The sequence below is a fragment of the Pelophylax lessonae genome (assembly GCF_965119305.1).
Source record: "Pelophylax lessonae genome assembly, chromosome: 3".
NCBI classification, from domain to species: domain Eukaryota; kingdom Metazoa; phylum Chordata; class Amphibia; order Anura; family Ranidae; genus Pelophylax; species Pelophylax lessonae.
The window spans coordinates 189,710,968-189,999,325 of NC_138770.1; the positions used below are offsets into that span (position 1 = coordinate 189,710,968).

Below are 288,358 nucleotides of genomic sequence, written 5' to 3' on the forward strand. Positions count from 1 at the left end.
GGCCGCTGCCTAGTTTGCCTAGCGGGAGCGCCGGCCCTGTTTAAGAATAGAAATCTACCGTTAATGTCACTTACACTTTCTTGATAAGTCCAAGGGACATTATTAGCTATAAGTATCGACACTCAACGTGACTTAGTTTGTAAATTGGTTGAATGGTAAACAAAAGGAAAGAGTCTGTTGTTAAGATATTGTAATTTATCTGTTTTAAAGTGAGTTTCTTGGATGAATGCAACATTAGTTTTTACTCGTTTTAATTCACTTAATAAAATCCGCCTCTTCTCAGGAATATTTAATCCTTTCACATTAAGGGAAATGAGTTTTATATCCTCCATCTCTGGGAAAAAGAAAAAAAAAGCCCCACACAACCCCCCCCCTCTTTACACTCTACAACCCCCTCCCCCCCCCCTATCCCAGATTAGTTCCCAGAGGAGTCTGGACTGATATTTCCCACTCTCCTGGTCCCTTCCACGGGAAGGAATTCTATCCTTTATACACACGGAACTTTGGGTGCCACTTGTGTGTCTACCTAAATGGGGGAGTAGCCGGAAGAGGCCAAGAGTCTCCCCCCCCCCTCCCCCCTCCCCCTTATTTCTAAAATGATTATTATATTTTCAATACCTCTTTTCTTATGCAGTACTGCCCGTATTTTCTTTCCAATATGGTATTATTTTCTTTATTTACAATTTTACAACTTTCCTCCAGTTTTACCTTCCCTCTCCTGGAGAAAATTGTACTTAGCTATGATCATAGCTGCTGCCCCATTTACACTTTACTGTAGGCATGGCTTGTTTGTGTGTGATTCAATTTGTGTGTGATTCAATGATGGCTTTTTCTTCTACATTTATCAGCTACAAACTGCTATCTGGAACTTGATAAAAAAAAAAAAAAATATATAAAATGACTTGCATTAGCCAGGATTTGAACCTGGGACGTCCTAGTTGGTAAATCGTTGCCTTACCATAGGACCATCATACTAATGCACTTATATCTGGTATAAAACGTCCTCTTATCTTTTCTTACCATGATCTGCAAAGTGAAAAGACATTGTACTTAGCTATGACCATTTTGAGTACTTTGTTCACAAGTTAAAACCAGTTTTTTATCCTAGAAAACTACTTAGAACCCCCAAACATTATATATATTTTTTTAGCAAAGACTCTGGAGAATAAAATGTCGGTCATTGCAATATTTTTTGTCACGCGGTATTTGCGCAGCGTTCTTTAAAACGCCATTTTTTTGGAAAAATTTTGAAAAATCACATTTCACTGCATTTAAAAAATACTAAACAGTAAAGTTAGCCCATATTTTTTTGTATATTGTGAAAGATGATGTCACGCCGAGTAAATAGATACCCAACATGTTACGGTTTAAAATTGCGCCCCCCCGTGGGATGGCGACAAACTACGGTCAATAGAGATCTCAATATGTGACGCTTTAAATTTTTTTAACGGTTACCAGTTTAGAGATAGAGTGTAGCTCTATTTTTTAAATTATTGCCCACGCTCTGGCAATCGCGGCGATGCCTCACATGTGTTGTTTGAACAGGGATTTCATTCGCGGCTCGACTTCCGTATACGTTATTTTCTGTGCGCGAGCTAACGGTGACGGGGGGCGGCTAAATTTTTTTTTCCCCATTTATTTATGTTTTTTTTTTAACTTTATTACAGTTTAAAAAAAAAAAAAAGAATCTGATCACTTTTATTGTTGTCACAAGCAATGTAAACATCCCTTGTGACACCAATATGTAGTGACAGGTACACTTGATGGAGGGATCGAGGGTCTAAAAGACCCTAGACCCCTCCACTACACTTTGGACGTAGATCTACCGACGTAGATCTACGTCCCTTTGCGGTAAGTGGTTAATTAAATTAATTGTCATTTTTGTTCTTTCTTTGGTATTTTAATAAAAATATACATATTTTTTTTTTAAATTAAATTAACCACTTAAGCCCGGAGGATTTGTCTGCTCAAAGACCAGGGCCTATTTTGCGATTCGGCACTGTGTGACTTTAATGGACAATTGCACGGTCGTGCGATTTTTACTTTTTGCGCTATAAACAAAAAAAGAGCGACAATTTTGAAAAAATTTAAAAATCTAATTTTTTTTACATTTTAGGCCAATTTGTTTTCCGCTACATATTTTTGGGGAAAAATATCGCAATAAGCATATTTTGATAGGGTTTGCGCAAAAGTTATTGCGTTTACTAACTACGGGAAAGATTTATGTCATTTTTATTGTTTTTTTTTTAAACTATTATTATTATTATTCAGGATTTCTATAGTGCCAGCGGTTTACGTAGCGCTTTACAATATTAGAGGGAGACAATACATTTACAATACAAATACAGATCAGATGCGGTCCGGTCTGGATGAGGATGATCCATTCATTCCAGATGGTGCAATGGGTCACTGAAGAGTAAGTGACACAATCTGAGTCAGCGGCAGTGCGCCCCTAGGAGGCAGTGCGCCCTAGGCCGCTGCCTAGTTTGCCTAGCGGGAGCGCCGGCCCTGTTTAAGAATAGAAATCTACCGTTAATGTCACTTACACTTTCTTGATAAGTCCAAGGGACATTATTAGCTATAAGTATCGACACTCAACGTGACTTAGTTTGTAAATTGGTTGAATGGTAAACAAAAGGAAAGACTCTGTTGTTAAGATATTGTAATTTATCTGTTTTAAAGTGAGTTTCTTGGATGAATGCAACATTAGTTTTTACTCGTTTTAATTCACTTAATAAAATCCGCCTCTTCTCAGGAATATTTAATCCTTTCACATTAAGGGAAATGAGTTTTATATCCTCCATCTCTGGGAAAAAGAAAAAAAAAAACCCCACACAACCCCCCCCCCCTCTTTACACTCTACAACCCCCCCCCCCCCCCTATCCCAGATTAGTTCCCAGAGGAGTCTGGACTGATATTTCCCACTCTCCTGGTCCCTTCCACGGGAAGGAATTCTATCCTTTATACACACGGAACTTTGGGTGCCACTTGTGTGTCTACCTAAATGGGGGAGTAGCCGGAAGAGGCCAAGAGTCTCCCCCCCCCCTCCCCCCTCCCCCTTATTTCTAAAATGATTATTATATTTTCAATACCTCTTTTCTTATGCAGTACTGCCCGTATTTTCTTTCCAATATGGTATTATTTTCTTTATTTACAATTTTACAACTTTCCTCCAGTTTTACCTTCCCTCTCCTGGAGAAAATTGTACTTAGCTATGATCATAGCTGCTGCCCCATTTACACTTTACTGTAGGCATGGCTTGTTTGTGTGTGATTCAATTTGTGTGTGATTCAATGATGGCTTTTTCTTCTACATTTATCAGCTACAAACTGCTATCTGGAACTTGATAAAAAAAAAAAAAATATATATAAAATGACTTGCATTAGCCAGGATTTGAATCTGGGACGTCCTAGTTGGTAAATCGTTGCCTTACCATAGGACCATCATACTAATGCACTTATATCTGGTATAAAACGTCCTCTTATCTTTTCTTACCATGATCTGCAAAGTGAAAAGACATTGTACTTAGCTATGACCATTTTGAGTACTTTGTTCACAAGTTAAAACCAGTTTTTTATCCTAGAAAACTACTTAGAACCCCCAAACATTATATATATTTTTTTAGCAAAGACTCTGGAGAATAAAATGTCGGTCATTGCAATATTTTTTGTCAGGCGGTATTTGCGCAGCGTTCTTTAAAACGCCATTTTTTTGGAAAAATTTTGAAAAATCACATTTCACTGCATTTAAAAAATACTAAACAGTAAAGTTAGCCCATATTTTTTTGTATATTGTGAAAGATGATGTCACGCCGAGTAAATAGATACCCAACATGTTACGGTTTAAAATTGCGCCCCCCCGTGGGATGGCGACAAACTACGGTCAATAGAGATCTCAATATGTGACGCTTTAAATTTTTTTAACGGTTACCAGTTTAGAGATAGAGTGTAGCTCTATTTTTTAAATTATTGCCCACGCTCTGGCAATCACGGCGATGCCTCACATGTGTTGTTTGAACAGGGATTTCATTCGCGGCTCGACTTCCGTATACGTTATTTTCTGTGCGCGAGCTAACGGTGACGGGGGGCGGCTAAATTTTTTTTTCCCCATTTATTTATGTTTTTTTTTTAACTTTATTACAGTTTAAAAAAAAAAAAAAAGAATCTGATCACTTTTATTGTTGTCACAAGCAATGTAAACATCCCTTGTGACACCAATATGTAGTGACAGGTACACTTTATGGAGGGATCGAGGGTCTAAAAGACCCTAGACCCCTCCACTACACTTTGGACGTAGATCTACCGACGTAGATCTACGTCCCTTTGCGGTAAGTGGTTAATTAAATTAATTGTCATTTTTGTTCTTTCTTTGGTATTTTAATAAAAATATACATATTTTTTTTTTAAATTAAATTAACCACTTAAGCCCGGAGGATTTGTCTGCTCAAAGACCAGGGCCTATTTTGCGATTCGGCACTGTGTGACTTTAATGGACAATTGCACGGTCGTGCGATTTTTACTTTTTGCGCTATAAACAAAAAAAGAGCGACAATTTTGAAAAAATTTAAAAATCTAATTTTTTTTACATTTTAGGCCAATTTGTTTTCCGCTACATATTTTTGGTGAAAAATATCGCAATAAGCATATTTTGATAGGGTTTGCGCAAAAGTTATTGCGTTTACTAACTACGGGAAAGATTTATGTCATTTTTATTGTTTTTTTTTTAAACTATTATTATTATTATTCAGGATTTCTATAGTGCCAGCGGTTTACGTAGCGCTTTACAATATTTGAGGGAGACAATACATTTGCAATACAAATACAGATCAGATGCGGTCCGGTCTGGATGAGGATGATCCATTCATTCCAGATGGTGCAATGGGTCACTGAAGAGTAAGTGACACAATCTGAGTCAGCGGCAGTGCGCCCCTAGGAGGCAGTGCGCCCTAGGCCGCTGCCTAGTTTGCCTAGCGGGAGCGCCGGCCCTGTTTAAGAATAGAAATCTACCGTTAATGTCACTTACACTTTCTTGATAAGTCCAAGGGACATTATTAGCTATAAGTATCGACACTCAACGTGACTTAGTTTGTAAATTGGTTGAATGGTAAACAAAAGGAAAGACTCTGTTGTTAAGATATTGTAATTTATCTGTTTTAAAGTGAGTTTCTTGGATGAATGCAAAATTAGTTTTTACTCGTTTTAATTCACTTAATAAAATCCGCCTCTTCTCAGGAATATTTAATCCTTTCACATTAAGGGAAATGAGTTTTATATCCTCCATCTCTGGGAAAAAGAAAAAAAAAACCCTACACAACCCCCCCCCCCTCTTTACACTCTACAACCCCCTCCCCCCCCTATCCCAGATTAGTTCCCAGAGGAGTCTGGACTGATATTTCCCACTCTCCTGGTCCCTTCCACGGGAAGGAATTCTATCCTTTATACACACGGAACTTTGGGTGCCACTTGTGTGTCTACCTAAATGGGGGAGTAGCCGGAAGAGGCCAAGAGTCTCCCCCCCCTCCCCCCTCCCCCTTATTTCTAAAATGATTATTATATTTTCAATACCTCTTTTCTTATGCAGTACTGCCCGTATTTCCTTTCCAATATGGTATTATTTTCTTTATTTACAATTTTACAACTTTCCTCCAGTTTTACCTTCCCTCTCCTGGAGAAAATTGTACTTAGCTATGATCATAGCTGCTGCCCCATTTACACTTTACTGTAGGCATGGCTTGTTTGTGTGTGATTCAATTTGTGTGTGATTCAATGATGGCTTTTTCTTCTACATTTATCAGCTACAAACTGCTATCTGGAACTTGATAAAAAAAAAAAAAATATATATATAAAATGACTTGCATTAGCCAGGATTTGAACCTGGGACCAGGGCCGCCATCAGGGGGGTACAGGCAGTACTGGTGTAAGGGGCCCCAGCCTCTAGAGGGGCCCGGCGGGGACTGCTTCCCTTACACTTTTAAAAAAAAAATGTTCTGAACTTCCGACCGCCGCCCGCACCGGGCCCCCCCCTCCCCCCGCCGGGGGGGGGGGAGATTATGGGATAATACTGCTAAATTGTGCATTACTGTGTTTAATGGGGGTGGGGGCGCCGGCGTTCTAATCATCACCAGTAAGATCGTCGCCGCACGCCCCCACCGCTGCCGCCGTCTGACTGAGGAGAGATGAAATCCCTGCATAATACAGGCTTCCGAGTGGCCGTATATCCTGGCTGGCAAGTAGCTGATTGGCCAGCACTCAGCATGGGGGTGGAGTTATCACTATGCAGGAGGAAGTGTCCCCAGCCCGCTCGGTACATGCAGCAGAAAGAAGATCAGAGTGGAGGGTAAGTGACTGAACTTTGAATGTGCTGCCTGTCCACCTGTTCTTTTGTTTGCACAGGACTCCTGATGGGACACAGACAGACTCCAGACATGATGGAGTTGCATTGCAAAAACGGCTGGGGATGATTCTGTGTGGGGAAAGGAATTACACTGTGGAGAGCCTCTTCACTTAGTCACTCTCACTTCCACCCAGAATCATCCCCATCTATTTTCACAATGCAACTCCATCATCCCCGCCCAGGGGGGGCACACTGCATTGAAGGGGGCACGCACACACGCTGGTCACTACATTCTCAGGGGGCCTGTACGCCTGTCACTACATTCTCAGGGGACCTGTACACCTGTCACTACATTCTCAGGGGACCTGTACGCCTGTCACTACATTCTCAGGGGGCCTGTACGCCTGTCACTACATTCTCAGGGGGCCTGTACACCTGTCACTACATTCTCTGGGGACCTGTACGCCTGTCACTACATTCTCAGGGGGCCTGTACACCTGTCACTACATTCTCTGGGGACCTGTACGCCTGTCACTACATTCTCTGGGGACCTGTACGCCTGTCACTACATTCTCTGGGGACCTGTACGCCTGTCACTACATTCTCAGGGGACCTGTACACCTGTCACTACATTCTCAGGGGGCCTGTACACCTGTCACTACATTCTCAGGGGGCCTGTACACCTGTCACTACATTCTCTGGGGACCTGTACGCCTGTCACTACATTCTCAGGGGGCCTGTACACCTGTCACTACATTCTCTGGGGACCTGTACGCCTGTCACTACATTCTCAGGGGACCTGTACACCTGTCACTACATTCTCAGGGGGCCTGTACACCTGTCACTACATTCTCAGGGGGCCTGTACACCTGTCACTACATTCTCTGGGGACCTGTACGCCTGTCACTACATTCTCAGGGGACCTGTACACCTGTCACTACATTCTCAGGGGACCTGTACGCCTGTCACTACATTCTCAGGGGGCCTGTACACCTGTCACTACATTCTCTGGGGACCTGTACGCCTGTCACTACATTCTCAGGGGACCTGTACACCTGTCACTACATTCTCAGGGGGCCTGTACACCTGTCACTACATTCTCAGGGGGCCTGTACACCTGTCACTACATTCTCTGGGGACCTGTACGCCTGTCACTACATTCTCAGGGGGCCTGTACACCTGTCACTACATTCTCTGGGGGCCTGTACGCCTGTCACTACATTCTCAGGGGACCTGTACACCTGTCACTACATTCTCAGGGGGCCTGTACACCTGTCACTACATTCTCAGGGGGCCTGTACACCTGTCACTACATTCTCTGGGGACCTGTACGCCTGTCACTACATTCTCTGGGGACCTGTACGCCTGTCACTACATTCTCTGGGGACCTGTACGCCTGTCACTACATTCTCTGGGGACCTGTACGCCTGTCACTACATTCTCAGGGGACCTGTACACCTGTCACTACATTCTCAGGGGACCTGTGAGCCTGTCACTACATTCTCAGGGGGCCTGTACACCTGTCACTACATTCTCTGGGGACCTGTACGCCTGTCACTACATTCTCAGGGGACCTGTACACCTGTCACTACATTCTCAGGGGGCCTGTACACCTGTCACTACATTCTCAGGGGGCCTGTACACCTGTCACTACATTCTCTGGGGACCTGTACGCCTGTCACTACATTCTCAGGGGGCCTGTACACCTGTCACTACATTCTCTGGGGACCTGTACGCCTGTCACTACATTCTCAGGGGACCTGTACACCTGTCACTACATTCTCAGGGGGCCTGTACACCTGTCACTACATTCTCAGGGGGCCTGTACACCTGTCACTACATTCTCTGGGGACCTGTACGCCTGTCACTACATTCTCAGGGGACCTGTACACCTGTCACTACATTCTCAGGGGACCTGTACGCCTGTCACTACATTCTCAGGGGGCCTGTACACCTGTCACTACATTCTCTGGGGACCTGTACGCCTGTCACTACATTCTCAGGGTACCTGTACACCTGTCACTACATTCTCAGGGGGCCTGTACACCTGTCACTACATTCTCAGGGGGCCTGTACACCTGTCACTACATTCTCTGGGGACCTGTACGCCTGTCACTACATTCTCAGGGGACCTGTACACCTGTCACTACATTCTCAGGGGGCCTGTACACCTGTCACTACATTCTCAGGGGGCCTGTACACCTGTCACTACATTCTCTGGGGACCTGTACGCCTGTCACTACATTCTCAGGGTACCTGTACACCTGTCACTACATTCTCAGGGGGCCTGTACACCTGTCACTACATTCTCAGGGGGCCTGTACACCTGTCACTACATTCTCTGGGGACCTGTACGCCTGTCACTACATTCTCAGGGGACCTGTACACCTGTCACTACATTCTCAGGGGGCCTGTACACCTGTCACTACATTCTCAGGGGGCCTGTACACCTGTCACTACATTCTCTGGGGACCTGTACGCCTGTCACTACATTCTCTGGGGACCTGTACGCCTGTCACTACATTCTCTGGGGACCTGTACGCCTGTCACTACATTCTCTGGGGACCTGTACGCCTGTCACTACATTCTCAGGGGGCCTGTACACCTGTCACTACATTCTCAGGGGGCCTGTACACCTGTCACTACATTCTCTGGGGACCTGTACGCCTGTCACTACATTCTCTGGGGACCTGTATGCCTGTCACTACATTCTCTGGGGACCTGTACGCCTGTCACTACATTCTCTGGGGACCTGTACGCCTGTCACTACATTCTCAGGGGGCCTGTACACCTGTCACTACATTCTCAGGGGGCCTGTACACCTGTCACTACATTCTCAGGGGGCCTGTACACCTGTCACTACATTCTCAGGGGGCCTGTACACCTGTCACTACATTCTCAGGGGGCCTGTACACCTGTCACTACATTCTCTGGGGACCTGTACGCCTGTCACTACATTCTCAGGGGGCCTGTACGCTAGTCACTACATTCTCAGGGGACCTGTACACCTGTCACTACATTCTCAGGGGGCCTGTACACCTGTCACTACATTCTCAGGGGGCCTGTACACCTGTCACTACATTCTCAGGGGACCTGTACGCCTGTCACTACATTCTAAGGGGACCTGTACGCTGGTAACTACATTCTCAGGGGGCCTGTACGCTGGTCACTACATTCTCAGGGGACCTGTACGCCTGTCACTACATTCTCAGGGGACCTGTACGCTAGTCACTACATTCTCAGGGGACCTGTACGCCTGTCACTACATTCTCAGGGGACCTGTACGCCTGTCACTACATTCTCAGGGGACCTGTACGCTAGTCACTACATTCTCAGGGGACCTGTACGCCTGTCACTACATTCTCAGGGGACCTGTACGCCTGTCACTACATTCTCAGGGGATCTGTACGCCTGTCACTACATTCTCAGGGGGCCTGTACGCCTGTCACTACATTCTCAGGGGGCCTGTACACCTGTCACTACATTCTCAGGGGACCTGTACATCTGTCACTACATTCTCAAGGGGCCTGTACACCTGTCACTACATTCTCAGGGGGCCTGTACACCTGTCACTACATTCTCAGGGGACCTGTACGCCTGTCACTACATTCTAAGGGGACCTGTACGCTGGTCACTACACTCTCAGGGGGCCTGTACGCTGGTCACTACATTCTCAGGGGACCTGTACGCCTGTCACTACATTCTCAGGGGACCTGCATGCTAGTCACTACATTCTCAGGGGACCTGTACGCCTGTCACTACATTCTCAGGGGACCTGTACGCTAGTCACTACATTCTCAGGGGATCTGTACGCCTGTCACTACATTCTCAGGGGGCCTGTACGCCTGTCACTACATTCTCAGGGGACCTGTACGCCTGTCACTACATTCTCAGGGGACCTGTATGCTGGTCACTACATTGAAAGGGGGCCTGTATGCTGGTCACTACATTGAAAGGGGGCCTGTATGCTGGTCACTGCATTGAAAGGGGGCATGCCGGTCTCTCTGCATTGAAAGGGGGCACACTATTCCTTAATTACTGAAGGCCCCTTTCATACTTTTGCGACTTCAAAGTCACGCAATTTTTTATAGCGTTTTTTTGCCTCAAAGCAATAACTATTAAATTTTTCTGTTTGCGCCCCCCCCAAAAATTTTAAGCACCAGCCGCCACTGAATGTAAGCTGCACTGTTATATATGGGCCCTGTGATGTAAGCAGCACTGATGTACGGGCACTGTGATGTAAGTGGAACTGTTATGTATAGGGGGCACAGTGATGTACGGGGCACTGTGGTTTACATTTTGGAAATTTGGTGGGACGGCCAGTGGGCGGGCCATGGGGAAGATTGGTGGTCAAGCACCGGGGGGCCCAGTCCTAAAGCTGTGTAAGGGGCCCCAACATTTCTGATGGCTGCCCTGCCTGGGACGTCCTAGTTGGTAAATCGTTGCCTTACCATAGGACCATCATACTAATGCACTTATATCTGGTATAAAACGTCCTCTTATCTTTTCTTACCATGATCTGCAAAGTGAAAAGACATTGTACTTAGCTATGACCATTTTGAGTACTTTGTTCACAAGTTAAAACCAGTTTTTTATCCTAGAAAACTACTTAGAACCCCCAAACATTATATATATTTTTTTAGCAAAGACTCTGGAGAATAAAATGTCGGTCATTGCAATATTTTTTGTCACGCGGTATTTGCGCAGCGTTCTTTAAAACGCCATTTTTTTGGAAAAATTTTGAAAAATCACATTTCACTGCATTTAAAAAATACTAAACAGTAAAGTTAGCCCATTTTTTTTGTATATTGTGAAAGATGATGTCACGCCGAGTAAATAGACACCCAACATGTTACGGTTTAAAATTGCGCCCCCCCCCGTGGGATGGCGACAAACTACGGTCAATAGAGATCTCAATATGTGACGCTTTAAATTTTTTTAACGGTTACCAGTTTAGAGATAGAGTGTAGCTCTATTTTTTAAATTATTGCCCACGCTCTGGCAATCGCGACGATGCCTCACATGTGTTGTTTGAACAGGGATTTCATTCGCGGCTCGACTTCCGTATACGTTATTTTCTGTGCGCGAGCTAACGGTGACGGGGGGCGGCTAAATTTTTTATTCCCCATTTATTTATGTTTTTTTTTTAACTTTATTACAGTTTAAATAAAAAAAAAAGAATCTGATCACTTTTATTGTTGTCACAAGCAATGTAAACATCCCTTGTGACACCAATATGTAGTGACAGGTACACTTTATGGAGGGATCGAGGGTCTAAAAGACCCTAGACCCCTCCACTACACTTTGGACGTAGATCTACCGACGTAGATCTACGTCCCTTTGCGGTAAGTGGTTAATTAAATTAATTGTCATTTTTGTTCTTTCTTTGGTATTTTAATAAAAATATACATATTTTTTTTTTAAATTAAATTAACCACTTAAGCCCGGAGGATTTGTCTGCTCAAAGACCAGGGCCTATTTTGCGATTCGGCACTGTGTGACTTTAATGGACAATTGCACGGTCGTGCGATTTTTACTTTTTGCGCTATAAACAAAAAAAGAGCGACAATTTTGAAAAAATTTAAAAATCTAATTTTTTTTACATTTTAGGCCAATTTGTTTTCCGCTACATATTTTTGGTGAAAAATATCGCAATAAGCATATTTTGATAGGGTTTGCGCAAAAGTTATTGCGTTTACTAACTACGGGAAAGATTTATGTCATTTTTATTGTTTTTTTTTTAAACTATTATTATTATTATTCAGGATTTCTATAGTGCCAGCGGTTTACGTAGCGCTTTACAATATTAGAGGGAGACAATACATTTACAATACAAATACAGATCAGATGCGGTCCGGTCTGGATGAGGATGATCCATTCATTCCAGATGGTGCAATGGGTCACTGAAGAGTAAGTGACACAATCTGAGTCAGCGGCAGTGCGCCCCTAGGAGGCAGTGCGCCCTAGGCCGCTGCCTAGTTTGCCTAGCGGGAGCGCCGGCCCTGTTTAAGAATAGAAATCTACCGTTAATGTCACTTACACTTTCTTGATAAGTCCAAGGGACATTATTAGCTATAAGTATCGACACTCAACGTGACTTAGTTTGTAAATTGGTTGAATGGTAAACAAAAGGAAAGACTCTGTTGTTAAGATATTGTAATTTATCTGTTTTAAAGTGAGTTTCTTGGATGAATGCAACATTAGTTTTTACTCGTTTTAATTCACTTAATAAAATCCGCCTCTTCTCAGGAATATTTAATCCTTTCACATTAAGGGAAATGAGTTTTATATCCTCCATCTCTGGGAAAAAGAAAAAAAAAAACCCACACAACCCCCCCCCCCCTCTTTACACTCTACAACCCCCTCCCCCCCCCCCTATCCCAGATTAGTTCCCAGAGGAGTCTGGACTGATATTTCCCACTCTCCTGGTCCCTTCCACGGGAAGGAATTCTATCCTTTATACACACGGAACTTTGGGTGCCACTTGTGTGTCTACCTAAATGGGGGAGTAGCCGGAAGAGGCCAAGAGTCTCCCCCCCCCCCTCCCCCCTCCCCCTTATTTCTAAAATGATTATTATATTTTCAATACCTCTTTTCTTATGCAGTACTGCCCGTATTTTCTTTCCAATATGGTATTATTTTCTTTATTTACAATTTTACAACTTTCCTCCAGTTTTACCTTCCCTCTCCTGGAGAAAATTGTACTTAGCTATGATCATAGCTGCTGCCCCATTTACACTTTACTGTAGGCATGGCTTGTTTGTGTGTGATTCAATTTGTGTGTGATTCAATGATGGCTTTTTCTTCTACATTTATCAGCTACAAACTGCTATCTGGAACTTGATAAAAAAAAAAAAAATAAATAAATAAAATGACTTGCATTAGCCAGGATTTGAACCTGGGACGTCCTAGTTGGTAAATCGTTGCCTTACCATAGGACCATCATACTAATGCACTTTTATCTGGTATAAAACGTCCTCTTATCTTTTCTTACCATGATCTGCAAAGTGAAAAGACATTGTACTTAGCTATGACCATTTTGAGTACTTTGTTCACAAGTTAAAACCAGTTTTTTATCCTAGAAAACTACTTAGAACCCCCAAACATTATATATATTTTTTTAGCAAAGACTCTGGAGAATAAAATGTCGGTCATTGCAATATTTTTTGTCACGCGGTATTTGCGCAGCGTTCTTTAAAACGCCATTTTTTTGGAAAAATTTTGAAAAATCACATTTCACTGCATTTAAAAAATACTAAACAGTAAAGTTAGCCCATATTTTTTTGTATATTGTGAAAGATGATGTCACGCCGAGTAAATAGATACCCAACATGTTACGGTTTAAAATTGCGCCCCCCCGTGGGATGGCGACAAACTACGGTCAATAGAGATCTCAATATGTGACGCTTTAAATTTTTTTAACGGTTACCAGTTTAGAGATAGAGTGTAGCTCTATTTTTTAAATTATTGCCCACGCTCTGGCAATCGCGGCGATGCCTCACATGTGTTGTTTGAACAGGGATTTCATTCGCGGCTCGACTTCCGTATACGTTATTTTCTGTGCGCGAGCTAACGGTGAGGGGGGCGGCTAAATTTTTTTTTCCCCATTTATTTATGTTTTTTTTTTAACTTTATTACAGTTTAAAAAAAAAAAAAATAATCTGATCACTTTTATTGTTGTCACAAGCAATGTAAACATCCCTTGTGACACCAATATGTAGTGACAGGTACACTTTATGGAGGGATCGAGGGTCTAAAAGACCCTAGACCCCTCCACTACACTTTGGACGTAGATCTACCGACGTAGATCTACGTCCCTTTGCGGTAAGTGGTTAATTAAATTAATTGTCATTTTTGTTCTTTCTTTGGTATTTTAATAAAAATATACATATTTTTTTTTTAAATTAAATTAACCACTTAAGCCCGGAGGATTTGTCTGCTCAAAGACCAGGGCCTATTTTGCGATTCGGCACTGTGTGACTTTAATGGACAATTGCACGGTCGTGCGATTTTTACTTTTTGCGCTATAAACAAAAAAAGAGCGACAATTTTGAAAAAATTTAAAAATCTAATTTTTTTTACATTTTAGGCCAATTTGTTTTCCGCTACATATTTTTGGGGAAAAATATCGCAATAAGCATATTTTGATAGGGTTTGCGCAAAAGTTATTGCGTTTACTAACTACGGGAAAGATTTATGTCATTTTTATTGTTTTTTTTTTAAACTATTATTATTATTATTATTATTCAGGATTTCTATAGTGCCAGCGGTTTACGTAGCGCTTTACAATATTAGAGGGAGACAATACATTTACAATACAAATACAGATCAGATGCGGTCCGGTCTGGATGAGGATGATCCATTCATTCCAGATGGTGCAATGGGTCACTGAAGAGTAAGTGACACAATCTGAGTCAGCGGCAGTGCGCCCCTAGGAGGCAGTGCGCCCTAGGCCGCTGCCTAGTTTGCCTAGCGGGAGCGCCGGCCCTGTTTAAGAATAGAAATCTACCGTTAATGTCACTTACACTTTCTTGATAAGTCCAAGGGACATTATTAGCTATAAGTATCGACACTCAACGTGACTTAGTTTGTAAATTGGTTGAATGGTAAACAAAAGGAAAGACTCTGTTGTTAAGATATTGTAATTTATCTGTTTTAAAGTGAGTTTCTTGGATGAATGCAACATTAGTTTTTACTCGTTTTAATTCACTTAATAAAATCCGCCTCTTCTCAGGAATATTTAATCCTTTCACATTAAGGGAAATGAGTTTTATATCCTCCATCTCTGGGAAAAAGAAAAAAAAAACCCCACACAACCCCCCCCCCTCTTTACACTCTACAACCCCCTCCCCCCCCCCTATCCCAGATTAGTTCCCAGAGGAGTCTGGACTGATATTTCCCACTCTCCTGGTCCCTTCCACGGGAAGGAATTCTATCCTTTATACACACGGAACTTTGGGTGCCACTTGTGTGTCTACCTAAATGGGGGAGTAGCCGGAAGAGGCCAAGAGTCTCCCCCCCCCCTCCCCCCTCCCCCTTATTTCTAAAATGATTATTATATTTTCAATACCTCTTTTCTTATGCAGTACTGCCCGTATTTCCTTTCCAATATGGTATTATTTTCTTTATTTACAATTTTACAACTTTCCTCCAGTTTTACCTTCCCTCTCCTGGAGAAAATTGTACTTAGCTATGATCATAGCTGCTGCCCCATTTACACTTTACTGTAGGCATGGCTTGTTTGTGTGTGATTCAATTTGTGTGTGATTCAATGATGGCTTTTTCTTCTACATTTATCAGCTACAAACTGCTAGCTGGAACTTGATAAAAAAAAAAAAATATATATATAAAATGACTTGCATTAGCCAGGATTTGAACCTGGGACGTCCTAGTTGGTAAATCGTTGCCTTACCATAGGACCATCATACTAATGCACTTATATCTGGTATAAAACGTCCTCTTATCTTTTCTTACCATGATCTGCAAAGTGAAAAGACATTGTACTTAGCTATGACCATTTTGAGTACTTTGTTCACAAGTTAAAACCAGTTTTTTATCCTAGAAAACTACTTAGAACCCCCAAACATTATATATATTTTTTTAGCAAAGACTCTGGAGAATAAAATGTCGGTCATTGCAATATTTTTTGTCACGCGGTATTTGCGCAGCGTTCTTTAAAACGCCATTTTTTTGGAAAAATTTTGAAAAATCACATTTCACTGCATTTAAAAAATACTAAACAGTAAAGTTAGCCCATATTTTTTTGTATATTGTGAAAGATGATGTCACGCCGAGTAAATAGATACCCAACATGTTACGGTTTAAAATTGCGCCCCCCCGTGGGATGGCGACAAACTACGGTCAATAGAGATCTCAATATGTGACGCTTTAAATTTTTTTAACGGTTACCAGTTTAGAGATAGAGTGTAGCTCTATTTTTTAAATTATTGCCCACGCTCTGGCAATCGCGGCGATGCCTCACATGTGTTGTTTGAACAGGGATTTCATTCGCGGCTCGACTTCCGTATACGTTATTTTCTGTGCGCGAGCTAACGGTGAGGGGGGCGGCTAAATTTTTTTTTCCCCATTTATTTATGTTTTTTTTTTAACTTTATTACAGTTTAAAAAAAAAAAAAAATAATCTGATCACTTTTATTGTTGTCACAAGCAATGTAAACATCCCTTGTGACACCAATATGTAGTGACAGGTACACTTTATGGAGGGATCGAGGGTCTAAAAGACCCTAGACCCCTCCACTACACTTTGGACGTAGATCTACCGACGTAGATCTACGTCCCTTTGCGGTAAGTGGTTAATTAAATTAATTGTCATTTTTGTTCTTTCTTTGGTATTTTAATAAAAATATACATATTTTTTTTTTAAATTAAATTAACCACTTAAGCCCGGAGGATTTGTCTGCTCAAAGACCAGGGCCTATTTTGCGATTCGGCACTGTGTGACTTTAATGGACAATTGCACGGTCGTGCGATTTTTACTTTTTGCGCTATAAACAAAAAAAGAGCGACAATTTTGAAAAAATTTAAAAATCTAATTTTTTTTACATTTTAGGCCAATTTGTTTTCCGCTACATATTTTTGGGGAAAAATATCGCAATAAGCATATTTTGATAGGGTTTGCGCAAAAGTTATTGCGTTTACTAACTACGGGAAAGATTTATGTCATTTTTATTGTTTTTTTTTTAAACTATTATTATTATTATTATTATTCAGGATTTCTATAGTGCCAGCGGTTTACGTAGCGCTTTACAATATTAGAGGGAGACAATACATTTACAATACAAATACAGATCAGATGCGGTCCGGTCTGGATGAGGATGATCCATTCATTCCAGATGGTGCAATGGGTCACTGAAGAGTAAGTGACACAATCTGAGTCAGCGGCAGTGCGCCCCTAGGAGGCAGTGCGCCCTAGGCCGCTGCCTAGTTTGCCTAGCGGGAGCGCCGGCCCTGTTTAAGAATAGAAATCTACCGTTAATGTCACTTACACTTTCTTGATAAGTCCAAGGGACATTATTAGCTATAAGTATCGACACTCAACGTGACTTAGTTTGTAAATTGGTTGAATGGTAAACAAAAGGAAAGACTCTGTTGTTAAGATATTGTAATTTATCTGTTTTAAAGTGAGTTTCTTGGATGAATGCAACATTAGTTTTTACTCGTTTTAATTCACTTAATAAAATCCGCCTCTTCTCAGGAATATTTAATCCTTTCACATTAAGGGAAATGAGTTTTATATCCTCCATCTCTGGGAAAAAGAAAAAAAAAACCCCACACAACCCCCCCCCCCTCTTTACACTCTACAACCCCCTCCCCCCCCCCCTATCCCAGATTAGTTCCCAGAGGAGTCTGGACTGATATTTCCCACTCTCCTGGTCCCTTCCACGGGAAGGAATTCTATCCTTTATACACACGGAACTTTGGGTGCCACTTGTGTGTCTACCTAAATGGGGGAGTAGCCGGAAGAGGCCAAGAGTCTCCCCCCCCCCCTCCCCCCTCCCCCTTATTTCTAAAATGATTATTATATTTTCAATACCTCTTTTCTTATGCAGTACTGCCCGTATTTCCTTTCCAATATGGTATTATTTTCTTTATTTACAATTTTACAACTTTCCTCCAGTTTTACCTTCCCTCTCCTGGAGAAAATTGTACTTAGCTATGATCATAGCTGCTGCCCCATTTACACTTTACTGTAGGCATGGCTTGTTTGTGTGTGATTCAATTTGTGTGTGATTCAATGATGGCTTTTTCTTCTACATTTATCAGCTACAAACTGCTAGCTGGAACTTGATAAAAAAAAAAAAAAAAATATATAAAATGACTTGCATTAGCCAGGATTTGAACCTGGGACGTCCTAGTTGGTAAATCGTTGCCTTACCATAGGACCATCATACTAATGCACTTATATCTGGTATAAAACGTCCTCTTATCTTTTCTTACCATGATCTGCAAAGTGAAAAGACATTGTACTTAGCTATGACCATTTTGAGTACTTTGTTCACAAGTTAAAACCAGTTTTTTATCCTAGAAAACTACTTAGAACCCCCAAACATTATATATATTTTTTTAGCAAAGACTCTGGAGAATAAAATGTCGGTCATTGCAATATTTTTTGTCACGCGGTATTTGCGCAGCGTTCTTTAAAACGCCATTTTTTTGGAAAAATTTTGAAAAATCACATTTCACTGCATTTAAAAAATACTAAACAGTAAAGTTAGCCCATATTTTTTTGTATATTGTGAAAGATGATGTCACGCCGAGTAAATAGATACCCAACATGTTACGGTTTAAAATTGCGCCCCCCCGTGGGATGGCGACAAACTACGGTCAATAGAGATCTCAATATGTGACGCTTTAAATTTTTTTAACGGTTACCAGTTTAGAGATAGAGTGTAGCTCTATTTTTTAAATTATTGCCCACGCTCTGGCAATCGCGGCGATGCCTCACATGTGTTGTTTGAACAGGGATTTCATTCGCGGCTCGACTTCCGTATACGTTATTTTCTGTGCGCGAGCTAACGGTGACGGGGGGCGGCTAAATTTTTTATTCCCCATTTATTTATGTTTTTTTTTAACTTTATTACAGTTTAAATAAAAAAAAAAGAATCTGATCACTTTTATTGTTGTCACAAGCAATGTAAACATCCCTTGTGACACCAATATGTAGTGACAGGTACACTTTATGGAGGGATCGAGGGTCTAAAAGACCCTAGACCCCTCCACTACACTTTGGACGTAGATCTACCGACGTAGATCTACGTCCCTTTGCGGTAAGTGGTTAATTAAATTAATTGTCATTTTTGTTCTTTCTTTGGTATTTTAATAAAAATATACATATTTTTTTTTTAAATTAAATTAACCACTTAAGCCCGGAGGATTTGTCTGCTCAAAGACCAGGGCCTATTTTGCGATTCGGCACTGTGTGACTTTAATGGACAATTGCACGGTCGTGCGATTTTTACTTTTTGCGCTATAAACAAAAAAAGAGCGACAATTTTGAAAAAATTTAAAAATCTAATTTTTTTTACATTTTAGGCCAATTTGTTTTCCGCTACATATTTTTGGTGAAAAATATCGCAATAAGCATATTTTGATAGGGTTTGCGCAAAAGTTATTGCGTTTACTAACTACGGGAAAGATTTATGTCATTTTTATTGTTTTTTTTTAAACTATTATTATTATTATTATTATTCAGGATTTCTATAGTGCCAGCGGTTTACGTAGCGCTTTACAATATTAGAGGGAGACAATACATTTACAATACAAATACAGATCAGATGCGGTCCGGTCTGGATGAGGATGATCCATTCATTCCAGATGGTGCAATGGGTCACTGAAGAGTAAGTGACACAATCTGAGTCAGCGGCAGTGCGCCCCTAGGAGGCAGTGCGCCCTAGGCCGCTGCCTAGTTTGCCTAGCGGGAGCGCCGGCCCTGTTTAAGAATAGAAATCTACCGTTAATGTCACTTACACTTTCTTGATAAGTCCAAGGGACATTATTAGCTATAAGTATCGACACTCAACGTGACTTAGTTTGTAAATTGGTTGAATGGTAAACAAAAGGAAAGACTCTGTTGTTAAGATATTGTAATTTATCTGTTTTAAAGTGAGTTTCTTGGATGAATGCAACATTAGTTTTTACTCGTTTTAATTCACTTAATAAAATCCGCCTCTTCTCAGGAATATTTAATCCTTTCACATTAAGGGAAATGAGTTTTATATCCTCCATCTCTGGGAAAAAGAAAAAAAAAACCCCACACAACCCCCCCCCCCCTCTTTACACTCTACAACCCCCTCCCCCCCCCCCTATCCCAGATTAGTTCCCAGAGGAGTCTGGACTGATATTTCCCACTCTCCTGGTCCCTTCCACGGGAAGGAATTCTATCCTTTATACACACGGAACTTTGGGTGCCACTTGTGTGTCTACCTAAATGGGGGAGTAGCCGGAAGAGGCCAAGAGTCTCCCCCCCCCCCTCCCCCCTCCCCCTTATTTCTAAAATGATTATTATATTTTCAATACCTCTTTTCTTATGCAGTACTGCCCGTATTTTCTTTCCAATATGGTATTATTTTCTTTATTTACAATTTTACAACTTTCCTCCAGTTTTACCTTCCCTCTCCTGGAGAAAATTGTACTTAGCTATGATCATAGCTGCTGCCCCATTTACACTTTACTGTAGGCATGGCTTGTTTGTGTGTGATTCAATTTGTGTGTGATTCAATGATGGCTTTTTCTTCTACATTTATCAGCTACAAACTGCTATCTGGAACTTGATAAAAAAAAAAAAAAAAATATATAAAATGACTTGCATTAGCCAGGATTTGAACCTGGGACGTCCTAGTTGGTAAATCGTTGCCTTACCATAGGACCATCATACTAATGCACTTATATCTGGTATAAAACGTCCTCTTATCTTTTCTTACCATGATCTGCAAAGTGAAAAGACATTGTACTTAGCTATGACCATTTTGAGTACTTTGTTCACAAGTTAAAACCAGTTTTTTATCCTAGAAAACTACTTAGAACCCCCAAACATTATATATATTTTTTTAGCAAAGACTCTGGGGAATAAAATGTCGGTCATTGCAATATTTTTTGTCACGCGGTATTTGCGCAGCGTTCTTTAAAACGCCATTTTTTTGGAAAAATTTTGAAAAATCACATTTCACTGCATTTAAAAAATACTAAACAGTAAAGTTAGCCCATATTTTTTTGTATATTGTGAAAGATGATGTCACGCCGAGTAAATAGATACCCAACATGTTACGGTTTAAAATTGCGCCCCCCCCCCGTGGGATGGCGACAAACTACGGTCAATAGAGATCTCAATATGTGACGCTTTAAATTTTTTTAACGGTTACCAGTTTAGAGATAGAGTGTAGCTCTATTTTTTAAATTATTGCCCACGCTCTGGCAATCGCGGCGATGCCTCACATGTGTTGTTTGAACAGGGATTTCATTCGCGGCTCGACTTCCGTATACGTTATTTTCTGTGCGCGAGCTAACGGTGACGGGGGGCGGCTAAATTTTTTATTCCCCATTTATTTATGTTTTTTTTTTAACTTTATTACAGTTTAAAAAAAAAAAAAAGAATCTGATCACTTTTATTGTTGTCACAAGCAATGTAAACATCCCTTGTGACACCAATATGTAGTGACAGGTACACTTTATGGAGGGATCGAGGGTCTAAAAGACCCTAGACCCCTCCACTACACTTTGGACGTAGATCTACCGACGTAGATCTACGTCCCTTTGCGGTAAGTGGTTAATTAAATTAATTGTCATTTTTGTTCTTTCTTTGGTATTTTAATAAAAATATACATATTTTTTTTTTAAATTAAATTAACCACTTAAGCCCGGAGGATTTGTCTGCTCAAAGACCAGGGCCTATTTTGCGATTCGGCACTGTGTGACTTTAATGGACAATTGCACGGTCGTGCGATTTTTACTTTTTGCGCTATAAACAAAAAAAGAGCGACAATTTTGAAAAAATTTAAAAATCTAATTTTTTTTACATTTTAGGCCAATTTGTTTTCCGCTACATATTTTTGGTGAAAAATATCGCAATAAGCATATTTTGATAGGGTTTGCGCAAAAGTTATTGCGTTTACTAACTACGGGAAAGATTTATGTCATTTTTATTGTTTTTTTTTTAAACTATTATTATTATTATTCAGGATTTCTATAGTGCCAGCGGTTTACGTAGCGCTTTACAATATTAGAGGGAGACAATACATTTACAATACAAATACAGATCAGATGCGGTCCGGTCTGGATGAGGATGATCCATTCATTCCAGATGGTGCAATGGGTCACTGAAGAGTAAGTGACACAATCTGAGTCAGCGGCAGTGCGCCCCTAGGAGGCAGTGCGCCCTAGGCCGCTGCCTAGTTTGCCTAGCGGGAGCGCCGGCCCTGTTTAAGAATAGAAATCTACCGTTAATGTCACTTACACTTTCTTGATAAGTCCAAGGGACATTATTAGCTATAAGTATCGACACTCAACGTGACTTAGTTTGTAAATTGGTTGAATGGTAAACAAAAGGAAAGACTCTGTTGTTAAGATATTGTAATTTATCTGTTTTAAAGTGAGTTTCTTGGATGAATGCAACATTAGTTTTTACTCGTTTTAATTCACTTAATAAAATCCGCCTCTTCTCAGGAATATTTAATCCTTTCACATTAAGGGAAATGAGTTTTATATCCTCCATCTCTGGGAAAAAGAAAAAAAAAACCCCACACAACCCCCCCCCCTCTTTACACTCTACAACCCCCTCCCCCCCCCCTATCCCAGATTAGTTCCCAGAGGAGTCTGGACTGATATTTCCCACTCTCCTGGTCCCTTCCACGGGAAGGAATTCTATCCTTTATACACACGGAACTTTGGGTGCCACTTGTGTGTCTACCTAAATGGGGGAGTAGCCGGAAGAGGCCAAGAGTCTCCCCCCCCCCTCCCCCCTCCCCCTTATTTCTAAAATGATTATTATATTTTCAATACCTCTTTTCTTATGCAGTACTGCCCGTATTTTCTTTCCAATATGGTATTATTTTCTTTATTTACAATTTTACAACTTTCCTCCAGTTTTACCTTCCCTCTCCTGGAGAAAATTGTACTTAGCTATGATCATAGCTGCTGCCCCATTTACACTTTACTGTAGGCATGGCTTGTTTGTGTGTGATTCAATTTGTGTGTGATTCAATGATGGCTTTTTCTTCTACATTTATCAGCTACAAACTGCTATCTGGAACTTGATAAAAAAAATAAATAAATAAATAAAATGACTTGCATTAGCCAGGATTTGAACCTGGGACGTCCTAGTTGGTAAATCGTTGCCTTACCATAGGACCATCATACTAATGCACTTATATCTGGTATAAAACGTCCTCTTATCTTTTCTTACCATGATCTGCAAAGTGAAAAGACATTGTACTTAGCTATGACCATTTTGAGTACTTTGTTCACAAGTTAAAACCAGTTTTTTATCCTAGAAAACTACTTAGAACCCCCAAACATTATATATATTTTTTTAGCAAAGACTCTGGGGAATAAAATGTCGGTCATTGCAATATTTTTTGTCACGCGGTATTTGCGCAGCGTTCTTTAAAACGCCATTTTTTTGGAAAAATTTTGAAAAATCACATTTCACTGCATTTAAAAAATACTAAACAGTAAAGTTAGCCCATATTTTTTTGTATATTGTGAAAGATGATGTCACGCCGAGTAAATAGATACCCAACATGTTACGGTTTAAAATTGCGCCCCCCCCGTGGGATGGCGACAAACTACGGTCAATAGAGATCTCAATATGTGACGCTTTCAATTTTTTTAACGGTTACCAGTTTAGAGATAGAGTGTAGCTCTATTTTTTAAATTATTGCCCACGCTCTGGCAATCGCGGCGATGCCTCACATGTGTTGTTTGAACAGGGATTTCATTCGCGGCTCGACTTCCGTATACATTATTTTCTGTGCGCGAGCTAACGGTGACGGGGGGCGGCTAAATTTTTTATTCCCCATTTATTTATGTTTTTTTTTTAACTTTATTACAGTTTAAAAAAAAAAAAAGAATCTGATCACTTTTATTGTTGTCACAAGCAATGTAAACATCCCTTGTGACACCAATATGTAGTGACAGGTACACTTTATGGAGGGATCGAGGGTCTAAAAGACCCTAGACCCCTCCACTACACTTTGGACGTAGATCTACCGACGTAGATCTACGTCCCTTTGCGGTAAGTGGCTAATTAAATTAATTGTCATTTTTGTTCTTTCTTTGGTATTTTAATAAAAATATACATATTTTTTTTTTAAATTAAATTAACCACTTAAGCCCGGAGGATTTGTCTGCTCAAAGACCAGGGCCTATTTTGCGATTCGGCACTGTGTGACTTTAATGGACAATTGCACGGTCGTGCGATTTTTACTTTTTGCGCTATAAACAAAAAAAGAGCGACAATTTTGAAAAAATTTAAAAATCTAATTTTTTTTACATTTTAGGCCAATTTGTTTTCCGCTACATATTTTTGGTGAAAAATATCGCAATAAGCATATTTTGATAGGGTTTGCGCAAAAGTTATTGCGTTTACTAACTACGGGAAAGATTTATGTCATTTTTATTGTTTTTTTTTTAAACTATTATTATTATTATTATTATTCAGGATTTCTATAGTGCCAGCGGTTTACGTAGCGCTTTACAATATTAGAGGGAGACAATACATTTACAATACAAATACAGATCAGATGCGGTCCGGTCTGGATGAGGATGATCCATTCATTCCAGATGGTGCAATGGGTCACTGAAGAGTAAGTGACACAATCTGAGTCAGCGGCAGTGCGCCCCTAGGAGGCAGTGCGCCCTAGGCCGCTGCCTAGTTTGCCTAGCGGGAGCGCCGGCCCTGTTTAAGAATAGAAATCTACCGTTAATGTCACTTACACTTTCTTGATAAGTCCAAGGGACATTATTAGCTATAAGTATCGACACTCAACGTGACTTAGTTTGTAAATTGGTTGAATGGTAAACAAAAGGAAAGACTATGTTGTTAAGATATTGTAATTTATGTGTTTTAAAGTGAGTTTCTTGGATGAATGCAACATTAGTTTTTACTCGTTTTAATTCACTTAATAAAATCCGCCTCTTCTCAGGAATATTTAATCCTTTCACATTAAGGGAAATGAGTTTTATATCCTCCATCTCTGGGAAAAAGAAAAAAAAAACCCCACACAACCCCCCCCCCCTCTTTACACTCTACAACCCCCTCCCCCCCCCCTATCCCAGATTAGTTCCCAGAGGAGTCTGGACTGATATTTCCCACTCTCCTGGTCCCTTCCACGGGAAGGAATTCTATCCTTTATACACACGGAACTTTGGGTGCCACTTGTGTGTCTACCTAAATGGGGGAGTAGCCGGAAGAGGCCAAGAGTCTCCCCCCCCCCTCCCCCCTCCCCCTTATTTCTAAAATGATTATTATATTTTCAATACCTCTTTTCTTATGCAGTACTGCCCGTATTTTCTTTCCAATATGGTATTATTTTCTTTATTTACAATTTTACAACTTTCCTCCAGTTTTACCTTCCCTCTCCTGGAGAAAATTGTACTTAGCTATGATCATAGCTGCTGCCCCATTTACACTTTACTGTAGGCATGGCTTGTTTGTGTGTGATTCAATTTGTGTGTGATTCAATGATGGCTTTTTCTTCTACATTTATCAGCTACAAACTGCTATCTGGAACTTGATAAAAAAAAAAAAAAAAAATATAAAATGACTTGCATTAGCCAGGATTTGAACCTGGGACGTCCTAGTTGGTAAATCGTTGCCTTACCATAGGACCATCATACTAATGCACTTATATCTGGTATAAAACGTCCTCTTATCTTTTCTTACCATGATCTGCAAAGTGAAAAGACATTGTACTTAGCTATGACCATTTTGAGTACTTTGTTCACAAGTTAAAACCATTTTTTTATCCTAGAAAACTACTTAGAACCCCCAAACATTATATATATTTTTTTAGCAAAGACTCTGGAGAATAAAATGTCGGTCATTGCAATATTTTTTGTCACGCGGTATTTGCGCAGCGTTCTTTAAAACGCCATTTTTTTGGAAAAATTTTGAAAAATCACATTTCACTGCATTTAAAAAATACTAAACAGTAAAGTTAGCCCATATTTTTTTGTATATTGTGAAAGATGATGTCACGCCGAGTAAATAGATACCCAACATGTTACGGTTTAAAATTGCGCCCCCCCGTGGGATGGCGACAAACTACGGTCAATAGAGATCTCAATATGTGACGCTTTAAATTTTTTTAACGGTTACCAGTTTAGAGATAGAGTGTAGCTCTATTTTTTAAATTATTGCCCACGCTCTGGCAATCGCGGCGATGCCTCACATGTGTTGTTTGAACAGGGATTTCATTCGCGGCTCGACTTCCGTATACGTTATTTTCTGTGCGCGAGCTAACGGTGACGGGGGGCGGCTAAATTTTTTATTCCCCATTTATTTATGTTTTTTTTTAACTTTATTACAGTTTAAATAAAAAAAAAAGAATCTGATCACTTTTATTGTTGTCACAAGCAATGTAAACATCCCTTGTGACACCAATATGTAGTGACAGGTACACTTTATGGAGGGATCGAGGGTCTAAAAGACCCTAGACCCCTCCACTACACTTTGGACGTAGATCTACCGACGTAGATCTACGTCCCTTTGCGGTAAGTGGTTAATTAAATTAATTGTCATTTTTGTTCTTTCTTTGGTATTTTAATAAAAATATACATATTTTTTTTTAAATTAAATTAACCACTTAAGCCCGGAGGATTTGTCTGCTCAAAGACCAGGGCCTATTTTGCGATTCGGCACTGTGTGACTTTAATGGACAATTGCACGGTCGTGCGATTTTTACTTTTTGCGCTATAAACAAAAAAAGAGCGACAATTTTGAAAAAATTTAAAAATCTAATTTTTTTTACATTTTAGGCCAATTTGTTTTCCGCTACATATTTTTGGTGAAAAATATCGCAATAAGCATATTTTGATAGGGTTTGCGCAAAAGTTATTGCGTTTACTAACTACGGGAAAGATTTATGTCATTTTTATTGTTTTTTTTTTAAACTATTATTATTATTATTATTATTCAGGATTTCTATAGTGCCAGCGGTTTACGTAGCGCTTTACAATATTAGAGGGAGACAATACATTTACAATACAAATACAGATCAGATGCGGTCCGGTCTGGATGAGGATGATCCATTCATTCCAGATGGTGCAATGGGTCACTGAAGAGTAAGTGACACAATCTGAGTCAGCGGCAGTGCGCCCCTAGGAGGCAGTGCGCCCTAGGCCGCTGCCTAGTTTGCCTAGCGGGAGCGCCGGCCCTGTTTAAGAATAGAAATCTACCGTTAATGTCACTTACACTTTCTTGATAAGTCCAAGGGACATTATTAGCTATAAGTATCGACACTCAACGTGACTTAGTTTGTAAATTGGTTGAATGGTAAACAAAAGGAAAGACTCTGTTGTTAAGATATTGTAATTTATCTGTTTTAAAGTGAGTTTCTTGGATGAATGCAACATTAGTTTTTACTCGTTTTAATTCACTTAATAAAATCCGCCTCTTCTCAGGAATATTTAATCCTTTCACATTAAGGGAAATGAGTTTTATATCCTCCATCTCTGGGAAAAAGAAAAAAAAAACCCCACACAACCCCCCCCCTCTTTACACTCTACAACCCCCTCCCCCCCCCATCCCAGATTAGTTCCCAGAGGAGTCTGGACTGATATTTCCCACTCTCCTGGTCCCTTCCACGGGAAGGAATTCTATCCTTTATTCACACGGAACTTTGGGTGCCACTTGTGTGTCTACCTAAATGGGGGAGTAGCCGGAAGAGGCCAAGAGTCTCCCCCCCCCCTCCCCCCTCCCCCCTCCCCCTTATTTCTAAAATGATTATTATATTTTCAATACCTCTTTTCTTATGCAGTACTGCCCGTATTTTCTTTCCAATATGGTATTATTTTCTTTATTTACAATTTTACAACTTTCCTCCAGTTTTACCTTCCCTCTCCTGGAGAAAATTGTACTTAGCTATGATCATAGCTGCTGCCCCATTTACACTTTACTGTAGGCATGGCTTGTTTGTGTGTGATTCAATTTGTGTGTGATTCAATGATGGCTTTTTCTTCTACATTTATCAGCTACAAACTGCTATCTGGAACTTGATAAAAAAAAAAATATATAAAATGACTTGCATTAGCCAGGATTTGAACCTGGGACGTCCTAGTTGGTAAATCGTTGCCTTACCATAGGACCATCATACTAATGCACTTATATCTGGTATAAAACGTCCTCTTATCTTTTCTTACCATGATCTGCAAAGTGAAAAGACATTGTACTTAGCTATGACCATTTTGAGTACTTTGTTCACAAGTTAAAACCAGTTTTTTATCCTAGAAAACTACTTAGAACCCCCAAACATTATATATATTTTTTTAGCAAAGACTCTGGAGAATAAAATGTCGGTCATTGCAATATTTTTTGTCACGCGGTATTTGCGCAGCGTTCTTTAAAACGCCATTTTTTTGGAAAAATTTTGAAAAATCACATTTCACTGCATTTAAAAAATACTAAACAGTAAAGTTAGCCCATATTTTTTTGTATATTGTGAAAGATGATGTCACGCCGAGTAAATAGATACCCAACATGTTACGGTTTAAAATTGCGCCCCCCCGTGGGATGGCGACAAACTACGGTCAATAGAGATCTCAATATGTGACGCTTTAAATTTTTTTAACGGTTACCAGTTTAGAGATAGAGTGTAGCTCTATTTTTTAAATTATTGCCCACGCTCTGGCAATCGCGGCGATGCCTCACATGTGTTGTTTGAACAGGGATTTCATTCGCGGCTCGACTTCCGTATACGTTATTTTCTGTGCGCGAGCTAACGGTGACGGGGGGCGGCTAAATTTTTTATTCCCCATTTATTTATGTTTTTTTTTAACTTTATTACAGTTTAAATAAAAAAAAAAGAATCTGATCACTTTTATTGTTGTCACAAGCAATGTAAACATCCCTTGTGACACCAATATGTAGTGACAGGTACACTTTATGGAGGGATCGAGGGTCTAAAAGACCCTAGACCCCTCCACTACACTTTGGACGTAGATCTACCGACGTAGATCTACGTCCCTTTGCGGTAAGTGGTTAATTAAATTAATTGTCATTTTTGTTCTTTCTTTGGTATTTTAATAAAAATATACATATTTTTTTTTTAAATTAAATTAACCACTTAAGCCCGGAGGATTTGTCTGCTCAAAGACCAGGGCCTATTTTGCGATTCGGCACTGTGTGACTTTAATGGACAATTGCACGGTCGTGCGATTTTTACTTTTTGCGCTATAAACAAAAAAAGAGCGACAATTTTGAAAAAATTTAAAAATCTAATTTTTTTTACATTTTAGGCCAATTTGTTTTCCGCTACATATTTTTGGTGAAAAATATCGCAATAAGCATATTTTGATAGGGTTTGCGCAAAAGTTATTGCGTTTACTAACTACGGGAAAGATTTATGTCATTTTTATTGTTTTTTTTTTAAACTATTATTATTATTATTATTATTCAGGATTTCTATAGTGCCAGCGGTTTACGTAGCGCTTTACAATATTAGAGGGAGACAATACATTTACAATACAAATACAGATCAGATGCGGTCCGGTCTGGATGAGGATGATCCATTCATTCCAGATGGTGCAATGGGTCACTGAAGAGTAAGTGACACAATCTGAGTCAGCGGCAGTGCGCCCCTAGGAGGCAGTGCGCCCTAGGCCGCTGCCTAGTTTGCCTAGCGGGAGCGCCGGCCCTGTTTAAGAATAGAAATCTACCGTTAATGTCACTTACACTTTCTTGATAAGTCCAAGGGACATTATTAGCTATAAGTATCGACACTCAACGTGACTTAGTTTGTAAATTGGTTGAATGGTAAACAAAAGGAAAGACTCTGTTGTTAAGATATTGTAATTTATCTGTTTTAAAGTGAGTTTCTTGGATGAATGCAACATTAGTTTTTACTCGTTTTAATTCACTTAATAAAATCCGCCTCTTCTCAGGAATATTTAATCCTTTCACATTAAGGGAAATGAGTTTTATATCCTCCATCTCTGGGAAAAAGAAAAAAAAAACCCCACACAACCCCCCCCCCCTCTTTACACTCTACAACCCCCTCCCCCCCCCCTATCCCAGATTAGTTCCCAGAGGAGTCTGGACTGATATTTCCCACTCTCCTGGTCCCTTCCACGGGAAGGAATTCTATCCTTTATACACACGGAACTTTGGGTGCCACTTGTGTGTCTACCTAAATGGGGGAGTAGCCGGAAGAGGCCAAGAGTCTCCCCCCCCCCTCCCCCCTCCCCCTTATTTCTAAAATGATTATTATATTTTCAATACCTCTTTTCTTATGCAGTACTGCCCGTATTTTCTTTCCAATATGGTATTATTTTCTTTATTTACAATTTTACAACTTTCCTCCAGTTTTACCTTCCCTCTCCTGGAGAAAATTGTACTTAGCTATGATCATAGCTGCTGCCCCATTTACACTTTACTGTAGGCATGGCTTGTTTGTGTGTGATTCAATTTGTGTGTGATTCAATGATGGCTTTTTCTTCTACATTTATCAGCTACAAACTGCTATCTGGAACTTGATAAAAAAAAATAAATAAATAAATAAAATGACTTGCATTAGCCAGGATTTGAACCTGGGACGTCCTAGTTGGTAAATCGTTGCCTTACCATAGGACCATCATACTAATGCACTTATATCTGGTATAAAACGTCCTCTTATCTTTTCTTACCATGATCTGCAAAGTGAAAAGACATTGTACTTAGCTATGACCATTTTGAGTACTTTGTTCACAAGTTAAAACCAGTTTTTTATCCTAGAAACTACTTAGAACCCCCAAACATTATATATATTTTTTTAGCAAAGACTCTGGGGAATAAAATGTCGGTCATTGCAATATTTTTTGTCACGCGGTATTTGCGCAGCGTTCTTTAAAACGCCATTTTTTTGGAAAAATTTTGAAAAATCACATTTCACTGCATTTAAAAAATACTTAACAGTAAAGTTAGCCCATATTTTTTTGTATATTGTGAAAGATGATGTCACGCCGAGTAAATAGATACCCAACATGTTACGGTTTAAAATTGCGCCCCCCCCGTGGGATGGCGACAAACTACGGTCAATAGAGATCTCAATATGTGACGCTTTAAATTTTTTTAACGGTTACCAGTTTAGAGATAGAGTGTAGCTCTATTTTTTAAATTATTGCCCACGCTCTGGCAATCGCGGCGATGCCTCACATGTGTTGTTTGAACAGGGATTTCATTCGCGGCTCGACTTCCGTATACATTATTTTCTGTGCGCGAGCTAACGGTGACGGGGGGCGGCTAAATTTTTTATTCCCCATTTATTTATGTTTTTTTTTTAACTTTATTACAGTTTAAAAAAAAAAAAAGAATCTGATCACTTTTATTGTTGTCACAAGCAATGTAAACATCCCTTGTGACACCAATATGTAGTGACAGGTACACTTTATGGAGGGATCGAGGGTCTAAAAGACCCTAGACCCCTCCACTACACTTTGGACGTAGATCTACCGACGTAGATCTACGTCCCTTTGCGGTAAGTGGTTAATTAAATTAATTGTCATTTTTGTTCTTTCTTTGGTATTTTAATAAAAATATACATATTTTTTTTTTAAATTAAATTAACCACTTAAGCCCGGAGGATTTGTCTGCTCAAAGACCAGGGCCTATTTTGCGATTCGGCACTGTGTGACTTTAATGGACAATTGCACGGTCGTGCGATTTTTACTTTTTGCGCTATAAACAAAAAAAGAGCGACAATTTTGAAAAAATTTAAAAATCTAATTTTTTTTACATTTTAGGCCAATTTGTTTTCCGCTACATATTTTTGGTGAAAAATATCGCAATAAGCATATTTTGATAGGGTTTGCGCAAAAGTTATTGCGTTTACTAACTACGGGAAAGATTTATGTCATTTTTATTGTTTTTTTTTTAAACTATTATTATTATTATTATTATTCAGGATTTCTATAGTGCCAGCGGTTTACGTAGCGCTTTACAATATTAGAGGGAGACAATACATTTACAATACAAATACAGATCAGATGCGGTCCGGTCTGGATGAGGATGATCCATTCATTCCAGATGGTGCAATGGGTCACTGAAGAGTAAGTGACACAATCTGAGTCAGCGGCAGTGCGCCCCTAGGAGGCAGTGCGCCCTAGGCCGCTGCCTAGTTTGCCTAGCGGGAGCGCCGGCCCTGTTTAAGAATAGAAATCTACCGTTAATGTCACTTACACTTTCTTGATAAGTCCAAGGGACATTATTAGCTATAAGTATCGACACTCAACGTGACTTAGTTTGTAAATTGGTTGAATGGTAAACAAAAGGAAAGACTCTGTTGTTAAGATATTGTAATTTATGTGTTTTAAAGTGAGTTTCTTGGATGAATGCAACATTAGTTTTTACTCGTTTTAATTCACTTAATAAAATCCGCCTCTTCTCAGGAATATTTAATCCTTTCACATTAAGGGAAATGAGTTTTATATCCTCCATCTCTGGGAAAAAGAAAAAAAAAACCCCACACAACCCCCCCCCCTCTTTACACTCTACAACCCCCTCCCCCCCCCTATCCCAGATTAGTTCCCAGAGGAGTCTGGACTGATATTTCCCACTCTCCTGGTCCCTTCCACGGGAAGGAATTCTATCCTTTATACACACGGAACTTTGGGTGCCACTTGTGTGTCTACCTAAATGGGGGAGTAGCCGGAAGAGGCCAAGAGTCTCCCCCCCCCCTCCCCCCTCCCCCTTATTTCTAAAATGATTATTATATTTTCAATACCTCTTTTCTTATGCAGTACTGCCCGTATTTTCTTTCCAATATGGTATTATTTTCTTTATTTACAATTTTACAACTTTCCTCCAGTTTTACCTTCCCTCTCCTGGAGAAAATTGTACTTAGCTATGATCATAGCTGCTGCCCCATTTACACTTTACTGTAGGCATGGCTTGTTTGTGTGTGATTCAATTTGTGTGTGATTCAATGATGGCTTTTTCTTCTACATTTATCAGCTACAAACTGCTATCTGGAACTTGATAAAAAAAAAAAAAAAAAATATAAAATGACTTGCATTAGCCAGGATTTGAACCTGGGACGTCCTAGTTGGTAAATCGTTGCCTTACCATAGGACCATCATACTAATGCACTTATATCTGGTATAAAACGTCCTCTTATCTTTTCTTACCATGATCTGCAAAGTGAAAAGACATTGTACTTAGCTATGACCATTTTGAGTACTTTGTTCACAAGTTAAAACCATTTTTTTATCCTAGAAAACTACTTAGAACCCCCAAACATTATATATATTTTTTTAGCAAAGACTCTGGAGAATAAAATGTCGGTCATTGCAATATTTTTTGTCACGCGGTATTTGCGCAGCGTTCTTTAAAACGCCATTTTTTTGGAAAAATTTTGAAAAATCACATTTCACTGCATTTAAAAAATACTAAACAGTAAAGTTAGCCCATATTTTTTTGTATATTGTGAAAGATGATGTCACGCCGAGTAAATAGATACCCAACATGTTACGGTTTAAAATTGCGCCCCCCCGTGGGATGGCGACAAACTACGGTCAATAGAGATCTCAATATGTGACGCTTTAAATTTTTTTAACGGTTACCAGTTTAGAGATAGAGTGTAGCTCTATTTTTTAAATTATTGCCCACGCTCTGGCAATCGCGGCGATGCCTCACATGTGTTGTTTGAACAGGGATTTCATTCGCGGCTCGACTTCCGTATACGTTATTTTCTGTGCGCGAGCTAACGGTGACGGGGGGCGGCTAAATTTTTTATTCCCCATTTATTTATGTTTTTTTTTAACTTTATTACAGTTTAAATAAAAAAAAAAGAATCTGATCACTTTTATTGTTGTCACAAGCAATGTAAACATCCCTTGTGACACCAATATGTAGTGACAGGTACACTTTATGGAGGGATCGAGGGTCTAAAAGACCCTAGACCCCTCCACTACACTTTGGACGTAGATCTACCGACGTAGATCTACGTCCCTTTGCGGTAAGTGGTTAATTAAATTAATTGTCATTTTTGTTCTTTCTTTGGTATTTTAATAAAAATATACATATTTTTTTTTAAATTAAATTAACCACTTAAGCCCGGAGGATTTGTCTGCTCAAAGACCAGGGCCTATTTTGCGATTCGGCACTGTGTGACTTTAATGGACAATTGCACGGTCGTGCGATTTTTACTTTTTGCGCTATAAACAAAAAAAGAGCGACAATTTTGAAAAAATTTAAAAATCTAATTTTTTTTACATTTTAGGCCAATTTGTTTTCCGCTACATATTTTTGGTGAAAAATATCGCAATAAGCATATTTTGATAGGGTTTGCGCAAAAGTTATTGCGTTTACTAACTACGGGAAAGATTTATGTCATTTTTATTGTTTTTTTTTTAAACTATTATTATTATTATTATTATTCAGGATTTCTATAGTGCCAGCGGTTTACGTAGCGCTTTACAATATTAGAGGGAGACAATACATTTACAATACAAATACAGATCAGATGCGGTCCGGTCTGGATGAGGATGATCCATTCATTCCAGATGGTGCAATGGGTCACTGAAGAGTAAGTGACACAATCTGAGTCAGCGGCAGTGCGCCCCTAGGAGGCAGTGCGCCCTAGGCCGCTGCCTAGTTTGCCTAGCGGGAGCGCCGGCCCTGTTTAAGAATAGAAATCTACCGTTAATGTCACTTACACTTTCTTGATAAGTCCAAGGGACATTATTAGCTATAAGTATCGACACTCAACGTGACTTAGTTTGTAAATTGGTTGAATGGTAAACAAAAGGAAAGACTCTGTTGTTAAGATATTGTAATTTATCTGTTTTAAAGTGAGTTTCTTGGATGAATGCAACATTAGTTTTTACTCGTTTTAATTCACTTAATAAAATCCGCCTCTTCTCAGGAATATTTAATCCTTTCACATTAAGGGAAATGAGTTTTATATCCTCCATCTCTGGGAAAAAGAAAAAAAAAACCCCACACAACCCCCCCCTCTTTACACTCTACAACCCCCTCCCCCCCCATCCCAGATTAGTTCCCAGAGGAGTCTGGACTGATATTTCCCACTCTCCTGGTCCCTTCCACGGGAAGGAATTCTATCCTTTATTCACACGGAACTTTGGGTGCCACTTGTGTGTCTACCTAAATGGGGGAGTAGCCGGAAGAGGCCAAGAGTCTCCCCCCCCCCTCCCCCCTCCCCCCTCCCCCTTATTTCTAAAATGATTATTATATTTTCAATACCTCTTTTCTTATGCAGTACTGCCCGTATTTTCTTTCCAATATGGTATTATTTTCTTTATTTACAATTTTACAACTTTCCTCCAGTTTTACCTTCCCTCTCCTGGAGAAAATTGTACTTAGCTATGATCATAGCTGCTGCCCCATTTACACTTTACTGTAGGCATGGCTTGTTTGTGTGTGATTCAATTTGTGTGTGATTCAATGATGGCTTTTTCTTCTACATTTATCAGCTACAAACTGCTATCTGGAACTTGATAAAAAAAAAAATATATAAAATGACTTGCATTAGCCAGGATTTGAACCTGGGACGTCCTAGTTGGTAAATCGTTGCCTTACCATAGGACCATCATACTAATGCACTTATATCTGGTATAAAACGTCCTCTTATCTTTTCTTACCATGATCTGCAAAGTGAAAAGACATTGTACTTAGCTATGACCATTTTGAGTACTTTGTTCACAAGTTAAAACCAGTTTTTTATCCTAGAAAACTACTTAGAACCCCCAAACATTATATATATTTTTTAGCAAAGACTCTGGAGAATAAAATGTCGGTCATTGCAATATTTTTTGTCACGCGGTATTTGCGCAGCGTTCTTTAAAACGCCATTTTTTTGGAAAAATTTTGAAAAATCACATTTCACTGCATTTAAAAAATACTAAACAGTAAAGTTAGCCCATATTTTTTTGTATATTGTGAAAGATGATGTCACGCCGAGTAAATAGATACCCAACATGTTACGGTTTAAAATTGCGCCCCCCCGTGGGATGGCGACAAACTACGGTCAATAGAGATCTCAATATGTGACGCTTTAAATTTTTTTAACGGTTACCAGTTTAGAGATAGAGTGTAGCTCTATTTTTTAAATTATTGCCCACGCTCTGGCAATCGCGGCGATGCCTCACATGTGTTGTTTGAACAGGGATTTCATTCGCGGCTCGACTTCCGTATACGTTATTTTCTGTGCGCGAGCTAACGGTGACGGGGGGCGGCTAAATTTTTTATTCCCCATTTATTTATGTTTTTTTTTTAACTTTATTACAGTTTAAATAAAAAAAAAAGAATCTGATCACTTTTATTGTTGTCACAAGCAATGTAAACATCCCTTGTGACACCAATATGTAGTGACAGGTACACTTTATGGAGGGATCGAGGGTCTAAAAGACCCTAGACCCCTCCACTACACTTTGGACGTAGATCTACCGACGTAGATCTACGTCCCTTTGCGGTAAGTGGTTAATTAAATTAATTGTCATTTTTGTTCTTTCTTTGGTATTTTAATAAAAATATACATATTTTTTTTTAAATTAAATTAACCACTTAAGCCCGGAGGATTTGTCTGCTCAAAGACCAGGGCCTATTTTGCGATTCGGACCATCATACTAATGCACTTATATCTGGTATAAAACGTCCTCTTATCTTTTCTTACCATGATCTGCAAAGTGAAAAGACATTGTACTTAGCTATGACCATTTTGAGTACTTTGTTCACAAGTTAAAACCAGTTTTTTATCCTAGAAAACTACTTAGAACCCCCAAACATTATATATATTTTTTTAGCAAAGACTCTGGAGAATAAAATGTCGGTCATTGCAATATTTTTTGTCACGCGGTATTTGCGCAGCGTTCTTTAAAACGCCATTTTTTTGGAAAAATTTTGAAAAATCACATTTCACTGCATTTAAAAAATACTAAACAGTAAAGTTAGCCCATATTTTTTTGTATATTGTGAAAGATGATGTCACGCCGAGTAAATAGATACCCAACATGTTACGGTTTAAAATTGCGCCCCCCCGTGGGATGGCGACAAACTACGGTCAATAGAGATCTCAATATGTGACGCTTTAAATTTTTTTAACGGTTACCAGTTTAGAGATAGAGTGTAGCTCTATTTTTTAAATTATTGCCCACGCTCTGGCAATCGCGGCGATGCCTCACATGTGTTGTTTGAACAGGGATTTCATTCGCGGCTCGACTTCCGTATACGTTATTTTCTGTGCGCGAGCTAACGGTGACGGGGGGCGGCTAAATTTTTTATTCCCCATTTATTTATGTTTTTTTTTAACTTTATTACAGTTTAAATAAAAAAAAAAGAATCTGATCACTTTTATTGTTGTCACAAGCAATGTAAACATCCCTTGTGACACCAATATGTAGTGACAGGTACACTTTATGGAGGGATCGAGGGTCTAAAAGACCCTAGACCCCTCCACTACACTTTGGACGTAGATCTACCGACGTAGATCTACGTCCCTTTGCGGTAAGTGGTTAATTAAATTAATTGTCATTTTTGTTCTTTCTTTGGTATTTTAATAAAAATATACATATTTTTTTTTTAAATTAAATTAACCACTTAAGCCCGGAGGATTTGTCTGCTCAAAGACCAGGGCCTATTTTGCGATTCGGCACTGTGTGACTTTAATGGACAATTGCACGGTCGTGCGATTTTTACTTTTTGCGCTATAAACAAAAAAAGAGCGACAATTTTGAAAAAATTTAAAAATCTAATTTTTTTTACATTTTAGGCCAATTTGTTTTCCGCTACATATTTTTGGTGAAAAATATCGCAATAAGCATATTTTGATAGGGTTTGCGCAAAAGTTATTGCGTTTACTAACTACGGGAAAGATTTATGTCATTTTTATTGTTTTTTTTTAAACTATTATTATTATTATTATTATTCAGGATTTCTATAGTGCCAGCGGTTTACGTAGCGCTTTACAATATTAGAGGGAGACAATACATTTACAATACAAATACAGATCAGATGCGGTCCGGTCTGGATGAGGATGATCCATTCATTCCAGATGGTGCAATGGGTCACTGAAGAGTAAGTGACACAATCTGAGTCAGCGGCAGTGCGCCCCTAGGAGGCAGTGCGCCCTAGGCCGCTGCCTAGTTTGCCTAGCGGGAGCGCCGGCCCTGTTTAAGAATAGAAATCTACCGTTAATGTCACTTACACTTTCTTGATAAGTCCAAGGGACATTATTAGCTATAAGTATCGACACTCAACGTGACTTAGTTTGTAAATTGGTTGAATGGTAAACAAAAGGAAAGACTCTGTTGTTAAGATATTGTAATTTATCTGTTTTAAAGTGAGTTTCTTGGATGAATGCAACATTAGTTTTTACTCGTTTTAATTCACTTAATAAAATCCGCCTCTTCTCAGGAATATTTAATCCTTTCACATTAAGGGAAATGAGTTTTATATCCTCCATCTCTGGGAAAAAGAAAAAAATAACCCCACACAACCCCCCCCCCTCTTTACACTCTACAACCCCCTCCCCCCCCCCCTATCCCAGATTAGTTCCCAGAGGAGTCTGGACTGATATTTCCCACTCTCCTGGTCCCTTCCACGGGAAGGAATTCTATCCTTTATACACACGGAACTTTGGGTGCCACTTGTGTGTCTACCTAAATGGGGGAGTAGCCGGAAGAGGCCAAGAGTCTCCCCCCCCCTCCCCCCTCCCCCTTATTTCTAAAATGATTATTATATTTTCAATACCTCTTTTCTTATGCAGTACTGCCCGTATTTTCTTTCCAATATGGTATTATTTTCTTTATTTACAATTTTACAACTTTCCTCCAGTTTTACCTTCCCTCTCCTGGAGAAAATTGTACTTAGCTATGATCATAGCTGCTGCCCCATTTACACTTTACTGTAGGCATGGCTTGTTTGTGTGTGATTCAATTTGTGTGTGATTCAATGATGGCTTTTTCTTCTACATTTATCAGCTACAAACTGCTATCTGGAACTTGATAAAAAAAAAAAAATATATATATATAAAATGACTTGCATTAGCCAGGATTTGAACCTGGGACATCCTAGTTGGTAAATCGTTGCCTTACCATAGGACCATCATACTAATGCACTTATATCTGGTATAAAACGTCCTCTTATCTTTTCTTACCATGATCTGCAAAGTGAAAAGACATTGTACTTAGCTATGACCATTTTGACTACTTTGTTCACAAGTTAAAACCAGTTTTTTATCCTAGAAAACTACTTAGAACCCCCAAACATTATATATATTTTTTTAGCAAAGACTCTGGAGAATAAAATGTCGGTCATTGCAATATTTTTTGTCACGCGGTATTTGCGCAGCGTTCTTTAAAACGCCATTTTTTTGGAAAAATTTTGAAAAATCACATTTCACTGCATTTAAAAAATACTAAACAGTAAAGTTAGCCCATATTTTTTTGTATATTGTGAAAGATGATGTCACGCCGAGTAAATAGATACCCAACATGTTACGGTTTAAAATTGCGCCCCCCCGTGGGATGGCGACAAACTACGGTCAATAGAGATCTCAATATGTGACGCTTTAAATTTTTTTAACGGTTACCAGTTTAGAGATAGAGTGTAGCTCTATTTTTTAAATTATTGCCCACGCTCTGGCAATCGCGGCGATGCCTCACATGTGTTGTTTGAACAGGGATTTCATTCGCGGCTCGACTTCCGTATACGTTATTTTCTGTGCGCGAGCTAACGGTGACGGGGGGCGGCTAAATTTTTTTTTCCCCATTTATTTATGTTTTTTTTTTAACTTTATTACAGTTTAAAAAAAAAAAAAAAGAATCTGATCACTTTTATTGTTGTCACAAGCAATGTAAACATCCCTTGTGACACCAATATGTAGTGACAGGTACACTTTATGGAGGGATCGAGGGTCTAAAAGACCCTAGACCCCTCCACTACACTTTGGACGTAGATCTACCGACGTAGATCTACGTCCCTTTGCGGTAAGTGGTTAATTAAATTAATTGTCATTTTTGTTCTTTCTTTGGTATTTTAATAAAAATATACATATTTTTTTTTTAAATTAAATTAACCACTTAAGCCCGGAGGATTTGTCTGCTCAAAGACCAGGGCCTATTTTGCGATTCGGCACTGTGTGACTTTAATGGACAATTGCACGGTCGTGCGATTTTTACTTTTTGCGCTATAAACAAAAAAAGAGCGACAATTTTGAAAAAATTTAAAAATCTAATTTTTTTTACATTTTAGGCCAATTTGTTTTCCGCTACATATTTTTGGTGAAAAATATCGCAATAAGCATATTTTGATAGGGTTTGCGCAAAAGTTATTGCGTTTACTAACTACGGGAAAGATTTATGTCATTTTTATTGTTTTTTTTTTAAACTATTATTATTATTATTATTATTCAGGATTTCTATAGTGCCAGCGGTTTACGTAGCGCTTTACAATATTAGAGGGAGACAATACATTTACAATACAAATACAGATCATATGCGGTCCGGTCTGGATGAGGATGATCCATTCATTCCAGATGGTGCAATGGGTCACTGAAGAGTAAGTGACACAATCTGAGTCAGCGGCAGTGCGCCCCTAGGAGGCAGTGCGCCCTAGGCCGCTGCCTAGTTTGCCTAGCGGGAGCGCCGGCCCTGTTTAAGAATAGAAATCTACCGTTAATGTCACTTACACTTTCTTGATAAGTCCAAGGGACATTATTAGCTATAAGTATCGACACTCAACGTGACTTAGTTTGTAAATTGGTTGAATGGTAAACAAAAGGAAAGACTCTGTTGTTAAGATATTGTAATTTATCTGTTTTAAAGTGAGTTTCTTGGATGAATGCAACATTAGTTTTTACTCGTTTTAATTCACTTAATAAAATCCGCCTCTTCTCAGAAATATTTAATCCTTTCACATTAAGGGAAATGAGTTTTATATCCTCCATCTCTGGGAAAAAGAAAAAAAAACCCCACACAACCCTTCCCCCTCTTTACACTCTACAACCCCCTCCCCCCCCCCCCCCTATCCCAGATTAGTTCCCAGAGGAGTCTGAACTGATATTTCCCACTCTCCTGGTCCCTTCCACGGGAAGGATTTCTATCCTTTATACACACGGAACTTTGGGTGCCACTTGTGTGTCTACCTAAATGGGGGAGTAGCCGGAAGAGGCCAAGAGTCTCCCCCCCCCCTCCCCCCTCCCCCTTATTTCTAAAATGATTATTATATTTTCAATACCTCTTTTCTTATGCAGTACTGCCCGTATTTTCTTTCCAATATGGTATTATTTTCTTTATTTACAATTTTACAACTTTCCTCCAGTTTTACCTTCCCTCTCCTGGAGAAAATTGTACTTAGCTATGATCATAGCTGCTGCCCCATTTACACTTTACTGTAGGCATGGCTTGTTTGTGTGTGATTCAATTTGTGTGTGATTCAATGATGGCTTTTTCTTCTACATTTATCAGCTACAAACTGCTATCTGGAACTTGATAAAAAAAAAAAAAAAATATATATATAAAATGACTTGCATTAGCCAGGATTTGAACCTGGGACGTCCTAGTTGGTAAATCGTTGCCTTACCATAGGACCATCATACTAATGCACTTATATCTGGTATAAAACGTCCTCTTATCTTTTCTTACCATGATCTGCAAAGTGAAAAGACATTGTACTTAGCTATGACCATTTTGAGTACTTTGTTCACAAGTTAAAACCAGTTTTTTATCCTAGAAAACTACTTAGAACCCCCAAACATTATATATATTTTTTTAGCAAAGACTCTGGAGAATAAAATGTCGGTCATTGCAATATTTTTTGTCACGCGGTATTTGCGCAGCGTTCTTTAAAACGCCATTTTTTTGGAAAAAATTTGAAAAATCACATTTCACTGCATTTAAAAAATACTAAACAGTAAAGTTAGCCCATATTTTTTTGTATATTGTGAAAGATGATGTCACGCCGAGTAAATAGATACCCAACATGTTACGGTTTAAAATTGCGCCCCCCCGTGGGATGGCGACAAACTACGGTCAATAGAGATCTCAATATGTGACGCTTTAAATTTTTTTAACGGTTACCAGTTTAGAGATAGAGTGTAGCTCTATTTTTTAAATTATTGCCCACGCTCTGGCAATCGCGGCGATGCCTCACATGTGTTGTTTGAACAGGGATTTCATTCGCGGCTCGACTTCCGTATACGTTATTTTCTGTGCGCGAGCTAACGGTGACGGGGGGCGGCTAAATTTTTTTTTCCCCATTTATTTATGTTTTTTTTTTAACTTTATTACAGTTTAAAAAAAAAAAAAAGAATCTGATCACTTTTATTGTTGTCACAAGCAATGTAAACATCCCTTGTGACACCAATATGTAGTGACAGGTACACTTTATGGAGGGATCGAGGGTCTAAAAGACCCTAGACCCCTCCACTACACTTTGGACGTAGATCTACCGACGTAGATCTACGTCCCTTTGCGGTAAGTGGTTAATTAAATTAATTGTCATTTTTGTTCTTTCTTTGGTATTTTAATAAAAATATACATATTTTTTTTTTAAATTAAATTAACCACTTAAGCCCGGAGGATTTGTCTGCTCAAAGACCAGGGCCTATTTTGCGATTCGGCACTGTGTGACTTTAATGGACAATTGCACGGTCGTGCGATTTTTACTTTTTGCGCTATAAACAAAAAAAGAGCGACAATTTTGAAAAAATTTAAAAATCTAATTTTTTTTACATTTTAGGCCAATTTGTTTTCCGCTACATATTTTTGGTGAAAAATATCGCAATAAGCATATTTTGATAGGGTTTGCGCAAAAGTTATTGCGTTTACTAACTACGGGAAAGATTTATGTCATTTTTATTGTTTTTTTTTTAAACTATTATTATTATTATTATTATTCAGGATTTCTATAGTGCCAGCGGTTTACGTAGCGCTTTACAATATTAGAGGGAGACAATACATTTACAATACAAATACAGATCAGATGCGGTCCGGTCTGGATGAGGATGATCCATTCATTCCAGATGGTGCAATGGGTCACTGAAGAGTAAGTGACACAATCTGAGTCAGCGGCAGTGCGCCCCTAGGAGGCAGTGCGCCCTAGGCCGCTGCCTAGTTTGCCTAGCGGGAGCGCCGGCCCTGTTTAAGAATAGAAATCTACCGTTAATGTCACTTACACTTTCTTGATAAGTCCAAGGGACATTATTAGCTATAAGTATCGACACTCAACGTGACTTAGTTTGTAAATTGGTTGAATGGTAAACAAAAGGAAAGACTCTGTTGTTAAGATATTTTAATTTATCTGTTTTAAAGTGAGTTTCTTGGATGAATGCAACATTAGTTTTTACTCGTTTTAATTCACTTAATAAAATCCGCCTCTTCTCAGGAATATTTAATCCTTTCACATTAAGGGAAATGAGTTTTATATCCTCCATCTCTGGGAAAAAGAAAAAAAAAACCCCACACAACCCCCCCCCCCTCTTTACACTCTACAACCCCCTCCCCCCCCCTATCCCAGATTAGTTCCCAGAGGAGTCTGGACTGATATTTCCCACTCTCCTGGTCCCTTCCACGGGAAGGAATTCTATCCTTTATACACACGGAACTTTGGGTGCCACTTGTGTGTCTACCTAAATGGGGGAGTAGCCGGAAGAGGCCAAGAGTCTCCCCCCCCCTCCCCCCTCCCCCTTATTTCTAAAATGATTATTATATTTTCAATACCTCTTTTCTTATGCAGTACTGCCCGTATTTTCTTTCCAATATGGTATTATTTTCTTTATTTACAATTTTACAACTTTCCTCCAGTTTTACCTTCCCTCTCCTGGAGAAAATTGTACTTAGCTATGATCATAGCTGCTGCCCCATTTACACTTTACTGTAGGCATGGCTTGTTTGTGTGTGATTCAATTTGTGTGTGATTCAATGATGGCTTTTTCTTCTACATTTATCAGCTACAAACTGCTATCTGGAACTTGATAAAAAAAAAAAAAAAAAAATATAAAATGACTTGCATTAGCCAGGATTTGAACCTGGGACGTCCTAGTTGGTAAATCGTTGCCTTACCATAGGACCATCACACTAATTAACTCATATCTGGTATAAAACGTCCTCTTATCTTTTCTTACCATGATCTGCAAAGTGAAAAGACATTGTACTTAGCTATGACCATTTTGAGTACTTTGTTCACAAGTTAAAACCAGTTTTTTATCCTAGAAAACTACTTAGAACCCCCAAACATTATATATATTTTTTTAGCAAAGACTCTGGAGAATAAAATGTCGGTCATTGCAATATTTTTTGTCACGCGGTATTTGCGCAGCGTTCTTTAAAACGCCATTTTTTTGGAAAAATTTTGAAAAATCACATTTCACTGCATTTAAAAAATACTAAACAGTAAAGTTAGCCCATATTTTTTTGTATATTGTGAAAGATGATGTCACGCCGAGTAAATAGATACCCAACATGTTACGGTTTAAAATTGCGCCCCCCCGTGGGATGGCGACAAACTACGGTCAATAGAGATCTCAATATGTGACGCTTTAAATTTTTTTAACGGTTACCAGTTTAGAGATAGAGTGTAGCTCTATTTTTTAAATTATTGCCCACGCTCTGGCAATCGCGGCGATGCCTCACATGTGTTGTTTGAACAGGGATTTCATTCGCGGCTCGACTTCCGTATACGTTATTTTCTGTGCGCGAGCTAACGGTGACGGGGGGCGGCTAAATTTTTTTTTCCCCATTTATTTATGTTTTTTTTTTAACTTTATTACAGTTTAAAAAAAAAAAAAAAGAATCTGATCACTTTTATTGTTGTCACAAGCAATGTAAACATCCCTTGTGACACCAATATGTAGTGACAGGTACACTTTATGGAGGGATCGAGGGTCTAAAAGACCCTAGACCCCTCCACTACACTTTGGACGTAGATCTACCGACGTAGATCTACGTCCCTTTGCGGTAAGTGGTTAATTAAATTAATTGTCATTTTTGTTCTTTCTTTGGTATTTTAATAAAAATATACATATTTTTTTTTTAAATTAAATTAACCACTTAAGCCCGGAGGATTTGTCTGCTCAAAGACCAGGGCCTATTTTGCGATTCGGCACTGTGTGACTTTAATGGACAATTGCACGGTCGTGCGATTTTTACTTTTTGCGCTATAAACAAAAAAAGAGCGACAATTTTGAAAAAATTTAAAAATCTAATTTTTTTTACATTTTAGGCCAATTTGTTTTCCGCTACATATTTTTGGTGAAAAATATCGCAATAAGCATATTTTGATAGGGTTTGCGCAAAAGTTATTGCGTTTACTAACTACGGGAAAGATTTATGTCATTTTTATTGTTTTTTTTTTAAACTATTATTATTATTATTATTATTCAGGATTTCTATAGTGCCAGCGGTTTACGTAGCGCTTTACAATATTTGAGGGAGACAATACATTTACAATACAAATACAGATCAGATGCGGTCCGGTCTGGATGAGGATGATCCATTCATTCCAGATGGTGCAATGGGTCACTGAAGAGTAAGTGACACAATCTGAGTCAGCGGCAGTGCGCCCCTAGGAGGCAGTGCGCCCTAGGCCGCTGCCTAGTTCGCCTAGCGGGAGCGCCGGCCCTGTTTAAGAATAGAAATCTACCGTTAATGTCACTTACACTTTCTTGATAAGTCCAAGGGACATTATTAGCTATAAGTATCGACACTCAACGTGACTTAGTTTGTAAATTGGTTGAATGGTAAACAAAAGGAAAGACTCTGTTGTTAAGATATTGTAATTTATCTGTTTTAAAGTGAGTTTCTTGGATGAATGCAACATTAGTTTTTACTCGTTTTAATTCACTTAATAAAATCCGCCTCTTCTCAGAAATATTTAATCCTTTCACATTAAGGGAAATGAGTTTTATATCCTCCATCTCTGGGAAAAAGAAAAAAAAACCCCACACAACCCTTCCCCCTCTTTACACTCTACAACCCCCTCCCCCCCCCCCCCTATCCCAGATTAGTTCCCAGAGGAGTCTGGACTGATATTTCCCACTCTCCTGGTCCCTTCCACGGGAAGGATTTCTATCCTTTATACACACGGAACTTTGGGTGCCACTTGTGTGTCTACCTAAATGGGGGAGTAGCCGGAAGAGGCCAAGAGTCTCCCCCCCCCTCCCCCCTCCCCCTTATTTCTAAAATGATTATTATATTTTCAATACCTCTTTTCTTATGCAGTACTGCCCGTATTTTCTTTCCAATATGGTATTATTTTCTTTATTTACAATTTTACAACTTTCCTCCAGTTTTACCTTCCCTCTCCTGGAGAAAATTGTACTTAGCTATGATCATAGCTGCTGCCCCATTTACACTTTACTGTAGGCATGGCTTGTTTGTGTGTGATTCAATTTGTGTGTGATTCAATGATGGCTTTTTCTTCTACATTTATCAGCTACAAACTGCTATCAGGAACTTGATAAAAAAAATAAATAAATAAATAAAATGACTTGCATTAGCCAGGATTTGAACCTGGGACGTCCTAGTTGGTAAATCGTTGCCTTACCATAGGACCATCATACTAATGCACTTATATCTGGTATAAAACGTCCTCTTATCTTTTCTTACCATGATCTGCAAAGTGAAAAGACATTGTACTTAGCTATGACCATTTTGAGTACTTTGTTCACAAGTTAAAACCAGTTTTTTATCCTAGAAAACTACTTAGAACCCCCAAACATTATATATATTTTTTTAGCAAAGACTCTGGAGAATAAAATGTCGGTCATTGCAATATTTTTTGTCACGCGGTATTTGCGCAGCGTTCTTTAAAACGCCATTTTTTTGGAAAAATTTTGAAAAATCACATTTCACTGCATTTAAAAAATACTAAACAGTAAAGTTAGCCCATATTTTTTTGTATATTGTGAAAGATGATGTCACGCCGAGTAAATAGATACCCAACATGTTACGGTTTAAAATTGCGCCCCCCCGTGGGATGGCGACAAACTACGGTCAATAGAGATCTCAATATGTGACGCTTTAAATTTTTTTAACGGTTACCAGTTTAGAGATAGAGTGTAGCTCTATTTTTTAAATTATTGCCCACGCTCTGGCAATCGCGGCGATGCCTCACATGTGTTGTTTGAACAGGGATTTCATTCGCGGCTCGACTTCCGTATACGTTATTTTCTGTGCGCGAGCTAACGGTGACGGGGGGCGGCTAAATTTTTTTTTCCCCATTTATTTATGTTTTTTTTTTAACTTTATTACAGTTTAAAAAAAAAAAAAAAGAATCTGATCACTTTTATTGTTGTCACAAGCAATGTAAACATCCCTTGTGACACCAATATGTAGTGACAGGTACACTTTATGGAGGGATCGAGGGTCTAAAAGACCCTAGACCCCTCCACTACACTTTGGACGTAGATCTACCGACGTAGATCTACGTCCCTTTGCGGTAAGTGGTTAATTAAATTAATTGTCATTTTTGTTCTTTCTTTGGTATTTTAATAAAAATATACATATTTTTTTTTTAAATTAAATTAACCACTTAAGCCCGGAGGATTTGTCTGCTCAAAGACCAGGGCCTATTTTGCGATTCGGCACTGTGTGACTTTAATGGACAATTGCACGGTCGTGCGATTTTTACTTTTTGCGCTATAAACAAAAAAAGAGCGACAATTTTGAAAAAATTTAAAAATCTAATTTTTTTTACATTTTAGGCCAATTTGTTTTCCGCTACATATTTTTGGTGAAAAATATCGCAATAAGCATATTTTGATAGGGTTTGCGCAAAAGTTATTGCGTTTACTAACTACGGGAAAGATTTATGTCATTTTTATTGTTTTTTTTTTAAACTATTATTATTATTATTATTATTATTCAGGATTTCTATAGTGCCAGCGGTTTACGTAGCGCTTTACAATATTAGAGGGAGACAATACATTTACAATACAAATACAGATCATATGCGGTCCGGTCTGGATGAGGATGATCCATTCATTCCAGATGGTGCAATGGGTCACTGAAGAGTAAGTGACACAATCTGAGTCAGCGGCAGTGCGCCCCTAGGAGGCAGTGCGCCCTAGGCCGCTGCCTAGTTTGCCTAGCGGGAGCGCCGGCCCTGTTTAAGAATAGAAATCTACCGTTAATGTCACTTACACTTTCTTGATAAGTCCAAGGGACATTATTAGCTATAAGTATCGACACTCAACGTGACTTAGTTTGTAAATTGGTTGAATGGTAAACAAAAGGAAAGACTCTGTTGTTAAGATATTGTAATTTATCTGTTTTAAAGTGAGTTTCTTGGATGAATGCAACATTAGTTTTTACTCGTTTTAATTCACTTAATAAAATCCGCCTCTTCTCAGAAATATTTAATCCTTTCACATTAAGGGAAATGAGTTTTATATCCTCCATCTCTGGGAAAAAGAAAAAAAAACCCCACACAACCCTTCCCCCTCTTTACACTCTACAACCCCCTCCCCCCCCCCCCTATCCCAGATTAGTTCCCAGAGGAGTCTGAACTGATATTTCCCACTCTCCTGGTCCCTTCCACGGGAAGGATTTCTATCCTTTATACACACGGAACTTTGGGTGCCACTTGTGTGTCTACCTAAATGGGGGAGTAGCCGGAAGAGGCCAAGAGTCTCCCCCCCCCCTCCCCCCTCCCCCTTATTTCTAAAATGATTATTATATTTTCAATACCTCTTTTCTTATGCAGTACTGCCCGTATTTTCTTTCCAATATGGTATTATTTTCTTTATTTACAATTTTACAACTTTCCTCCAGTTTTACCTTCCCTCTCCTGGAGAAAATTGTACTTAGCTATGATCATAGCTGCTGCCCCATTTACACTTTACTGTAGGCATGGCTTGTTTGTGTGTGATTCAATTTGTGTGTGATTCAATGATGGCTTTTTCTTCTACATTTATCAGCTACAAACTGCTATCTGGAACTTGATAAAAAAAAAAAAAAAATATATATAAAATGACTTGCATTAGCCAGGATTTGAACCTGGGACGTCCTAGTTGGTAAATCGTTGCCTTACCATAGGACCATCATACTAATGCACTTATATCTGGTATAAAACGTCCTCTTATCTTTTCTTACCATGATCTGCAAAGTGAAAAGACATTGTACTTAGCTATGACCATTTTGAGTACTTTGTTCACAAGTTAAAACCAGTTTTTTATCCTAGAAAACTACTTAGAACCCACAAACATTATATATATTTTTTTAGCAAAGACTCTGGAGAATAAAATGTCGGTCATTGCAATATTTTTTGTCACGCGGTATTTGCGCAGCGTTCTTTAAAACGCCATTTTTTTGGAAAAAATTTGAAAAATCACATTTCACTGCATTTAAAAAATACTAAACAGTAAAGTTAGCCCATATTTTTTTGTATATTGTGAAAGATGATGTCACGCCGAGTAAATAGATACCCAACATGTTACGGTTTAAAATTGCGCCCCCCCGTGGGATGGCGACAAACTACGGTCAATAGAGATCTCAATATGTGACGCTTTAAATTTTTTTAACGGTTACCAGTTTAGAGATAGAGTGTAGCTCTATTTTTTAAATTATTGCCCACGCTCTGGCAATCGCGGCGATGCCTCACATGTGTTGTTTGAACAGGGATTTCATTCGCGGCTCGACTTCCGTATACGTTATTTTCTGTGCGCGAGCTAACGGTGACGGGGGGCGGCTAAATTTTTTTTTCCCCATTTATTTATGTTTTTTTTTTAACTTTATTACAGTTTAAAAAAAAAAAAAAGAATCTGATCACTTTTATTGTTGTCACAAGCAATGTAAACATCCCTTGTGACACCAATATGTAGTGACAGGTACACTTTATGGAGGGATCGAGGGTCTAAAAGACCCTAGACCCCTCCACTACACTTTGGACGTAGATCTACCGACGTAGATCTACGTCCCTTTGCGGTAAGTGGTTAATTAAATTAATTGTCATTTTTGTTCTTTCTTTGGTATTTTAATAAAAATATACATATTTTTTTTTTAAATTAAATTAACCACTTAAGCCCGGAGGATTTGTCTGCTCAAAGACCAGGGCCTATTTTGCGATTCGGCACTGTGTGACTTTAATGGACAATTGCACGGTCGTGCGATTTTTACTTTTTGCGCTATAAACAAAAAAAGAGCGACAATTTTGAAAAAATTTAAAAATCTAATTTTTTTTACATTTTAGGCCAATTTGTTTTCCGCTACATATTTTTGGTGAAAAATATCGCAATAAGCATATTTTGATAGGGTTTGCGCAAAAGTTATTGCGTTTACTAACTACGGGAAAGATTTATGTCATTTTTATTGTTTTTTTTTTAAACTATTATTATTATTATTATTATTCAGGATTTCTATAGTGCCAGCGGTTTACGTAGCGCTTTACAATATTAGAGGGAGACAATACATTTACAATACAAATACAGATCAGATGCGGTCCGGTCTGGATGAGGATGATCCATTCATTCCAGATGGTGCAATGGGTCACTGAAGAGTAAGTGACACAATCTGAGTCAGCGGCAGTGCGCCCCTAGGAGGCAGTGCGCCCTAGGCCGCTGCCTAGTTTGCCTAGCGGGAGCGCCGGCCCTGTTTAAGAATAGAAATCTACCGTTAATGTCACTTACACTTTCTTGATAAGTCCAAGGGACATTATTAGCTATAAGTATCGACACTCAACGTGACTTAGTTTGTAAATTGGTTGAATGGTAAACAAAAGGAAAGACTCTGTTGTTAAGATATTTTAATTTATCTGTTTTAAAGTGAGTTTCTTGGATGAATGCAACATTAGTTTTTACTCGTTTTAATTCACTTAATAAAATCCGCCTCTTCTCAGGAATATTTAATCCTTTCACATTAAGGGAAATGAGTTTTATATCCTCCATCTCTGGGAAAAAGAAAAAAAAACCCCACACAACCCCCCCCCCCTCTTTACACTCTACAACCCCCTCCCCCCCCCTATCCCAGATTAGTTCCCAGAGGAGTCTGGACTGATATTTCCCACTCTCCTGGTCCCTTCCACGGGAAGGAATTCTATCCTTTATACACACGGAACTTTGGGTGCCACTTGTGTGTCTACCTAAATGGGGGAGTAGCCGGAAGAGGCCAAGAGTCTCCCCCCCCCTCCCCCCTCCCCCTTATTTCTAAAATGATTATTATATTTTCAATACCTCTTTTCTTATGCAGTACTGCCCGTATTTTCTTTCCAATATGGTATTATTTTCTTTATTTACAATTTTACAACTTTCCTCCAGTTTTACCTTCCCTCTCCTGGAGAAAATTGTACTTAGCTATGATCATAGCTGCTGCCCCATTTACACTTTACTGTAGGCATGGCTTGTTTGTGTGTGATTCAATTTGTGTGTGATTCAATGATGGCTTTTTCTTCTACATTTATCAGCTACAAACTGCTATCTGGAACTTGATAAAAAAAAAAAAAAAAAAAAAAAATATAAAATGACTTGCATTAGCCAGGATTTGAACCTGGGACGTCCTAGTTGGTAAATCGTTGCCTTACCATAGGACCATCATACTAATGCACTTATATCTGGTATAAAACGTCCTCTTATCTTTTCTTACCATGATCTGCAAAGTGAAAAGACATTGTACTTAGTTATGACCATTTTGAGTACTTTGTTCACAAGTTAAAACCAGTTTTTTATCCTAGAAAACTACTTAGAACCCCCAAACATTATATATATTTTTTTAGCAAAGACTCTGGAGAATAAAATGTCGGTCATTGCAATATTTTTTGTCACGCGGTATTTGCGCAGCGTTCTTTAAAACGCCATTTTTTTGGAAAAATTTTGAAAAATCACATTTCACTGCATTTAAAAAATACTAAACAGTAAAGTTAGCCCATATTTTTTTGTATATTGTGAAAGATGATGTCACGCCGAGTAAATAGATACCCAACATGTTACGGTTTAAAATTGCGCCCCCCCGTGGGATGGCGACAAACTACGGTCAATAGAGATCTCAATATGTGACGCTTTAAATTTTTTTAACGGTTACCAGTTTAGAGATAGAGTGTAGCTCTATTTTTTAAATTATTGCCCACGCTCTGGCAATCGCGGCGATGCCTCACATGTGTTGTTTGAACAGGGATTTCATTCGCGGCTCGACTTCCGTATACGTTATTTTCTGTGCGCGAGCTAACGGTGACGGGGGGCGGCTAAATTTTTTTTTCCCCATTTATTTATGTTTTTTTTTTAACTTTATTACAGTTTAAAAAAAAAAAAAAAGAATCTGATCACTTTTATTGTTGTCACAAGCAATGTAAACATCCCTTGTGACACCAATATGTAGTGACAGGTACACTTGATGGAGGGATCGAGGGTCTAAAAGACCCTAGACCCCTCCACTACACTTTGGACGTAGATCTACCGACGTAGATCTACGTCCCTTTGCGGTAAGTGGTTAATTAAATTAATTGTCATTTTTGTTCTTTCTTTGGTATTTTAATAAAAATATACATATTTTTTTTTTTAATTAAATTAACCACTTAAGCCCGGAGGATTTGTCTGCTCAAAGACCAGGGCCTATTTTGCGATTCGGCACTGTGTGACTTTAATGGACAATTGCACGGTCGTGCGATTTTTACTTTTTGCGCTATAAACAAAAAAAGAGCGACAATTTTGAAAAAATTTAAAAATCTAATTTTTTTTACATTTTAGGCCAATTTGTTTTCCGCTACATATTTTTGGTGAAAAATATCGCAATAAGCATATTTTGATAGGGTTTGCGCAAAAGTTATTGCGTTTACTAACTACGGGAAAGATTTATGTCATTTTTATTGTTTTTTTTTTAAACTATTATTATTATTATTATTATTCAGGATTTCTATAGTGCCAGCGGCTTACGTAGCGCTTTACAATATTAGAGGGAGACAATACATTTACAATACAAATACAGATCAGATGCGGTCCGGTCTGGATGAGGATGATCCATTCATTCCAGATGGTGCAATGGGTCACTGAAGAGTAAGTGACACAATCTGAGTCAGCGGCAGTGCGCCCCTAGGAGGCAGTGCGCCCTAGGCCGCTGCCTAGTTTGCCTAGCGGGAGCGCCGGCCCTGTTTAAGAATAGAAATCTACCGTTAATGTCACTTACACTTTCTTGATAAGTCCAAGGGACATTATTAGCTATAAGTATCGACACTCAACGTGACTTAGTTTGTAAATTGGTTGAATGGTAAACAAAAGGAAAGACTCTGTTGTTAAGATATTGTAATTTATCTGTTTTAAAGTGAGTTTCTTGGATGAATGCAACATTAGTTTTTACTCGTTTTAATTCACTTAATAAAATCCGCCTCTTCTCAGGAATATTTAATCCTTTCACATTAAGGGAAATGAGTTTTATATCCTCCATCTCTGGGAAAAAGAAAAAAAAAACCCCACACAACCCCCCCCCCCTCTTTACACTCTACAACCCCCTCCCCCCCCCCCTATCCCAGATTAGTTCCCAGAGGAGTCTGGACTGATATTTCCCACTCTCCTGGTCCCTTCCACGGGAAGGAATTCTATCCTTTATACACACGGAACTTTGGGTGCCACTTGTGTGTCTACCTAAATGGGGGAGTAGCCGGAAGAGGCCAAGAGTCTCCCCCCCTCCCCCCTCCCCCTTATTTCTAAAATGATTATTATATTTTCAATACCTCTTTTCTTATGCAGTACTGCCCGTATTTTCTTTCCAATATGGTATTATTTTCTTTATTTACAATTTTACAACTTTCCTCCAGTTTTACCTTCCCTCTCCTGGAGAAAATTGTACTTAGCTATGATCATAGCTGCTGCCCCATTTACACTTTACTGTAGGCATGGCTTGTTTGTGTGTGATTCAATTTGTGTGTGATTCAATGATGGCTTTTTCTTCTACATTTATCAGCTACAAACTGCTATCTGGAACTTGATAAAAAAAAAAAAAAAAAAAAAAAAATATAAAATGACTTGCATTAGCCAGGATTTGAACCTGGGACGTCCTAGTTGGTAAATCGTTGCCTTACCATAGGACCATCATACTAATGCACTTATATCTGGTATAAAACGTCCTCTTATCTTTTCTTACCATGATCTGCAAAGTGAAAAGACATTGTACTTAGTTATGACCATTTTGAGTACTTTGTTCACAAGTTAAAACCAGTTTTTTATCCTAGAAAACTACTTAGAACCCCCAAACATTATATATATTTTTTTAGCAAAGACTCTGGAGAATAAAATGTCGGTCATTGCAATATTTTTTGTCACGCGGTATTTGCGCAGCGTTCTTTAAAACGCCATTTTTTTGGAAAAATTTTGAAAAATCACATTTCACTGCATTTAAAAAATACTAAACAGTAAAGTTAGCCCATATTTTTTTGTATATTGTGAAAGATGATGTCACGCCGAGTAAATAGATACCCAACATGTTACGGTTTAAAATTGCGCCCCCCCGTGGGATGGCGACAAACTACGGTCAATAGAGATCTCAATATGTGACGCTTTAAATTTTTTTAACGGTTACCAGTTTAGAGATAGAGTGTAGCTCTATTTTTTAAATTATTGCCCACGCTCTGGCAATCGCGGCGATGCCTCACATGTGTTGTTTGAACAGGGATTTCATTCGCGGCTCGACTTCCGTATACGTTATTTTCTGTGCGCGAGCTAACGGTGACGGGGGGCGGCTAAATTTTTTTTTCCCCATTTATTTATGTTTTTTTTTTAACTTTATTACAGTTTAAAAAAAAAAAAAAAGAATCTGATCACTTTTATTGTTGTCACAAGCAATGTAAACATCCCTTGTGACACCAATATGTAGTGACAGGTACACTTGATGGAGGGATCGAGGGTCTAAAAGACCCTAGACCCCTCCACTACACTTTGGACGTAGATCTACCGACGTAGATCTACGTCCCTTTGCGGTAAGTGGTTAATTAAATTAATTGTCATTTTTGTTCTTTCTTTGGTATTTTAATAAAAATATACATATTTTTTTTTTTAATTAAATTAACCACTTAAGCCCGGAGGATTTGTCTGCTCAAAGACCAGGGCCTATTTTGCGATTCGGCACTGTGTGACTTTAATGGACAATTGCACGGTCGTGCGATTTTTACTTTTTGCGCTATAAACAAAAAAAGAGCGACAATTTTGAAAAAATTTAAAAATCTAATTTTTTTTACATTTTAGGCCAATTTGTTTTCCGCTACATATTTTTGGTGAAAAATATCGCAATAAGCATATTTTGATAGGGTTTGCGCAAAAGTTATTGCGTTTACTAACTACGGGAAAGATTTATGTCATTTTTATTGTTTTTTTTTTAAACTATTATTATTATTATTATTATTCAGGATTTCTATAGTGCCAGCGGCTTACGTAGCGCTTTACAATATTAGAGGGAGACAATACATTTACAATACAAATACAGATCAGATGCGGTCCGGTCTGGATGAGGATGATCCATTCATTCCAGATGGTGCAATGGGTCACTGAAGAGTAAGTGACACAATCTGAGTCAGCGGCAGTGCGCCCCTAGGAGGCAGTGCGCCCTAGGCCGCTGCCTAGTTTGCCTAGCGGGAGCGCCGGCCCTGTTTAAGAATAGAAATCTACCGTTAATGTCACTTACACTTTCTTGATAAGTCCAAGGGACATTATTAGCTATAAGTATCGACACTCAACGTGACTTAGTTTGTAAATTGGTTGAATGGTAAACAAAAGGAAAGACTCTGTTGTTAAGATATTGTAATTTATCTGTTTTAAAGTGAGTTTCTTGGATGAATGCAACATTAGTTTTTACTCGTTTTAATTCACTTAATAAAATCCGCCTCTTCTCAGGAATATTTAATCCTTTCACATTAAGGGAAATGAGTTTTATATCCTCCATCTCTGGGAAAAAGAAAAAAAAAACCCCACACAACCCCCCCCCCCTCTTTACACTCTACAACCCCCTCCCCCCCCCCCTATCCCAGATTAGTTCCCAGAGGAGTCTGGACTGATATTTCCCACTCTCCTGGTCCCTTCCACGGGAAGGAATTCTATCCTTTATACACACGGAACTTTGGGTGCCACTTGTGTGTCTACCTAAATGGGGGAGTAGCCGGAAGAGGCCAAGAGTCTCCCCCCCTCCCCCCTCCCCCTTATTTCTAAAATGATTATTATATTTTCAATACCTCTTTTCTTATGCAGTACTGCCCGTATTTTCTTTCCAATATGGTATTATTTTCTTTATTTACAATTTTACAACTTTCCTCCAGTTTTACCTTCCCTCTCCTGGAGAAAATTGTACTTAGCTATGATCATAGCTGCTGCCCCATTTACACTTTACTGTAGGCATGGCTTGTTTGTGTGTGATTCAATTTGTGTGTGATTCAATGATGGCTTTTTCTTCTACATTTATCAGCTACAAACTGCTATCTGGAACTTGATAAAAAAAAAAAAAAAAAAAAAATATAAAATGACTTGCATTAGCCAGGATTTGAACCTGGGACGTCCTAGTTGGTAAATCGTTGCCTTACCATAGGACCATCATACTAATGCACTTATATCTGGTATAAAACGTCCTCTTATCTTTTCTTACCATGATCTGCAAAGTGAAAAGACATTGTACTTAGTTATGACCATTTTGAGTACTTTGTTCACAAGTTAAAACCAGTTTTTTATCCTAGAAAACTACTTAGAACCCCCAAACATTATATATATTTTTTTAGCAAAGACTCTGGAGAATAAAATGTCGGTCATTGCAATATTTTTTGTCACGCGGTATTTGCGCAGCGTTCTTTAAAACGCCATTTTTTTGGAAAAATTTTGAAAAATCACATTTCACTGCATTTAAAAAATACTAAACAGTAAAGTTAGCCCATATTTTTTTGTATATTGTGAAAGATGATGTCACGCCGAGTAAATAGATACCCAACATGTTACGGTTTAAAATTGCGCCCCCCCGTGGGATGGCGACAAACTACGGTCAATAGAGATCTCAATATGTGACGCTTTAAATTTTTTTAACGGTTACCAGTTTAGAGATAGAGTGTAGCTCTATTTTTTAAATTATTGCCCACGCTCTGGCAATCGCGGCGATGCCTCACATGTGTTGTTTGAACAGGGATTTCATTCGCGGCTCGACTTCCGTATACGTTATTTTCTGTGCGCGAGCTAACGGTGACGGGGGGCGGCTAAATTTTTTTTTCCCCATTTATTTATGTTTTTTTTTTAACTTTATTACAGTTTAAAAAAAAAAAAAAAGAATCTGATCACTTTTATTGTTGTCACAAGCAATGTAAACATCCCTTGTGACACCAATATGTAGTGACAGGTACACTTTATGGAGGGATCGAGGGTCTAAAAGACCCTAGACCCCTCCACTACACTTTGGACGTAGATCTACCGACGTAGATCTACGTCCCTTTGCGGTAAGTGGTTAATTAAATTAATTGTCATTTTTGTTCTTTCTTTGGTATTTTAATAAAAATATACATATTTTTTTTTTAAATTAAATTAACCACTTAAGCCCGGAGGATTTGTCTGCTCAAAGACCAGGGCCTATTTTGCGATTCGGCACTGTGTGACTTTAATGGACAATTGCACGGTCGTGCGATTTTTACTTTTTGCGCTATAAACAAAAAAAGAGCGACAATTTTGAAAAAATTTAAAAATCTAATTTTTTTTACATTTTAGGCCAATTTGTTTTCCGCTACATATTTTTGGTGAAAAATATCGCAATAAGCATATTTTGATAGGGTTTGCGCAAAAGTTATTGCGTTTACTAACTACGGGAAAGATTTATGTCATTTTTATTGTTTTTTTTTTAAACTATTATTATTATTATTATTATTCAGGATTTCTATAGTGCCAGCGGTTTACGTAGCGCTTTACAATATTTGAGGGAGACAATACATTTACAATACAAATACAGATCAGATGCGGTCCGGTCTGGATGAGGATGATCCATTCATTCCAGATGGTGCAATGGGTCACTGAAGAGTAAGTGACACAATCTGAGTCAGCGGCAGTGCGCCCCTAGGAGGCAGTGCGCCCTAGGCCGCTGCCTAGTTCGCCTAGCGGGAGCGCCGGCCCTGTTTAAGAATAGAAATCTACCGTTAATGTCACTTACACTTTCTTGATAAGTCCAAGGGACATTATTAGCTATAAGTATCGACACTCAACGTGACTTAGTTTGTAAATTGGTTGAATGGTAAACAAAAGGAAAGACTCTGTTGTTAAGATATTGTAATTTATCTGTTTTAAAGTGAGTTTCTTGGATGAATGCAACATTAGTTTTTACTCGTTTTAATTCACTTAATAAAATCCGCCTCTTCTCAGAAATATTTAATCCTTTCACATTAAGGGAAATGAGTTTTATATCCTCCATCTCTGGGAAAAAGAAAAAAAAACCCCACACAACCCTTCCCCCTCTTTACACTCTACAACCCCCTCCCCCCCCCCCTATCCCAGATTAGTTCCCAGAGGAGTCTGGACTGATATTTCCCACTCTCCTGGTCCCTTCCACGGGAAGGATTTCTATCCTTTATACACACGGAACTTTGGGTGCCACTTGTGTGTCTACCTAAATGGGGGAGTAGCCGGAAGAGGCCAAGAGTCTCCCCCCCCCCTCCCCCCTCCCCCTTATTTCTAAAATGATTATTATATTTTCAATACCTCTTTTCTTATGCAGTACTGCCCGTATTTTCTTTCCAATATGGTATTATTTTCTTTATTTACAATTTTACAACTTTCCTCCAGTTTTACCTTCCCTCTCCTGGAGAAAATTGTACTTAGCTATGATCATAGCTGCTGCCCCATTTACACTTTACTGTAGGCATGGCTTGTTTGTGTGTGATTCAATTTGTGTGTGATTCAATGATGGCTTTTTCTTCTACATTTATCAGCTACAAACTGCTATCTGGAACTTGATAAAAAAAAAAAATAAATAAATAAAATGACTTGCATTAGCCAGGATTTGAACCTGGGACGTCCTAGTTGGTAAATCGTTGCCTTACCATAGGACCATCATACTAATGCACTTATATCTGGTATAAAACGTCCTCTTATCTTTTCTTACCATGATCTGCAAAGTGAAAAGACATTGTACTTAGCTATGACCATTTTGAGTACTTTGTTCACAAGTTAAAACCAGTTTTTTATCCTAGAAAACTACTTAGAACCCCCAAACATTATATATATTTTTTTAGCAAAGACTCTGGAGAATAAAATGTCGGTCATTGCAATATTTTTTGTCACGCGGTATTTGCGCAGCGTTCTTTAAAACGCCATTTTTTTGGAAAAATTTTGAAAAATCACATTTCACTGCATTTAAAAAATACTAAACAGTAAAGTTCGCCCATATTTTTTTGTATATTGTGAAAGATGATGTCACGCCGAGTAAATAGATACCCAACATGTTACGGTTTAAAATTGCGCCCCCCCGTGGGATGGCGACAAACTACGGTCAATAGAGATCTCAATATGTGACGCTTTAAATTTTTTTAACGGTTACCAGTTTAGAGATAGAGTGTAGCTCTATTTTTTAAATTATTGCCCACGCTCTGGCAATCGCGGCGATGCCTCACATGTGTTGTTTGAACAGGGATTTCATTCGCGGCTCGACTTCCGTATACGTTATTTTCTGTGCGCGAGCTAACGGTGACGGGGGGCGGCTAAATTTTTTTTTCCCCATTTATTTATGTTTTTTTTTTAACTTTATTACAGTTTAAAAAAAAAAAAAAAGAATCTGATCACTTTTATTGTTGTCACAAGCAATGTAAACATCCCTTGTGACACCAATATGTAGTGACAGGTACACTTGATGGAGGGATCGAGGGTCTAAAAGACCCTAGACCCCTCCACTACACTTTGGACGTAGATCTACCGACGTAGATCTACGTCCCTTTGCGGTAAGTGGTTAATTAAATTAATTGTCATTTTTGTTCTTTCTTTGGTATTTTAATAAAAATATACATATTTTTTTTTTAAATTAAATTAACCACTTAAGCCCGGAGGATTTGTCTGCTCAAAGACCAGGGCCTATTTTGCGATTCGGCACTGTGTGACTTTAATGGACAATTGCACGGTCGTGCGATTTTTACTTTTTGCGCTATAAACAAAAAAAGAGCGACAATTTTGAAAAAATTTAAAAATCTAATTTTTTTTACATTTTAGGCCAATTTGTTTTCCGCTACATATTTTTGGTGAAAAATATCGCAATAAGCATATTTTGATAGGGTTTGCGCAAAAGTTATTGCGTTTACTAACTACGGGAAAGATTTATGTCATTTTTATTGTTTTTTTTTTAAACTATTATTATTATTATTATTATTATTCAGGATTTCTATAGTGCCAGCGGTTTACGTAGCGCTTTACAATATTAGAGGGAGACAATACATTTACAATACAAATACAGATCATATGCGGTCCGGTCTGGATGAGGATGATCCATTCATTCCAGATGGTGCAATGGGTCACTGAAGAGTAAGTGACACAATCTGAGTCAGCGGCAGTGCGCCCCTAGGAGGCAGTGCGCCCTAGGCCGCTGCCTAGTTTGCCTAGCGGGAGCGCCGGCCCTGTTTAAGAATAGAAATCTACCGTTAATGTCACTTACACTTTCTTGATAAGTCCAAGGGACATTATTAGCTATAAGTATCGACACTCAACGTGACTTAGTTTGTAAATTGGTTGAATGGTAAACAAAAGGAAAGACTCTGTTGTTAAGATATTGTAATTTATCTGTTTTAAAGTGAGTTTCTTGGATGAATGCAACATTAGTTTTTACTCGTTTTAATTCACTTAATAAAATCCGCCTCTTCTCAGAAATATTTAATCCTTTCACATTAAGGGAAATGAGTTTTATATCCTCCATCTCTGGGAAAAAGAAAAAAAAACCCCACACAACCCTTCCCCCTCTTTACACTCTACAACCCCCTCCCCCCCCCCCCCTATCCCAGATTAGTTCCCAGAGGAGTCTGAACTGATATTTCCCACTCTCCTGGTCCCTTCCACGGGAAGGATTTCTATCCTTTATACACACGGAACTTTGGGTGCCACTTGTGTGTCTACCTAAATGGGGGAGTAGCCGGAAGAGGCCAAGAGTCTCCCCCCCCCCTCCCCCCTCCCCCTTATTTCTAAAATGATTATTATATTTTCAATACCTCTTTTCTTATGCAGTACTGCCCGTATTTTCTTTCCAATATGGTATTATTTTCTTTATTTACAATTTTACAACTTTCCTCCAGTTTTACCTTCCCTCTCCTGGAGAAAATTGTACTTAGCTATGATCATAGCTGCTGCCCCATTTACACTTTACTGTAGGCATGGCTTGTTTGTGTGTGATTCAATTTGTGTGTGATTCAATGATGGCTTTTTCTTCTACATTTATCAGCTACAAACTGCTATCTGGAACTTGATAAAAAAAAAAAAAAAATATATATAAAATGACTTGCATTAGCCAGGATTTGAACCTGGGACGTCCTAGTTGGTAAATCGTTGCCTTACCATAGGACCATCATACTAATGCACTTATATCTGGTATAAAACGTCCTCTTATCTTTTCTTACCATGATCTGCAAAGTGAAAAGACATTGTACTTAGCTATGACCATTTTGAGTACTTTGTTCACAAGTTAAAACCAGTTTTTTATCCTAGAAAACTACTTAGAACCCCCAAACATTATATATATTTTTTTAGCAAAGACTCTGGAGAATAAAATGTCGGTCATTGCAATATTTTTTGTCACGCGGTATTTGCGCAGCGTTCTTTAAAACGCCATTTTTTTGGAAAAAATTTGAAAAATCACATTTCACTGCATTTAAAAAATACTAAACAGTAAAGTTAGCCCATATTTTTTTGTATATTGTGAAAGATGATGTCACGCCGAGTAAATAGATACCCAACATGTTACGGTTTAAAATTGCGCCCCCCCGTGGGATGGCGACAAACTACGGTCAATAGAGATCTCAATATGTGACGCTTTAAATTTTTTTAACGGTTACCAGTTTAGAGATAGAGTGTAGCTCTATTTTTTAAATTATTGCCCACGCTCTGGCAATCGCGGCGATGCCTCACATGTGTTGTTTGAACAGGGATTTCATTCGCGGCTCGACTTCCGTATACGTTATTTTCTGTGCGCGAGCTAACGGTGACGGGGGGCGGCTAAATTTTTTTTTCCCCATTTATTTATGTTTTTTTTTTAACTTTATTACAGTTTAAAAAAAAAAAAAAGAATCTGATCACTTTTATTGTTGTCACAAGCAATGTAAACATCCCTTGTGACACCAATATGTAGTGACAGGTACACTTTATGGAGGGATCGAGGGTCTAAAAGACCCTAGACCCCTCCACTACACTTTGGACGTAGATCTACCGACGTAGATCTACGTCCCTTTGCGGTAAGTGGTTAATTAAATTAATTGTCATTTTTGTTCTTTCTTTGGTATTTTAATAAAAATATACATATTTTTTTTTTAAATTAAATTAACCACTTAAGCCCGGAGGATTTGTCTGCTCAAAGACCAGGGCCTATTTTGCGATTCGGCACTGTGTGACTTTAATGGACAATTGCACGGTCGTGCGATTTTTACTTTTTGCGCTATAAACAAAAAAAGAGCGACAATTTTGAAAAAATTTAAAAATCTAATTTTTTTTACATTTTAGGCCAATTTGTTTTCCGCTACATATTTTTGGTGAAAAATATCGCAATAAGCATATTTTGATAGGGTTTGCGCAAAAGTTATTGCGTTTACTAACTACGGGAAAGATTTATGTCATTTTTATTGTTTTTTTTTTAAACTATTATTATTATTATTATTATTCAGGATTTCTATAGTGCCAGCGGTTTACGTAGCGCTTTACAATATTAGAGGGAGACAATACATTTACAATACAAATACAGATCAGATGCGGTCCGGTCTGGATGAGGATGATCCATTCATTCCAGATGGTGCAATGGGTCACTGAAGAGTAAGTGACACAATCTGAGTCAGCGGCAGTGCGCCCCTAGGAGGCAGTGCGCCCTAGGCCGCTGCCTAGTTTGCCTAGCGGGAGCGCCGGCCCTGTTTAAGAATAGAAATCTACCGTTAATGTCACTTACACTTTCTTGATAAGTCCAAGGGACATTATTAGCTATAAGTATCGACACTCAACGTGACTTAGTTTGTAAATTGGTTGAATGGTAAACAAAAGGAAAGACTCTGTTGTTAAGATATTTTAATTTATCTGTTTTAAAGTGAGTTTCTTGGATGAATGCAACATTAGTTTTTACTCGTTTTAATTCACTTAATAAAATCCGCCTCTTCTCAGGAATATTTAATCCTTTCACATTAAGGGAAATGAGTTTTATATCCTCCATCTCTGGGAAAAAGAAAAAAAAAACCCCACACAACCCCCCCCCCCTCTTTACACTCTACAACCCCCTCCCCCCCCCTATCCCAGATTAGTTCCCAGAGGAGTCTGGACTGATATTTCCCACTCTCCTGGTCCCTTCCACGGGAAGGAATTCTATCCTTTATACACACGGAACTTTGGGTGCCACTTGTGTGTCTACCTAAATGGGGGAGTAGCCGGAAGAGGCCAAGAGTCTCCCCCCCCCTCCCCCCTCCCCCTTATTTCTAAAATGATTATTATATTTTCAATACCTCTTTTCTTATGCAGTACTGCCCGTATTTTCTTTCCAATATGGTATTATTTTCTTTATTTACAATTTTACAACTTTCCTCCAGTTTTACCTTCCCTCTCCTGGAGAAAATTGTACTTAGCTATGATCATAGCTGCTGCCCCATTTACACTTTACTGTAGGCATGGCTTGTTTGTGTGTGATTCAATTTGTGTGTGATTCAATGATGGCTTTTTCTTCTACATTTATCAGCTACAAACTGCTATCTGGAACTTGATAAAAAAAAAAAAAAAAAATATAAAATGACTTGCATTAGCCAGGATTTGAACCTGGGACGTCCTAGTTGGTAAATCGTTGCCTTACCATAGGACCATCATACTAATGCACTTATATCTGGTATAAAACGTCCTCTTATCTTTTCTTACCATGATCTGCAAAGTGAAAAGACATTGTACTTAGTTATGACCATTTTGAGTACTTTGTTCACAAGTTAAAACCAGTTTTTTATCCTAGAAAACTACTTAGAACCCCCAAACATTATATATATTTTTTTAGCAAAGACTCTGGAGAATAAAATGTCGGTCATTGCAATATTTTTTGTCACGCGGTATTTGCGCAGCGTTCTTTAAAACGCCATTTTTTTGGAAAAATTTTGAAAAATCACATTTCACTGCATTTAAAAAATACTAAACAGTAAAGTTAGCCCATATTTTTTTGTATATTGTGAAAGATGATGTCACGCCGAGTAAATAGATACCCAACATGTTACGGTTTAAAATTGCGCCCCCCCGTGGGATGGCGACAAACTACGGTCAATAGAGATCTCAATATGTGACGCTTTAAATTTTTTTAACGGTTACCAGTTTAGAGATAGAGTGTAGCTCTATTTTTTAAATTATTGCCCACGCTCTGGCAATCGCGGCGATGCCTCACATGTGTTGTTTGAACAGGGATTTCATTCGCGGCTCGACTTCCGTATACGTTATTTTCTGTGCGCGAGCTAACGGTGACGGGGGGCGGCTAAATTTTTTTTTCCCCATTTATTTATGTTTTTTTTTTAACTTTATTACAGTTTAAAAAAAAAAAAAAAGAATCTGATCACTTTTATTGTTGTCACAAGCAATGTAAACATCCCTTGTGACACCAATATGTAGTGACAGGTACACTTGATGGAGGGATCGAGGGTCTAAAAGACCCTAGACCCCTCCACTACACTTTGGACGTAGATCTACCGACGTAGATCTACGTCCCTTTGCGGTAAGTGGTTAATTAAATTAATTGTCATTTTTGTTCTTTCTTTGGTATTTTAATAAAAATATACATATTTTTTTTTTTAATTAAATTAACCACTTAAGCCCGGAGGATTTGTCTGCTCAAAGACCAGGGCCTATTTTGCGATTCGGCACTGTGTGACTTTAATGGACAATTGCACGGTCGTGCGATTTTTACTTTTTGCGCTATAAACAAAAAAAGAGCGACAATTTTGAAAAAATTTAAAAATCTAATTTTTTTTACATTTTAGGCCAATTTGTTTTCCGCTACATATTTTTGGTGAAAAATATCGCAATAAGCATATTTTGATAGGGTTTGCGCAAAAGTTATTGCGTTTACTAACTACGGGAAAGATTTATGTCATTTTTATTGTTTTTTTTTTAAACTATTATTATTATTATTATTATTCAGGATTTCTATAGTGCCAGCGGCTTACGTAGCGCTTTACAATATTAGAGGGAGACAATACATTTACAATACAAATACAGATCAGATGCGGTCCGGTCTGGATGAGGATGATCCATTCATTCCAGATGGTGCAATGGGTCACTGAAGAGTAAGTGACACAATCTGAGTCAGCGGCAGTGCTCCCCTAGGAGGCAGTGCGCCCTAGGCCGCTGCCTAGTTTGCCTAGCGGGAGCGCCGGCCCTGTTTAAGAATAGAAATCTACCGTTAATGTCACTTACACTTTCTTGATAAGTCCAAGGGACATTATTAGCTATAAGTATCGACACTCAACGTGACTTAGTTTGTAAATTGGTTGAATGGTAAACAAAAGGAAAGACTCTGTTGTTAAGATATTGTAATTTATCTGTTTTAAAGTGAGTTTCTTGGATGAATGCAACATTAGTTTTTACTCGTTTTAATTCACTTAATAAAATCCGCCTCTTCTCAGGAATATTTAATCCTTTCACATTAAGGGAAATGAGTTTTATATCCTCCATCTCTGGGAAAAAGAAAAAAAAAACCCCACACAACCCCCCCCCCCTCTTTACACTCTACAACCCCCTCCCCCCCCCCCTATCCCAGATTAGTTCCCAGAGGAGTCTGGACTGATATTTCCCACTCTCCTGGTCCCTTCCACGGGAAGGAATTCTATCCTTTATACACACGGAACTTTGGGTGCCACTTGTGTGTCTACCTAAATGGGGGAGTAGCCGGAAGAGGCCAAGAGTCTCCCCCCCTCCCCCCTCCCCCTTATTTCTAAAATGATTATTATATTTTCAATACCTCTTTTCTTATGCAGTACTGCCCGTATTTTCTTTCCAATATGGTATTATTTTCTTTATTTACAATTTTACAACTTTCCTCCAGTTTTACCTTCCCTCTCCTGGAGAAAATTGTACTTAGCTATGATCATAGCTGCTGCCCCATTTACACTTTACTGTAGGCATGGCTTGTTTGTGTGTGATTCAATTTGTGTGTGATTCAATGATGGCTTTTTCTTCTACATTTATCAGCTACAAACTGCTATCTGGAACTTGATAAAAAAAAAAAAAAAAAAAAAATATAAAATGACTTGCATTAGCCAGGATTTGAACCTGGGACGTCCTAGTTGGTAAATCGTTGCCTTACCATAGGACCATCATACTAATGCACTTATATCTGGTATAAAACGTCCTCTTATCTTTTCTTACCATGATCTGCAAAGTGAAAAGACATTGTACTTAGTTATGACCATTTTGAGTACTTTGTTCACAAGTTAAAACCAGTTTTTTATCCTAGAAAACTACTTAGAACCCCCAAACATTATATATATTTTTTTAGCAAAGACTCTGGAGAATAAAATGTCGGTCATTGCAATATTTTTTGTCACGCGGTATTTGCGCAGCGTTCTTTAAAACGCCATTTTTTTGGAAAAATTTTGAAAAATCACATTTCACTGCATTTAAAAAATACTAAACAGTAAAGTTAGCCCATATTTTTTTGTATATTGTGAAAGATGATGTCACGCCGAGTAAATAGATACCCAACATGTTACGGTTTAAAATTGCGCCCCCCCGTGGGATGGCGACAAACTACGGTCAATAGAGATCTCAATATGTGACGCTTTAAATTTTTTTAACGGTTACCAGTTTAGAGATAGAGTGTAGCTCTATTTTTTAAATTATTGCCCACGCTCTGGCAATCGCGGCGATGCCTCACATGTGTTGTTTGAACAGGGATTTCATTCGCGGCTCGACTTCCGTATACGTTATTTTCTGTGCGCGAGCTAACGGTGACGGGGGGCGGCTAAATTTTTTTTTCCCCATTTATTTATGTTTTTTTTTTAACTTTATTACAGTTTAAAAAAAAAAAAAAAGAATCTGATCACTTTTATTGTTGTCACAAGCAATGTAAACATCCCTTGTGACACCAATATGTAGTGACAGGTACACTTTATGGAGGGATCGAGGGTCTAAAAGACCCTAGACCCCTCCACTACACTTTGGACGTAGATCTACCGACGTAGATCTACGTCCCTTTGCGGTAAGTGGTTAATTAAATTAATTGTCATTTTTGTTCTTTCTTTGGTATTTTAATAAAAATATACATATTTTTTTTTTAAATTAAATTAACCACTTAAGCCCGGAGGATTTGTCTGCTCAAAGACCAGGGCCTATTTTGCGATTCGGCACTGTGTGACTTTAATGGACAATTGCACGGTCGTGCGATTTTTACTTTTTGCGCTATAAACAAAAAAAGAGCGACAATTTTGAAAAAATTTAAAAATCTAATTTTTTTTACATTTTAGGCCAATTTGTTTTCCGCTACATATTTTTGGTGAAAAATATCGCAATAAGCATATTTTGATAGGGTTTGCGCAAAAGTTATTGCGTTTACTAACTACGGGAAAGATTTATGTCATTTTTATTGTTTTTTTTTTAAACTATTATTATTATTATTATTATTCAGGATTTCTATAGTGCCAGCGGTTTACGTAGCGCTTTACAATATTTGAGGGAGACAATACATTTACAATACAAATACAGATCAGATGCGGTCCGGTCTGGATGAGGATGATCCATTCATTCCAGATGGTGCAATGGGTCACTGAAGAGTAAGTGACACAATCTGAGTCAGCGGCAGTGCGCCCCTAGGAGGCAGTGCGCCCTAGGCCGCTGCCTAGTTCGCCTAGCGGGAGCGCCGGCCCTGTTTAAGAATAGAAATCTACCGTTAATGTCACTTACACTTTCTTGATAAGTCCAAGGGACATTATTAGCTATAAGTATCGACACTCAACGTGACTTAGTTTGTAAATTGGTTGAATGGTAAACAAAAGGAAAGACTCTGTTGTTAAGATATTGTAATTTATCTGTTTTAAAGTGAGTTTCTTGGATGAATGCAACATTAGTTTTTACTCGTTTTAATTCACTTAATAAAATCCGCCTCTTCTCAGAAATATTTAATCCTTTCACATTAAGGGAAATGAGTTTTATATCCTCCATCTCTGGGAAAAAGAAAAAAAAACCCCACACAACCCTTCCCCCTCTTTACACTCTACAACCCCCTCCCCCCCCCCCTATCCCAGATTAGTTCCCAGAGGAGTCTGGACTGATATTTCCCACTCTCCTGGTCCCTTCCACGGGAAGGATTTCTATCCTTTATACACACGGAACTTTGGGTGCCACTTGTGTGTCTACCTAAATGGGGGAGTAGCCGGAAGAGGCCAAGAGTCTCCCCCCCCCCTCCCCCCTCCCCCTTATTTCTAAAATGATTATTATATTTTCAATACCTCTTTTCTTATGCAGTACTGCCCGTATTTTCTTTCCAATATGGTATTATTTTCTTTATTTACAATTTTACAACTTTCCTCCAGTTTTACCTTCCCTCTCCTGGAGAAAATTGTACTTAGCTATGATCATAGCTGCTGCCCCATTTACACTTTACTGTAGGCATGGCTTGTTTGTGTGTGATTCAATTTGTGTGTGATTCAATGATGGCTTTTTCTTCTACATTTATCAGCTACAAACTGCTATCTGGAACTTGATAAAAAAAAAAAAAATAAATAAATAAAATGACTTGCATTAGCCAGGATTTGAACCTGGGACGTCCTAGTTGGTAAATCGTTGCCTTACCATAGGACCATCATACTAATGCACTTATATCTGGTATAAAACGTCCTCTTATCTTTTCTTACCATGATCTGCAAAGTGAAAAGACATTGTACTTAGCTATGACCATTTTGAGTACTTTGTTCACAAGTTAAAACCAGTTTTTTATCCTAGAAAACTACTTAGAACCCCCAAACATTATATATATTTTTTTAGCAAAGACTCTGGAGAATAAAATGTCGGTCATTGCAATATTTTTTGTCACGCGGTATTTGCGCAGCGTTCTTTAAAACGCCATTTTTTTGGAAAAATTTTGAAAAATCACATTTCACTGCATTTAAAAAATACTAAACAGTAAAGTTCGCCCATATTTTTTTGTATATTGTGAAAGATGATGTCACGCCGAGTAAATAGATACCCAACATGTTACGGTTTAAAATTGCGCCCCCCCGTGGGATGGCGACAAACTACGGTCAATAGAGATCTCAATATGTGACGCTTTAAATTTTTTTAACGGTTACCAGTTTAGAGATAGAGTGTAGCTCTATTTTTTAAATTATTGCCCACGCTCTGGCAATCGCGGCGATGCCTCACATGTGTTGTTTGAACAGGGATTTCATTCGCGGCTCGACTTCCGTATACGTTATTTTCTGTGCGCGAGCTAACGGTGACGGGGGGCGGCTAAATTTTTTTTTCCCCATTTATTTATGTTTTTTTTTTAACTTTATTACAGTTTAAAAAAAAAAAAAAAGAATCTGATCACTTTTATTGTTGTCACAAGCAATGTAAACATCCCTTGTGACACCAATATGTAGTGACAGGTACACTTGATGGAGGGATCGAGGGTCTAAAAGACCCTAGACCCCTCCACTACACTTTGGACGTAGATCTACCGACGTAGATCTACGTCCCTTTGCGGTAAGTGGTTAATTAAATTAATTGTCATTTTTGTTCTTTCTTTGGTATTTTAATAAAAATATACATATTTTTTTTTTAAATTAAATTAACCACTTAAGCCCGGAGGATTTGTCTGCTCAAAGACCAGGGCCTATTTTGCGATTCGGCACTGTGTGACTTTAATGGACAATTGCACGGTCGTGCGATTTTTACTTTTTGCGCTATAAACAAAAAAAGAGCGACAATTTTGAAAAAATTTAAAAATCTAATTTTTTTTACATTTTAGGCCAATTTGTTTTCCGCTACATATTTTTGGTGAAAAATATCGCAATAAGCATATTTTGATAGGGTTTGCGCAAAAGTTATTGCGTTTACTAACTACGGGAAAGATTTATGTCATTTTTATTGTTTTTTTTTTAAACTATTATTATTATTATTATTATTCAGGATTTCTATAGTGCCAGCGGTTTACGTAGCGCTTTACAATATTAGAGGGAGACAATACATTTACAATACAAATACAGATCAGATGCGGTCCGGTCTGGATGAGGATGATCCATTCATTCCAGATGGTGCAATGGGTCACTGAAGAGTAAGTGACACAATCTGAGTCAGCGGCAGTGCGCCCCTAGGAGGCAGTGCGCCCTAGGCCGCTGCCTAGTTTGCCTAGCGGGAGCGCCGGCCCTGTTTAAGAATAGAAATCTACCGTTAATGTCACTTACACTTTCTTGATAAGTCCAAGGGACATTATTAGCTATAAGTATCGACACTCAACGTGACTTAGTTTGTAAATTGGTTGAATGGTAAACAAAAGGAAAGACTCTGTTGTTAAGATATTGTAATTTATCTGTTTTAAAGTGAGTTTCTTGGATGAATGCAACATTAGTTTTTACTCGTTTTAATTCACTTAATAAAATCCGCCTCTTCTCAGGAATATTTAATCCTTTCACATTAAGGGAAATGAGTTTTATATCCTCCATCTCTGGGAAAAAGAACAAAAAAAACCCACACAACCCCCCCCCCTCTTTACACTCTACAACCCCCCCCCCATCCCAGATTAGTTCCCAGAGGAGTCTGGACTGATATTTCCCACTCTCCTGGTCCCTTCCACGGGAAGGATTTCTATCCTTTATACACACGGAACTTTGGGTGCCACTTGTGTGTCTATCTAAATGGGGGAGTAGCCGGAAGAGGCCAAGAGTCTCCCCCCCCTCCCCCCTCCCCCTTATTTCTAAAATGATTATTATATTTTCAATACCTCTTTTCTTATGCAGTACTGCCCGTATTTTCTTTCCAATATGGTATTATTTTCTTTATTTACAATTTTACAACTTTCCTCCAGTTTTACCTTCCCTCTCCTGGAGAAAATTGTACTTAGCTATGATCATAGCTGCTGCCCCATTTACACTTTACTGTAGGCATGGCTTGTTTGTGTGTGATTCAATTTGTGTGTGATTCAATGATGGCTTTTTCTTCTACATTTATCAGCTACAAACTGCTATCTGGAACTTGATAAAAAAAAAAAAATAAAATGACTTGCATTAGTCAGGATTTGAACCTGGGACGTCCTAGTTGGTAAGTCGTTGCCTTACCATAGGACCATCATACTAATGCACTTATATCTGGTATAAAACTTCCTCTTATCTTTTCTCACCATGATCTGCAAAGTGAAAAAACATTGTACTTAGCTATGACCATTTTGACTACTTTGTTCACAAGTTAAAACCAGTTTTTTATCCTAGAAAACTACTTAGAACCCCCAAACATTATATATATTTTTTTAGCAAAGACTCTGGAGAATAAAATGTCGGTCATTGCAATATTTTTTGTCACGCGGTATTTGCGCAGCGTTCTTTAAAACGCCATTTTTTTGGAAAAATTTTGAAAAATCACATTTCACTGCATTTAAAAAATACTAAACAGTAAAGTTAGCCCATTTTTTTTGTATATTGTGAAAGATGATGTCACGCCGAGTAAATAGACACCCAACATGTTACGGTTTAAAATTGCGCCCCCCCGTGGGATGGCGACAAACTACGGTCAATAGAGATCTCAATATGTGACGCTTTAAATTTTTTTAACGGTTACCAGTTTAGAGATAGAGTGTAGCTCTATTTTTTAAATTATTGCCCACGCTCTGGCAATCGCGGCGATGCCTCACATGTGTTGTTTGAACAGGGATTTCATTCGCGGCTCGACTTCCGTATACGTTATTTTCTGTGCGCGAGCTAACGGTGACGGGGGGCGGCTAAATTTTTTTTTCCCCATTTATTTATGTTTTTTTTTTAACTTTATTACAGTTTAAAAAAAAAAAAAAGAATCTGATCACTTTTATTGTTGTCACAAGCAATGTAAACATCCCTTGTGACACCAATATGTAGTGACAGGTACACTTGATGGAGGGATCGAGGGTCTAAAAGACCCTAGACCCCTCCACTACACTTTGGACGTAGATCTACCGACGTAGATCTACGTCCCTTTGCGGTAAGTGGTTAATTAAATTAATTGTCATTTTTGTTCTTTCTTTGGTATTTTAATAAAAATATACATATTTTTTTTATTAAATTAAATTAACCACTTAAGCCCGGAGGATTTGTCTGCTCAAAGACCAGGGCCTATTTTGCGATTCGGCACTGTGTGACTTTAATGGACAATTGCACGGTCGTGCGATTTTTACTTTTTGCGCTATAAACAAAAAAAGAGCGACAATTTTGAAAAAATTTAAAAATCTAATTTTTTTTACATTTTAGGCCAATTTGTTTTCCGCTACATATTTTTGGTGAAAAATATCGCAATAAGCATATTTTGATAGGGTTTGCGCAAAAGTTATTGCGTTTACTAACTACGGGAAAGATTTATGTCATTTTTATTGTTTTTTTTTTAAACTATTATTATTATTATTATTATTCAGGATTTCTATAGTGCCAGCGGTTTACGTAGCGCTTTACAATATTAGAGGGAGACAATACATTTACAATACAAATACAGATCAGATGCGGTCCGGTCTGGATGAGGATGATCCATTCATTCCAGATGGTGCAATGGGTCACTGAAGAGTAAGTGACACAATCTGAGTCAGCGGCAGTGCGCCCCTAGGAGGCAGTGCGCCCTAGGCCGCTGCCTAGTTCGCCTAGCGGGAGCGCCGGCCCTGTTTAAGAATAGAAATCTACCGTTAATGTCACTTACACTTTCTTGATAAGTCCAAGGGACATTATTAGCTATAAGTATCGACACTCAACGTGACTTAGTTTGTAAATTGGTTGAATGGTAAACAAAAGGAAAGACTCTGTTGTTAAGATATTGTAATTTATCTGTTTTAAAGTGAGTTTCTTGGATGAATGCAACATTAGTTTTTACTCGTTTTAATTCACTTAATAAAATCCGCCTCTTCTCAGGAATATTTAATCCTTTCACATTAAGGGAAATGAGTTTTATATCCTCCATCTCTGGGAAAAAGAAAAAAAAAAAAACCCACACAACCCCCCCCCTCTTTACACTCTACAACCCCCCCCCCTATCCCAGATTAGTTCCCAGAGGAGTCTGGACTGATATTTCCCACTCTCCTGGTCCCTTCCACGGGAAGGATTTCTATCCTTTATACACACGGAACTTTGGGTGCCACTTGTGTGTCTACCTAAATGGGGGAGTAGCCGGAAGAGGCCAAGAGTCTCCCCCCCCTCCCCTTTATTTCTAAAATTATTATTATATTTTCAATACCTCTTTTCTTATGCAGTACTGCCCATATTTTCTTTCCAATATGGTATTATTTTCTTTATTTACAATTTTACAACTTTCCTCCAGTTTTACCTTCCCTCTCCTGGAGAAAATTGTACTTAGCTATGATCATAGCTGCTGCCCCATTTACACTTTACTGTAGGCATGGCTTGTTTGTGTGTGATTCAATTTGTGTGTGATTCAATGATGGCTTTTTCTTCTACATTTATCAGCCACAAACTGCTATCTGGAACTTGATAAAAAAAAAAAATATAAAATGACTTGCATTAGCCAGGATTTGAACCCGGGACGTCCTAGTTGGTAAATCGTTTCCTTAACATAGGACCATCATACTAATGCACTTATATCTGGTATAAAACGTCCTCTTATCTTTTCTCACCATGATCTGCAAAGTGAATCATCGCCGGGCGCCGCTATGAGCGGCTATTTCAATCGCCGGCTTTCTCTCACTCATTGCTCGTTCAAACCGCATGTTGCCTTGTCTTGTCCAATGCTGCCGGAGCTTCAAGCTATTCCCCTTGCCTGAACAAGACCGGAACCTCGCTACCGATCCAGTATCTCGCTACCGGATTACTCCATTACTCTTGGACCTTGCTACTACTAACCCATCTAGTGATAAGTACCCCGCAGGGGATTCCTTCCTCAACCTAACTTTCACTATCTACTACTGCATACTAAAGGGACTATTACTATCTAAGCTATTTCTATCATCTGCATAGATTGCTAGCTCTTGGGACTACCATCACCTATCATTGCACTAGGTTACTCTCTCTTGCATACTTCATCTGCTGTCCCCTACCACCTGTTACTATACATGATTGCTAAAACCTATCTGCATACTATCATCACCTACCACTCTCCTGAATACTACTACTAAGTGCTCACCATTCTATTGCCTGTCTCTCACCTCTATTCTATCATATACATTCTATCACTCCAGGAACATCATATTGAGTGTATGTATATTTGCATAACAGGCTGTACACAGTGATGAAGTCCTGAGAGTTGGATATGTTGTTCAACACATTCTCTACATGACTACTGAGTGTAATAATTCTGCAGCTGCAAATCCATTCACTAACAAGAAACGCATGAGCGTTACAGCTGTTCACTCTGCATTGTGGTCAGCCTGCATTGAAGGGGGCATGCTTTGGTCAGTCTGCGTTGTAAGGGGGCACGCAGTGGTCAGTCTGCATTGTAAGGGGGCACGCTTTGGTCAGTCTGCATTGTAAGGGGGCACGCTGTGGTCAGTCTGCATTGTAAAGGGGCACGCTGTGGTCAGTCTGCATTGTAAAGGGGCACGCTATGGTCAGTCTGCATTGTCAGGGGGCACGCTGTGGTCATTCTGCATTGTAAGGGGGCACGCTGTGGTCAGTCTGCATTATAAGGGGGCACGCTGTGGTCAGTCTGCATTGTAAGGGGGCACGCTGTTGTCAGTCTGCATTGTAAGGGGGCACGCTGTGGTCAGTCTGCATTGTAAGGGGGCACGCTGTGGTCAGTCTGCATTGAAAGGGGGCACGCAGTGGTCTCTCTGCATTGAAAGGGGGCACGCTGTGGTCAGTCTGCATTGAAAGGGGGCACGCTGTGGTCAGTCTGCATTGAAAGGGGGCACACTGTGGTCTCTCTGCATTGAAAGGGGGCACGCTGTGGTCTCTCTGCATTGAAAGGGGGCACGCTGTGGTCTCTCTGCATTGAAAGGGGGCACGCTGTGGTCTCTCTGCATTGAAAGGGGGCACGCTGTGGTCACTCTGCATTGAAAGGGGTACGCTGTGGTCACTCTGCATTGAAAGGGGTACGCTGTGGTCAAATATAACAGGCTAATTTTTAAGTTGATTATTTTGTACGGTACCCGAATGATGTTACAAAAATCCAAATGGCCCTTGGCAGAAAAAAGGTTCCCCACCCCTGCTTTATGTGATGCCCAGAATATCTAACTGCATTACTTAGGCCTGCATGCATGGGTGCATGAGTATAAAAAATGCAGCTTTTACAAGCATCCAGAATTGTTTTTTTTAGCCTTTGATGCAATTGGGTGTTAGCGTAAGTGACCAGGCACATTCTGAATTTAGATCCATATTTTAAAAGCAGTGCTTTCAGACACAAAAAAATGTCCTGAGGATTTTTCAGAGAGAAGCTTACAAGCAAAATTTACGTGTTTACATGCCTAAATGCGCGCAGATGATTTTTTCTTCCCTTTCCAGGGAGAAAGATCCAAAGTATATAGGAGTATTGTATTACACCCTTGTGCATGAAACCTTATTAGCTTTTCTCTTCAAGATTTGTTCTTGCACATTTTTTCTTCCATCGGTTTACATCTATTTCATCTAAGATCTAATCCTAATAAAGAACAAATGACTCAAGTTAGGCCCGGATAATATGCTCTGCCTGCCTCTCGTGGAGCTCCCTTAAAGTAGGCAGCCAGTAAATGCAAAAATAGTGACTGGAGATTTAGCCTCCCTCTAATCTAACCGAAAAAAAAAAAAAAAGTGTGTTCCTGTTAGAGATTTATTTTCTGTCTGGTGAGACCATATTCAGAACAATAGAAGGGAAAATCTTTCCAAAGGAGTCCTGGATGGCAGTAATACCAACCAGACCTTCTAGCCTAGCACACGTTTTTTTTATTTCATTCAACCCAGTGGGCTGAACAAAAAAAAAAAACTGAGAGATCACTGTATTAACTATGCAATGTTAGTACAGCGATCTCCCCTGCTGTGCTATTGTGTTCTGACAGGGGGACCACCCCCCCCCCTCCGCCAGCACACACTGGTTATCACTTGCAGCCAATGGCTTGACTGGATGCTGATCAGCTACTGGTTTTCGACCAGGCTCATTTGACAGAAGCTGGTCGTGAGATCTTCTGTCGGACAAGCAGCTGTACACACTGTACAGCAACCACAAAAAGAGAAAAGCAGCTGGATTTTCAGGGCCAATAAAGGAGGGATGATCACAAATAGAGCAAAAATGTATAAAAAAACATATTTTATTAAATCATAACGATAAAAAAGAAATACGTATGCATACATATATTACATATGAAATGTATTCCCTAAGGAATCATCGATACAAAATTGGCAACAATAATGTCTCTATGAGGTAAAGTCTCTACAGACTATAGAGCAGAAGCGTTTCGCCAAAGGCTTCTTCAGGGCCAGAGAGACCTTCAAGACAATTCTACAAAAAATAACATGTATTGATCACATATCCCATATCACTGAATGTATACAACATCACAGCACATAGGCATCTAGATGTACAGGTATATATATATATATATATATATATATATATATATACTGACCCCATAAAATCATGCACAGGGCATAGCATCTCCCGGGGCAGGCGTTGGGACCATATATAAATAATGAATTGGTAGCCCAAAAGAAACTGCACAAATGGTGATATTCGATAGTAAATTATTAGTCAAATGTTAATTATATGTGAGGAATTGCTTCCATAGTGCAAGCTGCAATAAAAACGTGTATACGCATAAATAGTGAAAAAAGAGTGAATATATTGCGCTTAAACACTTAAAACACAACCAAAAAAGTGCTTGTGTGCATAAACATATAAATAAATAATTATATATAAGCTAGTAAATATATGTATGAATAAATAAATATGTTGTGAAAAAGTCCTTAGTGAAATAAATCAACAGTCCTTAAAGTGCCCAGTGCAATACGGATCTCTCAGCAATGACTGAAAATCACTCTAGCTTCAAGTGAGGGACCTCCACCATAGGGACTTTCTCCACCCAGTGCTCAGGGTAAATACTTCTTACCGAAGCTGGTGGACCCCTTAATTACAGGGGGTCTAAAACAGCATATATGGTCCACAAATGCCTCCAAGCTATCCTTCCGGTCCCTTAATATGGCTCAACTCGCACAAGGAACTCCAAGTATTTCCAGGGTGGTATAGGGAAAAAGATAAGGAAACTCCGATAGTGTAGTATGTTCTGATATTGGGGTTTATTAATAGAAATGCACTTACTCAAACATCATATACAGAATGCCTTCATGGGGTAAATGCAGCATGGGTTCGGTGTACGGGACGCTCCTCTGTTCCTGCGTATCACCAACCCGGAACTCCACGGTCTCACGTTCCCTTTTACGCACGTTTCGTCAGACGCGCTGACGTCATCAGGGGATCATGTGACCGTACGTTTCCATTCACAATAAATAGGAATATCGGACTGACAACATCCAATCGCTGTTGTCTCTCCTCCTACCAGGAAGTACTCCGCGGCCATATCTTATTTGGGCAACTCGCCAATACTTTGCTATAGTAAGCCTGAATAGACAATCGCCAATATTATAAAGAGATCCGATTGTCATCCTAAAGATTAAAAAAATATTCAAATGCCAATCAATGTATACCAAATAGGGCGATGGGATGCTGTTTACAGTGAATGATATGAAAAGTTTAAATATATATATTACCCTCAATACAATTTATAAACCAAACTACATACACTTTATTAAAATTATTAAAACATTTAATATATTGATTTAAACATATCCCTAAAATTAAATTAAATTTAGTAATGTAGTGGATTTAATGTTAAAAGAAATTGTTAAATTCATTATTATTTTGCATAAAACTGATTATTAATAACATTTATTAATAATAAAATTAAGAAATAAAAAATGAAGTGCACTAAATTATTATCTGTGATAGATAAAATTTAGAAATATTTTGGAAAATGTATGAAAATAATTTATAATTCTCAAAGGTAAGATTACAGATTAACCGCTTGCCGCCCGAGCGGCCATTATCCTGGGCCGCCGTCATATGACGGCGGCACTTTAAGCAGGGCAGGCGCGCGATCGCGTGCGCGCCGCCCTGCACTGCCGGTGTCGGGGTGTCCCCGGGACACCCCCCGTCACCGGCAGGGGGGAAACAGCCAATGGGCGTGGCTGTTTCCCACGTGATCGGCTGTGTTCCAATGACACAGCCGATCACAATGAAGGCGCCCACCAGATGACCGCGCATGCGCGATCGGGAGCGCGCAGCGCGGTCGTGTCGGTGGCACTGTGTTCCGTAGGAACACAGCTGTCACCGGCGGTAGTAAACAGTCACTGACAGTGACTGTTTACTATGTGATCGGCTGTGAATCCATTCACAGCCGATCACAAAATGTAAACAAAGAGCAGTAACTCAGTGTTACTAGCTCTTCTCCCCTCATACAGTTTCCAGTATGAGGGGAGAAGAGCTAGAAATAGTGAGTTACTGCTCTGTACACATGTCCCAAAGTAAAAATCACACTAATAAAGGTCCCCACACAGTCCTCAGCCCCCCCCAATGTCACCTGTCACCCAACAGTCACCTCATCAGTGCCCAGAAATTGACACCCATAACGTTCACATGTGAGCGCAGCGATCGCGGGCAGAATCAATGCGATTCTGCCCGCGATCCGGAAATCATTGCAAATTGCGAGACGCCTGTGCGTTGCCCCTGATTTGCAATAGCACCCCAAACGCTGTGCGATGTTGCCGCCATTTCCACCTGCCGAATCGCGGTAACATCGCGCAAACATCGCATGACGCCCAAAAAAGGTACAAGAGTTTCTTTGGAGCGTCATGCGTTGTTTGCGCGATGTTACCGTGATTCGGCAGGCGGAAATGGCGGCAACATCGCACAGCGTTTGGGGTGCTATTGCAAATCACGGGCAATGCACAGGCGCCCCGCAATTTGCAATGATTTCTGGATCACGGGCAGAATCGCAGTGATTCTGCCCGTGATCGCTACGCTCACATGTGAACATAGCCTAAAGTTCACCGGTCACCAGAGACTGCCATCAGTACCGCCGTGCACCATCGCCCGTCACCCCTCACCCATCAGTGACCATCGCCCGTCACCTGTCACCCCATCAATCACCGTCACCTGTCACCCCATCAGTCATCGTCACCTGTCACCCCATCAGTCATCGTCACTTGACACCCCATCAGTGATCGTCACTTGTCACCCCATCAATCATCGTCACATGTCACCCCGTCAGTGACTGTCATCTGTCACCCCATCAATCATCGTCATCTGTCACCCCATCAATCATCATCACCTGTCACCTCATCAATCATCGTCACCTGTCACCCCATCAATCATCGTCACCTGTCACCTCATCAATCATCATCACCTGTCACCTCATCAATCATCGTCACCTGTCACCCCATCAGTCATCGTCACCTGTCACCTCATCAATCATCGTCACCTGTCACCCCATCAGTCATCGTCACCTGTCACCCCATCAGACATCGTCACCTGTCACCCCGTCAGTCATCGTCACCTGTTTGCCATATACATGCAATCACTTACTGACCGCCTAACGACTATATGCGTCGGCCATTAAAAGCTAAATACTGGGGTTATGGCAGCAGATAACCCCCATAACCCTGGTATTTTTTGAAATGGCGGGCGGTCGGCTTTCAGATAAGGGTGGTCCCAGTGGCGGATTCGCCGCGGAATTACCCTTACGGTGCAGGGGAAGAGGTGCCCCCCCCCCTCCTGCCGCGTCCCAGACGTTTTCCCAGCTTACCGGACCCGCCGGCAGCGGGGAAAACTATCCGGTCCCGGATCCTCAGAGACAGGAAGTCGAGTGAGGGCAAGATGGCCCTCGCTCAACTCTATGGTCTTGGAGGACCGGAGCTACGTCAAAAGACGTTGCCTAGCAACCGGTTTAAAGGGCCGCTTTTTTTTTTTGCTTTTTTTTTTTTCCTCTTTCAACAATTTTTTTTTTTTTTTTTTCTTTTTTAGTGTAGTTGTGAGGTGTGAGGTCTTTTTGACCCCAGATCTCACAATAAAGAGGACCTGTCATGCCTATTTCTATTACAAGGGATGTTTACATTCCTTGTAATAGGAATAAAAATGATCAAAACATTTTTTTTTTTTAAACTGTGTAAAAATAAAAAAATAATAAATAAAATAAATAGGAAAAAAAAAAAAAAAAAAAAAATTAAAGCGCCCTGTCCCCGTTAGCTCGCGCGCAGAAGCAAACGCATACGCAAGTCCCGCCCACATATGTAAACGGTGTTCAAACCATACATGTGAGGTATCGCCGCGATCGTTAGAGCGAGTGCAATAATTTGAGCCCTAGACCTCCTCTGTAACTCTAAGCTAGTAACCTGCAGAAATTTTTAAAATGTTGCCTATGGGGATTTTTAAGTACCAATGTTTGGCGCCATTCTGTGAGCATGCGCAATTTTGAAGCATGACATGTTGGGTATCTAATTACTCGGCGTAACATTATCTTTCACATTATGGAAAAAAATTGGGCTAAATTTACTGTTTTCTTATTTTTTAGTTCAAAAAAGTGAATTTTTTTCAAAAAAATCGCATTTGGAAGACTGCTGCGCAAATATGGTGTGATAAAAAATATTGCAGCGATCTCCATTTTATTCTCTAGGGTCTCTGCTAAAAAAAAATATATAATGTTTGGGGGTTCAAAGTAGTTTTCTAGCAAAAAAAATGATTTTAGCTTGTAAACACCAAGTGTCAAAAATAGGCCCAGTCTTAAAGTGGATAAATGGACAACTTTGTGTAAAGCGCTACTTGGATGTGAGGCCTATGTATGTGGCCAGGCTGTGAAAAAGTGTTACACATGTGGTATCGCCATACTCAGGAGGAATAGCAGAATGTATTTTGGGGTGCAAGTTTTGCTATGTACATGCTATGTGTTAGAAATATTGCATAAATGGACAGCTTTGTGTAAAAAAAATGTGTTTTCATTTTCTTTCCACATTTTCCAAAAACTTGTGGAAAAAAATGACATATTCAAAAGACTCATTATGCCTCAAAAATTATACATTGGGCTGTTTGCTTTCCAAAATGGGGTCATTTTATGGGGGTTTCCATTGTCCTGGTGCTCCAGGGCCTTCAAAAGTGCGATAGGTTGTCAGGAAATGATATGTGTAATTTGTGCTCCTAGAATGCCGGACGCTGCTACTCGGATGTTAGGACTCTGTATGTGGCCAGGCTGTGAAAAAGTCTCACACATGTGGTATCGCCATACTCAGGCGGAGTAGTAGAATGTGTTTTGGGGTGTAGTTGCAAGTATACATGTGCTGTGTGAGAGAAATAACCTGTTAATACGGCAATTTGTAAAAAAAAAAAAAATAAAAAAAAAATAAATCTTCATTTTGCAAAGCATTGTGGGAAAAAATGACAACTTCAAAAAACTCATCATGCCCCTTATTAAATACCTTGGAATGTCTACTTTCCAAAAAGGGGTCATTTGGGGGGTATTTGTACTTTCCTGACCTTTTAGTGTCTCAAGAAATGAGATAGGCCTTCAGTACATCAGGTGTGATCAATTTTCAATGAATAGCACCATAACTTGTGGACTCTATAACTTTCACAAAGACCAAATAATATACACTTATTTGGGTTTTTTTTTACCAAAGATAAGTAGCAGTGTAAATTTTGGCCAAAATTTGTGAAGAAAAATGACTAATTTGCAAAATTTTATGACAGAAACAAAGAAAAATGCGTTTTTTTTCACGATATTTTCAGTCTTTTTTTATTTATAGCACAAAAAATAAAAAACCCAGTATTGATCAAATACCATCAAAAGAAAGCTCTATTTGTGTGAAAAAAAGGACACAATTTTTGTATGGGTACAGTGTTGCATGACTGAGTAATTCTCAGTCAAAGTGTGAGAGCGCTGAAAGCTGAAAATCGGTCTGGGCAGGAAGGGGGTGAAAGTGCACTGTAGGCAAGTGGTTAAAAAGGATATATTAAAAGGTTAATTTTAATTTTAAAAATTGGAGATGTAACAATTGAGGTCGATATCAATATTCATACCCAACGGCTGTAAAGTTTGCATTTTGTAGATCCATTGGGTTTCATTCATAGAGATCTTTTTAGTCATATTTCCCCCTCTCCAATGACGATCTACTCTATCGATACCACAAAAGGTCATCTGAGATGGGTCCCTGTTGTGGTATAGACGGAAATGATTGGAAAGGCTATGCTTGGGAAATCCTCTCCTTACATTTCCTACATGCTCATTGATCCGGATGGAAAGTTCTCGTGTGGTCCTGCCTATATATTGTAATCCACATGGACAACTTATCAAATAAGTCACATGTGTGGATCTGCATGAAATGAGTTTTTTAATCGCATATTGTTGTCCTGTAACTTTCGACTGAAAGCTGGTGATTTTCCTAGGATTTTTCCTTGTCATTAGGCAGGCATTGCATTTACCACAAGGAAAAAAACCTTTAACATCCAAAAAAGTCGGTTTGTTTTTTGGGGGGGGTCAGGTATGTTTGGTGCCAACATATGTCTCAGGTTTGGGGCCTTCCTATAAATGAAATGTGGTCTTTCCGGAAGGACCTTATTCAAAGTTTTGTCCTTCAATAAAATCGACCAATGCTTACGCACAATTGCTTCCACCTGCTTATAATTTCTGTTAAAATCTGTTAAAAACGCCAGTTCCCCTTTAGTCTCTATTTCCTTCTTTTTAGTTTTTAGTAACTCACTCCTAGGCATCCGATGTACCTGGTCTCTAATTTTAGTAACCTCTTCTTGTTTGTAGCCCTTTTCTACAAATCTTTTTGTCAATAGATTTGATTGGGCTAAAAAGTCTTCGTCATTTTTACAATTTCGCTTAATGCGCATGTATTGTCCTTTTGGGATGGCACCCAGCCATTTGGGGTGGTGGCAACTGCGGGTAGGGATGTAACTGTTTCTATCTGTTTCTTTAAAGAAACTTTTTGTGGCGATAGAACAACCCTGTTTTACCAATGTTAAATCTAAAAAATTTACAGATACTTTGTCCCATGTGGCTGTAAATACAAGGCCATACTGATTCCTATTCATGTCGTCAAGGAATGTTTTTAGAGATTCCTCTGACCCATTCCATACTAGTAGTAGATCGTCAATGAATCTTTTGTATAGAATGAGTGACGGATTCAGATTGGCAAAAATCTCTTTTTCTTCCCATTGCCCAAGAAGGATATTATGCCACACTAGGGGCATATTTAGCGCCCATTGCCACGCCTCTTATTTGGTTATAATAACCTCCATCGTGCCAAAAATAATTATTTCCCATGGCTAGGCTCAGGGCATCACAGATAAACTTTTTCTGTTGAGGTCTTATATTGGTTTTAGTGTTTAAAGCAGCTATGGTGGTATTAAGTACATCGTCTTGCTTCAAACTGGTGTACAGAGATTCAATATCAACTGTCACCAAGAAGGTGTTTGACTGTACTTCCACTTGCTCCAGTAAGTTAATCAAGTGTTTACTGTCTTTAAGGTGAGAAGGGTAAAGTGGTACAATCGGTTGCACGAAATGGTCCACGTATTCCCCTATCCGGGAGAAAATCGATTCAATGCCACTAATAATAGGCCTCCCAGGGGGCTTGGTCTTGTTTTTGTGGACTTTTGGCAACTGGTAAATTGTGGGTAAACGTGGAGCTTTGGGCACAAGATATTGTGCCTCTTTTTTGGTTAATATACCTCTTTCTTTAGCCTTTTTTACAATTTTCTCAAGTTTTAATTTTAGACTCTGGGTTGGGTTGGTTCTCAACTTTTGATAGGTGACTTGGTCCCCCACTAGTCTATCCAGTTCTAGTTTGTAATCACTTTTGTTGAGAACCACTATTCCCCCCCCTTTGTCTGCTCCTCGTATAACTATGTCTTTCCGATTCTCTAGTTCCTTGAGACCCTTTTCTAATTCTTTAGTAGTATAGTGGTGTTTTAATTTAATTTTCCGCACATCATCTTCTACCATTCTCTTAAAAACTTCCAAACAATGGTTGGAAGCCTTGGGGGGATTAAAAACAGAACGATTTTTTAATCCACTATCCTGATAATCAGCACTGTCAGAGGTGGGGTTATACGGTTTTTCTAAAAAATGTTTTTTAATTTTCAGCTTCCTGACATATTTTTCAATATCTATAAAAGTGTTGAACTTGTCAACACTTTTGTCAGGAGCGAATTTCAGACCAAGTTCCAGTATTTTTAATTCGTCAGAGGTGAACTGGGCGTTACTGAGATTAAAAATCCCTGCCCCTAGGATTCTCTTTTCCTTTTGTTTCTTTCGTCCACCTCTGCACCCTCTCCTCTGTTTTCCGTTCTTTCGTTTGGTGGAGGATTTCTTTGGGGTGTCATTTCCTGTTGATAATGGGGATAAGTATCCCCTCCCCACTGCTGCCAATGGTTCTCTCTCTGCCAGTAATTCCCTTGGTTCCATTGTTGTTGGGGTCTCCAATTCTGTGAGCCCCTCCCTCGTTGCCAGGGCTGGCCTCTCCCACCTCCTCTGTGTCCCCGCCAGGTTCCATTCGGGTGGTTGGAACCTCTTCCCCTCCCTCTTTGACCCGGGGCGCCACCTCGCCCCCTCCCCCGAAAACCCTTCTGTTGATTTTCTGGGGTATAGGCCAAAGGGGAGTAGCTGTTATACGTGGGTACATTGTACTGGGAGGTGTTGAAATACTGTGGTCTGTTGTTTCTATTTCCAGTATATTCATTCCTACCATTATCATCAAAGTTTGGAGTCCCTCCAGTGGGAGTGAAATTGGGATCTATGAATCTCTCGATTCCCATCTCTCTCACTGCCGGGGACTGTGTAGGGATATTGTTAGTATTGGTGGCATTTAGTCCTATCGGAGTATCCTGCCATTTATAGACTTTAGATTCTTTATAATCCAGTAGATCTCTTTGGTACTTATTAATCTTTTTATTTCGAGTGTCCTTATCTATTTTCTCTAAAAATTTCTGGGTTGATGTAATTTTTTCTTTAAAATCAGCATTGTCTTTAAAAGGTTCTAAAGTGGTTTTTAACTCACTAATTTTTTCCTCCAGCTTAGTCATTTTCGCCTTCCTTCGCGAAATAATAAGACTGAGTAATCTGGATTCGCTGTGGTTAAACGTGAGACCGTGGAGTTCCGGGTTGGTGATACGCAGGAACAGAGGAGCGTCCCGTACACCGAACCCATGCTGCATTTACCCCATGAAGGCATTCTGTATATGATGTTTGAGTAAGTGCATTTCTATTAATAAACCCCAATATCAGAACATACTACACTATCGGAGTTTCCTTATCTTTTTCCCTATACCACCCTGGAAATACTTGGAGTTCCTTGTGCGAGTTGAGCCATATTAAGGGACCGGAAGGATAGCTTGGAGGCATTTGTGGACCATATATGCTGTTTTAGACCCCCTGTAATTAAGGGGTCCACCAGCTTCGGTAAGAAGTATTTACCCTGAGCACTGGGTGGAGAAAGTCCCTATGGTGGAGGTCCCTCACTTGAAGCTAGAGTGATTTTCAGTCATTGCTGAGAGATCCGTATTGCACTGGGCACTTTAAGGACTGTTGATTTATTTCACTAAGGACTTTTTCACAACATATTTATTTATTCATACATATATTTACTAGCTTATATATAATTATTTATTTATATGTTTATGCACACAAGCACTTTTTTGGTTGTGTTTTAAGTGTTTAAGCGCAATATATTCACTCTTTTTTGGGACCATATAAAACGGGAGCGACCACACAATAGGGATACATAAGCGAGAAGCGCACTTGGCTAGGAGTTACCTACCTAGTAATTGTATTGTAATGGGTCAGGTCCTTCCACAGGACCTAATCAGCCTTGCAGCGTGTACCAGCAGTACCCGGTCCCAGAGCACCCTAGCTCAAGATGTGCCCTAGAAGTAAGTAATCCATATTAAGGATCACGCTGCACATTACCTTGCCAAAATGAAAGTCAGACAGTTTCTACTGTAATGGCTGATTTTTGCCGATATTCGGGCTGTGTGTACATGGCTTTACCCTATCCAACTTTATCCAAAACTAAGAAAAATAAATTGGCTGGACATGGACTTTAAATCCAGGACTATGATTACTAGAGTCTTCTGTCTGTAACCACATCCAATGATCTAGGGCTAGGGAGACTAATTATTCAAAGCTTGAGCACGGCATGTACCTTAGAGACACTGGGAAATGTCTTTATTATTCTTTTAACGTGGTTTAGAATGAGGCATTGACGTCACTAAGAGTTTACATCTATCAATAGTATCACTATTGTAATGCATATAAAACACAATTCACTACTATAAATATTTAAAATGTGCTCCTTTTAGGGTAATTTTAGATGTACGCCTAAATCTCCCTTTCCGCTGAAATCTAGTCCATGTTTGGATTGCGCTTTAGATTCCTCACTGCCTGTTTTGACACCATTTTTTTATGACAAACGCGCTGCAACCATGTGCATTGCACGTGCTTGCGGGACGCTTGCAGCACTTCCCCATTTGCTTTTATGTGTAGCATTTGGTGGGCTTACCATATAGTAAATGCAAGGTAGATTTGTCTCATAGACATAGTGGGTGATGAAATTGCTTGAACCTTAGTTTATGACACAATGCATAGACAGTCATTTTCATACTTAACAGTATCACTCTCACATTACATATTAATTATTTGTGTAGTGAAGACCCTCTGGCTGGTCCCGCTATCTTGTCCCAGGTCAACCTTTTCCCACACTTTAAGAGCAGCCAGGCACACAGTAGCATCCACACTTCTGGCTCAATAAGTAGTCTAAGGGATTGTTTTTTCTTAATTTATTGCTGTGCAACTTGGTTACAGCATAGGGAGCTGTGGGATACTCCAGAATGTTGAACAGTAGTAAGAGGACACCTTTCTTTGAGCAGCTACTTCTTCTTTAAAAGTCCCTTAGCAACAGCGTTTGGGAAATGGACAACACTGGGGCACCACAGCAATGTCCCAGGCTGGGCGAACCTCAGTCTCAGTGCAAAAGGAGGGTTGACAAACAGAATTCACCCAGTTTTTGCGCTCAGGTTTGTTCCTGAGGTATCTTCCCGTGGAATCAGAAAATGGTGCGCTCACTGGGTGAGGTGGGCCATTAGAGTCATTCCGTGCTGGAGGACCCTAAGCCTTCTGATTTAACTGTGCGACCTTGTCCGTTCAAGGGCTGGGAAGGCAGAGAGCATGTATTGTCAAGCACCCCCGGGGATTAGCATCCTAAGGTGCTGAAGTCACACTTTGGATTTGGGACTCCACTGTTTGAAACTACACTTAGCCACGTCACCAAAGCTTTTTTCTGCATCACGGCTTATGGGATAGGCCTTTTGTCCCAGAGCAGGGCAATTTTTATTACCAGGCCATAAGGCCTGCGCAGTAGCCTTTTTTATTCTCTCCTATTTTTTTTTTTCTCAATGTTTGCTACATGCATGTATACACTATATTACCAAAAGTATTGGGACGTCCTGCCTTTACACACACATGCACTTTAATGGTATCCCAGTCTTAGTCCGTAGTGTTCAATATTGAGTTGTCCCACCCTTTGCAACTTTAACAGCCTCAACTCTTCTGGGAAGGCTGTCCACAAGGTTTAGGAGTGTGTCTATGGGAATGTTTGACCATTCTTTCAAAAGTGCATTTGTGAGGTTAGGCACTGATGTAGACAAGAAGGCCTGGCTCGCAGTCTTCGCTCTAATTCATCCAAAAGGCATTCTATCGGATTGAGATCAGGACACTGTGTAGGCCAGTCAAGTTCCTCCACCCCAAACTCGCTCATCCATGTCTTTTTGGACCTTGCTTTGAGCACTGGTGCAAAGTCATGTTGGAAGAGACGAGCAGTCCCCAAACTGTTCCCACAAAGCTGGAAGCATGAAATTATCCAAAATGTCTTAGTATGCTGGCGCTTTAAGTTTTCCCTTCACTGGAGCTAAGGGGCCAAGCCCAACCCCTGAAAGAAAAAAAAAACACACCATAATCCCCCCTCCACCAAATGATTTGGACCAGTGCATAAAGCAAGGTCCATAAAGACATGGATGAGTGAGATTGGGGTGGAGGAACTTGACTGGCCTGCACAGAGGCTTGACCTCAACCCGATTGGGACACCTTTGGAATGAGACTGTGGCCAGGTTGGCACAGCTGTATGTACAGGTCCCTCTCAAAAAATTAGCATATTGTGATAAAGTTCATTATCTTCTGTAATGTACTGATAAACATTAGACTTTCATATATTTTAGATTCATTACACACAACTGAAGTAGTGCAAGCCTTTTATTGTTTTAATATTGATGATTTTGGCATACAGCTCATGAAAACCCCAAATTCCTTTCTCAAAAAATTAGCATATCATGAAAAGGTTCTCTAAACGAGCTATTAACCTAATCATCTGAATCAACTCATTAACTCTAAACACCTGCAAAAGATTCCTGAGGCTTTTAAAAACTCCCAGCCTGGTTCATTACTCAAAACCGCAATCATGGGTAAGACTGCCGACCTGACTGCTGTCCAGAAGGCCATCATTGACACCCTCAAGCAAGAGGGTAAGACACAGAAAGAAATTTCTGAACGAATAGGCTGTTCCCAGAGTGCTATATCAAGGCACCTCAGTGGGAAGGAAAAAGTGAGGCAGAAAACGCTGCACAACTGCAAGAGGTGACCGGACCCTGAGGAAGACTGGGGAGAGGGAAATGCCAAAATTCCTGTAGTCCAGTGTCAAGTACCCACAGTCAGTGATGGTCTGGGGTGCCATGTCAGCTGCTGGTGTTGGTCCACTGTGTTTTATCAAGGGCAGGGTCAATGCAGCTAGCTATCAGGAGATTTTGGAGCACTTCATGCTTCCATCTGCTGAAAAGCTTTATGGAGATGAAGATTTCATTTTTCAGCACGACCTGGCACCTGCTCACAGTGCCAAAACCACTGGTAAATGGTTTACTGACCATGGTATTACTGGGCTCAATTGGCCTGCCAACTCTCCTGACCTGAACCCCATAGAGAATCTGTGGGATGTTGTGAAGAGAAAGTTGAGAGACGCAAGACCCAACACTCTGGATGAGCTCAAGGCCGCTATCGAAGCATCCTGGGCCTCCATAACACCTCAGCAGTGCCACAGGCTGATTGCCTCCATGCCACGCCGCATAGAAGCAGTAATTTCTGCAAAAGGATTCCCGACCAAGTATTGAGTGCATAACTGAACATAATTTTTTGAAGGTTGACTTTTTTTGTATTAAAAACACTTTTCTTTTATTGGTCGGATGAAATATGCTAATTTTTTGAGATAGGAATTTTGGATTTTCATGAGCTGTATGCCAAAATCATCAATATTAAAACAATAAAAGGCTTGCACTACTTCAGTTGTGTGTAATGAATCTAAAATATATGAAAGTCTAATGTTTATCAGTACATTACAGAAAATAATGAACTTTATCACAATATGCTAATTTTTTGAGAGGGACCTGTATATGGTGAACTTGCCTTAAAGTTCCCCACTTTTGGATGAGGTTTCATTCCTTTATATATTCGGTTACTATGGTCAACATTACCAAAGATGCATGCATTGCCTGGTTAAAAGAAAACAGTTGAAAATATCCTGAGACACACACAAACGTTAATTTACTTTATGTTCTTAGCAGCTAAAATCACTATTGCTATTGCATGGGAAAGCCCGGTTATCGATTTAGCCCTAATGGAACGTAAACTTACCTTCTCATCCAACATCAGTGCCTGATCTCACAAATGTGCTTCTGGAAGAATGGTCAAACATTACCATGAAAACACTCCTAAACCTTGTTGAAAGCCTTCCCAGAAGAGTTGATAGCTGCAAAGGGCGGGCCAACATAATATTGAACCCTACAGACTAAGACTGGGATGCCATTAAAGTTCATGTGCTGAGGCACTGGATCTCCCCGAACTCCCCTTCTGTTAAAGAATGGACTGCCCAGATGGGAGAAGTACATATATCAGCACAGGGGCAGTCAGGGCAAGTTTGAGAAGTTGTGGGCTCCCTGGCTGGCTGTGCCTGGCTCCGGTGGATCTGGTGCTAGAAAGATTGGTGGCTTGCGGGCTGTGAGGGTAATGTTTGATACCTTTACACGGGTTGAAGCATGGCACTGTGTGACGTATGGGACTGTCTCTTCCTTGTAAGAATGTCAATATGGGCTGCCTATTCGTGTGCCTTATTCTGTCGATTAATGTTTGCAGGATGTTAATTTCTTTTTGTTTGTTATCTGTATGCTGTGGGTGTGTCTGCTCTGGACTCTGTATTGTTTTGTTCTTTGCACAAAGTTTAATAAAGTTCTTCTTGATATAAAAAAAAAGTTCATGTGCGTGTAAAGGCAGGTGTTCCAATTAGTGATCGACCGATATCGTTTTTTTCGTTGCCGATACCGATATTTTGGTAATCACATATCGGTAGCGGCCGATATTTTTGTACATTTAAAATTTTGCAAAATAAACACAAATTTGGACAAAAATCTGTTACTGAACATGTAAAACTTTTATTTATTAACATTTTTACCATTAAGGGCTTGTTCTTCACACCTTAACTGCATGAGAACTGATAGAAAAACTTCAATTGCAGGGACATCAGTTTCACATCATTCTGATTGTGCATTAATGCATAATAAACTGCTGCAGTAGTGCACTCACATAGTTGCCAACTGTCCCGTTTTTGGCGGGACAGTCCCGCCAAATTGGACCTAGTCCCTGGAAATTTATACTCCCGGGACTTGACCCGTGCTACGGTGCAGTCAGTGGGGAAGCGCCGAGCGTGGGGGAGGCAGGAGGAGCGGTCTGACCTTAATTCTTCTCCCTGCGATCTCAGTGAGTCACTCCAGCCGTCATTGGTATCTTCATGTCTTCCTGCTGTTCGGCGGGCGCCCTGTGATTGGGCAAACTGTGGTGGGGGCTGGCCTCTGACTCTGTTCCTGTCGAATGCTTTAACTTCGGGTACGCTCCGCCCCCGCCCGCATGCCCCGCCCCCACACACTCAGCGCGCTCAGAGCAGACTGGACGTCCTCTGAACAAGATTGAAGACAGAAGAGAAGAACAGATCCCTCCTCAAGAACTGTGAGTCACAGTGCCTTTAGCTGCAGTGCCAGCAGATTTCTTTACAGGTCTCACTGTGACTCGATGTAAATGGGGACAAGGAGAGAGCAGAGTGAGTCAGACTCACTTGTAGAGTAGGGGGATGGGTAGTGAGTTCCCCTTGCTGTGATGGTTTGGGCCTGCATCAAGGAAACCTTAGGCAAACCTTATGTATATGGCAGATATAGCAGATTATGATAGTTACTAATGAGAGATATAGTTATCTTATGGCTGTTTTTTTATATTTTGGCAGTTTTATTCTTGTAGTGGAGAAATGTTTTGGCATTACTGAACCCCCAGCGTTAGATGGATCTGACCCAATACTCCAGCATTGTCATCACGGCGCGTTGTATGCATTGTTTCATATCCTAAAAAAATATTTTTTGATAATAATATCCAGATTTCCTATTATCTTCTTTCCTGTTAGATAAGGGACTCTCTTTTGTGTCTGGTGGGATTCCAACATTCGCCGGGATAGACGTTCTCTTCTCTGGGCCTCCATCATCTGCTCTCATTCTGGGTAAGAGCATGCATGAGATGTCACCACACTTTTGCTGAGATATATATATCTGTACACTGTTGTTCATGATCTGAACTAATCACTGTTGTCAATTTACATTATTACAGCATTAAATGTGAATACTGCTCTATAATTGGCTGTAAGCTCCTGAACAAGCCATGATTGCTCCACGATACACGTTGAGCGTCCAATATCCAGATGGTACCTGCTATTCAGTGGGGAAGAAAAAAACTGATTAGACTAGAGAAAATGAGGGGATGCCTGCCCTGGAATGCTAGAGAGGAGCAAAGTCTCAGCAGTGCCATAAAACAAAAATTCTGTCTGGAAGAGAAATAGGGAAGTAGCTGTCTCTGTATTCTCTCCCTGTTCCCTATCTCTCTTCCAGACAGAATTTTTGTTTAAGGCACTGCTGAGACTTTGCTCATCTCTAGCATCCCAGGCATCCCCTCATTTTCTACAATATCTGTCTTTTGTTCCCCACTCTTCTCTAATAAACAGCCTCTTCTCTCTTCTTCTATCAGTCACGTCTGTAAGGGTCCTTTCACACAGCGCACCATCCAACGAGGTCCGTTCTGCTCAGTGCAGGATCGATCCGCCAATCCCTGCTGAGCAGGCGGATGACAGCTCCGTCTCGACTCTGTGTGCAGAGATGGAGCTGTCAGATCCCCGCTGTCCTTAATGGAGAGATCGGATGTCCGTTCTCATCTGATCCCATCTGCCAGATGGATGGAAAATAGGGTTTCCATCCGTCCGGATTTGACGGACAGGATCAGATAGCAGCGGGTGTCAGCGGACATTTCTCCGCTGACACCTGCTGCCTCATGGGGGTGCATGGAGCATCCGAACAAGTCCGCTTGAAAAACTGACAGACGGATCGGATCGCCCATGTGAAAGGACCCTAACTGTTAACTTTCTATTGTTTTCTTGCCCTGTCCAAAATTCCTTGTCCCCCCTTTTTCTCTGTTCCCACCAGTGCTAAGTTGTGCTCCATGTGTCATGGGGGGTGGTAGACGGACCTGACCACGGACCACACCAGCTCCAGAGGAGTCTGGACTGATATTTCCCACTCTCCTGGTCCCTTCCACGGGAAGGATTTCTATCCTTTATACACACGGAACTTTGGGTGCCACTTGTGTGTCTACCTAAATGGGGGAGTAGCCGGAAGAGGCCAAGAGTCTCCCCCCCCCTCCCCCCTCCCCCTTATTTCTAAAATGATTATTATATTTTCAATACCTCTTTTCTTATGCAGTACTGCCCGTATTTTCTTTCCAATATGGTATTATTTTCTTTATTTACAATTTTACAACTTTCCTCCAGTTTTACCTTCCCTCTCCTGGAGAAAATTGTACTTAGCTATGATCATAGCTGCTGCCCCATTTACACTGTACTGTAGGCATGGCTCGTTTGTGTGTGATTCAATTTGTGTGTGATTCAATGATGGCTTTTTCTTCTACATTTATCAGCCACAAACTGCTATCTGGAACTTGATAAAAAAAAAAAATATAAAATGACTTGCATTAGCTAGGATTTGAACCCGGGACGTCCTAGTTGGTAAATCGTTTCCTTAACATAGGACCATCACACTAATGCACTTATATCTGGTATAAAACGTCCTCTTATCTTTTCTCACCATGATCTGCAAAGTGAATCATCGCCGGGCGCCGCTATGAGCGGCTATTTCAATCGCCGGCTTTCTCTCACTCATTGCTCGTTCAAACCGCATGTTGCCTTGTCTTGTCCAATGCTGCCGGAGCTTCAAGCTATTCCCCTTGCCTGAACAAGACCGAAACCTCGCTACCGATCCAGTATCTCGCTACCGGATTACTCCATTACTCTTGGACCTTGCTACTACTAACCCATCTAGTGATAAGTACCCCGCAGGGGATTCCTTCCTCAACCTAACTTTCACTATCTACTACTGCATACTAAAGGGACTATTACTATCTAAGCTATTTCTATCATCTGCATAGATTGCTAGCTCTTGGGACTACCATCACCTATCATTGCACTAGGTTACTCTCTCTTGCATACTTCATCTGCTGTCCCCTACCACCTGTTACTATACATGATTGCTAAAACCTATCTGCATACTATCATCACCTACCACTCTCCTGAATACTACTACTAAGTGCTCACCATTCTATTGCCTGTCTCTCACCTCTATTCTATCATATACATTCTATCACTCCAGGAACATCATATTGAGTGTATGTATATTTGCATAACAGGCTGTACACAGTGATGAAGTCCTGAGAGTTGGATATGTTGTTCAACACATTCTCTACATGACTACTGAGTGTAATAATTCTGCAGCTGCAAATCCATTCACTAACAAGAAACACATGAGCGTTACAGCTGTTCACTCTGCATTGTGGTCAGCCTGCATTGAAGGGGGCATGCTTTGGTCAGTCTGCGTTGTAAGGGGGCACGCAGTGGTCAGTCTGCATTGTAAGGGGGCACGCTTTGGTCAGTCTGCATTGTAAGGGGGCACGCTGTGGTCAGTCTGCATTGTAAAGGGGCACGCTGTGGTCAGTCTGCATTGTAAAGGGGCACGCTATGGTCAGTCTGCATTGTCAGGGGGCACGCTGTGGTCATTCTGCATTGTAAGGGGGCACGCTGTGGTCAGTCTGCATTGTAAGGGGGCACGCTGTGGTCAGTCTGCATTGTAAGGGGGCACGCTGTGGTCAGTCTGCATTGTAAGGGGGCACGCTGTGGTCAGTCTGCATTGAAAGGGGGCACGCTGTGGTCTCTCTGCATTGAAAGGGGGCACGCTGTGGTCAGTCTGCATTGAAAGGGGGCACGCTGTGGTCAGTCTGCATTGAAAGGGGGCACACTGTGGTCTCTCTGCATTGAAAGGGGGCACGCTGTGGTCTCTCTGCATTGAAAGGGGGCACGCTGTGGTCTCTCTGCATTGAAAGGGGGCACGCTGTGGTCTCTCTGCATTGAAAGGGGGCACGCTGTGGTCACTCTGCATTGAAAGGGGTACGCTGTGGTCACTCTGCATTGAAAGGGGTACGCTGTGGTCAAATATAACAGGCTAATTTTTAAGTTGATTATTTTGTACGGTACCCGAATGATGTTACAAAAATCCAAATGGCCCTTGGCAGAAAAAAGGTTCCCCACCCCTGCTTTATGTGATGCCCAGAATATCTAACTGCATTACTTAGGCCTGCATGCATGGGTGCATGAGTATAAAAAATGCAGCTTTTACAAGCATCCAGAATTGTTTTTTTTAGCCTTTGATGCAATTGGGTGTTAGCCTAAGTGACCAGGCACATTCTGAATTTAGATCCATATTTTAAAAGCAGTGCTTTCAGACACAAAAAAATGTCCTGAGGATTTTTCAGAGAGAAGCTTACAAGCAAAATTTACGTGTTTACATGCCTAAATGCGCGCAGATGATTTTTTCTTCCCTTTCCAGGGAGAAAGATCCAAAGTATATAGGAGTATTGTATTACACCCTTGTGCATGAAACCTTATTAGCTTTTCTCTTCAAGATTTGTTCTTGCACATTTTTTCTTCCATCGGTTTACATCTATTTCATCTAAGATCTAATCCTAATAAAGAACAAATGACTCAAGTTAGGCCCGGATAATATGCTCTGCCTGCCTCTCGTGGAGCTCCCTTAAAGTAGGCAGCCAGTAAATGCAAAAATAGTGACTGGAGATTTAGCCTCCCTCTAATCTAACCGAAAAAAAAAAAAAAAAAGTGTGTTCCTGTTAGAGATTTATTTTCTGTCTGGTGAGACCATATTCAGAACAATAGAAGGGAAAATCTTTCCAAAGGAGTCCTGGATGGCAGTAATACCAACCAGACCTTCTAGCCTAGCACACGTTTTTTTTATTTCATTCAACCCAGTGGGCTGAAAAAAAAAAACTGAGAGATCACTGTATTAACTATGCAATGTTAGTACAGCGATCTCCCCTGCTGTGCTATTGTGTTCTGACAGGGGGACCACCCCCCCCCCCCTCCGCCAGCACACACTGGTTATCACTTGCAGCCAATGGCTTGACTGGATGCTGATCAGCTACTGGTTTTCGACCAGGCTCATTTGACAGAAGCTGGTCGTGAGATCTTCTGTCGGACAAGCAGCTGTACACACTGTACAACAACCACAAAAAGAGAAAAGCAGCTGGATTTTCAGGGCCAATAAAGGAGGGATGATCACAAATAGAGCAAAAATGTATAAAAAAACATATTTTATTAAATCATAACGATAAAAAAGAAATACGTATGCATACATATATTACATATGAAATGTATTCCCTAAGGAATCATCGATACAAAATTGGCAACAATAATGTCTCTATGAGGTAAAGTCTCTACAGACTATAGAGCAGAAGCGTTTCGCCAAAGGCTTCTTCAGGGCCAGAGAGACCTTCAAGACAATTCTACAAAAAATAACATGTATTGATCACATATCCCATATCACTGAATGTATACAACATCACAGCACATAGGCATCTAGATGTACAGGTATATATATATATATATATATATAATATATATATATATATATATACTGACCCCATAAAATCATGCACAGGGCATAGCATCTCCCGGGGCAGGCGTTGGGACCATATAAAACGGGAGCGACCACACAATAGGGATACATAAGCGAGAAGCGCACTTGGCTAGGAGTTACCTACCTAGTAATTGTATTGTAATGGGTCAGGTCCTTCCACAGGACCTAATCAGCCTTGCAGCGTGTACCAGCAGTACCCGGTCCCAGAGCACCCTAGCTCAAGATGTGCCCTAGAAGTAAGTAATCCATATTAAGGATCACGCTGCACATTACCTTGCCAAAATGAAAGTCAGACAGTTTCTACTGTAATGGCTGATTTTTGCCGATATTCGGGCTGTGTGTACATAGCTTTACCCTATCCAACTTTATCCAAAACTAAGAAAAATAAATTGGCTGGACATGGACTTTAAATCCAGGACTATGATTACTAGAGTCTTCTGTCTGTAACCACATCCAATGATCTAGGGCTAGGGAGACTAATTATTCAAAGCTTGAGCACGGCATGTACCTTAGAGACACTGGGAAATGTCTTTATTATTCTTTTAACGTGGTTTAGAATGAGGCATTGACGTCACTAAGAGTTTACATCTATCAATAGTATCACTATTGTAATGCATATAAAACACAATTCACTACTATAAATATTTAAAATGTGCTCCTTTTAGGGTAATTTTAGATGTACGCCTAAATCTCCCTTTCCGCTGAAATCTAGTCCATGTTTGGATTGCGCTTTAGATTCCTCACTGCCTGTTTTGACACCATTTTTTTATGACAAACGCGCTGCAACCATGTGCATTGCACGTGCTTGCGGGACGCTTGCAGCACTTCCCCATTTGCTTTTATGTGTAGCATTCGGTGGGCTTACCATATAGTAAATGCAAGGTAGATTTGTCTCATAGACATAGTGGGTGATGAAATTGCTTGAACCTTAGTTTATGACACAATGCATAGACAGTCATTTTCATACTTAACAGTATCACTCTCACATTACATATTAATTATTTGTGTAGTGAAGACCCTCTGGCTGGTCCCGCTATCTTGTCCCAGGTCAACCTTTTCCCACACTTTAAGAGCAGCCAGGCACACAGTAGCATCCACACTTCTGGCTCAATAAGTAGTCTAAGGGATTGTTTTTTCTTAATTTATTGCTGTGCAACTTGGTTACAGCATAGGGAGCTGTGGGATACTCCAGAATGTTGAACAGTAGTAAGAGGACACCTTTCTTTGAGCAGCTACTTCTTCTTGAAAAGTCCCTTAGCAACAGCGTTTGGGAAATGGACAACACTGGGGCACCACAGCAATGTCCCAGGCTGGGCGAACCTCAGTCTCAGTGCAAAAGGAGGGTTGACAAACAGAATTCACCCAGTTTTTGCGCTCAGGTTTGTTCCTGAGGTATCTTCCCGTGGAATCAGAAAATGGTGCGCTCACTGGGTGAGGTGGGCCATTAGAGTCATTCCGTGCTGGAGGACCCTAAGCCTTCTGATTTAACTGTGCGACCTTGTCCGTTCAAGGGCTGGGAAGGCAGAGAGCATGCATTGTCAAGCACCCCCGGGGATTAGCATCCTAAGGTGCTGAAGTCACACTTTGGATTTGGGACTCCACTGTTTGAAACTACACTTAGCCACGTCACCAAAGCTTTTTTCTGCATCACGGCTTATGGGATAGGCCTTTTGTCCCAGAGCAGGGCAATTTTTATTACCAGGCCATAAGGCCTGCGCAGTAGCCTTTTTTATTCTCTCCTATTTTTTTTTTTTCTCAATGCTTGCTACATGCATGTATACACTATATTACCAAAAGTATTGGGACGTCCTGCCTTTACACACACATGCACTTTAATGGTATCCCAGTCTTAGTCCGTAGTGTTCAATATTGAGTTGTCCCACCCTTTGCAACTTTAACAGCCTCAACTCTTCTGGGAAGGCTGTCCACAAGGTTTAGGAGTGTGTCTATGGGAATGTTTGACCATTCTTTCAAAAGTGCATTTGTGAGGTTAGGCACTGATGTAGACAAGAAGGCCTGGCTCGCAGTCTTCGCTCTAATTCATCCAAAAGGCATTCTATCGGATTGAGATCAGGACACTGTGCAGGCCAGTCAAGTTCCTCCACCCCAAACTCGCTCATCCATGTCTTTTTGGACCTTGCTTTGAGCACTGGTGCAAAGTCATGTTGGAAGAGACGAGCAGTCCCCAAACTGTTCCCACAAAGCTGGAAGCATGAAATTATCCAAAATGTCTTAGTATGCTGGCGCTTTAAGTTTTCCCTTCACTGGAGCTAAGGGGCCAAGCCCAAACCCTGAAAGAAAAAAAAAAACACACCATAATCCCCCCTCCACCAAATGATTTGGACCAGTGCATAAAGCAAGGTCCATAAAGACATGGATGAGTGAGATTGGGGTGGAGGAACTTGACTGGCCTGCACAGAGGCTTGACCTCAACCCGATTGGGACACCTTTGGAATGAGACTGTGGCCAGGTTGGCACAGCTGTATGTACAGGTCCCTCTCAAAAAATTAGCATATTGTGATAAAGTTCATTATCTTCTGTAATGTACTGAAAAACATTAGACTTTCATATATTTTAGATTCATTACACACAACTGAAGTAGTGCAAGCCTTTTATTGTTTTAATATTGATGATTTTGGCATACAGCTCATGAAAACCCCAAATTCCTTTCTCAAAAAATTAGCATATCATGAAAAGGTTCTCTAAACGAGCTATTAACCTAATCATCTGAATCAACTCATTAACTCTAAACACCTGCAAAAGATTCCTGAGGCTTTTAAAAACTCCCAGCCTGGTTCATTACTCAAAACCGCAATCATGGGTAAGACTGCCGACCTGACTGCTGTCCAGAAGGCCATCATTGACACCCTCAAGCAAGAGGGTAAGACACAGAAAGAAATTTCTGAACGAATAGGCTGTTCCCAGAGTGCTATATCAAGGCACCTCAGTGGGAAGGAAAAAGTGAGGCAGAAAACGCTGCACAACTGCAAGAGGTGACCGGACCCTGAGGAAGACTGGGGAGAGGGAATTGCCAAAATTCCTGAAGTCCAGTGTCAAGTACCCACAGTCAGTGATGGTCTGGGGTGCCATGTCAGCTGCTGGTGTTGGTCCACTGTGTTTTATTAAGGGCAGGGTCAATGCAGCTAGCTATCAGGAGATTTTGGAGCACTTCATGCTTCCATCTGCTGAAAAGCTTTATGGAGATGAAGATTTCATTTTTCAGCACGACCTGGCACCTGCTCACAGTGCCAAAACCACTGGTAAATGGTTTACTGACCATGGTATTACTGGGCTCAATTGGCCTGCCAACTCTCCTGACCTGAACCCCATAGAGAATCTGTGGGATGTTGTGAAGAGAAAGTTGAGAGACGCAAGACCCAACACTCTGGATGAGCTCAAGGCCGCTATCGAAGCATCCTGGGCCTCCATAACACCTCAGCAGTGCCACAGGCTGACTGCCTCCATGCCACGCCGCATAGAAGCAGTCATTTCTGCAAAAGGATTCCCGACCAAGTATTGAGTGCATAACTGAACATAATTTTTTGAAGGTTGACTTTTTTTGTATTAAAAACACTTTTCTTTTATTGGTCGGATGAAATATGCTAATTTTTTGAGATAGGAATTTGGGGTTTTCATGAGCTGTATGCCAAAATCATCAATATTAAAACAATAAAAGGCTTGCACTACTTCAGTTGTGTGTAATGAATCTAAAATATATGAAAGTCTAATGTTTATCAGTACATTACAGAAAATAATGAACTTTATCACAATATGCTAATTTTTTGAGAGGGACCTGTATATGGTGAACTTGCCTTAAAGTTCTCCACTTTTGGATGAGGTTTCATTCCTTTATATATTCGGTTACTATGGTCAACATTACCAAAGATGCATGCATTGCCTGGTTAAAAGAAAACAGTTGAAAATATCCTGAGACACACACAAACGTTAATTTACTTTATGTTCTTAGCAGCTAAAATCACTATTGCTATTGCATGGGAAAGCCCGGTTATCGATTTAGCCCTAATGGAACGTAAACTTACCTTCTCATCCAACATCAGTGCCTGATCTCACAAATGTGCTTCTGGAAGAATGGTCAAACATTACCATGAAAACACTCCTAAACCTTGTTGAAAGCCTTCCCAGAAGAGTTGATAGCTGCAAAGGGCGGGCCAACATAATATTGAACCCTACAGACTAAGACTGGGATGCCATTAAAGTTCATGTGCTGAGGCACTGGATCTCCCCGAACTCCCCTTCTGTTAAAGAATGGACTGCCCAGATGGGAGAAGTACATATATCAGCACAGGGGCAGTCAGGGCAAGTTTGAGAAGTTGTGGGCTCCCTGGCTGGCTGTGCCTGGCTCCGGTGGATCTGGTGCTAGAAAGATTGGTGGCTTGCGGGCTGTGAGGGTAATGTTTGATACCTTTACACGGTTTGAAGCATGGCACTGTGTGACGTATGGGACTGTCTCTTCCTTGTAAGAATGTCAATATGGGCTGCCTATTCGGGTGCCTTATTCTGTCGATTAATGTTTGCAGGATGTTAATTTCTTTTTGTTTGTTATCTGTATGCTGTGGGTGTGTCTGCTCTGGACTCTGTATTGTTTTTTTCTTTGCACAAAGTTTAATAAAGTTCTTCTTGATATAAAAAAAAAGTTCATGTGCGTGTAAAGGCAGGTGTTCCAATTAGTGATCGACCGATATCGTTTTTTTCGTTGCCGATACCGATATTTTGGTAATCACATATCGGTAGCGGCCGATATTTTTGTACATTTAAAATTTTGCAAAATAAACACAAATTTGGACAAAAATCTGTTACTGATCATGTAAAACTTTTATTTATTAACATTTTTACCATTAAGGGCTTGTTCTTCACACCTTAACTGCATGAGAACTGATAGAAAAACTTCAATTGCAGGGACATCAGTTTCACATCATTCTGATTGTGCATTAATGCATAATAAACTGCTGCAGTAGTGCACTCACATAGTTGCCAACTGTCCCGTTTTTGGCGGGACAGTCCCGCCAAATTGGACCTAGTCCCGGGAAATTTATACTCCCGGGACTTGTCCCGTGCTACGGTGCAGTCAGTGGGGAAGCGCCGAGCGTGGGGGAGGCAGGAGGAGCGGTCTGACCTTAAATCTTCTCCCTGCGATCTCAGTGAGTCACTCCAGCCGTCATTGGTATCTTCATGTCTTCCTGCTGTTCGGCGGGCGCCCTGTGATTGGGCAAACTGTGGTGGGGGCTGGCCTCTGACTCTGTTCCTGTCTAATGCTTTAACTTCGGGTACGCTCCGCCCCCGCCCGCATGCCCCGCCCCCACACACTCAGCACGCTCAGAGCAGACTGGACGTCCTCTGAACAAGATTGAAGACAGAAGAGAAGAACAGATCCCTCCTCAAGAACTGTGAGTCACAGTGCCTTTAGCTGCAGTGCCGGCAGATTTCTTTACAGGTCTCACTGTGACTCGATGTAAATGGGGACAAGGAGAGAGCAGAGTGAGTCAGACTCACTTGTAGAGTAGGGGGATGGGTAGTGAGTTCCCCTTGCTGTGATGGTTTGGGCCTGCATCAAGGAAACCTTAGGCAAACCTTATGTACTGTATATGGCAGATATAGCAGATTATGATAGTTACTAATGAGAGATATAGTTATCTTATGGCTGTTTTTTTATATTTTGGCAGTTTTATTCTTGTAGTGGAGAAATGTTTTGGCATTACTGAACCCCCAGCGTTGGATGGATCTGACCCAATACTCCAGCATTGTCATCACGGCGCGTTGTATGCATTGTTTCATATCCTAAAAAAATATTTTTTGATAATAATATCCAGATTTCCTATTATCTTCTTTCCTGTTAGATAAGGGACTCTCTTTTGTGTCTGGTGGGATTCCAACATTCGCCGGGATAGACGTTCTCTTCTCTGGGCCTCCATCATCTGCTCTCATTCTGGGTAAGAGCATGCATGAGATGTCACCACACTTTTGCTGAGATATATATATCTGTACACTGTTGTTCAGGATCTGAACTAATCACGGTTGTCAATTTACATTATTACAGCATTAAATGTGAATACTGCTCTATAATTGGCTGTAAGCTCCTGAACAAGACATGATTGCTCCACGATACACGTTGAGCGTCCAATATCCAGATGGTACCTGCTATTCAGTGGGGAAGAAAAAAACTGATTAGACTAGAGAAAATGAGGGGATGCCTGCCCTGGGATGCTAGAGAGGAGCAAAGTCTCAGCAGTGCCATAAAACAAAAATTCTGTCTGGAAGAGAAATAGGGAAGTAGCTGTCTCTGTATTCTCTCCCTGTTCCCTATCTCTCTTCCAGACAGAATTTTTGTTTAAGGCACTGCTGAGACTTTGCTCATCTCTAGCATCCCAGGCATCCCCTCATTTTCTACAATATCTGTCTTTTGTTCCCCACTCTTCTCTAATAAACAGCCTCTTCTCTCTTCTTCTATCAGTCACGTCTGTAAGGGTCCTTTCACACAGCGCACCATCCAACGAGGTCCGTTCTGCTCAGTGCAGGATCGATTCGCCAATCCCTGCTGAGCAGGCGGATGACAGCTCCGTCTCCACTCTGTGTGCAGAGATGGAGCTGTCAGATCCCCGCTGTCCTTAATGGAGAGATCGGATGTCCGTTCTCATCTGATCCCATCTGCCAGATGGATGGAAAATAGGGTTTCCATCCGTCCGGATTTGACGGACAGGATCAGATAGCTGCGGGTGTCAGCGGACATTTCTCCGCTGACACCTGCTGCCTCATGGGGGTGCATGGAGCATCCGAACAAGTCCGCCTGAAAAACTGACAGACGGATCGGATCGCCCATGTGAAAGGACCCTAACTGTTAACTTTCTATTGTTTTCTTGCCCTGTCCAAAATTCCTTGTCCCCCCTTTTTCTCTGTTCCCACCAGTGCTAAGTTGTGCTCCATGTGTCATGGGGGGTGGTAGACGGACCTGACCACGGACCACACCAGCTCCAGCCCACACCGCACACCATACCCCCCTCGGTTGCCAGCTCACTCACCCTGTGCTGCCCCTGGACTGACATGTGGAAGAAGCAGCGGCTTCCCCCTCAGTCTCCTCCGTGTCCCCCTTCGTTGGTCGGGCTTCCCCAGTGTCTCCTCCTCCTTCGCTAATAAGATGGCTTCTCCTTTCAACCAATCGGGAAACAGGTCTCACATTCGCTTCCTGATTGGCCAGGAGGAGAATCCGTGTGACAATAGCGAATATTAATTCGCTATTGTCACAAAAATAGGTGGGCTCAGGGTGCAGTGCTCTGCGCCCCACGCCCACCCAGTTTTTGAAGCCTATTAGAGCCTCTGGCTCTAATCACCTGCTTAAAAAAAAAAATCTCCCATTGAAATCCATGCGTCCGGCGCACTGCATGTAGATTAGGGGGCTGGACAAATGGATGGGCCACCACTGGTTCCCACTCTATTACTTCCCCTTAAAACTTTTTTCTCACTGTCTCATTCAAATTTATTTAAAACAGGTATTTATAGTGCTGTCAATTTATGTAGGGCTTTGCATATATTGATTATTATTATTATATATTCTATATTTACATCAATCTCAGCAATTAATTAACTTACTATCTAAGGTCCCTATCTTACATGAATACATACACCAACTTAGGCTGTAAAAACACACACAAGAGGGTGCAAACGCCTAGTGCATTACCCCCATAACCATTTATGAGGCGTGCTGGGCAAGGGGGGAGGGAACAAATAGCAGCAGAAGCACTTGGAATGCTCATTGGAGACTCTCAGCCGGCTCCAGAACTGGGCATGAGCAGTGCTGAGCCGGGAGTGTTAGCGGTGCAATGCTGCCCTTCTTAAAGTGCCGCCTGGGTCCAATGGACCCAGCGGGACCCATGGTAGGGCCGGCCCTGGATCCTATATAGCAGGATCACACAGTCTCTGTGTTCATTGCAGGCAGAAGGACGGACGGCTGTGTTTACATCAGCCGTCCGTCCTTTTATCTCAGGGAGAGATCGAGGGTGTCAGGCGGCCATCGGAGCCGCCTGACACATGCATCGGCTTCCCCGCTGATGGGCGCATGCTCGCCTCCTAGCTCCTCCCAGGCAAGTGACGTACCGATACCTGACTCTGCCTGGGAGAGCCAACTTGCCGACGTATATACCTGTATAAGTATACGGTCAGCAAGTGGTTAAGTTGTTAATGTTTCCCTCATTCATCTTATTTTTTTTTTTTTTTTGGTGCCCCATTTTTTCGGTTGTGGCCTCTCCATACTCCACCTCCGATCTGTTCTCCCCTTTTTTTACTCACTGTCCCCCGCCACCTTTTGCCTTCTGTTCTCTTCATGTCCTCCTGGCTGCCCTTTTTCCTACCTCCCTGTCCATGCTTTTGCCTGCATCTAGGTGATGTGTGTGTTTGCACCATCTCAGCTTCATGAGTTCGACATAGCACAAGCAGTGAGTCCGGCAGTGAGTGGGGGTGGGGTAAAGCTCTGCTTTTCGGCTTTCAGGACATTTGATGTATGAGAGGTGGTAGAGCTGCAGAAGGAAGCAATGGGTAGTTGGGAGACATTACACACAAATAATAATAGACATTAATCATTCTCTGACAGTTGCAAGTCCTGGTCAGTGTAGTGTAATGATAAGTGCAGTGTAATGGTCATTGTAGTGTAGTGGTCAGTGTAGTGTAATGATAAGTGTAGTGTAGTGGTCAGTGTAGTGTAATGATAAGTGCAGTGTAGTGGTCAGTGTAGTGTAATGATAAGTGCAGTGTAATGGTCAGTGTAGTGTAGTGGTCAGTGCAGTGTAATGATCAGTGTAGTGTAGTGATCAGTGTAGTGTAATGATCAGTGTAGTGTAGTGGTCAGTGTAGTGTAATGATCAGTGTAGTGTAATGATCAGTGTAGTGTAATGGTCAGTGTAGTGTAATGGTCAGTGTAATGGTCAGTGTAATGTAATGGTCAGTGTAGTGTAGTGTAATGGTCAGTGTTGTGTAGAGTACGCATGCAACCATGTGCACATTAATACCATACACAACAATATGAAAACAACTGGGGAGGTTATGTTATTATCAGAGGCTTAACTAGAACCTTCAGGGCCCCGCAAGAAACAATGAAGGGGCCCTTCCCTTCCGACTCCTTCCTGGTTATCTATTGTGACACATCCCCTGCAGCAGCCGGCAGGAGAGGGAAGGGAGCACAGTGGGGGGGAGCACACAGGGGCCCAGAGACAGCAGAACACAAGTGAACTGGATAGTAGGAGTGGCGGGGGCAGACAAGACGAACCAATCTCGTCAATTTTCCTCCTGCAGCTACAGGAGGAAAAAGGAGGACAGTGATTTCTCTACATGCTGCCCCCGCCCGCCCCTCCTATCAATGTGTGTACAGGGGATCTGCAAAGGCCCCCTTGGAGCATGGGGCCCGGTTGCAATTGCAACCCTTGTAGTTATGCCCCTGCTTATTATATTCCACTGCATAGAAAAAATAATAATATATTTTTCTTTTTTTCAAGGAAGTGTTGAATCTTGAACTTGAATGACAAACTAAAGTCTGCAAATAGCTTTCGGCAAAGGTAGGAATAATCCTAACTGGATGAAATGTTGTTCAAGGTGTTGATATGCTAGTTCAAGATTGGGAGATAATGTCCCAGTATTGTCCCCCCCCCCCCCCCTCCCCGCTGAAAGACAAATTTACAGGCAGCCTGCTTCTCAGTGAAACATGACAGCTGCTGGCCAGAGAATAAACTTTTACATTTAAGTACAAGGCAGCCACAAAGCTTCCCCATGCTAGCTTATCCTCTGATCAAGTTTTCCTGTGATGTACTTTTAGTACATACCAGCTTATCCTCTGACCATCAGCTGACAAGTTGTCCTGTGCTGCCATGCTTTTCTAAGAAGCAGGCAGCATGGTCTGGTCAGTGACTGTCTCTCTCCACTGGTGCAGATTATCCTCATACTAGGGGCACCCTTTATTTCACTTATGCTTCTGTATTATTTGCACAAGGGGAGAGAAAATTACATTTTGTGTCCATTTAAAGCGGAGTTCCACCCTAAAAATACACTTTTCCCCCTTCTGCTTGCTCTAAATTACCTTAAAAACAATTGGATAATTACATTTTTTTTTCTATTCACACACCTTGTTTTTAAAGAAAATATACTTACCTTACCTCCTCTTCATCCCTCTGCGGCCGCGGCTTGCGCCATCACCTTTCTCTTTGCGCTGACTCCTGGGAGCTGAATGTCATCGCTCCCAGGAGTCAATGTGCCTTCACCGGCCCTGCTTGTCACTTCCGGTGCAGGCGTTTCATACCCTGCTAAACAGCTTCTGGGCATGCATTGGCATTGTGGGACCGAAGAGGACACGGAAGAGGATGCTCCGGCTTCAGCTGCCCACACCTGAGATGGCAGCGCTGGACAAGACATTTTCAAGGTAAGTATTTCTTCTAAAATGTAAGTGCGACCTGGGACAGATCAGAGGCTATCCATTGTGGAATGTACTAGCCCTGACTGTCCCGGGGGGTTTTTTATCTAAATTTTTATTTTTTTCAGGCCGGAACTCCGCTTTAAGTGTCTTTGCCTTGTAATCCAAGGTTTTAAAGAATTTCACACAGCTCAGTTATTTTTACAGATGCATCTCTCTGCTTGTTTGCGTATTCCTAAAACCTGTGCTATATGTTTGTGTATTTCCCTGAACTTGCCTTAGGGCACCTTCTTAATGGTTTTATGCAGGGCTGGACTGGGAATAAAAAGCAGCCCTGGACATTTTTTTATACCAGCCCTAACATTAATTGTGCCAATTGTGACATATATACAGGTAGAGAAAGCCAAAAGATTGAAAATTATTTACCCAAAAAGGAGCGCACTCAAAGGACTTAAAAATAAACCAAAGAGCTTCTTTTGTTCTAAGCAGACATGCAACATCTTGCATCAACGCTTCATCCCCATAATCCAGAATAGTCCAATAATGGGAACAAAACATTGACTGAATGCTGCTGCATGTTTGATTTAAATAAATGTTATTTTGCTTAGTCCTCAATGCTATGAGTGCACTGTTTGTTGGATATAGTTTTCACACAGTGATTCATTCTGACACACATACTGATACACACACACAGAGTAATCCATACTGACACACACTATCTATCTTATCTATCTTATCTTATCTATCTTATCTATCTATCGCCCCAGGTTAGTTTTTATTTTTTTAGTTACAGGAAAAAAAAATATCTTTATGAAGAAAAGATGAGCTCCAAAAACCGTAGCATATTAGATTTCTTTAAACAGAGATCTGAGAAAGGACCTGCAGGCCAAAGACAGGCAAATGTTGCTAGGCCAACTGATAAAGCAATTGCAGAACAAGGAGAGCCAAGTGATGCTTTTCCAGTTGAAAGAAGATCTATAGAGGAAGGATGCGTAAGTGGCACTCCTCCAGCCGAGAGAGTGTCTGAAGAAGAAGGACATGTAAGCGGCACTCTTCCAGCGGAGACAATTCCTGAAGAGGAAGAGCATGTAGGTGGCACTCTTCCAGAAGAGAGAATTTCTGAAGGGGAACAAAGTTTGATTCTTCCATTTGAGAAAGAGCCTGGAAAACTAGGGGAACTGAGTCAGCGCTTGCCACTCAAGAGATTAAAGTCAGTGGAATCCCTACCAGCTAAAAGTGGAAAAAAGCAAAGAAGATCTGGTCCTGCTCTGCCACTTAAAACAATTGTCAGAAAGCGAGGACAACCAAGTCTTGCTCTGCCAGTTGAGAGAGGGACAGCAGAGAGAAGGTCCACTGAGCGAGGAGAGCAAAGTCTGCGATATGTAATGGAGACAGCAGAGGAAAGAGAGGCAGAAGTAGAAGATTTACCTATTTCTCTGTCAGACCCAAGTGACACAGAAGAGATAAGACTAGCAAGTGCTACTCTTCCAGACAGTGATCAGGGTCAACTCAGTGTCAGTCATTCTTTATTAGTTTCCCCCCAAAAAAGAAAAATGCTCTCAAAAGGAGGAAAGACTACTAAAGTAGGCCATAAACGTTTATGCAGTTTTAACACCAATTGGCCATCCCAATTTCCTTTTATTAAAGCAAGTAGGATAGGTAGTTCATATGCTTTTTGCACATATTGCTATAAAGACATAAGAATTACACATGGTGGAATTAATGATATCAGAGTGCACATAGAAACCAAGGTCCATATAGAAAAGGCTGGTGTGTTTTCTGCTGGAGTGTCAAGCAAAAAAATAACAACTTGGGCATCAACGGCTGATACATCTCCAGCATATGACCAGGCCAACAGAGCTGCACTGCTTTGGACTGGTTATTTGATTGAACATAATATTGCATTCCTGTCTAGTAACCATGCTGCAAAACTCTTCAAAGAAATGTTCCCAGGAGAAGTTTCATCCAAATTTTCATGTGGGAGAACAAAAGCTACACACCTGTGCAATGGTATTATAGCACCAGAAGCACAAAAGAAAGTGTTAAATTCATTGGTGGACACTAATGAAAGTTGGTTTTCCTTGGCTACAGATGGCAGCAGTGATAGTGAAGACAAACTTTTCCCAGTTTTATTAAGACACCATGAAAAAAATTCAATAAATGTCATTACTTCTTTACTTGACATGTTTCCATGTAACAAGGCTACTGGAGAAAATATTTTTAATGGAATAAATTATGTGATTTTAAAAAAGGGATTGGATTGGAAAAATTGTGTGGCCTACAGCAGTGACAATGCAAGTGTTATGGTTGGTAGACACAACAGTGTGCTGAGCAGAGTAAAAGCCAAACAATCTACCGTGTTTGATGTGGGTTGTCCATGCCACTTAGCCCATTTGTTGAGCCAGCAAGCCGCAAAAATGTTGTCAGTGAGTGTTGAAGACCTTATTATTGACACTTACTACCACTTTGAAAAAGCCTGCTCCAGAAAAGAAGATTTGCGCGACTTCATGATTTTCTGCAATACGGATGTCAGGAAAGTTCTGAAGCACTGCTCAACACGATGGCTAAGCCAAATGAAATGTGTTGAAAGGATTCTTTCTAAATGGGATGCACTAAAAGGATATTTTTCTACTTACTTTGGTGATGGAGAAGATGGCAGAGGAAGAAATAAGGGAGCAGAGAGAGAAAAACGTTTAGTCTCACTGTATGAAAGCAGAATTACAATGATCTATCTTTGTTTTGTTCATGCAGTTCTCAATAATGTTGACAACTTTAACATAATGCTACAATCCAATGACCCCAAAGTTCATGTGTTACATGAAGAGGTAATTCAGCTGTATAAATATTTCCTCGTCAAGCTTGTAAAACCAGAAGTTTTAGCAAACAAAACAGAAGAATTGTTGGATGTTGATTTTTATTCTGGGGAAAACCAAAAAGACGATAAGCAAATGTTTATTGGATTTTCTGCTCGACAGGCTCTTAGAGTCCATGAGGATGATCTGAATGAAAATACCATCAAAGTCTTTTATGCAGATGTGAGGGAATTTTACTGTGCAGCCCTTGGCTACATGAAGAAAAGGTTTCCCATGAAGAATGCTGTTTTAAAAGCTGCAAGATACCTTGATCCAAGAAAACGCCTGTTTGTACCTTTTGAAGATATAATGGACATGCTCAGTTACTTTCCTGGTATTATTTCAGATGGAGAAGTTGATAGTTTGCAGTGTGAGTACGAACTGTATCAAATATCAAAAAATACTGAGATCGGATTGACTGAAGAGCAAGATCAAGGTTCAGTAAGGATTGACAGCATATGGCAACAGATTTCAAGTCTTACCTATCCATCATCTGGCCAGAAAATGTATCCTCTTCTTTGCAAACTTTCAAAATACTTACTTCTGATTCCACACAGTAACGCATATTGTGAAACCATATTTAACATGGTGAGAAAAGTACAAACTGAAACAAAAAGTCAGTCGGGAAAAGACAACAAACAAGCACGGTCTTCCTAAAGTGTTTATTCCGATTCTACAGGACTTAGAAACACACTTGTTGGCATTTTGTCTGCGAAAGTAAATTTATTTTCCTCTGTTGCATGTTATGAATGGAAGCCGAGCACTGAACTTGTTAAGAAAGCACGATCGATCACATATAAAACTTTAAAACAACGAAGAGAACAGCAAGAACATGCTGAAAGGACCGCCTGAACAGGAAGGACGTGCAGTTTAAAAACCTAAAAGTGTTAACTTCCAGCAAATAAAACTTGGGACATGGACAGGTTTCTCACACAGATTTATGCTATACTTGTTTTTTTGGTTTCTATTATTATACATAATTGAAACAAGTGTTTGTTTTATAGCATAACGCAATGCCGTAACAGTTAAGAATATAGTTCTATAGCATCACATTTAAGGTAACAGATGTGACGACAGTTTTAGTTTTAAAAAATTATTTCATTGTTTAAAAAGAAGGAAAAGATGAGAAATTGGAATTATTTTAGAAAAGTTAAAATTCAGGTTAAATATATGTATTTATTGTTATTTAAAAAAAATACAAGAAAAACTTAGCGCGCTTAAACTGAAGTGGATCTTTTCAAATTATATTCTCTAAAATAACAACATAAATATACATAATGCAGACTATATGATAAGACAACATAAAATATAGGGTGTGTCTGGGAGAGAACTCATATGAAACATATCCCTATCACCCCTGGCTCGGGGTTTGAAGTACTTCAATGGAGAGGAATAACTCCCATAGCAAAATATCAATATGGATGTCACCAAGTGATGTATTCAGTAAGATGTGCATCAATCCTTTTGGCATTGGTGGGTATGCCAGCAAACTAGCCACAACTAGGCAAGTATATAAAACGCCACCGGCACACAGTCACTTCTGGGTTTCACTAATTCTCAATCATGTGAGCCTCATGGGTCCTCCTCTCTATGAGGTCTTCCGTGCCGTGTTTCGCTCGCCTTCTCGGGCTGAAGCCCACCATTACCAAAGGATTGATGCACATCTAAATGAATATGTCACCTGGTGACATCCATTTGGATATCTTAATATGGGAGTTATTCCTCCCCATTGAAGTACTTCTAACCCAAGGCCAGGGGTGATAGGGCTATGGTACATGTGAGTTCTCTCCCAGACACCCCCTATATTTTATGTTGTTTTATACATTATGTATATTTATGTTTTTTTATAGAATATAATTTCAAAGATCCACTTCAGTTTAAGTGCACTATGTTTTTCTGTTATTTTTTTCCTTTACTTTGTGCCACTTTGGGGAAGTGCAGCTATAACTGTTGACATACATCACTTTAATTTGGTTCTTAAGCACTTGTACACTTTGTGTTTTTTTTTTTTTTTTTTGTATACATTTGTTATTTATTTAACTTATATTGTTTATATTAAATTATAATGTTTCAACGGTTTTGTTCTCTTTATATACATTCTCTACAACCATTTAAGTTATATGTAAAGGTTGGAACTATATACAGTAGATTATGTAAAGGTTGGAACTTGAAACTACAGAAATCCTCTCAGGTGCATCGGAAACAGGGTGGATTGTACACACAAAGCCTGGAACTAGGGACAGTGAACTGGATTGTACACACACAACCAATCTGAAACTTAAAATCAAGCAGTTTGTTTTTTTACTATATTCAGAAGTAGTGCAGCTGAAATGGAGAATTATTCCAGCTCTGCTACTTTGGTCTTGAGTTTGAAATTCCCTTTTCAATTTCCTGTAATTCTCTCTTTATTGAGTAGACCCTATAATCGAATAAGTAGGCGGAGATTATGTGGAGTGGGTGGAGCTTCAGGGAAGTGGGTGTGGTAAGTAATTGATAGCTGTGCTGCAAAGTGTCCCTGGAATTTTTTTTCAAATGTTGGCAACTATGCACTCACTCACTGCAATAATCTATAATCACTACTGCAGTGCACTCAGTGCAAAACTGCTAGTAAAAAAGCTAGACAACAGCTAGACAGTGGATTGGATTCAGTGGACTACCGCTGCAGTAGGGCACTCACTGCAACTACTGCAGTCAGTGCAAAATCTGCTAGAAAAAAAGCTAGGCAACAGCTAGACAGTGGATTGGACTGGAGTCAGGGGACTACCCCTGCAGTAGGGCACTCCCAGCAGTCAGTGCAAAACTGCTAGAAAAAAAGCTAGGCAACAGCTACACAGTGGATTGGATTGGAGTCAGTGGACTACCTCTGCAGTAGGGCACTCACTGCAACTACTGCAGTGCAAAACTGCTAGAAAAAAAGCTAGGCAACAGCTAGACAGTGGATTTGAGTGGACACTACTCTTTTCAATACTCCCAGTTAAGTAGAACAATATTATATTGCAGAAAGCACAACATTTCAGCATGTCCATGGTCACCTGTTAAAGGGCTTCCAGCATGTCCATGGTCACCTGTTAAAGGGCTTCTGTTTTGTTCATATAATGCTGCCACTTCAAAAACATGCTCAGGAGGAGAGGAGGACAGAGGAGCAGAGAGAGAGAGAGGTATCTTCTAGCATGGGAAGCAAGTCTTTGGTAGCGTGCCTCATTTGCGTTCCACCACTGAAGAGGATCAATTACTGGTTCCTTCAAATAGAAATTAAGTTCACCATCCAGGCTCATTATTGCAGATTCAGAAGAAATTGAATCCTCTGCATGAGGCCCCAATAAAACACTGAAAATGCCCTGATCAATTCGACCACGATAAGGAAGATTCTCTTCTGCTCGTTGATGTATTTTTGGACATTTTTCTGTTTTTGCAGCATGCTGCTCTTTCAGATAATAAAAATGGTGTTCTGGACTTGTCTTTTCGGCAGGAACCTCCTGTTGAATATCTTCTGTCAGCCATTGTTTTGCCTTTGCCAATACATCATCAGAAGAGAAAGCATGGTTCTTGTATCGAGGATTCAAAAGACTTGCAAGCACAACATTTTTCATCTCTTCATGCTTCTCAAAACATATATCAATCAATCAAAGCTCTTTGGCTTGACAGACCATCATTTGAAAGTTGGAGGGTGTTGTGTGCCATGACACTTAGGTCTGACATATCATCAAGCCTCATTCCTTTTTGCAGGTTTGCTCCACTGTCTCGAAGTAGCACAAGCATCACTTGGTCTTTGTTGATTCCCCAGTCTTCAAGCATGCCAAGAAACATTTCTCTACTGTACTCAGTGTGGGATCCTTGCATCACCTTTGTATTCAACACCACTTGCCTTTTTGTCCATCCGCTGTCAATGAAGTGGCATGTAAGAATCATTAGTGACTCTGACTCTGTTTGTCCTGACCAGCGGTCAGTTGTGAATGAGAGTGAGTTGCCAGCATTCTCTGGTTGCAGCATAGCCTTTACTTTGTCAACGACATTTTGGTGAATCTTTCCCAGCATTTCTGTTTGATAATACTTCTCACTCTTCAGAGTGTAGCTTGGCTCAAGTATGGACATAGACTGCTTAAATCCTGAGTCAAACACCATTGTAAATGGCTGGTTATCAGTGATAATCATCTCTGTGATTACTCTGTCCAGCAGTTGGGATCTTCCATCTGAATCTAGACACTGACACCTGTTTTTTTTCCAGAAACATATCTGTTATTGTTGCCTGGGATAGTGGAGGAGGTATTTCAAAATCACATTGATATTCATTTAGTTTTTTCTGTGCTGCATGATATAATTCAATATGATGAACCCTTAGATGGACACAAAGATTTGATGTATTTTTGTTTTTTGCAGTTACTGATCCCATGCTTATATTGTTTGTGCATGTGTTGCACACTGCTGCTTTTCCTTGCTGGCACCCTGTTGTGGGTTGGTGGCTGACGCCTGGCAGTGTGGGTGGCTTGCTGGCACCCTGTTGTGGGTTGCTGGCTGACGTCTGGCAGTGTGGGTGGCTTGCTTGCTGGAACCCTGTTGTGGGTTAGTGGCTGACGCCTGGCAGTGTGGGTGGCTTGCTTGCTGGCACCCTGTTGTGGGGTGTCTGGCACCCTATTGTGGGTCAGTGGTTGACGCCTGGCAGTGTGGGTGGCTTGCTGAGTTGCTGGCACCCTTGTGGGTCAGTGGCTGATGCCTGGCAGTTTAGGTGGCTGGCACCCTGTTGTGGGTTGGTGGCTGATGCCTGGCAGTGTGGGTGGCTTGCTTGCTGGCACCCTGTTGTGGGGTGGCTGGCTGCTGTCCCCCTGTTGTGGGTCGGTGGCTGATGCCTGGCAGTGTGGGTGGCTTGCTGAGTTGCTGGCACCCTTGTGGGTCGGTGGCTGATGCCTGGCTTGATGTCACCCTATTGTGGGTGACTGGCTTACAGGAACACTGTGGTGGGTGGCTGGCTTGGTGTCACCCTGTTGTGGGTGGCTGGCTTGCTGGAACACTGTGGTGGGTGGCTGGCTTGGTGTCACCCTGTTGTAGGTGGCTGGCTTGCTGGAACACTGTGGTGGGTGGGTGGCTGGCTGGCTTTGTGTCACCCTGTTGTGGGTGGCTGGCTTGCTGGAACACTGTGGTGGGTGGCAGGCTTGGTGTCACCCTGTTGTGGGTGGCTAGGTTGTTGGAACACTGTGGTGGGTGGCTGGCTTGGTGTCACCCTGTTGTGGGTAGCTGGCTTGCTGGAACACTGTGGTGGGTGGCTGGCTGCTGTCCCCCTGTTGTGGGTCGGTGGCTGATGCCTGGCAGTGTGGGTGGCTTGCTGAGTTGCTGGCACCCTTGTGGGTCGGTGGCTGATGCCTGGCTTGATGTCACCCTATTGTGGGTGACTGGCTTACAGGAACACTGTGGTGGGTGGCTGGCTTGGTGTCACCCTGTTGTGGGTGGCTGGCTTGCTGGAACACTGTGGTGGGTGGCTGGCTTGGTGTCACCCTGTTGTAGGTGGCTGGCTTGCTGGAACACTGTGGTGGGTGGGTGGCTGGCTGGCTTTGTGTCACCCTGTTGTGGGTGGCTGGCTTGCTGGAACACTGTGGTGGGTGGCAGGCTTGGTGTCACCCTGTTGTGGGTGGCTGGCTTGTTGGAACACTGTGGTGGGTGGCTGGCTTGGTGTCACCCTGTTGTGGGTAGCTGGCTTGCTGGAACACTGTGGTGGGTGGCTGGCTTGCTGGAACACTGTGCTGCGTGGCTGGCTTGGTGTCACCCTGTTGTGGGTGGCTGGCTTGCTGGAACACTGTGGTGGGTGGTTGGCTTGCTGTCACCCTGTTGTGGGAGGATGGCTTGCTGGAACACTGTGGTGGGTGGCTGGCTTGGTGTCACCCTGTTGTGGGTGGCTGGCTTGCTGGAACACTGTGGTGGGTGGCTGGCTTGGTGTCACCCTGTTGTGGGTAGCTGGCTTGCTGGAACACTGTGGTGGGTGGCTGGCTTGCTGGAACACTGTGCTGTGTGGCTGGCTTGGTGTCACCCTGTTGTGGGTGGCTGGCTTGCTGGAACACTGTGGTGGGTGGTTGGCTTGCTGTCACCCTGTTGTGGGAGGATGGCTTGCTGGAACACTGTGGTGGGTGGCTGGCTTGGTGTCACCCTGTTGTGGGTGGCTGGCTTGCTGGAACACTGTGGCGGGTGGCTGGCTTGGGGTCACCCTGTTGTGGGTGGCTGGCTTGCTGGAACACTGTGGTGGGTGGCTGGCTTGGGGTCACCCTGTTGTGTGGGCGGCTGGCTAGCTTTGGGTCACTCTGTTGTGTGGGTGGCTGGCTTGGCATCACTCACCCTGGCCTGTTGTGGGTGGTTGTCTTGCTAAAACACTGTATGGTGGTGGGTGGCTGGCTTGGTGTCATCTGGGTGGCTGGTTTGCTCACTTGAACCCTTTTGTGGGGTGGCTGGCTGCTGGCACCCTGTTGTGGGGTGGGTGGCTGGATGCTTGCCTGGCACCCTGTTCTGTTCTGGGTTGGATGGCTGGCACCCTGTGGTGGATGGCTGAGGCCAGGGCCTGTGGGTGGATGGCTGGCACCATGAGCACCGTGACCGGACTGCAGCTGGCTGCACAGTGCACACGAGGCTGTCTGAGGCGGCCTTAGAAGGCAGAGGACGTGTGCAGTGTGGTGAAATGACATCACATATGAGCCGTGCAGGCGTGGGAGGCGGTCTTAGAAGGCAGAACTTGTGCAGTGCAACATATGCAATGACGTCACGAAAATATCGGCAATATCGTTAACTTCAGAGGCCGATTCCGATATATCGGGGAAAGTGCATATCTGCCCTTGATATATCGGTGTTGCCGATATTCGGTCGTTCTCTAGTCCCAATATTGTTGGTAATATAGTGTATATGTGTCTTTTTCACTTGAATTGTAGGGTGTGAGTCTTTGGGCCTAACAGAAAGTCTAGGGGGAGGATGTGGGGCCCTCAGGTTCCTTCCTCCACTGCCTTGGAGGGATCTTTCTTTGGGAGAGCCCTCCTCCTACTACTTGTTGGTTGGTTTTGGCTCATCATGAGGAGTCTGCCGGGCCTTTTGGCTAGTTGGACATGAGCGTGTCTTATCCCCGTCAGGAAACTTGCACCTCACGGGGGTCCTTCCTCTTGGGGGGGGGGGGGGGGGCTAAAGACATAACATAACACCTTGATAGGCTTGCTATGTTGTCTGAAGTGCGATCCGCATTTGGATTGCACTTCAGACAGTAGGCAGGCATTTAGGTGTTGTTTTGCCTCACTACCTATTTTAACTCCGTCATCGCTTCTCGGCCTTTTGGCTAAGATCAAGTGTAGTATCTGTTCTTATCAGTTGGTATGGACCCTGAGGGTTAGTATCGGCAGGGGCTGAAATGAACCGGGGCGCTCTGGACGTAACTGGAGGACTGGGAAGTAGGCACTGTCAGAGAAAGCCGGATGGGTCCGTTGCCTTCTGATTTGAATAGGTCCGACCCTATCAGTTTGAAGGGAGCAAGAAAGCTGGGAAAAGACGGTTAGTATTGCTCCTGGATGTAATTGGTGAGGAACGTGGATGGCGGTGGGCGGGCCTTTCCTCCTGGGTTGAATCTGGCCTTGCAAAAGGCTTGTCCCCAGTTGTAGGCAGGCTCTCCCTAAGCTGTACATGTTCCAAACCTCCTGGTAGGCAAGGGCTACACTCGGTCTGGCCATTGGGCCGGGGTAGAGAAAGCCCGTAGTGTATGTGCCCCTGGGGTGGCAGCCCAGGGGTGCCTTAATTCTCACTGGTGAGGGGCAGCTCGCCTTGAGTTTTTCGGCACCATGGTCACTGCACCTACGCACACTTTTTTAAGCACCTGCCTCTTGGGCAAGGCCTTTTGGCTTCGACCAGAGGAATTTTTATTCCGGCCGGAAGGCCTGCCTTTGTTTTTCACTTAGGCACTAATTCACCTCTCCACTTCCCCTTCCCCACCTTTTTGTTTGTGTGTGCCTTTGCTTTGTAGTTTGTCACTTTTCTATCACCTTTTTTCACCTGCACGACTTGTAGGGTGTGGGTCCTCGGGCCCTACCTTGAGTCTTGGGAGGGGGCGGATATGGCCTTTTGGCTTGGTCTGCCCTCTCTCATGGGGTCTCCCTTCTGGGGAGCCCCACTTAGTACTCGGTGGGGGCTGTTTCGGCAGTCCCCCTGAAGAACGGGGTCAGTCTGGTTTCGGCCAGACAGACCATGAGTACCTTAAATCCCTGTCAGGAGTCTTGCGCCCCGGGGGATCGAGGTTCGGGTCCTACCTCTTCGGAGGGAAGACCATTTGTTTGCACACCCTGTGCACTTTTTGTGTTCCTCACGTTTGTGTGTGTGCACTTTTTTATGCACCGGGTGAAGTCTTTTGAGTGTGTTTCACACGCTACGGGCTTAAAAGAAAAAAAAAAAAAAAAATAACCTATTTTAACTCCGTCGCTGCTGGACAACAGTGCTGCAAATGTGCGCAGTTGGAGAGCAACCCCATTCACTTGAGTGGGTAGAGCTGGTGAGCAGGACAGAGGGTATGATTCCTGCTGCGACTACAAAACAAAGTACCCCTGACCCCTGCCATCGCAGCAATGGGGGAGTGGTTGAGAAGCAGTACCTTTTTGTGTGTGTTCACGTGCACTTTTTTGTAGTTTGGTGATTCGTTTTTGTGCACCAAGAAAAAAAAATCTATGGCCGCCACTTCATGACTCTCAGGAATTCACCCCCACCCCAGCACAGTTCTTTTCACTTGTTTTCTCCTATTATTAGTAGGTGACACACGTACACGTCCTCTGAGATCCTCCAACCCGCCCTCACACCTCAGCAGCACGTCATGTTTCGTAGAAGACCTCCCAGCACACAGGATATCTAACTACTCGTCACCACCGTCCTTCAACACCCCTCCTCCACCATAACACAGCCTCATCCCATTCCACTCCTCAAGACCGCCGCTCTACCCCCACTTTACCATAGAGTCCTACGATTGCGAGTCCTCCGTCTGTCGCCCTCAAAGTGACATCACCTCGCGCGCCGGAAGCTATCCCTCTGGGACCGAGAACACCATAGAGCCCGGAGGAGCCGCCCGGAGTGACCCTAAAGCAGAGCGAGAGACTCCCCCCCGGAGTGACCCCTCTGCCTAGACACCCGGGAGTGGAAGGAAAAGAGGGGTGCTCCAGCCCTGTCAGCAGCTTCCAGACACCCCGGAAGTGACTAGAGAGGACAAAAGCCCAGGAAGAGAGTAGAGAAGAAAGGATCCCCACCTCTGTACGCTGCCCTACACAGGAACGACTACAGACGGGGACAGGACACACACTGATAACGCCCGGCTGAGGGGGAGCCCGTGTCTGCACACCGATAGCTCACCTGTGAGTATCCGGAGCCACGCTCACTGCTCAGGCCCGACCTAACCGTACAACCCAGCACCACCCTGCTATACAGATCCCTACCATCCACCCAGCACCACCCTGCTATACAGATCCCTACCATCCACCCAGCACCACCCTGCTATACAGATCCCTACCATCCACCCAGCACCACCCTGCTATACAGATCCCTACCATCCACCCAGCACCACCCTGCTATACAGATCCCTACCATCCACCCAGCACCACTCTGCTATACAGATCCCTACCATCCACCCAGCACCACTCTGCTATACAGATCCCTACCATCCACCCAGCACCACCCTGCTATACAGATCCCTACCATCCACCCAGCACCACTCTGCTATACAGATCCCTACCATCCACCCAGCACCACCCTGCTATACAGATCCCTACCATCCACCCAGCACCACTCTGCTATACAGATCCCTACCATCCACCCAGCACCACCCTGCTATACAGATCCCTACCATCCACCCAGCACCACCCTGCTATACAGATCCCTACCATCCACCCAGCACCACCCTGCTACACAGATCCCTACCATCCACCCAGCACCACCCTGCTACACAGATCCCTACCATCCACCCAGCACCACCCTGCTACACAGATCCCTACCATCCACCCAGCACCACCCTGCTATACAGATCCCTACCATCCACCCAGCACCACCCTGCTATACAGATCCCTACCATCCACCCAGCACCACCCTGCTATACAGATCCCTACCATCCACCCAGCACCACCCTGCTATACAGATCCCTACCATCCACCCAGCACCACCCTGCTATACAGATCCCTACCATCCACCCAGCACCACTCTGCTATACAGATCCCTACCATCCACCCAGCACCACTCTGCTATACAGATCCCTACCATCCACCCAGCACCACCCTGCTACACAGATCCCTACCATCCACCCAGCACCACCCTGCTATACAGATCCCTACCATCCACCCAGCACCACCCTGCTATACAGATCCCTACCATCCACCCAGCACCACCCTGCTATACAGATCCCTACCATCCACCCAGCACCACCCTGCTATACAGATCCCTACCATCCACCCAGCACCACTCTGCTATACAGATCCCTACCATCCACCCAGCACCACCCTGCTATACAGATCCCTACCGTACACCCTGCACCACCCTGCTATACAGATCACTACCATCTACCCAGCACCACCCTGATACACAGATCCCTACCATTCACCCAGCACCACCCTGATACACAGATCCCTACCATTCACCCAGCACCACCCTGCTATACAGATCCCTACCGTACACCCAGCACCAGCCTGCTATACAAATCCCTACCATCCACTGTACACCCAGTACCACCCTGCTATACAAATCCCTACCATCCACCCAGCACCACCCTGCTATACAAATCCCTACCATCTACCATACACCCAGCACCACCCTGCTTTACAGATCCCTACCATCCACCCTGCTATACAGATCCCTACCATTCACCCAGCACCACCCTGCTATACCGATCCCTACCATTCACCCAGCACCACCCTGCTATACAGATCCCTACTGTACAGCCAGCACCACCCTGCTTTACAGATCCCTACCATCCACCCACCACCAACCTGTTATACAGATCCTTACCACCCACCACCACCACCCTACTATACAGATCCCTACCACCCACCACCACCCTGCTATACAGATCCCTACCACCCACCACCACCCTGCTATACAGATCCCTACCATCCACCGTACACCCAGCACCACCCTGCTATACAGATCCCTACCATCCACCGTACACCCAGCACCACCCTGCTATACAGAACCCTACCATCCACCCAGCACCACCCTGCTATACAGATCCCTACCATCCACCGTACATCCAGCTAGGGCTGCACGATATTGGAAAAAAAAAGTACATTGCAATATTTTTTTTTCAACTATATATATATTGCGATATTGAGAGAGCCGTCAATCCAGGCTAAAGTCAACAATTACCTTACCATTCAGTGCAGCCTTACTTGTACCATATACATTACAGGGTTAATATTACTGTAGGAAGTAGTGCAGCCTTCTGATTGTACAAGGGACACCTGGGACAGCCAGGGTTAATGTTACTGTAGGGATCATGGGATGAGTAGTGCAGCAGCCTTCTTCTGATTGTGTTCTACTGCACTGGGACAGCCAGGGTTAATGTTACTGTAGGGATGCTGGGATGGAAATCATGGACATGGAGTATTGCAGGTAGCGGCACAGCCTTCTTCTTATTATAATTGCAGTCAGATACAGCCAGGGCAGGCAAGGGCTAACAATGGTATATACTAGCAGGTAGCACTAGGGATGAACACTCAGTGACAGTCAGTGTGGATGTGGAATCTGGATTAGGCACAGTCACTCTCGGGACTCACAGTGGTGGTAGGAGCCGGTAGAAGAACACAGCCTGACTCCACAATCATCCGTCCAGCCCACACGTTCAGTGAGTCTGCCGCCCTGCAGCTAGTTCTCTTGACTGGCGGCACAGCGAACCAATCACGCCGTGAGTAGCGGCACAGAGCGAACCAATCAGGTGTGCAGACACGCCTGATTGGTTAGCTGTGCAGCTGCTCACCGATGGTGCTGAACTATGAGTCCTCCCCCCGAGTCCCGACTTCTCCCTGCCTAGTGCCTAATTAATATCGCATCCTCGGCGATGCGAATATCGCCCACCCCTGCTGCACGATAGTCGATAGCACATCGACTATCGTTCAGCCCTACATCCAGCACTACCCTTCTATACAGATCCCTACCATCCACTGTTCTTCCTGCACCACGATACCTACTCTACTAATACCTAATATCCACCGAACACTCATCACTACCACCCTGCTATACAGATCCCTACCATCCACCACCATCCTGCTATACAGATCCCTACCATCCAGTGTACTTCCAGCACCACACTACTTGCTATACTAATCCCTGCCTTCCACCGTACACCCATCATTTATCACCATCCTGTCTGCTATACTCATCTCTACCATCCACCCATCACCCTGCCTGCTCTATATGTTCCTACCATTCACTCATCACGCTTACCACCCTGCCTGCTATACAGATCACTACCATCCACCCTTCACTCATCACCACCCTTCCTGCTATACAGATCCCTACCATCCACTGAACACCCAGCACCACTGCCACACTGACTGCTATACAGGTCTTTACCATCTACTGGGCAACCAGCACCACACAAACTACTGTACAAATCCCTTCCTTCCACCATCTCTGCCATCCACCATTTACCCATTACCAGCAGCACCACCATGCTATACATATCCCTTCTATCCACTGTGCACCTAGAACCACCATCACCTTCCTACTACAATAATCCCTACCACCCACTGTACACCCATCACTACCTCCCTGCTATATATATCCCTACTGTGCACCCATTACCACCACTGGTACCATCCCACTGACTATTCAGATCTCTACCATCAAACCCCCCCCCCCCCCTATAATTATTACCACCAGCCTGTTATGTACATCCCTATTACCACCACCACTCTGCCTTATACATTACCACCACCACCACCACCCTACCATCTTCTGTTCACCCATCGTTATTACCACTGTTATTATATTATAATTATATCCTGTGTTTTAAAGTGATCCCTCCCACTCGTATAGTATTCTTTTTGCCTACCATATACTCTGTTTCTATCACTACAAACCACTCTGCATGCTATGCTGAGCCCTGCCATCCACATATTATTTAATTCCTTCCTTCCATCCATCCACTGTACCCCTTTTTCCATCGTCTGTGCCTACTACATTATAATACTTTTATCCATCCCTCAATATACATCCATCATCATTTTCTGGTTCTTGGTGCATGTTACCACTATACACTGGGCCTGCTCCCTGTCCTCCACTGCATTTTATTGTTGACCCCTTCCAGACAAGATACACCTATTGTTGGCTACTGCTTGCTCACTGCACACATTGTGCCGCTATCATCACTTGCCTATACACATTACTTGTTAGCATTATGTTGATATACTGTATGCTCTCTAATGTACTTCCATCAATACTTGACTGTATTTAGTGTGTGGTGGGGCTATTACCCAATAATCTATGCCATCTAGTGTCCAATGCGTTAGGTTTTGGATGGCAGCGAACAATAAAAATATATCTATAACTGCACAGTATAACTCTGTGCTAATATTAACTGCTACCCATTGTATACCCACCATAAGCACTTTCATTACAGATTATTACGTATCAATACCAATCCTTTCTAATTCCTGTTCATCACCCTCTGGCTTGCTGTGTGTTCTTATGATCCCTGGCATGTAGTGTACCCCCTCCTACATTACTACTGTCCTGGTCCTTGCTTAGCTAGAAGCCCCCCATCGCCTTACAGCTGCAAGATCTTTGTCAATTGTAGAATCTTTACTTATCACGCTGCACAAAGTGTTATTAGTGCCTTCTGCTAACCTGTATGTACTGCTTTGTAGAGCACCTATACTCGGTCACCAAGAGATATTTCCTTATGCTGATCTGACTGACACCTATTCTGGACACTAACCCCTTGGAGTCTGAAAGGCAATGGGGCAACAGAAGAAAGACTAAGGGCTCTTTCACACAGGATGTCCGTCGGACAGGCTCCGTCTTTCTCAATGAATAACGTGGAGACACAGCTGTCAGAGCCCCATACATCTCTATGGGGGAATCGGATGGGAACGGACCGTCGGTCCGTTCTCATCTGATCCGCTGGACGGATGGAAAATAAGGTTTCCATCCGTCCAGATTTGATGGATCGAATGTCAGCGGACATGTCTCCGCTGACATCCGATGCCCCATAGAGATGCATGGGGGGACCGTTCAGATCCGCCAAAAAAACGGACAGGTGGATCTGAACGGTCCGCCTGTGTGAAAGGGGCCTAAAGCTGGATACACACTATACAACTTTTGTTGTTAGATTTCCTTTTAGTCCCCTTTCACACAGGCGGACCGTTCATATCCACCTGTCCGTTTTTTTGGCGGATCTGAACGGTCCCCCCATGCATTCCTATGGGGCATCGGATGGCAGCGGAGACATGTCCGCTGACACCCGATCTGATCCGTCAAATCTGGACGGATGGAAACTCTATTTTCCATCCGTCCAGCGGATGGGATCGGATGAGAACGGACAGGCGGTCTGTTCCAATCCGATTTCCCCCATAGAGATGCATGGGGAACTGACAGCTGTGTCTCCGCACACAGCGTGGAGACACAGCTGTCGTCCTGCTGCTCAGCGGGGGATCGGCGGCTCGATCCCCCCCGCTGAGAAAAACGAAATCCGTCCGACGGACGGATAGTGTGAAAGGGGCCTTATGCCCCATACACACGTGCAGATTATCTGCAGACTTTTGTCTGCAGACTTACCTTTTCTATGTAGTGCAAGGGCCTGCAGGTTTGCATACAAATTGAAAGTGTTTAGATTTGACCTCATATTATATGGTTTTGGTAATTCTGAAGACAAAAGTCTGCAGACAATCTGCACGTGTGTATGGGGCATTAGATTTGCCTTCAACTATGTAGTGCAAGGGCCTGCCTGATTGCATACAAATTGAAAGTGTTTAGATTTGACCTCATATTATATGTTTTGGTAAATGTAAAGGAACAAATCTAAAGACAATTGTATAGTGTGTATGGCCTCTTAGTGGTGGCAGACAAGACCCTGTGTATTTTATATAATGCCTTGTGTCTACTTTTTATTCAGAGCAAGCAGACGTGTTGTAAAGCCAAAGTCTATGGTACTTCTTCTCCTTGTATACTCCATACTGGTCCCTGGTATGCTTTGTACAGTACTTAGATTGCACTATGATATGTGATGCTGCAATCATGTGTGTAATTGTGTAGCAAAGAGTTGGAAATTTTATTGTACAATCAGTTATAACTGATAGTAAGGCAGCACATACAATGCTTCAATTTTTTTATATCTTTTTTTGTTCAACCAGGGGGTGAAGGGGAAAAAACCCAATTTCCTCCATCTATACACACTCTCTAGGTGGATGGGGGAATCACTCCTGCCGAGATATTGTATTCTGAAGCAGGGAGACTTCCCCCGCTGTCAGAATACACGGTTCAGGTCTACCAGCTATAGCCAGCAGCACTGATCGATCAGGTGAAACCCAATGAACCAGGATCTATGAATGGAGGATGGGTAGATAATTGTTAGCTTTCCCCCCTAATTCATAAGTTATGTTTAATTCATAGAAGCAGTAGTAAAGAGTTTTATGAATGGAGGGGTTGCGTGGAAAGGGCAGGCATACTCGGGCACTGTTGATTAGTGCCTGTCACTGCCCTGTTTGCTCCATTTAACCCCCACAAAACCAGGAGATGACATGGGGGGGGCGAAGCCTATGAGCTCAAACAGAGGTTAAAAGTTCCTTAACAGCTACTGCCCTTCAGTTCTAAACTGCTCCTGCAGGCACATGCACAGCAACTCCTGTTTGTTTTTGGTTACTCTTTAGTTTCAAGGAGGTGCTGGTGGGAATGCCTTTCCCCACCTCTCTAGCATCAACAAGTGAGGTAGTCCCATTCCAAGATGGGTGAAGAGGGTAGGGGAGAATGTCTGTGGGTTGCTGTATTCTACATCCTCCCTCCCTGTTTTGCAACCTTCAGTTCCCCTGTACCCCTACCTTTTGTGTTGAGGATGCTGGTGTGGTAAGAGCTTGTTTGGGGGTGAGGAGATCAATCTGGGGAGCTCCGGTGATGGTACTGTCACATCCAGGGACTCCTTAACAAATCTCGGCGGCAGTTTTTTTCCCCCCAGTATTCTTTGCCTTTAACATTATGGAATATAATGTTTATTTTGAATAGGCAGTGCGAAGAGGAAAGCTGTGGATTACCGCATTTTTCACACCAGCTAAATAGATTTACTGAATTAACTGAAATCAGACAAAGAAGAATCTTGTTTTTCAATTCCCTACAGGACTTTAAAGTGTTTTCTAGTTTATAGTCCCTGTAATGTCTACCAAATTCTACAAGCCCTATATTTAAATGTACCCTTGCTATATTGGCATGCAGATATGTTGAATAAAACATATTGGGTATCTGGCCTCTGGGATTTGCCCAACTGAAACTATTATAACATGAACACAGACCATTTTTTAATCACCTTCTTTCCAACGCTGTGATGTTCTGGTGCTTTCTACCGGCAACTGACATATTGAGCCCGGCTGCTCCCGGGTATCAATTGCATATAATTTAATTGGCTGTGCCCGGATGTCATTACTCTCACACATTGGGGGCTCAGTGTATAGTGCAGACAGGCAGGTAAGCTACTTTAATGCAGAAGAGACATGGTATGTCTCCTTCTACAATAAAAATTCTGAAGCGTGCTGTGATGTGTTGTAATGTTTGAATGCAGCATGTTCCGTTTTCTCAAAGTGCACACCCAATGCAATGCATTGGTATGAACTGAGCCTAGAGCTGCACAATTAATCGTTAAAAAAAATCCTGATCTCGATTTACCCCCACCTCACAATCTTAAAACTGCAATTCCAAGATTGCCAAGACCATACAGCGGTTTAACAGGACAGGTTCCACTCAGAACAGGCCTCACCCTGGTCAACCAAAGAAGTTGATTGCGCTTGGTCCGCATCATATTCAGAGGTTGTCTTTGGGAACTAGACGTATGAGTGCTTCAACCTTTGCTGCAGAGGTTGAAGGGGTGGGGGGGGGGGGGTCAGCCTGTCAGTGCTCAGACCATACACTGCATCAAATTGGTCTGCATGGCTGTCGTCCCAGAAGGAAGCCTCTTCTAAAGATGATGCACAAGAAAGCCTGCAAACAGTTTGCTGAAGACGAGCAGACTAAAGCCTCGTACACACGTGTAGAAAATCGGCAGGGAATTTTCGTCCGATGACCAATCTGACGATTTTTGGCTTGTTAGTATGATGCTTCCGACAACCGACTCCGACTTTTCGGCCGAAAAAAATCTGGTGTGCAGGCTATAAAATTTTTGTCCGCCGTCAAAACGCGGCCGATTTTCGTGCAGTCAGTACAGATTTCGACAGGGAAAAATCTTATGAGCAAGACTGGGCATGCTCAGAGAAGAAAGAACACAAAGAAAGCAATCCCAGCACATGACATCACTTCTGAAGTAGAATTTTGTCGGGCGTGAAAATTCGTGTGCAGTCTAGGTACATTCCAACCAACAAAACGCCACTCAAAAGACGGACGATCGGTCTGCCGATAATCGTTGCGTGTGTACTAGGCTTTAGGATATGGATTACTGGAACCATGTCCTGTGGTCTGATGAGACCAATATAAACTTATTTGGTTCAGATTGTGTCAAGCGTGTGTGGGAGCAACCAGGTGATGACTACAAAGACAAGTATGTCTTGCCTACAGTCTAGCATGTTGGTGGGAGTGTCATGGTCTGGGGCTGCATTAGTGTTGCTGGCACTGGGGAGCTACAGTTCATTGAGGGAACCATGAGATGCCAACATGTACTGTGACAAACTGAAGCAGAGCATCCTTTCAGAGACTGCATCGCAGGGCAGTATTCCAACATAACGACCCCAAACACACCTCCAAGACTACTACTGCCTTGCTAAAGAAGCTGATGGTAAAGGTGATGGACTGGCCAAGCATGTGTCCAGACCTAAACCCTATTGAGCGTCTGTGGAACGTCCTTAGGCTCCATGTACACGGGACGCTGGAAATGGCCGTTTAGGAGCAGTTGGGCGTTTTTTTCAGAAGCCCCTGAACGCAGCTCCATGTTATCTTATCTGTCCATGTACACATGGTCGTTTACAGTCATTTGCAGGCAGTTGCGTTCAGGGACTTTTTTTAGAACGCAATTATTTGCGTTCGAACGTGTGTTTCCCGGCGTTTCAAACGCAAAAACGCGACCGAACGCGACGGAACGTGATGACCCGCATTTAGCGTTCACGTTTTTCCATTTTAAAGGGGAATAATTTTTTTGACCTCTAGGAACGGTTCTAAACGCAAACGCCCGCTAAACGCGGGTACAAACGCGACCGAACGGACGTTTCAAATGTCCTAAAAATTCCAGCATTCAAAGGGACTTTTAACAACGTCCCGTGTACATGGAGCCTTAAGAAGGTGGAGGAGCGCAAGGTCTCTAACATCCACCAGCTCTGTGATGTCGTCATGGAGGAGTGGAAGAGGACCCCAGTGGTAACCTGTGAAGCTCTGGTGAACTCCATGCCCAAGAGGGTTAAGGCAGTGCTGGAAATTAATGGTGGCCACACAAAATATTGACACTTTGGGCTCAGTTTGGACATTTTCACTTAGGGGTGTACTCACTTTTGTTGCCAGCAGTTTAGACGTTAATGGCTGTGTGTTGAGTTATTTTGAGGGAACAGCAAATTTATACTGTTATACAAGCTGTACACTGACTACTTTACATTGTAGTAAAGTGTAATTTCTTCAGTGTTGTCACATAAAAAGATACAATTAAATATTTACCAAAAATGTGAGGGATGTACTCGCTTTTGTGAGATACTATATATAATTTTTTAGCAGAGACCCTAGAGAATAAAATGGCGATTGTTGCAATTTTTCTGTCACACTGTATTTGCGCAGAAATCTTTCAAACTCATTTCAGTTTTTTGGGAAAAAATACTTTAATGAATTAAAAAAATAAACAGTAAAGTTAGCCTAATGTTTTTGTATAATGTAAAAGATGTTACGCCGAGATTTGTGATCTTTATTCTAAGCAAAAAATCATGTCTCATTTTTCCCAGAATCGTGCAGCTCTAACTGAGCCTGTTGAAAAAATGAATTTTAGTTTCTTAATCAATGGGCGGTGTAGCTCAATGCAATGTGTGCATTCTGTCTTCCAGACCTCCTGCCATGCAGCTGCCTTGCTGCCATTCAGAGAATGCCTTTTCATTTTGCTCAATGATGGCAAGGCATTCTCTGATTGGATGAGATTGAGATTGTGATGTCACTGCTCCACCTCAAACAGTCAGATTGCCTTGCCTTCATTGAGCATAATGCTAGGCGTTCTGTAAATGGCACCCATGCTTAGAGAATGATCTCCTGTGATTACTATACAGCAGGGCAGCTGCCCAGCAGTTATTCTGGTAACGGCAAATACTACAGTGATTCTTGGCTTATATGGCTCCCACGGATATGGCATCCTTACCTTGGACCGTGCAGGACCAGCACAACTATGCAATAAAATCCATACCTGGAGTTCAGCTTTTATCTTAATTTGTGTGCCATACCCAAAGCGATGCCAGGGATAAAGTAATACTTAAGTAGCATCTTGCAGTTTACTGGTCCCAATTAACCCTGCATACTCCCTAATTTCTAATCATTGACATCTAATCTGGAACACAATATTCTGTTTTTATCGATTTCAAATGGTGGGAAATGTAAGGATGTACTTTTTTCCCTGTGTCAAATCTGCGTTTTTGTTTACATTAAGAGAATTAATGCATCATGTCAGTTTTATCTGTCATTTGTGGAAGTGCGTTGGGGAAAATAATTATTTGACCCCCTGCTGTAATTATTTGCCCACTTACAAAGAAATGAAGACTCTAGAATTTTTATCATAGGTGTATTATAAATGATATAGGCAGAATATCAACCAAACACAATACAAATGTTATAAATAGATTTTTAGTTCAGTAAGTAAAATAAGTATTTGATTTGAGATTGTGCTCCTAACGACAACTCGTTATATGTATAAAAGATACCTTTCCACACAGAATCTTTCTTCCATTGGAACCCACCATCATGAGCAAGGCCAAAGAGCTGTCAAAGGATGTCAGGGACAAGATTGTAGACCTGCGCAAGGCAGAAATGGGCTACAAGGCCATCAGCAAAAGCTTAGTGAGCAGGAGAAAACTTTTGGAGCAATTATTCGCAAATGGAAGAAGTACAAAATAACCATCAATTGCCCTCGGTCTGGAGCGCCATGCAAGGTTTTCCCTCATGGGGTAAGGAAAGGATGATTATGAGAAAAGGGAGGGATCACCCCAGAACTACATGAGAGGAGCTTGGGATTGATCTCAAGGCAGTTGAGACCACAGTCCCCAAACAAACCATTGGTAACACTATATATCACCATGGATTGAAATCCTGCAGCTCCCGCGAGGTCCCCCCTCAAGAAGGCACATGTACAGGCCCGTCTGAAGTTTTCAAATGAACATCTAAATGATTCAGAGAAGGATTTGGAGAAAGTGCTATGGTCAGATCAGACCAAAATTAAGCTCTTTTTAGCATTGACTTGACTTGCCATGTTTGGAGGAAGAAAAATGCTGACTATGACCGTAAGAACACCATCCCTGCGGTCAAGAATGAAGGTGGAAATGTTTTATGCTTTGGGACTTTTTCTTTGCTAAAGATACAGGCCGACTTAACCGCATTGATGGGCCAATGGACAGGGCCATGTATTGTAAAATCTTGCATGAGAACCTTCTTACCTCAGCCAGAACACTGAAGATGGATCTTCCAGCATGATAATAATCAAAAACATACCCCCATGATGACAACACAGGAGTGGCTCAAGAAGAAGCACATTAAGGCCATGGAGTGGCCTAGCCTGTCTCCAGACCTTAATCCTAAAGAAAACTTATGGAGAGAGCTGAAACTTTGTTGCCAAGTGACAGCCAAGAAACCTTAAGAATTCAGAGAAGATCTGTAAATAAGAGTGGATCAAAATCCCTCCTGAGATGTGTACCAAGTCATGTTTTGCTTATTTTTCCTCACTGAACTGCAACTTAAAGCGGAGTTCCAGCCTTTTCTGTGTTTATTAAAAGTCAGCAGCTACACTTTTTGTAGCTGCTGACTTTTAATAAAGTGTAGCTGCTGACTTTTAATAAACACACACTCACCTGTCCCACGGTCCAGCGATGCGGCCGCCCCTAAGCCTTGATCCTCTCCCTCTCGTCTCGGCGGTGCCGGCATCACTGGTGTGGGCACCCGGCTGTGACAGCTTGCGGCTTCGCAGCAGGGTACGCACTGCGCATGCACGAGTTGCGCTGCGCGTTTTGATTGGCTGGCAATCTTCTGGGACCTCTGACATGTCCCAGAGGATTGCAGGGAGGGAGAGGAAAACTTCCGCTCAGGGTGCCGCGGCGCTCTGAGCGGAAGTGGGAGCGGGTACCTGTCAAAACTAGGTACCTGCTCCCCCCCCCCCCCCCCAAAAAAAAAAATGACATGGCAAATGTGGCATGTCGGGGGGTTAGGACTACCTAAAGCGGAAGTTCCACTTTTGGGTGGAACTCCGCTTTAATCTATAACATTTGTATCGTGTGCTTGAATTATGTTGACAAAAACCTTTGGAATAAATGAGCATTGTCCAGTAATATAGAGACAATCTGACATTTTCATCAGTGTAAGGAGTGAACTTTCTTCTTGCCCGAAGTGGGTGGAAATGCAGTTTGACTCGTTCATTACACAGACTGATTTAAGTATAGCTTCTTTCCTAGAACTGGACTATCCATTACTTCATCATATTCTAACTCCCAAGAGTGTTAATGCACTTTTTGGTATTTCATTTCTTAATTTAAAATATTGTACAGCCCCAATTCCAAAAAAGTTGGGACGCTGTGAAAAATCTACATAAAAACAGAATGCAATTTTGAAAATCTCATAAAACCATATTTTATTTACGATAGAAAATCTATCAAATGTTTAAACTGAAAATGTACCATTTTAAGAAAAATATGGCACTTTTGAAATTTGATGTCCACAACTTGTCTCAAAAAAGTTTGGAGCAGGCTATGTTTACCACCCTGTAGCACCACCTCTTCTTTTCACAACACTCTGTAAATGTCTGGGAACTGAGAAGACCAGTTGGCTGGAGTTTTTGGAGAGAAATTTTGTCCCATTCTTGCCTGTTATAGAATTCTAACTGCAACAGATTTTCAAGGGCTTCAGCAGCACCTTTTTGGGAAGGAGGAATTACCAGTTTAAGGCATGCTAAGCAATGCTAAAATTCTACCCTTGTAATATTTTCTAGTTTGTCTCTGGTGCAGGTTTCCTTATAGGGCAAATATGTTATTAGAATAGTTACTGTTTGAGGTACAGCCTTTCGCTGGAATTTTTAGAAGAGTGGGTCTATGGTAAATGTGCTGTGCATGCGTGCAGCACAGGGGTCTTCAAACTATGGCCCTCCAGTTGTTCAGGAACTACAATTCCCATCATGCCTAGTCCATGTCTGTGAATGTCAGAGTTTTGTAATGCCTCATGGGACGTGTAGTTCTGCAACGGCTGGAGGGCCGTAGTTTGAGGATCCCTGGTGTAGCATATTCAATGTAAAAAAAACCTAAGATATTTGTGCTAGAGCCCAAATGTGCTAAAAAAAAAAAAAACCAAGACAATACTTGGATACAAAGTACATGTTTACAAATCAAACGGTGTAGATCTAGATCCTATAAACATTGGATATAACGCTACACTGTTTGGTTAGCAAATATAATTGCATATACTCTGTAGTTAACCACTTAAGCCCTGGAAGATTTTAACCCCCTTCCTGACCAGGGTTTTTTTTTTTGCGTTTTTGCGTTTTTTTTTTTTTTTTTTTACTGCGTGAGTTTAACGGACAATTGCGCGGTCGTGCCACGCTGTACCTAAACAAATTTGACGTCCTTTTTTTCCCACAAACAGAGCTTTCTTCTGGTGGTATTTGATCACCTGTGCGATTTTTACTTTTTGCGTTCTAAACAAAAAAAGAGCGTACATTTTGCAAAAACAATATTTTTCACATTTTTTTTATATGAAATTCCCCCAAAAAATATGTAAAAATCTACATTTTTTTAACATTTTTGGCCAATTTGTTTTCTGCTACATATGTTTGGTAAAAAAAATCGCAAAAAGCGTATTTTGATTGGTTTGCGCAAAAGTTATTGCGTTTACTAACTAAGGGAATTTCTGTCATTTTTGGTGTTTTTTTTTTTTTTTAACGCGTAATGGCGGCGATCTGCGACTTTTTTTTTTTTTTTTCCGGTATTGCGGCGAACAGATCGAACCCTTGACTGACATTTTTGACACTTTTGGGGTTACCAGTGACATTACTGCAGTAATCAGTGCTATACATATGCACTGTTACTGCAAAATGACACTGGCAGGGAAGGGGTTAACTTTATTGGGGAAGGAGGGGTTAAGTGTGTCCCTAGGGGCGTGCTTTTTACTGTGATTGGACATGGCTACTAGTGTAGGAACAGAGATCACTGGTCCTACATAGTAGAACCGTATGATCACCATTCCTACACAGGGGAGAATGACAGGCGGCTTGTTTACATTAGTCGCCTGCCTTTCTCCCGCTGTCACGGAGGACGATCGCGAGTGACCGGCGGACATCGGGTCTTCACAGGAAACGGGGCGGGCGCTTGCCCGCTATTGGCTCACAAGGAAGTGACAGGCTAGTGACGTATATATACGTCACTTTGCCTGGCCGGGGCTGACTGCCGACGTATATCGTCGTGTGGCGGTCGGCAACCGGTTAAAGAAGATTTCCAGGCATGGCATATTTTTTTGGACCAATATAACTGTGTATACTCTGTGTATACCATACTTGACTGATGCCACTAGAAGCTGGAAATCACTGCATTCTCTGAATGGTGCCTTGCCTCTTGTATTTACAATGCATTGAGCCGGCTTCCTAGCGGGACCTTGAAGAAAGTGGAGATCACTGGAGTAGCGCGTTTTTACTTCATGGATTTCCAGCTTCCACTTGTATTAAGTCAAAGTGTAGGAACCCATAACATACCTGTGCCTAAAAAAAAAAAAAAAAAAAACTTTTATAACAGAGTCCCAACTACAAAGTGGTCCTTTCAGGTATTAAAGCTGATCTCCATGTTTCCTGTCACTTTTTAAATAGTTCATGTGGCCCAAGCTGGTCCAAGCTTTCTATTTTCTTTACAAACTGCTGCATTGGATCTAAGCACATACAGTGCACCTTGCTGGGTTCTGGCTGTGAGACAGAGACATCCCATCTCACACCCAGAATGGCCCCCTAGCCATTCATAAGCAACTTTGTATTCTGTGAATAAGTACAAAGCTTCCTCTGATTGGCCGATTCGGAGATTGTGACTTTATTAGCTCGCCTGTCCACCTTAGCCATTTAGAGGAAGCTTTGTGTTCATTCATAGAATACAAAGCTGCCTATGAAAGGCTGAGCCCAACTCCGACTGACTGTTTTTTTCTGGGTGTGAAATGGGAAGTCTGTCTCAAAGGGTGAACCCAGCACTGTGTACTGTATGTAGTAGAAGCTACTGTACATACAGTACTTTAGAGCCAGTGCAGCACTTGAACAAAGTAGTTCATTTGGACCAAACAAACTATTTAAAGTGACAGGAAACCTGGAGATTAGCTTTAAGAACAGGAGTGTCCCCCAGCCTTCTTCACCCCCATCTTAAGGTTGGGGGTGGGGGGGCAGTATCTGTTGTCTTTGATTCAGAGGGCTTGCATGACATTTGTAAAGGGCAGTAGCTTTCTGGAATACTAAAAACCTTCTAGCCTAAATGCTGTTTTTTTTTTATACTTGGGTGGATGGTCCACTGCCAGCTCCAACACTGAAACGAGTGATTGAACACTGGCGATGGCTTGGTTTTCAGGGCTCCATGAGCAGAGAGCTGTTTACTGTCAGTTATCACTCTCTGGGTTGTAGAGGGGTCGGGAGCTGACAGGCTGAGCCGGGTGCCGGTCCAGGCATGTGGGCAGATCTCGACTCCATTGTCGCGATTTTGCCCAAGCCTGGACTGGCTCTGTGATGTCAGCGGACTTCGCTGTCTGCTAACGGGTCACAGGAGTGCAGAACGGATTGCGCTCCTGTGATCCATAGGGGTACAGCCGAACAAGCTTTGCCTGTACTTCTTTATAGAAGGATGAAGAAACCATACATTGCTTAGTTAATTCAAATTGCATGCTGCACAAAAAAAGGAGGGCATTGGCTGTTAACTGTTTAAAAAGATTGAGAAAATCTGTTTAAGTAGGAGGGTATCTAGATTAAATCGAATAGTGGATAGGAATGCAAATTGTTTGTTTCCAGATGGCACTTTAATGCCTGACCTTTGAGTAATGGGTGTGGTTGAGGGTAATAGGTAAACATTGTGTTTATTTAGTGACCTTTTTCATATCCCTTGCATTCTTTATGCAGGGCCTCAACAGGTAAATAGTTCAAAGGTAATTTCTACTGCAAGCTGCTGGTCATAAAATGCTGAAATGTATGCAAGATTTTAGAGATCTCTAAATTGACCAGGCTGTAAAGCTGGCATCACACATTGCAGTCTAATCCTGTGCTTTGCTTCAGGTTTACCAATGACTATAGTGTGCTACACTCTCTTGTTGGGTAATCTAAAGCAGGTGATACATATTAGTCTGCTTGTACAAACTTCTTTGGAGTACTATTCAGTGTTAGAGCCTACCGAAAAAAGCAAATGATATAAAATGACTTTATATCCAATCCTGAAATGTGTTTAGAATGCCTAAAGTAAGTAAAGTTAATGTACTTGGAAAGGAGGAGGGGGGGGCCATCATCCAAAATAAAAAAAAAAAAAAAAAAAATAGGAAACTAAACCCCTAGAAAACCTCAGCACAACGGAGGGGGTCCTCTGACAAGATAAATGGACTACATCGGTACCAATTAACAACATGTTTAAAGAAGAATATTACAAATGTATAACCACTTGCCGACCGCCGCAACTAAATATACTGCGGCGGTCAGCCCCTCACAGGCAAAGTGACGTATATAAACGTCACTAGCCTGGGAGGGTCTGGAGAGCGAGCGCACCCCCCCCCGCGTGCGTGTGACCGGCGGACCCGATGTCCGCCGGTCACTCGGCGATCGGCGGGGGAGGGAGAAAGGCAGGCAGCTTGTGTAAACAAGCTGCCTGTCAGTTCTCCCTGTGTAGAAACCCTGATCATACGGTTCTACTATGTAGGACCGTTGATCAGTGTCCCTACACCTCAAGCCACAGCCAATCACAGTTAGAATCACGCCCCTAGGGACACACACAGCCCCTCCCTCTCAAAGTTAACCCCTTCACTGCCAGTGTATTTTTACAGTAACAGTGCATATGTATATAGATAAAAAGAAAAACCTTTTTGAATTCATATACACAGATGTATAATAAAATAACCTCAATCACTGGTTTACAGTGGATATAAAAAAAAAAAAGTCTACACACCCCTGTTAAAATGTCAGGTTTCTGTGATGTAAAAAAATGAGACAAAGATAAATCCTTTCAAAACTTTTTCCACCTTTTAGGGCCGGTTCACACTGGTGCAATGCTGCGAATCCAGTGCGTTTTCCTGCATCGCACCTGAATCACCGGTGGTTTACACTGCCCTCTGTGAACTGCTGTGGGATACGAAGGTAATGACACCCCCAGATCAGGTCAGAGATTGCAGTGCGAACTGTCAGTTCGGATAGGAATCAGATCACAAGGGTGTTCACACGATCAGATTCTGGTGTGGACAAAAAAAGGGTCCTGCATGAGTTTGGTCCGAATGCAATGCGGTGCGAATCATATGCGATGTCTGGCATCGCACCAGTGTGAACTGGTCCTTAATGTGACCTATAAACTGTACTACTAAGTTTAACAACAAACTGAAAACTTTTAGGTAAAAATAAAAAACTAAAATGGGTGCAGAAGTGTGCACACTCTTAAACTAATACTTTGTTGAAGCACCTTTTGATTTTATTACAGCACTCAGTCTTTTTGGGTATGAGTCTATCAGCATGGCACATCTTGACTTGGCAATTTTCACCCACTATTCTTTGCAAAAAACACTCCAATCTGTCAGATTGCGAGGGCATCTCCTGTGCACAGCCCTCTTCAGATCACCCCACAGATTTTCAATTGGAATCAGGTCTGGGCTCTGGCTGGACCATTACAAAACTTTAATCTTCTTCTGGTGAAGCCATTCCTTTGTTGATTTGGATGTATGCTTTGGATCGTTGTCATGCTGAAAGATGAAGTTCCTCTTCATGTTCAGCTTTCTAGCAGAAGCCTGAAGGTTTTGTGCCAATATTGGCTGGTATTTGGAACTGTTTTTATAATCCCCTCCTACCTTGACTAAGGTCCCTGTTCCAGCTGAAGAAAAACAGCCCTAAAGCATGATGCTGCCACCATCATGCTTCACTGTGGGTATGGTGTTCTTTTGGTGATGTGCAGTGTTTTTTTTTTTTGCGCCACATATTTTGTAATTATGGCCAAAAGGTTTCATCTGACCAGAACACATGCTTTTGGGAGACTTCAGATGTGTTTTTGCAAAATTTAGCCAGGCTCGGATGTTTTTCTTAGTAAGAAAAATCTTCTGTTTGGTCACACCACCCCATAGCCCATAGATATGAAGAATACGGGAGATTGTTGTCACATGTACCACACAGCCAGTCCTTACCAGATATTCCTGCAGCTCCTTCTATGTTGCTGTAGGCCTCTTGGCAGTCTCCCTGACCAGTTTTCTTCTCCTTTTCATCGATTTTGGAGGGACGTCCACTTCTTGGTAATGTCACTGCTTTGCCATATTTTCTCCACTTGATGAGGACTGTCTTTACTGTGTTCCATGGTATATCTAATGCCTTGGAAATTCTTTTGTACCCTTTTCCCGACTGATACTTTTTAACATTGAGATCCCCCTGATGCTTTGGAAGCTCTCTGCGGACCATGGCGTTTGCGGTACGATGCGTCTAGGAAAATGTCAGGAGAGACCTAGTAGAACAGCTGAACTTTTATTTGGGGTTAATCAGAGGCACTTTAACATGATGGCAGGTGTGTGCTGACTCCTATTTTACCATGAGTTTGAATGGGATTGCTTAATTTTGAACACAGTTACATCCTCAGTTATAAGAGGGTGTGCACACTAATGCAACCACGTTGTTTTCGTTTATTTTTGCTCCCCCCCCCCCCCCCCCTTCCACCCACCCTAAAAGATTTCAGTTTGTTTTTCAATTGAGTTGTACAGTTTATAGGTCACATTAAAGGTAGAAAAAGTTCTGAAAGTTTATTTTTGTCTAATTTTTTTTTTTTACATCACAGAAACCAGAAATTTTAACCGGGGGGGGGGGGGGGGGTTTAGACTTTTTATATCCACTGTAAGTATGGGCATCTTTCCTTTTGCAGGGTATATTGAATTTTCTTAGAATGGGGTGGGAGTAACCTTTTTACTCAGGATCTTTCTTCTCAACAAGATCCTGAGAATGAAGATCAATAAATTCTTATGTCTGTCTTGGGCCTTATGCACCCTGGACATTTTTAAAGTTGCCTCTAGTGGCATCTGGCTTTTTTTTTTTTCTTTTCTGCCTTTAAACTACCCTGCATGATAGCCTATGTTTCCATGCATGCAAAGGTGTTGAGAGGAATTTTGAGGCACTAAAAAACCCCACTGCCAGCGCATCCAGGAATATGCGCTGGCAGAAAAAACTCTTGACGCCTGTAAACGCGTTCTAATGCTAGATGCATTTGGTGCCTGAGTGTTCATTTCAGTGGCCAGAATAAATTATTATCATGGCCAATGAAATGAATTAACCTAATCGCTTGATGCTGCTGAATTTGTTAATTGCATTTACTAGCATCAATAGTTTTTTCTGCCCACACACCACTGCCTGAAGGAAAGGCATCTGAGATGTGGCAAAAAGTCCAGTGTGCATGAGGCTTCAATGTTTCTGAAGTCTGACTAGTGTAGATGGGTTGGAACCTTTGTCTTCCCGCTGAGGAGATTCATCTTCTCTTTGTCCTGGTGCTGGTTGTCACCGGGATTAAAATTGAGGGAAAAAAATCTTACATTTTTAGTGGTCACTATAGAGGACAAATCTAACAAAGAACACACTTGTGTAACAACAATCAAAGAATGCCATCATATCTTTGACATTTTTTGTGTCTTTAGCACACAGTACGTTGATTTTTTGTTGTGTTTAGAGCTGCAACTAACGATTATTTTCATAGTTAGTTGGCCGATTTATTGTTTCGATTAATCAGATAATTAACTTAAAAATTAGTGTGGGGTATAATTTTAGTTAACATGTAAAGTTTAAAAAAAAAGGCAATTTATTCTTAAATATCTATATGCAGTTATAAATCTAAATAACTAACTATATGGTTAGGGAGCAAAATCTCTAATCCACTCTGACAATAACAGACAGAAGAGATATACTAATAGAGGTTGAGTCTGGTAAATATCATCATACTCCGATCTAATTTTTTTATTTAACCACTTCAGGACCGCCCACTGTAAATATACATTGGTAATTTGACATTAAATACCAGGGATACGGCAGCAGATAGCTGCCATAACCCCAGTATTTTTTTTAAACAGCGGGCGGTCCGCTTTAACATAAAAGTGGTCCCAGCAGCAGATTTGCAGCGGGATCACCTTTATGGGCGGTGGGAGAGGTGGCCCCCCCCCCCTCCCGCCGCTTCCTGGTCTTTTTCCCTCGCTTACCGGAGCTGTGGGTAGCGGGGAAACGGGGAAAGTTCTCAGGCACTTACTGACTTGTATGGACGGTGTACTGAGCTGTATGTGTGCTTCACTGTGTATACTGACGTGTATGGATGGTGTACTGAGCTGTAGGTGTGCTGCACTGTGTATACTGACGTGTATGGATGGTGTACTGAGCTGTATGTGTGCTGCACTGTGTATACTGACATGTATGGAGGGTGTACTGAGCTGTATGTGTGCTGCACTGTGTATACTGACATGTATGGATGGTGTACTGAGCTGTATGTGTGCTGCACTGTGTATACTGACATGTATGGACAGCGTACTGAGCTGTATGTGTGCTGCACTGTGTATACTGACATGTATGGAGGGTGTACTGAGCTGTATGTGTGCTGCACTGTGTATACTGACATGTATGGATGGTGTACTGAGCTTGTATGTGTGCTGCACTGTGTATACTGACATGTATGGATGGTGTACTGAGCTGTATGTGTGCTGCACTGTGTATACTGACATGTATGGAGGGTGTACTGAGCTGTATGTGTGCTGCACTATGTATACTGACGTGTATGGATGGTGTACTGAGCTGTATGTGTGCTGCACTGTGTATACTGACATGTATGGAGGGTGTACTGAGCTGTATGTGTGCTGCACTATGTATACTGACGTGTATGGATGGTGTACTGAGCTGTATGTGTGCTGCACTGTGTATACTGACATATATGGAGGGTGTACTGAGCTGTATGTGTGCTGCACTGTGTATACTGACATGTATGGAGGGTGTACTGAGCTGTATGTGTGCTGCACTATGTATACTGACATGTATGGATGGTGTACTGAGCTGTATGTGTGCTGCACTGGGTATACTGACATGTATTGACGGTGTACTGAGCTGTATGTGTGCTGCACTGGGTATACTGACATGTATAGACGGTGCACTGAGCTGTATGTGTGCTGCACTGTGTATCCTGTAATGTAAACAAGTAATGCCTTCTGTATGCAGGCCAACTAATCGGCTGACCAACTAATCAATCAATTATGAAAATAGTTGACCTAATCAATTAGTTGTTTCTAGCCCAAGTTGTGTTTGAATTTAAAACAAATTCCATCCATTGTGTTTTGAAGAAGTCCTTTTCTGCTAACCGTTTTTAAAGTAGTTTTACAGCCCATGTTACATGTACTTTGTGTGCCATTGATTTCAATAAAATGCACACTTTCAATCCTAATGCATGTAAAAATGTTGCAAATTTTTACAAACTATACCTGTCAAAAATATGAGGGTGAATAAACTTTTTTTCTCTTGCGTCCTCCGACAGTCGCCGCCTCTTCATATTCGTCACAATGGGGTATTAGACTTTGCTCCGAAGGAGTAGCTAGGCAACAGAATATGTTAACATTAAAGCTTTTAACATATCCCACCCTCAAGGGGTGGTCCCCTCAGTCAATACCCTCCTACTTCCTGCAACCATATCTCAGTTTCAATGTCTAGCTTGTCAGGAGTAGCTGGTTCTCTCTGTGCTGGGGCTTTGTGCCCCAGCCTCTTTCTTCTTTTTTGATTTTTGTTTGAGTTTTCTCTCTACCTTTACTTAGCTGTTCTTTTTGTCAGCATTAGTTAGTTCTTCTGACGAAGAGGATTATGCGGGCTGGGTCTCGGGCTGATCCCCCTGGTCGCAGGTCGTGGGTCAGTGGCTTCCCAGCCTGCCATCGAGCGTTCAGCCAGGTAATGCTCCTGGCACAGTGAACGACCCATCCCTGTTCGGTGCAGGGATGCTTGGTGAGGTGGCTACCTCACTGGACGCTGTGCGGTTTCTTAACCCCCATTTTGTGCGTCTTGTATGCGACTCTCCCTGCCTCATGTGCAGCGGCTTGTTCGCCTGTGCGGGTCCCCCACGCCATTGAGAGGTAAGTGTATCTATGTGGGGACCTGTCTGTCTGGGGGGGTGTCAGTCTGGGACTGTGTAACCTGCCTCTGTTCTCACTGTTTGTCTCCCTATCACTCTGCTGCATGCTGCGGGCTGCAAAGGGGGGGGAGCTGTGTGACACTGTCTGTGTCAGCCTTGTTCAGTGTGAGAAGCTGTGTGCTGTGGGGCATGTTTTGTGGCATGTTTGGGCACAATACAGCGATCGCTGCGGCGGTCTGCCATGTTTTTTTATATGGATGGTGTTATGTGCATTACTGTACTGTAGGAGCGGCGGTTTCGGCGCCAAACGGCGCCATTTTGCCTGCACTCGCTCCGGCCGCATGTTCTACATGCATGGCGGCCATTTTCTTGTAGCCTCCCATAGGGTTTAATAGAGCGCCCTGGTCTCATCACTTCCTCTTCTCCTGGGTACACCGATCGAGGCAGCGGCGAGGGTCTCCTCAGGTTTTATCCTTCTGTTCTTGCTATATCCATTGCCTGTGTCAGTTTATTGTCCCTGTGGGGGTCTCATTGTGCTTGTGTGTGGTGCGGTGGGCTGCGCTCACCGCGCTTGTTAAAGGGGCAGTTAACCTTTATTCTCCGGCATATCATATTGGGGCAATGGATTCTCAGGAGGGCAAATTTCCTGCCACCTTGGTGGAAAGCCAGGGGACCGCTGTTTCCCCCCCCCAGGGGGGGATTTGGCCACTATTGTGGCTGGCCTTGCCGCTCAGGTGCAGATGCTGGTGGCTGCTCAATCTACTAAAAGACCCAGAGTTTCTATTTCCTCTGATTCTGAGGGTGAAGGTGATGGGGCTGTTATGGCGGGGGTCTCCTTATCGGGGTCCCGCTCCTCCCTGGATCTAGTGGGGTCCGAGGTGGAGGCTGAGGTTGAGGGGGTTGATAATTCTCCCCCTGGCTCGCCTGAAGAGCTTGCAATCATGGATGAATTGATTGCTTCCATAAAACAAACACTGCGTTTGCAGGATGAAGTGTGTCCCCCCGCTGCCTTGGCGGCTTATGGGACGCAGAGAAAACGCAGGACGCCGCAGGTTTTTCCCTGCAATGATGATTTTCAGCGCGCTGTTAAGGAACAATGGCGCAATTTACGCAAACCTTTTGCTGTGCCTAGTAGGTTCAAGCTGCGTTATCCTTTTTCGCCTTCCACTGATGAACGGTGGTGTGTACCACCCCCGGTGGATCACGCAATTGCGGTTTTGAACAAATCCACTGCGATTCCTGCAGAGGATTCCCCGGTGTTCCGTGATGCCACGGATAGAAGAATGGAGTCTCTTGCCCGTCATACTTATTCTGTTACGGGTTCTATGCTTAAAGCTCTGTTTGCCTCTCTCATGGCGGCCCAGGCTGTCGCAAGTTGGACGCAGATGCTTAGGCGCGTCCTAGTGGCCGATTCGGCCTCGCCGGCGACCCTGGATATGGTGGATCAAATCCACCAGGGTGTCATGTATCTGTGTGATGCGGACTTGGACTTAGTCCCGTTGGCTGCACGTGTACACAGCGTGGCGGTGTTGTCTCGCCGCCTGGTTTGGTTGAAGTGTTGGTCGGTGGACCAATCTTCACGTAAGACCCAGTGTTAATTTTGGCAGCAAATTTCAATTTAGTTTTAGTCTTAAGCCCCGTACACACGTACCGATGGTCGGCTTACAAATGTTCCTCTTTTCTCCCCGGGATGTCGGTGTCTGCTGAAAAGTGCAAAGACAGCACAAGGACAGCACAAGAATTTTGTCCGCCGACTGCAGAAGTGATGTCATGTAATGGTTAACTTTCCCTGTGTTTTCTATTTTCTGAGCATGCCCAGTCTTGCAAATCTGCGGTCTGTCGGCCGAATTGTGTACTGACAGGCGAACAATCGTCCGTTCTGGTGTCGGCATACAAATATTTTCATGTTTGCACGAAAGACTTTTGTCCGCGGATTGTGCGCAGACATCTGTCGGAGGCACCATACTAACACGCGTACAATCGGCAGATCCTTCGTCCACCGACGTTTGTATGCCGACGATCGGTACGTGTGTACGGGCCTTAAGTCTTAGGACTAAAATGGCATTTTAGTTTTAGTCCTATTTTAGTCTTCTGCAAGTGTTTTTAGTTTTAGTCGTATTTAGTCGACTAAAACTCCAGTATATTTTAGTCGACTAAAACGCCCTACGTTTTAGTCGACTAAAACTCATTTTAGTCATCTATAATCAAATGGGTGTTGTTCATTTGTAATTTGTAATGCATTATTTAAGCATTTCTCTACAATTTCAAAACTCATTATATACTACTGCTGGTCCTGGAGTGAAAAATCTAATATGTTATTATTTATGCTTTGAGCATGCACCAGTGTTAATTTTTGGCAGCAAATTTCGATTTAGTTTTAGTTATAGTCTTTTGACTAAAATGCCATTTTAGTTTGTCGTATTTTAGTCATCTGAATTATGTTAGTCGACAAACGTTTTAGTCAGTTTTAGTCGACGAAATTAACACTGGTAAGACCTTAGCCAATCTGCCTTATAATGGGTCTCGCCTTTTTGGGGAGTCCTTGGATGTGTTGATTAAGGGGATCACCGGGGGTAAGAGCACTCTCTTGCCCCATTTCCCCAAGGATAAGGGGGCTTCTGGGAAGAAGCATGCTAATTTTCAGCCCCCTCAGGGGTCCTTTCGTGCCTTTCGGTCGCACTACAAGGGCAAACCGTTCAAGGGCCAAGGCTCTCAAAAGAAGCCCTGGTCTGGTAAACAGAAGTCCGGTCAGTCCGGACCCGCTGCCCATAACAGTGCGGCCTGAAGGGGCGCCCTCACCCAGTTTTGGGGTGGGGGGACGCTTGCTCGGTTTTTCTTCAACCCTGGTTGGCCCGCGTGCGGGACAGGTGGGTTCAGGAGATCGTTCGATCTGGTTACAAGATCGAGTTTCTCTCTCGGCCGGAGAGCAGATTTTTTCCCTCAAATCTTCAACTGTCTCCAGAGCGTCTGACGGACCTGCACCTGGCGGTGCGAGACCTGAGGGCTCAGGGAGTGGTGGTTCCGGTGCCTCATCGGGACAGATTTCAGGGGTTTTATTCCAATCTGTTCACCGTGCCCAGGAAGGAGGGCAAGGTTCGTCCAATTCTGGACTTGAAGGCTCTAAACCGCTCTGTGCGGGTTCGCAAGTTCTGCATGGAATCCCTCCGTTCGGTGGTGGCTGCCCTGGTTCCAGGGGAATTCATGGCCTCCATCGATTTGAAGGATGCGTATCTTCACATCCCCATTTTCGAGGGTCACCAGAGGTACCTTCGATTCGCCATTGCGGAGGATCATTACCAGTTCGTGGCGTTACCTTTTGGTCTCGCCTCGGCTCCGCAGGTTTTCACCAAGGTGCTTGCACCGGTTCTGGCATTATTGAGAGCCCAGGGCATCTCTGTCCTGGGGTATCTGGACGACATTCTGGTTCGGTCTGCGACCAGCCAAGGTCTGGAGAAGGACCTGTCTGTCACGATGCAAACTCTGCAGGAGTTTGGTTGGACGATAAATTTTCCAAAGTCGACACTGAGTCCGTTGGTTCGTCTTCCCTACCTGGGAATGATCCTGGACTCGGTTCAAGCGAAGGTCTTCCTGCCGGAAGACAAACTCAGAACTCTTCAGGAGGAAGTCAGGTCCCTCAGGGACGTTTCGCACTCGTCTCTGCGGACGTGCATGAGATGTCTGGGATTGATGGTCTCGGCCTTCGAGGCGATTCCCTTCGCCCAGTTTCACACGCGGAGTCTCCAAGCGGAGATCCTGTCCAGGTGGGACGGGCGACCTCAATCTCTGGATCTTCAAATCTCGTTGGGCCATCGCACCAGAAGGGACCTTCTGTGGTGGCTCCAGTCCCCGATGGTGTCGGGGGGCAAGTCTTTTCATCCTATCTCGTGGACGGTGATCACCACGGATGCCAGCCTGTCGGGCTGGGGTGGTGTTCTGGGCGTTCTGTCCGCCCAGTGAACTTGGTCGGAGGGGGAATCCTCCCTTCCGATCAACATTCTGGAATTGCGTGCGATAAATCTCTGTCTTCATCGTTGGACGGACCGGCTGCAGGGCTGCCCGGTTCGGGTGCAGACGGACAATGCCACGGCGGTGGCCTACATCAACCACCAAGGGGGCACCAGGAGTGCCCGAGCGGCTCGAGAAGTGGCCGACATTCTGTCCTGGGCCGAGACTCATGTCCCGGCGAAAACGGCGGTTCACATTCCGGGGGTGGAGAACTGGCAGGCGGACTATCTGAGTCGCCAGACCCTGGATCAGGGGGAATGGTCTCTCCACCCGGCTGTCTTCCAGATGTTGTCCGCGAAGTGGGGTCTTCCAGATGTGGACCTGTTCGCGTCTCGTCTCAACAACAAGGTGAGAAGGTTCGTGGCAAGGACGCGCGACCCTCGGGCAGACGCGTCGGACGCGTTAGTGGCCCCGTGGCATCAGTACAAGCTGATGTACGCGTTTCCACCGATTCAGTTGCTGTCCAGGTTCCTTCGCAGGTTACACTCGGAACGCAGCATGGTGATTCTTGTGGCGCCGGATTGGTCACGCCGGTCCTGGTACGCAGACCTCGTGAATCTGGCGGTCGACGCCCCGTGGCGTCTGCCTCTTCGAGACGATCTCCTGTCTCAAGGGCCGATATACCATCCTGCTTTACAGTCGCTGGCTTTGACGGCCTGGCTGTTGAGACCGAGGTCCTGAAGGAGAGGGGTCTCTCCCCTGAGGTCGTTCATACCTTGATCAACGCGAGGAAGTCTTCCTCGGGGAAGGTTTACTACCGTACTTGGAAGGCCTATTTTGCCTGGTGTGAGTCCAGGGGGTTTTCACCCCGCACGTACTCGGTTTCCCGAGTGTTGTCCTTCCTTCAAACAGGTGTCGATCAGCGTTTGGCGCTGGCTACGATAAAGGGTCAGGTGTCTGCGCTGGCCGTTCTTTTTCAACGTCCCGTGGCTTCCAACTCCTTGGTTGGCACTTTTGTTCAGGGAGTGCGGCATCTGGTTCCTCCTAGGAGGGATCCTCTGCCCCCTTGGGACTTGAATCTCGTTCTATCTGTGTTACAACGTGCTCCTTTTGAACAGATCAGGGAGATCTCGTTGTCTATGTTGTCCAAAAAGGTCGCCTTTTTGGTTGCGATCACTTCGGCTCGCAGAGTGTCGGAGCTGGCGGCTTTGTCCTGCAAGTCTCCGTATCTGGTTATTCACTTGGATAAGGTGGTCTTGCGACCTAATCCTTCTTTTCTTCCGAAGCGAGTTTCGGAATTCCATCTCAATGAGGATATTGTCTTGCCTTCGCTGTGCGCGAAGCCTAAACATCCGAAAGAGGTGAGACTACATTCTTTGGATGTTGTTCGGGCGATAAGGGTTTACCTTAAATCGACTGAGTCTTTTCAAAAGACGGATTCCTTGTTTGTTCTTCCTGAGGGTCCTCGGAAGGGCATGGCGGCGTCGGCCTCTACCATCGCCAAATGGATCAGGCAGACCATTGAACAGGCATATGCTTTGCAGGGGAAGGTTCCCCCTGTGCCTGTGAAGGTGCACTCTACTAGATCTCTGAGTACGTCTTGGGCCTGTCGTCATGGGGCTTCTGTAGCCCAGGTGTGTAAGGCGGCGACCTGGTCGATCGTGCACACTTTCACAAAATTCTACAAGGTAGATGTTCAGGCATCGGCGGATGCTTCCTTTGGCCGCAAGGTTCTTAGTGCCGCAGTTCCCTAGGGTCCCTTGTTGGGACCTCTGGCTGTTGGGATAAGTTTTTATCCCCTGCTTCTTTGTTTTTTTCCTGGGTTGTTGCTCCTGTTGAGCAAGTTTTTTTCCTGTTGCCCAGCTGGTTCCTTCCTCTGGTAAGGTTCCTTTCTTTGATGCGGAGACTGCGTTGCCTTACGGCGCGGCTGCGTTTCCCACCCCTCATGTTTGCACTGCTTTGGGACGTCCCCATTGTGACGAATATGAAGATGGCGGCGACTGTCGGAGGATGTAAGAGAAAACGGAATTTTTGTAAAATCTTACCTGTAAAATTCCTTTCTCTGAGTCCTCCGACAGTCGCCGCCCCCGCCCCTCTTTTGGGGTTTGGTTGTATACTCTACTGCTATTCCACTGAAACTGAGATATGGTTGCAGGAAGTAGGATTGACTGAGGGGACCACCCCTTGAGGGTGGGATATGTTAAAAGCTTTAATGTTAACATATTCTGTTGCCTAGCTACTCCTTCGGAGCAAAGTCTAATACCCCATTGTGACGAATATGAAGAGGCGGCGACTGTCGGCGACTGTCGGAGGACTCAGAGAAAGGAATTTTACAGGTAAGATTTTACAAAAATTCTGTTTTTTATGACTAACTGCACCTACCTCCTCATGCCTCTTTCAGTTTCATCGGGGTTATTCTTTAAAAGAGAAGTATGGCTTTCAAAACTGCACCAAAGATGCAACATGCTGGACCTTTGAAAATGCAATGCACCCACACAGTGCAGTGGTTTGAAAACTCCCATAGGATTAAAATGGGAACCTTTTTCCTGCGTTTTTTTTTTTTTTTTTTTTTTTTTTTCTTGCAAGGTAAAAACACAGGAAAAACATATCAGTGTGAAAGGGCCCTAAAGCAGCAAGATGCCACCAGTGACTGGTTCCCTAGTGTGTCATGGGTCTAGTTGTGTCTGTATATTAAAAGTAGCAACAAATCACCCGCTATTGTACATCAATTAGTAACAAAAAAAATTAGTAACAAAAAAAATTACAAATTCAAATAAAGCATTAAATCCCAAGATAGGGCATGATGAAAAGGACTTTTGCCTGGGCAATATTGCTATCTTAAAGCAAAAGGAGATTTTCTAGCGCCTAGCAGAAGGGTAGATTGTTAGTGAAATGATATGCAGTGCAGCTGCTAATTCTTTTCTTTTTTCTTTTTCAGGTATACTCTAAATTAGTGTTCCACTTGCACTAGCAAACATGCCATTCCCCTTTGGGAAGTCCCACAAGTCTCCAGCAGACATAGTGAAGAACCTAAAGGAAAGCATAGCTGTATTGGAGAAACAGGACATTTCGGACAAGAAAGCGGAAAAGGTAATATATCCTAGTTCTCTTCTGTTTGAAGAGTCAGAACTCCACAGCCACCCTGGTACATTATAAATGTGATTATTTTATGATTTTATGTCCCATAATTTAAAGCTGAAAGCCATGAAAACTAAAAGGCAGCACTTGGTGCAATAGTTAATGATCCGTTATGTGTAATGAACCAGGTAAAATAGTTTTACTTACCTCATCCTCTGCTTGCTTTGTTAGACTGGTCCCTGCAACCTCTTCTTCTCCCCTGCCCTCTGGCAGTTTAAGGTCCTCTGATGTCATCAAGGCTGATGAGCGTTTGTGTGTTTTTTTTTTTATTTTTTTTTTTTTTGTGCCTGTTTTGTGTCCCATGTCCAAGTTTCATAGGTGCAACCTGGGAAATGGGCATCTAGAAAACGCAAAAAGTGGCAAATCATATATGTGCGTCTTTGTAATACAGCAGTGTGAAAGCAGCCTAAAGCTGAGCTAAACCCTTCGATCATTTACTCCCAGGGAAGCTGCCACCTTAGCCTCGGTTTGATCTGTAGTTGCCATGGTGCTGTATGTGTGATCAGTTATGACACCAGCTGTTTGTTCACTTAAAAGCGCAATCAATTGTGACAGATCAGATCATAGCAGAAATTTAAAAATTTCTCTGGTCTATAAGGGAGTATAAGGGCGTTTGCAATGTACTGATCTATAAGGGGTATAAGGGCATTGGAGATGAACTGATCTATAAGGGGTAGAAGGGCATTCGAGATGAACTGATCTATAAGGGCATTCGAGATGAACTGATCTATAAGGGCATTCGAGATGAACTGATCTATAAGGGGTATAAGGGCATTCGAGATGAACTGATCTATAAGGGGTAGAAGGCCATTATAAATTAACTGGTTAAAATCACTTGCAATCAGACATATTTTATAAAAGAAATACAAAGCACACTGAATGCTTTTATGATAGCATTTTAAAAAAAACAATGGCATAAAAATGATATAAAGTTGCCTTTAGAATGAAGACCTAAAATAACAAAATTACTGCAACTTCATTAAAAATGTCATAAATACTTTCCTATTTTATTGTGTGTAGCACAGATACTCGGGTGTCAGACCAACCTTGGCAGGTGAATGGTAATGTCCACAGTATCAGTCTTGGAATAGTATTGTTTACTGTAATCAGTAAACATGGAATGATTATTTTCATTTTACTCTTTTCTTAGGCTCCGTTCACATGTAGGCGTTTTGGGGCGTTTTTGGGGCGTTTTTCTGCTCTAGGATCAGCTCTCAAAACGCCCAACAAGACAAATCCTATTCATTTCAATGGCCCCTGTTCACATCTGAGCGTTTTGAAGCTGTATACAAAACGCCCAACGCTCAAAAAAGTACATGAGCTTCTTTTTGGGCAGATTACAGGCGTTTTCCATTGATCTCTATTCAATCTAAAAACGCCTGCACAAAAATCGCGGTAAAATCGCGGTAAAAAACGCCGCAAAAATCGCGGTAAAATCGCGGTAAAAACGCGCGAAAAACGCTACGCTCAGGTGTGAATGTAGCCTTACACTTAGAAATTCCTAGAATTCCACACTTGTTTGGAATTGTTGTTCAGTGTTTCTCAAGATAAAAAACCCCATTCAAATATGTGTATCATTAACCAACTATTCAAGAGCAAATAAGGCTTCACAATGCAAAATACAATGATAGGTTTTCTTGCTGTGATAGCGGAGCCAAGTCGTAACATTTTTTTTTTTCAGGTGGTTTTTAAAGTAAATCTCTAGCTATTGGATTTTATAGCTTTGAATAGTTTAGGGAACAGTTGGAACTGAAGCCTAAATTGCTGGGGTGTTTTTCCCTCACTTCCTGTCCTAGTCTCCAGGGCAAGCAGGGAAAATAAATTTCTATTGGACCGGGTTAGCACGTGTGCAAAATTTTAGGTCCATTTTCACTGTGAATTTCCAAAGTAGCTTTCAAATTAGCTGTTCAGCGGTTCAACTGCAATTTAGATACAGTTCTGATGCAAATTTTAGGAGCAGGCGGCCGCTGGCATCCTCAACAGTAGCTGGTTGTGAAGGAGTGGATGGGCAAGCTGGCTGCCGTGGTGTCCTTAGCAACCGATGAGTCCTCAGCTGTCAGCAGGGTTGCCCACTGAATGTAAACAAAGAGTCCGGTATTGATTTTTAAGGGGAACCCAATACCAGAATAAGTAGATTTTCTGCCCAAATCCTTACCAGACCCTTAGGTCTGGTATGAATTATGACGGAAACCCCACAGCAAAAACAACAAACGCTGTTGTGTCCCCCCCCCCCCCTCAGTTTTAAATAGAGTTCAAAACTGATGATATGTGTGATTCAGAAGCGTTCCCAAAAAAGTCAGTGAGCCGGGTATTTGCACCTGAACAGCACCATAGTGCTCATAAAACCTACAGGACTTTTTTTCAATTCGCACCTCATAAATGTGAACATCTTTAGTTCTTATCAACAAATGGATCTAGCTTTTTGCCAGTTATTTCATGAAATGGCTTGGTTACAGTGGTTACAGGGTAAAAAAAAAATATTGCTTCTTTTGTCGTTCCATAAAAAGTGACCTAAATAGTCACATTTGTCCCATGTCATAATTCCTCCCCCAAAAAAGACACAAGTGTGGAAATGGTTTTATTTATTGTTCAAATACATTATTAAAGGGAAAAAAATATAATTATTTTTATGTTGATGACGGTAATCTTATGGTCCTCAAAGGGTTTATAAAAACCAATGTTATTTCACATGTGGTGAATCAGATGTGGTTCAAAACGCATCCTATTTTCATATATGTGAACCGGCATTTAAAGTGGAATTAAACCTGTATTGGAGGAGATGAGCGCTCATCATAATATGCAAGTATGCAGTGGCACACCTACAAGCTATTGTGTTGTCCACCCGCAATGATGATTCTGGGATCTTGTCAGTACTTCACCTGTGCTGCTGCCATTCCTGTGCGGGTTCTGAGTTCCATTGTTCCCAGCACCTGGCTCTGTTTTCATGCCGAGAATAAGCTGGGCTGTACACTGCTTAGTTCATGCCCTGTATAGTGAACACAGAACACACAAACTCACCAGGAGCCAGGAAAAAGTGTTTTTCTCTGTCGCTCATTGACAGACGTAGTCCTCTTTGATTCTCATCAATAGGGTTATGCTGCCTCCGCAGGAGTAGGACTAGGCAGAAAGAAAAACGTTCTGGCTCCACCCTAGGGGCAGTCCCAGAGGGCATATCCTCCCTCTCTCTGCTACAGGGAATCAGTTTTTTTCTGTCTAGTCAGGAGTAAGGACCTAAGTTCCTTGCTGGGATCTCTTTGGTCCTGGCAAAATTTTTTAGAAAAATATTTTTTTAGGTAGTTTCTCCAGTTTTTTTCCTGTGAGATCTTCAAGCAAATTACGCCGGATCTGGGCGACGGGCTGGATGTTGAGATCCAGTGGTCACCCCAGCCGGCCTACGAGCGCGCGCAGACCATAGCATCACGCTTGGTCGGCCGCGACACATTCAAGTAAGTATGCGGGACCGGGCGACGGGCTGGATGTTGAGATCCAGTGGTCACCCCGGTTCAGCCTACGAGCGCGTGCAGACCAGAGCTCCGCGCTGGGTCGGCCGCGACAGAGTCCCATTGGAGGGACTGACCTTGCGAGTTAAAGGTCTCGCTTGGACGCCAGGAACCAGAGAGTCAAGGCGTCCGGATTGGTCAACAGCCCCCCACTTCGGTGGAGAGGGTATTGTGAAGAGAGGGTGCCTGTCGGTTCGGTATGGTGAGTAAATGTTTCCCTTTCCTCTCTATGAGGCGTTTTGGGATACGGGCCCCTCCATACATGGTCGGATTCTTTCTGACACTAAAAGTCCCCCTTGTAATGTTAAAGTTCACATATCCTCAGTGATAATGTGTTCGGTGGGCAAGCGGACTTGGTTTGGGAGCTAACATTCTAAACCAGCAGGCTCGGTTTGTGACTGACTGCAGTATTACAGCATACATAGGAGGTATAAGCCTACCTTGACTGTAGTGGACCTCCTGCAGGTCGATAAGCCGCCATTAGCTTGGCATGCAGGTTGCTGTGCTGGGAAAGCGCTACTTCGGCAATCCGCCGCCATTTTGCTGTAGACCAGGTACACGAGCGTCCGCAGGTCACGCCGGGCGCCATTTTTTTGGAGTCTACTGTCTCCTGCATGGGGGCGGCCATGTTTGAAGTGCCCAGCTAACCTCGAGGAGAGCTGGGAACGCCGGAAGGCGTACACAGGGGGCGGAGCCACTTCCTTCTACCCGGGAAAACGAGCACAGTACTTCCCAGTCTGCACAAGACAAACGCTGACTGCAGTTGATAGGAAACTTCTCTGCATCGGGTGGTGAGCCTTTGGGGTCCCTCTCTCTCTCTGTGGGGGTCAAGAAGCAGGTACACTGAGGGGCGCTATTGCGCTAGGGGGATACAGATAAAAAAAAAAAGTTTTTTTCTGGCAAGTGTCCTGGATTAACATGGACCCTGCCACACATGTATCTCCACCTGATCCCCTCGAGGTGTCTGCAGGATCCTCCAGCACCCCGCTTACTATTGAATCATTGTCAGCTATTATGGAGACCTTTGTATCCTGGGTGGAAGTGGCTTGTCAGGGACAGGGCGCAAGAAAGCGACCCCCGCCTACCCCCATTTTATCTGAAACTTCGGATTCAGAATCTGAGCCTATTCCTGCAGTTGCAGGTACCTCATCTGGGATTGGTGTCTCAGGTACTGTCTCTTCAGACAGTGAGGAGGATGTTTCGGCATCAGCCATAGCCCGAGAGGAAGCGTTGGTAAACGCACTAATTGTATCTGTTCAAGAAACCTTAAGATTACAGGGTACACCGTCGGAAGTAGCTGAGACTGAAATTCCCTTTGGTACTAAAAAACGCATCAAAGTGGCGAAGGTATTTCCATTGCCCAAATGTTTTGGCAATCCGATCAAAGAAGAATGGAGTCTGCCAAAACGCACTTCTGCTATTTCCAAACGCATTAGCAGGCGTTATCCGTTTGAGGAAGCCCTCATTAAGAAATGGACAGAACCACCGGTGGTGGATTCACCAATTTCTAGATTAAATAAAGCCACGGTCATTCCATTGGAAGACGCTCCGTCTTTTAAGGATCCGGTGGATCGCAAGATAGAAGCTATGTCTCGCGCCATGTTTTCCTTGATTGGATCAGCTTTCAGACCAATAATTGCTATTGGGCTGGTTTCGCAGACTGTAACTGAATGGACCAAGTGGTTACGCCGGGACTTAGAAGAGGTCCCTCAGGCGGTATCAGATTTGTTGGAACAGATACAGGGGTTACAGTTTGTGTGTGATGCGGCGTTAGACGCCACTCCATTATTGGCGCGAGCATCCGTTTCAGCAGTGGTTCTCAGGTGTACACTGTGGCTAAAATGTTGGTTACCTGACCAAGGTTCCAAAAAAGCATTGGCTAATCTCCCTTTTTTAGGAGAGCGTTTATTCGGAGCCAACTTAGATGAGATTATTAAGGATCTCACGGGAGGAAAGAGCACTTTTTTACCGCAAAGTGCTAAGGGTAAAGGACCTCGTCAAAGACGGGGGCCTTCTTTCTCCGCTCATAAGAAATTTTTTCGTCCCGCGGGTGAGAAAATTAAGTCCTCCAAAGCTCCTTCGGGAGGTTTCAGGGGACGTTGGTCGGGCAAGCAAAAGTCCGACTCTTCCAGACCTGAAGATAAGACTACTAAAGCCTGAAGGTGCGCCCCCACCCATAACTGGGGTGGGGGGACGTCTTCGCCGGTTCTCGGATCCATGGCTCTCCAGAATCCCGGACAAGTGGGTTTGCGAAGTCATAAGGTCAGGGTACAAGATCGAGTTTCGATCTCTCCCACCGGCGCGATTCTTCCCTTCCAATATCCGACTATCCCCGGATCGTTTAGAAGATCTGCGGAGAGCAGTCACGGATTTACTACAACAAGCAGTGGTAGTCCACGTTCCTTGGGCAGAACGCTTTCAAGGGTTTTATTCAAACCTATTTACAATACCCAGGAAAGAGGGCAAGGTGCGTCCAATTCTGGACTTAAGGGCACTCAATTCCTTTGTCAACATAAGAAAATTCAGGATGGAGTCCATTTGCACAGTAGCGGCCTCCCTGCATCAAGGGGATGTCCTAGCGTCCATAGACATCAAGGACGCCTATCTTCACATTCCCATTTACGCAGGACATCAGCGGTTTCTACGTTTTTCCGTAGAAGAGAACCACTATCAGTTTGCGGCGTTACCTTTCGGTCTTGCCACGGCTCCTTGGGTCTTCACGAAGGTGTTGGCCCCAATGTTGGCACTACTGCGCCAAAGAGGCATATCGGTTCTAGGTTACCTAGACGATCTTCTGCTTCATGCAGAGTCTCCACAGACCCTGCTACAAAACCTAGAGATTACTATGATCTCTTTACAGGAATTCGGGTGACTGGTGAACCGGCAAAAGTCATTTCTGGTTCCCACCCGGAGGCTCGAATATCTGGGTCTAATTCTAGACACATTCAGGGCAAGAGTATTCCTTCCGGTAGGGAAACTCCGGAAGATTCAATCAGCAATCCAGTTGTTACTATCCAACAGCTGGTCTTCTCTTCGGACTTGCATGAGGGTTCTGGGGTTGATGGTGGCTTCCTTCGAAGCAGTTCCATTTGCCCAGTCCCATACCCGAATTCTTCAGGAAGAGATTCTTCTCAAATGGAATCGGAATCCGGAATCCCTGGACAATCGGATCCGATTGAGCAAACAGACCAGAGAGTCTCTGGTCTGGTGGCTTCGATCTCCGATGCTCAGCCAGGGAAAGTCATTTCTGCCAATATATTGGACGATTGTGACCACGGATGCCAGTCTATCCGGATGGGGAGGAATTCTCGGTCAATTATCCGTCCAGGGACTTTGATCCCCGGAAGAATCCAGGTTACCGATAAATGTATTGGAACTGAGAGCGATCAGACTTTGTCTGATTCACTGGACCGAGCAGCTCCAGGGCAGCCCGGTTCGGATCCAGTCGGACAACGCCACGGCCGTGGCTTATGTCAATCACCAAGGGGGCACCAAGAGTGTCCGGGCGGCCAAGGAAGTGGCTTGCATTCTTCGCTGGGCGGAACGGTTTGTTCCAGCTATCTCTGCGGTGTTCATTCCGGGGGTGGAGAATTGGCAGGCAGATTATCTCAGCCGTCAGACTCTGGATCAGGGGGAATGGTCCCTCCATCCAGAAGTTTTCCACCAGTTGTGCCTACATTGGGGCACCCCGGATGTGGATCTGTTGGCATCTCGATTCAACAGGAAAGTACGGAGATTTGTGGCTCGCTCCCGCGATCCTCTAGCAGAGACCGCAGACGCACTGGTCGCCCCGTGGGGACAATACCAGCTAATGTATGCCTTCCCTCCTCTCAGGTTACTGCCAAGACTTCTTTGCAGAATAGAGGGGGAAGGAATTCCAGTAATCCTGGTAGCTCCGGACTGGCCTCGTCGAGCTTGGTACGCCGACTTGGTCAGGCTGGTAGCGGACGTCCCGTGGCGACTTCCTCTCAGGGAAGACCTACTGTCTCAGGGACCGATCTTCCATCCTGCTTTACGATCGCTGGCTTTAACGGCCTGGCTATTGAGACCCAGGTGCTGAAGGACAAGGGATTGTCAGCTTCAGTTATTCCTACTCTAGTTAAAGCAAGGAAAGCGACTTCCAGAAAGATTTATCATCGCACATGGAAGTCCTACATTGCATGGTGTGAACCTCTGGGGTTCCACCCACGTTCTTATTCGGTTAATCGAATATTAGCCTTTCTGCAACAAGGGGTTGAGCAGAAACTGGCCTTGAGCACTATCAAGGGTCAGGTTTCAGCATTAGCTATCTTCTTTCAGAAACCTTTGGCTACTCATTCCTTGGTGCGGAATTTCATCCAGGGGGTGCGACATCTGGCTCCGCCAGTGCGCGCGCCGTTACCACCCTGGGATCTTAATCTAGTATTGTCGGTTCTTCAGAAACCTCCCTTTGAAGATATTAGGGAGATTCCTTTACCTACGTTGTCCCAGAAGGTGGCCTTCTTGGTGGCTATCACTTCTGCACGCAGGGTGTCAGAACTGGCCGCATTATCTTGTCGTTCCCCATATCTGGTGGTTCATAGAGATAAGGTGGTTCTACGCCCAAATCCATCTTTCCTACCTAAAGTAATTTCAGATTTTCATCTGAATGAGGAAATTGTATTACCTTCCCTGTGTCCTAAGCCCAGCCATCATCGGGAGTTTGCTTTACACTCCTTGGATGTGGTTCGGGCGATCAGGGTATACTTGAAAACGACACTCGTTTCGCAAGACAGATTCACTTTTTGTGGTCCCGGATGGACCCAAAAAGGGGTTGCCTGCATCTGCCGCGACTATTTCCAAATGGATCAGACAGACGGTGGTACAGGCTTATTCTATTAAGGGTCGGGAGCCCCCGTTCCCTGTTAAGGCGCATTCCACTCGGGCGCTTAGTGCGTCATGGGCCTTTCGCCATCAGGCGTCAGTGGTCCAGGTGTGCAAGGCGGCTACCTGGTCGTCGGTGCATACCTTTACAAAACATTATAAAGTTGATGTAATGGCATCGTCTGATGCCTCGTTTGGCCGCAAGGTTTTGCAGGCCGCAATTTGAGGAGACCAGTGGTCTACCTCGAGGGTTTTTTTACGTTGGAATTTTTATTTGAGTCTCATTCTTTGTTTATAATGAGCCTTTAAACTTCTAGTTGGCACCGGTTGGGCCTTCTAGATTGGATTTTGATTTCTGTCAATCCCACCCCTCATTTGTGGCACTGCTTTGGGACGTCCCTATTGATGAGAATCAAAGAGGACTACGTCTGTCAATGAGCGACAGAGAAAATTGGATTTTTGTAAGATCTTACCGTAAAATCCTTTTCTCTTAGCTCATTGACAGACGTAGTACCCGCCCCTCTATCATTGAGTTGGGTTGGGTTAAATTCTCTGACACTGCTTTGTAACAGAACTAATTCCCTGTAGCAGAGAGAGGGAGGATATGCCCTCTGGGACTGCCCCTAGGGTGGAGCCAGAACGTTTTTCTTTCTGCCTAGTCCTACTCCTGCGGAGGCAGCATAACCCTATTGATGAGAATCAAAGAGGACTACGTCTGTCAATGAGCTAAGAGAAAAGGATTTTACGGTAAGATCTTACAAAAATCCAATTTCTCTTACGTCCTCCGACAGTCGCCGCCCACTTCATATTCGTCACCATTGGGTTATGACTTCCGCTTCGTAGGAGTAGCTAGGCAACAGAATATGTTAGTACAAAGACTTTTAACATATCCCCACCCCCAGGGGGTGGTCCCCTCAGTACATAACCCTCCACTTCCTGTATCCAACTCAGTTTCAATGTCTAGCTTGTCAGGAGTGGCTGGATGTTTCTGTGCTGGGGCACTTGTCTCAGCTTTCTTTCCTTTCTTTGGATTTTATTTGAGTTTTTTCTCTCTTTCTTGTTAGCTGTTATTTTACCAGCGTTAGTTAGTCCTTCGGAAGAAGAGGATCGTGCGGGCTGCGTCTCGGGTTGACCCCCCTGGTCGCAGGTTGTGGGTCAGTGGTTTCTCAGCCCGCCATCGAGCGTTCAGTCAGGTACCGCTCCTGAGTTTTCTGAACGACCCATCCCTGTTCCGTGCAGGGATGCTAGGTGAGGTGGCTACCTCACTGGACGCTGTGCGGTTTCTCAACCCACCTTCTGATGCGTCCTAGATGCGACTCTCCCTGCCTCATGTACAGCGGTTTGTTCGCCTGTGCGGGTCCCCCACGCCATGTAAGAGGTAAGTGTATTTATGTGGGGACCTGTCTGTCTGGGGGGTGTCAGTCTGGGACTGTGTTACCTTGCCCTGTGTTCACACTGTTACTGTTTCCCTATCTCTCATATTGCATGCTGTGGGCTGCAGGAGGGGGGGCTGGCTGCACTCTGTGTCAGTTTCTGTCTGTGTGAACGGCTGTGTGCTGTGGGGCTTGATGCTTTCATGCTTGGGGCACATTACAGCTCCGCTGCGGCGGTTTACCATGTCCCTTTTTTGGGCAAATGGTGTTTTTTATTTCACCCTCATGGGGTGTGGGAGCGGCGGTTTCGGCGCCAAACGGCGCCATTTTGGCTGCGATCGCTCCGGCCGCATGTTTTACATGCATGGCGGCCATTTTCTTGTAGCCTCCATAGGCTTTAATAGAGCGCCCTGTATGCCAGCATTTCCTTTCATCAGAAGTACCGCAGGCAGCAGCAGCAGCACCGATCTCTCCAGGTTCATTTCCCTCTATTCCCTGTATCCTGCCTTGGTATACTTGTCCCTGTGGGGGTCCTTTGTGTGGGGTGTTTTGTGTGAGTGGGCTACGATCGCAGCGCTCTTTTAAAGGGGCGGTCACCCATTTATTTTTGCTACTACAGGGGCATGGATTCTCAGGAACACAAATTTCCTGCCACTTTAGTGGGGAGCCAGGGGACTGTGGTTTCCCCCTCCGGGGGGGATTTGGCTGCGATTGTGGCTAGCCTTGCGACTCAGGTGCAAATGCTGGTGGCTGCTCAATCCTCTAAAAGGCCCAGAGTTTCAATTTCCTCTGATTCAGATGGTGATGGTGATGGGGCTGCTGTGGCTGGGGTCTCCTTATCGGGGTCCCATTCCTCCCTGGACCTTGTGGGGTCAGAGGTGGAGGCTGAGGTAGAGGGGGTTGATGATTCTCCCCCTGGCTCGTCTGAAGAGCTTGCAATCATGGATGCTCTTGTTGCTTCTATCAAGCACACGCTGCGTTTAGAGGAGGAAACATGTCCTCCAGCTGCCTTGGCAGCTTATGGGACGCAGAAAAGGCGCAAAGCATCGCAGATGTTTCCATGCACTGATGATTTTCAACGCGCTGTGAAAGAACAATGGCGTAATATACGCAAGCCTTTTGCTGTACCAAGTAGGTTTAAGCTGCGCTATCCTTTTACGCCCGCTACTGATGAGCGTTGGTGTGTCACACCTCCGGTGGACCATGCGATAGCGGTTTTGAACAAATCCACTGCGATTCCTGCTGAAGACACCCCGGTGTTCCGGGATGCCACGGACAAGAGGATGGAGTCCCTTGCCCGTCATACCTATTCTATTATGGGTTCTATGTTGAAGGCCTTATTTGCCTCACTTATGGCGGCCCAGGCGGTCGCGAGCTGGACGCAGGTGCTTCGGCGTGTCCTGGTGGCTGATTCTGCCCCACAAGCGACTTTGGATATGGTGGACCAAATCCACCAGGGTGTCATGTATTTGTGTGATGCGGACCTGGATATGGTTCCGTTGGCTGCACGTGTACACAGTGTGCCGGTGTTATCTCGCCGCCTGGTTTGGTTGAAGTGTTGGTCTGTGGATCAATCTTCACGTAAAACTTTAGCCAATCTGCCTTTTGATGGTTCTCGCCTTTTTGGCGAATCCCTGGATACCCTAATTAAAGGGATCACGGGTGGTAAGAGCACGCTCTTGCCTCAATCCCACAAACCTAAGACGGCTCCTGGTAAGAGGAATGCTTCTTTTCGGCCCCCCTCAGGGGTCCTTTCGTGCCTTTCGGTCACACTATAGGGGCAAGCCGTCCAAGGGTCAAGGCTCCCACAAGAAGCCATGGGCAGGTAAGCAAAAGTCTGGCCAATCCGGGTCTGCGGCCCACAACAGTGCGGCCTGAAGGGGCGCCCTCACCCGAATCAGGGGTGGGGGGACGCTTGCTCGGTTTCTCTCAGCCATGGCTGGCCCGAATTCGGGACAGGTGGGTTCAGGAAATCGTTCGATCTGGTTACAAGATCGAGTTTCTCTCTCGGCCGGAGAGCAGGTTCTTTCCCTCAAATCTTCTGTTATCCCAGGAGCGTTTGCGGGACCTGCATCTAGCGGTGCAGGACCTGAGGGCTCAGGGAGTGGTGGTCCCGGTGCCTCATCGGGACAGATTTCGAGGGTTCTATTCCAATCTGTTCACCGTGCCCAGGAAGGAGGGCAAGGTACGTCCGTTTCTGGACTTGAAGGCGCTGAACCGCTTTGTGCGGTTGCGCAAGTTCCGCATGGAATCCCTGCGGTCGGTGGTGGCTGCCCTGGTTCCGGGGGAGTTCATGGCTTCCATCGACTTGAAGGATGCGTATCTTCACATCCCGATTTTCGAGGGTCACCAGAGGTACCTTCGATTCGCCATAGCGGAGGACCATTACCAATTTGTGGCGTTGCCGTTTGGTCTCGCCTCGGCTCCGAGGGTGTTCACCAAGGTGCTGGCACCGGTTCTGGCCTTGTTGAGAGCCCAGGTCATTTCGGTTCTGGGGTATCTGGACGATATTCTGGTTCGGTCGGCGACCAACCAGGGTCTGGAGAAGGATCTGTCCGTCACGTTGCAGACTCTGCAGGAGTTTTGTTGGACGATCAATTTTCCAAAGTCAACGTTGCGCCCATCGGTTCGTATTCCTTACCTGGGTATGATTCTGGACTCCGTCCAGGCGAAGGTCTTCCTGCCGGAAGAAAAACTCACGACTCTTCAGGAGGCAGTCAGGTGCCTCAGGGACGTTCCGTCCTCGTCCATTCGGACGTGCATGCGGTGTCTGGGATTGATGGTCTCGGCTTTCGAGGCGATTCCCTTCGCCCAGTTTCACACACGGGACCTCCAAGCGGAGGTATTGTCCAAGTGGGACGGGCGTCCGCAGTCTCTGGATCTCCAGATGGCATTGAGTTCTCAGACCAGAAGGGGTCTTCTGTGGTGGCTTCAATCCCCCTCGGGATCGGGGGGCAAGTCTTTTCGTCCCCTTTCATGGACGGTGATCACCACGGACGCCAGCCTGTCGGGCTGGGGTTGTTTTCTTAGCGTTCTGTCCGCCCAGGGTGTTTGGTCAATGGAGGAATCCTCCCTTCCGATCAACATTCTGGAACTGCGAGCGATACTCCTCTGTCTCCGTCGCTGGACGGACAGTCTTCACGGCTGTCCGGTTCGGGTGCAGACGGACAATGCCACGGCGGTGGCTTACATCAATCACCAAGGGGGCACCAGGAGTGCCCGGGCGGCTCAAGAAGTGGCCGCGATTCTGGCTTGGGCCGAGGCGCATGTCCCGGCGATATCGGCAGTTCACATTCCGGGGGTGGAAAATTGGCAGGCGGATTATCTGAGCCGCCAGACCCTGGACCAGGGGGAATGGTCCCTTCACCCGGAGGTCTTCCAGATGTTGTGCGCGAGGTGGGGTCTTCCGGAGGTAGACCTGTTCGCGTCTCGTCTGAACAACAAAGTACCACGGTTCGTGGCAAGGACGCGCGATCCTCGGGCAGATGCGTCGGACGCGTTGGTTGCCCCGTGGCATCAGTACCAACTGATGTATGCGTTTCCACCGATTCAATTTCTGTCCAGGTTTCTTCGCAGGTTACACGCGGAACCGACCACGGTGATTCTTGTAGCACCGGACTGGCCTCGCCGGTCCTGGTACGCAGACCTCGTAAATCTGGCAATCGACGCCCCGTGGCGTCTACCTCTTCGAGAAGATCTTCTGTCGCAAGGACCGATCTTCCATCCTGCTTTACAGTCGCTGGCTTTGACGGCCTGGCTGTTGAAACCGAGGTCCTGAAGGACAGGGGTCTTTCCCCTGCGGTCATTCACACCTTAATTAATGCGAGGAAGTCTTCCTCAGGGAAGGTCTATTACCGTACTTGGAAGGCATATTTTGCCTGGTGCGAATCCAGGGGTTTCTCTCCTGACACTTATTCGGTGTCTAGGGTGTTGTCCTTCCTTCAGGCGGGTGTTGACCAGCGTCTGGCGCTGGCTACGATCAAGGGTCAGGTGTCTGCCTTGGCCGTTCTTTTTCAACGTCCTGTGGCATCTAACGCCTTGGTTAGCACTTTTGTGCAGGGGGTACGTCATCTGATCCCTCCTAGGAGGGACCCTCTACCCCCTTGGGACTTGAATCTAGTTCTATCAGTATTGCAGCGTGCTCCTTTTGAAAGGATCAGGGAGATTTCGCTGCCTTTGTTGTCCAAGAAGGTCGCCTTTTTGGTGGCTATCACCTCGGCTCGTCGAGTGTCAGAGCTGGCAGCTTTGTCCTGCAAGTCTCCGTATCTGGTCGTGCATTTGGACAAGGTGGTCTTGCGGCCTAACCCTTCTTTTCTTCCAAAAAGGGTTTCGGACTTTCATCTCAATGAGGACATTGTCCTACCTTCGCTCTGCGCGAAGCATCCGACGGAGGTGCTGCTTCACTCCTTGGATGTTGTCCGGGCGATTAGAGTCTACCTCGAATCGACTGCGTCTTTTCGCAAGTCGGATGCCTTGTTTGTTCTTTCGGAAGGGCATGGCGGCGTCGGCTTCTACCATCGCCAAATGGATCAGACAGACCATTGAACAGGCCTATGCTTTGAAGGGGAAAGTTCCCCCTGTACCTGTGAAGGCGCACTCTACCAGATCTCTGAGTACGTCTTGGGCCTGTCGTCATGGGGCCTCTGTGGCCCAGGTGTGTAAGGCGGCGACTTGGTCGACCGTACACACTTTCACAAAATTCTACAGAGTAGATGTTCAGGCATCGGCTGATGCTTCCTTTGGCCGCAAGGTTCTTAGTGCGTCAGTTCCCTAGAGCCCTTGTTATGGGTTCTTTGGCTGTTTGGGATATTTGTTTTTTTCCCTGGGTTTCTTGCTCCTGTTGAGCGAGTATTTTTTTCTCATGCCCAACTGGTTTCCTTCCTTTGGTAAGGTTCCTTTCTCTGATGGGGAGACGGCGTTGCCTTGGGCGCGGCTGCGTTCTTCCCACCCCTCATGTTTACACTGCTTTGGGACGTCCCAATGGTGACGAATATGAAGTGGGCGGCGACTGTCGGAGGACGTAAGAGAAAACGGAATTTTTGTAAAATCTTACCTGTAAAATTCCTTTCTCTGAGTCCTCCGACAGTCGCCGCCCCCGCCCCTCTTTTGGGGTTTTTGATGTACTCTCTACTGCTATTCCACTGAAACTGAGTTGGATACAGGAAGTGGAGGGTTATGTACTGAGGGGACCACCCCCTGGGGGTGGGGATATGTTAAAAGTCTTTGTACTAACATATTCTGTTGCCTAGCTACTCCTACGAAGCGGAAGTCATAACCCAATGGTGACGAATATGAAGTGGGCGGCGACTGTCGGAGGACTCAGAGAAAGGAATTTTACAGGTAAGATTTTACAAAAATTCCGTTTTTTACATGTCTATTCTGTTGAACAACTTTTCTCCCTGGCAATTTATATGTTTGGTTCCACTTTAAAGGGTTAGTTCACCAAGAACTGCCAATGCAGATAAGGAACATCTGTAAAAAAAATTGGTAAGCCAAAGTATGTGAACCTGTTGGCATTAGCTGGTTTTCTGCAGTAATTTGCCATAAAATGTGATCCAAGTCACAGCAATAGACACACAATGTGCTTAACCACTTGAAGACCAAACCTTTTCTGGCACTTTGCTTCCATGTAACAATCAGTATTGTTTTGCAAGAACATTTCTTAAAACTTCCAAACACTTAAATTTGTTTTAAAGCATAGACCCTGGAGAATAAAATGGTGGATTTTGCAATTTTAAATGTTACGCAGTATTTGCGCAGCATTTTTTTTAAAACACGCTTTTTTGAATTTGAATGCACGAAAACACAATACCTTACCCAACTTTATGGTAAAATATAAAAGATGTTAGGCCGAGCAAATGGATACCAAACATGTCATGCTTGAAAACTGCGCACGCTCGTGCAACGGCTACAAACAGTGTAAACTTTACTATCCATAGGCGATGCTTTAAAAGCTTTTGAAGGTTACCACTTTAGATTTACTCAGGTCTGGTGCTAGAACTACTGTCCATAATGTGACGTTCACAGTGATACCTCACGTGTGGGACAACCGCTGTTTGCGTGCGTTCACCTTTGTGCATGATCACAGACGGACGGGGACACTTCAACATTTTTTTTTTCTTTTTATATATATAAATTCATTTTTTACTTTTACACTGTTGCTTTTTTTAAGCACTTTTATTGCTGTCACAAGGAATGTAAACATCCCCTGTGACAGGCATTCTTTATAGAGAGATCCCTCTGCCCTTAAAAGCATTTGGTCACACCAAGATCGGTAAGATCAAATGCTTTTGGTTTTTAATAATGATGCTGTTTACATCCAGGTAAAGTGGAAGTGATCATCGCTTACGGGTTACCATATCCCAGAGCCGAACAAAGCTCATCCGGTCTTTGTTCGGCTCTATTAGCCGCTGGAAGTGCTAGCTGGTCGATCAGGATTCACAGTGGGACAGGAGATCTTGATAAAGCCGCGGGAGTGGCTGTCTCCTCCTGCTGCTAATAAACGAAATCCAGTGGCTAGTTAGCCCCTAGGATTGCTTTTGTACCAGAGTCGGCTGTAAAAACCGTAACAGGATGATACTTGCAGCTGTAGGTATCGTCCTGGTATACACTTTTAGGTCCAGTGATGTACCAGGTACGTGACTGGTCGTCAAGCTGTTAACACACAAACCATTCTAATTTCTTATGCTTTTATTGAACACACCCATTAAACATTCAGGAGTAATTCTAGGCAGCAGGATTCACTTACTTTTTCCTCCAAAGTTCTAAGTCCCGGGAGGGGGGGGGGGGGGCGGGTAAATATGAAAGGTCTTTTACCTTCTTGCAATTCGTTAGCCTTTATACCCACTATAATATTCCTGTTCATAAGAAGCATCAGCTGATGTGACCCATCGTGCCTCTCAAAAAGGGCTCTCTGAAGACATATAATCAAGAGTACTATATCTGCCTAAAGTATTGTGGCTACCCTTTCTAGAAGTGGACGCCCAGCCACGATGACTCCCAAGGCACAACGCAGAATCCTCAGTTGGGTTAAGAAGAACCCATGTGTAACAGCAAAAAGACATCACTGGAACTTGCAAATATCCCTGTGCATGAATCTACCATACAGAAGTCCTTGGACAGGCAGGGTGTCAATGGAGGAAGCTGCTGCTCTCCAAAAAAACAATTCTGCGCATCTGAAGTTTGCCAAAGGAGACCTTGGCAAACCACAATGCTACTGGGAAAATGTGGACAGATAAAACAAACATTGAATTCTTCAGAAAGAATACTCAGTACTATGTATGGGGCAAAAAGGGCACAGCTTACCAACATCAAAACATCTCAACATTGACGTATGGTGGGAACATCATAATTTGTACTTTCTTTGCTGCCTCTGAGCCTGGACCACTTGCCATCATCAAAGGGAAAAGTGAATTCCCAAGTTTACCAAAATTTCCTAAAAGATAATGTCAGGATAGCTGTCCACCAGCTGACGTTTAGTAGGAGTTGGGTGATCAGCAGAACAATGAACCCTAAACATCAAAGTAAATCCACCACAGACTGACTTCAGAAGAAAGTGCACCTTTTTGGAGTGGCCCAGTAAGAGCCCAGACCCTAACCCTACAGAGATGCTGTGGAATGACCTTAAGAGCTGTTCACACCAGACATACTACAAATGTGTGTGAAGCTTGATCAAAACTTCCTCCTGAATCTGTTGTGCATGTCTGATCCAGAGCTACTAAAAGTGTTTGCTTAAAGTCATTGCTGCCAAAGGAGCTATTAACACCAAGGGTTCACATACATTTTCCTCCTGTACCATGAATGTTTAATGGGTTTGTTCAAAAAAGACACAAGAAATTTAGAATAGTTTTTGTTATCCGCTTAAGCAGAATTGTTTCTTTTGTTGTGACTTCAATGAGGAGCAGATCACATTTTCTGGTAAATTACTGCAGAAATACCAAGGGATTCACATACTTTTTCTTGCGACTTTAAAAACCAACTTCTGCTTTGACCAAAGGCAAATAATACTTTTGCTATAGGTGTAGGCCTTTTACGTACCTAATGAAGCCTGATTGGAAAACTTTTAGGATGTTGCTAAGGATTTTTTTTTAGACACGTAGTGTTAACTGCTCACCTTCACCATCACTGGAGTGAGCTCTTAAATGCTGATCTCAGAGCTACTCTATCAGAGGAGAGAGCGCACATGAGGAGGTAAGAATCACAAAAAGAGCTTGCTCCTGTGATGGTGGCGGTGAGCAGTAACACTACTCTTAGCAACTTCCTAGAAGTATTCCAGTCAGCCTTTGACATGCATATGGCTTCCACATATAGCAAGGGCATTATTCAACTTTGGTCAAAGTTGCAGTGTTTTTCACTGGCCAATGTCTCTTATCTGCATAGGCGGTCTTTTGGTAATAGTGAACTATGCACAAAAGCAATCAACATTTTCAATTTTGAAGTGAGGGTGACTAAAATCCTTGTAAGCATTTTAATTGCTATGTTTGCTGCAGAAAAGACTTGCCAGGGTTCATAAACTTTTCCTACACGATTTGTTAAATTCCACAATGGTATTTGTATTCTTGCATTCTGTAAAATTGCAAGTGGTGCAGTATAGGCATATCTCCATTAGCTAATTTTTTAGAACAGTTTTAAAATTCTTTGTGTTGATTTCATTATAGATTTTCACATCACAGGAGTGATTAGAGCTCTATCTTAGAAATCGATCACCCCACTAAGACACGTGCATGCAATATACAGTGCCTTAAAAAAATATTCTATAACATTTTCCACATTTTTTACATGTTACAACCAAAAACGTAAATGCATTTTATTGAGATTTATGTGATAGACCAACACAAAGTGGCACATAATTGTAAAGTAGAAGTAAAATGATAAACGGTTTTCAACATTTTTTAAAGATAAATATCTGAAAAGTGTGGCGTGCATTTGTAGTTAGTCCCCTTTACTCTGATACTAACTTAAATATAGTGGAAGCAATTGCCTTCTTAAGTCACCTAATTGGTAAATAGAGTCCACCTGTGTGTAATTTTAATCTCCGTATAAATACAGCTGTTCTTTGAAGCCCTCAAAGGTTTGTTAGAGAACCTTAGTGAACAAACCGCATCATAAAGGCCAAGGAACACACCAGACAGGTCAGGGATAAAGTTGTGGATTAGTTTAAAGCAGGGTTAGGTTATAAAAAATATTCCAAGATTTGAACATTTCACAGATCACTGTTCAATCAATCATCCGAAACTGGAAAGAGTATGAAACAACTGCAAACCTACCAAGACATGGCCGTTCACCTAACCTGACAGGCCGGGCAAGGAGAGCATTAATCAGAGAAGTAGCCAGGAGGTCCATGGTAACTCTGGAGGAGCTGCAGAGATCCACAGCTCAGGTGGAAAAATCTGTCCCCAGGACAACCATTAGTCGTGCACTCAACCAGCTAAAGAACAACTAAAAAAACTTTTGCTTTTGTTTTTTTCTGAGGAGCCTGCAGAGCATTGAACCCACAATCAGCAGATTGTGTGTGCAATGTCAGGCTGGGGTCACACTGCAGTGAATTGGATGCAGGTTTCCCTGCATCCGATTCACATGACAGGAAAGTGTGACCAGCTCTCAATGGAGCCAGTTCACACAGCTCTGGGGCAGCCGCAGAGCGCACTGGAAAATTGTCCTGGTCATCTTTGGCTCCATTTCAGGAGTTAATACAGGCAAAAAATTGGACTTGATTTGCACCTGAAACGGTGAACAGGCATGCACTGGACCCCAGGCATGAACCGCAATCGCATCAGTGTGAACCCAGCCTCCGGCTCTTGCATAGACTCATTACAGCTGTCTTCCCATCCAGGCAGACAGTCATTGAAATGCAGGAAGAATCAATGAACTTTGGTGCTCTCCTTTGTCCTTACAGTTCATTGAGAACTACAATCCGTCTGCTGCAGTAGCAGTCAGGACTTGTAGTTCATTCACAGAACTCTGTGGGGGCAGTGCCCCGCACTGCTAAGCTGTTTTTAAATTGTGACAACTGGTACAAGGAGAGCACTTTTGCCTAGCAGCAAAGGGTCGCTGGTTCAAATCCCAACCCCGACACCTTCTGCCTGGAGTTTCCATGTTCTTTTTGTGCCTGCATGGGTTTCTCCTGGGTACTCCGGGTTTCCTCCCACATTCCAAAGACATGCTGGTAGGTTAATTGGTTCTAGTATGTGTATGTATGAATTAGAGATCGACCGATTATCGGCAAAGCCGATATGCACTTTCCCAGATCTATCGGAATTGGCCACCAAGGTGAGCGATATTGCAGATATTTCGGGAAAGTGCTTGTACCGGAGTGATGTCTGCAGCTAGATGCATCACCCCTGTACTGGCATCCATAGCCTAAGGTTAGCTGTCTTGTAATGACAACCGATGTGGCTGAGAAGTCGCTTGGCTGTCATTGCAAGGAGCCGCCTTTCGCGGCTCGCCCGGGTCTCCCGTCCCACCGGGAGATCCAGGCAACCAGCCTGCATGGCCGCTGAAGACCAGAGCCGTATGCGGCTTTGATCAGATTGGGTCTCCATGCGAAAACCCGGAACTGATGTCATGAGTGACATCACTTCCCAGGCACTGTCTGGCGTCAGATTTAAAAAAATAAACGCATTCAAAACAGCCAAACTTGGCGTTTTGAATGCTTTTAAGTGCAGAGGAGGGGTTTGGGGTCTTTTAGACCCCCCAGATCCCTCCACAAGAGTACCTGTCAAATAAAAATAGAAAAAAAGATTTCGGCCCATATTGGCTGATACCAATATGCATTGGCCAGATATCGGTATCCGCAATGAAAAACCAATATCGGTCGATCACTAGTATGAATGTGAGTTAGGGACCTTGGATTGTAAGCTCCTTGAGGGTAGGGACTGATATCAATCAATGTACAATGTATATGTAAATTGCTGCGTAAATTGACAGCGCTATTCAAGCACCTGAAATAAATAAAATATTCAATGTTACACCTTAAATACAGGTGTACGTTATTAAAGGTGAACTTTTCCTTTAAACGTTTATGAGCCCCCAGATTTAGAATATGTAAGTTTGTAGTCTTTGTTTTTACATACAATTGTAGCGTTTTCCTTTTTCCCATATTTAAACATGTAAATTATCTTTAATCACCTCACTGTATTATGGAAACATACAGTGGATATAAAAAAGTCTACACACCCCTGTTAAAATGTCAGGTTTCTGTGATGTAAAAAAATGATACAAAGATATTTAATTTCAGAACTTTTTCCACCTTTAATGTGACCTGTAAACTGTACGACTCCGTTGAACAACAAACTAAAATATTTTAGGTGGAGGGAAGTAAAAATAAACTAAACTAAAATATGGTTGCATAAGTGTGCACACCCTTAAAGTGATTGTAAAGTCTCGTGTTTTTTTTTTGTTTTTTTTTATAAACATGGTATAATTACCACCTCTGTGCAGTTGGTTTTGCACAGAGCAGCCCCAATCCTCCTCTTCCCGGGTCCCTTTTTGCTGCTCCTGGCCCCTCCCTCCTCTGCGGTGCCGCTCCACAGCAAGCAGTTTGCTATGGGGGCACCTGAGCCGAGCTGCAGCTCTGTGTGTCAATTCAGACAGCCGCAGGAGCCAATGGTGCCGATCGGGAGGGAGAGTCCTGGATGGCCGAGGGACTCGTAGACATCGCTGGACAGCGGAGGACCTCAGGTAAGTATTAGGGGGTGCTGGGGAGGCTGCTACACACAGAAGGCTTTTTATCTTTATAATAGAATGCATTATGACAAAAAAAACGTCTGACTTTACAACTCCTTTAAACTAATACTTTGAAGCACCTTTTGATTTTATTACAGCGCTCACTGTTTTTAGGTATGCGTATATCAGCATGGCATATTTTGACTAGGCAAAATTTGCCCACTCTTCTTTGAAAAAACACTCCAAATCTGTCAGATTGCGAGAGCATCTCCTGTGCACAGCCCTCTTCAGATCACCCCACAGATATTTAATTGGAATCAGGTCTGGGCTCTGGCTGGGCTAATCTAAAATTTTAATCTTCTTCTGGTGAAGCTCTTCCTTTGTTGATTTGGATGTATGCTTTGGGTCGTTGTCATGCTGTAAGATGAAGTTCCTCTTCATGTTCAGCTTTCTAGCAGAAGCCTGAAGGTTTTGTGCCAATATTGACTGGTATTTGGAACTGTTTATAATCCCCTCTACCTTGATTAAGGCCTCTGTTCCAGCTGAAGAAAAACTGCCCCAAAGCATGATGCTGCCAACACCATGCTTCACTGTGGGTATGGTGTTTTTTGGTGATGTGATGTGCATTGTTGTTTTTGCGCCTAACATATCTTTTGGAGTTTTGGCGAAAAAGTTCAGACCATAACACATTTTCCCACATGCTTTTGGGAGACTTCAGATGTGTTTTTGCTAAATTTAGCCAGCTTGGATGGTTTTTTCTTTGTAATAAAGGCTTCTGTCTTTCCACTCTACTCCATAGCCTAGACATATGAAGAATACAGGAGATTGTCACATGTACCACACAGCCAGTACTTGCCAGTAGGGATGCACCGAAATGAAAATTCTGGGCCGAAACCGAAAATGCAGGATGCCCTTGGCCGAAAACCGAAACCTAAAATGCCTTTTTCCCCCAAATAATTTTAAAATAGATAGAAGATGGGCATACACCAAAAGCAGGCAGCGACGTACACCTGTCGCTGCCACCCTGTCACAGTATATGTACTGGGACGGGTTGGCAAGTGGTTAATTTTATTACCAATGGTATTTGCATTATGCAGCATGAGGGGGTTAATGTATTGTCACTGCTGGTCACTTATGCATTAGTGACCAACCAGTGGCAGTTAATTAACCCCTTTGTGCTGCATTAGTGCAACCAGTATCAGTGCAACCAATGTTAATTAACACTGATACTGGTTGCACTAATGCAGCACAAAGGGGTTAATTAACTGCCACTGGTTGGTCACTAATGCATCAGTGACCAGCAGTGACAATACATTAACCCCCTCATGCTGCATAAATAATACTAATACCATTAGTAAGCTCGCCTCAGCTCCCCCCTCCCCCCGCCTCAGCGTCCCTCTCGTCAGTACACCCCCCCCCCCCCCGCCTCAGCGTCCCTCCCATGCTGAGGATGCAACATCGCCTACTCACTCAGCTCCTCCGGTGTCCTTCATTCAAAAGGCGTGCCTCTGGCCGGCGGCCCGCCTCCCGGTGATGTCACTACTACTACGATCTGTGCAATTGTGCATGAATGAACTGACGCACCGGGCGGGAGGGCGGGCGAGCGGCCGCTAATAGCTATAACTATGTGAGCGCTTCACTTCCCTGTCAGAGGAGATACCCGCTTGACAGGGAAGTGAAGCGCTTACATAGTTATAGCCATTAGCGGACGCTCCCCCCGCCCGGTGTGTCAGTTCATTCATGCACATCGTCCCGCTGACAGGGAAGTGAAGTGAAGCGCTCACATAGTTACAGCTATTAGCGGCCGCTCGCCCGCCTGCCCGGTGTGTCAGTTCATTCATGCACAGATCGTAGTAGTAGGGACATCATTGAGAGGCGGGCGGCCGGCCAGAGGCGGGACTTTTTAAACCTGCGCTGCGCCCTCCTCCTTCCTCACGGTGGCCATTAATTTCGGCATTTTTAACCCATTTTTCGTCCGAAATGGGATAGGCCAATTTTTGGCTGAAAATTTCGGTGGCCGAAATTTCGGTGCATCCCTACTTGCCAGATATTCCTGCAGCTGCTATCAGTTTTGGAAAACATCCAGTTCTAGGTAATGTAACTGTTGTGCCATCTTTTCTCCACTTGATGGTGACTGTCTTCACTGTGTTCCATGGTATATCAAATGCCTTGGAAATTCTTTTGTGCCCTTCTCCTGACTGATACCTTTTAACAATGAGATCCCTCTGATGCTTTGGAAGCTCTCTGCGGACCATGGCTTTCACTGTAGGATGCGACTAAGAAAATGTCAGGAAAGACCTACTAGAACAGCTGAAATTTATTTGGGGTTAATTAGAGGCACTTTAAATGACAGCAGGTGTGTACTGACTAATATTGAACATGAGTTTGAATGTGATTACTTAATTCTGAACACAGCTACCTCCCCAGTTATAACCGGGTGTGCACACTTATGCAACCACATTATTTTAGTTTTTGGGATTTTTGGAGTTTGGGACTTTATTTCATTGGCCAGAATTTTAATTTATTCTAGCCATTGAAATAGATCAACGCTGAAGTGCTAAAGGTGGCTAGAGTCTCTGGGCGTTTTTTTGAGCGTTTTTTGTTGTCAGAAGAACTGCTCTGGAACGCAATTTTAGGGCCATAAACTCGACCGGTTATAAACTGCTAAAAGCGTCCATGTATGCATGGATGCATAGGATAACATAGGGGGGAGTTTTAGTGCTGTTAACCACTTCAATACCGGCCCATTGTAGAAATACGTCCTGAGTTTAAAGCTGAATACCGGTGTTATGGCAGCAGATAGCTGCCATAACCCTGGTATTTTTTTAAACTGCAGGCGATCGGCTTTCCGATAAGGGTGGTCCCAGCGGCGGATTCGCCGCGAGATCACCCTCCGGGATGGCGGAAGTGGTGCCCCCCCCCCTCCCGCCGCGTCCCGCTCCTTTTTCCCGCTTACCGGACCCGCCGGCAGCAGGGAAAACTATCGGGTCCCGGATCCTCACAGACAGGATGTCGAGTGAGGGCAAGCTTGCTCTCACGCGACTCTATTGTCTTGGAGGACCGGAGCGACGGCAAACGTCGTTGCCGAGCAACCGGCTTAAAGGTCCATTTTTTTTTTTTTCTCCTTTTTTTTTTTTTCCCTTTCTTTTATTAGTGTACTTGTGAGGTCTGAGGACTTTTTGACCCCAGATCTCACAAAAAAGAGGTCCTGTCGTGCCTATTTCTATTACAAGGAATGTTTACATTCCTTGTATTCGAAATAAAAATGATAATTTTTTTTTTTTTAAAAAAAACGGTGTAAAAATAAAAAATAATAAAATAAATAGTAAAAAAAAAAAATTAAAGCGCCCTGTCCCCGTTGGCTCACGCGCAGAAGCGAACACACATGGAAATCCCGCCCACATATGTAAACAGTGTTAAAACCACACATGTGAGGTATCGCCGCGATCGTTAGAGCGAGGGCAATAATTTGAGTCCTAGATCTCCTCTGTAACTCTAAGATGGCAACCTGTAGAAATTTTTAAAGTGTCGCCTATGGGGATGACATGTTGGGTATCTATTTACTCGGCGTAACATTTATCTTTCACATTATGGAAAAAAATTGGGCTAACTTTACTGGATTCTTATTTTTTAATTAAAAAAAGTGATTTTTTCCCAAAAAAATTGCGTTTGGAAGACCGCTGCGCAAATACGGTGTGATAAAAAATATTAAAATCTCCATTTTATTCTCTAGGGTCTCTGCTAAAAAAAAAATATATAATGTTTGGGGGTTCTAAGTAGTTTTCTAGCAAAAACAACTGATTTTAGCTTATAAACACCAAATGTCAAAAATAGGCCTAGTAGGCAAGTGGTTAAAAACCGCCCAAACTCACAAAAACGTGAGTTTAATAGCAGCAGTGTGCATGAGGCCTAAAAGATTTCAGTTTGTTTTTCAATTGAGTTGTACAGTTTATAGGTCACATTTCTTTCTCATTTTATTTTACATCATAGAAACCTGACTTTTTAACAGGGGTGTGTAGACTTTTTATATCCACTGTATATAATAGCTTTTTGCCTTTTTGGACTTCCTGCCACATTGGGTGTGACTTGAGCATGGGAAGTGATTCACGTCTGATTCTGCAGCTGTTTATATTAACCTAGATACATCAATCCTAATTGTCTTGCCACAACCTGTTTTATATATGACATAGATGTGTGACTACCTGATCAGTCTGCAGTGTTACCTTTCAAGCACCAATTACAGACAGTTACTAAGCACCTGTATGATTTTGTTGGCCATTGACTATTGATGTTAATAATTGCTTGTTCATGTAGGTACTTCCAGAACTAGTTACATCAGGAGGAAGGAAAAGCAGGGTGTTCTGAGGAACCACACAAGATGACCATTCATCCTGAATGAAAAGAGTTAAAAACTCAGGCTTAAAGTGATAATAAAGTTTTTTTTTTTTTTTTTTTTTTTTTTTTTTAGCAAACATGCTATACTTGCCTGCTCTTTACAGTGGTTTTGTTCTTCTCTGGTCTCCCTTCTGTGGTCCTTGCCCCTCCCTCCTGTTAAGTGGCCCCACAGCAAGCAGCTTGCTATGGGGGCACTTGAGCCAAGCCGCATCTCTCTCTGTGTGTCCATTTAGACACGGAGCCGCGGCTTGGCCCCTGGGACCTTTATTTCCTCATTGGCTGACTGACTTTGCCAGCAGCGGGAGCCAATGGCGCTGTGCCACGCTGTTGTCTCAGGCAATGAAGAGGGGAGTCCTTGGCAGCCGAGACACTCGTCACGTGCAACATCACTGGAGTGGGATGGACCTCAGGTAAGTATTGGGGGTGCTGAGGGGGGCTGCTACACACAGAAGGCTTTTTATCTTAATGCATAGAATGGGGCAAACATCATTTGTACCTTCATTGCACATAAAGGAAGTTAAAAAAAAGAGAAATATCAATGTGTCTTTCTTTTGAAGGGGGGGGGGGGGGGATGGGTGCGCGTCTGTATACAAGTGTTTTGTTTTTTGTTTTATTTTCTCCCAGAGTGAAGATCCCCTTTGCATACACCTTAAGTCCCCGTTCACACTAAGGCGACTTGGTCGCCTCACAGGTCGCCGTAGGTCGCCTTCCATAGGGAAGCTGCGGACCCGTTCTAATAGGAGCGACACAAGTCGCTCCGACTTAGAAAAAGGGTCCGGAGCTTCTTTGGGGCGACCAGGAGGCGACCGCCATAGACTTCAATGTTATGAAGTCCGTGGCGGCCGCTCCGAGGTCGCGGCGTGCTGCTCGCACCGCGACCTCGGAGGTCGCAGTGCGAAGTAGCGTCGCCCCTATGTGAACGGGGGCTAAAGGTTTATTTGAAATACAGATTGTACTTTTTTTTCATTGCTGATTTGCGCAACAATGACCTCATATGCAGTATGTCAAAGGTACAGGCAATTTTGAAGAAAATGTACTTAAAGTGGAGTTCCACCCATTTTTAATAACTTGGATTACATAGATGTATGTAATCCCCTTTAAAACGACTTTTACCAATGGAAAGTTATTTTTTTTTGCTAGTAAATACCTTATTTTCTCTTTATTCATCCTCTCCTCACTTCCGGGTGCGGTCGGCGATTACGAGAGGCCGTACTCTGCCCCGCCTCCTCTCAGTGAGCGATGATTGAAAGCATTATATCCTCACTGAGCTCACTGAGAGGAGGTGGGACGGAGGCGGGGCAGAGCACGGTCTCAATACAATACATACAGTACAGCTCACTGAGAGGGGGCGGAGGCGGGGCAGAGTACGGCCTCAATACAAACAGTACAGATCAGCTCCTGTGTAATAATGCGAGATTTCATGCCAGGAAAAACATCCCAGCACCCCCTGCGAATCGCCGAATGACGTAATCGCCGACCGGACCCGGAATTGAGGAGAGGATGAATAAAGAGAAAATAATGTATTTACCAGAGGTGGGGGACTTGAGTCACATGACTAGACTTAAGTGACCAGTTTGAAGACTTGAGACTTGCTTGACTAAAATTAATAAAATACTCGACTTGACTTTGACTTGGTATTCATGACTTGAGACTTGACTTTGACTTGAGACCTATGACTCGAAATGACTTTACTTTTTTAAGTTATTAAATATTTGCATTTTCTCAAGATGTGTTAAGGCTCCGTTCACATGTCAGTGTATGGATCGCGGGCAGAACCGCCGCGGTTCTGCCCGAGATCCGGAGATTATTGCAAATCACGGGACGCCTGTGCGTTGCCCGTTGATTTGCAATAGCCCCCCAAACGCTGAGCGATGTTGCCGCGATTTCCGCCTGCCGAATCGCGGTAACATCGCGCAAAAAAAATCGCGGGACGCATTACGCCCAAAAAAGTACAAGAGCTTCTTTGGAGCGTATTGCGTCCCGCGATTTTTTTTGCGCGACGTTACCGCGATTCGGCGGGCGGAAATCACGGCAACATCGCTCAGCGTTTGGGGGGCTATTGCAAATCAACGGGCAACGCACAGGCGTCCCGCGATTTGCAATAATCTCCGGATCGCGGGCGGAATCGCGGCGGTTCTGCCCGCGATCCATACGCTAACATGTGAACGGAGCATAAAGCAAAATGAATGTGCCTGTTAAGTTTCTGACACCACAGTCACTTAAAACACCTCAGTGTGTTCTAATTTTTTTAGGACACTGGCTGTTTAACAATGGAAATACTTAACAACATGTTTTTAGTGACGGTGGTGTTTGAAACATGACCAGACGAAGGATTTTGAGCTGTTTGGGCATTCAAAGTGTTTCTTTTTTTTTTGCCAAGAAAAAAAAGCACTAAGCAGTTTTGTTAATGTTGAAAATAAAACAAAACCTGTGATGACCACTGACTTTTAACTGATTTAAAGGTGAAAATTGGGGTAGATCAGTATTTTGACTTGATTTGTGACTTGACCAAAATAAATGACTTGACTTGCTTGACTTCTAGCAGGGACTCGACTTGACTTGCTTGCTTTTCGCCACAGTAACTTGGGACTTGCTTGAGACTTGAAGGTTAAGACTTTAGACTTGCTTGTGACTTGCACATGTGTGACTTACTCCCATGTCTGGTATTTACTAGCAAAAAAAAAAAAAAGTTTCCATTGGTAAAAGTCGTTTTAAAGGGGATTACATACATCTAAAGTTACTAAAATGGGTGGAACTCCACTTTAAAGACAAGCCTGTGCTGCCTGTCAAAAGTACAGGCAGAGTGCCTCTGGCGCTACTCTAAGAACCTTAGCTTGTGTGTATGATGACTGGGGATTAGCATTTTATTAGGGTTTCTCAGAAACTTAACATTAAGTGTGAATACACACTTGAATAAATATATAGGAGTAGTGCTTGAATAGACAATGAATCAACTAATACTATCTAAAAATACAGGGGGAGTATCCGCGCTTAAGCTAGTAAAATGAAAAACTATTCCTCAATTAGCAGCCAGCATACATTTTGCTAATGGCAAAAATATGTAAAATATAAAAAGTCCACATGCAGAGCTAATCTAAAGCCAGGTGTACACAGTCCAATTCAAGAGAAGGAATTCATCCACCAACTTCCGTGCGTGAAAAGAGCCACTTCACACCAACGTGAGGTAATATCTCCTTACCAGAGGTAGGAAAAATAGTGCAGTAAATCATGGGTTTCTCCTAATCCACACCGAAGGAATGATTCAGCACTTCACGGCTCTAGTGTGCTTGTATCTCGTTGGAAAGCGCCAGCTCGTCCGACTAAATACAAGCACGCTAGAGCCGCGTCATTGAGATCGTTTTATGTTTGCAACACTAAGTACATTTCTAATAAATGTAAACCCTTTGGACATACGTACTTCACTATGAGTTTTCTATCTGATATGTGAAATGGTCCTTGGGATCGGTGAGGTTAGTCAAGTGGAGGATTGTCTATGGTTATCCAACCTGGATCCGCTCTACCTTTGATCCAGTGAGCTTTATATAATTCGCCGGCTAGAGTGCTGAATTGTTCATTCCGTGTGGATTGTGAGAGACCCATGATTTACTGCACTATTTTTCCTACCTCTGGTAAGGAGCTATTACCTCACTGTGGTGTGGTGTGCCTCTTTTCACGCACAAAAGTTGGTGGAGGAATTCCTTCTCTTGATTTGGACTGTTTACACCTAGCCTTAGATTAGCGCTGCATGTGGACTTTTAATATTTTACATTTTATATTATCTATCTTATGACTCCTTTCTATGTTCAGTATGATGTATAGTAATATTGCACATAAAATCCAAATTTTAAATTTTCAGCTCAGAAAACCTTTCAGAGTTTACAGCCTGACTGCAGTGCTGGTGAGTACAGGTGCCTGCATTTACCTTTTGTACAACTGCTTTTGGGCAGAGAAACCACTGAAACCAGGAACAGAGGGTTTGTTATGCAAATCTTGGCTTCCTTGACAAAAGTTGAGGGTTGATTTCTCCTCCGTAAACGCCTCGTTTGACATTGAAGTTGCCCATACCTTGAACATGAGGTAGAGGGAAACAACTTGGCCAAAAAAAAATTTGAAAGTTACGTTTCGCAAGTCTCGAGGTAATGAAGACACCATGCAGTTGTAAGTGCAGGTATCTGAGTGTGCGTGCATTGGGGTCAGGCTAGAGTTTTCTTATATAAATGGTTTGCTTTAAGATAAACCTGCAGTGAGTGAAATGTGGATGTTTGCCATTTTTGAAAAGGCTTGTAGCCTGGCTGTCTTTGGCTTCTATATTTTCTGAGAAGTTAGAAAAAAGTCAGAAGTTCTAATTTGCAGCATCACATTAAATTTATTACAACAAGTACAATAATAACCAGGCATATACAATTTTACATGTTAGTATGTCTCTTGTGGCAAGTTTATTAGTGCAATTATTCAATTGTTTGTTTGTTGGGGGGGGGTTTAGGTGTACCACATAGTAAGTTGTCTACCTCTGCTCTCCGGATTCTGCTGCAATCTACTTTAATTAAAAGTCCCACGATAGACACATATATCTGTGCATGGTATGTGGTAACAGATTTCCCTATTCATGTGTATAGGGAACCGCAGTGTCTTGAGAAGACTGTATGCCTATGTTCTGTAGGACCTTCAACTCAGTAGATTGTGGCTGGACAATTTAACGTGGATGGAATTCTCCTCCTGCTTTTCGGTCTATTTGTGTGTTTGTTTATATATGTATATATATATATATTGCTTTTTATGCTGTTTTGTTTCACAGCTACTTGTACCTCACTCGGTCAGCTCCCCTACCCTCCAATCCAATTCTCTAACCCGTCCCACTTCTGGTTTAAACATCTCACTTGCTACTACGTATGCTTCTGATGACATGCACATTAGCAGCAGGAACAAGGACCCAAAGAAAGTGGCCTGGCCTAAAGCAAAAAGGAGCTCATTTGGGAAGCAGAAGATGGACAGAACTGCAGTTTTATCGGTTAATATGTGTCCTCTGTCAGTGTTTTCTTTGTAGGGCCTTCTGGTGGAGGACGTCTTCACTGTGATGGAGTTACTAACCTCTCCATGGGACAATCTACTAATGCCACATATGTGACATAAGAGAAATGAAAGGCTAGAACATGTATAGGTTCGTTTACCAATCCAGTTCATTATTAGCAGTGCATGCTTTTCAGACTATATTTTTGTAGGAGCACTGGTATGTTAATTAGTAATAGTTTAAGCACATTCATTTATATTTTTTAATTGAGCAAACAGAACAAATTGGGGAAGCATGCACTGTTATGCTGGAGAACTGGACTTGGGGAAACACTACTTTTTATGGGGGTGTATCTGCAAGTATTTATGCACCCCCTCTTCCCCATTGTAACATGATATACCTTGGCTAAAAACACAGAAATAATATACAACAGTAACACAATCTGGAAACTTGCTATGAAGTATGCATATTTTTGACTGGACAACATTGCAAATGTTAATTTTCCTATGTAGTCATGGAGTTGCAAGCCCTTCCTATATGCTGTTAACATGCAAGACCTCCTTTGATTTGCAAAGAAAGTGTCCTGACTCGTTTTTAGTGATTTGGTCTTTTCTATCCAAAAACGGCATAAAACAAAGGAGATCACTTGGCTAGTAAAGAATCAGTCATGTATAGAAAATAAATTTGCTTATCCAAAACAATAATGCTAAAAATATAATTAATAGCATCACTTAAAGGGTGTTTTTCTCAAAAAAGTGAAATAAATCAAAAGTGAGTCCATGGTTAAAAAAATAAATGAAAGTTCAATAAATTATAAAAATACTACTTATACTGCTTATACTACTACTTATTTTATTAATGATAATATTATTGTTACATAGGTTTAAAAAGACACAAGTCCATCTAGCTCAACCAATAAAAAAACAAAAAAAGAAAATCCAACCATACAATCCCATATACACAATCCTATACCCACAGTTGATCCAGAAGAAGGTGACAAACCCAGCAAAGTATGAGCCAATAATTGCTACAGCAGGGGGAAAAAAATCCTTCCTGATCCCCTGAGAGGCCATCGGATGTTCCCTGAATCAACTTTACCTATAAATGTTATAACCCAGATATATTATGTACACCTAGGAAAGAATCCAGGCCTTTTTTAAAGCAGATATATTATGTACACCTAGGAAAGAATCCAGGCCTTTTTTAAAGCAATCTACTGAGCTGGCAAGAACAACCTTCTATACTGTAGGGCAATGACAATATTCCAACTACAACAATAATTGTTATAAATTAATATAGCTGTAAACTCAGCAACTTTTATAAAAGGGGGTCCTTTTGTAAGGCTATGCCTGCTTCATTGCAGTGGGATATAAGACGGGGGTGTTGCTGTGGCTGTCAGCAATGTTAGTGTTGATTAGGGATGGGCTCAGGCTTGTTCGGATCGTTGTCCCAACCCATCTGTGCAATCCTGCCTGGAAGTCTTCACTGCACACCGCCACCTATAGGCAGCGTGTGTATGTGTAGCTGCGATTTGGGAAATGCCTCACTGCCTATGATTGCTGCATGCAGTGAGGGTCTCCTGCCGGGATTGCTCAGGTGGGTTGGGACCCATCCCTACGGCTGATTTACAAGCTATTAGCTTGTTGGAATTAGGCCACACCCAGTTCTACCCACTGCCTGGCCGCACTGCCTCTGTTGCTGAAATCTTACTGTGTATCACTTAGAAACTGGATTTGGGACCCGTTTAGACTGTTAAAGAGTAGCTTTTAGATCCGGGGTCCCCAAACTAGTAGTAAACATTGCTAGCCAGTGTGAGTACTAAACGGCACTGTGTTCATGGTCCGTGGTAGTAATACATGCCCCTGCTTCAGTGGTCAGTGGGAGTAATAAATGCCCTTGAATCAGTAGTCAGTGCAAGTAAAAATTGCCCCATGTCCGTGGGAATAATAAATGCCCCTATGATGGCAGTTGAACGTGTGTAATAAATACACCCATGATTGTAGGGAGTAAAATAATGCCCCTAATTCAGCAGTCATTAAGAGTAATAAAGATCTCCCCACCCCAGTGTCGGTTGTCAGTAGGAGTGAAAAAAAAAGTCCTACTGTTATTGGTCAGTAAGAGTAAATCACCCCTATGTTGATGGTCAGTGGGCTGATATGAACCCCTGCACTCTGGAATATCCGGCAGTAATGTGGGTTAATAAAAGGACCACCCCTGCGCTTAAGTGATGATTTTGTATGAGGCATCGTGATTGGCTGCTCAGGTAACTGACATGGGATGACATTTCCCATTATGGGTATTGGAGCAGAGGCATGTTCAGATAATGGCCACAGATATATATATATATATATATATATATATATATATATATATATATATATATATATATATATATATATATATACTATTTTTTTTTTTTTTTTTAGTTATATTTTGCTGTCCAGTCAACCATATGTGGTAAATCAAGCAGTCAAAATATATAGATTTAAATGTTTCTACATTCATTATGCACTATATAGTTTATAAGCTGATGAATCTGTGTTTTTAGTCACGGTTTATAACTTTGTTTCTCTTCCCACTAACCACCTTCCTTTCAATTTATAATGATTTTAGTTTTTAACAGGCTCTTTAACCTAACCTACCACAGGAGGTCAGCACTCCAGATGTTATCATGTTTGTTAAAGTGTGTCTCTGTCTGCATGATTTGTTTGCAGAAGGTATTTTTAGCTGAATCCTGTGGTGCTGGGGACTTGAATGCTCTTCAACACAGAACTTCTCATTGTATCATGGACTGAGAAATGTAAATGAATACAGTCCCCCTAATTATAACATCAGCACGTCCTCCTATTTACCAAATTTTTTTTTTTTTTTTTTTTACTTTTCTACTCTTCATTTCACAGGCAACTGAAGAAGTGTCGAAAAATCTTGTGGCTATGAAGGAAATCTTGTATGGCACAAATGAGAAGGAACCTCAGACTGAAGCTGTGGCCCAGCTAGCTCAGGAACTGTATAACAGTGGACTCCTGGGAACTCTGGTGGCTGACCTGCAGCTCATAGACTTTGAGGTGACCCAACAACACAGTTAATTAGTTGATTCATTGTACAAATAATATAGTGTGATTGGTGGCAAGAGGTATCCATTTTAGTGTTGCTATGTACCGCCTTGTTGTCTCCAGTAGTTTAGTTTCACTGCTTACCTTTGTGTAGTTATTCAACAGATCCTGTTCTATGGGTAAACTGTGCAGCTCCTTACTACTTGCTGAACATAATGTTCTACTGAGTTAGAAATAAGTCTGTGACACACACACACAAGGTGTGTCTAAATATATAAATATATATACATTAGCTATGTCTAAAAATTTTGGTTAATGGTCGGTCATCTCACTGGCAGCATGGGCCAGGTGCATGCTCATGACTATCCAGACACGTCGAGAAGCGCCACCTAGCGTGGAGTACACATGATCTTTAGGGTAAACCCGCTGCGGGCAGTCGAACTTAGTCATTGTGAGAGGTAGGATCACAGTGCAATGGAGCAATGAGTGAACATCAAGTTCTGCTACAAATTGGGGAAAATGGCATCAGAGGCGCATGAAATGTTGGTGCAAGCGTACAGGATGGAAACTGAGCAGAAAATGGGTTTACGACTGCTTATAGAAACATAGAATGTGTCGGCAGATAAGAACCATTTGGCCCATCTAGTCTGCCCAATATATCTGAATCCTATGAATAGTCCCTGGCCCTATCTTATATGAAGGATAGCCTTATGCCTATCCCATGCATGCTTAAACTCCTTCACTGTATTTGCAGCTACCACTTCTGCAGGAAGGTTATTCCATGCATCCACTACTCTCTCAGTAAAGTAATACTTCCTCATATTACTTTTAAACCTTTGTCCCTTTAATTTAAAACGGTGTCCTCTTGTGGTAGTTTTTCTTCTTTTAAATATGCTCTCCTCCTTTACCGAGTTGATTCCCTTTATGTATTTAAAAGTTTCTATCATATCCCCTCTGTCTCTTCTTTCTTCCAAGCTATACATGTTAAGGTCCTTTAACCTTTCCTGGTAAGTTTTTTTTCCTGCAATCCATGTACTAGTTTAGTAGCTCTTCTCTGAACTCTCTCTAGAGTATCTATATCCTTCTGGAGATATGGCCTCCAGTACTGCGCACAATACTCCAAGTGAGGTCTCACCAGTGTTCTGTACAGCGGCATAAGCACTTCTCTCTTTCTTTTTTTTTTAAAACAGTGAGGTTTATTGAAACTTTTGGTACAATACAAAAATAAACCGTGCATTGAAACTGCGATCAGATTCATAACACATTGGGGTACAAAAATACAAATATACACAGTGATTAACACTTAGAAACAGAACAGACATAGTAAAAATAAGGCAGTAGTCAGTGACTCTCTGTCGGCCCAACACTCAAACAGACAATATTGGTTTAACAGGGGCGGTCAGCATAAAGTAGTTACCCACTGCACTACTGAGCCGTATCAGGGCACTGCACCCATTTGTCCCAAATCTTGTTGAACTTCTGAGGGCACCCCCTATGTTTATATAAAAGTTTATGAAATGGGATGACACTATTAATTTCCTTAATCCACAATCCTAGAGTAGGAGGAGTAGGTCTCATCCACCTCCTGGCTATCAATTTACGTGCTATAAACAAAGTTTCCTGAAGAAATATGACAGTGGATTTGGGCATCTCTCCATCCGGATAGACCCCCAGGAGACACTCCTTAGGGGAGAGTTGTAGAGGAGACCCCATCTTGTCATGCAGAAATGTGACTACTTGTTGCCATAGAGTCTGTAATTGGGGACAGCTCCATAATAGATGAAAGAAGGAAGCATCAGGGTCTCCGCACATAGGACAAGAGGGGACCAAGTCAGGGTGATATTTGGACAGTCTAAGTGGGGTGAGATAAGCCTGGTGTATTATAAAGGTCTGGGTTAGACGATCCGACAGTTTTGGCGACACTCTGCGGCACGTCTCCAGGGCATCCTCCCATTCCTCATCCTCCATGGCCCCCACACTGCGCTCCCAGCGGGTCTTAAGTGCAAAAGCCAAAGTGGTCGAGGAAGGTGTGTGAAGTTCAGAGTAGAACATGGAAATGAGGTGACTGGGTTCTGTACTTTTAACAATCTCAAGGGTGGTAACCGATTCTATCTCAGGAGGGCCGTCAGGGAATTGAGATCTATAGGCATGGGAGAGCTGTAAGTATCTGTAGTGCATGGGGCCCTGGAGCGCAAACTGGTCTTGCAAGGTCTCGTAAGACCGTAGACCAGTGGTCGTGGAGATATGGCTAAGGAGAAGAATACCCCTCCCGCTCCATACCGACAGGTCAGGGATGGAGAGGAACTTACGCAATGTGCTATTATGCCACAGAGGGGTGAACGTGTGGAATGGAGGGCACCGAAGCCTGGACGCTACCACCTCCCAGATCCGACAATAGTGGTATAGAAGAGATCTGGGGCACAGGGGCTCCGGCGAGCCCCTGACGCCCCTAAGGATAACTAGGAGGGGGTCCCCGAGGGGATGAGCCCACCCAGGGCAGAGCAGGGTCAAGAAGCGTTCTCTATCCGTTTTATCTATGTGAAAGAACTGGGACAACTGAGCTGCCAGATAGTACAGATTAAAATCCGGCAGGGCCAATCCCCCTAGATTTGTAGGATTCTTGAGTTTGCGCCAGGAGATCTTGTGCCGGTTAGCACCCCAAACAAAGGTCTTGAGGAGTGATTCCATCTGCTTAAACAGCCTGAGTGGCAGGTAAGTAGGAGAGTGCCATACAACATAGAGAATTTTGGGAAGGAGAATCATTTTAATTAAATTGACTCTACCCATCACTCCCAGAGGTAATTTGGACCATACTTGAATTTTAGCCTTAAGCAGAGGGAACAAGGGTTGAACGTTATCCGGGACATAATCTGCTGAGTTAGCTGTCACTTGAATCCCTAAGTATTTAATGCGAGATACACATTGTAAGGCCGGGTTTGCGGGGGCGATCGCCTGCGGGCTCTCGTCAAGCGGGAGAATTTGTGACTTATCCCAGTTTATCTGAAAACCGGAGAATCGTCTGTACCGTTCAATTAAAGAAAGGGCCGTGAGTAGGGATTCTCGAGAGTCTTCCAAATATAACAAAGTGTCATCCGCATACATGCTGATCTTCTCCTCCAGCGGTCCCTTACGTAGGCCACGAATCCCGGGATGTGCTCTAATGGCCATCGCCAGGGGTTCCGCGGCCAGGGCATACAGCAGGGGGGAGAGGGGGCACCCCTGTCGAGTGCCACGGGATAAAGGGAAGGCGGTCGACTGCCAGCCGTTTGCCAGGACCCTAGCTACCGGGGCGCTATATAGAAGTTTGACCCACTTAATAAAATTAGGTCCAAAGCCGTATCGGTCCAGGCAGGTCCATAGAAATGGCCACTCTACCGAGTCGAATGCTTTAGCCGTGTCCAATGAGACCACCACCCTGCCACCCATTCCGTCGTGTTGTGCCTGGAGATTCATGAATAACCAGCGAAGGTTAAATGAGGTGTTCCTCCCAGGCATGAACCCGGCCTGGTCCGAGTGTATGAGTGAAAGGATCACCTTGTTAAGACGGAGGGATAAAATTTTCGCAAGGATTTTAGTGTCTACTGGGAGCAAAGAGATGGGACGGTAAGACTCTGGGGCGTGTACGTCCTTGCCCGGCTTGGGGATGAGCACAATTAGCGCCTCCCGCATAGAAGGGGGTAGGGTTGCATCTTTGAATAGAGATTGAAACAAAGCCAATAATTTAGGAGAAAGGAGTTCCGAATATTGGGAGAAGAATTCAATCGGGAGGCCGTCTAGGCCGGGGGCCTTAGATCTAGGGAACTTGGACACGGCTGCTGCAATCTCCTCCACTGAGATGGGTGCCTCGAGGGTCGCCAACTGGTCGGGTGTCAAAGTGGGAAAGTCAATAGAGTCCAGAAAGTCATGCATGTCAGTGCAGTCAGCGGGGGCCCTAGAGGTGTAAAGTGTACTAAAAAATGATCGGAAACACTGTGTCACCGCAGCAGGATCAGTGATCTCATTACCCAGGTCATCCTTTAAAGTAATAACTACCGGGGGCCTATCCTCACAATGGACTAAATATGCGAGGAGTTTCCCCGCCCGCTCTCCATGTGCAAACAGATTCTGCTTCTGAAAAAACATCTTAGATTTCGCCTTCTCATATTCAAGTTGGGAAAGGACTTTAGAGGTCAATTTATACTGGGATTCATGCGTCGGAGTCGGGTCCGCCATAAAGGCCTGTTCAGCTTCAATTAGATTTGTCGTTGCCCTGGAGATCTCCTCAGCAGCCCGCGCTCTAACAGCTTTGATTTTGGAAATCATAGTGGATCTGGCGAACAGTTTAAATGCCTCCCACACTGCAGCCGGGGAGGCAGTGCCCTCATTATCAGAGAAGAATTTTGTCCAGGTCCCCTCAATGTCGTTCCCATCAGACACCAAGGGGAGCCAGGCGGGATTCAGGCGCCAGGCCGGGGGAGGTCTATTGCAGGGCAAGGACAACAGTATCCAATAAGGGCAGTGATCAGACAGAGTCCGTGGGGCGAAGCCTGCCGCCAGTAACCTGGGGAGCAGGGTTCGAGACAGCAATATCAGATCAATGCGTGACATAGAATGGTGTGCAGCCGAGAAACAGGAGTACGCGCGCTGAGCGGGGTATTTGCTGCGCCAAGAGTCGACCAAACCAAAGCTCTCCAACAATCGGGAGAACCTGGTCGGGGACGACCCCGGCGGCGCCTGGGAGGCGCCACCGGATCTATCCAGACCCGAGTCCATCACATTGTTAAAGTCACCCAGCCAGATCACCGGGGCCCCCGGGCATTGTGCCATAAACGCCAGTCCCTCCATAATAATCACAGCAGAGTAAGGGGGGGGGCACATAGAAAGCCATCAGCAGCATCAATTCCCCATAGACTGACGTTTTGAGAAAGACATATCTACCCATTGGGTCGACCTGAGATCCTAGGAGCTGGAAATGTACCGATTTGGCCACCAGAAGCGCCACACCCCTGGAGTGCGAGCTATAAGCAGAGTGCTGCACCCAGCCAACCCAGGGCCGTTTGAGAGATTGTTGTACGCGGCCCTCCAAATGTGTCTCCACCAGAACTATAATATCAGCCCGTACACGGCGTAAAACATTAAAGACAGCCGTCCGTTTAATCTTATCGCGCATACCCCTGACATTCCACGTCAACAATTTCAATGCGGCCATGGCAGGGGTAATACGGAGCGTGGAGCGGAGGCTCCCAGGATCTCAGGCAATAAGGCCACAGAACTAACAAGTCCACGGTCATACACTAGCAGTAATAAACGGCAGCAAAAGAGCAGATAGTTATTACTTGAGGTCAATGTGCATAGAACAGAAACAGTATAGAGATTGTACCAAATATAAACTGTAAACAATGGTAATACCCCAATCCCCCCTCCCTGCCCTGCACCAACCCCAACTTGTGCGGGCATGTTCCCAAACAAGTGCCTCAACCAGAACAGGCCCACATGCGACTGGTAAAGAACAAGATCAGGAGGCCAGGGACCCCCAGGGTAGTCAGCAAAAATACAGCAAAATACAATTAGGACAAGCAAGGGGGCCCGGGGGCCCAGGTCCAGCAGAAGTCGCAGGGGGCAACAGGGGAGTTGGGCACAAACACACGCCTTAGCGGGTGTAGGGGGGCGAAAACCAACAGGTGTATCGCTGGGTAGCAAAGCCTATGGGCAGGTGGAAATCCATAGGAAGAGAACAGAAAAATCAGTTCCATCTGTGGAGCTAGGGCGCTCCGCCGGTCAAACACAGGAGCAGTAGTGCAGGGAAATGAGGGGGGAGGGGGGGGGGGAAGGGGGATGTAAAGTCTTGAGTTCCGCAGGATCTACAAAACCCCCCTCCACCTCTGCAGCAGCTTAAGGTATAGGCAATCAGGGAGAAAGTATCATGAAGTCGCCAGGGCAAGGTGGTCAGGCTCTAGCTTCCAGTCCTTCTAACCAGGAGATGGCGGCTTCCGGATCCTCAAAGAAGTGGGCTCGGTCCTCACCCTCCACTCTAAGACGGGCCGGATACAACATAGAGTATTTGATATTCTTGATACGCAGCCTGCGTTTGACCTCCAAAAAGCTCTTGCGGCGCCTCTGGACCTCAGCAGAGAAGTCGGGGAAAATCGCTATTTTGTGATTTCCAAATGGAATGTTCCCCTTAACTCTGGCCAGGCGTAATATGGCATCTCTGTCCCGATAGTTCAGGAATTTAGCGATGAACGTGCGGGGGGGTGCACCCTGAGGGGGGGGACGCCCTGAGAGGCGATGTGCACGTTCCACAACAAAAGTGGGCGAAAAGGATTCTCTGCCATATGTCTGAGTGAGCAATTGTTCCAAATAGGATGAGGGGTCTGCACCTTCAGAGCCCTCCGGGAGGCCAATGAACCGCAGGTTACAGCGGCGCAGCCTATTCTCCATGTCATCTTGTTTTTGGAGGATAAGGTGTACTTGTTGCTGCAGCCTGTCTGAGGAGCTTTGCAATGGGGGGAGGGAGTCTTCCACCTAGCTAATTCTGTGTTCAGCCTCACCAACTCTGTCCCTTAGCTTCTGCATATCCTGACGCATCAAAGATATATCTACCTTCACCTCCTCGATTTTAGTTGTCAGCATGGTCTGGCAAGTGGCAATCGCTTCCAAAACCTTGGATGTAGCAGGGCTCTCAGGCTCCTCCACCACAAGCGACGGGCCGGCGCCATCTTGGATCGGGGCCTCCTTCTCCAGCCTCCGGAATGCAGCCAGTTTTGCCGCAGCTTCAGAGCCTTTCTTCGGCGGAGACATGCGGAGGTCAGTGCCGCGGGTGTGCGGGAGTTGAAGGGAGGATTATCGTGCCCGGAGGGCTGCAGGATTAGCGGTAAAGGATATCGGTCCGGCGGAGCTCCTCTCACACACGTCCTCTCACATGCTGCGCCAGGCCACGCCCCGCACTTCTCTCTTTCTACTGCTTATACCTCTCCCTATACATCCAAGCATTCTGCTGGCATTTCGTGCTGCTCTTACATTGTCTTCCCACCTTTAAGTCTTCTGAAATAATTACTCCTAAATCCCTTTCCTCAGATACTGAGGTCAGGACTGTGTCAAATATTCTATATTCTGCCCTTGGGTTTTTACGTCCCAGGTGCATTATCTTGCACTTATCCACATTAAATTTCAGTTGCCAGAGTTCTGACCATTCTTCTAGTTTTCCTAAATCCTTTTCCATTTGGCGTTTCCCTCCAGGAACATCAACCCTGTTACATATCTTTGTGTCATCAGCAAAAAGACAAACCTTACCATCGAGGCCTTTTGCAATATCACTTATGAAGATATTAAACAAAATTGGTCCCAGTACAGATCCCTGAGGTACCCCACTGGTAACATGACCTTGTTCTGAATGTTCTCCATTGACTACAACCCTCTGTTGTCTGTCACTCAGCCACTGCCTAATCCACTCAACAATATGGGAGTCCATGCTCAATGACTGCAGTTTATTGATAAGTCTTCTATGTGGGACAGTGTCAAAAGCCTTACTAAAATCTAGATATGCAATGTCTACTGCACCTCCACCGTCTATTATTTTAGTCACCCAGTCAAAAAAATCTATAAGATTTGTTTGACATGATCTCCCTGAAGTAAACCCATGTTGTTTTTCATCTTGCAATCCATGGGATTTAAGATGTTCCACAATCCTATCCTTTAATAGGGTTTCCATTAATTTGCCTACTATTGATGTCAGACTCACTGGTCTATAGTTGCTCGATTCCTCCCTACTACCTTTCTTGTGAATGCTTGTGTCAAATGCTTTTGCGACAGGAAGGAAACGACTGAGAATGAGCTACGTTCGGGAACCAAGTGGCGATCTATGGAATGGCGTTCACCTTCTTCCCCTTGACCCAAAATGAGTTGCCCGCAAAAGTCTAAGGGCAAGACAATGTTGATCGCCTTCTTTGACAAAGATGGCACATAAGGCATTTGCTCCTGCGGGTCAAACCGTGAACATTGCATTCTACGAGGAAGGTTTCAAACGGTTGCTACGATGCATCCGCCATGTTTGGCCAGAGTTGCACAGTACTGGACAGTGAATGTTGCTGCACAGTAATGTGCCTGTGCACTATGTGATCCGTGTGCGCCAATTCTTGACTCAACACAGTGTACCTGCTATCGATCACTCCCCTGATCTGGCGCCTGCAGACTTCTTTCTGTTCTGTCTTCAAAGGCACACGTTTTGCGGACGTAGTGGCAATCCAAGAATGTGATCGATTCCTAAAGAGGCCTTTGCTGACAGTTTCCAAAAGCTTTATGATTTTTGTGAAAAGTGTGTTCTTAGGAGGGATTTTGGTCCACTCTTCTTTACAGATCTTCTCTAAATGCTTAAGGATTTTTGGCTTTCTCTTGACAATTCAAAGTTTCAGCTCCCTCCATAAATTTTTTTTTTTTTTTATAGGATTAAGGTCTGGAGACTGGCTAGGCCACTCCATAACCCTAATGGGCTTCTTCTTGAGCCACTCCTTTGTTGCCTTGTCATGCTGGAAGACCCATTAATTACCCATCTTCAGTATTCTGGCTGATAATAAAAGGTACTCATCCAAAATTGTACAATACATGGTCACTTCCAGTGGCCCCTCAATGCGACAAAGTCAGCCTGTACCTTTAGCAGAGAAACAGCCCCAAAGCATCATGTTTCCATTTCCATGCTTGACTGTAGGGATGGTGTTCTTGGGGTCATAGTCAGTCAGCATTTCTGACACGGTGAGTCAAGTTCTTGCCAAAGAGCTTTAATTTTGATCTCATCTGACCACAGCATTTTCTCCTTATCCTTCTCTGGATCATTTAGATGTTTATTGGCAAACTTCAGACGGGCATGTACATGTGCCATTTTGTAGGAGGGGGGACCTTGCAGGCGCTGCAGGATTTTAATCCATGGTGGAGTATTGTGTTATCAATGGTTTGTTTGGTAAACATGGTCCCAACTGCCTTGAGATCATTCACAAGCTCCTCCCATGTAGTTCTCGGCTGATCCCTCCCTTTACTCATGATCATCCTTACCCCATGGTGACCGAACGATCGCTCCTCAAGTGGGGGATGGGCCTGGTGGGGGCACCCCTTTCCAGGCCCCCCTCCCTGTTTGGGATCGTTTTTTTCCGGCTCTGGGACCCCGGAAGCTTCTTTATGTAGCCTTGGCACCCGTTTTCCTATGGTTTCCCATTGCAAATAGCTGCGGCCATGTTTTTTGGAGTCATATGCCCTTCCTCGGCCTCTAGTGCTGATACAGAGATATTCCTCTTCCTGATCGCCGCATGGTGTGCAGATAGTTCGGGTGTGAGTACCTTAACGGGGGTGGGGAAGTGCCTTGTGGGGTTTTCTCTCCCTCTTTCTGCTATTGCAGCGGTAGTGTTGTGCTTGGCCTTGTTGTGCCGACAGCACGGTGGGGTGTCCCTTGCAGTGTTTTTACACCATGGAGTCCCTGAAGCATGTTTCACCACCTGATCCCCCTCTCTGAGCCTGTCGGGTCTTCCGGGGCCCAAAAATTGACTGCACGGACGGTGGTCTTGGAGTCCCTGGTGACCTAAGTGGATTTGGTTTTGGGCAAATTGGCCGCCTTTTACCTGTCTCATCAATTCCATAGTCTGATTCGGCCACCGCGGATGCGAGCTTAGCTTCGGGGTCTGCGTCCACGCACCCTGCGTGCTCAGATAGTGAGGATGATTCCTCTGTTCCTCTAGCTGCACATGAAATGGTGCTAGTGGATGCACTGATTGTATCGGCACGGGAAACTTTACATATGGAAGATGCGACTAACTCTGCATCAGAGGCGCGGGTCACCTTTGGCACCCACAGGTCCTCCAAAGTGGGGAGGGTGTTCCCCTTTACCGCTGCCTTTGACAAACAGTGGGGGTGCCTTAAACGCACCCTTGTAATACCCAAGCGTTTTGCAATGCGGTACCCTTATGAGGAGTTCCTCCTCAAAAATGAACAGTACATACTGTAGTGGACTCCAGGTTGAATAAAGCCACTGTAACACCGGTTGAATTATTCCCGGTCTTCTCTGATCCAGCTGATTAGGAGGTCAGAGGCCTTGACACCCAATATGATCAGTGTATTTGGGTCTGCACTTAGGCCGGTGTTTACCATCACCCTGGTGTCACAAGCTATGACTGAATGGGCCAACATTCTACACCGGGACCTTGAGGAGAAGCAACCCCCCCCCCATGCTTTTGTGAAGCAGTTGGATCATTTGGTCCAAGGGCTACAGTTCGCCTGTGACACCTCTTTGGATGCCGCTCCCCTGATTTCTAGACTGTCTGTCTCAGCAGTGGTCCTGCAGCGCATTATCTGGCTGAAATGCTGGTCTGCGGACCAGGCTTCTAAGAAGGCCTTTTATGATCTTCCATTTGTGGGGGATCGCCTGTTTGGGGCTTCCTTGGATAACATCATCAAAGGCCTAATGGGTGGAAAGAGTACTCTTCTTCCTCAGGCTTCCAAGGGTAAGGAGCCCTGTGGCAGATGGGGATCTTCCTTTTTGGCTCACAAGTGCCTTTTTCGTCCCTCAGGGTCTCAAGACAAGGTATCTAAAACCTTCAGGGCCTCCACTGGGGGTTTCAAGAAGTTTTAGTCGGGCAAACCACAAGCAAGTTCTGCCAGACCTGCGGACAAAAATTCCTCTGCATGAAGGGGCGCCCTCGCTGTATTGGGGGTGGGGGGAAGTCTTCACTGTTTTCCGGATCCGTGGACATCCCTGATCCAGGACAAATGGGTCAACGAGGGCATTCGCTTTGGCTACAAAATCGAGTTTCTGTCTTATCCTCTGGAAAGGTTCTTCCCTTCCAACCTGCAGTTATCCCCAGATCGCTTAAGGGATCTCTATGGGGCAGTGCAAGACTGATTACTTCAAGGGGTGTTTGTTCCGGTTACCATGTCGGAAAGTTTTTAAGGTTTTTACTGAAACCTGTTTACGGTTCCCAGAAAGGAGGGTAAGGTGTATCCAATACTGGACCTCAAGGTGCTAAACTGCTTTGTGCGGTTACAGTAGTTCCGAATAGAATCCGTTTGCACTGTGGTGGCGTCCCTATATCAAGGGGATTTTCTCGCCTCCATGGACATCAAGGATGCCTACCTTCACATCCCCCATATGTGTCCCCCCCCCCCCCCCCCATCAGCGCTTCCTCTGCTTTGCCCTGGGCAAGGAGGAGCATTATCAATTTGTGGCGTTACCCTTTGGTCTAGCTTCCTTTTCTTGGGTCTTCACAAAAGTGTTGGCCCCGGTTCTAGCATTACGACGTCAGCGCGAGATGGCGATACTGGGGTACCTGGAGGATCTGCTTTTGCGAGCAGAGTCTTCGACTGCTCTGTTGGCCAACTTGGAGATTACTCTGCAAACGCTGAGGGAGTTTGGTTGGATTATGAATCTTCAGAAGTCTTCTCTGGTTCCATCCACGAGCCTGGACTATCTGGGTCTGACTCTAGACTCAGCCTCGGCCAGAGTGTTTCTTCCTCTGGAAAAACTTCAAACATTGCAGGAGGCTATTCGGCTTCTGCTGTCAAGCAGACGGTCATCTCTACGGGCTTGCATGCGGGTGTTGGGCCTGATGGTGTCTACCTTTCGAGGCAGATCCGTTTGCACAGTTCCACATGAGATCTCTGCAAAAGGAGATTCTGGTGGAATGGATCTTCAGTCTCTAGACAATCTGATCCTGTTGAGCCGGGGTATGAGAGGGTCCCTGATTTGGTGGCTTAGTTCTCTGGCACTACAGGGAAAATCATTTCTTCCCCTGTACTGGACGTTTTTTACCACGGATGCCAGCCTATCCGGGTTGGGAGGTGTCCTAGGGACAGACTGTGCTCAGGGGGACTGGAATGCTGGAACAGTCCAGGCTACTGATTAATGTACTGGAGCTCCGATCGATCAGGCTTTGTCTGGGTCATTGGACAAGCCGTCTCCAAGGTTGTCCGGTACGGATTCAATCGGACAATGCCACGGCCGTGTCAATTACCAAGGGGTGACCAGAAGTGTTCTGGTGGCTCAGGAAGTGGGGCACAATGTTTCGTTCCAGCCCTCTCTGCTGTGCACATTCCAGGAGTGGAAAATTGACAGGTGGACTATCTCTGTCGACAGATGTTGGATCAAGGAGAATGGTCACTTATCCGGAGGTGTTCCATCAGTTGTGTCTCTGGTGGGGGACTCCTATCGCCTCAACAGGAAAGTAGAGAGGTTTGTGGCACGGTCTCGGGATCCTCTAGTCGACGCCACAGACGCCTTAGTGGCTCCCTGGAGTCAGTATCCTCTGATTTACGCTTTTCCTCCTCAAGCTTCTGCTGAGACTCCTGCGCAGGATCAAGGAAGAAGGGATTCTGGTCATCCTAGTGGCTCCAGACTGGCCTCGCCAGGCTTTGTATGCCAATCTGGTACAGCTGGTCGCCGATGCTCCTTGGAGACTTCCTTTCAGGGAAGATCTGCTGTCATAAGGACTAATCTTTCATCCTGCTTTACAGTCCCTGCCTTTGACAGCTTGGCTGTCGAAAGCCAGGTGCTGAAGGATAGAGGGATGTCTGAATCTGTGAGTCCTATGCTTTTGAATGCTAGAAAATCTCCTTTTAGGAAGATTTACTATCGTACTTGGAAGACGTACATTGCGTGGTGTGAATCCCTAAGGGTTCATCCCCGCTCCTGTTCGGTGACTCCGATCTTGGCTTTTCCTTCAGCGAGGGGTTGAGCAGCATCTGGCCTTGAGTACCAACAAGGACCAGGTCTCGGCCGTTTTTTTTCAATGTCCGTTAGCCACACACTCCTTGGTGCGTACCTTTCTCCAAGGAGTGAGACACTTGGTTCCCCGGTGCGATCTCCATTGCCACTGTGGGACCTCAATTTGGTGTTGTCCGTTCTCCAGAAACCCCCCTTTGAAAATATTCGGGAGATTCCTCTGCTTATGTTGTCCCAGAAGGTGGCCTTTTTGGTAGTTATTACTTCTGTGTGCAACGTGTCTGAACTGGCAGCGCTGTCTTGTCGTTCTCCTTATCTAGTGGCTCACAGGGATAAGGTTTCTTCCAAAGGTCGTCTCCGATTTTCATCTGAATGAAGACATTGTGTTGCCCTTCCCTAGTCTCAAGCCTAAGCATCCTAAGGAAGTTGCTTTGCATTCTCTGGATGTGCTTTTGGCAATAAGGGTGTATCTGGCAGCTACGGAGTCATTTAGGAAGTCATACTTACTATTTGTCCTTGCAGGGGGCTGGCTGCTTCTGCTGCGAGCATTGCCAGATGGCTCAGACACACTGGAGTTCAGGCTTATTCTATTAAGGGTCAGGTTCCTCCTTTCCCTGTTGGGGCGCACTCTACTCGGGCGCTTAGTGCCTCCTTGGCCTTCCGTCATCAGGCGTCAGTGGTGCAGGTTTGCAAGGCAGCCACCTGGTCGTCTGTGCACACATTCACAAAGTTTTATAAAGTGGATGTATTGGCATCTGCGGATTCCTCTTTTGGCCGCAAAGTTTTTTGCAGGCTGCTGTTTAAAGGACATGTCCTCTTTGAGGGTGTTATTGTTTTCAGGTGAGCTCCAGTTAACAATTGAGCTCCAAGTTACCTGGTTGGCTATGTTTAGCCTTGGGGAAGTTTGTTTTCTGCTGTTCCCACCCCTCACGTATGACACTGCTTTGGGCCGTCCCTACAGTCATGAAGAGGAAGAGCTGTGTCCGCCAATGAATGAAAGAGAAAATGGGATTTTTGGCTTACCATAAAATCCATTTCTCTGATGTTCGTTGACGGACACAGCCCCCGCCCCTCTTTTTTTTTTTTTCTTCTGACACTGCTTGTTACAAAACTGAACTGAGCAGGAAGTAGAAGTATACACCGGGGACTGCCCCCTAGGCAGGCTCAAGCTTTTTTTTACTCTGCCTAGTGTCTTGCCTAGTGTCCTACTCCTGTAGGGGGCAGTATAACCCTATGGCCATGAAGATGAAAAGCTGTGTCCGTCAGTGAACATCAGAGAAATGAATTTTACGGTAAGTCAAAAAAGTCCCCATTACCCTTCATTTCTTTGAAAGTGTGCAAACTTTCAAAATCTGCAGGGGATCAAATAATTTTCCCCACAATCTGTCTAATCGAATCTATTTAATCTATTTTAGTAATTCTGGACTTCCTGTCCCAGGATGACAGCACTCACCTTATTTTGAGAATAAAAGCACAGTAGAGGACTGCATGATGCCACCCTTGTCCTTTTTATGAATAACTTGGGGGTGTGATTCTGTAGTCCTCCAAGCTAAGAACAGTGTAGCTGATAAGTTAGTACAGGCAGAGAACAAAATAGAACACAGCACGTTATCAGCTCACTGGCAAGATTAGCAGGTATTTTTTTTAAATGCATATCAAACGGATATAATAAAACTTTTTTGGCTTCTTTCATAAATTCGACAGAGCTTACTATCCTCTAAAAGGCAACATGGTGGACTGCTTTTTGAGGGCAGTTTAGCAGAGGCTGGCAAGTGTTCAGAAGGCGATCCTGCCACCTCCTGAATAAAGGGAACGTTTTGTGGTTAAAAACAAAAATTTAATTACAGCAGCCATGAGCATTGGTTCGCAGCTGCGATGTTTTGATTAATTTATGTGGTGGAAAGTTAAAGACTTGACAAAGAAGTGAAGTCAAAATCCAGATGATGGCTCTGGAGTGGTCACCTTTTTAGAGGTTTCAGTAGTAACAGATTTTGTTCTATTTATACAGATGAATTTTAATTTAGATGAATTTCAGAGCTATTGCATTATGTTGCTCAATATTGGCTTCACAAGTGTTCTCCATTACATTAACCCTTTCACTGCCAGGCCCCAGCCCACATTTAACTTCAGTTGGCCATACCATTTCTACAATTTTTTTTCTCTTTTTTTTAAATTTCACTTAGAACCCCCACCTGAAAGCATATAACTGGTAGAATAAAAAGACGATGCTACTGATTTTAGGTTCCATAACAGTTGTCCAAATGGTTTATCAAAAACTGTTTTTTTATAACAATGCAGTGAATTCATTATTGGCGCTCACAAAACCAGCATAGGTTGCGCAATTGCTACTAAATTTTAAAAGTTCAAACTGGATCGAGGTAATGCTTCAATTTGTGAATGTTAAATTGTTTTAAAAAATTGTGAAAATTGAATGTGCACAAGACAGTAAATAAGTAACTTGCACGAAAAAATCTGAATGTTTGCTTAATACTGATCTATTGTGGTATTGCCCCATGCACATTGCCATGTGTATGCTGCATTGGTGTGTGTTGTGATAAAATAATGCAGACACACGTTCTAATGCAATGTGGCACATTACGATGCACTGCACTGGACTGCCGCACATAGAGTTGAATGCAATTATAAATAGTTGAGGAGAAAAAAAATCAAGCAATGCAGTATAACATAGCACTGCTACGCCTGTGCACTCATGTGAATGGACCTGATGTGTGTTGGTGCCCTGCAGGTAACTTGCATTATTACTGTGTATGTACTGCACGAGTGTGTGTCATGTGTAATTTGTGTGTATGGTGGGGTGAATGTTTTAGGTCTCATTTACTTGGCAGCAAAGGACTGTATAGCGTCAGGAAGGGGCATATTTCTGCACCCAGTAGTCACGCATGTTTGCGTACAGCTTCAAGCAGCAGCTTGTACAAATCAATGCCATGCTGACAGAGCTGTGGTTGTACGCATGTAACTGCACATCTTAGCGGGATCAGAGGACACAGAGGTTGTGACACTGAAGCCTTCATGAGCTTATGGCAATTGAGGGAATGTAGCTGTAGGGCATACTGACCTGGCTAGCTGGAATTCATTATCTTCTACTGTATATCTGTGCATTGGTAACAGGGAAAGATGCCCTTGTTTTGCCAGTACTATACTATTTAGAGTCCCTATTGTTTAAGATCATGCAAGAAAATTCTGATTCATGGTATGCTTGTGTGTGTGTATAAAGATAATGTTGATTTCAGTATAATATAATAAATTGACATAACTGTCAATTTATCTGATTTATCCCTATAAAGCGGAACTCTACCCATAAACCGCTTGATAAAAAAAAATAACATTCTTTTGCCAGGAGCATACTTTGCACATTAATAATAATTATGCTTCCAAAATGCGTGTGTGCTGTAAATTGCCTCCAGCATTGTTCCTGTTTTTATCTTGCTGGAGTCTATTTTGCTGAAGTTCAGAGCCCCTGAGCAGCGGTAAATCTTAAGGCTGTTTAGCAAATCGGCCTCTACAAATTTAAAACACTGCCTAAAAATAGAGCAACCAAGCATGTGCAGAGATGGTTGAGACAATGTATGACTGGATATTAAACTGTGTAGGTACTTATTTTTAATGTTTTTAGATAGCTATACCTGCAAAAGGGGTTAGCCTGAAGTAATCTAGCAGGACTTCATTTTCTGACTAAAGTTCCACTTTAAGATGCAGCAATTTAATAAAGTTGTTTTTGCATTCTTTCCAGGGAAAAAAGGATGTGGCTCAAATCTTCAACAATATTTTACGAAGACAAATTGGCACGCGGACCCCAACTGTGGAATATATATGCACCCAGCAGAATATTCTCTTTATGTTATTAAAAGGGTGTGTATTGCATTTCGAATTGTAAAGTGTCAAATATCTATACATGTTATATTTAGTGTTTATAAAATGTGGGTCTGGCAGGCCATGTCTTCATTGTGGAGGATTTTGGTCAAGGCTTAGACCTGATTTACAGTAAGTTGTGTGGCAGTGTGTTCTCTGAAGTAGGTTGTCAGTGGCAGATACTAGTGTGAACTTGTGTAACCTGTGGTTCAGAAATGTCTGATTCTGTCTTCTCTAGGACTGATTGGATGATGGATTTCACAAAGGTAATCACTGGACGTATGGTATAGAAAGAAATTAGTATTATTAACCCAAAGGGGGGAGATGTGGAAAGATGTGAATTACAGCCCGAACAGCTAATGCAGAGTAGTAGCCGGAAGTGGTATTGGATCACTAAAAGGCCTACAAATATGGTTATGGGCTTGAGTTTCCTGCTGTACAGTTTCATAAGCTACAAAAATCGGAGTGTTACCATTTAACTTTAAATTGGTTCTAAAGGCTGAATGTTTTTTACTTTTGTGCATTCTATGCACGAAGATAAAAAAACTTGTGTGCCCCCCCCCCCCCCCAATACCCCAATACTTATGAGCACGATCGTGACCCAGCGATGTGCATAAGAGCCTTGGCTCTCCCGGGACTCTCCCTCCTCATGGACTGCCAATGAGAAGAGTGGGTGTGACCGAGTCACGGCTCTGTGTCTGAATGAATATGCAGAGTAGGCTTGTGACGGTATCAGATTTTCATGCTGCGATTAATTGATTAAGGTTTTGCCACGGTATACGGTATTATCACGGTATTCTATTATTAAATTTAAATTATTAAATTTCCACCTCACTTCAATTTCATTGCTGAATTTAGGGGCTTTGGTTCACTTATGCACATTATTATATAGTCAGTCAGTACAGACTCTGTGAACCAGGCCTAAAATAGGTCATCAAGCAGTGTCTGGCCTAACTGGTGATAACTGGTCCTGGCGCTCGGCTCCGATCCGATGGCCTGGTCATTAAGAGGGCAAATCCTTGTGGTCAAGAAGTGGTTAACCCCTAAGGAGGTGTTGTTTATAAATTACTTTACTATTGCTTTAGGCCTGGTTCACATGTATGCGGGTTGGCGGTTCACATGTATGCGGGTTGGCGGTTCACATGTATGCGGGTTGGCGGTTCACATGTATGCGGGTTGGCGGCCCACATTTGCACAGGCATAGCAGCCCATTGATTTGAACGGGCTGCTATGCCCTCATTTTCCGCAGAAAAAAGGTGCATGCAGCATTTTTTTAAAATTCAGTGGCCTTGAAATCCATCCTGCTTTTGCACCATGCGACTAACCTGCAGTTCCTGCTCTGGCAAGCTTTCTGCATTTTTTGTATACGTGGGCACGGCATTTAAAAACAGTTTGCGTGTGCAGCAACGGCAGGTAAGTCGCATGGTGCAAAAGAAGGATGGATTTCATGGCCACTGCATTTTTTTAAATTCTGCATGCACCTTTTTTCAGCTGAAAACGCAGGCATAGCAGCTCAAGCCCATTCACATCAATGGGCTGCTATGCCTGTGCAAATGTGGGCCCCCAACCCGCATACATGTGAACCAGGCCTAAAGCAATAGTAAAGTCATTAATTGGTTAAACCTGCAGGAGGACCGGTGTTTTTATCTTGATTTGCCCCTTTAAAGACCAGGCCATCGGATCAGAGCGCCAGGACCAGTCATCACCAGGTAGGCCAGACACTGCTTGATGGCTATATAATAATGTAATGTGGGCTGCTATGCGTGTGTGTATGTATGTGTATGTGTGTATATATATATTTATATATATATATATATATATATATATATATATATATATATATATATATATATATATTAGAGCTGCACGATTCTGGCCAAAATGAGAATCACGATTTTTTAGCTTGGAATAAAGATCACGATTCTCTCACGATTCTCTGTGTAACAAAAAAAAAAAATTGGGATAACTTTACTGTTACGTTTTTTTTTTTTTTATTCATTAAAGTCTATTAATTGCGTTTGAAAGACTGCTGCGCAAATACAGTGTGACATAAAATATTACAACAATCGCAATTTTTTTTCTGTAGGGTCTCTGCTAAAAAAATATATAAAATGTTTGGGGGTTCTAAGTACTTTTCTAGCAAAAAAAAAAACTGATTTTAACTTGCAAGCAACAAATGTCAGAAAAAGATCCAGTCTTTAAGAGGTTAAACTTCCTTTCTCCCTGGCAGAGGGAAGGAAAAGATACAAATGTAATCAATTTTGTTTATAGTTAGGAGACTTAATGCTGAAAGGCGTTAGCTGTGTGAGTGAATGAGTCATCCAGCTCACTGAAATGTATCAATTCACAAGTCAGACCCAGGAGCAGAGAAACTCGGTATTTTAAAAATGCCACAATAACAATACTGTGGCTATGCAATACCGCAATATATCGAATTACCGAAAACCGGCATATGTCTAATGCAGAGTAGTGGTTCGGGAGTGATTCTGCTTGGGTGCCCCCACAGCAAGCTGTATGCTTTGGGAGCACTTGGCAGGAGAGGAGTGCAGACAGGAAACCTGAAAAAAGGAGGATTGGGACAGCTCAGTGCTAAACCACTGCACAGAGCAGGTAAGTATAAAATGTTTTGTTATTTAAAAAAGCAAAAAAACTTTGTCTTTATTATCATCACTTTGGAATTAAGTACTTTAGAGAACTTGATGTGCCGTATTGCAAATAAGGAGTTGGATGTCAAGGGAGAGGGGAGAGTTGAGCAGCATTTATCGGACTAGAACAGGGGTTTAGGCACTTGACAGAACTCGCACATATTTTAAAAATACAAAAATATATTATTCAGCCATGCCATAAAAACAATATAACGGACAATAAAAACAATCAGCTGATAGATAATATAACACACAAAGACCACCCTTAGGAGATTATATAGAAGCAGTTGTGTATGCCTCCATAGTATGCAGAAGTCCCAACGCATTTTGATTCTAAACCAATCATCGGGGGGATAAGAAGCGGTGGTCAGTATACCACTTAGTATACTCGGCAGCTAAGATATGTCCTTGCATCATACCCCACAGAGTGTATAGCCAGGGGAACACACATGGCGCTAAGAGCCCCTAAAATGATTGCAGTTCTGGTCCAATACAGCACATAACTGAGTGAATTAACTTAACCAGAAATGCCCTAGAGCAAGGGGTCAAAGCTAGCTAAGGCCTATTTATGGCCATCCATTTATTATCAATCAGTTGCCCAATGACAAAGAGACGAGAATCCAAAAAGGAACTGTCATCTCACTACTTTTTCAATGTAAGGTATAAATGTGGTTGAGTAAAGGAAGCCAAATCACCAATATCGTCACCTCTGCTGCTTCACCATTAAAGGTCCCCAGAAGTCGCCCATTTTGTCCACTGCTTCTTGTCACCCTGATCAAGATTTGTTTAGTACCATACCATACCATAACCTCACATTTTTGTAAATATTTTATTATATCTTTTCATGCGACAACACTGAATAAATGACACTTTGCTACAATGTAAAGTAGTGAGTGTACAGCTTGTATAACAGTGTAAATTTGTTGTCCCCTCAAAATAACTCAACACACGGCCATTAAAGTATAAACCGCTGGCAACAAAAGTGAGCACAACCAAGTGAAAATGTCCAAAGTGTCAATATTTTGTGTGGCCACCATTATTTTCCAGCACTGCATTAACCCTCTTGGGCATGGAGTTCACCAGAGCTTCACAGGTTGCCACTGGGGTCCTCTTCCACACATCCATGACGACATGATGGAGCTGGTGGATGTTAGAGACCTTGCGCTCCTCCTTCTATTTGAGGATACCCCACAGATGCTCAATAGGGGTTTAGGTCTGGACCCATGCTTGGCCAGTCCATCACCTTTACCCTCAGCTTCTTTAGCAACGCAGTGGTCATCTTGGAGGTGTGTTTGGGGTCGTTATCTTGTTAGAATACTGCCCTTGAAGAGGACTCCAGTGGTCAACCTGTGAAGCTCTTGTGAACTCCATGCCCAAGAGGATTTGAGGCAGTGCTGGAAAATGGTGGCGACACAAAATATTGACACTTTGTACCCAATTGACATTTTCACTTGGATGTACTTACTTTTGTTGCCAGCGGTTTAGACTTTAATGGCTGTGTGTTGAGTTATTTTGAGGGGACAGCAAATTTACACTGTTATACAAGCTGTACACTCACTGCTTTACATTGTAGCAAAGTGTCATTTCTTCAGTGTTGTCACGTGAAAAGATAGAATAAAATATTTACAAAAATGTGAGGGGTGTACTTTTTTTTTTTGTGAGAAACTGTAAATATAAAATCAGGCAGGTGTTGTCTCTGATGTATGTGTGCTGCTCACCTTCTGTAGTCATTTAATGAAGTTAGGCCTATTAAATCTACACTGTTTCCTGATCTATGTGTATTCTGAATATGCCCATGCTGATTTGTAAAACGGAGAGCAATAATTTTCCAGCATTTGTGACTGATTCTTGTCCCAAGAAGCCTTAGCTAGTGATGTCTACAGGAGCCCCATCAACAATTTTGGCTGGATCTGAAAGCTGTCAGCAAATATCTATAGGCACCTATAGACCTTACCCTTCACAGCTATCAGACTATAGTTCTTTACACAATATTGGAATGCGTGTGGCCAGCTTTAATTGGTACACAGTATTTTCTCATTCTTAGAAAAGATGATTAAAAACTACATTGAAAGTCTCTGACCATCTTTTGTATCTGTTTACTTACTGGATAGTTACTAGATGTTTTTTATTCTTGAAGGTATGAGTCCCCTGAAATTGCTTTGAATTGTGGGATCATGCTACGGGAATGTATCAGGCACGAACCGCTTGCCAAAATAATTTTGGGTTCTGAACAGTTTTATGACTTTTTCCGATATGTGGAGATGTCAACGTTTGATATTGCTTCCGATGCCTTTGCAACTTTTAAGGTAAGCCTTTTTTGGGGGGTAAAGTAAGGTTTGGGGTGTCAATTATCATTATTACTCCAAATTATCCCATTCTGTTAGGCAACACATTCCTTACTGAGTATAGTTACAACTGTTTTTAGTTTTATATGGTAAAGAAAATATCTAGTCTAAATGCATAGCAAAAAACATATGTATTTTCTCGTTTACCCACTAATATATTGATATTTCTGTATAGTCAATCATAGATCCTGTACGTCCGCTTAAAGAAGTGGTTGTACCGGAGTGATGCCTACAGCTAGAGGCATCACCCTGGTACGTTTTTTTTTTTTTTTGGGCCGGTGGTCGGCTCTCTGGAGATAACTGCCGCTCGGCCGTTATCCCTGCGAGCGGCAGGGGGTGTTCCCCCCTCCTCCCGCCGTCTTCCGCAGCTCTGCCTGGGTCTCCCGTGCCGCTGGCTGGTTAGAGTCCTGAACAAAGCCGGATTCGGCTTTGATCGAGCCTCTGATCATGTAACATGGAAGCAAAGTCACTTACGGTTTACTCGGCTGCCAATGGCGCCGGTTTAAAAAAACTGACAGTATATATAAATGTCGATTTCGGCATTTTGAATACTTTGAAGTGCAGTGGAGGGGTCTGGGGTCTATTAGACCCCAGATTCCTCCATAAAGAGTACCTGTCACTGCCTATTACTGTCACAAGGGACTTCTCTGTAACACTAAACTGGTAACCGTTAAAAATGTTTAAAGGTCGCCTATAGATATTTTTAAGTACCATAGTTTGTCACCATTGCACGAGTGTGCAGAATTTTAAACCGTAACATATTGGGTATCTATTTACTCAAGCGTGACATCATCTTTCACAATATAGAAAAAAATTGGGCTAACTTTACTGTTTCGTTTTTTTAATTCAGCGAATTCAGCGAAGTGTATTTTTTTCCAAAAAATTGCCTTTGAAAGATTGCTGTGCAAATACCGGGTGACAAAAAATATTGCAACGACCGCCAGAGTCTTGGCTTAAAAAAAAAAAATATATATATATAATGTTTGGGGGTTCTAAGTTAATGTTCTAGCAAAAAATACTGATTTTAACTTGTAAACATAAATTACTTGTGTCATAAATGGGCTTGGTCCTTAAATGGTTAAAGGATAAGTTCACCTTTTAGTAATGTATTCCATGTTACTAAAGCACCTGCCTGCACCCAGACCCGATCCCCCATTGTGACAGAGAGCAGGGGATCCTCTCCTCGCAGCTACTATCACAATTCAAAAATAGCGCAGCCTTGCGGGGCTCCGCATACACTGCCACGTCATTTATTTACAGAGTTCTGTGAATGAAGGAACTACAAGTACAGTTTCCATCATGGCAGATGGCTTGTATGAATAATGTGAGGTGGCACTGGGAGTGCTGTCTTAGTTCATTGTTCTTCCTGGTCTTCAGTGACTGTCTGGCCTTATGGGCGGTACAAACCTACAGCTGTACTGACAGTCTGCAGGAGCTTGACATTACACCTGCAATTGGCTGATTGCGGGTACAAATATCTGCAGGCTTCTTAGAAAAAAAGAATAAATGCACAATTTTGTACCTGCAAAAAAAAAAAAAACGGTGTGCATTTATATATTTGGCTGAGAAATGCTGTAGGTCTATGCTGCTATCTAGGTCTCCTCTTCGTTACATAACAAACAGATGACACTTAGAAGATGGTAAGGCTTAGTATACATGGGTACCAAAGCCCTGTCAATATTAAGATGCTCAAAAGGTTAAGTAAATAACTGATCTATCATGCGGAGTTGGAAAAACTACCTGCATAGTTTGTCATACCTACCTAAAGCAATTTAATGCTAGCCAGTCATATTTACATCTGTGCACATCAGCCTACAGTCAGCAGTTACTTTGTACACAGAGAAGGGTAGCTGAGTGTGTGGTTCTGAAAACCTGGAGACCAGTATCACTGCAGGTCCTCTAGAGCTGCCTTAAATAAAGTTTCTTTCTGAAAGGCCTTGGGTGCTGAATGCAAGCAAAATCTAGCAGGCTGTAGATGTATTATGGGTAGTGATGGTGTCTTCTGTTATTTAGTATGGGTTTCCTTTGTTTTATTGTCAGGACCTCTTGACTAGACACAAGCTCCTGAGCGCTGAATTTCTTGAAAATCATTACGACAAGGTAAGCTGTAGATAACCTATTTCCCCCTGTTTTTATTGTATTAAAATACCTCTTCAGATTTTCTTGATAAGATAATATTCATAACTGGCATTGTTTATATGTGTAAAAATCCACATATTTAGGGTTCTTGACAAGTTTTACTGTGTGTAGTGTGTAGCTGCACATGTGAAAGTATACACAGGACACATGCCAACACTGAGACCTTTTCAAAATGTTCTACCACTCTTCAATCATTTCAGTCCTTCAGACCACTTTTTCTATAGCAGCCCTTGCTCTCAGGGTGGACCTACTCCAAACATATATATGAAATATTCAATTCTAATATATCTGCCAAAACCAGTCCTTTGCAGCTCTACAGCTTTCCCAATTAACACTTTTCATATTTTGTACCATACTCTTGATTTAGGTTTCTTGCTTTATATACTGTGCAGTTAATCGTTCTTCACAGCCCTCATGTTTTTTGTATGATTTTTTTAGTTCTTCAGTGAATATGAAAAGTTGTTGCACTCAGAAAATTATGTGACAAAGAGACAGTCATTGAAGGTATGTGCATTTTCAAGAGAAGTTTTTTTTTTTTGAGTTTGACTAGCAAAAGTGTGCCCGTTCTAGGTTAGGAATATTGCACACATCCCTAAAATGTAGGAGAGGAGTGCAAGGGGTATGACTAGGTCTAGTATGTGCAGAAGAGGAGTCTTGTGGGTATGACAGGTGGCAGTATGTGCAGGAGTGGATATGATGGGGGCAGTATGTGAAGGAGTGCGATGGGTGTGTAAGCAGACAGTATGAAGGTTGTGGATTGTATGATGGAAAGCGGTATGTGCAGGAGAGGAGAACAGAGGGTTTGCCAGGGAATTAAATACAGGAGGAGAGTGCGCAGTGTATGACAGCAGACGGTATGTTAATTAGAAGAGTGTGGAGTGTATTACGGGGGGGGGGGGGGGGATATGTGCAGTAGAGGAGTATACAGAGATTGAGGTGCATGTTATTTTATGAGCGCTGGGGGTACAGCTGTTGCTATACTTCTTGCGCTCCGATACTGGACCTTTTGGGAATATCTCCAGAAGCAGACCTGCCTTCCCCTCTCCTCCTGCCCAGTCAGAGCATTTTGTGTTATGTGAACTCATTCACAAAATACAATGCCTTCTGTGAACGGATAGTGGAAGGGAGGGGCGGGCAGAGCTGCTGTGTGAGAAAGCAGTGCCTCTCCTGTCAGATTGCTGGGAGTATAGCGATATCTGCACTCCCACCACTCAGTAAAATTGTCAGTTGTAAATAAAAGAGAAGTCCGAAAGGGGGCATGCACCGTGTTGAACTTAACCTATATTAGGACCGCACAATTCAGAAAGTTGCTGACTTTTTGGACTTAAGCTTTTGGCTCACAAATGGTGGTTACTGATCTTTATTTGTCAGCAAAATCATTTAAAAAAAAATATGGTAATGCCCATACAGTTGAGTGACAGGGTGGATAAATAAGTCCTATAGTACATTTGGCACACATATACAAAGGAATTATAGCATTTACAGCAATGGAGCAGAGCTCTTCACACATTTACAGCAATGGAGCCGAGCTCTTCACACAGAGTTTTACAAAGTAGGAATAAAAATGTAAAAACCATGTACAGATGGGTCAGTGAAAACTGAAGCAGGGTATCCTGGAACAGTGGGGATTGTGGCAGCAGCACTGTGGGCTGTGAAGGTGGTGGATACTTAACAGAAGTGTATCAATGGAATTGAGGACCATGGAGGTTGAAAAGGATACACTAAAAGGTAAACAGAAAAACAGCTATTCAGTGGAAGGGATTGCATGAGGACTCGAGGGCATACAATGCGATTAGAGGAGAAGCGTTTTAACCTCGGGCAACGTGGGGGGTTTAGAAAAAAGGATTGTATACCAGCGCTATGGAGTTTTCTGTGTACTGAATCAGGCTTAAATGGTGGTGTAAGCTGCCTCCAACCTACCTCTGAGGTAGTAAAATAGAAAAAGTTGCAAAAATGTTGGGACCGGCGCTACCACTTTAAATCGTGCATGTGCAAATAGAAAAGTGCATATAGTGCTAAAGGTGCACGCAATAAGATATAATGTAAAATAATATAATATAAAGTGCTACGTGCTGTTTATGGGCTGTGCTTAGTGTACCATACTGTAAACATCATATGTTATACATATAAAGTGCTGATAATGCCAAAAACCACGTGTAGTGATTAAGAAATCAAACAAAGTATGGCGTCGGTAGATGAATCACCAAAACCACCGCTGCTTACCACACTCTTTCGGCCGATGCCTTGACACTTCTCGGTCACTGTCCCTCCTTATCTTTCCTCATTCCTCATGTCTGCAACGTGGGGGGTTCTTTACTGTTAGGGCTACAAGATTGTGGAATTCTCTACCACAAGAGGTGGTTTCTGCGGGAAGTATGGTGACTTTCAAAAGACTCTTAGACGTACATCTCAAGGATCAGAACATTCAGGGGTATGTGAGATGATTACGGCCACACACACCTACACAGGTTGAACTGGATGGACTATTGTCTTTATTCAACCTCACCTACTATGTAACTATGTAATCGGGTTATTAGCAGAGACTGTCCATAGAGTCCAGAAGAAGTGGAAGTGGTGCTGGGGACATGGGAGATCAGGGACAGGAATTCGTTACAAGGAATTGTTTAAACAGGAAATGGGGCAATGGAGTTGGGATGCCCACTGCATCTGAGTCAGTGGAGAAGAGGCTATTTAGTGTGGTGCACTGAATAAATCTGAGGGATTTAACGAATGCATTATTTTACCGCATTTTATTTTCTGTTTAACTCTTTAGTGAATTGACCCCATTGTACGAAACCTCCAGACTGCATGTCTGAGCTCACTATGCAGTTTGTGTGGGGAATTGTGTGACTGTAGATTGAGGAGTCTCTGAAGGAGAGAAATTAGAGAGTATGCTGGAGGAGACCAGTATGTCTGTGTGGAGGTGAGATATCACTGGGAAATGGCCAGGAAGAGGCTGATTTGCAGTGTGGCCAATTAAAAGTAGAATTTACTCATATAATATAGGATAGCACTGAGCGTTCGTATGAAAAATTTCAATAAAAATTATTCTAGTGTGTAGCCAGCTTTGCTGAAGTGCAATGGCAAACAGCAGTACTAGCATGTAGCCTTCCAATGCCCTATTGTAGTAGCTTAGGTTAGGCTTGTACACATTCTCATTTAGATTTGTATTATTTTAATGCGTAAATCAAGTAAAATGAATGCCTCTTGTGTAATCTGTATAACTAAACAGATAAGAAAGCAAGGAAAATTATTCCCTAAGGTGGATAGGAACAGTAATAAAAACCTAATAAAGCCTTTAAGATTTCCCCCGAAAAAGAAAAGCTTGGTCTGGAGTTACACTAATGGGATCATGGTGCTTTGTAAACTCTTGTTCTCCAGTGATGTCTTTATAGTAGAAGCCTGTAGAGGAATTTGTACCCACAGAGTACTCAGCATGTGGAAAGTCGTTTAGGTCTAAGTTCTGATGCAGCTACTATAGGATTAGCATTCTTTGGTGTCAAACGTAATTTCCTTTTTTCAGCTCTTTTTTCCTTTTTTTCAGTTGTTATAATGTTCAGTTATGTTTTATAAATCAAACCGGCTGGTAGTGCCCTCTGTGGAAAGTAGTATACTCTGTAGCAGCAGTTACAGTGATTAGTGTATCGTACTGCGTCAGTGATGTTGCCGTTTTTCCATCCAGGGAACTTAAAAAAAAATGGCAACATTCCACAATAAAATGGAAGCTCCTTGTGGCCAGTTTATATATAGGGTACAGCGTTTCTACATATGCAAATTTTAAGGGTCCGCAAATATGCAATAGGGAAAATTTGGCTGCACTCAGGATTAAAAAGATTTGTGGAATATATGTAAACCCCATTCATGAAATCGGATCTAGGCACATATATCTGTAGTGTTTACTTATCTCTCTATAAAGCTCTGGGTGCTGTTTGTCTCTGGTGCTCCGTTCCTCCGTTATCAGCAGGGTCACTTCTGACAAGCTCTGACACATGAGAGAACAGTAGCTGAAAATTTGTGTCTGGGAGGGAGCTTAGAGGAGGCAGCTAAGCAAAGAGCTTGTCTATTCAGACTACAGCTCTCCATGTTCCTTTGCTACTCTGCCTATGTGGAGGGGGTTGTATCCCTTTCCTCCAATCAGCTCACACACAGTGTAAGCCCAGACTCCCCACCCACTGCTGAATGAGGAAGAAAGATTTCTAACACGATCTGCACTTTTTCAAAGAGTGTAGAAAAGGGAAGACTGCAGATATACAAGTAAAACTTATGTAGGGAGATTTGTTTCATCTCCTAGTATCATCTGAGGCTATTCACTTTACTGGGTATATGCGAGGGTTTACAACCTCTTTAACTTAATTGTTCCAAGCAGAGCAGATGACAGAATGTAAAAGGAGAAGTTACAGTTAAAAAAAGAGAAATTCTAGCACTATCAGTAGCTCAAGAGACATAGGTAGCTAAATTTGCTACATTTCTGGATCTACTGCTCGTTTTGAAATAGGGTTTTCATTTTAAGATAACCTCTATGTATGGCTTTGTTTTCAGTATATGCTTAGTATGCAATGCCGTGTTTAAGAGCTTTAAGAATATAGCTGAAGCCCTTGAAAACGGTATTGTTAGTTTGTAGTAATATGTTGTACAGAAATCATGTCCCCTAACATGGATGCATGGTTATGAATGGCTCTTTGTATTAAAGTGTGACCGGAATTTCAGTGATTGGTATTCTTTCCAAACCACAATTTCTTTACTTACCAATTTCTCTCATTTGACCTTGTTCTACACTTTCCTCTTCCCCCTCCCCAATTACTCATACCTTTGCAGCTACTTGGTGAACTTCTCCTGGATCGACATAACTTCACCATCATGACAAAGTATATCAGTAAACCTGAAAACCTCAAGCTAATGATGAACCTCCTTCGTGACAAAAGCCGCAACATACAGTTTGAAGCTTTCCACGTGTTTAAGGTAATAAAGTTATTGCATACTTGTAATACAATTCATCTACTCCCCACCACGGGGCATACCTATATAGCCATTCTCACCTCTCCTTCTCCAGCCTGCACTTTAAAAAAGTCAGTATCATCACCTTTATTCAGTGAAACAGAAGGTGAATGAAAAAGCTAAGCCCAGATATTATATTCGTCCCTGGCTGAGCAGTGTGATGGAGGCTAATGAGAATTAAAAATCGTACAAAACATTTAAAGTGGTTCTAAAGCCTTAAGAATTTCAAGATAATCCTATTCTATTATTAAAAAATCCTGTGTCCAGGATTCCCAGCCCCCCTTATACTTACCTGAGCCTGATCTCGATTGAGTGCTGTGCATGAGAGCAGTGAGCAAAAAACCTGTTAGAAGAGAAAAAAAGAGCCTCTTGATGCTGACTTCCTGAAAATGCTAGGTGCTTGACTGGTATAATGAACCACTGGTTTCAGTACTTTCTGAGTAACAGACCTGAAAGAAGTATGCAAATCCGGAAAGTCAGGTGACCATCAGAGGTCCTCCTCTCCAGTAAGAGGGGTGGAGTATTCTGATGGTTACATTCCTAAGCAAAAGCAAAGTCTGGCTAGGTTTACTCTGTTGCTATTACAACTTACAGTTGGTTAATGCATGTGTGTGTCTTCTCACAAGGCATAAAGGAGTAAAAAATATTAATAAACATGCAAAGGCTTTGCTTGAACAACAGTTTTCTGTATGAGCGGAGACCACGTGGTCAATATTCCTTGCATTTGGTAAGATGATGGAGCATTGAAAGAATGTGATGATTGTTGGGTAACTCTTTTAGGGCTTTTGTTATATTGTGGTATTGTCAGAATTAATAATAAATTAATAATGGCTCGCTGTGCCTCCATTATGTCAGAACGTTTATACTGCTCTGAATATAACAGTGTCTATTTATGGTTAATAATAAGCAAAGATCTATGAGGAAGGAGAATCTTCACTTATGTTCATAAATCAATATGTAGTGAATTCTTTTTATTGATTAATTTCTTTTTAAAAGCATATACCAATCTTAGTGAAAACAGTCTACAGTATGGAATATATATAAGAATATTTATTCACCAGATGTGTAAATCACGATAAATGATCAGACTTGAGATGACACAAAAAGATAACTTTACAAAAATACAAAACTTCAAACGATAAATACAATGTGATTGGTAGCTCGATAATGAAAGTGAAAACAAAGCAAGATTACATTTTCCCCAGATGTAGTAGATACCATATTTAAATGTTCTATATAATCAGACCACAATTGTCTGCGCAATGCACAGCCTAAAAGTCATTTCTCTAGCGCTCATCGACAGACGTAGTCCTCGGTGATACACCACCTTCGGGTTATGTTACCTCCGCAGGAGCAGGACTAGACAGGAAATTAAAAAGCTCTGGCCACACCCTAGGGGCAGTCCCAGAGGGTATATCCTCTCTCTCTCTGCCTCAGCAAATCAGTTATTTTCTGTCTAGTTAGGAGTAAGGACCTAGACACCTTGCTGGGATCTTAGGTTCTGGCAAGAATTTTTTCTTAAAGGATTTTTTTTTAGACAGCTTTTTTTCTCCAGTGTTCCTGTGAGATCTTCAAGCAAGAAAGCTGAACTGGGCGACGGGCTGGATGTTGAGATCCGGTGGTCACCCCAGTTCAGCCTACGAGCGCGTGCAGGCCATAGCTCCGCGCTGGGTCGGCCGCGACAAAGTCCCATTAAAGGACTGTCCACGCGAGTTAAACGTCTCGCCGAAACGCCAAAGACCATGAGTCACGGCGTCCGTATCGGTCGACAGCCCTCCCGCCCCGGTGGAGAGGGGTACTGTCAGGAGTTGGTGCCCGCCTGGTTCCGGTATGGTGAGTAGTATGTTCCCCCTTTTTCCCTGACGGGTTTTGTGGTGAACGCGGGCCCCTCTCTGTATGGTAAGAAAGAGTCCTTTCTATCCTATAACATGTCACATATCCTCCTACTTTGAGTGTGATTTATGTGTGCAAAAGCCAGGAGGCTTGGCTTGGGAGCTAACAATCTATTGTATACATGTTTTAAAGATGTAATCTGTGGCATTCTGGGAATCTTATGGGTTAAGTATAAGCTAACTACCAGTCAGAAGCCACGGACATGTAGACTGCCTTCCAAATCAGATCTCCAGCTATTAGCAGGCCTCCCGAACGGCCACGCGGTCCGCCAGGGCCGGTACCGCCAACCACGCCATATCCCCATGCAGAGAGAGTGTTGTGTGCCCTGCAGCACACCGCTATTCAGTTTAGGCCGCCGCCATTTTTTTTTGCTGGATCGCACGAGCCGCCATTTTGGCGTAGCCTCGTGTCTCCAGCATGGGGGCGGCCATGTTTGAGATGATCCTACACCTCGTGGAGCTTGGGGGAGGCGCCGGAAGGCGTGCAGAGGGGCGGAGCCGCCTCCTTTCTTCCTGGGCAGCCAGCCAAAAGACTTCCTGTTTGTCAAGACAGCGCTGTAAGCTGTTGCAGTTTAACTCTGAGCATCAAGTGGTGAGCCTGGGGGTCTATCTCTCTCTCTCTCTCGATCGATAGGGATCCCTAAGCAGGTAACACTAAGGGGCTTTTTGTGGCGCTGGGGGTCAGAAAAAGAAAAAAAAAAAAAAAAAAAAGTTTTTTTCTTTACTTTTGAATTATATTATCCAGGAAGTAACTGGAGTTATTATGGACCCTGCCACACATATTCCCCCACCTGTTTCCCTCGAGGGGGCCTCGGGACCCGCCGGTGCACAGAGTATAGAGTCATTTACAGCAATTTTGGAGTCTATGGTGGCTCGGGTGGAGGCGGCCTGTCAGGGACGGGGGTCAAGGAAGCGACCCCCGCCTACCCCTATACCATCTGACACCTCTGACTCAGATTCAGAGATGGTCACGGCAGTTGCAGGTTCCTCTGCAAGGGCTGTTATCCCAGGTAAAGCCCCCTCAGACAGTGAGGAGGACGCTTCTTCTCTTGCTATAATTCAGGAAGAAGCATTGGTGGACGCACTAGTTGTGGCAGTGCAAGAAACCTTAAAACTTGAGGCTTTACCGGCAGAGGCAACTGAAACAGAGAGGCCTTTTGGGACTAATAAGCCCATCAAGACGGCGAAGGCTTTTCCTGTACCTAAATGTTTTGGTAATCAGATTAAAGGAGAATGGGAGCATTCTAAACGTACCTTTACTATTTCCAAGCGTATTGCTAGATGCTATCCGTTTGAGGAATCCATCATTAAGAAATGGACGGTACCACCAGTCGTGGATCCGCCTATTTCCAGGCTGAATAAAGCCACGGTTATTCCAGTGGAGGACACTTCGTCCTTTAAGGATCCGGTGGATCGAAAGATAGAAGCAGAGTCCCGCACTATCTTTTCTCTGATAGGGTCAGCATTTAGACCAGTAATCGTTATTGGTCTAGTTTCCCAGACACTTACGGAATGGGCGAAAATGGTACGCCAAGATCTTAGGGGAAAAGATATTCCCCAGGAGACATCTGATTTGATGGAACAGATCATACAAGGGCTACGGTTTATCTGTGACGCAGCCTTGGACACTACTCCCCTATTAGGGCATGCATCTAAGTTAGCAGTGATCCTCAGACGTGTGCTGTGGTTAAAATGCTGGTCAGCTGACCTAGGTTCCAAAAAGACCTTGACCAATCTCCCCTTTCAGGGGAATCGTCTATTTGGAGCCAACCTAGATGAAATCATTAAGGATGCCACTGGGGGCAAGAGCACTTTTTTGCCACAGGCTGCAAAAACTAAGGGACCTCGCAACAAGCGAGGACCTTTCTTTACCGCCCATAAAGGGCGCCCGGCTGGTACTAGCGGGAAAGGCAAGACTCCTCCAGGAGGGTTCAAGAAGGGGACCAACCCAGCCAAACCCGAAGCAAAGGAGTACACAGCCTGAAGGTGCGCCCCCACCCGGTTTCAGGGTGGGGGGACGTTTTCACCGGTATTCAGGACATTAGATCGAGCATCAACCACTACTACCGGTGCGATTCTTCCCTTCCAACATTCAAGTACCACAGGAAGCGGTAGTTACCATTCCCTGAAAAGATCTTTTCCTTTACCTTTTCCTAAGATTAGTCCCGATACCTCACAGGAATCGGATCTGGTTGACCAGATAGGCCAAGTAGCCTTTAGTCGGGTGACTTCGGTCCCTGAGGTTCAACCAGAAAAGATCACCTTTCCTGATAACTATCAGGTATCTGAGAAATGTGTGGGAACAGAAAACGACCAGACTTTCTCGGATGGTCGGGGCCAGATAGCTCTAGGGACGCCTGGTTCAGATCCAATCAGCGCCAGTGGTCCTAGAAATTCTAGGCTGGCCTCCTCAAGCCGGCCTGGCCGACTTGGACATGTTAGTCGCAGACGTTCCGTGGGAACTTCGTCTCAGGGAGTGTCTGTGGTCTCAAGGACCAATTTACCTTCGTGCTTTACAGTCGCTGGTTTTAATGGCCTGGCCATTGAGACCCAAGTACTGAAGGACAGAGGTTTGTCTACTTCAGTCATTCCTACCCTTATTAAAGCAAGGAAAGCGACTTCCAGCAAAGTCTATTATCACACATGGAAGACTTATATTGCGTGGTGCGAATCTTTAGGATTTCCTCCACGTACCTATTCGGTGACTCGTATATTGGCCTTTTTGCAACAAGGGGTTGAGCAGAAGCTAGCCTTGAGCACCATCAAGGGTCAAGTTTCAGCATTAGCAATCTTCTTTCAGAAGCCTTTAGCTACCAAATCCTTGGTGCGGAATTTCATCCAGGGGGTGCGGCACCTGGCTCCTCCAGTCCGCGCGCCCTTACCGCCCTGGGATCTTAATTTGGTTTTGTCGGTTCTACAGAAACCTCCCTTTGAAAACATCAGGGAGATTCCCTTGCTTACTCTATCCCAGAAGGTGGCCTTCTTGGTGGCTATTACTTCTGCTCGCAGGGTGTCAGAACTGGCTGCATTATCATGCCAGTCCCCATACCTAGTGATTCATAGGGATAAGGTAGTACTTCATCCTAAGCCATCTTTTCTTCCCAAGGTGGTTTCAGATTTTCATCTGAATGAAGATATTGTACTACCTTCCTTGTGTCCTCAGCCCAAGCATCATCGGAAACATGCGTTGCATTCCTTAGATGTGGTTCGGGCAATCAGGGTATACCTGAAAGCTACGGAATCATTCCGTAAGACGGATTCACTTTTTGTGATCACGGATGGCCCCAGAAAGGGTTTGCCTGCATCTGCCGCGACCATTGCCAAATGGATTAGACAAACGGTGGTACAGGCTTATTCTATTAAGGGTCAGAGTCCTCCGTTCCCTGTTAGGGCGCACTCCACTCGAGCGCTCAGTACTTCCTGGGCCTTTCGCCATCAGGCGTCAGTGGTCCAGGTATGTAAGGCGGCCACCTGGTCGTCGGTACATACCTTTACAAAATTCTATAAAATTGATGTGACGGCATCGGCGGATGCCTCATTTGGCCGCAAGGTTTTGCAGGCCGCAATTTGAGGAGACCGGTGGTCTACCTCGAGGGTTTTTTTCTGTTTGAAAAAAAAAAAAAAAAAATTGTTTTCTCTTTTTTTGGTTGAGTCTCATCATTAAGGATGAGCATTGTAAACTTCTAGTTGGCACCGGTTGGGCCTTCTAGATTGGGATTTGATTTCCATTTTCCCACCCCTCAGTTGTGATACTGCTCTGGGACGTCCCGAAGGTGGTGTATCACCGAGGACTACGTCTGTCGATGAGCGCTAGAGAAAAATGGATTTTTGTAAAATCTTACCGTAAAATCCTTTTCTCTTAGCTCATCGACAGACGTAGTCCCCGCCCCTCTGTTTTGGAGTTGGGTTGGGTTAAATTCTCTAAGCACTGCTTTTTCACATAACTGATTTGCTGAGGCAGAGAGAGAGAGGATATACCCTCTGGGACTGCCCCTAGGGTGTGGCCAGAGCTTTTTAATTTCCTGTCTAGTCCTGCTCCTGCGGAGGTAACATAACCCGAAGGTGGTGTATCACCGAGGACTACGTCTGTCGATGAGCTAAGAGAAAAGGATTTTACGGTAAGATTTTACAAAAATCCATTTTTCACTGCAGATGAAGCGAGAATAGTCTATGCAAAACGTGAGACTAATACGCCAGTATGCGCAAAATCTGATATTTAATAAAAATGTTATAAAAACAAAAATCATCTCTTTAGAGAAAAATCTACATATGGTTTATACGGCTGGGACTGTACTCTCGTTACCCTTTAGCATGAAATGTAAAACATTTAAGGAAGTACACAAACAATATTGAATAATAATCAAATAAACAGCAAGGCATATTTACCATATTTAAAATGGCCGCTAGCTTAGAATGGTAGTTACCAGAGTCTTTAAGATGGCTGCATTTCCAAGATGGTGGCCAATTAGGGAGGAGTTTCGTTTGGCATCCCTCAAAGGTTCAGATACATGATGGAGCGAAATGGAGTCTGTGTAGATGAGTTTATGCATAGCTGTAGTAGCGTGTATGTTGTATGTGTGAGGTCTGTTGGGCAAATGTCATGTGTCCCTGTGTGTCTCTCATCTGGGCTTTTATATGGTATAGAACAAAGGACTATTAAAATTACCATAAGTTAAACCCAGAGGGAGTAACATGATCCTCATTGGTTGGAACATCTTATTCATTAACTGGTGATGTCATAGGGTGACACCTCTTGGTCAACCAGTATATTAAAATTAAATAAAGATTTCTCCATTTAAGACTATTATAAAACAACATAAAATGTAACCATGCTCTCATCTATGACATGTCCATTTAATCCATTTAATATCCACCAGGTATCTGAATAAAGATTAATCTTGGTAACACCATTCTAATATTTAATATATCTTATTTAAAATAAATATATATATATATATTGGAAATTACTTTCTAACCTAAGACTTCAATTACCGTAGTAGCATTCAGTGACCAGTGATGGCAGTATTGCATTGCCCTTAGCTTCGGCATATAGCAATATAGCAGCATTATTTGTCTTCAAATAAACTTTGCACCCTAAATTGACAGATGGCTTACAATTCAGACTTCCTGGAGTCTAGCAAGGTCAAAAAAATGTCTCTGTCGCTCATTGACAGACGCAGTCCTCTTTGATTAATATCAAATTGGGTTATACTGCCCTCTACAGGAGTAGGACACTAGGCAGAAGAAAACGTTCTGGCCACACCTTATGGGCAGTCCCAGAGGGTATATCCTCTCACTTCCTGCTACAGGATGTCAGTTTTTTTCTGTCTAGTCAGGAGTAAGGACCTAAGTTCCTTGCTGGGATCTTTGGTCCTGGCAAGATTTTTTAGATTCTTTTTAAGTTAGCTTTTTTTCTCCAGTTGTTCCTGTGAGATCTTCAAGCAATTATGCTGGATCTGGGCGACGGGCTGGATGTTGGGGTCCAGTGGTCACCCCAGCCGGCCTACAAGCACGTGCAGATTCCAGCTCCACGCTGGATCGGCCGCGACACATTTAAAGTTATCCCGTTGGAGGATGCTCCGTCTTTTCGGGATCCAGTGGATCGTAAGGCGGAATCTTTATCCCGCTCGATATTTACCCTGATAGGGTCAGCCTTTAGGCCAGTGTTCACTATTGCTCTGATTGCACAAACATTGACAGAGTGGACCAAGTTGTTACGCCGAGATCTGGAGGGGAGAAGTCTCCCCCCGGCAGTATCGGACTTGCTGGAGCAAATGATACAAGCGCTACAGCTTGTCTGTGACGCCGCCCTGGACACCGCTCCATTGTTGGGGTGTGTATCAATCTCGGCGGGGTCCTTCGGCGCATGTTATGGTTAAAGTGCTGGTCGGCGTATTAAGCTTCCAAAAGAGCTTTTTGGCTGATACCCCCTTTTCAAAGGGATCGCCTGTTTGGTGCTACCTTGGTTAAAATTATCAAGGGTCTCATTGGAGGCAAGAGCACCTTTCTATCACAGGCTACGAAAGGTAAGGGACCTCGTCGCAGACGGGACCTTCTTTTTCTGTTCATAAAAGATTGTTTCGTCCCTCTAAGACGAGTGATAAGGGGCGAGTTCCTCCAAAGACCCCGCAGGGGGTTTCAAAGGTGCCTACGGCCGCATCACCTTGAATGCGCCCGATCTCGTCTGATCTCGGAAACTAAACAGGGTTGGGCCTGTTTAGTACCTGTATGAGAAACCGCCTGGGAATACCAGGTACTGTAGGCTTAACGCTGGTCGGGTAACAAAGATCTGGTCCTTCCATACCTGAAAATAAGACCACACAGCCTGAAAGTGCGCCCCCACTCATATCTGGGGTGGGGGGACGTCTTCACCAGTTTCCGGACCCGTGGCTTTCCAGAAATCCAGACAAATGGGTTCGTGAGGTCATACGGGCGGGATACAAGATCGAGTTTTCGATCATTTCCACCGGTGCGATTCTTCCCTTCCTACATATGACTATCTCCGGATCGCTTAAAGGCTCTGCTGGGGGTAGTGACTGACTTGATATAACAATGAGTGGTCTGGTTCCTTGGGGGAAAAATTTTCAGGGATTCTACTCGAACCTGTTCACAGTACCCAGGAAAGAGGGCAAGCCGTGTCCAATTCTGGACTTGAGGGCGCTCAATTATTTTATCCGGGTGCAAAAATTCTAAAGGGAGTCCATTCGCACAGTGGTGGCCTCCCTGCATCAGATGGATTTTTTGGCGTCCATAAGACATCAAAGATGCCTATCTTCACATTCCCATTTATGCAGGACATCAGCGTTCCTTCGCTTTGCTGTGGGAGAGAACCATTATCAGTTGTGGCGTTACCCCTTGGTCTCGCCTCTGCTCCCCGGGTCTTCACTAAAGTGTTTTGACCCCGAATTTGACGCTGTTGCGACAACGGGGCATGTCGGTTCTGGGCTACCTGGACGACCTTCTTTTCCGTGCGGAGTCTTCGCAGGCTCTGTTGCTAAACTTGGAGATCACCTTAGTCTCTTTGAAACAGTTCAGGTGGTTGGTGAACCTGCAGAAATCATCCCTGGTCCCCACCAGGAGACGGAACTATCTGGACCTAACTTTAGATACATCCTTGGCAAAGGTGTTTCTCCCTGCGGAGAAACTCCAGAGGATTTAGTCGACGACTCAGTGGTGATTGTCTATCAACGGGCCTTCCCTTCAGACTTGCATGAGGGTTCTGGGACTGATGGTGGCCTCCTTCGAGGCAGTACCGTTTGCCCAGTTTCATATCAGATTCTCCAAAAGGAGTTTCTTCTCAAATAGAACCGGAATCCCGATTCCCTGGACAATCGGATCCGGCTGAGCGAACGGACCAGGGAATCTCTGGTTTGGTGGCTTCGATCACCAATGCTCAGTCAGGGGAAGTCATTTCTCCCAATCCATTGGACTATTGTCACCACGGATGCCAGACTATCCGGGTGGGGTTCTCGGCAGACTATCTGCTCAAAGGCCCTGGTCCCTGGAAGAATCCAGGTTACCGATAAATGTATTGGAACTGAGAGCGATTAGACTTTGTCTGATTCGCTGGACCGAGCAGCTCCGGGGCAGCCCGGTGCGGATTCAGTCGGACAATGCCACGGCAGTGGCTTACGTCAATCACCAGGGGGACACCAAGAGTGCCCTGGCGGCCATAGAAGTGGCCGGTATCCTTCGATGAGCGGAACGATTTGTTCCAGCTCTCTCCGCGGTATTCATTCCGGGGGTGGAAAATTGGCAGGCAGATTTTCTCAGCCGTCAGATTCTGGATCAGGGGGAATGGTCTCTGCATCCAGAGGTATTTCACCAATTGTGCCTTCATTGGGGCACCCCGGATGTAGATCTGTTGGCATCTCGGCTCAACAGGAAGGTGCGGAGGTTTGTAGTTCGCTCCCGCGATCCTCTAGCAGACACCGCAGACACGCTGGTCGCCCCGTGGGGGCAGTATCAGCTACTGTATGCCTTCCCTCCTCTCAAGTTGCTGCCGAAACTTCTTCGCAGGATAGAGGTGGAGGGAATTCCAGTCATCCTTGTGACTTCGGATGGGCCCCGTCGGGCCTGGTTCGCTGACCTGGTCAGGCTGGTCGCGGACGTCTCTTGGCGACTTCCTCCCAGGAAGAATCTGCTGTCTCGGGGACCGATCTTCCATGCTGTTTTACGATCGCTGGCTTAACGGCCTGGCTGTTGACACCCAGGTGCTGTAGGACAAGGGGTTGTCGGCTTCAGTTATTCCTACTCTGATTAAAGCGAGGAAAGCGTTTTTCAGAAAGGTCTATCAACGCACATGGAAGTCTTACATTGCGTGGTGTGAATCCCTTGGGTTTCCTCCACGTTCCTACTCGGTGGCCAGAATATTGGCTTTTCTGCAAAAGGGAGTTGAGCAGAAGCTGTCCTTGAGCACTATCAAGGGTCAGGTTTTTGTGTTAGCAATCTTCTTTCAGAAGCCTTTGGCTACTCATTCCTTGGTACAGAATTTCATCCAGGGGGTGCGGCACCTGGCTCCGCCGCTGCGCGCGCTCTTACCGCCTGGGATCTTAATTTGGTGTTGTCGGTTCTTCAGAAACCTCCCTTTGAAGATATTAGGGAGATTCCCTTGCTATCCCAGAAGGTGGCCTTCTGGGTGGCCATCACTTCTGCACGCAGGGTGTCAGAACTGGCCACATTGTCCTGTCGTTCCCCATATCTGGTGGTTCATAGGGATAAGGTGGTTCTTTGTCCGAATCCATCCTTCCTTCCTAAAGTGGTTTCAGAGTTTCATCTGAATGAGGATATTGTTACCTTCCCTGTGTCCTAAGCCCAGCCATCCTTGGGAGTTTGCATTACACTCCCTGGATGTGGTTCGGGCGATCAGGGTACACGTGACTACTACGAACTCATTTCGTAAGACGGATTCACTTTTTGTGATCACGGATGGCCCTAGAAAGGGGTTGCCTGCTCCTGCCGCGACCATCTCTAGAAGGAACAGACAGACGGTGGTACAGGCTTATTCTATTAAGGGTCGGGATTCTCCGTTCCCTGTTAAGGCGCACTCCACTCGGGCGCTTAGTGCTTCCTGGGCCTTCCGCCATTAGGCGTCAGTGGTTCAGGTTTGCAAGGCGACTACCTGGTCGTCGGTTCATACCTTTACAAGATTGTATAAGGTTGATGTGCTGGCATCGGCGGATGCCTCTTTTGGCCGCAAGGTTCCTGCAGGCCGCTATTTGAGGAGACCGTTGGTCTACCTCGAGGGTTTGTTGGGTTTTTCACTTGGGTCTCATCTTTTTGCTCGATGAGTCCTTGATGCTTCTGGTTGGCTCTGGTTGGGCCTTCTGGATTGGATTTTGATTTCGGTTATCCCACCCCTCATTTGTGGCACTGCTTTGGGACGTCCCAATTTGATATTAATCAAAGAGGACTGCGTCTGTCAATGAGCGACAGAGAAAAATGGATTTTTGTAAGATCTTACCGTAAAATCCTTTTCTCTTAAGCTCATTGACAGACGCAGTACCCGCCCCTCTATTTTGAGTTGGGTTAAATTCTCTGACACTGCTTTGTGACATAACTGACATCCTGTAGCAGGAAGTGAGAGGATATACCCTCTGGGACTGCCCATAAGGTGTGGCCAGAACGTTTTCTTCTGCCTAGTGTCCTACTCCTGTAGAGGGCAGTATAACCCAATTTGATATTAATCAAAGAGTACTGCTTCTGTCAATGAGCTTAAGAGAAAAGGATTTTACGGTAAGATCTTACAAAAATCAATTTTTATGATGCTTTCTACATCTTACAATTTACAAATGTTTATGAAGCCTGTCTTGACATACAGAGATGAGTCATCAAAATCAGTAAAGTTAGAAGTTAGCAAAATATGAAACAATTATAATATATAACGGTCTTCTACATATCTATGTATGCTAGTTATATATATTTCATTGTTAATATTATGTTACATATAAGATTATAACATATCTGTAAATTTTATTTTTAAATGGGTTTAAGATGGTAAGAGGTAAGATTACCTTAGTATATTGTCAGCCAGACTTTATCTTAAAGAAAGTCAACCGACTATTTATTCATTACCAACACAGCATGTTTGGGATAAAACCTATTTAAGAATTTCCTGAACAGGCACTTTTCTGTTAAAGGATATTTTAACCTTTTAGTAACCTGACAAAAATAGATGTCATTGCTTCATAATTCTATACAGAACAAAATATGACATTTCATTTCTATTTGTGAATTTAACCTCCCAAAATAACCCTGACCTATCCCCCCCCCCCTTCTTCCCAGTAGGTAGGTGACCAACCTTAAAACTAACTGGGAGGAAGTTTCATTAAAAAGGAAAATGTCCTGTCCTCTTTCTCTAAGAGAGTATTTCATATTGGGGATTGTTCATTATAACTTTCAAGCAAAGCGATGAAATGAAAAAGCAGTTCCAAGTGTCAGTTCGTAGCGACTTTGCTATTGTCAGCTATGTCACAACTGTTCTTGTTAGTCTTTTGAATTTCAATCTCTTAGTAAAGAAACTCAAATTTTCCTTGAAATCTCTATCTTCATCTTGCAAAGTTTTGGTAGATATAGAAATGAACTACTGCGATGGTATTAGCAATTACCATTCAAAACGCAGTAAAACAATGTTGGCAAACAGGAATCCGAGAAATCTCCTTGAACGTGGATTGAACAATGAATGGTCTCAGCATGGTCTAGAGTGTCATACACCCAGACTGAGTTTTGCTCACATGTGCAATGCACCATTCTCACATCTCCTTCAACTGAAAACAGTAGGTAGTGCGATTCATCTTTAATGGATTTCCTCGGATCAAATGCACAAAGATCTTTTAAAACAAATCTTCCTCTCCGTCAACAAGAATCTTGGGCGTCTCACAGCATGATTCCTGAAGATTCAATAAGGGGTTCCGTCCTGAGCTGGGCTCCAAGGAGTAAGATGACCCATCCGATTGCCGCGTCTATAGTTAACATCATCGTCTGTACCAATCAACGACCTGGCATGGAAGGTTATTCTCCCTCTATTGGATGAAGTATACAGTATGAATATATATATTCTCATCAATTGACATTTCAATGTGAGGTTGGTAATCCAAGCTTTCTCAGAGTTCTCCTTTTATTCCATTGTGGGATAAGTCTTTTGTTTTCTGACCACCATGGAATGTGAGACTATGTATGCGACCTTTCCTAGGGCGACTGACTTCTGGGGCTTATCAACATGGGGATGTATTCATCGCCATGGATACCACACATTGAACAATTGTACAATGATACAATATTTTGTTAAAATTACCTACTACTTAGGAGAAAAATATAATATCTCCCCCTTTGGGGCATCAGTGCAATTTATTGTATGCAACAAAACTACCTGACATTGAGGATTCCTTCTTGGTTACCGTATACAACCTTTAACCTCTTGACTTCATTACGTCATTAGGGTTTGATCCTCCAAGGTATCACCGTCATTGGTGATTTTTCTGAAATGTGCCCGCTTTGAGTGACCTGTTTGAGTCAGAGGGATGAAGTGACCACTGAAAAACAGGAGGGTAGTTAGTATCTAACAACCAAGATCCCCCTGGCAGAGATTTTCAGAATCCTCAATGCTGTGACCTGGGGATAAAATGGTGTTAGAACCCTTGTCTCCTATGCCTTCATTCAGTGTATCCCTCTGATTCCTTGCTATTTGGGCATTTAAAGATTTTGTGGCCCTTGGCTGGCCACAGGATTTTTTCCTTAAGAAGAATTTTTTTTATTTCTGGGCTGCAGTGCCCTGAGTGAACCAAGTGATCATCCGTTCCAACTTGGCATTTACTCTGCTGAAAAACCTTTTCAGTATAGAATTATTGGCTCGGCCTCCTGCGGTGCCTATGTCTCTCGGGTTCAGACAGATGGGACAGATCCCTCTCAGAACCATTTGCTCGGTTCTGGCAGGGGTCTGGGCCTTAATGTCTCTTGATCTTCCCGAGGACTTTGGGGAACCCTAAGATGGGGCAAATCCCTATTTATTTGTGGGGATCCCCCTCTTATTGAGGATATTGGGCATAGCGAGGGTTTCCCATCCTCAAGGGTAAATTGGGCTCTTTGGGGATTCTCCCTAGAGATTCTTTTAAACCTTGGGCCCTGTCCCCTTGGAAGGAAATCCTGAAATGGCCTCTGTTCCCCCCTACTTATTGGTGGGGTGTCCGGTGTCGTCCTTGAGGTATTCGGTATAAAATCTTGCTCCTTTTTATTATTTTAGTGTGAGGGTTTGAGGAGAAAGATGTGTTTCTGCCACAACTTTGGTGACAGGCTCACGCCTTTTCTTTGTATTCACTGGTCTGTTGGATGGAGTACAAATTGTCACTCTCTTTTACCAACCATTCCAGTGAACACCCCAACTTGTAGTCCCTTGCCAAACTTATTATTATGTACATAGACAATGCCTCAAAGCACAGGGATTTAAATTCCCGGTGGTTGTACTCGGGCTCCTTTATTGAAGGGTGTTAGGCACTTTTGAGTACAGCCAATAATCCAATGGGCTTTGGTGCTGTGTACATTTTAAATTATAGATAGCAGCTCTAGCAGCAGTAAGGTTTTTATATGGGCTGACTTTTAAATTACATCCTTGAGGCACCACAACACAGAAAGGCTGTTTTCATAGGCAACAAGATGATCAGTAATGTCTAAGGACCTTTTCTTTAACAAAAATCAGGACAGTACTCTTTTTAAAACTTTTAATTCTGGAGGTGTATGGTATCTTTTTAGGGGTGCTAGTCTTTTTGCAGTGACCTTGATATGACTCATACCTAGTTATGCATGGCTGCCCAATTTCTGCCCTCCTATATTAGGAATATGGCTGGGGTAGGACGTGGACTCTCTGCCTGACTCCCCCCCCCCCCCCTTGTCTGGGTCATAACCATCAGACTGGGAGTCATATCTGGGTCTAATTAATTACTTCATTTTAATGCAGGACTGATAAGCATTACCCTTTTGTATGGACACCATAACCTTTTGGAACCCTCCTATTTATTTATTGATGAGTTCCTGTCCTTACTTGAACTGTTACATTTTTTTTTAATTATTTTTTATATATTTTCCACTGCTGGTTACTCGGCAACTTCCGCTAGAAAACATTTTTCCTTGCTCAAAACTTCCTACTTATTGCATTAATCATTTACATTTCTCTTTCAAATGGTTGCTTTCATTACAGCTTTCTTGATAAGACTTCTGCTACAGTTCTACTTCATTTTGCAGTTTCACGCTACATTCTCTTAACTGATGTGTCCCAACAGAGGTTACTTTCACCTGCTCAAGGAGGTTCCTTATCTCATTCTCTCATTGGAGTTGAGATTGGAACTTTACTAATTCCTTTTTGCTGAGCCTTCTGGTGCAGTTCCTCACAAAGATACAGTAAGATTGGCCATGACTCTAAAAGTATGTAATTACACTTCCCGACGTCTTTTGGTGTTAGATAAGCTATTGGTGAGTTCATACAGTGGGTTTTCCTCTACCCAGTCAGATGCCCATTATTGGCCCCACTTTTTCCAAGGATTTTGGTATGACTCCAACCAGCCTTTACATATTCCACCATTTCAGACTCAGAGAGGTGTCTCTACATATTCTAGATCTGCGCCGAATCTACTGGGGCTGTGGGATTGACATCTTGCCAGAGTTGGCAGCGTGAACTTTACCTTCTATTGACATTTTTAAGGCATTCCTATCAACATCACAATCAATAAAAAAAATTTAAATTTTTTTTTTTTTTTGAAGTTATAAATTATGTCATCATGATCATAATTATGATTGGCATATGTAAGAAATTAATAATATCTCGCTGGGGCCTCCATTATGTCAGAATTAATAATAAATTAATAATATCTCGCTGTGCCTCCATTATGTCAGAACGTTTATACTGCTCTGAATATAACGGTGTCTATTTATGGTTAATAATAAGCAAAGATCTATGAGGAAGGAGAATCTTCACTTATGTTCATAAATCAATATGTAGCGAATTCTTTTTATTGATTTCTTTTTAAAAGCATATACCAATCTTAGTGAAAACAGTCTACAGTATGGAATATATATAAGAATATTTATTCACCAGACGTGTAAATCACGATAAATGATCAGACTTGAGATGACCCAAAAAGATAACTTTACAAAAATACAAAACTTCAAACGATAAATGCAATGTGATTTGTAGCTCGATAATGAAAGTGAAAACAAAGCAAGATTACATTTTCCCCAGATGTAGTAGAAACCATATTTAAATGTTCTATATAATCAGACCACAATTGTCTGCGCAATGCACATCCTAAAAGTCACTTCACTGCAGATGAAGCGAGAATAGTCTATGCAAAACGTGAGACTAATATGCCAGTATGCGCTAAATCTGATATTTAATAAAAATGTTATAAAAACAAAAATCATCTCTTTAGAGAAAAATCTACATATGGTTTATACGGCTGGGATTGTACTCTCGTTACCCTTTAGCATGAAATGTAAAACATTTAAGGAAGTACACAAACAATATTGAATAATAAACAGCAAGGCATATTTACCATATTTTAAATGGCCGCTAGCTTAGAATGGTAGTTACCAGAGTCTTTAAGATGGCTGCATTTCCAAGATGGTGGCCAATTAGGGAGGAGTTTCGTTTGGCATCCCTCAAAGGTTCAGATACATGATGGAGCGAAATGGAGTCTGTGTAGATGAGTTTATGCATAGCTGTAGTAGCGTGTATGTTGTATGTGTGATGTCTTTTGGGCAAATGTCATGTGTCCCTGTGTCTCTCTCATCTGGGCTTTTATATGGGATAGAACAAAGGACTATTAAAATTACCATAATTTAAACCCAGAGGGAGTAACATGATCCTCATTGGTTGGAACATCTTATTCATTAACTGGTGATGTCATAGGGTGACACCTCTTGGTCAACCAGTATATTAAAATTAAATAAAGATTTCTCCATTTAAGACTATTATAAAACAACATAAAATGTAACCATGCTCTCATCTATGACATGTCCATTTAATCCATTTAATATCCACCAGGTATCTGAATAAAGATTAATCTTGGTAACACCATTCTAATATTTAATATATCTTATTTAAAATAAATATATATATATATATTGGAAATTACTTTCTAACCTAAGACTTCAATTACCGTAGTAGCATTCAGTGACCAGTGATGGCAGTATTGCATTGCCCTTAGCTTCGGCATATAGCAATATAGCAGCATTATTTGTCTTCAAATAAACTTTGCACCCTAAATTGACAGAAGGCTTACAATTCAGACTTCCTGGAGTCTAGCAAGGTCAAACAAAATTTTATGATGCTTTCTACATCTTACAATTTACAAATATTTACTGAAGCCTGTCTTGACATATAGAGATGAGTCATCAAAATCAGTAAAGTTAGAAGTTAGCAAAATATGAAACAATTATAATATATACATACTTCTACATACAGGGAGTGCAGAATTATTAGGCAAATTAGTATTTTTGAGGATTAATTTTATTATTGAACAACAACCATGTTCTCAATGAACCCAAAAACTCATTAATATCAAAGCTGACTATTTTTGGAAGTAGTTTTTAGTTTGTTTTTAGTTTTAGCTATTTTAGGGGGATATCTGTGTGTGCAGGTGACTATTACTGTGCATAATTATTAGGCAACTTAACAAAAATCAAATATACAGTATACCCATTTCAATTATTTTTTTTACCAGTGAAACCAATATAACATCTCAACATTCACAAATATACATTTCTGACATTCAAAAACAAATCAGTGACCAATATAGCCACCTTTCTTTGCAAGGACACTCAAAAGCCTGCTATCCATGGATTCTGTCAGTGTTTTGATCTGTTCACCATCAACATTGCGTGCAGCAGCAACCACAGCCTCCCAGACACTGTTCAGAGAGGTGTACTGTTTTCCCTCCTTGTAAATCTCACATTTGATGATGGACCACAGGTTCTCAATGGGGTTCAGATCAGGTGAACAAGGAGGCCATGTCATTAGCTTTTCTTCTTTTATAACCTTTCTTGCCAGCCACGCTGTGGAGTACTTGGACTCGTGTGATGGAGCATTGCCCTGCATGAAAATCATGTTTTTCTTGAAGGATGCAGACTTCTTCCTGTACCACTGCTTGAAGGTGTCTTCCAGAAACTGGCAGTAGGACTGGGAGTTGAGCTTGACTCCATCCTCAACCCGAAAAGGCCCCACAAGCTCATCTTTGATGATACCAGCCCAAACCAGTACTCCACCTCCACCTTGCTGGTGTCTGAGTCGGACTGGAGCTCTCTGCCCTTTACCAATCCAGCTACGGGCCCATCCATCTGGCCCATCAAGACTCACTCTCATTTCATCAGCCCATAAAACCTTTGAAAAATCAGTCTTGAGATATTTCTTGGCCCAGTCTTGACGTTTCAGCTTGTGTGTCTTGTTCAGTGGTGGTCGTCTTTCAGCCTTTCTTACTTTGGCCATGTCTCTGAGTATTGCACACCTTGTGCTTTTGGGCACTCCAGTGATGTTGCAGCTCTGAAATATGGCCAAACTGGTGGCAAGTGGCATCTTGGCAGCTGCACGCTTGACTTTTCTCAGTTCATGGGCTGTTATTTTGCGCCTTGGTTTTTCCACACGCTTTTTGCGACCCTGTTGACTATTTTGAATGAAATGCTTGATTGTTCGATGATCACGCTTCAGAAGCTTTGCAATTTTAAGAGTCCTGCATCCCTCTGCAAGATATCTAACTATTTTTGACTCTTCTGAGCCTGTCAAGTCCTTCTTTTGGCCCATTTTGCCCAAGGAAAGGAAGTTGCCTAATAATTATGCACACCTGATATAGGGTGATGATGTCATTAGACCACACCTTCTCATTACAGAGATGCACATCACCTAATATGCTTAATTGGTAGTAGGCTTTCGAGCCTATACAGCTTGGAGTAAGACATCATGCATAAAGAGGATGATGTGATCAAAATACTCATTTGCCTAATAATTCTGCACTCCCTGTATCTATGTATGCTAGTTATATATATTTCATTGTTAATATTATGTTACATATAAGATTATAACATATCTGTAAATTTTATTTTTAAATGGGTTTAAGCATAAGAAATACTGACTAAGGTTAAAAATACTGACTAAGGTTTATGATTCCAAACAGAGATAAGATTACCTTGGTATATTGTCAGCCAGACTTTATTTTAAAGGAAGTCAACAGACTATTCATTAGCTTAGGTCAACACAGCATGTTTGGGTTAAAACCTGTTTTAAGAATTTCCTGAACAGGCACTTTTCAGTTAAAGGATATTTTAACCTTTTAGTAACCTGACAAAAATAGATGTCATTGCTTTATAATTCTATACAGAACAAAATATGACATTTAATTTCTATTTGTGAATTTAACCTCCCCAAATAACCCTGACAGTATGTTTACGTGAAATACACACCCTTTTGTGTTTTAGTTCACTTACTGTACTATATATTTTTATTTCTCCATCTTGAAAGCATCATTTCAGTTTAATTTACTTCATTGTCCTCTTATTCACAGGTATTTGTAGCCAACCCGAACAAAACACAACCTGTCCTGGATATTCTCCTGAAGAACCAGAGCAAGCTTATTGAATTCCTCAGCAAGTTTCAGAATGACCGCACTGAAGATGAGCAATTTAACGATGAGAAAACCTACCTAGTGAAACAGATCAGGGATCTGAAAAGACCCACGCAGCAAGAACCCTGAAGTGGAAAGGGGCGGGGAGGAGGGAGGAGCCCAAACCCAGCGCTTGCTGCGAGAGTATTCAGCATCCCGTGGACTTTGCGAGCAACGTCCTCACTTCTACCCCGAACAGTTTCACCTTATTCCATTGCATTTGAAGTTTTAGTCCAAGTGTAACCCCTTCCCTGAAGGAAGAACCCAGGTGCTGCACTTATCCTGCTGCAGCTCAGTGGTTAAAATGAATGCATAACTACCTTTTTTATGTTCTTTCTTTCCCTCCCTTACACATTTATAGAGCAAGATGGATTTTCTTTACCCCTAATTCTCCATGTTGCATCAGCACGGGATTGAGACTTGCTCATTATCACAGTATCAGGGCAACAAAAGTGTATCGAAACAAAGGAGGCTGTAGAATCTCGAGCGAGTGTAGAGCTAATAGTCTGGGTTTTGGATAAGATGGTATACTTGTACTTAATATTTTTTCTCTTATTATTATTATTATTACTCATTTTTTAATGCAATGCATGGCATGCTTGCATTAAATGAAAATGAAAAAATAACCCACAAAATTCTGGTTACCATCAGCATATTTGCACATAAACTTATCAGAGGGATTGAGCACAAAATTGAATCTGTGCATAGGTGGTACCTTAGTTTTAAAACAACAGTATGCCTTGATTTCAAACAGAAACAAACAATAAAATGCAGCAGTGCTTTTATTTCTAATGCCATGGAGTGGCACGGACCACTCCATTTTGGGGATTGGGCGGGGGAGGGGTGTGCATAGGAATGGATTGATACTGCGTTCATTATGTATTTTAAAAGTGTGGAGTGGAGGAGCTTGATGCAGAGGGATTCATGTAAAAATTAGTGTATATTCATTATATAGGCCTTTCAACTGCTTTCTTGCTTTCCTTGGCAGTGTGTTTTGCTGTTTTTAGCAGGTGCATAAGAGGAGGTTTGGGGAAAACGAGCAGCATCTTATGTCATCGGTATGGAACATTCTGCTGACTCGTTGGCACCATTCTGTACACTGCTCATGCATGGAGCAAATGTTCTGAAAGAGAGAGAAAAAAATAGGTACAGGGCAGAGGCAGTTCAGCTACTTTATGCTTGGGTCCTAGTATGGGGACGTAGCTTTGGAAATATAAATTTGGGGCTCTTCACAAATGTGAAGCTTGAGGTAGAACCTCAGGCAGACAGTATTTCATCCTTGAACATACCCTGTTGCTTCGAACCACTTGGGGAGGTTGCAGAAAGCTTGACCTCTCAAATGTTAAGGAGAAGAGGGGCAATGAGGCCAAATGTGATTTATTGCTTCACCCTGGAAAACCAAATTCAGCATCTTTCTCATAGTCCTATATAATTGCTTTGGCAAACGCATTGCATTTCTAAGACCCACCAAGAACATATGTTGCAGGTTTGTGTGCATCTTTAGCCAACCAGAATGACTACTTACCTGTGCCAACTGTGTGGGAGGATGGCTTGTGGATTGTGCCATAAATTCTGTGGCTGGAGGAGAGGTCACCTGGGATTGGGTAATTTAGTGTGGCAGTATGCATGATGGCGTGGTGCAATAAGAATGACTGCAGTTATAAATGAGCATGCAAATGGAGAATGTAGCAGGGTATCCTTGTTTAATAAACGTTGCAATGTTTGCTATTCTAATAAGTGTATTTACCTGGAACAAAAGAACACATCTGGTTAAAATAAATGCTGATTTGGACTTTAAGTGAATAGGCTAAGGGAAAAGCATCTAGGATAACATCAATGCTTTCTCTGCATCTTTATTTGTGTAAGAAGGTTTCAGCCTGGTGCATGCAGCTCAAGTAGTGGTGCGTGTGGTCTGTTTCCCATTAAGCAACCACACTCACAGAAATTCTTTAGATGCGCCCTGGAAAATGCTACAACCAAAGCCTCGGGTGAAGGGGTAAACACTGCGCTTCATGCAGATTTGCTTTGGGTTTCTTTGGATTCTCTGTGTACATACGTTTTGGCCTCTTATTCGTAAAGAAAAAAATAAACTGTACAGCAAAGGAGTGTACTGATGTTTCTTTTTGCTTGCAGTGTAGTGAGAGTTCAATACTCAAATCTGTTTCAAAGAAGGTGTAATTCAAAGGGCTGTAAAAGTCAACCCATACGACGATTCAAATAAATAACAAGCACATATATTAATCACCAATTTTGTATCCCAAACCCTATGCAATTCATTAGAAAGATACATCTATGTACAATACAGTAAAAACTTTTTTTTACACATTTCTATGATCTGGTCAACATACAATGTGCAGTGTAGTTTCAGATTATCTGCAAATTCACACATACCATAAATAAATAATTTATAAATATATACTCTTTACCAACATTTTTTTTAGTATACATTTTATTATATGCTCAATATTTTTCACAGGATTTCACATAGATCATATATATCATATGTATAGTTCTCTGATTCATATCAGTAGGGTTATACTGCCCCTACAGGAGTAGGACACTAGGCAGAAAAAAGTTCTGGCTATGCCTATGGGCAGTCCTGGAGGGTACACCCTCTCTCTTCCTGCATAGGATGTCAGTTTTAATCTGCCTAGTCAGGAGTAAGGACCTAGTTCCTAGCTGCAGTGTTAATTTTGGCAGCAAATTTCAATTTAGTTTTAGTCTTAGTCTTAGGACTAAAATGGCATTTTAGTTTTAGTCCCATTTTAGTCTTCTGCAAGTGTTTTTAGTTTTAGTCGTATTTAGTCGACTAAAACTCCAGTACATTTTAGTCGACTAAAACTCCAGTACATTTTAGTCGACTAAAACTCCAGTACATTTTAGTCGACTAAAACGTCCTACATTTTAGTCGACTATAACTCATTTTAGCCGACTATAATTTAATGGGTGTAGTTCAATTGTAATTTGTAATGCATTATTTAAGCATTTCTCTACAATTTCCAAACTCATTATATGCTACTGCTGGTCCTGGAGTGAAAAATCTAATATGTTATTATTTATGGTATTAAGCTTTGAGCATGCACCAGTGTTAATTCTGGCAGCAAATTTCGATTTAGTTTTAGTTATATTCTTTTGACTAAAATGCCATTTTAGTTTTAGTTGTATTTTAGTCATCTGAATTGTTTTAGTCGTATTTTAGTTGACTAAAATTGTGTTAATTTAGTCGACGAAAACGTTTTAGTCGACGAAATTAACACTGCCTAGCTGGGATCTTTGGTCCTGGCATAGAAGTAATTTTTTTTTAAGTAGATTTTTTTTTTTAGCTAGTCTTTTTTTCTCCGGAATTATGCCGGGCTGGGCAACGGGCTGGATCCCTATATCCAGTGATCACCCCAGTCTGGCCAGCGAGCGCGTGCAGGCCTTAGCTCCGCGCTGGGTCGGCCGCAACATAGTCCCACTGGACAGGGACTGGCCCCGCGAGTTAAACGTCTCGCCAGGATGCACATGACAGGGTCTAGGCTTATGTCGCAGCATTCTTATTGGCCGACAGCCCCCCTACTCTGGTGGCGTGGTGTCCTGTCATGATATCGCGCCCGCCTGTGTTCCCGGTAGGTGTGTAAAGGTTTCCCCCTCCTCCCTGGTGGGAATTTAGATGTGGGCCCTCTCCCTGGGAGGGTCAGACCCTCACACTCCAGGGTTTCCCTCTGTCCTGTTGTGACCCCCCCACCCCCACGTGTGGGACCGATTGGGCCTACCTGCGCATGGGGGGCCGGGGGTGCACTGTTCGCGGCGCCCGTTCGATGGTGCAGGGGGGCCTCGGTCGGGCCCTCCAGGGCTGGATGGTGTAGTAGGGCTGGCGGGGGGTCTCCCTGTGGGGTCCTGTTGCCGCGCTGGGCTGCCATTTTGTTGTAGCCTTGTCTGCATTTGTGACGGTGGCCGTCTTGGGGGGGGGGGGGGGTAGTTTTCAGCCATTTTGCGGTGGATTTTTTGCTGGAATGGTCGGTGGGAGTGCCTGGAGGCGTTCTTTTGGTTTGCCCCTCCCTTCATCCCAGGCTGCTTCCTGGCTCACTCTTTTCTTTGAGCCACTGCTGGGACCCTTCTAATCCAATTGCTATCTGGGGATAGGGAGTTACTGAGGGTAGTCTCTCTCTCTTTGTGGAGGGGGGGGTGAAATAGCGTGTGCCTGACCTCTGGTGGGCGCTGTAGCGCTGCTTCTTTTTACAAAAAAAAATTTTGTCATTTTTTTGCAAATTTTGCTGGCGGGTTCCTCAGGTTCTGTATGGACCCTGCAGGTCATGTATCCCCACCTGACCCCCTCACGGAGGCCGCAGGGCCTTCCGGATCTCCACTGTCCATCGATGCATTTTTTGACAGTTCGGGAAGCATTTGGGCCCTGGTGGAGGTGGGGGGGGTGCACTGAAGGGTTTCTCAAACTACCCCTGCCCCATCTGATGTCTCGAAGTCTGTATCAGCCGCCGCAGACGTGGGCCTCCCTGCCGGGTCTGGTACCTCGCGTCTTGTCTCCTCTGATGATGACGACATTTCGACTCCCCTGCCACGCATGATTCAGGCGCTGGTGGATGCACGGGTTGTTTCGGTGCATGACACCCTGCGATTTGGAGGCCGCGGCGGCTGCACCTGGGGTGCAGGTAGCATCTTGCATTCACATGCCATCTGGAGCAGCTTATTTTGCCAGCAGGCTCATGTAGGATGGGACCGTCTGGGACGTTCCCCTGGGGTGTCTAAGCGGTTGCTAGACATTACCCTTTTTGTGGAGTCTCTGGTACTGTGGACTGCTCCGCCTATGGTGGACGTGCGTTCTCTAGGCTAAATAGGACTACCGTTGTTCCGGTCGAGGAATCCCCATCCTTTAAGGACTTGGGGGATAGGATGGCGCGGGCTGTGGCTCGCGATCTGTACTCCCTGGCGGGGTCTGCACTGGGAACAGTGTTAATAATTTGCCCTTGCTATGCTGACTCTGCCTGATGGGGCGGAGTTCCAACGCCGTGACCTGGTGAAGGGCAAGTCTCTCCTGCCCTGGGGGAGTTGTTGAACCACCTGGTGCAGGGGCTGCCATTTGTTTGCGATGCCGCGCTGGACTCTGCTCCTTTTTTTTCTTGGGTCACCTGTCGGTTTCGGCAATGGTTATCCGGCATATGCTTGGCTGAAGTGTTGGTCTGCGGATCACACTTAGATCTTAACGGATCTCCCCTTTCAGGGGGAGCGAATGTTTGGCGCTGCCCTGGATGACATTATTCAAGGGTCTCGGGGGGGGGGGGGGGTTAAGAGTGCTTTCTTCCACAGGCTAACAAGGGTAAGGGCCTTCGTCGCGGACGGGGTTCCTCCCTTTCGGCTCACAACAGTTTCTTCATCCCTCGGGGACAGTCGATGTGGTGAAGTTCTTTAAGACTTCCTCTGGTGGTTCCCAATGACCCTGGTCTGGCGAACAAGAGATCGTTTTTTTTTTCCCGGTCTGTGGACGAGGCCTACTCGGCCTGAGGGTGCGTCCTCACCCGTCTATGAGGTGGGGGGGTTGTCCTTGCTGGTTCGCGGACCTACGGCTGGCCTGGATCCCAGGCAGCTGGGTTCAGAAGGCCATGTTGCAAGATCGGGTTTCGAGTTCTCTTCCATTGTACGGGTGTCTCCGGATCGCTTGCAGCGCTCTGTGGGTCAGTTCAGGCTCTGGTTCAACAAACTGGAGTTTCTGGCCCTTTGATGGTTCCGTGCGAATCAAAAATTCAAGGTGGTATCGGTTCGCACGATGGTGCCTTCCCTACCTCAGGGGCATTCCTGGCCTCCATAGACATCAAGATGCCTACCTTCACATCCCGTTGTGTTCAGGACACTAACGGGTTCTCCGTTTTTTGCCCTGGGGAAAGATCTCTATCGGTTTGTGGCGTTACCCCTTGGTCTTGCTTCTGCTACTTGGGTCTTCGCAGGGGTGTTGGCTCCGGTCCTGGCGCTGTTTCGGCAGCAGGGCATATCGGTCCGGGGTTCCTGGCCGTCTGCTTTTCCGTGTGGAGTCCCCTACGGTGCTGACAAACGAATTTGGTAGTCCCCATGAGAACTCTGGAGGAGTTTAGGTGGGTTCTGAACCTTCAGAAGTCAGCCCTGGTCCCTTCCATGAGACTGGACTATCTGGGCCTGACTTTGAACTCGTCCTCAGTCAGGGTGTTTCTTCCTCCGGAAAAACTCCAGACTGTGGTTCAGCTGTTGCTGTCCCGCACATGGTCGTCCCTTCGGACCTGCATGCGAGTTCTGGGACTGATGTTGTTTTTAGAGACGGTCCTTTTTTGCTCAATCCCTCTTGGGGATCCCCCAGAAGGTAATCCTTCTCGAATGGGGCTAGAATCCAAGCTCTCTGGACTTTCGGACCTGGTTGACCCGGCTGACCAGGGAGTCTTGATCTGGAATCCTTCCTCCCTTTTTTACTGGACAATTGTCACCATGGATACATGCCTGTCTGGGTGGGGAGGAGTCCTCGGCAGGTTCTCTGCTTCAGGAGTATGGTCCCTGGAGGATCCAGATTACCGTTCAATGTCCTGGGGCTGGGAGCGATCCGGCTTGCCTAGTTCACTGGATCGGGCACCTGCAGCTGCCCAGGGCACGTTCAATCGACTACGCCATGCCCGTGGCTTCTGTCATTCACCAAGGGGACACCAAGGGTCTCCTTGCGGCCTTGGAAGTGACAATTCATTGGGCAGAGAGCCTTGTTCCAGCTCTTTCCACTGTTCCCTTTCCAGATGAGGAATCTTTGGCAGACTGATTGCCTCAGTCAATAGGTCTTGGATGCAGAGGCATGGTCCCTTCAACTGGAGGTATCTCAGCAGTTGTGCCTTCGTTGGGGGCACTCCAGACCAGGGCCTGTTGGCGTTGCATCTACAGGATAGTGCTGAGGTTTGTCACCCGCTCCCGGGACCCTTTGGCGGGTGCGATGGTGGCACCATGGGTTCGGTCATGGGCAAGAACTTTCGCTGAGTTCAACTTGCACGATGCCGAGGAGTTTAGCATGGTCACCTGTGCACGGCTGATGCCAGCATGGTCGTGTGAGAGTGCTCATGGATGGGCCAAGGTCAGTGTTGGCTGCCTTTCCTCCTCTCAAGTTGCTGCCAAGAATTCTTCGCAAGATCCAGGCGGAAGGGATTCCGGTCTTTCTTGTGGCTCCGGACTGGCCTCGCCGAGCTTGGTACGCCGACCTGGTCAGGCTAGTCGCGGACACGCCACTCCTCTCAAGGGGGAGTTATTGTCTCCAGGGCCAATCTCCCCTCCGACTTACGGTCGCTGGCTTTGCCAGCTTGGCTGTTGAAAGCCAGGTGCTGAAGGACAGGGGATTGTCTGCTTCAGTGATTCCCACCCTGCTTAAAGCGTGCAAAGCGAATTCTAGGGTGCTTTTTTTCATCATACAAGACAGTCGTATGTTGCGTGGGCTCTCCCTCGCTCTTACTCGGTGGCCCGGATCTTGGCTCCCTTCAACAGGGAGTTGATCAAGGTTGGCCTTGAGTACTGTCGAGGGTCAGGTTTCGGCTTTGGCTATTTTCTTCCAAAGGCTGTTGGCCGCCCGTTCCCTGGTGCGTAACTTCTTCCAGGGGGTGCGACACTTGGTTCTTCTGGTGCGTTCTCAGTCACCAACCGGGGGACCTTGATTTGGGGCAGTGGGTTCTTCAAGACGCTCCTTTTGCGATTATTGAGGGTATCCCCTGCCTACCTTATTACAGAAGGTGGCCTTCTTGGTTGCTGTCACTCTGCACAGGTGACATTGTCCTGTCGTTCTCCCTATATGTTGGTTCTTGGCGCCAGGTGGTACTTCGCCCGGATCCGTCCTTCCCTCCGAAGGTGGTTTCTGGTGTTCATTTGCACGAGGACATTGTATTGCCATCTTGTGTCCTAAGCCCCCTCATCCTACGGAATGGGCGCTGCATACTCTAAATGGAATTCAGGTGTGCGTGGTGACTACTGAGTCTTCCCGTAAGTCAGGTTTGCTCACTGTGTTCACGGATGGCCCAAGAACAGGGCTGCCTGCATCTGCTTTCCAGGTGGATTGGACAGTCGGTGGTGCAGGCTTCTTCAATTAAGGTTCAGGTCCTACCTTTCCCTGTTTCGGCGCTTTCTACTTGGGCGTCTATTGGTTATTGGGCTTTTCGCTATACAGGCATCTGTGCTTTAGGTTGCAAGTAGACTACCTGGTCGTTTGTTCACACCTTTACCACGTTTTATAAGGTGAATGTGCTGGCATCTGCCGCTTTTTGGCCGCAAGGTTTTTTGCTGGCTGCTGTTTGGAGGGCTTTTGGCCTTCCTTGAGGCTGTTTACTGTTTGTTTCAGGTGGGCCTCGTCTTTTGTTCTGATGAGTCCTATGTTGCCTGGTCAGCTATGTTTAGCTTTGGGGACTTATTCTTTTCTGCTGTTCCCACTCCTCATTTTATGGCACTGCTTTGGGACGTCCCTACTGATATGAATCGGAGAGAATTGCGTCCGTCAATGAACTTAAGAGAAAACTGGATTTTTGACTTTGACTTCTCTTAAGTTCATTGATGGACGCAGTACCTGCTCCTCTATTTTGAGTTGGGTTGGTACTTTCAGACACTGCTTTGATACAAAACTGACATCCTATGTAGGAAGACAGAGGGTGTACCCTCCAGGACTGCCCATAGGTGTATCCAGAATTTTTTTCTGCCTAATTTTTCTGGGCAGTATAACCCTACTGATATGAATCAGCGAGAACTGCGTCCGTCAATGAACTTAAGAGAAAAGGGTTTTACGGTAAGTCAAAAATCCAGCTATTTCTAATAAAAAACGTATGTTTAGGAATCAGAATTGGTGATTAGAAGATGGGCTTGTTTAAGTTCTTTATTGTTTTAAAGAGCAATTGTGTTTGCACCCAGTGTGAATTAGTGAAAAAGCAACAAATGCGTTTCACTTTATCAAGATTATATGTCCAGATTCAAAAAGGATTACCATTTTTTTGCCTGAAGTTTGTATATTGACATTCCTCAACATTAAGCCCCAATTTGAGTATATGGTATTAAACTGCCCCCCTTTCCGACCAGTTAATGCTTTGTGCAGCTGCTAGATGTCAAACCATGCTGTCGCTGGCAATGTGAGCCCCACTAACAATTGGGAAGCTGTCACTCTGGTTCCCAATCTTATGACCACCCTGTCAGCATTTGACATACTGATCACATCTAATACGAAGCATGGCTTCATCTTGCAGGGGCATTGCAATTAAAGTAATAAAAAAAAAAAAATTACGTATCTACTTGTTAGCCTTTAAATAAAAAAGTATATTAAAAGAAATCCTTACTTCCTAATTGTACTTTACAGGACACAAGAGAAGTATTCAGCTACTGCTGCCTTCAGAATATGTAACCTTGGCAAACAGGAACTTTAAGAAAGACCCAGTATAATCCCTTCTACTCTAGGCATCCACAGGTTTTTTGCTAGTGTCCTAGGGGAACAGATGTCTCCTTTCCTCTGAGAGAAGCAAACCTCTTTATCTTTAACTTTTTTCTCTACTAGCAGGTTTCTCCAGTTGCTGCACAGCCACTCATTTTTTTGCAGCCTATGGATTGACTAATGCTCAGCTTAGCTCCAGAAGCTGTACCTGGATCCTGTTAGGAAGAACAAGTGCGACTGGCCACTAATGTACCTTCTGGGCACTGGACTATGCTTTAGGCACTAACCTAGACACCCTTGGTGCACCATGCTGAGTTAGCCAGTTATCCTAGTGCTTTAAAGGGCCTGGGCCGCTATCCACCCATCTGGGGGAACCCTGTCCTGAAAACTTTAGGGAGCATGTCCAGTGGAAAGCTGAAGCCATGCTCCAGCACTCTGATCCTATAGAACATGATCAGGTTCCCTGCTGCCACTAGTGACTAGTCACAGACAGCAATAGCCCTTCCAACTCAAACAGCAGTGTCTTGTGAGTACCCCTTGTGCAAATCCTTCACATGCAGGCTTACTATGGTGGATCATAAGTGCAAGGGTGGGGTGGGCTCCTGGGGTCCTTGCTGAATTATGGTTAGCTAACAGCGATGGGGGCTCCCTCCAAATATTTTGCCCAGCAAAATCTTATTGAGGAGGTGGGAGCCTTTTCCTAAAGGGGTAAAATAAGTGGACTAATCCTGTTGTGGACCAAGCCATCTCCTGTCATAGCAAAACTTTTAACTGTCCCTATAGGGGCATCCCAGTGTTCAAAGACCCTGTGGTTAAAAGACTGGAACCCCTTTCTAAGGCCTTGTTCTTTCTTGCAGGCCCTGCCATTGCCACCATGTCTATCAGCCAGACCTTAGCTGTCCGGTCCAAAGACTTGATTTGGGATGCTGGTTCTATCCTAATGGGATCCTTCCGTTCTTTAAATACTGGAGCTTTTTCCTGTGGCTCTGCTCTATTTTGTTACGGTCAGTATTTTGGGCAGGTATGTGCAAATATGAGCATAAGTATTAATGAATTTTCCCTTGGAATGTGTAGCGTGCGCAAATATGTGCAAAACAAATGCCCAAAATTACGTCCAAAAAAAGCAGATGCTCAAACATCAGTACCATGTGAAGGACCCTTTCAGTACCATGTGAAGGACCCTTTTGGCTCGAATGTTGGTCCGCAGAGTTTCAGTGCAAAAAAAACGCCACTTGCATATATGCTTTTAATGGGGAATGCCACTTTGGCAAATTCCTGGATAATTTTATCAAGAAAGTAATTTGTGGTAAAAGTACCCATTTGCTCCAGGAAATGAAGGCAAAACCACCTTCAGAAAAACTTGCTTTCTCTATTGTTCATGGACGGACGCAGTCTATGATCTTCATATCGGTAGGGTTATGCTGCCCCCTGCTTACGGTCCAGCAAATGGTCATCCTTTTTGGTCCTTCGGAGCTGTCCCTTTCGCTCAATTCCACATGAGGATCCTCCAAAAGGAAATCCTTCTCAAATGGAACAAGAATCCAAATTCCCTGGACAATCAGATCCAGCTGAGCCAGGTGACCAGGGAGTCCCTGATATGGTGGCTTCGGTCCCCCGATGCTCAAGGAAGGGAAATCCTTCCTCCCTATATATTGGACCATTGTCAACACTGATGCCAGTCTGTCTGGGTTTGGAGGGGTTCTCGGCAGGTTGTCTGCTCAAGGAGTCTGGTCCCTGGAAGTATCCAGGTTTACCGATCAATGTTCTGGAGCTGAGAGCGACCAGGCTTAACTAGTCCACTGGACCGAGCACTTGCAGGGTTGTCCAGTGCGCATTCAATTGGACAGTGCCATGGCAGTGGCTTATGTCAATCACCAAGGAGGCACCAAAAGTGTACTTGCAAGCCTTTGAAGTGGCAGGCATCCTTCGCTGGGCAGAACGCATTGTTCCAGCTCTCTCCACTGTTCACTTTCCAGGAGTGGAAAATTGGCAGGCAGATTACCTCAGTTGACAGGTCTTGGATGCAGGGGAATGGTCCCTCCATCAGGAGGTGTTCCAGCAGTTGTGCCTTCGTTGGGGCACTCCAGATGTAGATCTGTTGGCATCTTGGATCAACAGAAAAGTACACAGGTTTGTAGCCCCCTCCCGGGACCCTCTGGCAGACGCGCTGGTGGCCCCATGGGGATCAGTATCAGCTGATGTATGCCTTTCCTCCTCTCAAGTTGCTGCCAAGACTTCTTCCCAGGATGGAGGTGGAAGGGATTCCGGTCATTCATGGGGCTCCAGACTGGCCTCGCCGAGCTTGGTATGCTGACCTGGTCAGACTAGTCACAGATGCTCCTTGGAGACTTCATCTCCGGGAGGATTTACTGTCTCAAAGGCCAATCTTCCATCCTGCTTTACATTTGCTGGCTTTGACGGCTTGGCTGTTGAAAGCCAGGTGTTGAAGGACAGGGGATTGTCTGGTTCAGTGATTCCCACTCTGCTTAAAGCGAGAAAAGCGACTTCTAGGAAGATCTATCATCGTACGTGGAAGTCGTATATTGCGTGGTGTAAGTCTCTAAGGGTTTCCCCTCGCTCTTAATCGGTGGCTCGGATCTTGACTTTCCTTCATCGGGGAGTTGATCAAAAATTGGCCTTGAGTACTATCAATTTGCTTCCAAAGGCCTTTAGCCACCCATTCCCTGATGCGTAACTTTATCCAGGGGGTGTGACACTTGGCACTTCCGTTGCCACCTTAGGACCTTAATTTGGTGCTGTCAGTTCTCCAGACACCTCCTTTTGAAAGTATTCGGGAGATTTCCCTGCTTACCTTATCCCAGAAGGTGGCCTTCCTGGTGGCTATTACTTCTGCGTGCAGGGTGTCGGAACTGGTGGAGTTGTCCTGTCATTCTCCCTATTTGGTGGTTCACAGGGATAAAGTGGTGCTTTGTCCGGATCCGTCCCTTCTTCCGAAGGTGGTTTCCAGTTTCCACTTAAATGAGGACACCGTGTTACCCTCTGTATCCTAAGCCCAAACATCCTGAGGAAATCGCACTACATACCTTGGATGTGGTTTGGGCAATCGGGGTGTACTTGACGACTACTGAGTCTTTTTGAAAGTCAGATTTGCTCTTTGTTCTCACTGATGGCCCAAAGAAAGGGCTGCCTGCATCTGCTGCGACTATTTCCAGGTGGTTCAGACAGACAGTTGTGCAGGCTTATTCAATTAAGGGTCAGGTTCCACCTTTCCCTGTTAAGGCGCATACTACTCGGGCTTTTAGGGCTTCCTGGGCTTTTCGCCATCAGGCATCTGTGCTTCAGGTTTGCAAGGCGGCTACCTGGTCATCTGTTCACACCTTCACAAAGTTTTACAAGGTGGATGTGCTGGCAACTGCAGATGCCTCTTTTGGCAGCAAAGTTTTGCAGACTGCCGTTTGACGGTGTTTTAATATCCCTTGAGGATGTTAAATGTTTTTTTCAGGTGGGTCTCATCTTGTTGTTCTGATGAGTCCTGTGTTGCCTGGTTGGCTATGGTTAGCCTTGGAGAATTATTTTTCTGTTGTTCCCACCCCTCATTTTATGGCACTGCTTTGGGACGTCCCTACTGATATGAAGATCAGAGACTGCGTCTGTCAATGAACAATCGAGAAAATTGGATTTCTCTTACGTCCTCCGACAGTCGCCGCCTCTTCATATTCGTCACATATGGGGTATTAGACTTTGCTCCGAAGGAGTAGCTAGGCAACAGAATATGTTAACATTAAAGCTTTTAACATATCCCACCCTCAAGGGGTGGCCCCCTCAGTCAATACCCTCCTACTTCCTGCAACCATATCTCAGTTTTAATGTCTAGCTTGTCAGGAGTGGCTGGCTTTTTCTGTGCTGGGGCTTTCTGCCCCAGACTTTCTTCTTTTTGAAATTTTGTTTGAGTTTTCTCTCTACCTTTACTTAGCTGTTATTTTTGTCAGCGTTAGTTAGTTCTTCTGATGAAGAGGATCATGCGGGCTGGGTCTCGGGCTGATCCCCCTGGTCGCAGGTCGTGGGTCAGTGGCTTCCCAGCCTGCCATCGAGCGTTCAGCCAGGTAACGCTCCTGGCACAGTGAACGACCCATCCCTGTTCGGTGCAGGGATGAGTGGCTACCTCACTGGACGCTGTGCGGTTTCTTAACCCCCATTTTGTGCGTCTTGAATGCGACTCTCCCTGCCTCATGTGCAGCGGCTTGTTTGCCTGTGCGGGTCCCCCACGCCATGTGAGGTAAGTGTATTTATGTGGGGACCTGTCTGTCTGGGGGGGTGTCAGTCTGGGACTGTGTAACCTGCCTCTATTCACACTGCTTGTCTCCCTATCTCTCGGCTGCATGCTGTGGGCTGCAAGGGGGGGGGGAGCTGTGTGACACTGTGTGTGTCAGCCTGGTCAGTGTGAGAAGCTGTGTGCTGTGGGGCATGTTTTTTTTGGCATGTTTGGGCATATACAGCGATCGCTGCGGCGATTTGACATGTGTTCTTATACAGGGATGTCGTGTGCATTACTGCACTGTGGAGCGGCGGTTGCGGCGCCAAACGGCGCCATTTTGCCTACACTCGCTCCGGCCGCATGTGGTGCGGTGGGCTGCGCTTGCCGCGCTTGCTTAAAGGGGCAGTTAACCCTTTATTGTCCGGCATTACAGGGGCAATGGATTCTCAGGAGGGCAAATTTCGTACCGCCTTGGTGGAAAGCCAGGGGACCGCTGTTTCCCCCCCAGGGGGGGATTTAGCCACTATTGTGGCTGGCCTTGCTGCTCAGGTACAGATGCTGGTGGCTGCTCAATCTACTAAAAGGCCCAGAGTTGCTCTTTCCTCTGATTCTGAGGGTGAAGGTGATGGGGCTGTTATGGCGGGGGCCTCCTTATCGGGGTCCCGCTCCTCCCTAGATCTAGTGGGGTCCGAGGTGGAGGCTGAAGTTGAGGGGGTTGATAATTCTCCCCCTGGCTCGCCTGAAGAGCTTGCAATCATGGATGAGTTGATTGCTTCCATAAAGCAAACGCTGCGTTTGCAGGATGAAGTGTGTCCCCCCGCCGCCTTGGCGGCTTATGGGACGCAGAGAAAACGCAGGACGCCGCAGGTTTTTCCCTGCAATGATGATTTTCAGCGCGCTGTTAAAGAACAATGGCGCAATCTGCGCAAACCTTTTGCTGTACCAAGTAGATTCAAGCTGCGCTATCCTTTCTCGCCTTCCACTGATGAAAGGTGGTGTGTGCCTCCCCCAGTGGATCACGCAATTGCGGTTTTAAACAAAGCCACTGCGATTCCTGCAGAGGATTCCCCTGTGTTCCGTGATGCCACGGATAGGAGATTGGAGTCTCTTGCCCGTCATAGTTATTCTGTTACGGGTTCTATGCTTAAGGCTCTGTTTGCTTCTCTCATGGCGGCCCAGGCGATCGCAAGTTGGACGCAGATGCTTAGGCGCGTCCTAGTGGCCGATTCGGCCTCGCCGGCGACCCTGGATATGGTGGATCAAATACACCAAGGTGTCATGTATCTGTGTGATGCGGACCTGGACCTGGTTCCGTTGGCTGCACGTGTGCACAGCGTGGCGGTGTTGTCTCGCCGCCTGGTTTGGTTAAAATGTTGATCGGTGGACCAGTCCTCACGTAAGACCTTAGCCAATCTACCTTATGATGGGTCTCGCCTTTTTGGGGAGTCCTTGGATGTGTTGATTAAGGGGATCACCGGGGGTAAGAGCACTCTCTTGCCCCATTTCCCCAAGGCTAAGGGGGCTTCTGGGAAGAAGCATGCTAATTTTCGGCCCCCTCAGGGGTCCTTTCGGCCGCACTACAAGGGCAAGCCGTTCAAAGGTCAAGGCTCTCAGAAGAAGCCCTGGTCTGGGAAACAGAAGTCCGGTCAATCCGGATCTGCAGCCCATAACAGTTCGGCCTGAAGGGGCGCCCTCACCCAGTTTTGGGGTGGGGGGACGCTTGCTCGGTTTTCTTCAGCCCTGGTTGGCCCGTGTGCGGGACAGATGGGTTCAGGAGATCGTTCGATCTGGTTACAAGATCGAGTTTCTCTCTCGGCCGGAGAGCAGATTTTTTCCCTCAAATCTTCAACTGTCTCCAGAGCGTTTGCGGGACCTGCACCTGGCGGTGCGGGACCTGAGGGCTCAGGGAGTGGTGGTTCCGGTGCCTCATCGGGACAGATTTCGGGGGTTTTATTCCAATCTGTTCACCGTGCCCAGAAAGGAGGGCAAGGTTCGTCCAATTCTGGACTTGAAGGCTCTGAACCGCTCTGTGCGGGTTCGCAAGTTCCGCATGGAATCCCTGCGGTCGGTGGTGGCTGCCCTGGTTCCGGGGGAATTCATGGCCTCCATCGATTTTGAAGGATGCGTATCTTCACATCCCCATTTTCGAGGGTCACCAGAGGTTCCTTCGATTTGCCATTGCGGAGGATCACTACCAGTTCGTGGCGTTGCCTTTTGGTCTCGCCTCGGCTCCGCGGGTCTTCACCAAGGTGCTTGCACCGGTTCTGGCATTATTGAGGGCCCAGGGCATTTCTGTCCTGGGGTATCTGGACGACATTCTGGTTCGGTCTGCGACCAGCCAGGGTCTGGAGGAGGACCTGTCTGTCACGATGCAAACTCTGCAGGAGTTTGGTTGGACGATAAATTTTCCAAAGTCGACACTGAGTCCGTCGGTTCGTCTTCCCTACCTGGGAATGATTCTGGACTCGGTGCAGGCGAAGGTCTTCCTGCCGGAAGACAAACTCAGAACTCTTCAGGAGGAAGTCAGGTCGCTCAGGGACGTTCCGCACTCGTCTCTGCGGACGTGCATGAGATGTCTGGGATTGATGGTCTCGGCCTTCGAGGCGATTCCCTTCGCCCAGTTTCACACGCGGGGTCTCCAAGCGGAGATCCTGTCCAGGTGGGACGGGCGACCTCAATCTCTGGATCTTCAAATCTCGTTGTCATCGTACCAGAAGAAACCTTCTGTGGTGGCTCCAGTCCCCGTTGGTGTCCGGGGGCAAGTCGTTTCGTCCTGTCTCGTGGACGGTGATCACCACGGATGCCAGCCTGTCGGGCTGGGGTGGTGTTCTGGGCGTTCTGTCCACCCAGGGAACTTGGTCGGAGGGGGAGTCTTCCCTTCCGATCAACATTCTGGAATTGCGTGTGATAAATCTCTGTCTTCATCGCTGGACGGACCGGCTGCAGGGCTGCCCGGTTCGGGTGCAGACGGACAATGCCACGGCGGTGGCCTACATCAACCACCAAGGGGGCACCAGGAGTGCCCGAGCGGCTCGAGAAGTGGCCGACATTCTGTCTTGGGCCGAGACTCATGTCCCGGCGATAACGGCGGTTCACATTCCGGGGGTGGAGAACTGGCAGGCGGACTATCTGAGTCGCCAGACCCTGGATCAGGGGGAATGGTCTCTCCACCCGGCTGTCTTCCAGATGTTGTGCGCGAAGTGGGGTCTTCCAGATGTGGACCTGTTCGCGTCTCGTCTCAACAACAAGGTGAGCAGGTTCGTGGCAAGGACGCGCGACCCTCGGGCAGACGCGTCGGACGCGTTAGTGGCCCCGTGGCATCAGTACAGGCTGATGTACGCGTTTCCACCGATTCAGTTGCTGTCCAGGTTCCTTCGCAGGTTACACTCGGAACGCAGCACGGTGATTCTTGTGGCACCGGACTGGCCTCGCCGGTCCTGGTACGCAGACCTCGTGAATCTGGCGGTCGACGCCCCGTGGCGTCTGCCTCTTCGAGACGATCTACTGTCTCAAGGACCGATATACCATCCTGCTTTACAGTCGCTGGCTTTGATGGCCTGGCTGTTGAGACCGAGGTCCTGAAGGAGAAGGGCCTCTCTCCAGAGGTCGTTCATACTTTGATCAACGCGAGGAAGTCTTCCTCGGGGAAGGTTTACTACCGTACTTGGAAGGCCTATTTTGCCTGGTGTGAGTCCAGGGGGTTTTCACCCCGCACGTACTCGGTTTTCCGTGTGCTGTCTTTCCTTCAAACGGGTGTTGATCAGCGTTTGGCGCTGGCTACGATAAAGGGTCAGGTGTCTGCGCTAGCCGTTCTGTTTCAACGTCCCGTGGCTTCCAACTCCTTGGTTGGCACTTTTGTTCAGGGTGTGCGGCATCTGGTTCCTCCTAGGAGGGATCCTTTGCCCCCTAGGGACTTGAATCTCGTTCTGTCTGTGTTGCAACGTGCTCCTTTTGAACAGATCAGGGAGATCTCGTTGTCTATGTTGTCCAAAAAGGTCGCCTTTTTGGTGGCGATCACTTCGGCTCGCAGAGTGTCGGAGCTGGCAGCTTTGTCCTGCAAGTCTCCGTACCTGGTTGTTCATTTGGATAAGGTGGTCTTGCGACCTAATCCTTCTTTTCTTCCGAAACGAGTTTTGGAATTCCATCTTAATGAGGATATTGTCTTACTTTCGCTGTGCGCGAAGCCTAAACATCCAAAGGAGGTGAGATTGCATTCTCTGGATGTTGTTCGGGCGATAAGGGTTTACCTTAAATCGACTGAGTCTTTTCGAAAGACGGACTCCTTGTTTGTTCTTCCAGAGGGTCCTCGGAAGGGCATGGCGGCTTCGGCCTCTACCATCGCCAAATGGATCAGGCAGACCATTGAACAGGCCTATGCCTTGCAGGGGAAGGTTCCCCCTGTGCCTGTGAAGGCGCACTCTACTAGATCTTTGAGTACGTCTTGGGCCTGTCGTCATGGGGCTTCTGTAGCCCAGGTGTGTAAGGCGGCGACCTGGTCGACCGTACACACGTTCACAAGATTCTACAAAGTAGATGTTCAGGCATCGGCGGATGCTTCCTTTGGCCGCAAGGTTCTTAGTGCGGCAATTCCCTAGGGTCCCTTGTTGGGGACCTCTGGCTGTTGGGATAAGTTTTGTATCCCCTGGTTATTTGTCTTTTCCTGGGTTGTTGCTCCTGTTGAGCACTTGTTTTTCCTGTTGCCCAACTGGTTTCCTTCCTTTGGTAAGGTTCCTTTCTTTGATGCGGAGACTGCGTTGCCTTTTCGGCGCGGATGCGTTTCCCACCCCTCATGTTTGCACTGCTTTGGGACGTCCCCATATGTGACGAATATGAAGAGGCGGCGACTGTCGGAGGACGTAAGAGAAAACGGAATTTTTGTAAAATCTTACCTGTAAAATTCCTTTCTCTGAGTCCTCCGACAGTCGCCGCCCCCGCCCCTCTTTTGGGGTTTGGTTGTATACTCTACTGCTATTCCACTAAAACTGAGATATGGTTGCAGGAAGTAGTAGGGTATTGACTGAGGGGACCACCCCTTGAGGGTGGGATATGTTAAAAGCTTTAATGTTAACATATTCTATTGCCTAGCTACTCCTTCGGAGCAAAGTCTAATACCCCATATGTGACGAATATGAAGAGGCGGCGACTGTCGGAGGACTCAGAGAAAGGAATTTTACAGGTAAGATTTTACAAAAATTCAGTTTTTTGTCTTCCCGGAAAATCATTTTCTCTGAATTTTATTGACGAACGAAGTACCTTCCCCTCTCTTTTGAGTTGGGTTGGTATTATTATTTTCTCTGACACTGCTTTGATACAAAACTGACATTCTATAGCAGGGAGAGAGGGTATACTCCCTGGTACTGCCTATAGGCGTAGGCAGAGCTTTTTTCTGCCTAGTGTCCTACTCCTGTAGGGGGCAGCATAACCCTACTGATATGAAGATCAGAGACTGCATCCGTCAATGAACTTCAGAGAAAAGGATTTTACGGTAAGGCAAATATAATTTTTTTTCTGAGCCGAAGAAGAGTACAGTATAGGACACAGGCTTGGTATTCATAGATCTTGTGTTATAATATGGTACCTTTTAGGTGATTGCAAAGGGAGATTCTGGGCAAATCAGACAAGAATCCGCAGTCTCTGGACAATGAAATCTGGCTGAGCTGGGGGAATGAAAGAGTCCCTGATATGGTGGCTTCGTTCTTCGGCTGAGCAAATCCTTCCTCCCCTTCTATTGGACAGTGGTCACCACGGATGCCAGCCTGTCTGGCTGGGGAGTCCTCCTATGCAAAAATTCCTCAGAGGGTCTGGACACTGGAAGAATCCAGATTACCGATCAATGTCTTGGAACTCCCAGTAATCAGACTGGAACATTGTGGACGGATCATTTTCAGAGATGTCCATTGTGCATTAAATCGTACAATGCTGTGGCAGTTGCTTTTGTCAATCAGCAGGAGGGCACAAGAAGTGTCCTGGTGGCTCTGGATGTAACCGACATTCTAAGGTGGGCAGAAGGGTTAGTTCCAGACCTGGGGTGGAAAACGGGCAGGCGGACTACCTCAGTCGACAGGCGTGGGACCAAGGGGAGTATTCCCTTCATCTAGATGTGTTTCATCAGTTGTGTCTCCAGTGGGGCATCCCAGAGATGGATTTGTTGGCGTCTCTACTCAACAGAAAGGTGCAGAGGTTTGTGGCTTGTCATGGGATCCTCTGGCGGATGCCACATTGGTGCTGGTGGCCCCGCGGGGTCAGTATAATCTGATTTACGCCTTCCCTCCTCTCAAGCTTCTGCCAAGACTTCTAAACAGGATGGAGGCAGAAGGCATTCCAGTCCTCCTTAGTGGCCCTGGACTGGCCTCACTGAGCTTGGTACGCCGATCTGGTGCGGCTGGTCGCCGACATTCTTTGGAAGCTTCCTCTCAAGGAGGATCTGCTGTCCCAGGGACCAATCTTCCATCTTGCCTTGTAGTCGCTGGCTTTGACAGCTTGGCTGTTGAATGGCAGGTGATGATGGACAGAGGTTTGTCTGAGTCGGTGATTCCAATGCTGTTAAAAGCTAGGAAATCTACTTCTAGTAAGATCTACCATCATACATGAAAGACGTACACCGCGTGGTGTGAGTCTCTTGGGGTTCATCCTCGCTCTTTTTCGGTGGCTTAGATCTTGACCTTCCTTCAATGGGGGGTTGATCAGAAACTGGCCTTGAGCTCTACCAAGGACCAGGTGTTGGCGTTGGAGGTCTTTTTTCAACGACCCTTGGCCACACACTCCCTTGTGCATGCTTTTCTAAAGAGAGTTCGGCACTTGGCTCCTCCAGTTCGGTCTCCGTTACCGCCTTGGGACCTCAATTTGGTGCTCTGTCCTCCAGATGCCTCCTTTTGAGAATCTTCGGGAGATTCCCCTGCTTAGGCTGTCCCAGAAGGTGGCCTTTTTGGTGGCTATCACCTCTGCGTGTAGGGTGTCTAAATTGGCGGCATTGTCCTGTCGTTCACCTTACTTGGTGGTTCACCGAGAGAAGGTGGTTCTTCGCCTCTGTCCGTCGTTCCCTCCAAAGGTTGTCTGATTTTCATTTGAATGAGAACATTGTGTTGCCTTTCCTGTGTCCTAGGCCAAAACATTTGAAGGAAATTGCTTTGCATGCCTTGGATGTGATGCAGGCGATTAGTGTGTACCTGGGAGCTACGGAGTCTTAGGAAATCAGATTCACTATTTGTGCTCACGGATGGGCCTTGGGAAGGGTTTCAGATGGATCAGACAACTGGTTCAGGCCTATTCTATCAAGGGTCAGGTTCCTCCTTTCCCTGTTAAGGCTCATTTTACTCGGGCACTCAGTGCCTCCTGTGCCTTCTGTCATCAGGAGTCAGCCCCATCATATGTGATTGATAGATTTCTTCCACCACCCAGCCAGACGCCTCAATTGATTAACACCTGCATCTTGTGGGGTGGGTACAGCAGAGACTGACAGAGTGATCCCATTCCATTCATCCCATCCTAGGCACTCCAACAATACAGTTTTTATTCTAGAATAATGGAACGGCCACTGTTGTTTTTTTGGCAAAGTTTGATTTATTTATTTTTTTTAAATTTGGCAAAGTTTGATTTATTTATTTTTTTTAAATCAACATCTGCCTATAGCAGCACCAATCAGCAGTATGTATCCACAAAAATAGCATCTAGACTTTCTACTGTGATGTCTACAGGTAATGTCACAGCTTGCCTGGCTGCTCTACCCACAGTTTTCAGAGCGGAGCGTGAAGTAAAGGATGGTTATGTGACTAGGATCAAAATCCTGCAGTAAGGTAGTTTATGATATTACAAACTGATCTAATACACAATTGTTTTTATCTTTATGCAATGCACATTACAACCAATTGCAAAGTGTTAGAGGGTTTAGATACATTTTAGCACCAGTCACTGCATCCGCTTCTAACTCTGTCTCAAGCATACAACTGACTTACCTTACTAAAGCAGATTTTTCTGCAACTGTGTCCCACTTTTGGCTTTAATACAACCATCATTGTCCAGAGCTCCAAAGTGCCATGCCTCTCCTCTTCCACTACTGGCTCTAGCTGAGCCAGAACCTGATCTGCCTGTTCTAGAAGCAGACAGTAGGGTAAGGAAGAGGCCACAAAGGCAGTATTAGAATAGTTAGGGAGATTTTCTCTCCCTCACGCTCCTTTACATCTAAGGCTATCTTAAAAGTTCTGTTTAGTTTTGCAGGTCCAGCACTACAATTGGCTTGGCTACTGTTAGACTGCAGAAAACTGAACCAGAGAAATGAACAACCAGTATTCCAGGACCGAGCTCAGACAGTCATACGCACATGCTGCAAAAGTTTTTTCGATCAGGGGTTGAACAAGCTGGTCAGTGTTTTTACTCCATTTGTCATTACAATCTGACTTACAAGAAATGGGTTGTTATTAACCTCTTTTATCCAATCAAAGTTAACAACTAATTATAGTAAGCATTATGTCAATCTAGATCGTGATTCTCTGTCATATGGGAAATTTCTTGGTGACGTTCAATAAAAGTTCCAAAGGGGCTTTTTAGAAGATATTATTGGCTTTGTGGTCAGCTGTCCAGACAGAGTTGATATTCTGAGAGATAGGGAATTTCCACTGTTTCGGTCAAATGATATATTCTTAGCCTTTGCAAGCTCAGTGACACATGTAAAGAAATCAAAGTAAAATGAGATTAACTCAAAAGACATTTTGTTTAAGATAACCATTCTAAATGCCAGTCAAGGCATCCTGCATATCCAGCAAGGTATCTTGTAAAGGCCAATAAGGTATCCAGAAAATGCGAGATAGGTATGCCACGACAACCCTGTGTGCAGCAGCCCCCCCCCCCCCCAATACTTACTTGAGCCCATATTTATCCAGTGATGTTGCTTCTCAGTTGCCCAGGATTCCCCTCCTCATTGGCTGATGCACCAGCATGGCGGGATTGGCTCCTGCTGCTGTCAGCCAGCCAATTGAGAGCGAGGGGGCGGGCCGGGCCATGGCTCCGTGTCCCAATGGACACAGGGAGCTGCTTGCTGTGGGGGGCACTCAATAGGATGGAGGGGCCAGGTGCACAGAAGAGGGACCCGAGAAGAAGAGGAGCTGGGCCACTCTGTGCAAAACCAACTGCACAGAGCAGTTAAGTAAAAAAAAAAAATATTATAAACGAGACTTTACAATCACTTCAAGGTGCACCCTAGGAGTGGGTAGGTGTCTATTAAAGTATGTCTTCCTATGAGTCCAACTGGTGGCTTCATAAAATAGAGTATCAAACTCTACTCCCTCACCGGTTTCTCCTCTCAAATTACACAAAATATGCCCAAGGACAGTCAGATTTGCCGAAAAACCTGAATCATCTCTTGTCTCAGGTATTGATCATCCCAGTTCCCTTGGAGGACAGATTTAAAGGATTCTGTTCAAACCTGTTCACGGTGCCAGAACCCAAGGGGGACCCATTGGCCAGATCCTGAACATAGTCCTTAAACAAGTACCTTAGTTCCAGAGTTCTAATGGAATCGGCAAGGTCGATTATTGCCTGTGAGACAAATGGAATACCTGGCGTCAGAAGATATTCAAGATGTTTATCTGCATATTCCTGTTTACCCACCCCATCAGTGCTTCACAGTAGGAGACAAATGCTTCTAATATGTTGCCCTACCATTTGGCCTGTCCTCTACACCCAGAGTCCTCACAAAGGTTCTTGCATTCCTCTTTGCCTTCTTAAGAGCTCAGGGAATTTGGCTAACCTATACGACTTTCTTCTGAAGGACTCCTCCAATCCAACTATCTGCAAACATCCACAAGGCTATTCTGATAATTCAGACTTTTGTTTGGATTATTAACTTCCCAAAGTCTGCTCTTCAACCTTCCTTTTGCCTGGAGTACTTGTCCCTTATTCTAGACACAGCCCAAGCCAAGATTTTTTTCCGGATCTGGAATCACAGGTTGAATTGCACGGATTCTGTATGCGTTTCCAAATCTCAAAGTGTGAATAGGACCTCAAGAAGCTGGTTTGAGCCTTTTTTTTTTTTTTTTTTTTTTAAGCCTCTGACTTTGTTTTTCCTTGACTGATCTCTCCTGCTAAGTTGCCATCTTTGTTGCTATCATGTCATATGTGTCTCTGAGTTAACAGCTCTCTCATGAAAGGAGCAATTTCTAATTCTTCACAGTGATAAAGTAGCCCTGTGTCCACGGCCCTCTTTCTTTCAAAAGTTGTACCATCCTTTCACCTAAACTAAGATATAGTTCTTTCAACCTTGTGCCCTTCTCCTAAGCACTCAAAAGAGATTGCTCTTCTCTGTCTGAATGTCGTCAGAGCTATTATTACCTTACAGCAACTGCTTCTTTATGGAGTCTGGACTCCTGCCTTGTCCCTCTATCAGGACCTTGGAAAAGGATTGTTGCTTCAAGATCCATCATTGCTCAGTGGATTAGACTACTCATCTGTAGAGCTTACGTTCAAAAGAATAAAGCACAACCAGCACTATTCTGTGCTCACTCCACCAGGTCGGTAGGAGTTTCCTGGGCTTTCAGAAATAAAGCCAAGCCTCTTCCCCAACTTTGGAAAGCTGCCATCTAGCCATTCAGTTCATAATTTCTCCAAATTTTATCAGGTGGATGTCCAAGTCTCTGCAGATGCAGCCTTCAACCACAAGGTACTTCTTGTGCACTCTGAGTTGGGTCCATTGATCCTTTGCTTTGTTAAGCCTGTTAGCACAGTTACCTTGTTACCCATACCCACCCTTCTTATTTATTGGTTGTGGATTGCCCAGGGTCTATGAATATCAAGCTTGTGTCTCAAGGGGTCACAGTTAGTGTTCCAGAATAGGTGAGATTTCAAGGTTGCTATTGGACTGGGTTTAATATTCCTAAAGAAAAATAGGGCATACTGAATCTAAAAAATCTTAATACCTTTATCTGGATACAGTCTGCTCAGTTGGTCATTGCTTCCCTCTATCTAAGAGATTTTCTGGCATCAGTGGACATCAAAGACTTATTTGCAATTCCCCATACGGCACATTAACACTACATGTGTTTTGCAGGGGACATGCAGCTTTACAAATTTATTGCCCATTCGGCCTGTCCGCTGCACCTTGAGTTATCACCAAGGTTCTGGATGGACCCTCTGCACACTGCTATAAACCCTTTTAAGCAAACTAGTCAATGAAAAACAGAGATTTTTAGTTCACACATATTGCAATACATGTTTAAGTTGACCAACTGCATCAGAGTAATCCCTCTTACAGCCAGTCCTACACTCCTTTGCCAGTACAAATGCTATGGTGGACACCATGCCAACAAAGGGCATAAAGACACAAGGTGGGGGAGAGCTACTAGGTTTGGGTCTGGTCACTGACCTTTTACTACAGAAAAGATATACCTTTGCTCAAATCCCCAATTGCTTGTACGTGTATTTAAACTTTCAGGTGCTAAAGGGGTGTGACCACATGTTAACACTTCAAATTCTGGATGCAAATGCAGAGGGTTGCATTTTGAAATAAATGCGACACTGGTTAATTAAACCTCTGTAATGGTGTCGGTCTCCATTAAATGCGTGGTAAAGGCATGCGTGCATTAGTATCATCTTGAGAATGTAAGTCCAGAAATTGTTTCGGCAGGGCCTCGATTTCTTGCTGTTGCCCTTTCACATCCCGTTCCAGTTTGTCAAATTTGTCTTGATAACAATGAACTTTTGCAGCTCTGAAATTTGCTGACTGCAAGGAGCCACAGCATTTCTTATAGTGAGGCTTCCACCGACCAGCAGGACAGGTATACAAGCAGGTCACGCTTGCGGAGGTATTCACCAGAGTTCATGATGGTGGAGACGGTGTTTCACTGTGTGTTAGCACCAGGTTGCAGTTCTCAAAGTCTCCCCATCAGGAGGTGAGCAAGCCCTGGCCTAGTAGCAGATAAAGTAGGTAAGTATCAAGTAGAAGTGTAGTTGAGGAACAAGCCAAAGGTCAGTAATGAATGGTAGCGAAGATACAGATGGCAGCAGGAGTGAGAAGAGCAGGATATTGGCTGGACAAAGCACAATAACCTGGCCAACAGGAAGTGCACAGACATGGCTTAAATCAGGAAGTTCATGGGAGGAACAAAGGAAAGAAAGATTAAGAGAAACAAGGTTCAAGGCACGATCATTAAAGGGAGTGTCCAGGGAGCTGTCCAGTGTCTTAGGTGTTGCAGTGAGAAGAGCTACTGCCAGACACAGCAGAGGTCTTGGCCCTGACATCCGTATTACCTAATCATGACCTCTGAAATCTGCATTACTTACTCTTGTCCCCTGAGCTCTGCAATACATAATTCTGACCCCTGAACTTTGCATTGCCTCATCCTGACCTCTGAAAGTATACCTAAACCCTCACCTTGTAAAGCAACCCATTCAGTTTAAAATAGAATTGAAAGGCAAAGCATTTTCATATATAAAAACATTATAATCACTCTTTTCCCTTTTTATAAGTACATGGTACATATCAGGAATATGAAATGTTGGGTCTGCATAGGAACAAAAAAAAAAAAAAAACCTAACAGCTCAGGAAGAGCTGCTGTACTAACTACCAAATGTTAGTACAGCGATCTCCCCTGCTGTGCTATTGTGTATCCCCCATCGCCAGAACACTCTGGTTACTGCTCTCAGCCATTGGCTGAGAACGCTGGTCAGGAGCCGATCAGCAGAACTTTTTTGGTCGTGCCCCTTCTACAGAAGCTGACCGAACGGCCAGCTTCTGTCGGACCAGCTGCAGTACACACGTGCCTAATGTTGGCCGGTTTTTATTGAACCAGCAGATGCCACCAGATAATTCGGCCGATGTGTACTAGGCTCAAGACAAAGAGCATGGTAGATATAAGGGGCAACCTTGGCTAGTCTTACACTGTATAGGGAAAGCTTCTGACCTTAAACTAGAACATTTTTTAAATGTCCACGAATCTTTATAGTGTCTGAATCCAAGCAAAATGTTCTTTTTAATCCCCATTTGTTAAAAACAAGAGAGACGTATTCCCATCAAAGATGGTTGAAAGCTTTTTTAAAGCAGAATTTTATCCATAAAAACTTGATTAAAAATAATTTTCTTTAGCAAGCAACATATATTTCACATGAAGCACTTTTGGATTCCCCTGGGGTACCCGTAGCAACTGCAAGAAGAAATCTTAGCACTTTACGTTCTTGGCTTAGTCGATGATAAGTCCAGGGGTTGATGTTTTTGTTGTTTTTATTTTATATTGGGTTGGGATGGGAGAAGGGATGAGTGGGATACTCCAACGCTTGAACTATTCACAATTCTGAGGACTTCTAACTTGAGGATGTGGCAAGGTCGCTACTTCATCCTGTCACTGGATGAATCTGAGGTAAATGTTCCTTATAGTATTTCTCTTTAGGGCACTCACCTAGTACCCCCTTTCCTCCAGCTGACACCTGGACACTGACTACACTACTCCGGAGTGGTCTCCTTCCTGGGCAGACCCTTAGGCAAGATCCTCTGTCATCACGATACTGCTTTCCAGATTCTCGCAGTGCCTTGACTCCTCCAGTCAGCTCTCCTGGACCTCTGGGCTCAGCTTCACACCTCTGGTTCACCAGGCCGACTGCCTGTGACCACGCACCAACAACTTCAGAAGAGGAGGCAGCTGCCACCTTCCTTCTGGGACTCTGCTTCCCACCAAAGACCTTGTGTACCTGTGCCCCAGGCTTTATATACCACACCTCACAGTCTGTGCCAATCCCTGGGGCTGTATCAAAGTCTGTGTCCTCATTGGCCAGGTTTCCTCCACTGTCCAATGTGCCTCCCCATTGGGCACAGTGGGGACACTCCCTCATACCATATGCATCACACACTGGGCACATTGAGCAGACCTAACTCACAGATCCTGCTCCTTGTTAAGAAGAGTGCAATATAGAATTTACCTGCTGCTCCTCTGATAGGCAGACAGAGCCAAAAACTATACTCACTCTCTAGCACCTACCAAGGAGGGTGCTACACACAATAATTATGCTACCAAAATTTGTGCTGCAAATTGCCTCCAGTATTGTTCTTGTTTCCTCTTGCTGGAGGCTGCTATTTTGCTTAAGCCCAGAGCCCCGGAGCAGCAGTAAGTCTTTAGGCTGTTAGCAAATCGGCTTCTACATTTTTGGCACAGTGCTGAAAAACAAAGAGCAACTGAGCATGTGCAAAGCTGGACGAGACCGTGTATTACTGGATTTACACAGCATAGGTGCTTATTTTGAATGTTTTACATAGCTATACCTGCAAAAGGGGCCAGTCTGAAGTGATCTAGTCTGACTAAAGTTCAACTTTAATATCTAATTTCTTGGGGGATATAACTAAATCGATGAGGTGGAGAAGGCAACAGACATTATCGCTCACTTGGTGACTTCGTATAAACCTACATGAGCAGGGCCGGACTGGGAATAAAATTCAGCCCTGGAAAAAATTTCATACCAGCCCCATAGCATTATTATACCGACCCAGCAGCATAGCGCCATTATTTTCTTGTTCATAAAAGGGAAAATCATGCATTTTAAAGCACATTTGAAGAGTGTATTATATATATTATATAGATAAGAAAGATATGAAAGCATGTAGTGCTTCATATATATATATGAGCAAATTCTGGTTAAAAGCGGTAAAAGTGTGGACACGATAAAGGAGATGCAAGGGCTGCGGGCATGGTACAGGAGATGTCGGGGGCTGCGGACATGGTACAGGAGATGTCACAGGCTGTGCGGACATGGTACAGGAGATGTCACAGGCTGTGCGGACATGGTACAGGAGATGTCACAGGCTGTGCGGACATGGTACAGGAGATGTCAGAGAGTGTGGACATGGTACAGGAGATGTCAGAGGCTGTGTGGACATGGTACAGACGTCACAGGCTGTGCGGGCAGGTACAGACGTCAGGGGCTGTGCGGGCATGGTACAGACGTCCGGGGCTGTGCGGGCATGGTACAGAGGTCCGGGGCTGTGCGGGCATGGTACAGACATCAGGCGCTGTGCGGGCATGGTACAGACGTCAGGGGCTGTGCGGGCATGGTACAGACGTCAGGCGCTGTACGGGCATGGTACAGACGTCAGACGCTGTGCGGGCATGGTACAGACGTCAGGCGCTGTGCGGGCATGGTACAGACATCAGGCGCTGTGCGGGCATGGTACAGACGTCAGGGGTTGTGTGGGCATGGTACAGACGTCAGGGGCTGTGCGGGCATGGTACAGATGTCTGGCGCTGTGCGGGCATGGTACAGATGTCTGGCGCTGTGCGGGCATGGTACAGATGTCTGGCGCTGTGCGAGCATGGTACAGATGTCTGGCGCTGTGCGGGCATGGTACAGATGTCTGGCGCTGTGCGGGCATGGTACAGATGTCTGGCGCACCACACTGGATATCCAGAGCAGAGATCACACACACCCACAATGGAGGCAGAGTTCAGGCTCCTTACCGTTACCAAGAAAAAAAAGCCCTAGAAAATGGGACACTCAGCCATAGCATCTGCTATGCCAACTGCTCACTCAGACACTCACTCTCATGACTCTGTGACCTCAGGCTCACCCCTCACCTGCGATCACATGCTGATGGCCGTGAAATCTCGTCGTCTGTGTGTGGGAGACTGGGAGGGGGAGGGATCGTCGGCGCCGTGACAGCCAGTCAGCTCGCCTCAGTACCTTGATGCACCAGCACCGCCTTCCGCCGCGCAGTGCACAGGCGCAGTCGCCCCATGACGTCATGCCGCTCACAGCGGCTGACATAGAAAGAGATGGATGGTCACGGACCGTCATTCTGGAGCACAGGGGGGGCTGGGGGCGGGGCAGTGCAGCCTGCACAGCGGCGAGCAGCCCCAATCAATACAGCGGCCGGTGTACCGGCAATACTTAAAGCGGCGCTGCGGGCGGCCCCATTAAAGCGGCCGCAGGGCCGGCGGCCCACCGGGGAATATCCCGGTATCCCACTAGGCCAGTCCGGCCCTGTACATGAGACTCGCTATGCTAGAATTTAAGTAAGTGGCCAAACTTTTTTGCTAGCAGTTTTACGTCTGTATTAATTAAGGATGTTGGCCTAAAACTAGACCAATTAGTATCATCTGTCAACAAACAACTGGTGTGAGAGATTCAGGATGAAAATGTATCAAGAAGACTTTTAAAGGTTTTTTTTATAATATAGCTATACACAGTCCGGACCTGGTTGCATATTAATTTTGCGAGTTTTGATTGCAGTTTGGACTTCCAAGAGGGATATTTCTTTTTCGAGGCGAAAGCAGAAATCAAATAAAAGTTGAAGAAGGGTAATATTTGAGAATAAAATATTCCACTTTTGATTCAATAAAAGGCTGTGGAGATGGATAAAGATAAGGGAGTTTAAAAGAGTTGGGTTATTTTCAGAAGATTACTAGTTAATTGGCACTCAGTGGACTTGAGACAGAAGGGTTTTTAAGGTCAGGGAACAGCGATGGAGCCTGCAAGCTAGCATCATGTCTGGCTTATTTTCCCTTATGGTAGTATTGGAATCTTGCCTAACACGTTTGTTTCTCTGCTAAGTTAGACAAGCAAAAGTTTAAACTGTGGCAGACCACTTGTTGACCGCCCTATAGTGCTAGCCCTATTTTACTGCTACAGGGCAGCAGCTGATGGTAGAATCATGTATATATACGAAATTCTGCATTTCTGCCTGCAGGGGTCACACGCGAGCCACCGGCGGGCCACTTCTGCTGTGATAATTCATAGCAGAAGCTGATCTGCGGTTCCCGGGGACATGATGTTCTCCGGCACCGCCGATAGTAAAACACGGAGAACTGAGAGATGCCTATGTAAACAAGGTTTATGTCCGTTCTGACAGGGGGAAGGAACAATCCTGTGTCTCTGCAAAGCAGGAACTAGAATCCATCTATTCCCCTAGTGAAAGCAGCACAGTTTGTATACAAAAACTCTGGATAGGCACACAGTTAACCCTTTGTTCGCCCTGGATGTTTAACCCCTTCCCAGCCAGTATCATTAGTACAGTGACAGTATCAAAGGGAAAGGAAGGAATCAGTTCAGGAACAAAGATAGGCCGACATTCCACACTTTAAAGAGCAAGAAAACCCTCTACTGGGACTTTTTAGGCCTAATGAATGAGTAAACCATGCGAATATGCAAATAGTCCGGACAAAAATATGTATAAAATCTCAATATCAATTTCATTAAACATAGACGTAAAAACCAAAACATGGCTGCTGTATTGTTTGATGCATTAACATACAGACCATAAAACAAGTGACTAATGTTCTATATTATCCTTAAAATAATCACGATACGTGTACATACACCAAACATGTACAGGATCACCCGTGTTTCAGAAAAATATTCTTTCTTTCTTCAGGGGTGTATATTGGTAGAACAGGGTCGCTTCTACAAATGAGCACACACAAGAATGAATACACCATTATCATAGCAAATGCATCTCACAGTAGATTTGTTTGCTCGTTTTTTTTGCACCTATATGTTGTATACAAATGCACTATTTAACAGCAAGACCATCAGGGAAGCACGCCAGAGTTGGGGGAACCCCAAATATCCAAAAGGAGGCAGTCTAATATCAAGAAAAGGGAAGAATGTATATATTGGATACCAGTAAAGTGTCTATCACAAAAATAGATAACTGAATGGAGATGTCTCTAAAGTTGGCCATATATACATGCCTGTGAATTTTAGTGCAGTCTTAGTGTCTACCAATATTCCAAATCCAGATTAGATAACCTACGTATGTGTCATTATATGCATACAAAAACATGTGTAGCTATATCTACCATAATGACAAAAAAGGCCTGCATATGGAGTCCTCTGGATAAAGTGTTTGTGCTGAATAAAGTTTGTGTGGATTGAAGAGTTGTGGCTGCCGCAGGGGTTGCTGGGAGTGGTAGTTCTGGCTCTCTCCTCCCTGTATCGCTCATTGCCTAGCTAGGATTCGGCTCATGGACGGAGCAGCGGCAGTGAGAGGAGGCGATATCCCGAGCTGAACTCTATAGAGGGAGATCCGGGGCTTTGCACAGGTAGTGAGAACAGGGCACCACTACTCCCTACTGATCGGTTATGAATACTCCTCATACAGGCTTTTGGTTCTGCAGTTGCTGATTTAGTGGAGCTATGGACAGTGGTGCACTGGAACATCGTGGGAAGTATATTTAATCACCCAAGAGAGTAGGAGGCTATCGTGGTCTGTGCAGAGGGAAGAAAGTGGGAGCCATCCATCCATCCGCAGTATGAAGGGATAATCCTCATGCCCCCAGTGCCATCTTATATTTCAGAGGCTTTTTTGTCTCTTTAATCTGGTAAGAGGCTTGCATTGATTTCATCACCAGTGTGATCGTGCAGGTGTGTCAGGTGGAAATAGGATATTGGCTTCACTTCTATAGGAATCATTACAATCAGGCACTTACCTTCTTTCCGCCGGGTAAAGCCCCGTACACACGTACCGATCGTCGGCCGACAGAACGTCCTACAAATGTTCGCGGCTGGTGTGTTTGTTGTTTGTCTGTTGAAAAGTGCTCAAAACTTGCCCAGGACATTTGTCTTCCGACAGAAAATGACGTCACTACGTTCCACGCACGTTCGCCGCTACAAAAGAGGAAGTGAGTGTTTGGCCGTGACCCTTCTGGGCATCTCGCGCTGATTTCGGTAGCATTTGTTTGGTTGACGACATTTCGCTATTTTCCGAGACATCGTTCGAGAATTTATTATGGCGACCGTGAATTCGTCCGTTGCTGTCGTTAGTGTTGGAGTTTTGGCTCTGAGACGACGTACGAGCAATAGGAAGAAGAAGCGGACCTCCTGGACGAAAAAATTGGTTGCTTAACCGTGATCAATTTTCTCATATGTCCTTGCTGAGGGAGCTCCAGGAAAATAATCCTGATGACTTCAGGAATTATTTGAGGATGACGGATCCCATCTTTTACCGTCTTCTTGCCCTGGTGTCCCCCTATATTCTGAAGCAGGATACTTGTATGCGGCTTGCAATTACTCCTGAGCAAAGGTTAATTGCGACGTTGAGGTATCTTGCAACAGGGAGAAGCCTGCAGGATCTGAAGTTCACCACAGGCATCTCCCCCCAAGTTCTTGGTATCATCATCCCTGAGACCTGCTCTGCCATCATCAAGGTCTTGCAGAAGGACTATATCAAGGTATGTTTGATTTTTTACATTACATTACATGTATTACTAGTTTCACCCGAATTATGATGTTTTTGGATGTACAGCAATTGACACAGGCCATTATTTGTAAACTACCCTCTGTCCGCATGCACATAGTAGTAAAGATGTAGATTATCTTTAACCATTTGTATAATTACCCACTAACCACCCCACCATTCTCTCCTATGTGTCCCTAAACGCATTGCCTGTTAACAGTATGTCGAATTTATCTAATTTTATTGCTTTCCCTCAAACAATTATTCCTTGGCCAATGTTTTAGTACCTAGTTAATGATTTATCTAAAATACATCAGTCCATCCATTCCCACCTATGATTCTGTGTGTTTATGTAATGATGTTAAAACCTTCACTGACCACAAGCCCTTATTGATGTATAAATGCCCAGTTTTACTTACCCATCCCCCACCCACATGCTAAATCTCAAAGTCAGCATATACCAAAGCTCAAGTTCAGAGGTCTTCAAACTATGGCCCACCAGTTGTTCACGAACTTCAATTTCCATCATGCCTAGTCATGTCTGTGAATGTCAGAGAATTACAAGGCCTCATGGGATGTGTAGTTCTGCAACAGCTGGATGGCCGTAGTTTGTAAATCTCAGCTCTAGCTGGTGAGTATAATGGGCCATACACACTAGAAGATTGTCAGAACAATTTATCCTTCCGATTTACCAAAACCAAATAATATGAGGTCCAACAAACACTTTCAAATCCTATGCAATCTGGTAGGCCCTTGCACTACATAGAAAAGGTAAATCTGCACGAAAAAGTCTTCAGAGAATCTTCTAGTGTGTATGGCCCTTTACAATATAAGAACAATAGGAGGTTGAAAATAAATGTATGTAGATGTTACATCCCCATATCCAAACCTTTGCCTTCCTGTTGTATATTTTTTTAGCAAGTTGCATAAGCATTTAACAGACAACTGTGTGTGTAATTAATAATGTGATGTGCTCAAGCACTAATTTTATTTTTTTTATTTTTTCCCCACAGTTTCCTTCAAACGCAGAGCAATGGCTGGAGATTTCTGATCAATTTCTGGAGAAGTGGAATTTTCCCAATTGTGGGGGTGCTATTGATGGGAAGCACGTCCGCATTGTCCCCCCTCCGAATTCCGGCACATTTTTTTATAATTATAAAGGTTTTTTTAGTATAGTCATGCTAGCCATAGTTAATGCAAACTATGAGTTTATTTTTTTGGATATTGGCAAAAATGGCCGCAATTCGGATGGGGGAGTTATTGATCAGACGGAGTTCGCTCGTCGTCTAAAGAACGGCACTCTGAACCTGCCATCCAGGGAGCAAACTGTTGAGGGTATGAGCTTTGTGTTTATCGCAGATGAGGCTTTTGCGCTTGGGGAGCATCTCATGAAGCCCTACCCTCAGAGGAACCTCACCCCAGACCAAAGGATTTACAACTACCGGTTGTCCAGAGCTCGCAGAGTTGTGGAGAATGCCTTCGGGATAATGGCCAACCGGTTCCGGATATTCCTGATGTCCATAAACCTGGCACTGTACAAAGTGGATAATGTGGTCTTGTGTTGCTGCATTTTGCACAACTTCCTACGCAGGAATGCACAAAATTATGTATTGCAGCAACTGGATACTGACCCTGCTATGCCAGGTACAAGTGGAGAGGCCCAACCTTCTAACCAAGTGGAGTCCATGACGTCAATGGAAGTTGGACGGTCAGCATTGGCATCACACAGGGCCCGTCAGATCCGCCAGGAATATCTGGACTATTTCGTGGGGAGAGGAGCTGTGTCCTGGCAGCAATCACTGTCACACACCCATTAATCTTGTTAAAGATTGGACACACAAGATAAATGTCAGAGATATATTATTTTTCAACACATTAAACAAAAATTGCAATGATTCTGTATTGTGGATTATAATCATTTGGGCACATATGCCAAACACAATTATTTGGGTTAATCATGTGTTATATATGTGTGACTTTGGAAGGGTTAATACATTCATCAGTGTGTTTCTTGACTGTAGTCTCTCACCAGCTGATCCAAAGTGATGATGGCCATGTGTTATTTTTTAGCCAGTGGTGTAAATACAAGGGCCTTCTGCACCCCACAAAATGTACACAAACCCTGTCACATTGAGAACTAGGTCACACCCAAGGTTCATCTAATGTCACCTTACATTGGTGTTCATTGTCCAGAAGTTGCCCATACTATATATTTCATATAATACATTAGGGTATTAACAAAGTACCTACACCTGTTATGTTGTGTTCATTTATGACATCCTTCTCACTGCCCACCAATGTTAGGATATGTCAGTGTTATGTGAAACTTGATCATTGTTCATCTCAAAGTGTTATATATATAGGTAATGGAAAGTGAACTAGAGCAACGAACAAGCAATACACTATAGATTACACTGATCTCCCTACACTGATTGCTACTGGCAATATCAATGCCATATTGAATCCTAGGACTGCTAGTACCTTGAGTGTTGAGTCACACTTATGCGATGCGGGAAGTCTGCGACTTTGCAGCCTTCCAGCATTGCATAAGGGTGACCCGCCACTTACTTTTTGCACAGGATTGTATTCCACAAGTGTTAAGCACTGTGCGATCCAATCCAGATACATCAGAAATAAAGGGTCATGTGCGACTTGTATGCGTGTTCAGTGCGAATGTAGCCATACAAAGTGTATGTCTCAATTCACACTGCACATCTGATGGCATGTAATATCGTAGCGCACTGCTCCTTTATTACATGCGATCAGATGTTCATGCGAAAATCAGCTATACAGTTTGTATGGCTCAATTCGCACTGCACTCGCACAAAAGTCGCACATGATGCATTTATTCAGCCGCATCAGGATAGGATCGCACAGTCGTTCAAACTTGTGTGATCCGATCCTGTGTGAAATGTCAGATCGCACTGTGATATGCGTTAAAACTGGGGGTATCTTTAACATTTCATTGACACCTCCAGCAACTCGCATATGGCAGTGTCCAAAATGCTTTCATTAACATGTAAATATGGGAATAGGACAGCCATCATACATTTAGTGCTTCTTTACACAGCTTTAGACCTCGACCCCCCAACGAAAGTCTAATAAAGAATTGAACACACATTGTTGAATGTAAAAACGTTTTAGTATCAAACATTCACAGGGTTAGGGTTAGGGTTAGGGTGTTGTAAAGTGCTTTTCCCAAACTTGGGTACACTCTTTAACATCTGAGTGTAATTAAAATGCCATAAAACATTATAAAAAATTTGTAACATCAGGAACATCCCAATACAAACATTAAAAACGTAGTAAAATTGTGGCTTAAAATTTGCCAATCATGTCCACAAAATTGCGCATTTTGATTTGTAATGCCGTTGCAGTCTCCTTTATTTGTTCCAGGTCTGCGCAGCATTGGAGAGCCTCACGGGTCAATTTGGCTAATGTGCAACTATGTAAAACATGGTCTGTAAAAAATAAAAAAAAATGAGTCAATGTGAATCACCTACATGAGGTCATAATAATAGAGAAACATTTGGTGTCCAGGTAATCTTAAATTCCTCTCGAGTTAATACCTACCCTGTTCTTATGCTCTTTTGCCCTAGGCTCTTCTTCTTCCTCCTGTCCTCCTCCGATGCTGTTGCTGATGATTCTGCCGGTCTCCTGAGCTTACTATAGATTTATTAGGGGTGTGAACGCATGATGACGTCATTGTGAGGGCATGGTCGTAATGTATATATATTAAGATGCAGAGACCAGAGACGGGCAGAATGCACGGCAACAGCATCGGAGGAGGACAGGAGGAAGAAGAAGAGCCTAGGGCAAAAGAGCAGACAACATAAGAGCAGAAGATTGGACAGCAGAAGAGTGGAGAGGAGAAGATCCAAAGAGCAGAGTGGAGAAGACCGGATGAAGATATTTAAGAACATTTCATAAACGTCTCCTGTCGTTATTCACATACACTTCCATTTATGTGGTTAATGTGTAGGGGTACTATGTACCCCATACCCATTCACATAGGGATTGGGGTCTGGGATCTGGGGGCCACCCTTTGTTAAAGGTTGCTTCCAAAGTCCTAGGAACCCCCTGGCCGCATGACCCCCCAAAACCACCAGACAGGGTTGTGGGGATGAGGCCCTTGTCCTCCTCTACATGGGAGCAAGGTGCTTTTGTGTGTGCGGTGCAGAGGCCCCCTGGCCCAAAGCAACAAAACCCCCCCATGTTGAGGGCATGTGTCCTGCTGTGGTCCAGGGGGTGTTTGGTCCGCTTGCTCGTTCTCTTTCCTGGCCTGACAAGCTGCATGCTTGGATAAGGGTCTGGTAGGGGTTTTGGGGGTAACCCACGCTGTCTTTTTGTTGTGGGCATACCCTCAAACTCAATACCACACACAAAAGGCCTGGTTGTAAACTTGGGGTGGACACCCACGGTGGGTTCTTCAATTTGTCTGTGTACTTCCCCCTCAAAAATCTTCACAGCGCAAGTGGCCCCGCAAGTCAGAGCATCCTGATCCGACTTACGGTGCCACTTCCATTCAAATAAAGAGGCTCCCATAGGGAACTAGTGTTGACAATTGGAGGCTAAAAAAACACTGATAAAAATCATTATGAAAAAACCTACGTGGGCACACAATTGGCTCTCTGACACTTGGTCCAGGATCGTCCACATTTTCGGAAGTGGCTTCCACGCTGCTTGGCAAGTTGCCAGGAGATCGGGGTTCTGACATGGCTGGGGATGCCACATCCTGGCATGATGCAACATCTGCAATGTAAATTTGTAAGGGAATACAAGAATATAAGGTTAAACAATCATTGCAAATACACATATTTCTATGATCCCACTACACAAAAATCTGTGCCTACAAACCTTCATGTTGCTCTGGTGTCTCATCACTTGTTGGCTCCACCAGAATAAGTTCAGGAATAATGTCTTCATCTACATAATACAAAACATTGGCCGTATCATAAAAGTCACAAGAGGTACATTTGTTAGGACATGGTGCCCTGCTTGATAGCTCTTTTAGTAACAAATATGAAGACATGTACATGGTTATCTACGAAAAATATGGTACATTAATGTTTGACAGTGCATAGGAACCAATTACCTTTAGTGGAATCTGTGCCACCATCTGGGCCCATGTCCTCCTCTTCTTCCACAACTGCCGATGGAGCTGCCAAACCTCTCCTCCTCCTTTCCCATTGTTTGGCACGGAGTTTACGTTTTTCTCCTATTTAAAGGTTTGAATAATAATCTGTGATTAATAGGAATGTTTGCTGAGAAGATTCGTGCAGGAAAGAACGTTCGTTGCAACACAATACATATATTTTTAACTATGGCTTCCTGACTTTTAATGTCATATACTAAAACATCATCAATAGATCGATCTAATCACGACATGACAACTAAAATGAGTAATCTAACTTTTTACATAGACATTATAATCTAGACATGTTAATACAACATACACAAAATTATAAAAAACATATTGCATGATTAAAAAAAAAATTAATAAATAAAACTTACTTTTTTTCAAAATCCGATGGATTTGGGAAAGCTGATCCTGCTCACGGTGTTTCAGGTCAGACCACCGTTTCCTAATCTGATCTTTCGATCGCTCCACACCGAATTTTTTTACCAAACAGGCCACCACCTTATCCATGATGCCATCTTTCCTGGCATTGGGCCGATCGTAATTTGCCAACTTGCCATCATAATCCATTTTTTCTAAAATGGAGACCATCTCCACCATTTCTGGCTTTGACATGGGTGTAGCCCTTGATTTTCTGGTGGCCCAATCACTTCGGCCCCCACTTGATGAACTCTGAGATCTTTCAGACATTCTTCTTGATTAAAAGATTGTTCCTCTGCTTCAGGTGTGAGTGTCGCATGTAGGCCTGATCTTCGGCACGTACACACCCCTGCACAAGCCCGCCACTGGAGGAGGAGTTGACGCCTGCGCTGTATTTAAAGGACGCCAGATCGTTCGGCCGACGATTCGCTAGCGGACATATCGAGAGTTGGAGCACGATCGAGCGGCGAATCACGACTTTTCCCCACAAACAAAGGTACGACTCTTTTAATAGAAAGTGTGTGTTTTGGGCCCTATACAGCTTTTATTAGGAATATCTTTATTATGTGCCAAAATACATGCTATTTTAATATGTTTTGTGTTGTTTTGTGTCTTGCAGGCATATACTGTCCTGCAATATGGTGGACAATTACACCACCCACAACTTTCTCATCAGTTTCATTGATGAGTTCAGGCAACTGCCGTGTTTGTGGCAAGTGAAGTCCGCAGATTATAAAAATAGAAAACTCAGAAAACAGGCCATGGAACATTTGGTGGCCTTCTACAAGCCCGTCTGTCCTGGGGCAAATTTTGAGTATATACGCAAAAAAATAAACAGTATTCGCACTGCCTACAGGCGGGAGTTAAAAAAAATAGAAGATTCCACCCAGTCTGGAGCAGGTGCACGGAATGTATATGTACCACGGCTGTGGTACTATGATAACATGCGATTCCTGGCAGACACCATGGAATCCAGGCCGTCAATTTCAACACTGCCTTCTACATCGGCAGAGGGCTCAGTGTCGGTTGATCCAAGCCAGGATGAGGATTTCCTGGAGGAGAGTTTTACTCAGGTATGGCATTTCACAATATATTGTCTGCTAAAATGTAATCATGTAACAAAATTATAAGCTAAACCATAATTGACCCTTTATGTAAACGGGCATAGCAAGGGGTTGGCATGACAGGCAACCGCCAGGGGCGCAGGCCAAGGGGGGTGGGTCACAAAAACATTGGCATTGTTTTATTGTTTATTTTAACAATCCACTCAGCCTGCACACCCCAGAACCCCCAGTTTGCAGGCGGATTCATGCAGGTGTAAAACATTGAGAGCTGCTTCATGCAGGTGTAAAACATTGAGAGCTGCTTCATGCAGGTGTAAAACATTGAGAGCTGCTTCATGCAGGTGTAAAACATTGAGAGCTGCTTCATGCAGGTGTAAAACATTGAGAGCAGCTGAGCCAAAAGACCAGGAGACTGAGACTGCCTCTCACTGCATCCCCAGCACACCTCTGGTCTTACAAACACTGCTGCATCCCCAGCACACCTCTGGTCTTACAAACACTGCTGCATCCCCAGCACACCTCTGGTCCTAACAAACACTGCTGTAGCCTCAGCATTCCTCTGGCTCAACCTTTTTTAATACAAAACTAACAGCTCCTGCAAATGATCCATCCATCCTTGCTTCCATGTCTCTGGTCTCTCACTCTGGGTCAGCAAGGCAGGTGGCTTCCTTATTCCTGTTTCCCTGCACTGCTTCACCCTCAATGCCCTACATCAAGCCCTCTGCAAGTTCAGGCCCCTCTCTCTCTGCAACCCCCTCCTCTCTCTCTCACACCCCCTCTTTCTCTCCCTCTCTCTATCTCTCAACCCTCTCTTTCTTTTTCACACCTGAGACAATGATTGCCCACTAGAGAGCTCTACACTGGGCAAACAAGGGGCAAATTAGAAACTTTTAATGCCCTTTCATTTTTTTTTGGGGGGGTGGGTTACAGTTTTACATTGATCTTGGGGGGGGGGGGGGTTGTTGCCAAATACAGCTCCTCAACAAGGGCACTGGAGACCCTAGATACGCCACTGTATGTAAAGTCTGCTATTTGTTCACAATAATATAACAAACATGCATTTTTATATACACTATAACATTCTAATCAATTGTTCATTTCATCAACAGGGAAGTGTCACTGAGGAGGAGCCAGGTTGTAGCCAGGAGCCTGGGGAGCCTGCGGAGCCTGAGGAGCCTGTGGAACTATTTCCACCACCACCTCCTCCTGCCAAACGGAGGCAAAAGAGGAAGCACGTGGATGACATAACCGATGAATTTATCCAGGAGGCCACCATAGCCCTACGTCGGAAACCGGAGGCCAATGAGTCCTTCGGCAACATGACGGCAAAAATTTTGGATAAGGTGGACCCCAGGCAGTGTCAGTATGCCAGAAAAATTATTCTTGATGTGCTGCAAAAGGCTGAAAACGGCATACTTACTGAGCACAGCCATGCATGCCAGGAGCACCCGTGCCCTCCACCTCCACAACACCCACCACCTCGCCAAATGCCACATGGCCAGTGGCAATATGGCCAGCAGGATCCAAACCTGCCCTCATGGCAACCTGATTACAGTTACCAGCAACTTTAATTTTTGTAACCCCCTATTATTTATTTTACCCCTGTTTGCCAGTTTCTAGTTTAATTTTGTCCAAATGGACCTTTTTTATGTTTAGTTTATTATACGGAAAGTATTGATGTTTGCTTTGGTTTTTTTTGCTGAGATCCAAAAAATAAAGAAAATGACAATAAAAAATGGCCTATCTGAATTTGTTAATATGTTTAATATTGTGCATAACCTGAAAAATATGTTTTAGACATTAATTCATACAAGAATAAAGGGTCATATCAATAGTTAGATCTTTGGTGTGAAAATACAAAAATAATGGTGAAGAGTTCAAATTATTTAATTATAAAATTTGATAGAACAGATAGAATAGACAAACATTATCTTCATCATAACAGAACACATGCCTTTTTATTAGAAAAGTATGGCATTATGAGCAGCATCTTCCTTCTTCTCACATTTATCAAGATGAGCATGTGCTCCGCATTTCACCTATTTCTTGGACTTCCGCGAGCCGAAAGTTCTTTCTGAATAAAATGTTGAGTTTACTAGAGAAAATTCTTCCGGGAACTCATTTGGTTTGATCATGCGTGTTGGGATTTGTAGCTGTGTGTCGGCCGAATTGTGTACTGACAGGCGAACAATCGTCCGTTCTGGTGTCGGCATACAAAAATTTTCATGTTTGCAAGAAAGACTTTTGTCCGCGGATTGTGCGCAGACATCTGTCGGAGGCACCATACTAACACGCGTACAATCGGCAGATCTTTCGTCCGCCGACGTTTGTATGCCGACGATCGGTACGTGTGTACGGGCCTTTAGGAGGCATTTCACCAGGTGGAGGGAACATCACAATCACTACAAGATTTATTAGTTGGACTCTTCACAATTTTTTTCATTTTTTTGGATCACTTTATTAATTGGACTTTAGTTCACGTGTATTATTTGTCTCAATTCACATCCAAGTTGATTTTTGAGGACTCTGTTCAACATTTCACTTTATTTGGATAGCACTGTGATATACACTGGGATCACCCCCATACATTGTATTCTACTTAATATATTGTTTAATATATTTCTTTATTTTGAAAAGCGCACCATCACTTTTAAACATAAAAATAATGATTGAAGGCATATATTAGGGTTGACTATAGAAAGGAAAAAGACCATCATAAAGATGCTGGGTATGCTAGAGAAGTAGAGATATACATGTAAAGCTACCGTGGAATAATGTAAAAAAATATACAGTTAGGTCCATATATATTTGGACAGAGGCACAATTTTCATACTTTTTGCTCTGTATGCCACCAGAAGAAAATTAAAACTAAACAATCCAAATTATTTTGAAGTGCAGACTTTCAGCTTTAATTCAAGGCGTTGAAAATTAATATCAAGTACAAATTTTAGGAACTGCAGCCATTTTTATACACAGTCCTCCAATTTTCAGGGGCTTAAATGTAATTGGACAAATTAATATAATCATAAATAAAATGTTCATTTTTCTATCGTCCATTGACAGACACAGCTCTCATTCTTCTTATCCATTGGGTTATGCTGCCTCCTGCAGGAGTAGTTCTAGGCAGGAAAAAAAGTAATTCTCCACGCCCACGGGGCTGTCCCCATAGACATGACCCCACACCCTCTGCTCCAGCAAACCAGTTTGTTTCTGCCTAGAGAAGGCGCAGGACCTAGGTTCCCTGCTGGGACTTTGGTCTCAGTTTTTTTTTCTTTTCAGAATATTTAGTTTTTTTTATCTTTACTCACTTTGCTAGTTAGTGTTCAGGGGGATCCTCCTGGTGATCTACAAGCAATTCCTGCTGGGGTTTCGCACTGCATAATCTAGATCCTTAAGGTCTCCCCAGCCTGGCCTACGAGCGTTCGCAGGTTATAGTCCTGCACTGGGCCTCCCCGCGACAGAGCCCCTTTCTGGATGGGGGACGAGCCTGCGAGTGGATTTCTCGCTGGGACACGACAACCTGGAATGGTCGCAGCGTACCCCTCGGCTGAAGCGGAGCCCACCCGGTCCATGGTATGGTGAGTGAATGTAGCCCCCCTTGCCCCTCGGTGGTCTTGGGGGGATGTGGGCCCTCTCCTGGGGATAATAGGACCTGGACTTCCTAAAACATCCCCCTGGCCTGTAAGGTATCTGGCCCTGTGCCCTGTCCCCCTCTCCCATCCCCTGGAGGGGCGCTATAGCTGGGGTGCCTGGCGTCTTGGGGGGGGGGGGGGTGGCAATGGTACCTTTTTTCCTGCTGGGTCTGATTTTAGATCCTTGAAGCCTTCAAATTGGGGGTCCCTGACTGCATGGCACGCGGTGGGTGCCACCATCTTTAGTGTGGGCAATGTAAAATATTTTTCCTATTGACTTGTACTGTATGGGGCAGCCATTTTCCCTGTGCTTCCTATTGATTTGCATTTGTAACCATTTTTGTGTAGTCCTATAGAGCCACACACAGGCAGCGTGACCTTTCACATACTGGGCTGATGTCATAGCTGATGGAACTTATGGGCCAGATAGCCCAGGCCCTATTGTTCCTGTGTGATGCGTCCTTGGATGCGGCTCCCCTAGTGGCCAGAGTGTTGGCTGTGGGGATTGCCTTGAGACGCATGGTTTGGCTTAAGAGCTGGTCAGCTGACCAGGCTTCCAAGAAAGCCCTGACAGATCTTGTTTTTCTGGCAGAGTTATTATTTGATGACTCTCTGGATGAGTTGATCAAGGGTCTGACTGACTGGTGGGAAGAGTACTCTTCTTCCTCAATCCCCCAAAGGTAAAGCACCGTACTAAGCGGGGGCCTTCCTTTACCGCTCATAGACAGTTTTTTCGTGCCTCCGGGGCACAAGAAAAAGGTAAGCCATTCAGTGCTTCTGGAGGGACTAAGAAGCACTGGGGCAAGCCCAAGACTAGTAAGCCTGGTTCTGCGGACAAGTCCTCTTCAGCATGAAGGGGCGCCCTCATGGGGCAGGGGGACGTCTGCGCTTCTTTCAGGAACCCTGGACTTCCTTCATTCAAGACAAATGAGTTCACAAACTGATTTGTTCTGGGTGGACAGGTTCTTTCAGTCAAATCTTCACCTGTCCCTGGATCATTTGAAAGGTTTCTGGGAGGCTGTGCAGGATCTCCTGACTCAAGGAGTGATTGTGCCGGTTCCTCCACAGGAACGCTTTTTAAGGTTTCTATTCAAACCTGTTCACGTTGCCCAGAAAGGAGGGCAAGGTGCATCCAATCCTTGATCTCAAGGCTCTGAACCGCTTTGTGTGGGTGCAGAAGTTTCGAATGGAGTCAAATCAGTCGGTAGTGGCATCCTTGAATCAGGGATTTTCTGGCCTCCATCGATATCAAAGATGCATGTTTGCACGTCCCCATCTTTGAGGGACATCAGCGATTCCTCCGCTTTGTGGTGGCAGAGGAGCACTTCAATTTGTGGGGTTACCCTTTGGTCTCGCCTCCGCTCCCAGAGTTTTTACCAAGGTCCTGTCTCCGGTTCTGGCCTTGTTACGTCAGAAAGGAATTGCGATTTTTGGATATCTGGACGATCTCCTGTTGCGAGCAGACTCTCATTCGGATCTGTTGGGGAACATCTCAGTTACAGTTCAGACCCTTCAGGAATTCGGGTAGACGATCAATTTAAAAAAATCTGCTCTGATGCCATCTGTACAGGTCACTTATCTGGGGCTGACTCTGCCCTGGCAAGGGTCTTTCTTCCCTTGGAAAAGCTTAAGAAGTTGCAAAGAGCGTTCAGGTTGCTGATGGAAACCGATCGGTCTTCCCTACGGACTTGCATGAGGGCCCTGGGTCTGATGGTATCGATCTTCGAGGTGGCCCAATTTGCTCAGTCTCAATCGAAGCCTCTGCAAAAAGAGATTCTTGCAATATGGAACAGGGACCCTCAGTCATTGGACCAGAAGATTTGTTTGAGACATCCCACGAGGTTGGCTCTATCCTGGTGGATCCAGTCGCTTTGTGTCAGGGCAAGTACTTCCTGCCGCTGTTCTGGACGGTGGTCTCCACTGATGTCAGGCTGCGGTGGAGTGCTGGGGAAGCTCTGTGCCCAGGGGACTTGGTCGACAGAAGAGTCTTCCTTGCCAATCAATATTCTGGAGCTCAGAGGAATTAAGCTTGGCCTGTTCCACTGGACGAGTCAGCTACGCGGGTCTCCGGTTCGGATACAATCAGACAATGCCACGGCCGTGGCTTACATCAATCATCAAGGGGGCAACAAGAGTGTCCTGGAGAAAAAGCCACACTCCGAATTGAAGATGAATAAAAATCTGTTTATTTGTATCAAAAAAATGATGGTCTTGGTTACGACTAAAAAATGATGGTCTTGGTTACGACTAAGCGGACGTTTTCCATGAAACGCGTCAACCGCTGTGCACCCCCCTGTGTCTCTGGCTATTATGGATGTACTTTGAGATGTTTTTATCATTTTTTTGATACAAATAAACAGATTTTTATTCATCTTCATCTTCAATTCGGAGTGCGGCTTTTTCTCCTTACACACACCTATTGTCTGGATTGCGGATCCTTGCCTGCACCTGTTTTTGGATGTTTTTGGGATTACTGCATCACCGGAGCGGTTTCTTGGTTACGACTAAGCGGACGTTTTCCGTGAAATGCGTCAACCGCTGTGCACCCCCCTGTGTCTCTGGCTATTATGGATGTACTTTGAGATGTTTTTAGCATTTTTTTGATACAAATAAACAGATTTTTATTCATCTTCATCTTCAATTCGGAGTGCGGCTTTTTCTCCTTACACACACCTATTGTCTGGATTGCGGATCCTTGCCTGCACCTGTTTTTGGATGTTTTTGGGATTACTGCATCACCGGAGCGGTTTTATTTGCCCTTGATCTGTAACAAGAGTGTCCTGGCAGCCACAGAGGTGGCTGAGATTCTGGTTTGGGCGGAAAACAATGTTCCGGCTCTTTCCGCAGTCCACCTTCCAGGTGTGGAAAATTCGTCAGGCGCTGGATCAAGGGGAATGGTTCCCTCATCCGGAGGGGTTTCATCTCCTGTGTGTTCGATGGGGGACTCTGGAGGTGGATCTGTTTGCGTCTCGCCTCAACAGAAAAGTCCAGCGGTTTGTGGCCAGGTCTCTGGATCCTCTGGGCAACGCCACAGACGCTTTGGTGGCTCCATGTATCGGCTGATTTATGCCTTCCCTCCGCTCATACTCCTGCCGAGGTTTCTTCGCAGGGTGGCGGTGGAAGGCATTCAGGTTGTTCTGATGGCACCAGACTGGCCTCAGCGGTCTTGGTACGCAGACCTGGTAAAAATGGTCGTGGATCCTCCATGGAGACTTCCTCTGTGGGAGGATCTGCTGTCTCAGGGACCGATCTTCCATCCTGCTTTACAGTCGCTGGCTGTTGAAAGCAGGGTGTTGAGGTATAAAGGCCTTTCTGACTCGGTGACTCCTACACTTTTGAAAGCCAGGAAATAGACATCCAGGAAGATCTATCATCGTATGTGGAAATCATGCATTTCATAGTGTGAATCGCTGCAGCTGCACTGTCGCTTGTTTTCTATAGCTAGGGTTTTGGCCTTTTTTACAAATAGGGGTTGAGCAGCAATTGGCTTTGGGCACTATCAAGGGCCAAATGTCGGCCTTGGCTATTTACTTCCAACGTCCATTGGCTACAAATAGCTTGATTCGCACCTTTATTCAAGGGGTGCGTCATCTGGCTCCTCCGAGGAGATCCCCGTTGCCTCCGTGGGATCTCAGTCTAGTTTTGTCTGTTCTTCAAAAGCCTCCCTTTGAGAATATTAGGGAGATTTCTCTGCTTTCTTTGTCGCAGAAGGTTGCCTTTCTGGTGGCTATTACTTCTGCTCGCAGAGTGCTGTCGTGTCATTCGCTTTATTTGGTGGTCCACAGATAAAGTGGTACTTCGACCTAATCTGTCTTTCCTTCCTAAGGTGGTGTTGGATTTTCATCTCAATGAAGACATTGTGTTGCCTTCCTTATGTCGTAAGCCTAAGCATCCCAAGGAAACTACCTTGCACTCTCTGGATGTGGTTCGGGCGATAAGGATTTATCTCATGGTAACTGAATCTTTTAGGAGATCGGACTATATCTTTGTGCTTACTGAAGGACCTCAAAAAGGTTTGGCTGCGGCTGCTGTGACCATATCCAGATGGATCAGGCAGACGGTTGTTCAGGCTTATTCACTCAAGGGTCAGGTTCCTCCTTTCCCTTTGAAGGCTCATTCTACTAGAGCACTGAGTGCCTCTTGGGCTTTTCGCCATCAGGCCTCAGTAGTGCAAGTTTGTAAAGCAGCGACTTGGTCATCTATGCACACTTTTACAAAATTCTACAAGGTTGATTTGTTGGCATCTTCGGATGCTTCCTTTGGCTGCAAGGTTTTGCAGGCTGCTGTTTCATAAGAGAATCGTTTATTTCTCTTCAGGGTTTTTTTCTCCTGGGTAAGCTCCTGTTGCTCTGGTTGAGCTTCATGTTACCCAGTTGGCTAAGTTTAGCCTTTGGAGTTTATGTTACTATCTGGTTGCGTTCTTCCCACCCCCTCATGCCTACACTGCTTTGGGACGTCCCAATGGATAAGAAGTATGAGAGCTGGGTATGCCAATGGATGATAGAGAAAACTGGATTTTTGTAAGAACTTACCATAAAATCCTTTTCTCTGAAGTCCATTGACAGACGCAGCACCCGCCCCTCTGATATGTAGATGGTTTTTGTATCTTCTTCACTGCTTACAACTAAACTGGTTTGCTGGAGCAGAGGGTGTGGGGTTATGCCTATGGGGACAGCACCGTGGGTGTGGAGAATTACTTTTTTTTCCTGCCTAGAACTACTCCTGCAGGGGGCAGCATAACCCAATGGATAAGAAGTATGAGAGCTGCGTCTGTCAATGGACTTCAGAGAAAAGAATTTTGCGGTAAGTTCTTACAAAATCCAGTTTTTTAATATTTTGTTGAGAATCCTTTACTGGCAATGACTGCCTGAAATCTGGAACATTACCAAAGACTGGGTTTCCTCCTTTGTGATGCTTTGCCAGGCTCTAACTGAAGCTGTCTTGTTTGTGGGTCTTTCTGCCTTTAGCTTTACCTTCAGCAAGTGAAATGCATGCTCAATTGAGTTGAGATCAGGTGATTGACTCAGCAATTGCAGAATATTCCACTTATTTTCCTTTAAAAAACTCCTGGGTTGCTTTTGCAGTGTGTTTTGAATCATTGTCCATCTGTACTGTGATGCGCCGTCCAATCAACTTTGCTGCATTTGGCTTATTCTGGGCTGGCAGTATATCTCTAAACACTGCAGAATTCACCCGGCTGCTTCTGTATTCTGTCACATCATCAATAAACACCAATGACCCAGTGCCACTGGAAGCCATGCATGCCCATGCCATCACATTGCCTCTTCCATGTTTTCACAGATGACGATGTGTTCTTTGGATAATGAGCTGTTCCAGGCCTTCTCCACACTTTTTTCTTACCTTCATTCTGGTACAGATTAATCTTAGTTTCATCCATCCAAAGAATGCTTTTCCAGAACTGGTCTGACTTTTTTTTTAGATGTTTTTTGCCAAAGTTTAATCTGGCTTTTCTATTCTTTAGGCTTATGAATGGTTTGCACCATGTGGTGAACCCTCTCTATTTGCTCTTTTGAAGTCTTCTCTTGATTATAGACAATGATACGCCCACCTCCTGGAGAGTGTCCTTCACTTGTCTAGAAGTTGTGATTGGGGTTTTCTTTACCATAGAGAGGATCCTGCGATCATCCACCACTTTTGTCTTCCATGGACGTCCAGGCCTTTTTATGTTGCTGAGCTCACCAGTGCGTTCTTCTTTCCTCAGAATGTACCAAACTCTTGATTTAGCCACTCCTAATGGTGCTGCTATCTATCTCCCTGATATATTTGTTTAGTTTTTAAAGCCTTACAATGGTCTGTTTCACTTGCATGAACAGCTCATTTGAAAGCATGATGTAGGTTCACAGCAATAAATTCCAAATGCAAATACCACACTTAGAATTAACTCCAGACCTTTTACCTTCATAATTGATGAAGAAATAGCAAAGGAATAGCCCACACCCGGCCATGAAACAGCTTTTGATTTAATTGTCCAATTACTTTTGGTCCCTTGAAAAAGGGGTATTGGCTGTTCCTAAAAGCTGAAATTCCTAAACGCTTCCTCCGATTTGGATGTATATACCCTCAAATTAAACCTGAGAGTGTGCATTTTTAGCCCATATCCATTATATTATTATTATTATACAGGATTTATATAGCGCCAACAGTTTGCGCATCGCTTTACAATGTGAGGGAAGACAATACAGTTACAATACAATTCAAAACAGGAGGAACTTGAGGGCCCTGCTCGTTAGAGCTTACATTCTAGAAATATATAACTATAGTTTAAATATGTTTTGGTAAATACCTGAAAAAACGAAAATTGTGCCTGTGTCCAAATATATATGGACCTAACTGTATTTTCTATATAGAATAAAAAGCTTTAAAGCACAATAGTGAACAGAGATATATGACTCACCAGCTCCCTCAAAGTAGTCTAAAAATGGCACGTGTATTTTAATATATGTTGCGCTTAACCCAATAATGAATGAAAATAGTGAAGTGATATCAACAAGTGATACTCGAAAAGAAAATATATAAAACGTAATATGTGAATAAACAGTTATTGTGGATATGAGTCCTTAACAAATAAATATTAATAGTCCCAATAATCATGCCAATCCAAAATAAAATATTGATACGAAGAACCACAAGTCCCAGCACATAAGCATCACTTTGTTTGCTAGAAGAAAAAACACTGTAGGATATGATCCAAAAGGGCTGCTTACCAGATGTAAATGGTCATCCAATTTAATAAATAGACCTAGGTTTGCTAATTGATGATAATGAGATCCACCAGGTGTAGTTCAATACAATATGTGGTAGAGGATATTCAGTAGCAGAAGCTACTTAATTTTAAAGATTTTTTTTTTAGATTAAAAAAAAAAAAACTGGAAGCTAGCTGATTGCTTTGCAGAACTGCACCAGATTTTGCGCTCTCCAGTTTTACTAAATCAAACCCAGTGAGTAACAAGGCATGGCTCCCGAGTCTCTACTTTGAACATCTCCATAAACATATTCTATGCTACAAGTGAACCATACCTGGCGGATTCCTCTGCAGACACTAAGTTAGCTGAGGTCTATCTATTGAATTGGGTGACCATATTGATTTGGTAAGCAGCCTCTTTGGACATCTTTTCGTGATCTGATCACGAGTGCTTTACATCTTCTACACTTATCTACGGAGTGGTATCTTGCCTGCTGAGATCTGTGGTTCTTTTTCCTGTTTTTTTGTCTTGCATGGAATATATGCTCAATACTGAAGTTTTCATGTGAGTGCAGTATTTTTTGTTTTAATATACGATTGTATGTACGTTATTACGCTATGTCTTTGCCCATTTTTATCTTTTTGGCATTTGGCACCGGAGCTTCTCTTATGAGTATCTTCATACACATGCACTATACAACAAGTGAACCATACCTGGCGAATTCCTCTGCAGATATTAAGTTAGTTGAGGTCCATCCTCTAAACTGGGTGACCATATTGATTTGGTAAGCAGCAATTTCGGATATCTTGTGGTGACCTGATCACGGGTGCTTTACATCCTTTATACTGGGATTTGTGGTTCCTCTGTCTGCTTTTTTGTCTTGCATAAAATATACGCTCAATATTGCAGTCTCTATGTGAGTGCAATATTTTTGTTTTATTTTGTGATTGTGTGTACGGTATTACACTATGTCCTTGAATTCCTTTTTTTTGCATATGGTTTCTGAGCTTCTGCTTCGGAATATCCTTTACCACATATTGTATTGAACTACACCTGGTTGATCCCATTATCATCAATTAATCGAACCTAGGTCTATGCATTAAATTGGAAATGGATTGGTTGGGAAGGCAAGGACTTTAAAGGCACCGAGATAAAAAATAACAATTTTATTTATACATTTTTAAAAAATTACATCAAAATGTGAACATTAAGCCCCAAAAAAGGCATTGATAAGTCAGCATGTAATTGGGGCTGATTTATAACAGATAATATACAGAATAAAAAACTATACAGTATTATTGATAACATATGTTGGTGGATACATCACATCAGAAAGATCTCATAAAGGGTGACAGAAGATGAGACTGCCGTCCATCGAGATCGGTTGATGTTGTATTCAGACACTCAGAGGATTCGTACACAGTGACGCTTATGTCCTGGGACTTGTGGTTCTTCGTATCAATATTTTATTTTGGATTGGCACGATTATTGGGACTATTTATGTTTATTTATTAAGGACTCATATCCACAATAACTGTTTATTCACATATTACGTTTTATACATTTTCTTTTCGAGTATCACTTGTTGATAACACTTCACTATTTTCATTTATTATTGGGTTAAGCGCAACACATATTCACATACACTTTTTCTGGATTTTCTATAGGTCCATGTGTGCAGCTTCCCCTTTTTTTAAATTAGATATATTAGATCATAATTTTTTAATATTTAGCGCAGAAATCCCTCCAAATATTTTTAAAAATGGCAGATGAAGGGCTGGAACAGCTGCTATAATAGGCAATCAGTTCAGATAGCAGTAACCAGTTAAGAGAGGAGAGCTTATAAAGCCGCACTGGTGGGAAAAAGACTGCCTGTGGGGTAATTAGTCACTTCCTGCAAGGTTGGCATGCGTTCCAGACTTGTTGCCTCACCCAGAAAAGCACACGGCATAGCCCCATCCACCTCGGGCGGGACATCGCCACACATCAGAAGCAAGTGAGGAGAAGAGCTACCTCTCTGCATTCCAAAGCAAGGTCCCCTGGACTGGAAGGCACATGGTGTAGCCCTGCCCCTGACTGCGGGATGACATCATGCGTCAGATGTCCGGCATGCATGCATTTTAAAAGTGTCAGTTAGTCCGCCACAATATCACAGTTGTCAGGGATACCACATGCAGGCATCCAGCAAGGGTGATCAGATCAGTTGGCTGCACCAAGGAATCAGGACCCAGACGGATAAAGGTGTAAATACATTTATTAAGCAAAATGACACACTCCAATACCAACACCAGTAGACCATAAATAAGTAAACAAAATATAAATGAAAACAGTACAAAACCCCAATAGAACCTAACAAACTATATACAAAAGGATGGAGCAAACAATAGCAGGACAGGACAGGAGACAAGGAAAGCAGGGAGCCAGGTACAGGAAGCAGGGCACAGGGAACAGGACTCAGGATCAGAATACAGGTTTCCGGATGCAGGTTTCAGGATCAGGCTCAGACAGGGACATGGCTAGCAGAGCAAATACTGAAGCACTGAACCTCAGTGAAGGGTGGGCTTATATTCCCTCAGCAGTCCTCCTCAGGTGCAGCCTAATTAAAAGTACAGTCCAGCTGCTGAGAGACACCCGCTGGTGGGCCCTTGAACTGCGCCCTTCAGTTCCAGGAACAGCAGTGCCACCAGCAGGTGACCCACATAATGACACTGATCCTGACAGTCCCCCCCCCCTTGAGGAGCGACCTCTGGACGCTCCATTGTGCTTCTACCCTGAAAGTCCCGAAAAGGTCTTCCCTCCATGTCTGTGGACTTCCTTGCACTCTCAAGGTCCAAATCCTTTATTTTGCTGGAAGGAGTGTCACCAGAGTCCAGTAATTGATCATGAGCCCAACCTCCAGGGTCTAGAAGCCGTCTAGGTACCCCACAGTTCAAATTCTTGAAGAAGCATAACATTAGAAATATAATACATGCCCTCATTGCAGCACATATCCCAACACTGGGACCGAAGGCAAGGCAGGGGAGCGCCAACGGCATGCTGGGAATTAGGTGGAGGATCATCAGGCTGTGCAGCAGGCAATGGCACATCAGGCTGGGCAGTGGCACATCAAGCTGGGCAGCGAGCAGAGGCACATCAAGCTGGGTAGCGGGCAGAGGCACATCAAGCTGGGCAGCGGGCACCAGATCAGCAGGCTGGGTAGCAGGCACTGGATCAGCAGGCTGGGTAGCAGGCACTGGAACAGCAGGCACTGGATCAGCAGGCACTGGATCAGCAGGCTGAGTAGCAGGCACTGTAACAGCAGGCCGAGTAGCAGGCACCACAACAGCAGGCTGAGTAGCAGGCACAGGAACAGCAGGCACCGGAACAGCAGGCACCGGAACAGCAGGCACCGGAACAGCAGGCACCGGAACAGCAGGCACTGGAACAGCAGGCACTGGAACAGCAGGCACCGGAACAGCAGGCCGAGTAGCAGGCACCGGAACAGCAGGCACCAGAACAGCAGGCATCAGAACAGCAGGCACTGGAAAAGCAGGCATTGGAAAAGCAGGCACCGGAACAGCAGGCACCGGAACAGCAGGCACCGGAACAGCAGGCACTGGAACAGCAGGCTGAGTAGCAGGCACCAGAACTGCAGGCACTGGAACAGCGGGCACCGGAAAAGCAGGCTGAGTAGCAGGCACGGGATCAGCAGGCACTGAAACAGCAGGCACCGGATCAGCAGGCATCAGATCAGCAGGCCGAGTAGCAGGCACTGGAACAGCAGGCACTGGAACAGCAAGCACTGGAACAGCAGGCTGAGTAGCAGACACTGGATCAGCAGGCTGGGTAGCAGGCACTGGATCAGCAGGCACTAGATCAGCAGGCTGAGTAGCAGGCACCGGAACAGCAGGCCGAGTAGCAGGCACCAGAACAGCAGGCCGAGTAGCAGGCACCAGAACAGCAGGCCGAGTAGCAGGCACCGGAACAGCAGGCACCGGAACAGCAGGCACTGGAACAGCAGGCACTGGAACAGCAGGCACTGCAACAGCAGGTTGAGTAGCAGGCACCAGAAAAGTGGGCACTGGAACAGCGGGCACCAGAACAGCAGGCTGAGTAGCATGCAAGGGATCAGCAGGCACTGAAACAGCAGGCACCGGATCAGCAGGCACCAGATCAGCAGGCCGAGTAGCAGGCACCGAAACAGCAGGCAATAGAACAGCAGGCTGAGTAGCAGGCACGGGATCAGCAGGCACTGAAACAGCAGGCACGGGATCAGCAGGCACCTAAACAGCAGGCACTGGAACAGCAGGCACCAGAACAGTGGGCCGAGTAGCAGGCACCAGAACAGCAGGCACCGGAACAGCAGGCTGAGTAGCAGGCACTGGAACAGCGGGCACCGGAAAAGCAGGCCGAGTAGCAGGTACTGGAACAGCAGGCTGAGTAGCAGGCACTGGATCAGCAGGATGGATAACAGGTATAATTGTATGTGTAGGGAAGAATCTCCTTTTCTTTATAGGTTTAGGTACCGAAACCCTGCAAGAGATTGCAGGACTATGAATAAATTGTGAAGTAGATGGAAGAGAAAAAAGACAGTACTGGAAGACAGTGGAACAGGAGAGATAGTTACAGTGGAGAAATTCTGAGAGGTTGCTAGGGGCAACGGAGTAGTAGAGAAAGTTTTTACTGGATTTAATGCAGGAAAAGTGCAGCTAGTGGAGCCAGGATATGGACATGCAGTTGGAAGCAAACAATACTGAACTGCAGCTGTGGTTGCTACGGGTAACGGAGAGGGGAAAGTTTGAGTAAACTGGTGTCTAGTGGCAGAAGTGGATTTGTGCGAGTAAGCTGATGCAGAATCAGAAAGATCTGACCAGGTTTGGAGTAAGGGCTGAACAAAACTCAATTTACAACCCCCTTGTCTGATTAGAGAGTATACAGCATTCATACAATCCAGCAGAGCCTCGGGAGAATATACTGAATAATATTCAATGAAATAGGGTTTATCATCTTCCAAAAGCCACACAAGAGATACCACCTGAGAGTGTAATGTTCTGGTACCTCTGGTACCCTTATTCCATAATTCTCCTTACTAAATTGCATCCCATCTTGTTACATATGAGACGCATATACCTTTAAGACCGGATGACATCATTGCTGAGCGCCGCTATGAGCGGCTACTTCAATCGCCGGCTTTCTCTCACTCATCGCTCGTTCAAACCCACATGTTCACCGCACCTTCTCCTGTGAAGTCGGAGCTGCTGACATTCCCTTTGCTGAACTGACGCCGGAACCTTGCCGCTGATCCGTATCTCGCTATGGGATCATCTCTCACTCTATGGACATTAGTACTACTAACTATCTAACTGATAAGTACCCCACAGGGGATTCCTTACTAACCAATCTCCTACTGTCATCTACTACAACTACCTGGACTATCTATCTATCTATTCCATACCATCTGCATAGATTGCTAGCTCTTGGGACTACCTTGAACTATCCTTGCACTAGGTTACTCTGTCTAAGTATACTCCATCTGTGTCCTCTTACCATCTGCACTATACTAGACATCAGAACCTATCTGCATTACCATCATCTGCAACTCTCCTATACTACTCCTAGTAATCACCATACAAACCTGTCTCTCATCTATACATTCTCATATGTTCTATCCCTCCACTAAACATCTGATTGAGTATATGTATATTGCATAACAGGCTGTACACCGTGATGAAGTCCTGAGAGTTGGATAGGTTTATTCAACAGTATCTCTGCAAGGCTACTGAGTGTGATAATTCTGCAGCTGAAAATCCATCCATTAACAAAAACGCATGAACGTTACAGATTGAACGAGCCTTAAAAAAAATATGGATTCAGCAGAATTACCCACTCATGTACTTCAATTAAAACAGCAAGTAGATGCATTGATCCTTGCGCTTGCAGAGGTACAAAACGAAAATCAGACCTTGAGACAGCAGGTTGGCCGTCTCACACAGCTTTCTGCTACTCAGCCCCGTGAGCCTAAGATAAACCCTCCTCTAGTGTTTTCTGGTGATCGGAGCAAATTTCGTGAATTTAAAAACGCATGTCGTTTACTTTTTCTGTTAAAATCTTTAACCTACACCACTGAGCAAATTAAAGTTTGTACAATCATCTCTTATTTAACGGGTGAACCCCGGGCCTGGGCAGACGCCCTCTTTGAAAAGGATGATCCACTCCTTAATTCTTACCCTCTATTCCTAGCACAACTCGCTAGTTTATATGAAGACCCCAATAAGCAAAGTACCGCTGATACCCAGTTACGGGCCTTGAAACAAGGAAGGAGACCCGTTGAAGATTTAGTGGCAAATTTTAAAAGATGGTCACCTGATTCAGGGTGGAACGACACATCTTTGAGAACGCAGTTTAGACTCGGCCTGTCTGAGGCCGTTAAAGACGAGCTCGCCCGAGCGGATTTACCTGGCACTCTGGAGGGACTGATACAGACCAGTATCAATATTGACAGACGACTACGAGAAAGAAAGGCTGAGAAGATGGGCTCACCATTTTCCAGTCCTTCCCGGATGTTGCCTGTTGACCCTACTCCTATGGAGGTAGGAATGATATGCCCACCTCTGACCCTTCCTGAACGTGCCAGAAGGAAAACCGAACATCTCTGCATGTACTACGCATCCCCCAACGGCTGTCCCCTTGTCCGCAGAAAAAAGGGTGAGTGTTCAAATGTCCTGTTAGGCGGACTCACAACTTCCTTTTCTAATCCTTATCTTTTTGTTCATTTAACATTGCAGTGGGACCAAACTAGGATTACCACCCAGGCTATGATCGACACAGGATCTTGTGGAAACTACATTGACATTTGTTTTGTCTCCCTTAATAAAATACCTATTGCTTCTAAACCCAAACCTGTCTCCGTTAGTTTTATTAACGGTACCCCCCTATCCTCTGGTCCTATCACCAGTCAGACACAGGCACTCCTTGTAACTGCTGAAGAGTGTCATGTGGAGACCACCACCTTTGATGTGTTAACATCACCACATTTCCCAATCATTTTGGGACTTCCCTGGTTACACATACATCAACCAATTATCGATTGGAAAACAAGAACGCTAGCGTTCTCTTCTCACTATTGTGAAACGACGTGTAATCTCCCCACACATGATAGGATCCTGTCTGTAGTGTCGGATGACATTATACCAAGTGTTATCAGGACTTATCGGAGGTTTTCCTTGAAAAAAACGCTCAAATGCTACCTCCTCATAGGGACTATGATTGTTGTATCGATCTACTCCCTAATAGCAAGTTGCCCTTCAGACATGTTTATCCTCTCTCACAGGATGAACTCTCTCATCTTAAGGAGTATCTGGATGAGAACCTGGCAAAAGGATTCATCCGACCTTCTACTTCCTCAACTGCTGCTGGACTCTTCTTTGTCCGCAATAAGGATTCTAGCCTTAGGCCTATCATTGATTTCAGACAATTAAATGCCATTACAATAAAGGATCGTTATCCTTTGCCTCTTATTCCTGAACTTATCGAACAGGTGCGTGGAGCTTCTCTTTTTTCAAAATTGGACCTAAAAGGGGCGTACAATTTAATTCGAATCAGTAAAGGGGATGAATGGAAGACGGCCCACTCTTTTGCGGAATTCTTGCTTCGTTTTCCCTACATAATATGCGCCACAGTCACACTCCATCAGATAAACTACTGCTTGCGTTTTGCAGTTGACGAAGTGGGCCGGTGTAAATAGTTCCCCATTGGGAAGCAATTTGGTGGTGCTTTTGACTATAACTTTGCACTGGGCACAACCCCCACATGGATATGTCCCCTTGTCTTTGCATGGGTCCTTTTTCGGTCCCTCTTTAAATTCACTGTGCACCAGTGATTGCTGTAAGGAGCCGGCTTTCCTAAATGTAATTTTTGGTTTAGGTGGGAGGAGGTGTTTGAGACTAGGGTCAGCGGTAAGGATGTGCCATTTTTGCTGAACGATTTTTCTGATTGACTCATGTTGATTGGTAAATCGCATGATCAGTCGATTGGTGTCATCTTGTGTTTGGTCCATGGGTTTTTTGAACAAAATTTGATTTCGCTCCATGTTGTTGGCTCGGTTGAAAGCTTTTCTTAGGCTTGTTTTTGAGTAGCCTCGAGTAAGTAGCCGTGCTGTTAGTTTGTCAGATTCGCTTTTGAAGTCTTTTTGAAGAGTACAGTTCCTCTTTAGTCGTAGGAACTGACTATAGGGAATGGACTGTTTTAGCACAGTGGGGTGGAA

At 43.6% G+C, this 288,358-nt stretch overlaps 1 protein-coding gene across 1 annotated transcript; it reads left to right on the top strand.

Annotated features, from left to right (window-relative positions):
- The first annotated feature begins 118,636 nt into the window (after positions 1–118,636).
- On the top strand, positions 118,637–232,515 carry LOC309549538 (calcium-binding protein 39). The gene is made up of 9 exons (XM_082249891.1): positions 118,637–118,990; positions 148,170–148,321; positions 182,052–182,216; positions 198,632–198,750; positions 203,533–203,701; positions 205,781–205,840; positions 206,318–206,383; positions 210,695–210,838; positions 230,307–232,515. Exons 2-9 carry the CDS (start codon positions 148,208–148,210, stop codon positions 230,493–230,495), a joined length of 1,026 nt encoding a protein of 341 aa, XP_082106017.1. The 5' UTR covers positions 118,637–118,990; positions 148,170–148,207; the 3' UTR covers positions 230,496–232,515.
- Positions 232,516–288,358: the final 55,843 nt, after the last annotated feature.

Excerpts from the sequence above, each read along its gene's own strand:
- LOC309549538 (XM_082249891.1), top strand. The coding sequence starts at position 148,208 with ATGCCATTCCCCTTTGGGAAGTCCCACAAGTCTCCAGCAGACATAGTG. Across the intron at positions 148,322-182,051 it reads CGGACAAGAAAGCGGAAAAG|GCAACTGAAGAAGTGTCGAA; the intron begins GTAATATATCCT and ends TTCATTTCACAG. Across the intron at positions 203,702-205,780 it reads ATGCCTTTGCAACTTTTAAG|GACCTCTTGACTAGACACAA; the intron begins GTAAGCCTTTTT and ends TTTTATTGTCAG.